We start from the raw sequence: 270,426 nt of genomic DNA on the forward strand, positions 1-270,426 counted from the left end.
GGCACCAATAAAAACAATGCAATCACAAGGCCTAGAAGGATCTCTGTGATAACTTGCCATAGAGATGCAGAAAAATTGCTTGCAATATATGATAACATATCAGTACTCCTGAATAAAAACAAACACCTGCAAGGGTATACACAGTTCAGTGGGTGACCAGAATACCAGTGCCAATAATGCATTAATCCCTCTCTCCCAAAATTAAAACAGGATCTCAAAAAAAGTAGAGGATGGATGAAGTCAAGTGTCGATAGCTGCCGAATCTAACAGTGAATGTGGATGCATTTTGTTGTACTGTTCTCTACTTCTGCCTACGTTTGAAAATGTTCATAAGAGGGACGCCTGGTTGGCTCGGTCGGTTAAGCATCCGACTTCAGCTCAGGTCATGATCTCACGGTCTGTGAGTTCAAGCCCCGCGTCGGGCTCTGTGCTGACAGCTCAGAGCCTGGAGCCTGTTTCAGATTCTGTGTCTCCCTCTCTCTCTGCCCCTCCCCTATTCATGCTCTGTCTCTCTCTGTCTCAAAAATAAATAAATGTTAAAGAAAAAAATTTTTAAAAAAAGAAAATGTTCATAAGAAAAAGCTTTTAGCAAGTTCTCAAAAATTCAGAGGCTCATTATAGCTACTGCTTCTACTTTTTAAACACTGTTGAAGTCTTTGTGGTTTGGACTACTGATTACATCAGGCTTAGAGCTATCCTCTTTGTAGTATATGCAAAATAAAGATTCTTGTGTGGCTGCAGGAAAAAGAGGGAAGGGAGGGAGGGCAGGAAGGAGAGGGGAAGAGGAGAAGGGGGGGCAGGGCAGGGCAAAGTAGGGGAGGGAGCTGAGGACCATGGGCATGAGCTTTCTCAGGAGCGCAACCAAGTCCCTATTCCAGCTCCTCCACACTCTAGCTGTGTGACTGTGGATAAGTGCGTGCTACTCTCTGTGCATCTATATTTGCTTTTGGAAAATTAGGATACTGTCCCCCCACAGGCTTGTTGTGAAGCTATAATTAAATAACAGATGTTGAGTACTTGGCACATAGTAGGCACTCAAGAAATCCCGACTATGACTACTTTATCAAGATCTGTCCTTTACAAAGTAGACACATCCAGGAAATTCTATGCTCTATAAAAGAATTCGCCACAGGGGCCCTTTAAGCCCTCAGCCCTGCTAGTGCATTTTAAACGGGATTGAGTTTACAGAAACCCATTTACACATGACTTTTCAAGAACACAGCAGCCAAAGCACTAATGAAGGCAGGCAGATCTACAGAGAGAGCTCCCTGGGCAGACTCTCTCAGATCCTGTCCAGCAGGATTCTCTGAAAGACTGGAGACTGAAAACATCTTCTCTGAAAACCCACAAAGACCCACTGGCTGCCCTCTGGGAAGCCTTTTTTTCCATGCATATTGGGAAGGGCTGTGCTATCTCCAGCTATGGGTCCAGGCTTATGAAGACAATGGCAATAGGCTAACAACATTCGCTAACATTTACTGAGGGCTTCCTACGTGAGAGGCATTGTGTTATTGCCCATGCATTATCCTGCACAAGTCAATAAAAGCTAACGCCTGTATAACCACAAGTGCTCCCAGGTGAGAGAAGTCCCTATAATTCCTCATAAAGATCTCAGAGGGTATCACGATCTCTACTGGCTGGGTTTTTTTCTCAGGTAGAGACACTGAGGCACAGAGTGGGTATGTCATTTTGCCCAAGGTCACCCAGCTGTAAATGATGGATGAGTAGAACCAGTCTAGCTCCACAGCCCACCCCATCCCAGAGCCCCTGCTCCATGCCCCATGCCCCCTCCCCACCAGCACTCGATCCAGCAGAGACAGGACTGTGGGGCCGAGGGTCCCCTCGGGAGGCACTGCCCCTCCCGCCGCCCCCTCCCCATCTCACTTAGCCCTCCACAAGCTGTTGTCAATTGCAGTGGAGTATTTACAGCAACCAGCGACCGCTGCCACCTCTGGCCACGTGGGCTATAATTTGATGCTCAAGCTGTTAACCAGCCGCTTTTGAGCACTGAGCTCTTCATACATGAGTGTCTCTCCCAAGAGCCGGGCTGGCTGCCTCTCGGCTGCTCCTGACGCTTGCACACCTCTCCTGCTGGCCCCGGGCGTGCACACACACGCACACAGGCTGAATACACCATCACACAGACAACCCCTCATGCTCAATTTTCGCCATGAAACGGTCCGCGTTCACTGCTCAGAACGCACCCCCAATACGCATGATGCGCCACAGAGGCCCCCAGCCCACCCCATGCACACACCTCCTGTCATCCACACCCAAGACTACAAAGTAAAAGCTGAGGACGTTCCGGGTAAAGCAGAATGCACAGGGGAGCAGCTGCTGGTCACACCTATCCCAGGTATATTCCCACGAGATACGTTCTCCCCACATAATTATTTATGCAAAAACTATCCACATACTCAACTCTGCATTAGTGTAACCAGAAAAATACCGAAGATAGATCTTCACCTGCTTGTGCTAAATGCCACCATCACCAGGACGTGCTTTCATCTGATCACTTTTTACCTAAGTGGTAGGTAGATAGGGAAATTCGTTGTCCTCTCTACTTGTGCATGTGTCTGAAAATGTTCATCCTGATGCGTGTACCTGACTCTCCATCTGTGCGCCGGCGTCTGCGTGTGCCGTGGAGTAGGGTAGGGGTTGAGGGTGGTGCATGTGCTCACACACTAGCACGCCTGCCTCTGTGTGTCTGTTTGCACAAAGCAGACCCAGCACTTTGGCTCTGTTGCCGGCCCTCTCCCCAGGGAGTCTTTGCAGCGTGGGGCTACCCTCCACTTAACTAGCCAAGAGCAAACACATCACCGAAACCAGATCCTCACGCCACCCTCCATTAGTGTAACAATGAAAGGGGGTGGTGGTGAAAGAGGTAAGAGAGCAGGGCATACGGCAGGGAAATGAGAGGGGGTGACGACCATGAGGGCAGAGGAAGAAACTGGGGCCCATCAGCCCTAGGGGGAATAGATTCGGGAATATGTGCTCATCCACAATCACCAAGAAGATGGCCCAGGGCAGTGGAAGCAGACCGATGGAGGATCTGAGGAGGACACAGGTTCCCAGCCCCTCTGAGGCCTTCTGGGTCACCGTGTCTCTGAGGACAGGGATCAGCCTTAGCCCACTCCCTGGAGGTTCCTGAGGTTGGAGCACCATGGGTGTAGACAACAGGGTGAGCCTGAGCTAGGGGCCTCAGGAGAGCTGGCTTCTTACAGATTTCACACTGGGCACAGACAAAGGCCAAAAGGCTCAATGGGGAAGGAAAGACAGGGAAGAATGAGAGAAGGAAAAAAGCATGTCTGAGTCCAAGGGATGAGAAAACTGAGCCCACAGGAGACCCAGCCTGCACTGACAGCATTAACGACAGACACTCTTGAGGCAGGAGTCAGGTAAGGACCCGGAACCAGGGTGGCTCCTGCAGCCTTTGTAAGCCACTGATGAAAAGCGAGTCCTGCCCGGTGTACCTCTAAGCTGCTGCCAGTTCTCAAGGACACCTCCCTGGGGCCAGGGCCGTGCAGGGCCGAGTGCAAGTGAGCATACCTTCCTCAACGGATCCTGCAGCAGGACCCAACTGCGGGTCCAGGGAGCAGCAGGAAGCCAGTGGGAGAAAAGGAAAAGAAAACCTGAGAGTGGGGGTGAGGGAGCAGATGGCCCCATGGAGTGAGAAGATCGGAATTCAGGTCCTACCGCTACCTATGGTACAACCCTGCAAACAGAGGCTGCAAATACCCATCTCAAGGCCCTGTGAGGACTAAATAAGACTGAGGGCGTGGAAAGGCTTTCTAGGGAGGTCTGTGAGCCTCCTCGCTTTACAAGATTGCCAGCAGGAGGGAGGTCACGGACAGGGTGGAGATGAGAGTGAGCAGTTATCTGCCAACATGGAGATTTCATCATTAATACTTACATATATATACCTCTATGCCTTGCCTCATCCCACAGAGGATTTGAGCTGACAGAGGAGGAAAAAATCCTTGACAGACCGACCACAGGACAGATAGGTGAACAGAGGAATGAAGACAGAGGCAGCAAGAGGGCAAGACACATTCAGGGAATGAAAAGTCCTCCATTCAGATGCTCAATTCAACATTTATTTACTAAGCATCCGCTATGTTTGATTTCAGGTGACTTTAACTGGGGATAGAAGCATGGCAAATGTGGATTTATCCCTTTCCCTCTTCCTTTCCTCCTGCACACACAGCTGGAGACTATTTCCCTTGAAGGGTCCCTTGCAGTCCAGTGGAGCCATATGCCTGGATTCTGGCCAAGGAAAGTGGTCAAAAGTGAGTGATATCTGCTACCTGCAGACCTGGCCGTTTAAAAAATAATCTCTCCCATCAGGCACCTGGGTGGCTCAGTTGGTTAAGCATCTGAGTTCGGCTCAGGTCATGATCTCACAGTTTGGGGGTTCAAGCCCAGCTTCCGGCTCTGTGCTGACAGCTCAGGGCCTAGAGACTGCTTTGGATTTTGTGTCTCCCTCTCTCTGCCCCTCCCCTGCTTGGGCTCTGTCTCTAAAAAATAAATAAACATTAAAAAAAAATTTTTAACCTCCTCCAGAATTCTCTGATCTCTCTCCTCCTCTGAGTTTAGAAGATCCCATGGAGAATGCCAAGGACCTAGACCTGGGGTCCACAACCCCCAGGGGGTCAAGTGGTAGAATCCGTGATGAGGGAGTTCCATAAACTTGGATGGGAAAACGTTTCTCTTTATTTTGACATACCTCTGAACTGAAATTCAGCACCTTATTCAATTATGAAGGGAAAAACCATAGTAGTGTTCCCCATGCCTGTAATTCTGCCACCCACAGAAATTGCAGGTATTTTTCTGCATCATGTTAAGTTGTTGCAGAAGAATCAAAAGGTCATTTATACTGAGAACACTTAGAAATTGTACCATTAATCCCATTGCTTTTTTTATTTAACGTGTTATATTATTATTATATCAAACATTTATTCTACTGTTTTACCACATATACTATTACATTACAAAATTTAAAAAATATTTTATACTTGAACTTGAATATGATTAGTTTCTTTTATAGTCCTGTGAACTGGATTTTATCCATCGACACATCCTTACTCTTAGGGGTCCACAGGCCTCACTGATCTTCCCAAGGGGATCCATGGTACAAAAAAAGATAGGAACTCCTGGGGGTGCCTGGGTGGCTCAGTTGGCTGGGCGTCCGACTTCCGTTCAGGTCATGATCTCACAGTCTGTGAGTTCGAGCCCCACGTTGGGCTCTGTGCTCAGAGCCTGGAGCCTGCTTCAGATTCTGTGTCTCCCTCTCTCTGCCCCTCCCCTGCTCATGCTCTGTCTCTCTGTCTCAAAAATAAATAAAAACATTTAAAAAAAATTAAAAAAAAAAAAAGATAGGAACTCCTCCCCTAGAAAATGGTGGAGCCCCCAGATAGAAGGTCCTCGGTCTCTGAATGACTATATGGAACAAAGTATCCCCCACCTACTACCACCACCAACCTTTGGATGAAGAGATGGATAAAAAAAAAAAAATCTTTATTTGTTAAACTACTAAGATGACTAAGACCTTGAGAACCACCTATAATTATAATACAGAGGAGAGTCTTGTGACCAGGATAGGAGTACAGGGTACACCTCTCAGCTTAAGCTCACTGTGGACTCACTCTTAGCTCTCCTAAATGCCCTTATTCACAAAGGATGGAGTTTCCAGGATGTCCTTCCCTCACAGCCAATCTTCTACTATCACAATTCTCCCAAACCTTCAAGGCCCAGCTCAAATGCCACTTCCTCCAGGAAGCCTTCTGTGCCTCCTCTCCTCTCACAGAACTTATCAGCCCTGACCCGAAGCACCAAGAGCCAGCAACATCAGACTGTGAGCTTCCCCGGGGGTAGACAGTTGGATAAATTCCCTCCCTGCTCCCCAACCTATACCCCACCCCTACAATGAGCCCAGTCCAAGGAGGCCCAGCCACAGCAGGGCCAGTAAATATTTGCTTCATGGGAGGCAGGTGGGTGGTCAGGGAACTGTCTGTCTGATTCATCTCTATTCTCTCAGCCTGGTTCAGGTCCACAGAGAGAGTATGTGCGTTCAAGGCAAATGTGTGATGGTGGGGCAGGGGGCAGATAGCTAGTGCTTTCCCAATTGGGGCCACAGGTTCCCTCCTCAGAGACTAGTTCTGCCCAACCTGGATTTTACACCTCCAGGCCTCTGTCATTTGGGTAGCCCGATAAGACTTAGAAGTCAGGAAGGAGTTAAAAACAAGCCGAGTCCTCTCCAACCCCACAGAAAGATACCTCTGGTGGGTCCCAGCTGAGTCAGCTCTTTGTCCACACCCTTGAAAGCCACTCCCTCTGCCCACCCCTCTTCCTCTCCCAGCCTGCCCCGCCCCCAACAAGCATTTGGAGCCTCTGCCCTTGGGCAGGGAGCACTCAGCTCTGTGTAGCTCTGGAAAACCAGTCCTCTCCCTGCACAGCTGCTGCAGAGGAGGTTGGGGGCGGGGCGGGGGGGGGGGGGGGACAGGAGAGGGTACCCAATAGCCCAAGAGTTTTCTGGAATGGAATGAGAAAGGAGATGAACTGACCTGGAGTAATGGCCCCTCTTTCCCTTCAGGTTATCTGGCTACAGTGGGGCTCTGGGCCCCCCAGGTCCTGTGCCCACCCCATCTCCCTGCCGCACCGGGCACCAGACACCAATATTGCCCTATTAAGGATCAAACCTCTGAATAATATCAACTGTGCTCATCTCTAGGAATGCGACACACTTTGGAAGCACTGCCAGACCCATGGTTGATGCATTTACTCACGTGCCAGGCCTTGTGCTGTGTGCTGGGACCAGTGTGATGCATCGGATTCAACTCCTGCCCTCAAGGGGCTCCCGGTCTGGTGAGGAAGATGGAGCAGTAAGCAGAAAATCATACACCACAATCAGTTCTTTAGAAGCACCAGGGGTGATAGGAGCCCAGGGGACAGGATCTAAGCCCAGGCTTGGGTACAAGGGGCAGAGAGGGAAGGTTTCCTGAAGGACGAGACACCTGAATTGGGAGGGAACCAAGTAGAAAGGGAAAGAAGGGACAATCAATGCATGAAACAGAAAACCGCTGGCTCGTGGGCTTATCAAAGGGTAGACACCTAGACTCCTACAATCATTCTTTTAGTGAACAACTATTTGTTGTACCAGATGCCACGCTGGGGAGAAAGATCTCACTCAGAATTGAAGGGATCTCATATCCCAAAGCCAGCCTGGCTTCCACACCCTACTTTTGAGAGGCAGACTACCTCTTCCAAATCCAAGCACCTGGGGAGAGGAAAAGAAGCCTGAAGATGCCCAGGGTGTCAGAATGCAGGGTGAATCCCGCCTGGCGGTGGATGGACAATGGTATTGTCCTGGTTCCCTGGCCAGGACTCCCTGCAGCTGCAGTGACTGGCAATCCCAATGGTCAGAGCGCTATTGACTGGAATCAGAGTTGAGCAGGAGGGAGTTTGGGGCGATGGCTGTCCCAGTAGTTTCCAGCCTAGCAGAGTCGAGGAGCGATTCACCTCCACGATACATTCTTCAGCTCTTCTCAATCAAAGACTTAGCTATTCTTCCCTCAGAGCCCAGAGTACAGTTTTAATTAGATATGCATTTGTGTGTTTCTTCCTCTCCTCCCCTAGATCACCACCACCCTGAGGCCAGGAACAACATCTGTTTTGTTCACCACTGTATCCTCAGTGCAGGGCAGAGACAGGCACAAAGCTGTCTTAAAAGACTTGTTGAAATGAATGAAGACTGATGGGTGGATGTGGAAGGACATTCCAGCAGATGAGGGCAGCCTGGTGATGAGCTCATTTCATTTCACCAACAGGGACACTGGGTCGGAAAGAGGGTGGAGTTGCCCCAAGGCAAAGCTGCCAATGTACCTGGAGGTGGTGGGGTGCAGCCAGGCCTGTTACTGGGGTGTGAACACAGACACAGAAAGGCATAGCCCTGGCCCCCAGGATGCCTCAGTCTCCTCAGAATCAGTTAGGTCCCTTAAGGATCCCTCCTTCCCCACCCTCAGCCATCTTCTTAGCCTTGTAAACTCCTTGTTCCCGGGGCTGCAAAACAGGCACAGCATTCTCCTCAAACGGAAGTCCCAGAACGGCCCTAAAGGGCCAGGGAGGTAGGAGGAATGGAGCAGGACCAGTGGGGGTTGGGGAAGGAGAGCCTTGCTTTGGTGCCAGAGCTAAGGGATCTACAAGGACCCGACAGCTGTGACACCTAACCGGAGCAGAGAGCCCAAGCACAACCGCTAGCACGAGATCGACCAGTTTAGGGTCATGCCTGGAGCTCAGAAGCTGGCGGGCTCAGAGCTGAGCCGACCCGCTGAGCGCGGGGTCACCCCTTTTAGCCTTAGGTCTGCCAGCTTCGGAGCAAAAGCGTCGGGGTTTGCAGAACCAGCCTCTAAGGGAGGGTCAGACCCGGGCGGGGCGGGGCGGGGTCACTCTGCTAGCGCCCGGTACTCTCAGGGTACTTTGGGGCCAGCGGCGCCCCCAGGTGGCAGGGCCCCGCCGGCGCTCCGGATTCGGGTCGGGGAAGGATTCGGGAACTTCGCTTCTCTCACCCTCTTTCAGGGAGCCTCGCGGACTCGACCCGGGCTTCGCCTTTCAGGAGTTTCTTCTTCTTCTGAATATTCTTTGCAAGCATCTTTGGGGCTCTTTCTGCTCACAGAATGCAAGTGGCTGCGTCCGCGCATCTGAGAACAAGAATCCTAGATGCAAGTGCAGAGGAGGTAAGTCACCGGAAAGTCACCCCAGCTACAGGGGAAGCAAACACGAGGCCTGGCCCTTCCGCTTTGGCCGTGCCCATTCGCCTAGGTCTCTACGGACACCCACTCTTCGGACTTGCCTCTGAGAGCAGCCGTCCTGCCCCCAGGTATGCCCCCCCCAGGCTTTGGGGGGCTTTGGCCACAACCCCACAAAGTCTGAAGTTCTCCAGTTTTGGCCTTGGACAGGGACACTGGGAGGCGACAGAACCACGGCCCCTTCCCCACTCTGGTTTTAGGACTGTTCTCCCTACACCACCACCACCACCTGCACAGGGGTCCAGTTCTCCAGCTCCCATGAAGTGCCCTGCCTCTCTTGCTCTCTTGCCTCCCCCCTAAACACTCACACACTCCTCTGGCGTCAGGGTGAATAGAGACAGAAGTAAAAGGAGCTGGGGTAGAGGCTCCCTTTCACCTTTGGGGCCAGCCTTCTACTCCATGCCACCCTATCTCAATGCCAAGTGCAGACACGCAAGGGACAGGGCTGAAAGCTCAATGAGCTTCCCAGTGGTGACTCCCCATCACGTTCACTCCCTATCTTCCCAAAGGAGACAAGTGCATTCAGAACAGAGGAATGGAAGCATCCCTGGACACTTGGCTACCTCTCTCTGGCCCTGCCATAGGAGGGAAAATCTCCAGATCTAAAGTAGAAGCCCCTCAGGTCCAGAAAGGAGGAAGCCAAGTCCTTTCTCTGCCCCTTGTGTAATGGAAGCCCCTAAGCAGCCAACCATTCTATGTCCCTGGAGCCCCAGCACAACCTGTGGCAAGCCAGCACCATCCAATTCTACACCCTTGCTGCAGAGGGAGAGCTGAAGAAGGAGTGAGAATTCTTCTGCAGACTAGAAGAAGGAGCTGGGAGAAGCTACTGACCACAGACTTGAAAGGCAAGTCCAGGCTAACGTGTTCCAGCTCCATTTCGCAGACGGAGAAACTGAGGCTCAGTAAGGGTGAGAACTATGGGCCCAAGGTCACAGACAGGCAGCACCCTGGTTGGAATCATGAATCCTCTCTCCTCTTCCGCTTCTCAGCCGCCAGTATGAGACAATTAACCATCTTCAAGGTAGGTATTAAAATGAAGACTGAGAACGAGGGGGAAAGAGGCATCAGATCTCTGGTACGAAGATCGGAATCTTTATTGCTGCCTGCCTGGCACATGCACACACCCTCAGACGCGCTGTCCCTACCCACCCCCAGTGCGCGCGCGCGCGCGCACACACACACACACACACACACACACACACACACACACACACACACACAAGGCTAACACTCCCCCAGACCTCTACCTCTCAAAGCCCTGAAGCTCAGCCAACACCTCCCATCTGGGAAGGAATGGCTCCAACCAGAGTAGCCTGGGACCTAGGTGGCCTGGATTTTCTTCCCGTGTTTACAACAGTCTAAAAGGTCTGAAGTCAGTTGGGGCACAGGAAGCAAGGCTTGGAATCGCCAGGTTCACCAACAACAGACTCATAGAAGTAGGGAGAGAGGGGTGCTACTGCCTGGGAAAACTGAAGGAAGAGCAGTGATTGACTGGAAAACTCTGATCAGCACCCCCAACCCCTTCTCTCAGCCAAGCTGGTACCCAGCCTTCTGCACAGCCTGGGGCTGGGGGAAGGACTCAGCTGCCTTCCCCAGCCCAGGAACCCAGAATATGGCAGAGCCCAAGATGCTGTTGCTCCCCTGCACTCCTCCTGACTGCTGCCAGCACCTTGTTCACCTCAGGTGAACTGATTTCATGCCCTGATTTATCTGGATAATTGACTGCTCTCCCACACCTTGATCTCGACTTTCTCACACCCTGCCTCTGGGAAGGAAGGAGATTCAGAAGCATCCATAGCCAGACAACACTTTGAGATTTCTCTAGAGTACAAAGGGAGATGCTGGATTTTTAGTTTCCTCAATATCCAGCCAAACGATTTCATTACCAATGCTGATGCATGAGAGGCTGCAGGCTACACAATGCTGAGCAACTTTGGGCAAATTCCCACCCTTACCCTTCCTTACCCTGACCTATTTGCCCATCAGCTCAATATTAGCCTTGGAAGCCTTGCAAACTCCAGTGTTACTGGCTCCACAAATTGCACCTACCCCCTTCCTGCTGGAGGATAGTTTCCTGGGAATGGAAGGATAGGCTCCAAAATTCCCCAGGATCCCGGGCCTAGTCCCTCCGTGCAGGCTGGAGGGAGGGAGGTTCACTGCACCTGGCATGAGAGTAGGTCAGAGGCCAGACAATGCAGCCCCTTGGCTACTCTGGAACAACCTGGAGCCATGGTGAATCAAAGGCAGGCTAAGAGGGTTAGACACCCCCAGGAAAGGGAGGGAGCAGGAGCTTTCAGCAGGAATCCAGCCTGCTCCACTGTTGGTCAAGTCACTGTGCCCCTCAGCCCCCTCACTGGGTGCTCTGCATTCTGAGCCTTCTCTGAAGTGGGGAAGGAAGTAGGGGGAAGGCAGGCCTCAGTCTTTGCTAGAAGAATGGGGGAAGAGGCTCAAAACTTAGGCCTCCTCCTCTACACCCCTACAGACACCCATTCCTAAACCTTTCACCCCAGCCCTCCACACCTACATCCCTCCAGCCTCTGCTTCAGCTACCCAAGGAGGGGGATCCACACTCTTGGACTCATACTGATACAGTCACAAATATAGCACATAGAATCACTCACAACTATTTCTCCCCAAGCACAGTCACCCAGATACGCCGATATATACAGGTCCTCTCTCATCCACAACATATACACAGTCACAGACCCCAAACATCCAAAAAGCTGTGATACCTGGAACCATCATCATAAATTGGAAGTCTACCATCCTTAACTCTTAAAACACCAATTTTTTTTTACCTCAAATATGGTGATAATGTCTTGTTTTGCCTTCTCCTTTGGTTCTCAACTACTGAAGTTAGATAGCACATAATGACACTAGGTAGACGTTTGCTGCTGTATATCTGACACAATGCCCAGCACATAGTAGGTGCTCAATGAATATTTGGGGGAAGAAGGATGAAGCCAGACAGGAAAGAGATCTCCAGGACTGGAGGCAAATTAAATTGCCTGTGTTTGATTCTCATCAGGTAACTCCTTAGACAGGAAAACTGCTCTTGGACACCAGACTAAGTCCTGATGTTGACCTCACTTCCAATCTTCAGATGATCAACAGAGGAACCCAGATCAGAGGCCAGAGCAGCTGCCTGGAGTGCATCAGAACCCGGGAGCGGCCTAGCAGTCCATCTGCCCTCGAATTACTATATCAAAGATGCATGGGTTTGCAAAAGGACACTCAGGACGATCCTCTATCCTCCCTCTTGCCTGGGGCTCCACAAAGCGTGACTGGCCAGAGTGGCCAGGACGTTGGGAACTGGGAGAGAAGCCAGCCCTCCAAGCCCCGGATCCGACTCCTTGTACTGGGAGTCCGGGTCTTTGGATCCACTCCCGGGCTCCGAAACTGATCTGCGGTGCGATCACGGCCTGGTACCTTCCGCCCTGGTGCAGAAAGTGGCTCCTGCCATCTGGGTCTGAGGCTAATTTAAGCGATAACCTCACCAGCGGCCCTCTTCGACTGGGGTGACGCTTGAGGAAGTGAAAACTGGCCCAAAAAGATTGAAACATTTGCATGGAACTCTGCACTTGAGACGTGAACCCACTGGGCCCAGGACAAGAGGCGACTCCGAGGGTAGGGAAGGACCAAGTGGACGGCAGGGGTGGAGATCTCCCCACACTCGGCGGGGTCCCCACACATCTGCATCTAAATGGGATGGGGTATCTAAGTTAGGGAGTCCCAGTAGCACCAACACCTGCCGGGGTAGAGGGGCGCAAAACGAGGGCACCCTGTAAACGGCAGGAATTAACTTGGACAGTAAGCCCCGATCCTGTCCCCTCAGCGCCCCCCACTCCTCCACACAGACTCTGTTCTGCAGTGTCTACACAGATCATTCGACATATGCTTCTCAAATCGAAGGGACAGAATCGAAGGAACAGATTTAGATATATTGTTACCCCAATATTTTGTCTTTTTCAGTCCTAAAATCCATGCAACCGCAATTCCAACGGTACTTCTGCCTGCAGAGACAGAAATGTCCCGGAGGTGAGACCAGTCTAAGGCGATTTTCCAACATCGGGGTAACGGAGCACAGACCTACAAGGCACCGGCTTCCTAAGGCGAAACGCGCGGGACCCTTGTAGCCGTAACTGTGCGCATCTCCCCAGCCGCTCCTGCGGGGCCGCTGCGCATCCCTCGGGAGCCACGCATCTCCGAGTAACTGAGGTGTTACTGAGGGCGGGGTGAAGACCGGGACCCTGTCGACCCCCTCCAGGAGTATGAAATTGCGGCGAGGAGGCTGTCAGTGGCCGGGAGGAGGGCACCCGGCGTAGACCCCCGCCGCAAGGAGAAAAGCGAAGACGCAGACCGCGAGCGACTTCCGCTCAGAGTCCGTGTGGAACGAAAAGAGAGTGCTCCGCGGAGACCCGGGACTCAAAGCTGGGAGCCGAGCGCGGTTGGGAAACGACCCCAAGGATGGGGGCGCTCAGTGCACCCCCGGGGCGCAGGCACGGGAGGAAATCGCCTTGCTTCGCAGCAGTCCGAGGTCTCGGCCTCCCGCGCGGCCGCAGCGTCCGGCCGCACCGCTCTCTCGGCTACGAAAGGAGGCGGTGCCCGCTCCGCCCCGCGCTGCGCCGCGCCCACTTGCTCGCGGACAAATTCGTTGCCGAAACTGCAGCTAGGAATCTCTAGCCTCCCTACAGCTTTCTAGGCTGGTACGCGTCTACGCCGACCTTAAAGAACAAAACAATCACGCTCCAAAACGCCAATGAACATTTGTTTTGCGCTCAAATACCCTGACAGACGAAACGCTTAGGAGGCTGAATTATCCTGTACGACCTTTGCCCACCTCAAGTTCTCTTTCACCGTTTCCCCATAAATCCCAGAGCGCCAGCTCAAAGGACAAATGTGAGCTGGGTCTCATCATCCCGGTTGGTCCTCCAGGACGCATCTCCAGTCCTTAGCCTAGACAACCTTTGTAACCACGCATCGTAATAACTTAGGCACAAACCCAAACTCGCCTCTCTTCTCTTTGGCTGGATGCGCAGGGTATGAATTAAATTCCGAATCCGGTCCGTAAAGACCCTATGTGAGCTGCCTGCTCCAACCGCTCGAAATCCTACGAGGCACGCTCCACACTCAAAATCTTTTCTCCTTTTCTCTTGCAGGGTCCCTCGTTTAAACAGCATCGGCGCCTTTATTCGCCTGACCCTATGCGAAGGAAAACCCGCCTGATCGGTCATTGTCTGGTCCGCGACCGCCCCCACCCCCGCCCCAATCAGTGTCACAAAAACGCCCCTTTCAACGGATTCCAAACCCTCTTCACCCGGGCTCACCGAGCCTTCAACTTCATTAAGTGCGCGCTACGGCGGCTCTGGAGGAGGCGAAGTTTAAATAAACCCGAGCGGAGAGGGAGGAGGGGTGGGCCTGGGGAGGGTTGCTAGTTGAAGGGGAGAGAGAGAAGTGTTTTTGAAAAGGGGAAAAAAGTCATCAGGGGAAAAGCGCTTTGTAACCACGAAGACGCGCCCGCTGTGGCGAGAACAAATTGGATATGGAGGGGAAGTGTCCGCCCCCACCTCAACTCCCGCTCCTGGGTGGTCCGGGGAGCCCCAGGAGAAAAGAAAGATGGGGAGGAATCGGCGGTGAAAAGAATTAACCACTTTAATTGGGCTGCAAGAGGAGAGGTTCACCGATGTGCCTCGATCACCCAAACCTAATGCCCTTCAATAAATTAAAATAAAATGCGTGCCCCTGGTCGTGGCTGAAAGACGTATGTCAAAGTTTGAGAATCAAGGCTGTTCTCAGCCATAGAAAGTAAATCTGCAAGATGGGGTAAATTCTGTCCGGAAAGACCCCTCCCCCTCCTTGTGGCCTCGGGCCTCCCGGCGCCGGATGAAAAGGAATGAAATTGAACGAAATTGAACGAAATGAAGTGAAATTGACCAGTGAAATTCGCCAATTTTCTTCCCCTTTAAACTGCCCGCTCTCAACAGCACTCTCTGAACCCCAGGCCGATTTCTTAGCATTTTTTTTTTCTCACCTCGAGAGATGAAGGTGTGCCCTGGATATTTTCTTATTGTCACCGATTGTTGGGGCCTGCGGGGGTAGAAGCTCAGTCGTCTCTACCAGGACTGGGAGGGAACCCACAGAAGCTGCTCCAGATGGGATGGCCTATTTTCTCCTCCCAGGAAGCTGATCCCTAAGTAAGCCACCTTACACTGAACACGCACCCTTTGCACCCACGGGGTAGGAAGGAGCCATTTACTGAATCCCTCTGGTCTGTGGATTGGGAGGAACAAGACAGAGGGCTCTACCTTACAAATCTACAATTCCCTCATCCTTCTTCCTGCTCTTCCCTGCAGTCCAGGTCCCAGGTGGGTCCTTGCCAGTTCCTCATTTACAGGTTCTGGGCCCACACAACCCAAAGGACTCTCAAATTCTAAACACCCTCCCATCTCCCCTGCCTTCAGTAGTGCAGGTCTCTCAGCAATTCTTTTTTTGGTCTTTCTCAAGGCTAGTTGGGCATCTGTGGCTTCTTTCTGCCCACCCCACCCCCCAGCCATAATCTGAGCCAGATCTGGCCTTGGCCCATGGTGAAACTAGGATCTGAACCATGGGTCTGTGGCCTCAAGTTTCTTAGAAGCCCCTGGAAGGGTGCATCTCACTCTTCCCAATGCTCTTATTTCTATCTTTTCCTGCTACGGACCCTCTGACACACATATAGATAGATACAAGCAACATGCTTAGATGAATTCACACACACACACACACACACACTTTCACAGTCACACACTGAGGAGTCCAGAAGGATCTGCTGCTTCTCCTGGAAGTAACAGCTGAAGCAGTTATCTATCTATCCACCTTCTGGCTGACTTAATTTTTTCTCTTCTAAAGAAGAAAAAAACCAACTGATAAATCTTTTACTTGCAGCTCCAACCTAATACCTGGGAGTGACATACTCATGGTAAATGAGACCATGTACGCTACAAAATGTTTTATTGAGGGCAAACACACACATGGTCATGTCCAACCGTTCTCAAAAGAAATGAAATCAAACTCCGCAACCGAAGCCAACCAAGCAGCCAGCCAGAGCCATTATCCCCGTATCAGCAGGCATTTCGCTCTTTTGACCGCTGACTCTAACCTTACTTCTTGCGGGCTGTTTGATAAAACCCTGGGAAGGTGGCCCACCGCATTCTACCTCCCTACCCTCCCGCAGTGTCTCCACGAGATGGAGGAGAAGGCACCTCACCTCTGGCAAAGGGGCTGCATTTACTCCACGCACCTCCAACCTTGTCTCTCCTCCACTGGGGAATGGGCTGAGAGACTTCGGAGCCTCTCCTCAGACAGGAGACCACTGCTCCTCAGCCCTGGTGTGTTCTTCCTACCCTGATCCTGGTTCTGACTCTCCTTCTACAGAGCACTCTGTCCTCTACCTCCTCCTCCTTTCCTACTGTTGCCGATGCCTGAGAATCTGGCTCAAGAGGTCTGTGGGGATTCTCCCTGCTTGACCCTCTCAAGTTCTCTACAACTGGTTCCCTGACCCTGTCTTCCTCCTTCAGTGTGTCACCCACCGTCACCCAACACTCGCCCTCAGCGTGCATCTATTTTCTGTGAAGGCAGCACTGCCTCTTTCTGCACCTCCGTATTTCTCCTTCTCTATTTCCCCGGTTGAATGTACAGAGAAAGAGCTAACTAACCATCTTTGTTTCCCCCAAAGCATCACCTCTCGCCTAACATGCTTGCGAGTCCAGCCACCTGGAGTCCCAGGCACAGGCAGCAAGCTGGGAAGCTCAATGGGCTTATGGAAGACTCAGCCAGCCCGATGGCTTTGCAGTAGGTTCTGGCTCTGAGCAAGACTCAGGGGTTCAGGAGGTTTGCTTTAACAGAGTAGGAGGACCGCACTAACTCTCCCCTTTGGCTCATAGTGTGCACTTCTAACTCTTGCAGGCTGGAGGAGAGAGGGGTTCCACAGTCCCCAGTGCAAGCTTTTCACTCTGACCAGTCCCCCAGTGGTGAGGGGGAGGGGTATCCAAGGAACGATCTACAGCGGCTAAAGAGAAATCTCTCTCCTCTTAGGGACTCAGAAAAAGACTGTGACAGAGAATCACAAACAGACACACATTCATGAACTTGCAGAGGAATAAAAAACACAGCTATCCTAAAATACAACTCACCTCCCCCTCCCAAAGAAGGGCAAAAAGCAGGGATATGTTATGACCCTCAGAAACACAAACAGGAATCACAAGCTCCACGAAAGCCTCCACACACAGAGGCGTACAGAATATGCATCAAGACACATTCACTGAAACTGTACTTCATGGGTATAATGGCCATGAGCACTGGGCACCCAAATAAGCCCAGGCCACACTAAAGTCTAAACGAGAAGATGAGAGTTCCCAGGTGCATTTGAAACAAAACCTCTCTGCAGAACCCCAGGCGGATATTTAGGACCAGAGTGAAAATGAAAGTGCTAGAGGGGTCACAGGCTTCCCAGAATCCTGGCCCCATTGACAGCCAAAGGCCAAGGCCACGATATCCCCTGTACCCGATAAGCCCCAGCCCTCATTTACCTGTCTGGGCTGCCCAGGGCCCTTCCTCACTCCCTCTCTGCCCCAGAGCTAGGGGTCTGGGAGAGCCCCAACTGGCAAAGGGGAGTGCAGGCAAGCAGACAGAGCTGGTGACTGCTGAGTTCACATACCTTTATTCAACTGACACCAATGGGGAATGGGAGGGGGGGAAGACAGATTTTTCTTTTCTTCCACACAAACCATCAGACGATTTCAGAGTCTCCCCGCAGTGGAGAAGTCTAAATCAATGCACACCCAGTGGACAGAGAACGCAGATAGCAGCCCGCTGTACAGATATTTACACATAATTACAGGACCCCCTGCCACAGGATGTGCCCTTGCCCACCCCACCCCCACCTCTCCAGTCCTTGACCCAGACCCTCCTCTCCCACCCCAACCTCATTGCCTTAGCTACAATAAATATCCCAGGGCCTGGGACAGAGCAGAATGCTGTGAGGGTTGCCGGCCCTGGATGGCTGGACCCAGCCGGCCATGGGAAAGGGGAAAAGTTCCTTCAAAAGCACCCCCCAACACAAAAGAGGGAGGATGTTCCTCAGCGCAGTGGGATCCAGAGCTTCTGCAGGGATTGTGGAGACCCCTCACTTAACCTCTCCGTTGAACTTTGCCTGTGTAGACACTGCTTTAGGCTTCAGAGAAAATGAACTTCCTTGGAAAACAGCAAGAAAAAAAAAGTTGAAATTTTCTTTTAAGCACAAAGCGGATAATAAGTGTCTTTAAATTATAATATTGGACAAGCAGGGCCTCAAAGTTGGGGAAGAAGTAAGGGAGAGGCAGAAAGGGAGACCTCTCTGTGCGCAGTTGGTGTTTCTGGCGGAATCCGCAGGGCCTGGGCAGACATCCCTCCGGGAAAGCATTCCTCCGGGGCCTCTGAGAGGCGCAGAGGCTGGGAAAAAGTGAAGGCTCCCTCCCCACCCCCCGCCGCCCCTTTAACTGCTCAAATTGGAATGGGATCGATCATGAATTGCGACTTCATCGCGTAGACCTGGGCCTCTCCCTGAGCGATGGAGCCCGCTTCGTCCCAACTATCGGCAAGATTCTGAGCATGGAGCCTGTTCCTGAAGTGCCAAGTCACGCGCGCCGACTCAAGGTCTGGAGACTCTTCATAAATAGACTCCCTGAGTTCCGCTGGGACCGCAGGAGCTCCTGGGAGAGGCTGAGGAGTGCGGGCCTAACTGGCCCTGAGCTCGACGTGGTCAGAAGTGGCAGCCACTGAGGCCGGCGACTTTGCTGGCAAACGGGGGCCCTGAGGACAGGAGCGCGTCCCCGGGATGCGAGAGGCGGATGTGGCCGGCCACGGGAGCTAGGGCTGGGGCAGTCAGCATGGCCAAGACCTGGGCTTGACCCCCAGGACCCGCCGCCGCCGCGAATGGCGATCCCGGGGAGCCCTCGCCTCCGCCCGGGGGTGCTGCCCCGCCGCCACCGTGGCCCATGATGTGGTCTATAGAGAAGGAAGGCCTCTGGCCGGCCGCGGCGCCCCCGCCGCCCGCACCACCACCCGCGTCCGTCTTGAGACCCTGGCGCAGGAGGGCGGTGGACAGACCGGCCGCGGTGCCGGCTGCGGGAGGGCTCAGCGACGCAGGGTAGAAGGCTTTGGCACAGCCCAGCTCCGCGCCAAGGAAGGCGGGCAGGCCTGCGGGGCCAGGGCCCGACCCTGTGCCCGGGGCAGGCGCAGGGGCCGGAGCCGAGGCTGCGCCCGCGAACACCGAGGCCGTCGGAGGTCCGGGTGGAGGAGCAGCTGCGCGGCCCGGGGGTACCGACAGCTGACAGGGCGCGGCGGCGGCGGCGGCGGCGGCGAAAGCGAAGGCGTGCGGGTGTGGGTGCGGGTGCGGGGCCGGGCCCGGCGGGGGTGCGCCGTAGGCCGGGAGCGCCAAGCCGTAGCCGTAGCCGTAGGCGCCGTAAGCGGCAAAGCCCGGCAGGAAGGCGCCGGGGTCCCCCGCCGCCGCAGCCCCGCCACGCAACAGCAGCTCCGGATGAGGGTGCGTGTGTGGATGCGGCGGCGGTAGCGGCTGCCGCTTGAAGCGTTTGCGGCGCCGCAGGAAGCTGCCGTTGTCGAACATGTCGGCCGACTCTGGGTCCAGCGTCCAGTAGTTGCCTTTGCCCGGGTTGCCCGGCTCGCGGGGAATCTTGACGAAGCAGTCGTTGAGCGAGAGGTTGTGGCGGATGCTGTTCTGCCAAGCGGGGAACTTCTCCCGATAGTAGGGGAAGCGGCCGCTGATGAACTCGCAGATCTCGCTCAGAGTCAGGCGCTTCTTGGGGCTCTGCAGGATGGCCATGGTGATGAGCGCGATGTACGAATAGGGCGGCTTCACCAGCGGGCTCCGCGTCGCCGCGCCCCCCGACGGCGGTCCCGGCCCGGGCCCCGCCGCGCCCCGGGCTGCCGCCGCGCCTGGCCCGGGGCTTCCCGCTGCGGCGGCCGCCGCCCCCCGGGACGCTAAGGCTCGTGGCTCGCCGTCCGAGCAGCCGCCGGACTCCTCTTCGTCCTCTGCTGCGTCCGCCTCGGCTTCCTCCGGGGGAGGCTCGGGGCCGTGGGGGAGCACGTCCCGGGGGGCGCGGGGCCCGGAGCGGGCAGGGAGCTCCCCCCCACCGCTGCCGCCGCCGCCGCCCACCACGTCTATGTCTGCGTCGGCCTCGGACAGAGCGGCCGGGGAGCTCTCGGAGGACATGATCTCGCAGCAGCAGCTGCCCAGGGTCATGGTGCCGCCGCCGCCACCGCCGTTCTCCCGGCTCCGCTCCGGCCGCGGCTCGGGCTCCGCCGCGCTGCCTCTGGGGCGAGTGTGTTTTGCGCGCGGGCGGGGAGGGGGCGGGGGACTGAGGCGGGTAGGGAGGGGTGTCCCCAGCTCCGCAGCGCCCCCTCGTGGCCCAACTAGCCGCTCTCACCTCTCGGTGAGCACCCGACTGGCTGCCCCCTCCTCTAACCCCGGGAGCCCCAGCAGGGCGCCTGCACCCGGGGCGCGGGCGGAAGAAGCTGAGGCTTCCCCTGACCCTGGCCGGTCTCGGCCCCCGGTCCCTCCCGGGATGGGGGGTAGGGGGATTAGTCCCTCCCGCCTCGCGGCTGCCTAAGGCGGAAGAGCGCGAACCCGGGGCGGAGCTCCCCGAGCGGGGTGGGGCGGGACGGGAGGGGGCGGGCGGAGTGCCTCGGCGGAGGGGCCCGGCGGGAACCAACAGCCGCCGCGGCGGGAGCTGGCTCCGGTGGCCGGAGGCGGGTCTTTCCTTTCCCGCAGATCCCGCAAACGCTCCGCTCCCTGGAGCCGCTGCCTTCAGTGCGCTCAGACCCTGGATGTTAAGGTTCACGAGGGCGCCAGCTGGCGCCGGGAGAAGTAGCGACGCCCCCACCTATCATCTTCCCAAGGCAGCGCCTGGGGGCCACCAAGACCGAGGCGCAGTTGGAGCGCGAGCGCGAGCCTGAGAAGCACGGACGCAAGCTGCCAGCGCGGGGCCCGCCGGAGCCCGAGCGGCTTCCGGCCCAAAGGGAGACGCACTTGAGTGATCGCGAGGAGCAAACTTGGCGCTCTCGGCCCCGGGCCTCGGAGAGGTGAGAGATTCCGGCTGCGCTCCTCTCCTCCCTTCCAAGGCCGAGACCCCGCCACACATCCTCTTGCGGCGCCACGGGACTCCAGACGCGGGAGTGTGTGCGGGAAGACCCAGGAGCGCGTCGCCCGCCTGTCGGGCTCTCCCCGAAGCTTCTCTGCGGCGCTCTGGCCGCATTCCGGGAGCCCGGACCGAGCCATCTCTCTGAGTTTGCCCGTACTCCGCCCTTTTTCGTCTTTGTATCCGTTTGTCTTGGGCTCAGTGACTCTGTTGTCTCTCGCCTTCATTGAATCTCTGCCTCCGTTTCCAGTGGAAACCCTGCGTTTGTCTGGGTGTCTCTGGGGGTCGAGAATCCCTCGTTCAATTTCCCCCACCCCCAGTCGCACTGCAGGGCTGCCCCCCCCCCTTTCTGGCCGGCCCCGGACCCTTAGGCTCTACGGACCAGCAGCAGGACCCCCACAGAGACCTTCCTCAATGAACCCTGACCTCAGCCCTGGGCCAGCGTTGCCTCATCTCTCAGGATCCTGTGCACACAAGGTTGGTCCTGTGCTCTTCTTCTCACCAGCCGGGTTTCTGCCCATCCCATTAAGTCTCTTTCTCCCCTGACCAGGAACCCAGCAACCAGTATCTCCAGCTCAGACTGGGCCCGTCTCAACCCGGGAGGGGGGGTGAGACAGAGGTGAGGGCCCTGGTTGTGGGCAAGAACTGAGCTGATGGACGGGCTGCTGCCCCGCCAGCGCCGCGCAGTGGTCAAAGCTCCGGCATGCGAGGCCTGAGACCCAGCACCCTCAGCCTTCACAAGGCTGTATAACAATCAGCAAGCTGCTTCCCCTACCCAGCCTCAGTTTTCTCCTTTGCCTAGTAGTTCAGAGCAGGGACTCTGAAATTAGGCTGCTGGGATTCTGGTCCTGGCTTTATTATTTCCCAGCTCTGTCACCTTGGGTAAATTTCTTAAACTCTTTGTGTTCTATTTCTTCCTCTATAAAAGTGAGATTTAAAAGCACCTACCTCATGCTAATACCTAAAAGTAGCTATATCACTCTAGGCTACTTAGGAAGAGGGTATTGCAAGCACTTTGCAGACTCTTGGGGAGAGAGAAAGAAGGTGGGGGTGGGGTAGCCTCCCATCCTGATCCCAAGCTCTGGTCTAGCCTTCCACTGGGTTACCCCTGCTGGGATAACTGAGTTATCTAACCCTCTCGGGTCACTGCTGAAGTAGGTCCCCTGAAGATAAGCGGTGGGAGAAGGGTGGGGGCTGCAGCCTCTGCAGGCTGTATCTCAGCAGGGTTGATGTGAGAGTGGATACATTCTCTCTTTTATCTAAGTCTCCAGTCTATGGAATAATCTGGTGTAAATGTAACTCTCCCATTCCACGGATGTGGCAACAGAGGCCCAGAAGGAGGAAGGGAATCACCTAGGCTCCTACAAGATAGAGCAGGGCTGGGTGCTTGTCACTTAATCTTCATGATAGAGGTCTCCATCCTCCCGTGCCATCTGGCTAAGAGCAGAGGAGAGTGCAAGCAGGTCTGGCTGCTCTTATCCTGGGAAAGAAAGTCCTCGGATCCCCTCACAACCACACACCTCAGACCAAGGGGATCCACCTAGCGTGATGGGTGTACATAAACAGACTGTCTTTGGAAAGAAGAGAAGAGGGCCAGTCCTCAAACCATGGACAAGAAATTGGGCAAGGACTAGAGGCCTTCAGGGATTGGAATTTTCTAGGAGATAAGGCCCTCTGGGGGGGGGGGAAGGGGAAAAAGAGATGAAGGGGCTTTGGAAAGAAATTTTTTGCATCAGCCCAAATAAGCTCACATACCTAGGTTGCTAGAGTTAGCAGATTTATTTTATCTGGCAACCTACACATACCCTAAGCTTGCTTATTACTTCATGGAGACTCTCCCACACTCACAGACACCCCACACTGTGTACCACATATCAGCTCCAGCCCAGCTCTCTCTGCTAGTATCTAAGAAAATAGAAAAACGACATTGGCATCGTCTTACTACATCTCACCTTCAGAATGTCTTCATTTCTAAAGTGGCAGGCATGAACCAGTAACTCCCTTCTTTGTCAGCACTCTCAGATTCCCCAGGCTCCAGCCTCCTGCCCAGCTTCAGGGTAAGACCGGCTGAGGCATTTGCTACCCAGATATCCTGGGTTCTGATGGTCCAGGCAAAATTCTACCCAGCAGCTGCGGCTGCCACCCCAGCCTCTGCCTGGCCCTGCTGCTGAGACCCAGGTTGGGAAAAAGGGATACTGGACGCCTAGCCCCTATTCTGCAATGTGGGGGTGGAACATGATCTTAAGGAATCATCCGGACCTTTCAAGCCCACATACATTTTTACAGAAGTGGAAACAGGCTCAGGAGATCATGTGACTTGGCCAGGCTTTTAAAGCCCCTCACCCTACTCCCAGGGTTGGCTTGGACCCAAGTGTCAAGACTCTCAGGCCAGAGCTCCTTTACTTATCCAAATAAGTCTGCTTAGCCCCTGACCAAGCTCCACTCTTCCCTGGGGAGAGGTGTTTCTGGGAGTCGCTCATCCCTTCCAAGGTTCTAGTGTAAATCTAGAAGGGCCCATTTGTCTTGAGCAATGCCAGGAGTAGGTGAAAACTGGGGGCTGGGAGAAGGGTTACGGGACACATGGAATGCATTTAGTTTCCTGCACTTGTACCCTGGCACCAGCTTTCCCACCGTGGGCTCAGCTTCTTCTATGTCTTCCGGTGCCGTTCGCTATCTCTGGTGAGTCTGTCACTTCCTCTGGCGAAACCTGTGCTTCAGCCCCCATGCCTGAAGCCTTCAAGAAGCAGGAGGCCACAGGCTCTGTGGGTCTTGGTTACAGTATCACTAGTGGGGTCCTGCAGCCTCCTTTCTCTGCCTTACTATTTGGCCACCTCCCTCCAGCAGCCAAGAAACAACTGGAAGGAGGCGTTTGGGGGCGCCCATTGCGGGGGGGGGGGGTGGCGGGGTGTCGGGGGAACGGGGAGGGGGGGGCAGGGTCCTCTCCAGAATGTTCAGACCGGGGAGTTGTTGCCTGTTTATTGTGATGCGTTGCTAGCTCTCGGTGGTGTCCCTCCGTTTATGGCCCCTCCCTTTCCTTCTCATGGTCGCTGTAACCGTGCTGTTCTCTGCGAGGGGAAAGCAAGAGCTATCAGATGGTTATGAGAATATGATGAAGTAATCGCGAAAGTGGCGAAGAGCGGCGCGGAGCTAGCAAGAGGCGGGGACGCTGCAAGGCCCGACCGCACGCGGCCTTGCCTCCTTGTGAGTTCTGCGAGCCGAGCACGGCCTGAGCCGGGCAGGGGGACACCCCGCCCGCACACTTCTCTAATTTTATTCACAAACCTTGCCAGCCCAGGGGAAAGCGGCGAAACCTGCGCAGCCGCCCCCACTTCCCCTTCCCCCATCCGGCTACAGCTCTGGGGCGAGACAGTTGTTGGGCCGAAGCCGGGACGTCTCTCGATCCCTTCCTCCACCCGGATCTCCGCCTGCTCCAGAGCGATTGGCTTCCCCGGCCCGGGCGGGAGGCGGGAGACTCCAGATCCGGAGACCTGCAAGGACGAACGTCAGGCGGCGGGGCTCCCCCCACACAGGAGCCGGGCTCCGGGTCAGAGTTCAGAGAGAGGTCGGACCCACTGCTTGCACAGAAATGACCGAGCTCCCAGCGGGTGCGCCTTCACCGCCGCCGACCACCTGCCCTGCCCGCCCGCTGTTGCCCACACCTCGCGTACCCTCCACTTCTCGGAGGAAACGTCTTTCTCTCCTTTCACCCTGCCTGGCCACGGTCACCTCCCAGCACCCCTATCCTGGGACTTTGTAGTGGGGGGGCTCGCTTGAGCCCCCCTACGGCCTCAGCACCGCGCGGCGGCTGAGACCTGAGCGAGCTGCGGAGCCTGCGGACTCTGGTTCGTGGGAAGAGGGTTGCGGGCCCAGGCGAGGGTGAAAACAGCACGGCCCCGCAGCCGCCGGACCTGGGGCTCTGGCTTCCCGGCGACCGCATTGCCACAGGCTTCCCCCTCGCCTGAGAGACACGCAGCTGGGGGCAGGGGTCAAGGGGACGCTTCCAGGTGTGTCAGAGCGTCAGCCTCAGGGGTAAGTGCCCCTACTGTCTAAGTGCGTCCTGGGTTTCTGGGTCCGGGGGTCTGTTTTTCTGTCCGCGTGTGTGTGCCCCTCCGGACGGTGGTGGCTCTGTGTCCGACCGGCGCCTGTCCCGAGTGCTATCCTGCCATCCGCACGATTGAGGGGACTGCCCTGGAAGCCTTGCGATCCAGGCCCACAGCTCTACCCCAGAGCCCGAAGCGGCGCAACCTCGTGGGAATTGCGAACCCACCCCAGGCCCACCGCGTGACCCTGGCGGGGAAGGAGGATGTGTGGGTGCAAACCTGGGTACGGGTTTGGGACTACAGCCGGGAGAGAGAGGAGAGCGTAGGGTCACGGCGCTGCGGAGAGCCAGGAGACTAGCGGCGGCCTCCTGCCCACCCCATTGCACGTCGGCCGCTGGAGCAGCAAGACCTCGGACCCGGACGCAATTAGGCAGCCCTGAAGTGGGGCAAGACTGGAGGGAAGGGAGGAGGGGGCCCAGCCGCCCGAACCCGGTGACCGACGCAACGCACACGCACACACGCCGTCGCCTTTAGCCTTTCGGAGGCCCAGGTAGGGTAGCTGGTGAGACCGTAAGTGCCTGGGTGGTTGGAGACATAATGCTGGTTGCCTGACCGCTCTGGAGCCCGTGTGGAGCCGCGTAAGCCCCACAGAAACAGAGCGAGGAGACCAGAGGGAGTCTCGGCCTTGCCCAGTAGATGCAGGTGACGGATTCCTGGGGAACAGCGACCTCTGGAGGAGCGGCGCGTCCACACAGAGAGTCAGGAACTGGACGACCAGGTCTACGACCAGGTCTAGGACCAAAGCGCCCTTTCTCCACCCCACCCCTTTGGCAAAGTCATCCAGAGACTCATAACCTCCGGACTCCTCTTTGCGCATGCTTGTGTCCCTTCCCAACCTGTACTCATACTTCAAAGCCTTGCTCAAATCCCGCTTCCTCCAGAAAGAAGCCCTCTGGAGAGCCCAAAGCATCTTGCTCTCTTTCTGCTCTGAGCTCCTCAGAACTGAAAGCCTGAACCCTTGACTCCAGCGCTCGCACACCGCGCTGCACAGCCGACCTGCTTCCTGCCTCGCCCTTCCCCAAAAGACCGTTAATCCATATACTCCACCCACCCTTTGCATTGCACGCTGGGTGTGCTGTTTTTCTTTCCCTCCAGTAAATAAAGACTGAAGTCATTTATCCCAAAATTGGACTGTAGGTTTTCAAAGTTCATTTCCCAGAGGGGGAAATTGAGACCCAGAGGGAGGGCTGGCTTGCGCAAGGTCACACAGCAAATTGGTAGCAGAGGCGGAACTAGATCCCTAACCTCTCACTTCCCAAGCCAAGAGCCCTCTCCACTTCACCTGGATGTGGGGAAGGGCTTATGTTGAGGGGTGAGGACTGGTTGGGGGGGGGGGTTGACATAGGAGAGGGGAAATACAGGCCAAATGGGGTGTGGGAGTGGTCACTACTCCAGGGTGGGGCAGGAAGGAAGAAGGAGCAGAGCTGCCCTGGAAAGTCAGACTCCCTTTCCTCAACCCTAGCCCAGATCAAGCTACTTTGAAGGGCCCTAACAAATTTCAGGGGTTGGCTAAGTGTCCCACATCAGGAGGTGAATGGGCTGGAGGCTGGGCACAGCCTCGAATCAAGCAACTACCACACTCCCCTCTGTCCTGGGAAGGGAGGGGGAGCCAAGAAACCCCTGCTGCTAATGCACACCCAGGGGGTGCTGCTGAGACCTCAGAGCCCCAGGAGGAGGCCATCTAGTGCTTGCAATTAATAAGTTAAAGGAGAAGCTAGGAGGGTGAATTTCATGCAATTTCCATGAGGCCCCAGTAATTACTGCCCCAAACCTGCTCATCTGTCTGCACAGGTTACCAGGCTGCCTGGCCCCAGCCTGCTTGTCCAGCCTCCCCTGCAACCCCTGCACTCCACTCACAACTGCTCTCCCTTTCTCACGTCTGTACCTTTGCATGAGGCTCACTCCTGCCTGACTCAGTCCTCCTAACCCTCTAGCCATTTCAAATGTCAGGCTTCATGTGATGCTTCCCCGGACAACATCTCACACTGGCCAGGCTCTGAGGGGCTCCTGCCCGTGTGCCCCCAAAGCACTTAGCTCCCTCCATTGTCATGACTGGTTTTCGGGTCTGTCGCCCCCTGTAGACTGTGAGCTCCTTGAGAATGCTCCTTATGTTGCCTTCATCCTCGCTCTTGCTCCTCTACAAAGTGGGGATGATAATTACCTACCTCATAGAGTTGTTGTGAGCATCAAATGAAATAATGCATGTAAAGCACTCAGCCCAGTGCCTGAAACTTTGAAAGAGCTCATTAAATGTTCCTCATCATTCTCAATCACTCTACCTCCTGCCAGGGACAAAACCGAACACCTAGTAGGTATTCAGTGGATGTTAGACATGTGGATATAGGACTGAACGAGTGAATGAACGAATGGCATGACATATTTCTCCCTCTTATCTGGGACTCCCCAGAAAGATAGATGACATCACCAATGGAAATATGTGTTCTCTGAAGACAGACATGTTTCTCCTCCATCAGTCGCCACTGAAGGGATAACATGTCCCCCCTGTGAGAGATAGTTTTTCCATGGTCCCTGACCCCAGCACTCATTGGATTTCTCTCTCGTGTTCTCTGCCTCAGTTTCCTTCTTTTAAAAATGTTGTGACCACTAGAGCCAGCCAAATCCTGCCAAAATCTTCCAGGGGCTCCCCATTGCTTGTAAGACAAAATTCAGTCTCCTTACCATGATGAACTGAACACATTCACAGTTTTTGGATGTCCCAGCTCTCTGCTGGGTAAGACTTCCCCTCCCATAGTCCCCTGATGGGACTGTCCAATGTCTGTGTCCCTCACACTTACTTCCAAGAGCAGACAGACAACCCAGCATGATCAACCATAGCATTGCAGATTCAAGGCCCAGTGGCTGGTCTATGCAGGAGTAAGTGACCTAAGCCGAGCTGGTCATTCCTTCAACAAGATTTGACAAATGGACTCTGGGATTGCAGGATATGGAGATTCTGGGGATCTGGGATTTTTGGGCTCTGGGACTGCAGGATATGGAGAGTCTGGGGCTCTGGTATATATGGGCTCTGGGACTGCAGGAGGGGTGCTTCTCCTTTCGTACCAGAAGGTCACATGGAGAATGCTGTTTGACATTGAAGCCTGTACACAGAGGGAAACAGCCTAAAGAGAGAGACAGCTTCACACCAGTGCCGAGTCCCCTGGCTCTGCCTGAACCTAGAACTCTTCGACTTTCCAGACATTCTTTTTTTTTTTTTTTTTTTTTTAATTTACATCCAAATTACTTAGCATATAGTGCAACAATGATTTCAGGAGTAGATTCCTTAGTGCTCCTTACCCATTTAGCCCATCCCACCTGCCACAACCCCTCCAGTAACCCTTGTTTGTTCTCCATATTTAACAGTCTCTTATGTTTTGTGCCCCCCCCCCCGCCGTTTTTATATTATTTTTGTTTCCCTTCCCTTATGTTCATCTGTTTTGTCTCTTAAAGTCCTCCTATGAGTGAAGTCATATGATATTTGTCTTTCTCTGACTAATTTCACTTAGCATAATACCCTCCAGTTCTATCCACGTAGTTGCAAATGGCAAGATTTCATTCTTTTTGATTGCCAAGTAATACTCCATTGTATAAACATACCACCTCTTCATCCATTCATCCATCGATGGACATTTGGGCTCTTTCCGTACTTTGGCTATTGATGATAGTGCTGCTATAAACATGGGGGTGCATGTGTCCCTTCAAAACAGCACACCTGTATCCCGTGTAAATGCCTAGTAGTGCAATTGCTGGGTCATAGGGTAGTTCTGAGTGTTTTGAGGAACCTCCATACTGTTTTCCAGAGTGGCTGCACCAGCTTGCATTCCCACCAACAATGCAAAAGAGATCCTCTTTCTCCACATCCTCGCCCACATCCGTTGTTGCCTGAGTTGTTCATGTTAGCCATTCTGACAGGTGTGAGGTGGTATCTCATGGTGGTTTTGGTTTGTATTTCCCTGATGATGAGTGATGTTGAGCGTTTTTTCATGTTCGACTTTCCAGACATTCTAATGATATTCTCCCTTTTCTTAAGCTAAGTTTAACGAGGTTCTGCTAGTTTGAGTTGAATTTCACAAACGGCAGAACCACAAGAGAAAAGAATCCTGGGTCCCTGAAACCTTTGAGGTACCACACCACCCTGAACCACCCGCACAGACTTATGTGAAAAGAAAACACATTTCAATATTGGTTAAGCCACTGTTGTGGAAGTTTCTTTGCAGGGGGCAGGGTGGAGTCTGTTACTCACAGCTGAACTTAACCCTAATTAATACAGGAGGGGATGGGAAGATGCCCAAAGACACAAAGGACCAGTCTAGGGTCATTAGCCTGGAGAATAAAGGGCCCAGGGTTGACACAGTCCCCATCTTCAAATCTCTACAACGTTGACCTGGAGCACAGAAACCCAGGCAAAAGGGAGCCTGAAGGTTGTCAGGAGACTCAATATCCATGACTCCAATGGAAGGAAAGCATTCCAATAGGGCTGTGTCTCAGAGGTGTGATAGGCTACATTGATGGTGGCGAGCTCCCCATCGCTGGAAATGTGTGAGCAGAGGCTGGGTAATCACTAGATAGGAATGTTGGGGTAGTTTGTTTTTGTTTTTTTTTTTAGTTTATTCACTTATTTTTAAAGAAAGAAAGCATTAGCATGAGCCGGGGAGGAGCAGAGAGAGAGGAGAGAATCTAGAGCCGGCTCCAAGCTGTTAGTGTAGAGCCCTACACGGGTCATAGAAACCATGAGATCATGACCTGAGCTGACATCAAGAGTCAGACACTTAACAGACTGAGCCACCCAGGTGCCCTTCACTGGATAGGAATCTTAGAGGCATCTAGGTACAGCAGATGGATTACAAGTCAGAGAGGGGTTCAAATTATGTCCCCACCTCGTAGTTGTCTCAAACAAATAACCTTCCAAAGTCAGTTTCCTCATTTGTGAAGGATCCAGATAGCTGGGTTGGAGACAGAAACCAAGAAAATTCTCTAGGCTGCCACCTCACAGGGACTCCTGATACCTAGTACTATAGCTGGAGCCAACTATGGGTCAGATTGCCTCCGTGAGGATCCTGGCTGGCCTCTCCAACCTTCACATTGTTGAGGATGCTTGCTCCAACCTTCTAGCAGAATGCATCTCCCCCTGATATGTCCTTGTGACTGGAGAGGAGCAGTGGAGCCTGAGTCGAGGGGCCTGAGATCTACTCTCATCCCTGTGCCTGCCTTCCTGTATAATCTCAAACATGCCTCTGCCCCTCCCAGGTCCTCTGTTTCCTTATCCTTATCCACATGTAAGAAGTGCATCACCTGTTTTGAACAGTCTGGTTCAAGAATCAGGGCTCTTAACTACCATGCCCTACGTACAATTCCAAACATGAGTGATTGCCATCCACAGCAGTAATAATAACCCCGTTTCTGCATGGTCTTGACCTGCCCAGGCTCCTGCTCATCCTGATCTAGGTCAGCCAGAATGGTGCTATCTGCTACAGGAGCTGACATCACAGGTTTGGGCCAACCCAGACATTCCCAGGCTGCTGAGGGCCTTGTTTTACGAAGTGGAGTTTGGCTCCCCCTTAGTCACATGCATGCCTCTCACAGGGAGTCTGCTGCTGGATCTTCCCTCATCCACTTCTCCCACAAAGCTGGGGCTGCTCCGGATGAAATGGGAAATCCAAGGCCGGAGAGGAACGTTGCCCTGTGATGAGAAGAAGGGAATCACAATTGGAGACAGGGGATGGCAGAGAAGGGGAGATGGCAGCATTTGGCAGGAGGCCTGAGGCCTGAACAGTAGAGGTCCGAAGAGTGAGCTTCCTACACCTGCCACTGATGCCCAGGGTCTGGGGACTGGAAAGGAGAAGGAGCCTATTACTCTGGACAGATTGATGGCCAGAGCACAGACCCCGCCCAGAGTGGAGATGGCAAGTGCCCAGTCTTCCCAGATCCAGAGCAAAACATCTAGTGAGGGGCCCTAGTGAGAGATTCTGATGGGAAGATCACTGGGGAGAGGACAGTCCTAAGAAAGTGGAATTCTGACGACAGTCACCAAGGGGCCCTTTGAGAAATAAAAGTGGACAGTTACCAAAAGAGCCAGTGTGGTCACAGGGAGCTTGGTGTCCTGACAAGGACTGCGTGGAAATGCACTTCCAGAAATTTCTCCTCCAAATACACCCGCACACCTGATATATGTATAAGGCCTCATTGCAACTGGTTTGGGAATGCCAAAAGCTTGGAAACAATGTAAATGTCCATTGATAGGAGGACAAATAGTGGCACATCTATATGAGGAAATAGTATACTGTGTAAAATAGAATAAAGAAGCCCTTTATCTGTTGATCTGGAAAGACCAGATCAAATATATCAAAGGTATATTATTGAGTGAAAAAAATTCAAGATACTCAACAGGGTAAACATTATGCTTCCCATTTTGTTTTTTTTTTTAAAGGAGAAAATAATGTATATTTGTTTTGGTTTGTATATACAACAAAAATAGCTAAGAGGATGAATAAAAAACTAATAACTGATTATCTGTTGGGGCAAATAAATGACAAAAATGGAAGGGAGACTTTTCACTGAATACTTTATTTTTATAATTTTAAAGCCAAGTAAATTTATAGCCTATTTGACAAATGAATAAATACTTTCAAGCAAACAATGGAATCATCCTAATGAATAAGGCTAAGTATGTAGAACATGTGAGTAGAAAAAGTGTAACTATGTGCTAAACACTTCCTGTGGGCCCCAACCTGAAAATATGGTTGGTGGCTAATGTTGAAGGCAGGGACATAGAAGCCCAATCTAGTGGATGCCTTCGGGCTCTGGCCTGTGGCCCATCAGGCAGGGAAGTAGGTGAGTCGGCTCGCTAGGACCCCAAACTTTCTACCTTACCCTTTTGCTCTTCTCTTCCCCATCCCTCTGTCTCTTCCTCCTGTCTTGGACCCACCTAAATTGCTTTGGAAGTAGTCAGACTTTTTCAGTCTGCCCGGCTGGACAGGGATTAGGATGGAGGAAAGGCGGTTTTATAGAAACCGGAATAGCAGACCTTCTCCTTTCCTTCAAGACCCCAAACCAGAGCTCACCTCCTCCAGGAAGACTTCTTTGTGAAGCCCGCCAAGCCCTAGCCCCTACACAATTCAGGGAGCTAGTCTGAGGCTTAAGGTCTGATGCTCAAGCAGGATGGAGCCCTCTTGTCTCTACTTCTCCTCCACTGCCCAAACCTCAAGCCCAGCCTCCAGACAAGGGGTATTTCAGGACAAGGCCCTGCATACCTAGCCTGGTGAGGCTGCCCGATGAGCGAGACAGGGTAGAATATCCTCATCCACCATCACAGTGACGTTAGCAGTTACAAAAGCCATCTCACCCAGAGTGCCTGGGTGGCTTAGTTGGTTAAGCGTCTGACTTCAGCTCAGGTAATGATCTCACAGTTTGTGAGTTCGAGCTCTGCGTCGCGCTGTGTGCTGACAGCTAGGAGCCCGGAGTCTGATTCTGTGTCTCAGATTCTGTGACTCCCTCTCTCTGCCCCTTCCCTGCTCATTCTCTGTCTCTCAAAAATGAGTAAACATTTAAAAAGTTTTTTAAAAAAACAAAAGCCATCTCACCCTGGCAGAGAGGGCAGGGCACATTCTCCCTTTTTCAGAGGAGATTGAGGCTGAGCAGAGGTTCTAACTGGTGAGTGACCAAGGTGACCTACAAGCCCCCTCATCTTGTCAGCACACTACACACTATATTGTCTCCCACCTATATTTGACACCTCTGAGGCAGGGGCAGTATCTGGTTCACGTGAGTCCTCAGCTGGGGAGGAGCACACAGTCATGGGGCTTGGAGAGCATTGAGAATCGCTGTGAAAGACAGAAAAAGGAAAGGGGTTGCCTGAGTGCTTGACCAGACCTCAGATTTCTTGACCTCAGCTCAGCACACTTTCCTCTGTTTCTCTCTCACAGAGTAGATCAATTCTTGGCAGCTGGGACTGCCTACCATAACCCCATTCCAAGCCCCCCTACAACGGGGCAGCTACCAAGAGCTGCCAAGAAGAATGGAGGAGGACGGGAGACCTGGGAGCGCTTCCAAGGAGAGGTGGTAACTGCAGCTAGTTTTCCTCTTCCACACTAAGCAACTGGGTTCCCCACTGGAGCAAGTGACTTCCAGCCACCAGAAGCAACTCCCAGCCCAAAACAGCATCCAAATGCATCCTGGCTTCCTTCCCTGAATTTCCTGCTCCAATCAGGTACATAAAAGGTGGCCAATAGGTGGCGCTCTCGTCTCCACCAAATTGATGAGGGGAGAGGGAGGGAGGACAGGAGTACAGGGAAAGGGGTCAGAGAGAATGGAGCTCAGAAGGGAAGGAAGTAGAAAACTGAAAGACAAAGGAGACTAAAACTTGTCACTTGGGTTGGAAGATACCTTTCCAGATCAGGACCGTGGAGGGGCGTGGCGGAAAATAGGGTGAATAGAGGAATTGGGGCGGGGGGGGGGGCGGGGGTTGAGCCCAGTTTCCACTTCCACTTGCCTCTTCCTCAGAGGCAGAGAATGATTTTGGAGTCAGGTGTGCCAGAGTCAAGTTCTAAGCTTCGCCCAGGTGAGTCACTTAACCTTTATGAGCCCCAATTTCATATCCTGTAAATTGGAGCTGATAATTCTAATAATGCCACCCTGCATTCCAGGAATAAACTGTGTTTGATCATGCATTTTTTTGTAATACACCACTAGATTTGACTTGCTGCTATTTCATTGAGGAACTTTGCATCTGCTTTCAGATGCGAGGATGGCTATATTTTGCATTTTCACCCCTTCTTTATCAGGCTTCGACAACGTATTAAATAGAATTGGAATGTCTTCCATTTCTTCAGTGTTCTAGAACAATTTATATAAACTGGAAAAATGGGTTTCTTGATAGTTTGACAGAATTCATGGGTAAAATCAGCTAGTCTAGGTGCTCTCTGGTGGGAGCAATGGAGGGACAGTTTCTGACAGTGTTTTCCATTTCTTCTGTACTAATCGGTGTGTTGAGATTAGTCACTCCTCAAATCAGTCAAGCCAGACCAGGTTGTGTGCCAGTCAACTGACCACCCCAAGCTTTCAGGGTCGGCATGAGGCTATGATTAAATGGGAAAGTTTGTAACCTCCATGGAATAGAAAGATTTTAGCCACATGGTTGATCATTTCCAAACCTTTGTATACCTGTTTCCCTCCATTGCTACTGCTACTTCCACCAAGCTACCATCCTTCTCTGCCTGGATACTGCAGTAACCTTTTCATTGGTCTCCCCACCCCAACCCACCCCAGATCCTCTCTAATAGATATTTAGGGCTATGAAATTTCCTCTGAGCACAGGTTTGACTACATCCTATGGATTAATATGTACTCTTCTCACCTTTATTAATTTATATATAATTTTCCTCTAACCTGAGGGTTATTTAGATAAGCATTTTTTAATGTTTATTTATTTTTGAGAGAGCAACAGAGCATGAGTGGGGGAGGGGCAGAGAGAGAGGGAAACACAGAATCCAAAGCAGGCTCTAGGCTCTGAGCTATCAGCACAGGGCCTGATTTGGGGCTTGAACTCATGAACCATGAGATCATGACCTGAGCTGAAGTTGGACGCTCAACTAAGCCACCCAGGCTCCCCTAGATAAGCATTTTTTAATTTTCAAGGACTTAATTCAAAATGTGGCCAAGAACATATTCTTATACATGTAGGAATTTATGAACATTTTTTGAATGTTGTGTTTTCATTTCACATTCACATAAACACATTCATATAAGCATATAATTGACCACTTCCATGACCTCCCGATATAAATATCAGAGACCTGATATTTAGAGTCTTCATTTACATTTGTTGTTTGTTGTACCTTTATTTTTTTATGTTTATTTATTTATCTTGAGAGAGAGAGAAAGAGAGAGCATGCATGAGCGGCGGAGGGGCAGAGAGAGAGGGAAAGAGAATCCCAAGCAGGCTCTGCACTGTCAGCACAGAGTGCAACGCAGGGCTTGATCTCGGGAACTACCGAGATCATGACCTGAGCTGAAATCAAAAGTTGGACACTTACCTGGCTGAACCACCCAGGCACCCCAAGTAATACTACTTTAATCTTGAGATAAGGCAAAAAATAATGTAGACTTTATAAGTAAATGCTGTGTTTGGGCCAGCTGGTGGCATGGCCTGCTATATGAAGGAATGCTTGTACTTCATTCAAAAGAAAACAATGGTGGATAAATTTAGGCATCGTGGCTCAAGCCATACCAAACCCAAAAGACTGTGATGGAGCGCTCAAGGCCACAATTATGGTGCAAGTGATTTATTTAGCTTCAGCAAAACAATATCTTTTTTACATTTGATTAATGTTGTGAATATGAATTTTTATTTTGTAGCTCTGTTTGAACTTGATTTGTGAATTAAATTTTTGTTTTATAGTTGCATACAAGGTACAAGTCTAAGAATTTTATATCTGCACATACTAAATGATATTATAATAAAAAGTTAAGATTGGGGTGCCTGGGTGGTCCAGTTGATTGAACATCCTGTTCTTGATTTCAGCTCAGATCATGATCTCATAGTTCATGGGATCAAGCCCCAAGATGGGCTCTGCACTGAGAGCAGGAAAGACTGCTTGGGATTCTCTCTTTCTCCCTCTCTCTCTGCCCCTCCCCCATTCACTCGTGTGTGTGTGTGTGTGTGTGTGTGTGTGTGTGTGTGTGTGTGTGTGTGTATGCACACGTGCGCGCACTCTCTCCCTCAAAATAAATAAATAAACTTAAAAAAAAGTTAAGGTCTAGGTCAATACTGGGGGTCCACAGAATTTTTTTTGTTTAAAAAAGACTACTTTAGCCTCCTGTATCTTTCAAAATCCTCCCCAACCTCATACTTCCAGGATCTCCCAAACAGGTACTTCACATGGGCTTAAAACCAACCAAGTCACTAATAGTAGAGGGTTTTCCATGTTGTACATTTTTCCCTCTGCCTTCCCAAGTGAAGCCCACGGTCCTGAAAATTGCACGAAGGAGCCTCTCTGTTGATCTGCTTACCTATGTCCCTTCCAAGGATGTCACTTTTCTATGTACCCAATGTTCCCCCTGTCAGGGTGAGGTTGGCCACTTCTTGAACTGGGTCCAACAGACTGTCTAACCAGCTCAGCACCATCCTGGGCCCAAAGCCATCCATCCAGTGTTCCAAGTCTCCCTAGGTTAGGAAGCAACCCCCTCAGCTCACCTATATATTCCTATAAGGAACTCAGAACTGTCCCCTGCCTTATCTTCCTGCCAAAACAGGCACCCCTCATTTCCATAACTTTGAGCCACCATCCCAGCTTCCCCATACATAATGCATGCTGAACCCATAAAACAATTTCCCGTTCCCCTCCTCCTCAACCTCCCCAAATAAGACTCTAGAAAGGTAGAGCTTTGGGCCAACCATTTCATTGTCAAAGTGCACACTTAGCTTCCCGTACTAAAATAATTATCTTAATTTCAGATGTGCAAAATTTCTCCCACAATTTACCTCAACTGAAACAAAGAAATAAACCAAGAAAAAAGACGAGGTGGAATCCAGGAAGCAGAGAATCCAGCACTGGACAGAAGTGGAGGGAATTCCAAGGAATCCCAAGGATAACACTGATGAGAAATTTCAGGTCCACATCTGTGCAGCAGACATGGAGAGCAGTCAGCTCATACTGGATCTGGAAGACAGAGAACTCTAAGGTAAATACTCCCAGGAAAGGAAGAATACAACCACCAACAGCAATGACAGACTTCCTGATAAGTTTGACCTCATGAAAAAGTATACCCCAATGCTTTCGGAAAATACAGGAAGATTTAGCCATAGGGACAAAGAAAGCTAGGCAAATGAAAAAATAAGGCATTGACTCCAGGAAAAGTTAAAAGTTGCACCAAAAAAAAAAAAAAATTGTAGTCATGATGCACTAGCAGCTTATCTGAGAACAATATTCATATGGTAACAGAATGTAAATGCTAAAAGCTGATGGTTTGGGCAGGGATGGAAAGAAATAAAGATTTTAGAGGTAAATGATTATTATGATAGGAAATTAATCATACTGTTTCAAGAGAACAGAAATGTGGAAGTATATTCCAAAAGAGACAAATAGGAATTGAAAGTAAATGCTTCTAGGGAACAAAACAGGGATCCTGACAGTAGGCAAGGCACTCTCATAGGCCTTTGCTATTTGACTTGTTAGATTATATGCTTGTTTCAATTTAATAAAAACAAAAATTAAGTGTCAAAAATGTGTCTTCAGATTAAAGATAGGTTCTAGTTTTCTACAAGGATGAAGGGGGGAGTATTTGCTTAAGGTTCTTAAAGGCTCTATTCAGATTATTTTCCCCTAAAAGGGGGAAGAGAGAATCATATTGAAATCTTACTTCTAGATAAGTGGTTGGCACTTGTAAAGACAAGAGTTGAATTAGGGCTTTTGCTTTTGTTTCTTCAACATCTACCAAGGTGTCAAAATTCTTAGGGCATTCTATGACATGTAGCATATTCTGTGAGGGCATAAACAGATTCTGCATTGGCCTCAGAGCCCAGCACAGGGCCCGGCACATAGCAAGCCCGACACTGTTGAATAAAGGAAAATTAAAGAGGCATTTAAAAAATCTCTCTGATTTTCCAGTTTAGTAGTGACCTTTCTAGTATTTCTGGACAGACATTTCCCACCTTGTCCTCAGAGTCCCAAGATCCCAGAGTTCCAAGACAGAGAACTGTAGGACAGTGACGAGAATGGAAATCAGAGCTCACAAGGTACTTCCTGTTTCAATAGACTGAGAAAGGTTCTCCTCTCCTCTGGAAAGTTTTTGGATTTGGAAGGATTTTATCAAGAGGTGCTCTGAGGCAGGAGGAAGAGCTGTAACATCATTTGAAACAGAAGAAAGTTTATATTTTGATGTTTATGGAACTCTACTCCTTAGAGAAGAGACTGGCTGGATCTTTGCTACCTGCTGGACTGCAGGGAGGGGCGATTTTCTCATGTGACAAATGGGGAAATAGCCCCCACCTCCACCTCTTTTGCCTCTTTTGCAAGTCACTGCAAGGACTGCAAGTAGGAATGGATAAGAAGTTGCCAAAGTACTGTCAGCCCAGTCATTATTCAGTAAGCTAGGCACAACATCGTGTCAGTCAGTCAGTCAGTCAGTCAACAAGCATTAAGTGAAGGGCTCCTATGCTTCAGGCAGCTTAGGTCTGACTCTTCCTCAAAGGGGTTAATAGCTAAAGGAGGGTGCCTATTCGGGGCATTTCATACCAGACAGTCATTACCCAGTGTCCTACCACCAAAGAGGGCCTTCCCTGCCTTCTCAGATTTCCTGCCCTTTCTCCGCTATGAGCTGCTGAGTCTCCACCCTCACCCTCCAGCACCACTCCAGAGCTTTAAATCCTTGTCACTAAGAGGTGCATCAGGCACATCCAACATCCATCATGCAAGTCACATTCACCCTGAACTCGACACATGATCCCCTTCCCCGACCCCCAATCCAGGTCCCACTAGACTGACAGTCCTGGGGCAGGGGAGCTTGGAAAAGCCTGATGCTTACCATTTGGGTCAGCACCAGGGAGCAGGACAGGGTCAAAGGCCAACTCCCTCGAACTGCAGCTTCTGAGTCTCTCCTCTGAGCTGCCCTGTCCGTGGTGCTGGGCACAGTCGGTAACCAGCTCAGGTAGCAGCTGCCCCAGGGTAAATCTAGCAGGGTAGGTACAACAGGGGGCATAGATGATGATGCAGAGTCCAGCTCAAGAAGTTCGGTGGGGAAACGTGTGGTTCATGGTCCCCCTCCTTAAAGTTGGGAGGTTTAGCCCTTTAAATCTAGCCCCCAGTCTCGATTCAGTGCCTTTCCTTCAGAGTACCGTGCATCCTAATCACCTGGAGATTTGGTCAAAATGCAGAATCTGATGATTCAGTGGGTCCGAGGTGGAGCCTGAGATTCTGCACTTCTACCAAGCTCCCAAGTGACGTTGAAGGTCTGTGGACCATAGTTGGAGAGCAAGGCTCTACAGCATTTATCTCATTTCTCTGAGGACTGATGGGTAATGTCTCCCCCACAGATCCATAAGCTCCATTAGGCAGGGATCTCACCCATTTGCTTAATGATGTATTTCCAGTTCTTGAACAGTGCTTGGCACATTCTAGAAGAGCTTGTTAGAGAAGTGGCCAATGCTCCTTTATCCATGGGAGCTGGGAATAATCCCACACAGCAGACAAACTCACTAGCCAAATACAGCCATGCGCACACCCTCTCATCTGGCCCAGCCTCTGGGACGCAGCAAGTGGTGGCATTTTACTAGGCCCACTATGTGCACAGCTATGGCTTAATCACATCCTAGTCCCACTTCGTGAACTTTTGCCTGATAACGGACCAGGTGCTCACCCCGTGGCAACCCAAGACCCTGAATGAAACTCACCCCCTATCTCACCCCCAAACCACTCCCCCAAGTCACCAGCCAGCACACCGAGCCCAGAAGAAGATTTTTTCTTTCTTTTTAATCAAACCAACTTTAATTAAAAAAATAATAACCCAATAAGCCCTATGTTTTCCAAATGGTGGGGCAGCCCACTAACCCCCCTTTCAGTCAGGAGCCCCTGGTAAGGCTTGTTCAGAAATCTCGAAGAACTGTCCTCCCGGACTGAAATAGACAGGTGTGTCTGTGCAGAAGGGGCGCTCTCTCCCAGTTTAAAAAAAAAAAAAATTGCAGACAGGTAAGTGGGGTTGGGGGCAAACTTGTGGGGAAATGGAGGCAAGACAGCAATGGAGTCATGAACCCAGAAGTCTGACCTCGAATGTGTTGTGAAAACTCGAGGGAAGGCGGAAGAAGTTAGCAGCCAGTCGAGGAGGCGGCTTCACAGCGAAAGTCCGGCTTCCGAAGGCTCGGGGCTCCCTCGCTGGTGGCGCTCCAGCTCTGGGACTTGGGACCCGATCCAGCGCCGGGGGAGCGCCCCGAGGGGGCTCACAGGTGGGAATGGGGTGGGGGCGGCCAGGTGTCACAGGCGCGCTCCGTCCCCGAGGCGCGCGCCGAGCCGAGCCGAGCCGAGCCGAGCCGGGCAGGACGGGGCGCGCAGGGCGGGGCTGGCCGCCGCGGAGGCTCACAGGTAGCGCTCGAGCCCGGGCGCGTAGCCCGGCTGCCTCAGGTAGGCCTCCCCGGGGCCGAGCGGGCCGAGCGCGGCGGCGGGCCCGGCCAGGGCCAGCAGGGGCTCGGCGGGGAGCGGGCCGGGGCCGGGGCCGGGGCGCGGCGCGGGCAGCCCCAGGCGCTCGGGGGCGGGCGTGTAAAGCGGCGGGGAGGCGGCGGCCGGGCAGGGCGGGAAGGCGGCGCCGGCGTCGGGCGCGGCGCAGCAGGGCGGCTCGGGAGCGCCCAGCCCCGCCAGCTCGGGCTGCAGGTTCACCAGGCTGTCGACGCTGAAGAGGCGCGCGGGCGGCGCGGGCCCGGGCGCGGCGGGGGGCGGCGGCGCGAGCAGCGCGGGCCCGGGCGCGGGCGCGTAGGGCGCGTAGGGGAAGGGCGGCGGGCCGGCGGCCGGCAGCGCGGGCAGCTCGGCGCGCTTGAAGCGCTTGCGGCGCCGCAGGAAGCTGCCGTTGTCGAACATGTCGGCGGCCGCGGGGTCCAGCGTCCAGTAGTTGCCCTTGCCCGGGTTGCCCGGCTCGCGCGGGACCTTGACGAAGCAGTCGTTGAGCGTCAGGTTGTGGCGGATGCTGTTCTGCCACTTGCGCGGGCTGTCGCGGTAGAAGGCGAAGCGCTCGGTGATGAAGCGGTAGATGGCGGCCAGCGTGAGGCGGCGGCCCGGGGCGTGCGCCAGCGCCATGGCGATGAGCGCGATGTACGAGTAGGGCGGCTTCCCGCGCTGCAGGGGCCGCCGCCGCCGCCGCCCCGGGCCGGGCGCGGGGGCGGGCTCCGGCTCCCCGCGGCCCGCGGCCGCCTCCTCGGGCTCCGGCCCCGGCTCGGCCGCGGCGAGCGGCGACGGCGGCGGCCCCGACGGCGCGACCGCGGGCAGGGCCGGGAAGCCCGAGAACGCGGCCGGCGGCTCCATGTCGCTGCGCCCAGTCATCGGGATGCGGCCGCCCCTGCCCGCGCTGCTCGGAGAGAGCAGGGGCCGCCGACCCGCCTTATATGGATGCGGCCCCCCTCCCTCGTCCTCCCCCTCCCCAGCGTGGGGAGAGAGCTCCGATCTTCCCCGCCGGACAGCGCCTCCTCCCTGATTTGCTTCCCCAATCCCCTTAATAGGCTCACAGCCACCCACCCCCCCTCCCGCCACCTACATGTCGCCCTTCCCTTGGTCTCGTCCCTTTGGGTCAGTCCTTCTGGACCCAGCCTCATCCCTTCCCCATGTCCACTGGGTCAGTGCGGTCCTGGTCCTGGCCCCGTCGCCCTTTCCACCTGTCCCTCGACCCCCTCCTCTTCGGGTCTCCTCAATGCTAGTCACCAATCCACCCATTCAGTGCTCTTTGGAGCCCCTTCCCCATTAGTTCCTCCTGGTCCTGCCTCTTCATCATTCTCTCCTAGCCTCCTCTGGGTCCTTCCTACCCCAGCTGGGGCAGAAATGAGAGCCACCCAGGATCACCTTGCCAGCCTTCTGTGTCCTGACACCATGCTGGTCTTGGACATTAAAAGGGGAGAGTGGAGGGGGAGGGGGTTGGCAGAGAGAGAAGGCCAGCTTTGTCTGGGAGGATGTCTGGTGGTTCCAGGGTCACCATCTCCTCTCTCTGCTACCTCCTGCACACCCCTGCCCTGTCCAAGACATTTGTGAGCATCCTTTGAGAAAACAAAATCCTGAAAAGTGATCCAGCTAGCACATTTGGGGACCAGAGGACTGGCTGCTTTAAATCAAGGGCCCCCAGGGGCACCCGGGTGCTGTAGTTGGTTGATCTCCGACTTTGGCCCAGGTCATGATCTCACGGCTTGTGAGTTAGAGCCCTGCACAGGGCTCTGTGCTGACAGCTCAGAGCCTGGAGCCTGCTTCGGATTCTGTGTCTCCCTCTCTCTCAGCCCTTCCCCCGCTCGTGCTCTGTGTGTGTGTCTCTCTCTCAAAAATAAATAAATATTAAAAAAATTTAAATCAAGGGGTCCCAGAAAGTCCATAACATAAGAGTTGCCTTTCTGGATGCCTCTTCGTGCTCCTTCTGTTCGAGAGAAAGAGTTCCCTTCCCTTCTTCCTCTCTCTTTCTCTCTCCCACATGCGCGCGCACACACACACACACCCCACATGCACACTGGGGAGAGGCACAAAACACAACCAACACAGGCCGACAGAGCCCGAAGTTCCAAGGACCAGTTGCTGAGCCAGAGAGAGACTCCCTAAGTGCTTCCACAGACTGGAGGTCTGAGAAAAGTGCTTACTGACCCAGAAATGCCACACTCACATCTCATTGGAGATGGGGGTGCCTTAGTGGTTTTTAATAAAAACTCACTCTGGGAAACACCACCTACCACCACCATCCAGAGGTGATGTCATCCTGAGCCTATTTTCAAGAAATCTTTCCAAAGTGACAGGACAGCCAGCCCTGGCTTGAAGGGAACCAAAGAATGCAGAAACCTTGCCTTAAAGAGGCTTGTCCTGGGGGGCGGGGCAGGGGGGGGGTAGGCAAGATCACTGGAGCAGCGCTGGAGTAGGTGAGGCAAGTGAAGTGCCTAAGGCCTAAATTTAAGGGGGCACTCGCTCTCAGGGTGCTGGAAGTTCAGGGTCGGCACTTGAGAGCCAGGGCCTTCTTAAATTTGTGGCTTTAGATGCCTCATCTGCATTCTGGCCTTAATGTGGATGGAGTGCCCTGGGGTAGAGATGACCAAAGCTAGCTACTGCAGGCCTGTGGTCTAGGGCTTCCAAATCCAAACTCGAAGCTTGAGGGCCCCACTCTCCCAGCTCCAATCTGGTGTAACAGCCACCATTACCAAGCCTTTGTCTGTGTCACATGCATTATCTCAGTTCAGGGCAAACACCTGGTGAGGTCAGTACTGTTCCATAATCTCTGCTTTGCAGATAAGGAAAGTAGGGCTCTGGGAGGTTAAGGGACCTACCTAACTTCGCACAGCTAGTAAGTGGCAGGGCTGGAATTAAACCCAGAGCCCAGGGCACCAGCATCAGGACTCGTCCAAGAACACCATATGTTAAAGCTGAAACTGTAGAAACGACTTCCTCTGGAGTTCTTCCAGCTCTCACAACTTTGGCTGCAGAGTTGATGCCTAGCCTGTCTCCTGACCTCCAGGTCAGCATTTCCAGTGTCCACTGGACATCAACCTCAACCTGGTGCACCCCAACCCCATCCTGCTCCCCTTTCTGCCCTCCAGATCTCAGCAAATGGGCCCTTGCCCCCTCATCACCTGGAGCAGAAATAATGAACACCACCTTAGGCTCCTCCTTCCCCCGCCACTCCCCACATCTCAGCAATCTGCAAGTGCCAGGCAGTTCCTCGTGGACCCCGAACCCACCCCTCCTTCAGGCCTCCTGGCCTCAGTTTAGCCCACAACACTCACTGAGCACTTCTGTGCCAGGCCCTCTGCCCATGCTCAGGGAAGACAGAGACAAAGAGGCTCTCGATCTGGTGGGGAGATGGACACACAGACAGTTACAGCTATGAGAGAGGTGGGCAGAGGGGGGCTGTAGAAGCAGAGGGGAAGGAGAAGGTGACACTCAGAGATCTGGAGATGACCCTCCCCCAACCCTACAACCATGGGGAGCCAGGCTGGTTTATGTGCACAGTTTCCCCCTCAGTACCCTCTCTACACTGCACTCTACTGCCTGAGCCCAGGCCTTACGGAACACAAGACGGTACAGGCACAAAGAACAGCTCACATAAGACAAGACAAGCAACTGCAGGAGCAGGGAATCTCGCTGGGCGAGAGGAGCCACCTGGGGCCAGTGATCACTTGAGCCTCAGTTTCCTCGCTTGCCAAATGGGGGCAGTAATGAACCCTCTCAGCATTGTCATGAGATTCAGATGAGATCATGTAGGAAAAGGTGCTTAGCCCACAATGGCACTTGGTAACAGGAGATTCTTCTTTCTGCTCCCCAGTTGGCATTTCCAGTATTAAACCAGGAAGGGAAGGAGGGAGGCAGAGCCAGAGAAGTGATCTCAGAGCCTGCATATTTTCACCCAGGTGCAGCATAATCCTGCAGCTGAACTCAGGCACAGAATCAGAGCCACCATCTCTCCCGCCTTCCCTTAGGGCCTAAGGCCGCTCTGAAGACCCCTACCACAGCCTCTGTCTCACACCTACAGATCTGGTTTGTGTGTGTGTGTATGCGCGTGTGGGGAGGTGGGAGGTGGTTATGGCGAGTGGCTTTTATTACTTCCCATGGCAGACAGCAATTTTCTTGTACTTTCAATTTTCCAATCCATGTAGAGCCTGGAACATAGTAAATGTTCAGTAAATGATACTGAATGTGCACTTGGCTATGCTAATCATGGGGAGGGTGGGGGCAGGGAACTGGGCCAAAGGGGTGAGAACCCAGACTTTTCCAGTTCTCTGTGCCTGCCTGGCCCCCTCCATTGGGCCTGCTTCCCGGAGCCGAGCAGGCCGGTGTCAGGGGGTGGCCCAAGGGCTAATCCGTGTTTTCAGCGTGGCTGGGCCCTCTTTTCACAGGCCCTGGGCCGGACGGGATGCGGCTGAGCATCCGGGCATAAGATGGCCAGTGAAGGCGGCCCCTTTCTCATGGGCCTGGATTCCAGGCGGCCCAGCGTCTGAGTGGAGCCCCTGGGGCGGGAGGAACACAGTGGCTGGGCTGGGCAGTCCTTTGTCTGACCACGCTGGGTGGATATTCAGGCTGGCAGGAGGGATTAATGGCCAGGGATTGGCCCTGGGGCCGGCCTTCCCACTGCCCTTTGGAGGCCAAAGGCCCAGGTCAGGGCACACAGCGTTGATGGCTCCCTAGATAGGAATGGAAATTCCCACCCTGTCCAAAGCTGTTAGCATCAGCCCCCAAGGCTCCCTGCCCCCAGCCCCACCCCTACAGAGGCACCAGGAGCCAAGATGGGCTTCGAGGCAAGGAGCAGAGGGTGGGGGCCGGAGCTTCTCAACCACTCTGCCTGGGAGAGTCCTTTCAGGTCCTTGCCCCAAGATTCACAGTGCCTCTGGGAGAGCCCATGATTGCTACTCCAGAGCTCTGGGGAGAAAGGGCTGTGTTACCCCAATGAGAGTCCAAGGGGCCAGACTGAGCTGTCACCAGACCTGGAATATTCCTCAGATACCCCCAAAGACCACTCCAGAGTCATATATTCCTGAAGCCCTCATCACAGCATCCACAGATCCCATAGTCCAGAGGCTGCAGAAAGGGCTCGGGAACCAAAGGAACTCTAGGAGACACCCACCTCCACCCCCACCACTAAGGGATCCTGAGGGCTGCTGAAGGGCCTCCTCCCTCTTACCCCCAAGACTAGAACTGCCCAGGATACTGCTCCTTCCTCAGAGCCTGGGCCAGATACCTCTAATCTGGCTGAGGGTATATTGGGCCCCCATTCCGGTGTGACCTTTTCTAGCCAGGCTGCTTCTGAACTAGTTAATGAAAGCAGCAGCCCCACCCTTACCGACAGGGCCTGATCCCTGTGGGGTGCCCTCTGGGCTGAGGGGCCTGAACCAGGCTCAGGAAAGGAAATAAGGTCAGGCCTGACTGTGGGGAGAGCACCAGAGAACAACCCAAGCAGAGGCCCCTCTTTGTGGCTCTTCATGCTTCAAGCACTTCTATCCAGCAAATCCTAAGGACCTGTGTCCAGGCTGCCTCAGGTGCTGTGTCAGTGATAAGTCAGACTGTTCTCTGCCTTCATGGTGCTCAGGAGGGGGCAGCCACACAGACACTTCCCGTACACGGTGGGCAGTGTGTGATGAAGGCAGAGAAGGGACCGAAGGGGCACAGAAGAGGGACCTCACCCAGCTTGGCAAAGTTGGGAAGGCTTCCTGGAGGGTGTAAAGCAGCAGTGGGCCAGATTGGCAGGCCCCAGGCTGGATTAAGGCTCATTCTCTGCCTTCATTCTCTCTGTCACTTTGCACTTAACCTTGACTCTTTATGTTTCCGTCTCCCACACTAGACTGTACCTATTGAGGACAGGTACACATCTTACTTATATTGGGATCCCAGACAGTCAGTTCAGGGCCTGGCATAAGCCGATGGTCTATAAATACGTATCACATGGCTGGAAGGATGGCTGGATGCCAGAACAAGAAAACTGAAGGTGAGGAGCTGAAGGCAAGAGGATATGGTCCATTCTGGGAAGTCCAAGACTTGCCGTGTTTTTCTACTAAGAATTACATAAGCGAATATATGTAAAGTTCTTGGGACATTGCCTAGCACACATCAATGCTGTGTGTCAGCTGTTGTTTGCTGTCGCTCTTATTGTTGTTGTTACTATGATTGTTCACTGTGGCTGGTAGAGAGTGCCAAGGGACTGAGACAGAGAAGGTAGACGGGGTCAGATTGTAGATGAATTTATTTGCCAGGCTAGGAGCTCAGATCTTTTCAGACAACAGGTGGCCCTTGGAAGTTTTTCAGCGGGGGAGTGGCATGGTCACAACACTTGTGGAGATCAGTGTGGCCACAGAGAGACTAGAGAGGCAAGAGGCTGGAGGCTGAGACCAGATGGGAGGCTGAGCAGACAATAAGGTGTGAACCAAGGCTCTGGCTCTGGAGGAGCATCAGACCCCTTGTTGCCATTCACTCCAGACCAGGTCAGAGAGGGACCCTCCACCGTCCATGTCAGAGAGTGGCTTAAACATCCACGCCACACAGTCCAGGAATTGGCCATCATCTCGTCCATCACCATGTGCCCCTTTCTCTCCTTCTCTGACCACCTCCGGTCACCCAGACCTGTCAGCTCTCAGAAATTGCCCTCAAATCTGTCCTCTGCTCTTGTCTCTCTGTCCCGATCGTTGTTGAGGTCAATACCAGCTCTCACAGTGCCCAAGGCAGTAGCCTCCTGACTGCTCTCCCGACCTCCCCCTCCGATTCTGCCTCTAGTTAGTAGCTAGAGCGACACGTCCTCTGCAGGCAGCCCTGCTTGAGCACCTTCAGGGGCTCCCGTCACTGACTCCCGTAGAGACTCAGAGCACAATGTTAACCGTGGCCTGACCTGCGGCCCCACCGCCTGGCCAGGTCCCTGTGCCCGCTTGCCCTCGGTGCACACACATTCTGTACAGAGCCACTGTCACCGAGCGCTAGGTCCTCTCCTACTCTGAGGCTTTGGGAAGTGCAATGAGCACAGCCCACTTTGCCACTTTTAGGTAAAAATACAGTCTCATTTATTTTTCCAACCAGTCCCTCCATCTCCTAAGACCTTTATTAACATCTTTCCCTCTGAGAGACTCACCACCCACCTCCGCACCTGCCTGGCGTATTCTTCCTTGTCCTTTGAGTACCACTCGCATTAGGCACTTTCCGCTAGAACACATTTCCCAACTCCCCCCTCCACTCCCTTCCCCAGGGAGAGGGCCGGCTGGCGCCTCTGGCTGACCCTACCCAGAGAGACTTGAGTACACGCTGTGTGTCTACCTCCCTCGGTGCCCAGTTCCTCCTCGGACCCTATGCCAGGCTGCAGGCGGCACAGCTCAGTGAGCCTTGTTGAGTGACTACTACCTAGGTGAATGAATGAGTGAATGAATGAATGAATGAATCATGAATGAACAAATCAACAAATGAGTGCACGTGTCTGGAAAGGCAAAAGTTCCCTGAGCCTGGTTGCCAGCTGGGAATCCGCCTCCTGCCTTCACTGTCTCTCTGCTCAGCTCCGCAGCCCTGGGCCGAGACCCCCCACGCTGTCCCTGCCTCTGCAGGGTCCAGACCCGGTTCAGGCTCAGACTCAGACAATGTTGGCTCAGCCCTGAGGGTGTAATTCCAGCCGCTCCTAAACCACACCCCCGGCATCTGAAGTATGTTTCCTGTCATTTCGGGCTGTCAGCGTTGTGTGTTCTGCCATCTACCTCGTCCCCCCACCCTAGGCAATCTCAGGGCTCACCGGCCTCCCTGCTTCTCGTTTCCAGGGAAGCTGAGGGGGACTGGTGCTATCAGCCAGACTGACTGAGCCAAAGGAACCCAGGCCGGAGAAGAGTGAGTTTGAATCCACCACTAATTGCTGTGTGACCCTGAGCAAGAGCTGTAACTCCTGTGGCCCCTGCCAGACGCATAAGCCCCTAGTGCCTGAAGAACTCTGTGATGGTCCAGGCCAGTGTTCCCAGCCTGTGGGCCCCTTAGCTCAAGTAAGGCATCTGGAAACCACATGGCACCCGGTGCTGTCTGTAAGGAGGATAGACGGTGTGTCTTACACACAAGTATGAAGGCTTTTCGAATGGACATGGATGCTGCTGTGACAGACAAGTACCCGCATTGTAAAGCTTTATGGAGTGCCTGGGTGACTCAGTTGGTTGAGCGTCTGACTTGGGCTAAGGTCATGATGTCACAACTCAGCTCATGAGTTCGAGCCCTGCATCTGGCTCTGTGCTGATAGCCCAGCCTGCTCCGGATTCTGTGTCTCCGTCTCTCTCTCTGCCCCTCCCCTGCTTGCACTCTGTCTCTGTCTGTAAAAAAATAAACATTAAGAAAAATTTTTAAAATAAAACTTTGCATCAGTGGACACTAAAAGCACAACTGCTATTATATGGAGTCACTGAGGGGTAGTTTTAAAGCCCACTCTTTTTTTTAAAAAATTTTTTAATGTTTATTTATTTTTGAGAGAGAGAGAGACAGGGAGTATGAGTGGGGAAGGGGCAGAGAGAGAGGGAGACACAGAATCCAAAGCATGCTCCAGGCTCTGAGCTGTCAGCACAGAGCCCGACGTGGGGCTTGAACTCACAAACCGTGAGATCATGACCTGGGCCGAGGACAGACATTTAACTGACTGAGCCACCCAGGCTCCCCTAAACCCCACTCTTAAGCTACTGCTTTAGTCTGATACACCTTCTTTACAGTTTTGGATATTGAGGTCCAGACAGGAGAGAGATGCACCCAAAGTCCCAAAATAAGTCAGCGCAAAGCCAAAAAATGAAGCCTAGAACTCTGACCACCCCCCAGCCCTAGCTCCTCTCCTCTGCACTTATTCAACAGTATTTATTAAGTACCTACCTTGCAACAGACTCTACACCAGGCACTAGGGAGCCAGTGATGAAGACCAAGTGTGCCACCCTCAGGGGCTGACATTTTCTGGGAGGTAGGTGGGCGTTATGCAGGGAAAGGAGACACTGAACAAAGATTTTATCCTAACTTCCTTTTTTTCACGTTTATTTATTTATTTCGAGAGAGACAGAGCACAAGCAGGGGAGGGTCAGAGAGAGAGAGAGAGAGAGAGAGTCCCAAGCAGGCTCCACACTGTCAGTGCAGAGCCCAATGCAGAGCTCAGTCTTGGTGAACCGTGAGATCATGACCTGAGCTGAAATCAAGAGTTGGACGCTTAACCAACTGAGCCACCCAGGCTCCCTTATCCTAACTTTCTACAGAAGCCATTGAAAAACTAGAGTCAGGAAGTGGTATGATAAGATCCCTGTTGTATAATAACCAGTACCTTTGTAATGCAGATGATGGACTGGAAGTGTTTTATCATTTAGGATGTTTTTGGCTTCAAGTAACAGAAAACATCAACTCAAAATGATTTAGGCTGGAAGGAAATATATATATATATTTTTTTTTTCCCTAACAAGAAGGTCAGAGGCAGGCTGCAGTTAGGGCTCTGGCTCCCCTTTCCTATAATTCTCCTGGCTCTGCTGTCCCTCATGGGTTGGCTTCATCTTCAGCCTGGTGACAAGGCAATTACAACACCCAAACTACAACACTGAGTTCCAAGTATCCAGAAGAAGAGAGGTTGCCGCACCACCCAGGCTGTGTCTCCTCAGCTCTCATTGGCCAGAATTGGATCACCTCCCATTCCTAAACAATCTCTGGCAAGGAAAAATAAATTACAGGTTTGATCAAGACTAATCAGAACCTTACCCACTCCCAGAACTGAGGATGGGTCACTTGCCCACAAAACGGGCTGCTGCATGAGAGTAGATACAGAAAAACTGGGTTCCCTCAGGAAGGAGGAATTGGAGCCCTCAACAATGTCTGTTACAAGGGGAGAAAAGAGAAGAAGGGAAGCCCAGACTGGAGTCAATTGAACAGGGGAGCTCCTGTAAGGCACTCACCCCCTGCCTTGCATAAACCTCCCATGTGTCTCTGCCTCCCCACTTGGCTCTCAGCTCCTGAAGGGCAAAGCTTGGGACTCATACTCTTGTGGATCCAGTGCCAGAGTCACCAAAGAGGAAGAGGAGTGTTAGAAAAGGCAGTATATTTCTGCAGTGGGAAGCATGGGCTCCCATCTGAGAAGTGTCCCAAGCACGGAGCAGGGACTGACACCCTGTGAAACATCATCTGGCTGGGTGCCCTGGGACAATCATCTGGACCTCCTGAAGTCTCCTTCTTCAGGATGTTCTCATTCTTTAGCAACACCCACCTCCCCCCAAAAAATATTCAATCCCTATCACTCTGGATGATCCTCAGGTTGGGGGATGAATGGGGAGGAGGAAGAAGAGGGGCAAGAGGGCAACTTGGACAGATGGAAGGACAAGTCAGCTCCAGACAGCCTATGAGATTAGGTGCATCTCATCCCAACACTGCTTTCGATGACATGTTGGCAGTTTGACAATGGTCACAGTGGGAGGTTTTACACCATGGAAATGGGCCAGTGCTACCAATCAGAACCTACTGCCACCTCCCTCCCCCAGAAAGCCAGCTGTTAAACATTCACTTGACAAGTCTCCAGTGATTAGAATGATAAAGCTCAGATTAGACAGAGCCCCTTTTTTGTGGCTGTCAGAAGACTCCATCTCTCTCTGCCCCTCCCCCCCAAAATAAATAAAATTAAAAATTTTGTAAAAAAAAAAAAAAAAGTGGGGATGGCGCCTGGGTGGCTCAGTCGGTTAAGCGTCCAACTCTGGCTCAGGTCACAATCTCTCGGTTTGTGAGTTCGAGCCCCACGTCGGGCTCTGTGCTGACAGCTCGGAGCCTGGAGACTGCGTCAGATTCTGTGTCTCCCTCTCTCTGTCCCTGCCCCGCTCACGCTTTCTCTCCCACTCTCTTTCTCAAAAATAAATAAACATTAAAAAAAATTTTAAAAAGAAGAAGACGACGACCCCAGGGAGGGAGGGCCTAGAGCATAGAGCTCTAGGGAGAGGAGGAGAACATTTACCTGTTCTTTCTATGCAGCCACTTGGTTCACCATGGAGCCCCGTGTCTGTGCCCAGCACAAGGCCAGAGCCTTACAGAACACCTCTAGCACAGCAGTTCTGTGCATCGGGCCAACCCTGCACACTTTCTCCTGAGCTATAGTGCTATAGTTCATACTGTTTGACTCAGTGATTCCCCTGCTAGGAGTTCATCCAGAGGAATGTGCTGCACCATGCATGCTCAAGGGTGCTCGTGACTGTCATTTGTAATACGGGAAATTGAACCTGATGTTCTACAGTAAAAAGTAGGGTCCATTCCTTGAAACATTAGACAAACATTGAAAGACCAATTTTGAGGAATTTTTAGTGACCTGAAGAAGTGTTCATGACATGTGTTAAATACATGAAACAGGGTATGGGGTGCCTGGGTGGCTCAGTCGGTTGAGCATCCGAGAGCCCTGCATCAGGCTCTGTGCTGAGCATGGAGCCTGCTTAAGATTGCCTCTCTCTCCCTCTGACCTTCCCCACCCACCCCCCGCTCATGCTTTCTCTCTCTCTCTAAAAAAACAAAAACAAAACAACAACAACGACAAACCAGGGTACAGAAGTTACATGGCATGGTTCCAATGTGTATGTATATACACACATAGAAAAGGAACAGGAAGAAAATACACCAAAATATCAACAATTTTATCTTTAGGTGATGAGTCTCAGGTGATTTTTCCTTTTTTCTTTTTGAGAATTAGAACTATGATCATTATTCACTGAATTGTGTTTTTGAGACGGTCACTTGGCTGCGTGTGTGTGTGTGTGTGTGTGTGTGTGTGAATACTGCAATAAAAATCCTTTTAATTTATCCATATTTAATACACCAGAAACCAATAGCAGTGGCTGCCTCAGTGGAAGAAAACGGTGTAGTTATGGAGCAGGAGTGAGAGGGAGACTAACTCTGTGCCATTTGCATCTTTTGAACTTGGAATCACGTGAGTGTGTCATCTGCTCAAATGGGTTGATTAAATTTTAAAAAAATAGACAATAAGCATGCATGAGTTATTTAACCAGAAGCCATCCCCAGTTCACAGATGACGGAAGGGAGGCTCACAGAGGGGGAGGGAACTCCCCGGGGTCACTCAGCCGGAAGACAGGTCCAAGCTTCGGTGCTGTCCGGTGGTAGCCATCCCTGAGTGTGCTTGGAGATTTGAGTCTTCTAATTACTGCTTCCCTACGGATTATTACCATTTGATAGATGCAGAAACTGAACACACTCAAGTTCAGAACCCCTCGCCTCACCCCAAATCGCCTAGAGCCCTGGCTCCGGGCTTCCCACCTGGCACCCTCCCCCACCGCCCCATCAGGCAGGTAGGCATAGTTTCCACAACAGTCGGTTAAGGCAAAGATCCTGTAGATTGCCCCTAGGAGTCCCAGAGAGGGCGATCACTTACCCCAAGACCCTCAGCCAACTGTGTGTCTCCCAGAGGACTAGAACCCAAGGAAGAGTCCAGAACCTCAGGCTGGGAGAAAGAAGCAGTCTCCCAGAGGCAAGAAGCAGCATCTGGAATAGTTTAAGCCTTTGGAGCAGGCGTGCAGTCATTAGTCGAGCTTTGGCATGTTTGGGGGCAATAACTGCATATTTTCCCCAGGATGCATTGTGAACCGCCTTTGCTCAGAATGTAATGAGTATGTTTCCTAGGAGGGGGGGATGTTTGCGCTCCTCCCTGGCCCGCCTGGGCTGCTCTCCTGCCGTCTGCTTGGCGTGAGGCTCCCTGCCTTCCTATTTTTAGGTGGATCCAACAACAGCCTAGCATGGGCCGCTGGATGCAGCTGCAAGCAGGGCTGTCCTGGGGGGACCAAGGTCCAGTGCGGCAGCCTGCTGGAGAAAGGATCATTTGCTCCAGTGCTTTACTGTGGTCAAGAGTCACTTCTTCTCATCCCTGTTCAAAGACTCCACCCTGGGGACTTTCCAAGCTTCAAAAATGGAGGCTTAGTTATTGTTTTTTCCCCCAGAAGTTGCATGGGTGGAAAATACAAATCCATTCATCGCTTGTGTCCCTTCCCTCCAGCCCCAGGCTGCTGCTTTCCCTCATTCCCCTTTGGGCCCTTACAGAGTTAGCTTCTTCTGCCTGGAATGCCCTTCCTCCTCTCTCTGCTCCCACCCCCATCTGGAAAACTCAGCTCATGCCACCTCCTCCAGGAAGCATTCCAAATGGACCTGTGACTCCTTCTCTGACTTCCCCACAATGCCCATGCTTCCTCCATCACAGCCGTTACCATACTCAGTACTGAATGCTTGCTCAGCTCCCCCTAACTCTGTGAGTCTGGGGAACTGGCGGTGTGAATTATTCCTCTAGAGTGACTCCTAGCATCCAACATGGGGCCACGGACAGAACAGTTGCAGCACGGATGCCGACTGACTGACATTACAGATGCTGACTGACTGACATTACATTACATTACAGATAAGTAATGGATGAAATGAAGGAATTGATGAATGCAGTGGTAGAACATCACAGATGAAGAGGCAGGCTGTGGCCCCAGCATCTTATAGGTAAGGCTTCTGAGGCTTGGACAGGGAGGGAGATGTATTATCAGGGGTCATTGCTTGCAAGTAACAGAATACCAACTGAAACCAACTTTAGATAAATGAGGAGCATGTACCCTCTCATAAATTATGGTAAGGGTGAAACAGGATTTTGAGATGTTCGGAACCGAGAACTCAAACATCCTCTTCATACTGGCTTCCGTTTCGCAGACCACTTTCTCCATGAGTTTGGGGGCCTGGCTGTTGGCAGCTTTATAGTCCCGTCCTTAGAATTTTGCAAATGGGGACAGAAGAGCTGCAGTTGGAAAAGAGACCCCCAGAGAAGCATTCCAAGGGATCTGATTTGGGACGTGCTGTCCCCTTGTCAAATCACTGCTGGAGGGTGGCAGCTCCCAGCTAGAGAAGAAACAATTCTCCCAAACACATGGGGTGTCATGGCCAGGACCACCAGGGGAAATCACTGTGAGCTTGGAGGCCACCCCAATTTATATCTACTAGAGGCACTAGCATTTCTGGAGCATCTCAGTACCAGCCTATGTTAGATAATCTTATGCGTACTGTCTTCCAGTTACTCTGTGAGATGGATATTGTTGCTGCTGTTTTGCTCCCAGATGAAAAAGCAGAGGTTCGGAGAAAGTAAGTAATTGGCCCAAAGTCCCAGAGACTTTAGGAGCCCAACAGAACACTTAGCCCCACCCTTCCCCATGCACAGTGAAAACTACAGCCCAAGAGGGGAAGGACTTGCCTCAAGTCACAAAGGAGGTCAATAGAATAGTCTGGAATAGGAACTCATGAGCATTTAGTCACATTACATTACAGATAAGTAATAGACATCTTTGGGGTATTTTCCCTGCTCATGACAATTTTCCTTCTCTCAGAACAGCCCAGGGCCTGATGACTATGGGGAATGACTCCCAAAGGAGTAGCCTGGCAGCTACTGTGTGACCCCATTCCCCTTCCCAAAGCCAACTGGGCCAGTGTGAGACACCTGCTTCATTTGGGCCAATCACCTTCTCTTGGGAATTTGGAGATTCTTTTCACATGGCTGGACCTGTCAGGTGCTGTGAGCAGTCACGTTGCCGCCCCCGCCCATCCGATAGAAGGCAGAGAAGGCCAGTCTGGGAAGAGAACAGAACAGAGGCAGAGACAGAAGCAGGGAGATGCCACCCCCTGGATTGCTGAGCCAGGTCAAGTCCTTTCCTGCATCAGGTTGCTTGAGATTCCAAGTTCCCTGCAATCAATTCCCCATCCTAGAGTCAAGTGGATTTCTTGTTGTAAAAATAGCATCCTAATATAGCATGTGGCAAAGCGTTTACTGGAAAGGGGGTCATTGCATGAAGCTGCGGGGTTACCTCAGTCATTTTAAGTGGTCTGACGAGGAGGCCACTGTGGGCTGGAGTGGTCAGAGGGTGTCCCTGGAGCAAGCAGGACTCCTCTGTCCTTGAAGGATGAGAGTCGTGTAAGCAGGGAGAGAAGAGGTGGAGTGCTTCCCAGGGGGCACTCGAGGTGATAAAAGGGAGGCTGATTTGAAGGAATTGAGTGTGTGGCCAAGCAGGGAGGTAAAGTAGTAAACAAGAAAGATGGTGGTCTTCTGCTCCCCAGGAACCATCCAAAGCCATCCAAGGTACTACTAGACAGGTGGAGAGAGGGATTGGGAAGCATTAAGCACTTCTAAGGGCTGGTTACAAACCAAATCATTGCAGTGAAAGCAATTCTACCCCCCACCCCGGGCTCTATCTAGCATGACATCAGTCAGTTCACCATTTCCTGCCCTGCCCCTCACTCTCCCACCTCTGTGCCTCCATTTCTGTAGGTAGAGTAGCCGAGAAGCCCTTTATCAAACCTCAGTGCACCTCCAAGTCCTCCTTATCCAAAGAGCTTGTCCTGTCACCATCCCCAAACCCCCAAAGTGAAATCCAGGCTCTCTTTCTATGGGTTCTCACTTGGACCCTCTACTGTGTAGTTTCTATTATACTGATATGTGCAAGTATCTGCTGTCCCTACTAGAACGTGAACCCTGAGGCCAGGAACTCAGATCGGATTCATTGCTTCTCTGTTGCCCAATGCTGGGGCTGGCTCACAATGGGAAGAATTTGCTAAACACCTCTACATATCCACTGTCCATACTAAGCACAGGAAGAAGTGATGTGTTTGCTGCCTCCTTACCAGCCCCCCTCCCCCACTTACTAATCAGGAGGGAGAGCAGAGTTTGAGGGGGTAGAGAGTCTGTCCTCACACAGGGAGCTGAGGAGTTGGGAGCTGTGTATGGATAGCACTGTACTGCACAGGTATGTGCGTGCACGGGTATGTGCCGGGAGCTCTCTAGGTTGTGAGTCGAGGAGGGCTCCCCCAAGAGCAAAGCAGTTGGCAGCTTTACAGGCCCAGCTGTGTCGGCCACCCCTGACCCCTACTCTTCATTCTAGTCACATGGTCCTATGGGCCAACAGGCATCAGGCCTGGAGGCTGATGGGCTATATAGTCAATAGCTCCAAAGCCAACCCAGTTTGGCCTGGAGCCCAGGAGGGCCTGGGGCACAGTAGAGATCAGTCAAATCTTCTGTCAAATGATGCTCCGCAAAGATCTGGCTGATCTCTGTTAATCTGTAGTTTTACATCCAGGCTGATACACCCCAAGGCTCACGAGGGGCCAGGAGCGAGATTGGCACGGCCAGATGAAGAGACTGGCTGTTAAAGGCTTGGCAAAGAGGAAAGGAGCAGGACGTGAGCGAGCACTCTGTACCTGCAGGTTCCAGCTCTGACACATATTTCATCTGTTCCTCGCGACAAGCCCGGGAGCTATTACCCCTTCTCCGTGGCAAGTATCCGGGCACTGAAGCTGCTTGCCCCAGGGTGAAGGACTGGGGCACGGCCCAGGGGGGACATGAACTCAGCTGGCAGATGCCACCCTGTCATCATGGAGTCCCATTGCTGTTAGAGGGTGTAGAAGCAGCACCCTTTCCTCCCAAAGCTTCATGGCCTTAAACCCTCAGCCCCCTTCGCGTTCGACTCTTTCGCTAACGGCTCTCCAGATGTCTGTAGTCTGGCCACGCTGGGCCACAGTCAGATTACCCTCGTCACAGCTGCCCCTTTCTTTCCAGCATCGAGTCCTGTGGGTGACGGTGTTCCTGATGTCTGCCTCTGCGATTGGGCTATAAGTTTCACAAGGGGAGGGGCTTTCTCTTTGTCACCGCTCTATCCCCATTTGTTACTCACTCAACAAGAATCTATTGAGCACCATTCTGTGACAGCCATTGTACTAGGTGTTTGGGATTCAATAGTGAAAAAAAAAAAAAGATAAAGTTCCCTGCCTTTTGGAACTTCCCTCCAAGCATAGACAATCAGCAAATCTTATAGTGTATTACGTCTTAGAAGGTATTAAGCATGATGGACAGAAATAAAATAGCGGGGGTAATAGAAAGAGTAGGGGTGCAATTTTATGTAGGGAGGGGAGGAAGGGCCTGGAAGGAGGTAAGGACAGAGCCCTTTGAATATATGAGGGAAGGGCATTCCAGACAGTGGGAACAGCAAGTTACCAAAGTGCTGAGGTGCGGTCGGGTGGGGTCCCTGGCATTTTCCAGGAACAACAACAGCAAGGCTGGAGCAAAGTGGCCAAGGGCAGGGCATGAGAGCAGTGCAGATACCATAAAGTCTTCCCCTTCCCTTTGAGTTGGGAAGCCACTGGAGAGTGACAGACAAGTCAGTTGATCTGACTTAGGTTTTAAAAGGACAACTGTGGGGGCGCCTGGGTGGCTCATTCGATTAAGCATCCGACTCTTGATTACATCTCAGGTCATGATCTTGTGGTTTGTGAGTTCAGGCCCTACATTGGGCTCTTTGCTGATGGTGGGGAGCCTGCCTGGGATTCTCTCTCTCTCTTGCCCTCCCTCTAAAAATAAATAAATAAACATTAAAAAATATATTTAAAAGGACCACTCTGGCTACCTTGGTAAGAACTGATAGTTTCAAGGCCCCTCAGGGATCAAATAGGTATTTTTGATTGAGCAGAGAGTGAGAAGGAAGAAAGAAAGAATTGCTATCAAAGGAAGAAGCTGGAGAGGCAAACCCAGAGGACACTTCTAACCTTGACGCTCAGTGCTTCTGAGCCGAGTTATAAAAACGTGAAAGGGAACAAATATCCACTTAGCAGAGTGTGAACCTTCCTTCTGGCAGGGTATCTTAGTAAATGTCCCAGGAGGTCATAAGAATGCCTTGTCACGGGAGACATGCAAGTCGGGCCCTGTGGCCTCAGGAGAACTAGAAGCTGTGGCTCTCATGGGTGAGGGACAGCCTATGTGTCCCTCAGCTCCTGTCCTCTAGCTCTAGCTGCAAGTGGGTGCAGCAAGGGTCCTGTCTCCTCCTCCAGGACCTTCATCTGACCCTCGGGGCTGTCGAGTCTTCCGGGTACATGTGGTTCCTGCCTTGGGTGGTGCAAGTGACAGCTGAGGCTGCAGGAGACACTGGCAGCAGAGCGTTTGGAGTGATGTTTGGCTGGGACCAGGAGGCTGTCCAGAGTGGCAGGCTCTCTATGGGCAGAGTCCTGGATTCCCAGCGAGCTGAGGCCAAGGCAGGCCAGGAATTCCTTGCCTTAATTTTTGCCTCTAATTCCTCCCAGAAATGAGGCGTGTCAGTCTTTAAATTCTCGGGTTTTTATGAGGCGATTATGGTGATTACTATAAATCTCCCGTGTGTTGTTTTCAAAGGGGCAATTAAGTGGAGGAACCAGGCACCATTTTCGTTTCTCATTAAGTGATTAGGGTTTGTTTGGCAAATCCCAACATCTGTGGCCAGAGGCAGGCTCTGCTGAGCTTGGCTTGGGCAGCGCGTTAGCCTCCACACACGTGAAGCATCCAACACTTCCCTTCTGGCCTGGCTTCTTCTCCTAGTCGGAAGGAGTTGGAGGGAAACCTTGCATTGTATAGATGAGGAAACTGAGGCACAGAATGGGGAACCAACCCACCAATCCTGCACCACTAGCAAGCAGTAGAGCCAGGTTCTGCCTTCCAGAGTAAAACTCTAGCCATTACACCAGGCTTTCCATCTGAAGAAAGCGTTTTTAGTAAACCTGTTCCCACTGGCAGCTTTGCTTCTAGAAGGAGCAGTGAAGGCTCCTTCTTTAGCATGGGCTCACTTTTTCCACCTGACTCTTCTTTCTCTTTGAACAAACACCATGTCAACAAGTATGGCAGACACTGCTGGTGTCCACCCAACAGTCATTCCCAGCCTCCTTTTCCTTCACCTACCTCCCACTAACGAGGCTTTGCAAACCTCTCTAGTGGTTAGGAGAGACTACATGACCCAGTTCTGGCTGATGGGATAAGTGGGGGATTTTGCTGGGGGACTTCTGGTAGATTTTCTTACGCCTTCAAGTCACTTAAGAATGCCTTTGCTCCATACTTACTCCCTCACTTCTGCTTTTAGCTGTGGGTGTTTGTAGCAATGTTTGGAGCTGAGGCAACCATCTTGTAACTTGAGGCAACAAACTAGAAGAAGAAACCTAACTGCTCCAGTCATCTACTGCTGCATAACAAATCACCCCAAAATTCAGTATCTTAAAGGATCAATCCATTATTATCTTTCACCATTTTATATGTTGACTGGACTCAACTAGATGGCTCTTACTTGAGGTCTCTTATGTGGTTGCAGTCTGATACAGGTGGGGGTTGGATGTCCTGGTGGCTCACTCACATAGCTGGCAGTTGGCGCTGGATGTCCAGTGGGAGCTTAGCTAGGGCTGTTGACCAGGACACCTGCACAGAGATTCTCCATGTGGCTTGGGTGTCCCACACCATGGCTGTTGGTTTCTTTTTTTAAAAATTTTTAATGTTTATTATTTTTGAAAAAGAGAGAGAGAGCACGAGCATGAGTAGGGGAAGGGCAGGGAGAGAGGAAGACACAGAATCTGAAGCAGGCTCCAGGCTCCAAGCTGTCAGCACAGAGCCCAACATGGGGTTCAAACTCACAGACCACGAGATCATGACTTGAGCTGATGCCAATGCTTAACTGACTGAGCCACCCAGGCGCCCCAGGCTGCTTGCTGGTTTCTGAGGGCAAGTGTTCAAGCACTAATCATTTTAAGAGGCTCAGACAGATGCTGCAAGGCTTATGATGTAACCTTGAAAGTTCAAAATGTTATTTCCACCATGTTCTAATGGTTAAGCAAATTTTTTTAAATAATTTTTTTAATGTTTATTCATTTTTGAGAGATAGAGCATGAGCTGGGGAGGGGCAGAGAGAGAGGGAGACACAGAATCCGAAGTGGGCTTCAGGCTCTGAGCTGTCAGCACAGAGCCCGATGCAGGGCTCGAACCCATGAACCGTGAGATCATGACCTGAGCCAAATTCGGATGCTCAACCAACTGAGCCACCCAGGTGCCCCAGGTTAAGCGCATTATTAAGGCCAGCTTAGATTCAAGGGAGAAGAGAACTAGACTCTATCTCTAGGTGAGCGAATGACAAGGTGACATTGCAGAAAAGCAGGCAGTATGGGAGATACTGCCCTGTCCATCTTTGGAAAATGCAGTCTACCATCCCCACACCCTGAAGACCATGATGTGGTTAGCTGGAAAGAGTTATGGTACTTGTTACCTATAAGCCACTGTGCCAGCCCAGTACCGTTTCTGTACTTCTCAAGTAAACAAATAATGTCCTAAAAGTTTAAGCCATCGTGAGCTGGATTTTCTGTCCAAATGTGGAGCAGGAGGCAAACATGACCAGGGAAGACTTCCTAAGAGAAGATGGACTTAAACTGGATATTTTAAGACCATCTCAAGTTCTTACTCTTTGGTATCAGATACTCTGAGGTTTGAGTTCTATTTCTGCAATTACTACTAGCTGTGTGAGTCTGAGCAAGTTAACCTCTCCGAGCTTCAACTTCCTCATCTGTAAAATAGGAATAATAGCATTTGCCTCTAAGGCCATTCTGAGAACTCAATGATATGATACATAGTAAGAGCTTAGCATGAGACCACAGAATAAGTGGTCTTTAATCATGACTATTTTATCAAATTATTCATTGAGAGGCAGAAAAGTAACCCGCTTGGTTTTGTGTGGTTCCGAATGTTGTTGCTGAGACCACTGAGGGGGAAGTATCAGGAAAGCATTTTCTGGCGGCCATGGCTGCCTCTGGCTGTGACCCTTCCATGTCTGGGGGCAAAAGCAGAGCTGTGGGGCCCTGTGAGGCAGATCGAGGAGGGGCTCCTGGCCTGGGAGAAGCTGGACTGTCCTGTGCAGCTCAGTGATGGGGAAGAGGTGGGAGTGGTCTGTAATTAGGGAGCTGGTGAGAAGACACTAGCTGGGATCCCCAAACAATTGCTTACAGCGGTCTGTAGGCCCCAAACCTTTCTCTATGGAAGTCTGAGGTTGGGACAGGAAACAGTCCTCTGCAGGTAGGGTGACCAATTTTAACTAGTTTGTCCAGGACTTTCTGGTTTTAGCACTGGACCTTTGACATCCTGAGAGGCCCTTCAGTACAGGGCAAACCAGGATGGCTGGTGGGATCCTGTTTGCAGGGGATCATCTAGGTGGAAGCTTCTGGGACTCAGGGAGTCCTGTGTCCCAGTATAAGGGATAACAGCCTGGCCAAATAGTCTGTCCCATGGAGACCCAGGTTGCACCTCCAGGCAACCAGCCTTATAGGTCAGGGACAGCAATGGCCCTCCATGACCACAAAGTGCACTTCCAGGTCTGGAGACAGAGGGTGTAGTGTGGAGTAGCAGCAACCTCTCTGCAGCCACAGTCAGCCTGTCTCAGCCCTTTGGGACATTCACACTTATGCTGTCATCACCAGGGAGAAATATGAGATCATTTTAGGGGCTCAAGACCTATAAAAACTGTGCTTATGCCTGAGATACAGCTTTCCCAAAGCAAGTTCTAGAAATGAAATACCACCATTCACTCTTCATTTGTTAGGTGAGAACCAATAAGAACTATGTTCCCAGAAGCTCTCACCTGACATGCACACTCAGAGTAAAGATGTCTACAGTCCTTTCCGGTGGAGGAAAGAGCCTGGAAAGGTGAAGAAGAGGTGTCTGAAGCTTGGAGATGAGGGAGTGAGCACAGGAGTCCTCAAACACACCTCGAGGACCTCACAATTGGGCCAGTGTGGTAATAAGATAATCCCATAAAATAACGTTGTACCCATAAAATAAGACCTTGGGCTGACATGTCACTGGAGATGTTAAATTGATGACTTGTTTTATTCCCCTTTCTCTTGAGAGCCTTCTAAAATGATTGTTAAGAAATAAAAAGGATATAAACCCACAACAATAAAAATAATGGGTGAGGCATCATCAGTAGGGGAGATATTCAACAAATGTCAGGACAACAGAAAGCAGATGGAAGGGTGGTAACTAATGCAGTAGGGCAGAGAAAGCCTTGGCACAGAGCATGCAGAGAAGAAGATACAGCCATGGAAAGAGGCAGCACCAGCCTCTTGGCAGCCCCGGCAAAACACAGAGCTTAAATCAGCAGATTAAATGAAAATCTGTACACTGGACAGTGCCTCCCCACACCTGGGCACAGACCACCAAGAGGTCAGGGTCTACTCTCCAAGTGGGAGCAGGCAGTTTCTGGAGAAATCTAATGTCCCCAGATGAAGGACCCTCAAATTCTGGGATTGGGGTGGGAATGGGGGGAGGAAGTGCTCTGCTGTAGTGACTGACTGACTTGGCTGCCTAGTCAACTAAGACACGCCAGCTAATCAGCAAGCTTTTCAGTTCTTCATTCTTAAATATGAATGGACAGCCAAAGATTACCACACATTTGAGGAAAACCTCCAAACTGAGCACAAGACAACACATAAAATGACCTCAGAGGAAATGGAAATAATGCAAGGAAAAGAGAAGAACTAAAAAAAAAGTTTACACTCTATTAAGATCCTCACATAGATTCAAGGACATGTTGTACCCATAAAATAAAAACTGGATGGTATGAAGGAAAAAGAACCAAAGAGAACTTTTGAAAAAAAATATTATATTTATGTATATGTTAATTATATAAATAACTTATATAATATCATGTAAATTAAGTTATATATGTAATTTGTATATAATATAAATATATATAATGCGAATAGACAAAGGACATTTTTCAGAGAGTGAAACAAAAAGATGAGGAGGTAGAAAATATGAGAGAATGGGGAGCCTGGCTGGATCAGTCAGAGGAGCATGGGACTCTCGATCTTGGGGTTGTGAGTTCAAGCCCCACACTGGATATAGAGATTACTAAGAAAAATAAATGAACCTTAAAAAAAAGAAGAAAATATGAGAGAAAATATAAGCAACATAAAGGATCAATCCAAGAAGTTAAAAATCCAACAAATGGGGAATTCTAGCACAGATACAAATGGAGAAGAGGAATCATTTAAAAGTTACATAAGATGGAAAAAGATATTTGCAAATGACATATCAGACAAAGGGCTGGTATCCAAAATCTATAAAGAATTCACCAAACTCCATACCCGAAAAATTAATAATCCAGTGAAGAAACAGGCAGAAGTCACGAATGGATACTTTTCCAAAGAAGATACTCAGATGGCCAACAGGCACATGAAAAGATGCTCAACGTCACTCCCCATCAGGGAAATACAAATCAAAACCACACTCAGATACCACCTCACGCTAGTCAGAGTGGCCAAAATGAAAAATCAGGAGACTATAGGTGCTGGAGAGGATGTGGAGAAATGGGAACCCTCTTGCACTGTTGGTGGGAATGCAAACTGGTGCAGCCACTCTGGAAAACAGTGTGGAGGTTCCTCAAAAAATTAAAAATAGATCTACCCTATGACCCAGCAATAGCACTGCTGGGAATTTACCCAAGGGATGCAGGAGTGCTGATGCATAGGGGCACTTGTACCCCAATGTTTATAGCAGCACTTTCAACAATCGCCAAATTATGGAAAGAGCCTAAATGTCCATCAACTGATGAATGGATAAAGAAATTGTGATATGGGTATTGAGGAGGGCACCTTTTGGGATGAGCACTGGGTGTTGTATGGAAACCAATTTGACAATAAATTTCATATATTGAAAAACAATTGTGGTTTATATACACAATGGAATACTACTTGGCAATGAGAAAGAATGAAATATGGCCTTTTGTAGCAACATGGATGGAACTGGAGAGTGTTATGCTAAGTGAAATAAGTCATACAGAGAAAGACAGATACCATATGTTTTCACTCTTATGTGGATCCTAAGAAACTTAACAGAAGACCATGGAGGAGGGGAAGGGAAAAAGAGAGAGGGAGGGAGGCAAACCATAAGAGACTCTTAAAAACTGAGAATAAACTGAGGGTTGATGGGGTTGGGGAGAGGGAAAAGTGGGTGATGGGCATTGAGGAGGGCACCTGTTGGGATGAGCACTGGGTGTTGTATGGAAACCAATTTGACAATAAATTTCATATTAAAAAACAAAAATAAATAAAAGTTACATAAGAAAATGTCCCATAAACAAAAGTCATAAAGTCTCTACATTAAAAGAGCTCAATATGTGCCCCCAAAATGAAGGACAAAGTGACCCACACTCAAGTCCGATATCCTGACATTTTTTAACAGGGATGAGAGAGATCTAAGAGCTTTCAGAGGGGAGCAAAATGAAAATAAAGAAAAAAAAGGTCACAAAGGAACGATAATCAGAATGACCTCAGAATTCTCAGCGGCAACATGGGATGCTAGCAGTCAATGGAGAAATGCTTCCAAATGCTGGGAGAACAGAGTTTTCAATCTAGAGCTCTAGCTAGGCTGAACCGTCCATTATTGGGCTGTAATAAAGACATATAGAGACATATATGGAGTCAGAACATTTATGTCCTATGTACCCTTAGGTGATTACTTGGAGGGTTTTCTCCAAACATGGAAATAAGCCATGAAAGAAGACTGAGCTCCAGAAAAGACTGGCCTCGTGCAGAAAGCTAGGAAAGGAAGTGAGACTGATGGATGTCCAACAGGTTTGGACACTCGCAGACCAGACTGGAGTGCGAGAATAGGGGGCCCTGAAAGGTCTCCGGGGAGAAAGAGAGACTGGGGAAACATGAGGGAAAGATAAAGGCCATTAGGAAAAGAGGAAAAGAAAAAGTGGTGTAAGAAATAAAATGCAACCTGGTAACCACCGGGTCTGCAGTGAATGTGATATTAACACAGCTACATGAAAGACAGTGTCTTAACTTCGCAGTTTGGGATGCATCTATAAACAAAGCGTGAAAGCCTTGATTGCCCAGCTGGCGACAGAAGAGGAAATCAGAGATGTGAAGCATGACAAAGATTCCATCTGCCTTTGTTGTCTGGAAAATGGAAGGGGCGAGTGGAAGAGACCTGAGGCTTGCCTCTAGTGCCAGGAGCGCCCCATGACCAACAGTCAGCAAGGAAACAGGCACCTCAGTCTTACAACCGCAAGGAACTGGATTCTGCCAACAGTGAGTATAAGCTTGGACACAGATTCTTTCCTGAGCCTCCAGATGAGAGGCCTGCCCAGCTGGTTTCTTGATCTCAGCTTTGTGATACTGTGAGCAGAGAACCCAGACTTCTGAGCAACTGTGAGGGAACAGGGGAGCGTTGCTTCAAATTGCCAAGTTTGTGATGATTTGTTACGGAGTCATAGAGAACTAATCTACCTGGGATGTCTGCCCCCAAACACTTATTTTGTTACAAGAGATGTTTTGGGTTGAGTGGTTAAACTCTCAGACTGCAGACAGGCTGACCTGGCTTAGAATTTTTCCTGAGGACTAGCAGTCACAAACACAGTAAACATTCAACAAACAGAACCGTAACCATTGTTCTTATTCACTCTGTCTCTGTTGGGCTCTCACCCCCTCTGTAAATGTTCCCTGACTCCCCACCTCGCTCCTCTGGAAAGTTCACCCCACCCTCCCCTGCACTTTGTACTTGCTGCACTACTGCAGGTCTCATGCTGTGCTGGTCAAATGCCCTTCCCAGACTATTAGTTTCTGGAAGGGCAGAAATCCTGTCTGTTCAGAACCTGCCACAGCCCGTCATGAAGGCGGAGCTCTGGGAATGTTTGTGGAGAAAGAACGTAGAGACACTTTCGAGAAGTGTGAACTACCCAGTGAGGACAACTGTTCAGGTTGGGGTGAGTAATCTGTTACTAGGGTAGCCACCTGTCAGGGATGCTGAAAGAGATAAACTTCAGGACATATTGGGTCTTTCTACCCTAGCTTATGTTTTGAAGCCAGTATTTGTTTCATAGAACCACAAGGGGTGGAGGGGTGGGGGTTGCGAGAGGCAGGTGCTGAGAGTGGAAGACCTCTTCAGCCAGGGCAGATGGGGAAGTTGAGTTGGGCATTAACTCATTCAATTATTTTACCATGCACTGTTAACTTTTGGCAGTCCTGCACTGGGAGATGCTATCTCACACCTTGAAAAAGAGATGAGATTTTGACAATTGCTTCTGGGGGAGAAGCTTTTGGTAGAGGCCACATTATGATTAAGACCTGACAGATCCAGGGGCGCCTGGGTGGCTCAGTTGGTTGAGCGTCTGACTTCAGCTCAGGTCATGATCTCACAGCTTTTGGTTTCAAGCCCCGCATCGGGCTCTGTGCTGACAGCTCAGAGCCTGGAGCCTGCTTCGGATTCCGTGTCTTCCTCTCTCTCTGCCCCTAACCCACTCGCATTCTGTCTCTGTCTCTCTCAAAAATAAATAAACATTAAAAAAAAAAAGACCTGACAGATCCAGCCCCCAAGGAGCAATCTCAGGACTGAGCAGGGGGCTCTGAAGTATGGTGTGTGTTCAGCTAGGAGGAAGCAGAGGAGGGGTTGTGGCTGTTTCAGTGGTTTGGAAGAGGGAAAAGGTGAGAATGAGTACAGTGGATCCTAGAAGGTTGGGGCTGGAGGCAAGGAGCCTCCCAGCTGTGTGCAGGGAGCCGGAACAGGAAGGTGCAGGTTTGTGGGTACAGAAACAATTGACGGGTTGGCAGGAGCGGAAGGTGGATGCACGATGGCTGACGGGTGCCCCTCGGTGGCCACACTGAATAACTACACCTGATACCACCCAGACACAGCCAGTGCCCAACTGACTGACTTACCTCAGGGCTAGAAGGGCCCACTGACCTACAAAAGAGGACCACACGCTGCAATAAAAACGGTTTGCGTGAATGCATCTGTACCCGGAGCAGTGCGTCTGTGTGCCTGTGTTGGGTAGGAGCGTGCCTGATATGAATTTAGGCATGCTTATTCGTGTATGTGTCTGAGTACGTGTATCAGTGCAAGTGATCGGGCGTATGTGCAGGTTGTGTGTGCACGTGTGTACGTGTTAGTGTGCAAGCCCTGTGAGCACTGGAGCCAGGATGTGCATCTGTATGTTTGTATGTATGTGTATCTGTTGGTAAGACTGCTTGTGTCTGAGTGGATGTGTGTTAATGTAACTTTTGGGGCCTTGGCTTTCTTTTCTGTTACACATTGAAATAGTTAAGCTCCATAATCTTATTGTTTGTTTAAAGTTTGCTCTTGGATGCAGGCCTGTTCCAGAATAACTAGCAGATGCGAAAAGCATCCATTATGTATTTTTGCAATTAGCCGAAAACCCAGAAACTTTTCTTAAATAACAGACACAATTCTGTGGGTTGCTTATTGCTAGGAGCCGCCTCCTCTCCCCGGCTCAGGCAGGCCGGCCCTGGGCCCAGCCCTAACCCAGGCCAAGCCAGGGAGGGTTTGCAAACTGTCCCTAGTGAGATGGGAAAACCATTAAGGGTTCAGAATAGAACTCAAGGGACAGCTTACAGCAAGGAGGAGAAAGAGTAGAAAAAGAGGAGGGGTTGAGGAGTGGAGCAGCCTCCAAAATCTGAGAGGACTTTGTCAAACTTCCCCGTCCAGCCTAGCAGTTACCCGGCATTCTCGTCTGGACTCAGCTAAACAGACACAGGGTAAGCCCACATTCTTCTACCCACCTTTATGGTTTGTCCATTACATTTCCCTGCCTTGTCTTTGCATGCCCCTATCTCCTATTGTTTGGCACATGGACCCCCACCCTGTCCAGCCACCCATCCTGGCTGTCATGCTTTTGCTAGCGCGGTTCCTCTCCCCTGAGGCAAAGCAGGCACCTCCTGACCACCAGCAGCATTACCATCAGCAAACTTTGCTGAATACCTATCCCAGGCATGGCGGAGGGCACCCAGGAAGTAGAAACAGAAGCTTAAGGAAGTTTCTCAATATTTGGGTTCCTATGGGAAGGCACAGACTCCCATGATGTTCCTTAGCCTTTCCTCCCTGCCCGTATGGACAGGGAGCTGTTCTGCATCCCAAGTTTCAGGAGGGCCCAAAAAATGTGGCTGGGGTTCCAGATGGACCTCAGACTTAGATAGCTACAACTTGAACAGGATGTGACCATGGAACCTAAGAGCTGGAAGATTCTAAAACATCCTGCTGGTTACACACTTCCAGTGATGGGGAATTCATGTCCTAAATTATCCCAATTCAGTGCTGGGTGGCTCTAACTTTACAAGGTCTTCTTTAGGGGCGCCCGGGTGGCTCAGGCGGTTAAGCTTCAGACTCTTGATTTTGGTTCAGGTCTTGATCTCAATCCTAAGATCGAGCCCCTAGTTGGGCTCAGCACTGGGCATGGAGCCTGCTTAAGACTGCCCCTCTGCCCCTTGTGTGGCAACTTCAGTTGCTTCCAGGGCCCTAGCTCTGCCCTCAAACCCATCTCCCCTCAGAAGTCTGGACAGTGACAGCGGCCCCAGGGCTCTCCTCACCTTTTATGACAATGGCAGTTGTGAAGTGAGCTGAAAGCCACCCTACTATGTCAAGTTAGTACCCATCTGACAACTTCTTTAGAGAGAGAACATTTGTGATCTTCTCCTAGTCCTTCTACCCCTCCCCTCCTCAACCCAGGAACTTCAGGGTTGGTAGACTAGGGAACTGTTTGATTTGTGAGCTCTCAACCAGGGTTATCAATTTGTCATTTATCCAGCACTAAGTACCTCCTCTATGTTAGGCACTGTGGACATAAAGACCAAGAAGCTGGTCCCTTGTCCACAAAGATGCAAGGCTAGGAGTTTCCAATATCAGCTCTGGTTCCTATTTAGTACACTGGTTCTCAAAATATCACTTATCACCTGGAATTTTATAAGAAATGCAAATTTGTGGACCCCACCCCATATCTACTGAGGTGGGCCCCCTAGACTGGGTTTAACAAGCCCTTCAAATGATTCTGATACACTTGAAAGTTTCAGAATCATTGGTTTAGATTCACCTGGGGCGTCTTTAAAATGAAATTAGAGGGGCGCCTGGGTGGCGCAGTCGGTTAAGCGTCCGACTTCAGCCAGGTCACGATCTCGCGGTCCGTGAGTTCGAGCCCTGCGTCGGGCTCTGGGCTGATGGCTCGGAGCCTGGAGCCTGTTTCCGATTCTGTGTCTCCCTCTCTCTCTGCCCCTCCCCCGTTCATGCTCTGTCTCTCTCTGTCCCAAAAATAAATAAAAAACGTTGAAAAAAAATTTAAAAAATAAAATAAAATAAAAAATAAAATGAAATTAGAATTTCTGGGAGTGATGCCTGAGACATTGGTTTAAAAACATGGTTTGTTTTTTTAATTTTAGAGATAGAGAACGAGCGAGCATGAGTGGGGGAGGGGCAGAGAGAGAGGGAGACACAGAATCCAAAGCAGGCTCCAGGCTTCATGGTGTCAGCAGAGTCCCACGCGGGGCTCGAACCCACAGAACCACGAGATCATGACCTAAGCTGAAGTCGGACGCTTAACCAACTGAGGCACCCAGGTGCCCCTAAAGAAAAAAAAAAAAAAATGGTTTAAAGGACATTCAACAAATGTTTGGCACACTGAATGAAATCCTATTAAATAGAAGTGACTCTTGAGCATCACAAGTTATAACTTTGCCTTTCCAGGTTTTTGTTAGGAATGACGGTGGATTAAAGCATGTTGGTGTTAAGGAATGAGGGCTGGGAAAAAGGGGACCTGGGTTCTAGGCTTAGTTCTGCTACTATCTGGAGGGCTTTGAGGAAGACACATCTTTCAATATTCAAGAGAATGTATTAAGAATATCTTAAGAATAATGTGTAGGGGGTGCCTGGGTGGCCCAGTTGGTTAAGTGTCTGACTCTTCATTTTGGTTCAGGTCATGATTTCAGGGTTCATGAGATGAAGCCCCATGTCGGGTTCCATGCTGGTTGGGGTTCTCTTGCTCTCTGCCCTTCCCCCACTCATGCCTGCACTCTCAAAATAAATAAACGTTAAAAAAAAATAAAATGTATTGGGGTGCCTGGGTGGCTCAGTCGGTTAAGCGTCCAACTTCGGCTCAGGTCACGATCTCGCGGTCTGTGGGTTCGAGCCCCGCGTCGGGCTCTGTGCTGACTGCTCAGAGCCTGGAGCCTGTTTCACATTCTGTGTCTCCCTCTCTCTCTGACCCTCCCCCGTTCATGCTCTGTCTCTCTCTGTCTCAAAAAAAAATAAACGTTAAAAAAAAAAATTAAAAAAAAAAATAAAATGTATTAAGAATTGACTCTGTGCCAGGTCACGAAGAGAATACAGAAATACAGCTAAAGACCTCTAAAATCTCCTTCCCAAAGACACCATGCATCAAGAACTACAATGCATTACCCACTGAGGAGAAAGTAGGTGGAAACCTCATTCTGTTCTTTCCCAATCCAGTAAATATGGTCAGTGAAAGCGCTGAGGAGACACTGTAGTCTTACAAGGCTTCAAGCAGAAATTTATACTAAAGAGTTTCAGATCAGGAACAGGAACTGGAAACTATCAAGTCTTCATAAAGCAAAAAAATTTCTAAGTCATAACACAGTAACATGACAATGGAGGTATAATAAGTCAAAAGTCTATCAACTAGATTGAATTATGAGTGGGTGGGTGAGATTTTCGCCAAAACTATTATTTTCTGGCCCTAGTCTCTCCTGGTTTTCCTTCCAAGACAGCCAATCACATGGTCTTCTCTGAGCTGTAAGCTACAAGTAGAGGGAGGCTGATGAGGTGAAAGATTCATTTCCCCTCCTATCCCCTGTACTCCATGGTTATCCGATTCCAGGCTCTGGGAGAGTTGAAAATAGAATCCTAAGGAAACTGCAGGTGGACCCAGTTAGGATCCAAAGTTCAGTGATGCAACTGGCAGCTATAGCGAGTCAAAAATAACTTTCTCATTTTGCTTTTTCAAGAAGTATTTACTGGGTGCCTACTATGTGCAGACACTAGGAAACAGATGAAAACATATTTTTGCTCTCCTGACACAATCTAGCAGGGGAGTCGCCAATAAGTAAACAAAGTAACTTCACAAATTGCAGATACGTGCAATAGTGAAAACAAATGAGGGGCGCCTGGGTGGCTCAGTCAGTTAAGCATCTGACTCTTGATTTCAGCTCAGGTCAAGATCTCATGGTTTGTGACTTTGAGCCCCGCATCTGGCTTTGGGCTGACAGTGCAGAGGCTGCTTGGGATTCTCTCTCTCCCCCTTTCTACCCCTCCCCTGCTCTCAAAATAAACAAACTTAAAAAAATATATAAAATAAACGAGGGTGGGGTGCCTGGGTGGCTCAGTTGGTTAAGCATCTGACTTCAGCTAAGATCATCTCACATTCATGAGTTCAAGCCCTGCATCAGGGTCTGTGCTAACAGCTCAGAGCCTGGAGCCTGCTTTGGATTCTGTGTTTCCCTCTCTCTCTGCCCCTCCCCTGCTCCTGCTCTCTCAAAAATAAATAAACATTAAAATAAACAACAGTAACAGGATAGTGATGAGGAAGCACGATGGCATATTAGTGGTTACACTTCAAAATCAGGCTTTATTACAAGTAGGCAACATGGGCTACTGGAAGACAGGAGGCAGATCTGGTAAGACCCAAAGGTCTGGGGTCCAATTCCAGACTCACAACTATCTAGCTGTAAATATTGTTGGGCAATTGACTTGGGCTCCTTCAGCTTCAGTTTAATCATTCACAAAACAGGAAAACCGTCATCCCAACCTGAATGGTTGGGAAAACAGATGAGAACAGAGGTAAAAGTGTGCTTGCATTAAAGCACTATACAAAAACAATAGTTAAGAAACTGCTAGACTTGAGCTTAACTTGTGAGCCTGTTGAAGGCAGGGACTACGTATTACTGCTTGTGGTATCCTTAATAAATGTGTCTCAAACATATTTTGAATGAATGGTCAGCCAACGTTTTTAAAAATATTTACTTATTTTTGAGAGACAGACAGTGTGTGAACAGCAGAGGGACAAAGAGAGAGGGAGACACAGAACCCAGAGTAGGCTCCAGGCTATGTGCTGTCAGTGCAGAGTCTGATGCAGGGCTTGAACCCATGAACCATGAGATCACGACCTGAGCCAAAGTTGGACACTTACTGACAGAGCCACCCAGGCGTCCTGCCACCAAACTCCTTGTAATGTCACCATTTTAGTGCTCATCATCTCCTGGTCTGATGACAGACACATTGCCTAATTAAGGAAGATGTAGATTACCTGTAACAAATTCTCTGATCTCAATCCTAAAAGCTAGTATCTCTGCCAGGCAGCTTGCTAACACAACCAGTTAGCTCAATTAAGATGGCAGATCCATGAATGTGATTACAGACTGTAATGATGCCTCCTGTATCAATCTAGTTATTATTTCAGCAACTGGCCAGTCTGAGTATTGTCATATGAAACAACGATTTAGCTGACTATAAATACTTAAAGTCATATACACAAGCTAAACTTACAAATATCCATAAAACTACTGAAACCATAAGTTAAGGATAAATGAAGATAGATAGTATCAAGGGAGTCTCATTCTTGAAGCCCATTTTCATCAACAAAATAATCCTGGAGAGTAGTGGGAATGTGGTCTATGATCATGAAGACTGGACAGATTAAGAAATGGTGTTTGGTAGGAGTGATTATGGGTAGAGTAAGTCTCCTACAAGGACCATCATGCCAAAGAACTGGAATGAACCAACTCCTGCTTCTCTACACAAATGGTTTTACTCTCCCTGCCCTCATCCCATCCCATCCATCCTCTCCATTTCTGACTCTTCCATTAGCACAACAGCAGCAGCCTCAAGTCCAGTAGTGCACCTACCTTCTCTAAAGAGCACTTAGCCAGACCTAAGCAGGAAAGGCCCTAGGCAGAGGAATGGTCTCTGCTCAATCATGTTTGATATTGGATGTGACAAGGACATTCTGACACAGTCCTTGACATCAGGGGGATTTTGATGTAGCTGTTTTAAACTGGTCATTTTGATGTGACTATTTTGACCCAACATGAAAGTTGACCATTAAACTTTAGCATTTCTCCCCCAAATCATGTAAATGACGTGTCTATGGTGGTCTAAACCACCACCCCAATCCAGGACAGGATAATGGTAGTGCCTATTGTGCTCTACCTGGTAATTAAAAGGAAAAAAAGGTTTCCATTTTGACAAGGCTATTTTGATGCAGCCTTGTCACAATCATACTCTGGCCAAATTCTGGCAGCTTGTTTGGAACCACTTGTGAGAATGCTTCTCTGTAAAACTAAGGACCAACCAACCTGGGGTGAGCCATGCACAACAGCTTTGTGCTCTTAAGTACTAACTGCTGAGCCAACTCAATGTCTTCTCCCTCTGGTTCTGGAAGCCTTTGGAACCAGGTGGTCGTAAGAGGGCCAGTTCTACCCCGAGTCCTCAGAGGGCCGCAAGCATTTACAAACCGGCAATGAATCTCAGCCAATTCAGGGGGTTTCTTGGAAGTCCATCTTGAGTCCACTGTATCAGTTTTCCCCCTTAATTTCAGAGAAGCAGTTACCAAGAATATACTTCTTCCAGGAAGCCTTCTAAAGGGTAGAATACAAATATTCCCAAAGCTCACATACATATTTTTTGAATTTTATTTTCTCTTTTTAGATGTGGTTACTCAACCAAATGAGAATGCATCTGCTATTTATGCAAAATGCTGCTTAACTGCTCAACTGCTCGATTCTACAGTGTAGAAGACAATTTTCAAAGTTTGTCTGGATTATCTACATCAGGGCTGGGATGAGGTAACCTACCTCTACAGATGCTTTTCCTTTGGTTGGTTAGGGCATTGAAGGCCAGTGTCAAGAAGGTAACACTTTGTGCGTTACTTCAAAATGTATCATAAATAAAAAACCACTTTCTGTGGCTGAAAGAACCTCACTTAGAGAAATGTTGATTTATTACCCTCATCTCTCCCTGAATAGGCCAAAATAATTAAGCCCTCTTCTCTTATGGCTAGGTCTTAGGAAGACAAAATCATGAAAGAGCCTTTTTGAAGAAGACGGACTCCAGAAAACCAGGTTCTGCTCTGATGAGCAGGGACAGCAGGGATCTCACAAAAATCTGAGCCCTGGTGATGGCCTGGAGGTGGCAGGGCTGACAAAGGGTATAAAGCCTGATAGCCAGAAATTCAACTTCGTCCTTTAGCTGTCCCAAGGACAGGAAAGCTGGTGACCTGCGGAGCACAAATGAGGCCCAGAATTAACACCACAGCCACAATAACCACACCCATTCAAGGGAAAGCAAACCTGGATCCAAGAGAATACTTAAACTGGGGTCAGGGGTGAGGAAATAAAGGGATAGGTGATTAGGACCATTTTTACCTTTTTCCTTGGTACATAACAAATGAGCTTACTTTCTTCATTAAAAGAAAAATGCTTAGGATTAAGGAGTACTTAATTTAGTTGAAACATGCGGGCAGGCTAGGGAGAAGTGAAATAAGCTATATAATAATGATCATTACCCATCAAAAGACATGTGAAGGTCTACCCACATCAGGGTGTTAGTTTCAGATAGAAAACGCTTGGAAGGCAGAGTATGTGTTTGTAGCACCTACAGCTTGTGCAATTATTATGAGTTTGAAGAAGGACCAAACCTCCAGGGGAAAAAAAAAGCTGACCTACTCTGGCCAATACTTTCAGTCACTATTATCTCCAGAGTGTCAGGCAACTACTTAATTACATGACAAAGACACAAGCCCCCCAAGGCATCTTGAGACATTGCCTTGAGGCATCTTGAGACATAGCCTGATGCCAATTTCCCCCTCAAAGAGACAAGCAATTGCTGCTGTAGGTAGGTAATGAAATAGGCTATACTTGTGCCTTGATCCAGATTACTTCTTGAAGGAATGGGATAAAGTCATGCTTTCTACTTAATTCAAGATGTGCAAACATAATACAGAGCAGAAAATTCTCCTGGATCCTGAACTCTGCTTTTGCTGTAAACCCACATGTTAAATACAGGATACTTCTCAGTCTTCAATATACTTGAGAGAATGGAAATCTGAAACAGCAAACGCCATAGCACAAAATTTATTAGGATTATTTACCAAGTAATTTCATATACATCCAACATCAGGAAATGTCAGTTAATTTTTAAAAAAAAGAAAGAAAGAAAAGCAAAAAAAAGCAAAGCTTCCACTAAGGTCTTTCAAAACTGAAAACCTCCTTGGTGACTTTAACAAACGGAATGACTAAACTAATGAAGTCCGATGTATCTCAGTCAAATCCTAAACACAATATTGCCAACATGTTTTTCTACTCAAAAGCAAACTAGCAAAGGCTCATAATTTCGTAATTACGATGTTTCTTGATTTGTGTTCTCAAATGCCACAAAAGGCTGTGTGATGAAAGGAAGCGAAGTGCCTCGTCTCAGCAGTCTTCTTAAAAACCTCACGTTTGCTTCCCAAAATCAGTATAAACATTTAGATTCCCCCATCTGATGAATTTCTTCACTTATTTGAGCAGGAATGCTCTCAAAACCTTATAGTCTTTACTCTTGCTTCATACTGCAGCTTTTTGATTAAACCACCAGCAAAATCCCTCTGTATCTGCTGAACTAAATCACCACACAAGAATTTGTTATAGTCTCTTCCAGGAAACCAAGATAATCTCAATACAAATTTTGGTGGCTAATATGATCCATCCCTTATATTTTGTTTCCTAATGGCAAGTATGTTGAAAAATATATCATTAATAAGTGAATTTCATAACACACATAGAAATAAATGAACCTATTATAATGTAAGAACATCCACAAGTTGTCCTCACTATTCCCAATGACTTTATACTTCAAATTCTTCTTCTTCTTTTTTAAGTAAACTCTACGCCCAATGTGGGGCTTGAACTCAAACCATGAGATCAAAAATCACATACTTTACACCACTGAGTCAGCCAGGCGCTCCTATTCCCAATGACTTTAAATATAAAATCTAATTAAACAAAAACAAAATTCCTTACCCTATTTAACCCTGTATACCAAACAATATAAGTGCTAAAAATGAGAAACATTTTAATAAATCTCACATGAAGAACCTTGGAAATAACTCTTCATTAGTAATGGCAGAAAAAGATAAGAAAGGGGAACACAAATTTCTCAGAGATTTTTTAAAGGAAGAATGGATTTAAGGGAAAATTCCTTTGGACTCGATAGCCTTTTTAAAATAGCCTTTTTAAAATTCTGTACCTTTCAATGCTTCAACATGATGCCAAAAAAGAATTTACTAAATAAAAGTAGCCAGGAAGGAAATCAAACATTTATAAGATATATTTATTATTTTTCTGACCAAAGTGCAATGATTTTTAAATGTCCTTAAATAACTGAAAAAAAAAAGTATTCAAGAAAATAAACACAAATGGGAAATTTAGCCATTAGATTTTTTTTTACTTCATACCAACCCTACATTTAATCTAGAAAACAAATAAAAACAAAAAACAAAAAACTCTGAATGAAATGTTATTAAAATGCTAACCAAATCATTTTACCATAAACCCAGTACATGCATTTCAAGGTTCCCCTGCTAGGAATTTTGTTAAGATCAGTTTAATCATTAATAATAACACTATATAATAGAGCACAGGAACACATGTCATTTGATGTGATCCTGCCCCTTACCCTCAGATTTATGTCAGAATAAAGCTGACAATTCTCCCAGGCTCTGAACCCCCAGCGACCCCATCCCAATCCCTGGAAGCAAAGAAGATGCCTTGTCATACAACTTTGTATAAGTTGTAATAAAACAAAGCCTTAAGTTTTCTTATCTTTCTGTAGGAAATGGTCAGTTATTTGATAAATACTAAAACACTTCTAGGAATTCATTTTATGAGTTTGTTTACCAAACACATTTTGCAAGAACTGACTACACAAAAAGTTCCTTTGGAATTTGGTCCACAAATTCGCTTAACAGGTTGGAAATGTAAAACCTACAAGAAAACAAGGAAGTGGGGAATCCCTAATCTTAACATGTTGTAATTACTAAAGGGATATACACACAGACTACAGAGTTTTGCTCACAGAAGGCACACACTATAAAAGGGATATGCTTTTTGAGGAAAAACAAAGAACTAGCTGATATCCTTCTTTGTTTTGTGAGCACCATAGCTAAGATGAAGTTAGACCCGAATTCACTGTCTACTCCTGTAACCAGAAAAATTGAAGATAAAAAATTTAATTTGTCTTACTACATACTTTCCAGCCATTCATTGAGATGTAATTATGAAAGATTAAAATTGCCTTAAAAAGGGGTTGTAATAGCAGCTATCAAAGCAATATTCAAGCATGATTTCAAGGATGCTTTCAGGTTTAGAGTTAGCCTTCTTTGTCAAAAATCTTCACAACTTCATCAAAAACCTGTAAAGGACAAAGAGTAGTAATTTAAAAAGGAAGTATTATTAAAATACTATATGGCTAAGTTCCTGTTTAGAAGTCCATTTTTTTATTAATTTTCAAGATGTATCATTTAAAAAAATACATTAATTCCTTGGTTTCATCTATTTTCCTTTGGACCTCTCCCCAGCTCGTGCTTTGTCTGTCTGTCTGTCTCTCTCTCTCTCTCTCTCAAAAATAAAAAAACATTTAAAAAATAAGAAAATAAAAAAATAGAGAGAGAGAGAGACACTAGAAAAGAGCTGCTGGGCACTGAGGGCTTGCACAGCAGTTTAGAGATCAGGATTTTTACAGAGTGGGAGGGAAGGGCTGGGCGCAGAAGCCCTGCGCCCCTGGGGCTCTGTGCTCTGTGACGAAGAGATGGAAGCTGCCTGGGGCCCTTGCTCTAGAGGACTCGCCATTCACATTATAGATTTTAAAAGATGAATGTGGTCCAAATCACAGTTCTCAAAATGCCAATTTTCCAGTGCTTGAGAAAAGAGGTTTGGAATTAATAAACCACCCACTTCTTAGGAAGAACAAGTCTGAAGTTGTAAAATCTATTTTAGACTCTATTCAAAAAAGGAGAAAAAAAATCTCATTTTTCACCTAGTCTCCCAGGTCTTGAAAAGCAAACAAACTAATCTGTCATACTTCTTTTTCTCCTGCCTACCTATCCCTTGTCCCCCAAATCACATTTTTACTGGACTTTTCTTTTAAGGCAAGCTAGGGATACTCACTTCATCAACAGACTTAGAGGCATCTATTTTCTTGACTTTCCCCATTTCTTCATATAAGTCAATAATTGGCTTTGTTGACTGAAGATAGGTCTGAATTCTGCAAAAGCAGCACATATTGCAAGGTTCTAAGCATCCACCCGCTCTCCCCCACGTTACGGAACAGCTCAGAGCACAACCCAGACCCAACCCAACCGACTCCCTTACCATCTCCTTAGACCACACAATTTACATATTTAAGCATGCCAGTTTCTTTTTCTGGACCAAAATGAGGCAGGTATTTAATCTGTGACTCAAGTTCCAAAATGAGCCCAAGGTGGTGATGTGTAAAGTCTGCAAAGTACCTCTTTTCCAAGCTCTCTCTGTTGTCATCACTTCTACCACTACTCTTTCCCCTCTCAAGACACCGTTCAATACAGATCTAGAAAGAGAAATAAATAGTACAAAAAAAAAAAAGATGTGAATTTCACATTTGCCATTCTTTTAACCTGAATGAGAACAAAGTTTGAAGAGATCACAAAAAAACCCTACATTAAAACTAATTTGTCTAATTCATTAATCAACATGCAAAGTCCTTTTAAATTTAAACATGTGGTTCAATTTATATAAACTAGGTTAAATAAGCACAGAGCATAATAAGAATTCATTCATGACTCAGTTTTTCCTGTGTACTTTTTTTTAAACCGCAATAAAAAGAAGATCTGTATGTGTATGCTTCCATCCAGGATATATTATTAACTTATTAGGTATCAATTACATGCCTCAAACTTTGTTCCATTTTGCTTACTTTTTGATAATTCCATAAATATCCAAATATTTAAGAGTCAACATATTTGCATTTGAATAAAGTATCCCTTGTTAATCGTGAATAAACATTCCTTAGTTATAAAGCTGTGGTAACATTCTAAAGTCAACTTTGAAGAATAAGTGAAAACATATTTTTGGGGGTTGGAAAAAGAGAGTTACATTTTAAAACAACTCAAAGGCTGCAGCAAGCCTCTCCACCAGAGGCACATTTGCAATTCAGCCCAAGAATAGCCAACTTCCTTCAAGGCAGTTCTTTAGATTCTTATTCTTCCAGGCTGTTGGCATTAATTTAATGAAGTTCTACTGCAGCTGTTAAACAGTCAGGCCTTTTAATTAAATGACTCTGAGAAATTTGGTTATTCAAAGGTATGTCTGGGTATGTTATTAGAAGTGCCAGAAAGAAAAAGAACGCTTTCCTGCTTTTTGCAAGATCATTTCACTCTTAGAAGACAAATCAAGCTATCTTGTATGTTTCTTTAAAAATAGAAAGTTTTCCCAACTTCCCAAAAATGTTGTCCTAACGTCCTAAGGCAAGATACTCTCTGATAAGAGTGCATACCTATGAGGTAACACTGCAGTTTCATTACCTAACATTATTGTACAAGTCAATTCTTAAAACAAACACAGTACTGCTATTTTGAAAATAAAGCAAATTTTAGGTCCACAAGGTTGCTGATGCCAAATAGTTTCTAATAGTCCAACAGCAATACAGTGCTGTTCCATCCAACCAATTTACCAGTTCAAAGCAATACTGCTGCTGATATAAAATATAAGTAAAAAATCACTTTGTTTTTCTTTAATAGTTGACCATCAGTTGGTTAAACCCCATGTGGGCAGATGAAGGTCTTCATTACCTCATTATTACAGTCAAAAAACAGAACAAAAGACACATCTGCCTTCCCATCCATGGTCTTATTCCAACCTTGAAGGTTGTCTTGATTTCTTGGAAACCCATCAATCAAGAATTTATTCTTCTGAGCATTGGCAGCCATTGTCTGATCCATTTCCTAAAAGAAAAGGAAGATTTAGGTTCAATATAACATTAACAAAATACAACTTCTTAAGGAAGGGGGGGGATATATGAGTGTTTGCTTTGTTATTATTATTCTTCAAATCATGAGTAGAGTGGAGGGCGCATGGGGGAAAAAAACAACAACAAGACTTAAAGGAGATGATCACGCAGGGCTCCTGGGTGGCTCAGTTGGTGAAGCGTCCGACTTTGGCTCCAGTCATAATCTGGCAGTTCATGAGTTTGAGCCCTGCATTGGGCTCTGTGCTGACAGCTCGGATTCTGTCTCCCTCACTCTCTGCCTCTTCCCCACTTTCATTCTTTCTCTCAAAAATAAATAAACATTAAAAAAATTTTGGAAGCGGGGGTGGCGCCTGGGTGGCTCCGTCAGTTAAGCATCCGATTTCAGCTCAGGTCATGATCTCACAGCTTGTGGGTTCGAGCCCCGCATCGGGGGTTTGAGCCCCGCGTCGGGCTCTGTGCTGACAGCTCAGAGCCTGGAGTGTGCTTTGCATTCTGTGTCTCCCTCTCTCTCTGACCTTCCCCCGCTCACGCTGTCTCTCTCTCTCTCAAAAATAAATGAAGTGTTAAAAAAATTTTTCTTTAATTTTTTTAGGTTATAAATTAAAATTAAAAAAAAAAAAAAAAAAAAGATGATCCAGTGTAGTAACACGGTCACCTCAAGTTGGTGGAGTTATGGTATATACCCCTTCCCCATTTATACGTATTAATAGACATACACACAGTTTCTTTTTCGTGCAGTTTCTGAATTTTCTACAGTAAGCATATATTACTTTCACATATAGATTCACAAAGTTATAAAGAGCAAAAAGAAAATAGGCATTAACCAGTATCTTTGCTCTAGCCACCAGAGACCCTATTCCTTCCTCTTCTCTCTCCCAAGTCATTTTTGCTGTGCTAAGAAGAATGCTACTTCTTCAGGAATTAAGATTCTCTGCAATAATTCAAGTCCAATTGCAAAAAATCCTTGGACAAATATAAAGAGATTGCCAGCATTAATTATTAGTATAAAGTTAATAGTTTTTTCAACTAAAGCTAATTAAGCTACCCAAAACACAGGTAGCAGAGGAAAGAACAGACTCAAGAAAGATAGCAAGAGCAGCACGTTTCACCATCCTGTGCCAGTGTGAATTTGGGCACAATGTGACAATATGTGACAGGAGATGCAGATCTCTAGTCTCCAAATCCTCACCACTGCCAGCCCCCATTGGGTACACGCTGACACATGACTTTGACCAACTCCAGAGCAGCCTCTATTCCAGACACCAACATCTAGTCCCCTCAGTGCTCAAACTGTTTCCTAGTTCTTAAAAAAGAGCGAGGGCTGTCAGGCCCCCTAATTCCTTTCTTTGTCTGAGGGTTGGCTTTGTCCCATCATCTAGCTTTTCCAATATTCTCCAATAATACAAAACTATCACAGAATGTTTTTGGGCCCCTGCTATAGCATTTCTACCCCAATTATGGTAGTGGAAGATACCTGAAGAGGTGCATCAATATTCCACCATCACATACATTTACTCAAGGCCTATAACCAGGGAACATGAAGAGCAAACTCATGGCTCCTGGGGGCTCATAGTTCAGCAGGTGTGTGTAAGTAAATGTGCTAAGTCCTATGATGAGGTATGAAAGGATGCTATGATAAAACAAAGAAATTAAGCACAAACTACCTGGGAAACTGCTAGAGAGAGCTTTACCAGGTAGGTGGCCATGGAGTCCTAAATAATGAAGTGGTAAGCAGACAGGGATCAAGGTACTCCAAAGAGTGTAAACTGGATAGATAAAGGCTCAGAAATGAGAAAGCATAACAGCTTTGATGAATCTGAAGTAAGCTGAGACAGTTGAATATTAGGACACATGTAGAGAGTAGTGGGAGATAGGACTAGAAAGTAGGTAGGGGCAAGATTAATGAAGAACTTATTATGTCACACTAAGGAACTGGTTTTTATCCTGGAAGCAACAGAGGACCACTAAGGACTTTTAAGCAAAAGAATATGCTTACATCACCTTCTGGAAAAAAATCACCTTGACTGTACCATGAAGGACGAGCTAGAAGGGGACAAGCATGGATTAAAGGCAAAGACTCATGAGGAGGCTCCAATAATGGTCCAGGTAAGAAAAAGAGGATCTGAACTAAGGTGACAGTAGTAATAGAGAAAACAGACTAAGTCAAAGAGGGTTAAGAGGAAGATAATCGGGGTGCCTGGATGGCTCAGTCAGTTAAGCATCTGACTCTTGGTTTCGGCTCAAGTCATGATTACGGTTCATGAGTTCAAGTCCCGCATCAGGCCCTGCACTGACGGTGCAGCATGGAGCCTGTTTGGGATTCTGTATCTCCCTATCTCAGCTCCTTCACCACTTGCACTCTCTCTTGCTCTCTCAAAATAAATAAATAAACTTAAAAAAAGGAAAGTCACTGGAAGATGTGCTCACTGAATGGATTTGGGAAAGTGAAGAAGAGGTGGAAAATACAGGATGGCCCCAGGTTTCTGGCTTGGGCAGCTGCACAGATGGCAGAACCATTGACCAGGACAAGAAATAAAAGGTGATCACATTCTAGAGGTTATGCTGATAACGCTGAGATACTTGTCAAATATTCAGATGGATGTCTAGTAGTCAGAAATATAGGTCTGGAGTTCAGAAAAAAAGATGTGTGCCAGTGCTGTAGGTTTTAGCATTTATTAGCACAGTGACAGCCTTGGGCATGGCTAAAACCATCCATCACGAAATGTATAAAAGGATAGGAGAACCAAGGATAAAACCCTGAGAAGCATCATGGTTTAGAAACTTGCAGAAGATGAGCTATCAAAGGAAACATAAGAAACAACAGCCACTGGGGGCGCCTGGGTGGCGCAGTTGGTTAAGCGTCCGACTTCAGCCAGGTCACGATCTCGCGGTCCGTGAGTTCGAGCCCCGCGTCAGGCTCTGGGCTGATGGCTCGGAGCCTGGAGCCTGTTTCCAATTCTGTGTCTCCCTCTCTCTCTGCCCCTCCCCCGTTCATGCTCTGTCTCTCTCTGTCCCAAAAATAAATAAAAAACGTTGAAAAAAAAAAAAAAAATTTAAAAAAAAAAAAAAAGAAGAAACAACAGCCACTGAAGTAGGAAAGAATAAAAAAAAATGGTATCACAGAGAACAAAGAAGGTTTGAGAAGATATGAATAGAGTTAACTGCTATGAGAAAAACGACTACAAATATCCCCTAGATTTGATAAGGAAGAACATTGGTAACAACAGCAAGAATCATTTCAATGAAGATGGAAACAGTACCTGACTCCAAAGGGTTGAAGAGTAGGAAGTAAAAAAGTGAAAAATGCAGACCACTTTTTCACAGTGCTTAGTGATAAAGTGGAGAAAAAGGCATTAAATCCAGAGAATAGGGGAGGATACACTCTGGAGTGGAAGCAGGTTACTCCCATCTCTGAAACAAAAGGTAAGAATGTATGTAAATGAGCCACTACTCCTCATCCTCAAGGTTCTGTGGTTCTTGTCCTGGTGCTCAGATATCTCTTTTCCATTGGGCTTCAACTATTTCTTACTGTTCTCACTCTTGCATTTCTCCTTCACTATTTCTTATATATGAAAAAAACCTGTTAATAAATAGTCTTAGAAATCTATAGTGGAACATGAAAAGATGTTCAACGTCGCTCCTTATCAGGGAAATACAAATCAAAACCACACTCAGATATCATCTCACGCCAGTCAGAGTGGCCAAAATGAACAAATCAGGAGACTATAGATGCTGGAGAGGATGTGGAGAAACGGGAACCCTCTTGCACTGTTGGTGGGAATGCAAATTGGTGCAGCTGCTCTGGAAAGCAGTGTGGAGGTTCCTCAGAAAATTAAAAATAGACCTACCCTATGACCCAGCAATAGCACTGCTAGGAATTTATCCAAGGGATACAGGAGTACTGATGCATAGGGGCACTTGTACCCCAATGTTTACAGCAGCACTCTCAACAATAGCCAAATTATGGAAAGAGCCTAAATGTCCATCAACTGATGAATGGATAAAGAAATTGTGGTTTATATACACAATGGAATACTACGTGGCAATGAGAAAAAATGAAATATGGCCTTTTGTAGCAACGTGGATGGAACTGGAGAGTGTGATGCTAAGTGAAATAAGCCATACAGAGAAAGACAGATACCATATGGTTTCACTCCTATGTGGATCCTGAGAAACGTAACAGAAACCCATGGGGGAGGGGAAGGAAAAAAAAAAAAAAAGAGGTTAGAGTGGGAGAGAGCCAAAGCATAAGAGACTGTTAAAAACTGAGAACAAACTGAGGGTTGATGGGTGGTGGGAGGGAGGGGAGGGTGGGTGATGGGTATTGAGGAGGGCACCTTTTGGGATGAGCACTGGGTGTTGTATGGAAACCAATTTGACAGTAAATTTCATATATTAAAAAAGAAAGAAAGAAAGAAAGAAAGAAAGAAAGAAAGAAAGAAAGAAAGAAAGAAAGAAAGAAAAAGAAAGAAATCTATAGTGGAGAGTTACCATGTAAATCCAAGATCTCTGTTTTTAAGATGGGACATATTATAATTTCATAGCTATTAATCTTGGCATTTCACACTGAAGATGGTGACACATTCACCAGAAAAGGAAACATCGAAATTGAGAGACCGGCAACAATGAGAGGGTCATGGGAAGCAGGAAAAAAAGGAAGGGGGAGAATGAAGGAAGGAAGAAAGAAGGCTTACAAGAAAACAGAAAAGGGAAAGGACGTGGGGAAGGAAGAAGAGGAGGGGAAGGAAGAAAGGAAGAAGACAGAAATGGAAGTGAGACAATTTCTGCACGTTGGGGAAGGATCAAGTACACACATATGGATGTTAAGTTCAGCTGTAGCTGATCCTAGTTCTAGGCAGAGAATGCTTGCTACTGTCCAATTTCTTCCCAGGTGAAAAGTAGAATTTCTAGTTCTGCCATTCTCAAACACCGTGACCACATACCACAAGCAAGAAATTTAGTACTCTCATTTTTTTTCATTACTCAAAGGAAAGGTAGATTTACTTTCTCATTTCCTTGCTGGTTTGAACTGGTTGGCATTCACTTCTTACCCTCTTTAACAAACTGATGGTTATCTCAACTGGCACAATCTTTCCATCTTTAATGTACTTTTCAATGAGTTCACCATACTGTGAATCTGGGTTCTTCCTTTCATCACGAAGGAGTTCTCCTGCAGAAAGGTGTGTGTAGCCATATTTCTGAAAGGAACAACACATAGGGAAAAAAATTAGAATATATTCAACCCAATGATAGGACTATCAATTTTTTTCCTTCATGTTAATTTCTATATTCTAATTTTTCTACAATAAATAAGCTTTGCTTGTACATTAAACAAATAATTGTTAAACATTTAAAGAGATTTCATACAATCAAATTTGCTTAAAAAATACTCTTAACCTGGTAGGGCATGGTGGCTACAATGTTCACACACCACAAAATCATCCAGGAATTTGTGTAACTATTCAAGGCATTAACATTTCATTATAATCCCTCACAAAACACAAAGTTTAAATGTCATTAATAATGTTCAAAAATGCATAACAAAAACCTATACAATTCAAGGCAAAAAAAATAAAAATAAAAAATCCTACCAGTGTTGGCTGTATCCACCTTCTACAAAATCTCTACTTCCGTTCCTTAAACTCAATACACCTAAACTGAACTCATCAGCATTTACACTAACCCCATTCTTCTGGTCTGTTCCCTTTCTCAGTAAATAGCACAAGTCCTACCTCCTACACAAAATTAGCTTCGAGAGTGGTCACATTAATCAAATAGAGCCTTCTCTACCTATCACTGTATCACTGTCTCTCTACCTAGACCAGTACCTTCCTTACCTTTCTTCAAAGTCCACTGCCTCTTCCTCCTCTAGTTGCAACTAGAGGTCTCATCTGTAAATTGGGAATACACATAGCTATTTTATAAGTTATGGCTAAATAAGATAATGTATATACATTGCCTACCAAAAAGCCTGCACATAGCAGGGGATAAAAGTCACCAATTACTTCATTGCTATTATGAAGATACTTATCTTAAATAAGCTAGAAGCATTTTTTATATTATATATACACCATTTTATATGTGTGTACACAAACACCCACACATGCATATGTACTCATTTTGATGGTTTTTATAGAAAGACCAATCAAGAAGCTTAACTGAGGTAATAGCTATGACTAGCCAACGAAAAGTCAGTAGTATAATTATGACTGTGACGATCATTATTATGTAGGACTTATAAATGATGCACTAGGTGCAGGGTACAGGGTAGTAGTTGAATTAAGTCATATAAAATGCTACAGTATTGTGGGCGCCTGGGCAGTTCAGTCGGTTAAGTGTCCGACTCTTGCTTTCGGCTCAGGTCAGGTCATGACCTCACAGTTCATGAGTTCAAGCCCTGCATCAGGCTTCAGGCTCTGCCCTAACAGCACGGAGACTGCCTGGGATTCTCTCTCTGCCTCTCCTCTGCTCTGTCTCTCAAAATAAATAAACAAAAAAACCAAAAAACAACAACAAAAAAGCTACAGTATTGCTCTGCCATTTCCCTATGACTGGAATGAGAAAACAATGCTGATCTAAGAGACCATTCTGAATAATGAAAAGCTTCTTCCTCTACATGAACATATACATTCCCTTTTATTAAGTCAAAAGAACTATAGAATCTTTTTTTTTTTTTTTAGTTTTTATTTATTTATTTTGAGAGAGAGAGAGACCATGTGAGTGGAAGGAGGGGCAGAGAGAGGAGGAGAGAGAGAATCCCAAGCAGGCTCCACAGTCAGCGCAGAGCCCAACACGGAGCTCCATCCCACAAACCCATGAGATCATAACCTGAGCAGAAATCAAGAGTCGGACGCTTACTGGGCCACCCAGGTACCCCTAAAATCTATTTTTACAACGTTCTTACTCTCAAATATCAGGGCATTCAGAACTATATTCAATTTTTGGTTACAAAAATCATCTCTCCCCAAATTCTTAAGACTCCCTAAATGAGACTTTATCTCATGCATACTTAAGTGTGCAATAAACGTTTAAGATCTTAAATTTATCTTTAATTCCAACATTAAGATTTGAGGAAGCCTACAATCCCACCTCCTACTTTTAAAGTACAATGTTTCGGGGCACCTAGGTGGCTCAGTCGGTTAAGGTCTGACTTCAGCTCAGGTCATGATGTCGCTGGGTTTGTGAGCTCGAGCCCCGTGTCAGGCTCTGTGCTAACACCTCAGAGCCTGGAGCCTCCTTCAGATTCTGTGTCTCCTCCTCTCTCTGCCCCTCCCATGCTCATGCTCTGTCTCTATCTCTCAATAATAAATAAACATTAAAAAAAATAAAAAATAAATAAAGTACAATGTTTCAATTGCACTCATAAAAACTCTCTCAATTACCCAGGTTATGGTGAGTCTTCTTTTTTTGGATTACAGAAGGCTTACATTCTTTACCCCTTTTCTATTTCCAAACATTGTTGGCTAAACTTACTCTTGCCGAACTAGTTCTAAGCTAGCAGTAAGGTAGTCAGCAAAGGAAAACAAACTCTAAATAGTTTATTTGCTGACTAAAATTGGGCATAAAGTTGGAGGAGAATAAACAAAACTGCAGTGTCACTCATGTCTCTTAGTCACACAGTCCCTACCATTAGAATAATCAAAAGTGTATTTAGTTGTTATAATAGGGTTTAAAGAAAAAAAAACCCTCCCATCGTTTACAGAAAATGGAAATACAAAATGTTTATTTAAACTGTTATTTTAAAATTATTTCCACACACCATTTTTAAATGCCTATTTTGATCACCAAGCATAAGCAAACTTCTGAAAATGGGTGTTGTAGAAAAGGCCTTATAAAAAAAATGAGGCGTGACCCACTTTCCCACTCACAATTTTCAAAAAGCAGTTTGCAACTAGTGTCCATAAAATTTTATAGCAGTCCCATTTCCTACAGTTTACTTTGTTTTCTGCTTGGAAGTCTATGCTTGCTGGATGTTCTCATCTGGCCTAGAGATTATAGCATATGGTAATATTGAATAAATGCAGAGACAAACAGTACTAAACAATGGCAAATGCTTAGTGAAACACAAACCACACAGATCGGTCTGTACAGATTGCCTCTGCTGCATGAACAACATACATTTAGAAGCCCAGCTAGCAATTTAGAAATTAGTATATACAGTGTTTATTTCCTGACACTGGAGCACTCAAATTTGTAAGCTCTATATTGCATTAAAGTAGGTTTTGGCATATCACTTTTTTAAAAGAGAAACTAGTTGTAAACTGAAGTATACAAATGATATTTAAAAAAAAAAAAATCACACACAGTTGGTCAAAAAGAGAGAAAACAACCTTATCTGCAAAGTCTAAGGAAACAAGGAATTTAAATTAGAACGATGTCAAATCTATACATGTGTCTTCCTACTGTTCATTCACATTCCATCTTTAAAAATCCTCTATTTACCACTTTTTTATACTATATTTTTCTTAAGGATTTTGCTGAAGCTTTCCTCTTACCACAGAGTTTCTACAACAAAAAGCAACTATCACTTACATACTAGCTATTATGGTATTTTAATAACAGCTAGACTTTAAAGAGCATGTTTTTAAAGCATTCTGTTGTCATTAAGTAGTCACTGATGCCAATTCTGAGGAAAGCAAGAATGGCTTTTTCTCAGGCTTAACCAAAACTCTTTCACATTTTCTGAATTTCCTAGCAATTAAAACCTAGTGGGTCACTAACTGCAGTCTTAAGAACAACATTCAAAACCACAGCAGGTTATAAATACTATAAACTACAATAAATACAATTACAACCTACTATTCAACTAAAAATAGTTTTCTAGTGACAAATATATAAACTCAATTCATTTAGAGTAACGGTCTAAATTTTTTACTTTCATTTTCTCCTTTAAGAAACTGAAAACTCAATAAATTTTTATAAACCATATACTAAGACTTGGAAGGAAGGAAAAAAAAAGCACCATGTTCTCAATAAGGACAGAATGGCACTCTGTGTAATTATAACTAGGTGAAGGTTGACAATTTATGGTATCAAATCTCCAATCATCTTGATGGACTTCTCTCCCTTCTTAGCAATCATCTTTCCTTCTTTCTAAATTTAGGTAATATGGTGTTATGTGAACGAAGACAACGAAAAAAACAATAAAAAACAAAACCACAACAAAAAAAAGAGTTCAAGGTAAAAATGATGCATAAATGGCAAGTCCTTGGAGGCAAGAAGAGATCCAGATGCCAGACACCTCCTCCTGTTAGTGTGGCAATTAGAAAGTACCACAGACTGTGACTGAGCCTCACAAGAGAGGGAACATAGCAGATATATTAGCTACAAATATACATATACGGATATATATATATATGTATATATATACATATATATGGATATATATACATATACATCTTTTTAATTTTTAGTATTTTTAATTTTTTTTAATATTTATTTTTGAGAAACAGAGTGAGACAAAGCGTGAGCAGGGGAGGGGCAGAGAGAAGGAGACACAGAATCTGAAGCAGGCTCCAGGCTCCAAGCAAGCAGTCAGCACTGTGAGATCATGACCTGAGTCGAAGTCGGACGCTCAACCAACTGAGCCACCCAGGTGCCCTGCTACAAATATATTTTTAATGCAACTGTGTGAGTTAAAATTACTGGGTATCCTTTAAATAGTGGATGCATCTTTAAAGCATTTAAGACTAAGTTTACTTTGCATTCCTTACAAGATTAGTGACCCTTAAAATCTAAATTTTGGTTCTGTACTGTCAACAATGTACCTTCAGCAGCACACCCAGAAATGCTTCAAGGACTATCCCAAGCCATCCAGACTCACTAGTCTGGTGCCTGCTGCAAACAATAGCTTTAGAGCCTACAGCCTCCCAGCAACACTTTATGTAAGGCTCTCATTTATTTCAAAGGCATTTCCAATAGAACTTTTTCCAATTACTCTAAATGAGATGTCTGATAAGGACCTTCCAAGAACAGAATCTGCCAGTCTTGGGGAACTTACTTTACTTGGAATGTAAAAACTGCTGCACAGTGCCCAGATGCTTAAAACTGGTCAAACATTTAAGGTTCCTTCCAGTTTTACCTATAGAGGGTTAGAGAAAGGGTCTTTCCTATAATCACCATTAAAGAAAGGTTAGCATTAAAAGAAAGGAAAAAAAACAACTGTTCCGTGCAAGAAATGCTGAGCGTAATAGTTGATTTAAATTGCTAGTAGATTTCCAATCTCATTTTTAGTCTGCCCTTGCTGTATTTCCAAATGCATGAATTGCACTTCACCATGCCTATTTAATTGCAAATCTACATATTAACTATAAACTACAGAAATTATAAACTGAGCTAAATCTTTTCTTAAACAAAAAGCTTTAGCAGACAGATTTTAAATTAACATGAAGCATAGTTCTTTTTCTAATTAAAGAGTGATATTTTAAAAGCTTATACCCTGAAAAGAGGGATATAATCCATTCAACTGCACACAATTACAACACTATTCATTTTCCTCAATGTTTTGCTCTTCCTAGAAGACAACCTTAATTCAGGCAATACTTGGAACTTAATTTAAATCCATAAATATTTATTGAGTGCCTATGAAGTGCCAGGCAATGTGCTGATTTCAGGGGAAGTAAATAGGATGCAATAGTGACTTGTACATTAAAGTGACTTGAGCTGTACGATTAACCAGTAAGACAATTCTTCATCTTGCATAGCTTTTCCTAAGGAATTCAGTCTTTACCAGCACTGTCTGCTGGGGGAAGAAGTTGATTCTGCAGAGGCAGTGCAAGAAGACAGAACAATAAACAAAACTCAGAGCAAAGGTGAGTTAGAAGCCACCCAACACTGTTTCCCCATTTCTGTAAGCCTGCATATTCCTCTAACAGTTTCCAAAAATCCTCAGATAACTGAGGATTTGGGTACCTGATTTATATACCAAATGGTCCCTATAGCAACTGTGAATTGATATACCAAATGGTCCCTATAGCAACTGTGAATTGGAATTTTCACACTCCAATTTCATTCCAGTTGGTCATTTCCAGTATTTTTCTTTTAATTCATCTCATTCATTCTGAATCAATCTGTCTTCCCTATATTAGAAGGGCATGGAAAATGGTCAAAGATGAAGACCAGGCCCAGAAACCTCATGGGATTCCAGGAGCTCAGGGGCAGTAATTTGAAAACTTCCAACATTAATGGATAGGTACAGATGTCTTGTTAATCTTAGAAAACACTCTCTGGGGGCGCCTGGGTGGCTCAGTCGGTTGAGCGTCCGACTTCGGCCCAGGTCATGATCTCACAGTTCGTGAGTTCGAGCCCCGCATCAGGCTCTGGGCTGACAGCTTAGAGCCTGGAGCCCACTTTGGATTCTGTGTCTCCCTCTGTCTGCCCCTCTGCTGCTTGCACTCTGTCTCCCACATTGTCTCAAAAATAAATAAACCTTAAGAAGAAAAATTAAAAAAAAAAAAAAACCACTCTCTGATCTTATTAACTGAATGATCAATTCTTATAGTCACTGTAGAGCCTACAAGCTACACACTCATATCACTAAAACCCAAATATTGTTGCAGGTGGCCTAAGAGCCTAGAGTTCAGTTAATTCATTTCCTGTGAGAACACTTGGAGGACATAAATGAAACCACTTACATGAAGCCCTTGCCTCTCTATTTCACCTTAGGAAAGAGAGTTTTTAAAATATTAAGCAGGCCTAATTGTATTTCTTATTTTTAAAAAATAAATAACATTAAAATCAGAATATCATTTACCTGGGGAATACCAAAAGTAATAAAGCCACCCTAAGAGATACTTGAGAATGCAATTTGTAAAAAGACTCAAAATAACCACAACATTTTGGGGTGCCTGAGTGCTCAGATGGTTAAGCGTCCAACTTCAGCTCAGGTCATGATCTCATGGCTCATGAGTTTGAGCCCCACGTTGGGCTCTGTGCTGACAGCTCAGAGCCTGGAGCCTACTTCAGATTCTGTGTCTCTCTCTCTCTCTCTCTGCCCCTCCCCGGCTGACACTCTGTGTCTCTCTCTCTCAAAAATAAATAAAAAACATTATGGGGCACCTGAGTGACTCAGTCGGTTAAGCATCTGACTTCAGCTCAGGTCATGATCTTGCAATTTGAGAGTTTGAGCCCTGCATCGCCCTGCATCGCCCTGCATCGCCCTGCATCGGGCTCTGTGTTGACAGCTCAGAGCCTAGAGCCAGCTCCAGATTCTGTGCCTCCCTCTCTCTCTGCTCCTCTCCACCTTGCACTCTGTCTCTCACTCTCTCAAAAGTAAATAAACATTAAAAAATTAAAAATAAATAAACAAATAACATTAAAAAAAGTTTTTAAATAACCACATTTTAATAGCTCAGGTTCTCCTTAAGGGCTAGAATTTATCTGGATTTACGAATCAACTTGAGTAAAATGTGCAAAGGATAACAAACTCTGAATTCAATAATATATGCAAACATAGCATTTGAGCATCTGCAAAATTACCATACTAATGGCAAAATGCAGCTACAGAAATACAGAATCCAGCAACAACCACAAGAAAAGAACCTTGCATGAAGTCACATACTCAGAACACCGAACTGAAAGTTAAGGGATCAAGTCTTAAAATTAAACGCTCACAACCCTGTGTGACACTGGAAAATTTATGTAACCTTAGAGCTCAGTTTCTTCATCTGTGAAACAGAATTATTATTTATATTACCAGAAATAATACCTACACTACACTATCAGCTGCAGCATAGTATCATTAGCTATTACAACTAGAGGTGTCTCCTAAAGAACATACTCCTAAAAACATTGCTAGATTCAAGACCTACCATGAGAGCGCAAACTCCCAGATCCCATTCCAGTTATTCCAAAGTCCACAATAATCAGTGGCTACCCTAACAAATTGCATACCAACAAAGGAAAAGTACTACCAAACTGGCTCAACAGCATACGAAATGTACACAGGAAAGGAACAAAAGCAATAATAATAACAACTAAGTATAGAACAAGTATAGTATGATAAATGACAGTCCAATCCACTATGCAAATAGCCTCAAATACAGTCTCCAACAAATGGCAACAGTGATATATTTGAGTACATTTAAAAATTTATGAGAACAAGAATTTATCTTGCTTACTATCTTCTTATAAACAAACAGATCAATTTCAAACCCACTAGCAATGACTAATTAGAAAATACACATTTTAAAAAAGATCCTATTCAAAACAGCAATAGAAACATAAATTTAGGATTAAGCCTACAACTAATGTGTAAAAATTATATAAAGAAATTAGAAACCCTTGAAACTATTATTATCAAAAGATGGTATGGGGCGCTGCCTCGCTGGCTCAGCCAGAAGAAAGAGCATGTGACCTTTGATCTTGGGGTTGTGAGTTTGAGCCTCATGTTGGGCAAAAAACTGACTTAAAAATCTTTTTAATAAATAAATAAACAAGGCATTCTTTGCTTCTGTGTTCCTGAACAAAAAGATGCAATACTGTAAGTATTTTAAAATTCCACAAATTAATCTATGAATTTATTGCAACCTCAATCAAAATTCAACTGGAATTGATTTTTTAATGAAACCTAATGAACGGATTCTCAAGTTTATCAGAGTAAATGTGAGAAGAGAATGGCCAAAACTGAAAATAATTTTAACAACTACAAGTGGGACTTGTCCCACCATGTGGCATAAAATATTATAAAACTACAGTAATTAAAACAGTATACTAGTGTAAAAATAGGCAAACAGAACAATGAAAGTGAACAGTCCAGAAACAGAGCCAAGTAAGTATAAATGGATATTCAATAAATGACAGACTTAGCACCTAAAATTCAAGGAGCGGGGGCGCCTGGCTGGCTCAGTTGGTACAGTGTGCAACTCTTGATCTTGGGGCTGTGAGTTTGAGCCCCATATTGGCATAGAGTAAAACTCAACACAGAAAAGAACTATTTAATAAATGATACTTGTGCAACTAGGTACCCTGGGAAAAAATTAAATTAGATACCCACATCATACCATATGCAAAATTAAAACAACACAAGCAAAAAAACTCTATGACAGTACTGGAGGAAAATAATCCTGAGATAGAAAAAGGCATTCTAAAACAAGAACCAAGCCAGTTAAGGTTTATGTTTGACAACATAAATAATAAACACTTAATGAACAAAGAAAGATATCATAAATATAATCAAATAACAGGCTAGAGCATGGAAGAAAATGTTTTCACCATACAAAGGTGACAGGGTAATATATACTGTACATAAAGAGATCATACTCAGGCACCTGGGTGGCTCAGTCAGTTAAGTATCTGAATCTTGATTTCGGCTCAGGTCATGATCTCATGGATTGTGAGGTTGAGCCCCAAGTCAGGGTGTCCTGACAGCGTGGAGCCTGCTTGGGATTCTCTCTCTCCCTTTCTCTGCCCCTCCCTAACTCGCGCACATGCACACATGTGTCTCTCTCAAAATAAATAAATAAACTTTAAAAAATCACACTAACAAATAAAGAAAAAAATACAGGAATGGGCAAAGGATAAGAATAAACAATTCACAGAAAAGAAGAAAAGAACAGATGTTCAACCTCACTGGTAATCACGAAAATTTAAATTAAAACAATGTGATTCATTTTCCACCCATCAGATTGGTTAAAATAAAAAGGCTGTTATATCTGGCTTTTGCAAGAATGGAGGTGGGGGTGGGGGGGAACCATACTTTGCAGAAGTGTAAACTAGTTCAGGTTTTTTTGAGAGCAATTTAGCAGAATCTATCAAAATTTAAGTCTGCATACCCTCTGGTCCATTTCTAGGAGTTGTGCTACTGAAATAGTTGTACATGTACACAAAGACATTACATAAATGAATGTTCACATAAGCATCATCTGTAAACAGAAAATCAAAATGTTCACCAATATATGAATATACCACTAAATATACCACTGTATATATTATGAATGAAGTAGAGCTATCTATAAGTTCTGATATGGAAAGCTATCCAAGATACACTGTTAGGGAAAAAAATGCAAGTCAAAAACAATAGGCAATGTGTGTGCACGTATGTGCACATGCATTGTATCTGTGTATAGATACATCAAAAAAGGAAAAGAAAGGCACACACAAAAAAATTGATGTGATTACATAATCTGAGGTTAAGGAGAACTTTCACTTTTACTTTACGTACTTTCAAATGTTTGACTCATAATTTTATAATGTACATATATATGTATAAACTTTTTAAAGTTTTAATTTAATATATATATACATATGCTTTTACATAAAGTATATATACTAACCACCCATTTCTAAATGGCAAATACCACAAAGAAAAATTCATAACTTAAATGTTTATTAATATAAATTCCTAACAAAACAGCAAAATGAAATTCAAAGTAGCCTCACATTAAAGATAAAAATCCCTATGTTAAAAAAAAAAAAAACATCTAATTTCAAGAAAAAAGAGAAACAGGACTTGTGCAATCAAAAACTTACTTAAAATTTAAAACTAAATCATTGTAGAGAATAGCAAAAATCAATTCAAATGTTTGAACAAAAATTTCCCTGGAAAGGGACCCATTTCTTAAACAAAGGAGAAACAAAAGTATAATATAGCAACACAAAAACGTACTGCATGGGCATGAAGTCAAGAGTTATAGGAGACAGAAAACAGTCCAGTTTTATAGCCTAGAAACAGATGGAAATTTAGAGACAACACTCAGTTAAGAATCCAAAAAGCACATCAGCAAAGGTTTAAAAGGAAACATTTTAATGAAGCCCTACTTTAGACACTAGGGTTCAAAACTATAAGCAAGTTGTTCTGGGAAGGACACCTTCATGGCAAAGACAACATACTCACACTACTTCTAGTCTCCAGGGCACTTTCAGACTGTTATTGTGCCAAGCAATCTCTCTCAATTCATTCCTTATACATAATTAATCTTGCTTAGACAACAAAGAACCATCTTCATTTTGATATACCAATCTGTGTTAATAGAAGAAAGTGCAAGCAAAACCACTATTAGGCTTGAAAAGGTAGTGCATGTTTTTAAAATTCGGGGGTATAAAGTTCAGTTTATTACATTTTGCTCAATATTAAATTAAAGTCAGCAAAACAAATGAATAAACAAAGCAAAAGAAGAATCTGATCTCCAGATACAGAGAATAAACTGATGACTGCCTGAGGGAAGGAGGATGGGCAAAATGGGTGAAGGGAAGTAGGAGATACAGGCTTCCAGTTATGGAACAAATAAGTTATGAGAATAAAAGATAAAGCATAGGGAACATAGTCAATGATACTGTAATAGCACTGAATAGTGACAGATGGTGGCTATACTTGTGGTGAGCATAGCATAACCTATAGATGCTGAATCACTATGCTGGACACCTGAAACTAATGTAACATCATTGTGCACCAACAATCAATCAATTAATCAATAAAAGTCAGTCTAAGAATATACTTTTTTTAGTTTATTTATTTTAAGACAAAGAGAGGGCGCACGTGCACAGGCGGGAGAGGGGGGGGGAGAGAGAGAGAGAGAGAGAGAGAGAGAGAGAGAGAGAGAGAGAGAGAGAGAAAATCCCAAGCAGGCTCCGCACTATCAGTGCTCAAACTCAAGAACCCTGAGATCATGACATGAGCCAAAATCAAGAGTCAGACACTTAACTGACTGAGCCACCCAGGCACCCCTAAGAATACACATTTTTTATGGCATAGCCATCAAATCTTAGCCCAGCCTGGAATTTAATGCTGGCCACAGATACCTGTATCCATTTTATAATATAGAGCAGAATATAAAAGACCCTCCGTCCTTGATCAGAGACTAACTTCTTCATAGAAGGGGAACAGTAGTAGTAAGCCTATGGGAAATTTTATGGCAAATTTTCTTTCCTGCCATCACTACACAACAGGAAAAAAGCTGGAAACCATTCTACAGAATGAGCAACTTCTCTCACCCACCCCACTAGTCTGACTTAACTTGGACACAATCATGCCTAGAATCAGTCAAAGAAGTAATAACAATCTGTTATTCCCACTCTTCTTTTCCATCCACCACTATCCCTTCTTCTCCTTCATTCCCAACTCTCAGTCCCAGGTACAAGACATACACTTACCAGTTATCTTCTTTTTTAGTTTTTAACTTACTTATCAGTCTTTTGATCTCTGCATCATAGGCAATAGAAAGCAGACTGTATGTTCTAATGTGCAGGGTGTAAGGCCTCATCAAAATTAAGAACTACTGTGCTTCCAAGGATACTATCAAGAAAATTAAAAGACAACCCATAGGATGGGAGAAATATCTGCAAATCATTTATCTGGGTAAGGGATTTCTATCTAAAATGCATAAGCAACTTTATAACTCAATAATAAAAAGATGGGGCACCTGGGTGGCTCAGCTGGCTGAGTACCCGACTCTTGATTTGGGCACAGGTTGTGATACCAGGGCCGTGGTATCAAGCCCCATGATGAGCATGGAGCCAGCTTAAGATTCTCTCTCCCTCTCTCTGCCCCTACCTGCACCTTAAATGCACACTCTCTTTCTCTCTCTCAAAATAATAAAATAAACTTTTTGGGTGCCTGGATGGCTCAGTCAGTTTAGTTTCCAACTGGTGATTTCGGCTCAGGTCATGATCCCGGGGTCGTGGGATTGAGCCCCAAGTCAGTCTCCGCTCCGGGTGTGGAGCCTGCTTGGGATTCATTCTCTCTCTCTCTCTCTCTCTCTCTCTCCCCCCCTCTCTGCCCCTCTCCCCTGCTCATGCTCTCTCTTTCTAAAAAAAAAAAAAAAAAAAAAAAAAAAAAAAAAAATTTCAATAAATAAATAAACTTAAAAAAAATAAAATTAACTAAAAATGGGTCAAGGACTTGAATAGACATTTCTCCAAAAATATACAAATAACCAAAAAGTCCATGAAAGATGCCCACATTAGTCATTAGGGAAATGCAAATCAAAACCACAATGAGATACCACTTCACACCAGTATGATAGTTATAATTAAACAAACAAAAAATGATTAAGTGTCGGTAAGGGTATAAAGAAACTAGAACCCTTATACATTGCTAATGGGAATATAAAATGGTACAGCCACTGGGGAAAACAGTTTGGCAGTTCCTCAACAAGTTAAACAGAATTATCATATGACCCAGCAATTACACTCCTAACTATATGCCCAAAAAAACTAAAAACAGAGACTCAAACAGATGTTTGTATGCCAATGTTCACTGCAGCATTATTCACAAGGACCAAAAGTCGGAAGCAGCCCTTGTCCCACAATAGCTAAATGGATAAATAAAATGTGACATATACATACTATGAAACATTAGCCATAAAAAGGAATAAAATTCTGACACATGCTAATATGGACGAGCCTTGAAAACATTATGGTAAGTGAAAAAGCCAGACACAAAATGACAAATAATATGATTCCTCTTGTATGAAGAACCTAAAATAGGGAAATTCATAAAGGGAGGAGAAAGCGGATTAGAGGTAAAGGGAGGAATGGGGAATTACGACTAAGTGGTACAGTATCTGTTCGGTGTATCAAAAAAGTTTTAGAAAAGTGGTGACGGCTCCACGACATTGCAAATGCAATTAATGCCACTCAATTATACATTTTAAATGGCTAAAATGAGAAATTTTAGTTTATATTTTACCACAATTAAAAAAAATTAACAATGTAATTACCAAAACCATTGAATTATACACTTTAAATGGGTGAATTGTTTGGCATGTAAATTATATCTCAATGAAGTTATTTTTTAAAAAACACAGAATTTCTGAAAAATCACAAAATTTCCAAAACAGGGAATTAATTAATTATGTAATGTATCTAATCTATACAGTATGATATAATTATATAGGTTATATGGTAAAAGTACATTCATTAAGATGGAAATATGTTTGTGATATGACAAGTGAAATGCCGGTTTCCAGATAGCATGAGCCTACTTAAAAAAAAAAAAAGTCTGGAAGAATACGCCCCAAAATATTGATTGATGGTAGCTTTCTCTGGATGGTAAGATTACTGGTAATTTTTATACTCTTCTTTTTATATACCTGTATTTTCTAAATTTTGTGTAATGTGTCTATACTACTTGTATAATAAAAAAGTATCCAGAAAAAAAAAAGGTAATCAAAATAAAAAGTGTGCTCATCCTTAATAAGACAGTTAAAGTATATATATACAGTATTAGCTTACAATACTTAACCCATCATTAGGACATTTGCTCCATTTGGCAACTAATATCCTATTTTGAATATAAACAGCATTTATGCTGTAAACTTCCTTAAATCTATGTGCCCTTTCTAGGATTTTTCAATGTAAGCTAACTCTAAATATTTTCTCTAAGTACAAAAATAGTTCATATTCAATAGACTCTAAACTACCATATCAGATTTCCTAAAATCTATAAACTGATTAGTATAATCATTCCCTATGTTAGAGTAAACAATGAGAATATAATGCTTCCCCAAACTACTTTTATCCTAATTACTCTTTGATCTCTTTCCTAAACATCTTTTTAAAAATAATGTTACCATTTACACATTGTCATGTACTGTGCTAAATACTGTAGAAGCATCATTTCATCTTTGTAACAACCCAGTTAAGTTGGCATTATCATGGCTTTACAAATGAAGATACAGAATCAGAAAAGTTAGCGAATGTAGCTGTAGGTGGTAGGCTGGGATTCAAACTAACACCTGACCTCAAAGTCTACATTCTTTCTAATAGTATGCTAGAGTGTAAGAAAGTTAGTCCTAATATCCCATTTCTTACATATTTTTAATTTTAAAAATGCATACAAAATTCTATTTCAGAAAGCTATTCTTTTTCCCAACTTCACACATTCTTCGTTACCAGTCTGAAGCTCTATGTAAACATGAAATCCAGCAGGAATTTATTAAATACAATTCCTTGGTGCTCACATTCATAAAGCACAGAATAGCAAAGAAGGTATACATATTTAGTGACTGGATAATTTGCCTCTGATTGTACTATACTGGATTACATGCTAACACTGAAGTCTCAGGATACAGATTTGTTTTAGGGTTGGCAAAACTGCCTACTTCTACACTCCTCCTTTCACAGGAGGGAAAACTGAGATAAACAGACTTGCCAGTTAGTGGAGAGGAAACTGGCACTTGAACCCAAGTCTCCTATCAATCCACAGTGGGCATCTGAGGCAATTCCTAGGTGACAGACACAGAGACAGTCTTTTGCCTTGAAGGTACTTACAGCCTTTAAATAACAGAATCTGCTGGCAGAAATTAAAAAGGAAACTCAAAGTTGATGTACTTTATAATTTTGTTGTATCCTAGCACGGAGATGAGATCAGAACTTCATCCATATCAAACAGCCAGGCATGTCTGACCTACCATCCAGCCAGATTCCAACCATCTTTCCTTCATTTGCTTCATTCTTGTCTTTATGATCCCACTACCACTCTGACACCATTACCGTTTCCACTTTCCACTTGCCTCACCCAATAATCACTAAGTGCCAGATACAATTTTCAACTATTTAAAAACCTAAATTAGCTAATAAGTCAGTTCCCAATCACATAATCCAAACATCTGGGCTGTCTCTTTACTCCCTGTAGATACCAAGAAGATATTAATTCATGTTATTATCTACCTAAATCATACATAATTATAAAGGTAAATCTTGTAGGGTAAACTAATGGCATACACCCATGACAAACACACTAGGGAAGTTCCAAACAGAAAGTGGGCAGGGAAGCAGTATTTTGTATAGTCCCAAGTTAAGCATATTTGTTTGTTGATATAACATATGTTCTAATGATGAATAAAACCAACTCATGGGTCTTCTGGAGAAGACTGATGGAAACCAGGCATGGAACATGATTCATAGGACCCAGTCCCTCAAAATGAAAGTTTCTGACAATGGTAGGTAACAACTGGTGCTTTTTCCTTTACCAAAGTAATGTTTTGTTAGATTTACCAGGCAGCATAAAAAATGTCAGCAAACAGTATGTACAATCACACCTGTTCTCTATTAAATTCTAAGTGCTCTTATCACATGTTTAGTCTGTAAAAATGTTCTTGATTTGCCAGGTTAAAGCAATAGAAATGTCAGAGTAAATACATTTTCATAGGCAACTGGGCTAAAAGTATTAGCTTTAAGGTTAACAAGAGTCAGCGTGATCAGGCCAACATGACACAAAGAATGAGACAGTTATCCCCCATCTCCACCCTTTCTCTCTTACCTGATCTAAAACTCCCACGACTAGGGGCACCTGGGTGGCTCAGTCAGTTAAGTGTCTGACTTCGGCTCAGGTCTTGATCTCATGGTTCCTGAGTTCGAACCGCATGGGGCTCTGTGCTGACAGCTCAGAGCCTGGAGCCTGCTTCACATTCTGTGTCTCCCTCTCTCTCTGCCCCTCCCCCACTGACACTCTGTCTCTCTCTCTCTCTCATACACACAAATAAACGTTAAAAAATTAAAAATAAATAAATAAAACTCCCACTACTGGAGCAACTTCTCTGAAACTCTCTGAATTTAAATTCAGAAGGATAACTGTTGAAATTGTGACCGAGAGGTCTTCGGGGACTACAGTCCTCTCCCCATTGGTGTCTTAACTGAAACGTGGTGTTTAGATTAACCCATTATTGTCACTGACACTTTAACCCAAAGGGTACATACACATCAAGCAGACTTTAAAAGAGTAAGGATAAGGGAAAGAACTGATACTGAAGAGACGCTTTGAGTTAAGACTTAGGTAGAGGAATCTAATTTTTGTGGGGGTGGACTATATACATACATTCAGAGAAATCCCCTCCTGCATAGAAAACCCATGTGTACACACACACACACACACACACACACACACATATATATCCAACTAGTTGGGCATACATATAATACATTTATATATATACACACCCATATATGTATATATATCCAACTACATGGGTATATAAACATATATATATTCTTTTATTTTTAAGATTTTATTTTTAAGTAATCTCTATACCCAACATGCGCCTCAAATTCATAACCCTGAGATCAAGAGCCCATGCTCCACCAATTAAGCCAGCCAAACATCCCAAATGGAGTATTTTTTAATAACATTTTTCCTTTATTTTCTTAAATAATCTCTACACCCAACATGGGGCTCGAACTCACGACCTCAAGGTCAAGAGTTGCATCCTCTACCAACTAAGCCAGCCAAGCATCATTCATATATTCTTTTTTTAATGTTTATTTATTTTTGAGAGAGAGAGAGAGAGAAAGAGCATGACCAGAAGAGGGGCAGAGAGAGAAGGAGACACAGAATCCAAAGCAGGCTCCAGGCTCTGAGCTGTCAGCCCAAAGTCCCACGCAGAGCTCGAACTCATGAACCTCAAGATCATGACGTGAGCCAAAGTCAGACACTTAACCAAGACTAAGCCACCCAGATGCCCCACAAATTCTTTTTTAATGCATAACTGAGCTGGCAGAAAATTAAAGGAGTAACTCAGATTTAGAAAAATCAAGAAAGCACAAATCCAGTGCTGGAGTTGTGTCTGCCAGACACAATGGGATTTAAAGGCCCACAGACTGGTGAACAGAGACAGAGACTGAGGCCTAAATAGGACTGGAGATCAGATCAAAGAGCTCCATGTAAAGAATGTCCTAAAGGATGACACCCTCAGTGGCTGAACTAGAAAAGAGAACCCACTATGCAGAGAAAACAGCAAAAATTCCTAACCATAAGCTCATATAAAGAAACTTTTAAAGGATATACTTTAAAAAGGAAAATTATCTCTGAAGGAAGTTCTGAGGTACAAAAATAATTGGTGAATAGAGAAGCTGGTATACATGTGAGTTATTCTACACAAACATTACATCATTGCTATAAAATGTTAACAAGTCATTTGTAGGGATTAAAAAAATCAATATACAATTTGAATCCTGGAAAACAGAAGAGGATGGAAAATAGAGTTATGTATTCTAAGGTATTTCTATTGTTTAGAGGGAGGAGAGTAAAAATATTAATATTAGACTTAAGTTAAATAACATGTATGCTTAAAGTTTCTAGGGCAAACACTAAAAACAGACTGTATAGCTACAAAAGTAGGAGGGAATAAATGGGGCAGGAGGCAGGATCTCAATCAAGTTCAAGAAAGTAGATGGGGGGAGGCAGACAGGTAAAAATTAACACATAAAAAGATGATAGTACAAACAGCTAACATTCATATATGATTTACCATGTGCCAGGCACTGCTCTAAGAACTTTACATATATTAGCTCATTACCTCCACAACACCCCTATGAGGTAGACACTATGTATCATTATTCCCATTTTACAGATGAGGAAATTTAAGCATAGAGAGATTAAATGACTTGGCTGAGGTCACACACACAGTAGGTGTTAGCTGAAAATCAAACCCGGGCAGTCTGACTCTAGAATCTAAGCTCTACATACTTCATAGGTATGACACTTTGATATATATATTTTTAATGTTTATTTTTGAGAAAGACAGAAACAGAGACACAGACACACACACACACGGAGACAGTGCCAGCACTAGCAGGGGAGAGGCAGAAAGAGAGGCAGACACAGAATCCAAACCAGGCTTCAGGCTCTGAGCTGTCAGCACAGAGCCCAATGCAGGGCTCGATCTCAGGAACCTTGAGATCATCACTTTGATACTTATTCATATCCTTTCAATTAAATTTTTCTTCAGTCTAAATGACTAAGAATGCCTCCCAAAATGTTGCTACTTACACTGCTCAAGACATTTGCTTCATTGACTATTTATGGATACAGAATAGGGAAGGAGGGAGGGGTGCTAACATATATGAAGTAATAATACGTATTAGGCAGTCTGCCAGACATTACACAGGTTCTTTTGGTTAATCTCCACAATCACCCTGAAAAGTAGATTAACATCCCATTTTTCAGTGGAAGAAACTTTATAAAAAGCCAAAAATTTAAGTAACTCACCAAGGGGCAGGAACCCAGGTCTGAATGGCTTCAAGATTTACTTACATGTTCAATTTGTGCCAGATGTTGTGCTGGGCACTAAAGATATGAGAATAAATCAGAAAGTCAGGGCTCTCACCCTTATGGAGTTTAATGGTCTAATGGGGGAGTCTGTGGGGTTCCTGGACCCAATTCTAACTTAAGGAGTAGGTTCCCTTACACAACAAACAACACCAGCAGAGTGTTCTCAATTCTCAATTATGGCACTATCTACCCAGAGATATTGTCATCTTCCACAGGTTAAAGGGTCAGTCCGAGGGGGTTGCCCCCCCAACCACCACTTCAGACACCAGCTGCAGTCAAAGGTATTGCCTGTACTCCTGACCAACTGACTATAAATTAGAGGGCCCACGGTCCCCTCTTTGGGCTTGATTAATTTGCTAGAATAACTCACAAAACTCAGAGAAACACTTTACTTACTAGATCATCAGTTCACTGTAGAGGGAGCAACTCAGGAACAGCCAGAGAGATGCAGCACAAGGGCATAGAGCTTCCCTGCCCTCTCCAGGTGAATGTCTCCCCCTGGATCTCCACGTGTTCACCAACCCAGAAGCTCTCTAAAACCAGACCTTGGGGTTTTTTTGGAAGCCTCTTGCATAGCCATGTTTGATTAAATCACTGGTGACTGGCAAGTGATTAAACATCCAGGCTCACTCCTCTCCCTGGAGGGGAGAGGGAGGGGCGAGACTGAACGTTCCAACCCTCTGATGACTTGGTTGGTTTTCCTGGCAACCAGCTCCAGCCCTTAGGTGGGGTCCAAAAGTCACTTCATTAACACAACAAGAAACATTTCTGTAATGCTCAACACTTAGGAAATTCCAAGGGTTTGTGGGAGCCGTAAGTCAGGAACTACGGACCACAAATTGTTAGAAAATACCTGAGTATTGTTCAGATCTAATTACTTAACAAATACAACTATTAGATATTTCTTTTGGACCAGGTTAGGTTTGAAAAAATTACTGAGACACTAAGGGCACCATGAACTGAGGACATCTGGGAATCTCTGTATAAGCTAAGATCTGAAGGATAAGCAGGCATTTCAAACGCCTTGCAGGAGGAGTAAAAGACCAGGTCCCCACTGTTTAAAACATTACAATACAGTTAAGGTAAAACTAAAAGATAGACAATTTTAAAACAATTTAATGTTAAACTTTAATATCTGCAAAAGTTTTTCATACCTTTTCTCATAAAATTCTGTTAGTGTGTGTCTATCTCCACTAAATTGAAAGCCCCTAGAAGCCTATATCCCCATAGACAGAACACACAGTCTACATTCAGGAAATGTATTCTGGGTCAGTCTCATATAGGTTTACTCTCCTTAGGCTTTTCTCAAAAATGAAACCTCAAATTACCTTATTCAAGGGCTTTAAGTACTCTCTACTCCCCCACATCTCCTAGCTGCTTCTTTCCTATGGCCCTTCAGAATTGAGTTCAGAATGGAAACCAATTTGACAATAAATTTCAAAAAAAAAAAAAAAATTGAGTTCAGAGCTATCACCTCTCCTGGGAAGACTTCCCTGACCCACTGGGAAGTCACTGGACTGAAATTGAAATGTCCCTTATTTAATGGTATATTTAGTTTATTTCTATCATAGGACTTACCACTCTATTCTGTAGTAGTCACCAATTAACTTCCTTGACTCCACTCTAAACTGTAAACTTCCCTCAACAGCAGGATCTAAGCCTTATTCATTTCAGCAACAATCAGAGTACCTACCTCTCAAAAAAAACAAACAAAAAAAAAACCCAAAAAACTGTTTTTGGAATGAATGACAGGGGAAATTTTTCAAATTATGCCTTTTCTTCTTTATGGACATCTTGAAAAAAATAAGGAATTTACTCAGAAAAACTTTAGAAAGGAGATTTACAAATTTGCAAAAATTAAATTGATAACTACCCAGTGCTAATAAAGAATCATACACTGCTAATGGAATTGTAATAACTATGTTTTTGAAAAGAATTCTGATAATGAATTATCGATTAAAATTAAAAATGCATATATCCTCTGACTCAGCAATCCTTTTAGGGACCTAACTTACAAAAATAATAGTATCCATATGCAATGTTATATTTACAAGGAAGTTTGTTTTTGCTGTTGTTTTTACAAGGAAGTTTTCTGAAGTACTGTTTGCAATAGTAAAACAATTCCTTCAGACTATCCTGAATGTCCATCAATAGGGGAATGGTACAATTATGCTATAAAACATGTATTTTATGGAATATTCTACAGCTACTAATAAGAATGGGTTAAATCTATATGTAAAGACCTGAAAGGTATGTAAAGACCTGAAATGTATCCATGATACATTCAGCAGAAAATAGAAAAATCCCATCTAGAGGTAATAAACGTATATTGGTATTTTTATTTCTAAGAATACTGAGAGAGATGGGGAAGCAGTTAATACTAGACAGCTAATGAGTGACATCAGAATTAGAGGAGATTTAACTCTTCCCATCCAAGTAAGTATTGCTTTTATAACTGAAAACCAAAGCAGGAGGAAAAAAGGAAGTTTCGAAAAGTAATGACAGTAATATCTCAATATATTCTCCCCTCCTCCAAGTTCTTATTAAAAAAAAAAAAATTCTAAGTTACAACCACCTTTAATAAAAAGGTGGTATTTCAGAAGAGTCAAGAATACTGTGGACTATGTCTTTTATAGATAATTTAAACTTTCTTTAAAAAAAAACCAGAAAAACAAAAAACCTATCTCTTACTCTACCCTATCCCACCAAAAGGAGAGAAAGGCCTATTCTTAAACAAGCTTAATGTCCAGTGGATCATCCTATCATCATTCTTCTATGAGAGGTAATCTTTGGGGATTTGGAATTAGGAGCTTGGATATTTTAGAATACTCAGCAGATTTTCACAACCATACCATTCATTCACTGAGAGTAAGCATAAGTGTTACATAAGAAATATTTATATGACAGGGTTAGGTCTCACTCAAGCACTTTTGACCTGAAATTGGGAGAGCTAACTGCTACTTGGGCGCCCCCTAAAGACCAAATTCTTAAAACTTTTTACATCTTAGGACAAATTAGTGTCCTCTAAACTGATTCAAAAAACATTCCCCTCGCCCCCCACCAAATACTTATTAAGCCCTTACTAAGTGCCAAGCACAATGTTCCACACTGGAAACACAAAGATAAATAAAATCGACTTTCTGATTTCTACATGTTTAAATTTAATACCATCCCCAAATTTCTAAGTATAGTAGGTAGGAGGACCATACAAAGTATAAGTTCCCCCATACAGGTCAGGAGAAAGTTATAAAACAGAAAATGATAAGAATCCTTTTAGGGTACTAGAGAAAGCAATTTGGCATGGAGATAAGCTTTAGCATAATGTAAGCAATGTACATGCTAAAGTAATGTAATGCTTTAGCATTATGTAAGCAAAATGTCCACCACCTTTAAAAGAGAGGTTAAAATATCCCTTCCGGCTAACACATGCAAAATTGGGGTTATTTTGAAAGACAAATTTAGGTTATGGCATCATAATTTTTCTTGGGTCAAAGCAATATAAGTAAAGCTTAATTTTAAAAATTAAAAAAGGAGAAGTATCCCTGAAAGGATTGCATGATTTAGGAAACAGCCAATTTTCAAGGGGCGCCTGGGTGGCGCAGTCGGTTAAGCATCCGACTTCAGCCAGGTCACGATCTCGCGGTCCGTGAGTTCGAGCCCCGCGTCAGGCTCTGGGCTGATGGCTCGGAGCCTGGAGCCTGTTTCCGATTCTGTGTCTCCCTCTCTCTCTGCCCCTCCCCCGTTCATGCTCTGTCTCTCTCTGTCCCAAAAATAAATAAAAAACATTGAAAAAAAAATTTTTAAAAACAAATAGAGTACAAGAGGACACAGAGTTAGAAACAATTAGAAAATCAAACAGGGGTGCCTGGATGGCTCAGTCAGTTAAGTGTCAGCACAACACAAAACCTGCTTGGGATTCTCTCTCTCTCCCTGCCCCTCCCCTAGTCACACATGCTCGCTCTCGCGCGCTCTCTCTCTCTCTCTCTCTCTCAAAAATAAATAAATAAACTTAAATAAAAAACAAACAAACAAATAAATAAATAAAACTGACAAAGACCAGTACAAGTAAATGGGCAAAGTCAACCCCTAAATCTCCCTCAGATCATTCCTTCTCAGTTGAGAACACTTTCAGATGATACTATATCAGATTTGCCTTTTCTTCCCTCAAGGTCTGGGAGGATAAGTAGTAGAGATAGAATTCACCTCAAGGCAAGAAGGAAGGAAGTTTGGAAAAAAGGAAGGAGAGAAGAAAGGAAGAGGGGGAGGAAAGGAGGTAGAAAAGAAAGAGACAGATAGGTAATAGATAAATTATACGTACATACCTACATATATACCAGCTTCCCTCCAGTTACAGCCCTGATCACTAACTGCGATGCCCCAGGACACTGGAGGGCCAGATATTCTGATTCTGCAGCCAGACCTAAAAAGGTACTTCTGGCAGCCTGAGTTGGAAATCAACATAATTACTCACCCCCTCAAATTGTATTTCAGCCACATTTCAGGTACCCTGTGAGCTAAATTAGCACTGGCATCACAGATAGAGAATTTAACCTTGACTTGTATAATCTTTCCTTACAGAAAAAACTTAGTCCCCAAAATTACAATTGTTTAGGATTCAGCTTATGTTTGCCTATGAAATAAAATATTGGGTCAAAATACAAAAGACAAAGAAGAAAAGAAAAGCCCTCTGCCTTAATTGCTCATTAGACATTCCATTGTTTAATTTAGTCAGCTAGGAGACAGCAATTGCTAAATTATAAACTATTTGGAATTTGCAGAAATCAGCTTGTTTACAGCAATTGGAATCAATGGCAATTTTCATGAAAGAAGATGACAGTTTAAAACAATTTAAGCTCATATAATTACCAAAATATTAAAAAATAATATATTATGAAACATATTTAATTACGGAAATTTATAGTTGATAATTAATAGGTTTAAAATATTATTAGCCATAACTGAACAGAGTAAAGAATAAATACCAGTTACAGAATGTGTAGATTATTTTTAAAGCAGTGGAGTAATTTGACTATTATTAGCTTGGATGTGGATGTTTAAAGCCACGTTACGATTCAGAAACAAAATATTTAAACGCATTCAAATATAGCAGCCATAAGCCAATTTTTAAAGTAATACTATTTCAAAGTAAAAATAACCAATCTCATAAATTACAAACGGGAAGTCAAAATGTAGAAAAAAATTATTTGCATCTATGTGTGCCAGATATTTTACCTCATTTAATATCTGGAAATACCATACCAGATATGTATTATTCCTCTCTCTTCACAGAGGAGGGCCAGCCAAAAGTAACAACTTCCGGGGGGAGGGGGGAGGGGGGACACCTGGCTGCTGGCTCAGTTGGTAAAGCAGACAGAGCAGGCAACTCCTGATCTCTGGGTTGTGAGAGTTCGAGTTCCGCGTGGGGTGTAGACATTACTTAAAAATCTTGAAAGAGAAGAAATACTAAATGACAAAGGGTTTGAAACCATATGTGTCTGGTTCTGAAGTCTTTTCTCCTTCCCCTATCGTGCTATATACATGTAAGAGTCATTTCATATATTTAAAAAACAAAAAACCCAAACCTGAAATCATCCAATGGCCACTAGTCTTAAAAAGTTGAAAGAACCAACAAAAATAGGGAGGGAGCACTTAGGTGGCTCAGTCCATTAAGCATGGAACAGGATTTCAGCTCAGGTCATGATTTCATGATTTGTGGGATCAGGCACTGCCTGAGGCTCTGTGCTCACAGCACCAAAACTGCTTGGAAGTCTCTCTCTGCCCCTCCCCCACTCACGTGTTTTCTCTCCCTCTCAAAAAAAAATCTTTAAAAAAAAGGAGAAAATATGTTTTTGGTTGAAATAGTTCCACCTTTATTTCTAAAAATGATCAATAATTATAAAGACAGCTGTAAAACATAATGAAGTAGATGTTACCATTCGATCTTCTTTAGAGATGTTCTTTAGAGAATAAAATATAGGACAGGAGTGGATTGTATGAACACAGAGGAGAGAAGTGAACACCCAAAGCTAATATAAGCCATATTCTGGAAAAGAGGAGGGAAATATTTTAGAAGTTCTGGGTCAAAACTTCTGTGGTCACCGAGTTTCACAGGGATTGTTTGGGTTTACAGCTCTGCCGGTCGTCTCTTGTTTCTAGATACCCTGTTTTTCTTCACTCCCAACATCATTCCCCAGATTCTTCAATAAGCCTTACTCCTCACAGTGTCACTAACCACGTTATCTATTCGAAAATTAACAGAACTGAACCGGTAACCTTAACACGCCGTGAAGCAACAACAAAAAAGTAACAGAATTTTAGAGTTGGGAGGTATTTTACATTGAGTTTAAATCTGGGTGCACAGCCTCCTATGGTCTAGAGCGCAACTGAGACCCGGAGAGAGGAAGTGACTTGGCCAAGGACAAAGCCTGAGTTGGCAGCGAGACCAGAGGTTGAAGCTTGAACTCAGACTCGGCTCCTCGGCTTTTCCGACCACACGAATCTGGGCTGAGCCTCAGAGCCGGTACTGCCATTGACAGAGCGGGAAAGTGCTCCGGGCAGATCACAGATTATTACCTCAAGCAACACCCTGTCCCCCGAGGTTCCTTTCCAGGGTTAAGACCACGGTAAGGTTAGTTGAGATGTTGGCGTTTCTAGAGGGCTTGCGGGAAGGAGCCAAGCAGACAAACCGGTCTCCCTTCCACACAGCTGCGAGCGCACACCGCCTCTAACCTAAATCCACGCTCCCGCCGCCTTCACCCACCCCATAACCGGTGACACACTGAACTCGGCGCGCCGGAGGTCCCCGAAGGCTGATCCTCCCGGATCCCCTCCCAGCCCACTCTCCGGATGAAATTGGTCCCCAAAACGTTAAGGAGAGAGGGGTGCAGGAACAAAGCGACCCCAAGCGGTCCCCCTCCCTTCTGGGCACCCCCCCCCCCCCCGCGGCGAGGGGACGTGGACTACGAGTCCCGACAGGCAGCGCACCGCAGAACCCTCGATCACCGCCACGCGGACGACGCGATGGTCGCCGGGACTAGTAGTCCGCTGAGTCCGCGGCTGACGGGGGGGGGGGGGGGGGGGGAAAGGCGCGCGGACCGCCCGACGCTGCGGGACAAGCCGACCCGGCGTCCGGTCAAGCCCAGGGAGCGCGCCAGCTACCCGGGCCTCACCTCGACGATGCGGGCGCACTGGGTCCCCTTGCCGGCCCCGGGACCGCCGAGGACGAACACGACCAGCGGTTTCATGAGGCGGTGAGGCCAGAGGAAAAGCGGCCGGCAGGTCAGTAGCGGGAAGCTAAGGCCCAGGACGTGCAGCAGCCTCCGGCCGCAGCGACTCAGCATACACCGCGTCTCAGCCGCGTCTTGGCCGTCTTGGTCGCTGAGGGAGCTGACAGCGGCCGGGCCGGCGGCGGCGGCGCGGGGCGGGGCGGGGCGGGGGGAAGGGGGCGGGCCGAGTCGGCGCCCGCCGCGGCCCCGCCGCCGTGGCTGCCGAGGCGTCCGCGCCGCGGCCGGAAGGGGCGGTGCCTCTGCTGCGTTCTAGGCGGCTGCGCTCCGGCGCCGCCCGTGTGGGCCCGCGCCCCTACTAGTCCCCGCCCCTCAGCCGGCCCATTCATCCCCCCGCAGGCAGTTCGTGCAGTGCGCAGGTCCCCGTCGCGCGCCTTGTCTGACAGGCCTGTGCTGGAGTGTGCGACGCGACACACGACAGAGAAAACCTATTGTCTGTTTGCGAGGAGTTTAAGTTGCAGTGGGGAGGCAGCCGACCTGAACAAGCCAAGGGAAGAATAGATAGATGACAGAAAAGAAGGGAGAAAGAAACAGCGATACAGGCTTTGAAGGAAAAAAGCGGAAGAATAACAAAGGATGGATACAATTTGGAGGCGGTAGTCGGGTAACATTTAAGCCAAGACATAGGGCATAGGAAAGAGCGAAAGCAGGTAAAGACTGGGATAGGTCCCACAAGAAGAAGAACATGTGCAAAAAACCCTAAAATGGCTTGTGTTGGAAAAAGCCAGAGAGACCTGAGTTGTAGGAATGAGGCACAGGATGGAAAGTGGGGGGGTCAGGCCCAGGCAGGTCGTTCAGGCCCTTTGGTTATGGAAAGGAGTTGGGTTTATATTCCAACTGCAGTGGGAAGCCCTTTAATTGTAACTCCAGTTCTCACCTGCCTGCGTGAGAGAAAAACCTTAAGGGAGAAGAAAAGGCGTCCAAGGAATGAACCACATGTGGCGATTTAAATTAATTATATTAAAAACAAAATTAAGTTTTTCGTTCACACTAAATTTCAAGTGCTCAAAGGTCACATGGGGTAGTGGCAATTGAATTGGACAGTGAACATACAGAATGTAGCCACTACAAAAGGTTCTAGGGGTGCCTGGGTGGCTCAGTCTGTCAAATGCCTGACTCTTGATTTCAGTTCAGGTCACGATCTCACAGTTGGTGAGTTGGAGCGCTTCATCTGGCTCTGCGCCAACAATGTGGAGCCTGCTTGGGATTCTCTCCCTCGATGTCTCTGCCCTCCTTTGTTCTCTCTCTCTCTCTCCTCTGTCTCTCCAAAGTAAATAAGGGCCACGTGGGTGCCTCTGTTAGTTGAGTGTCCGACTTCGGACTTAGGCCCAGTTTATGATCTCACATTTTGTGAGTTCGAGCCCCACACCGGACTCACTGCTGTCACCTCTCTCTCTTTGCCACCCCGTCAAAAAATTAAATAAAACATTTAAATATATAATAGGGACGCCTGGGGGCTCAGTTGGTTAAGCATCCGACTTTGGCTCAGGTCATGATCTCATGGTTCATGAGTTCAAGCCCCATATCGGGCTCTGTGTTGACAGCTCAGAATCTGGAACCTGCTTCAGATTCTTTGTCTCCCTCTTCCTCTGCCCCTCCCCTGCACGTGCTCTGGCTCTCTCAAAAATAAATAAACATTTAAAAAAATTAAAATAAATAAACTTCAAAAGAAAAAAAGGTTCTATTGGGCAGTGCTATACTAGACCTTGTATTTAAGTTCCTGGGGATGATTTGATAGAAAGGGAGAGAGGTAACCCCTTGAGAAGAAAAATCGTATGGGTTCCAAGGGGCACATGGAGGGCCTTAGATGACTTAGAAGATCTTAAGAAACAAACACATAAATTGGCAATAGGAATTGCAAGAAGGGCACAGTTTCAGGAAAGTTGGAAGGTAGGAAGAGTTCCTGTCTGAAAATTTTATTTTCTCAGTAAAGAAAAGGCAACATTAGATGAAGGTAAAGATTTTGAAGTAGGATGTTTGAGGAGAGAAGATATGAAATAGACACTTTTTTGAGAATGGAAAAGTTGGTTTTCTTTAGAAAACCAATCAGTATGACTTCTGAGCGATATTAAAAGCTCACTTGGTATTTGAGATCATGGATTTTATTATTTTTTTAAGTTTATTTATTTTTGAGAGAGAGACACACACACAGAGCATGAGTGGGTAGGGGCAGCATGAGAGGGAGACACAGAATCTGAAGCAGGCTCCAGGCTCTGAGCTGTCAGCACAGAGCCTGATGTAGGGCTCAAACCCACGAGCTATGAGATTATGACCTGAGCTGAAGTCAGATGCTTAACAGACTGAGCCACCCAGAGGCCCTGGTTTATTTATTTATTTTGAAAAAGAGACAGAGAGAAAGAGAGAGCATCCCAAGCAGGCTCTGCACTGTTAGTGCGGAGCCTGACACGGGGCTCGAAACCCACAAACCATGAGATCACAACCTGAGCAGAAACTGAGAGTCAGGCACTCAACTGACTGAGCCACCCAGGCGCCCCGAGATCATGGATTTTAAATCATTGAAGGTGTTTGTTCAGGTGCAGGCAGAGAGAAGACAGATTCTTGAGGTCATCCAGGGTTGGATTTTTGCCAAGCAAGTACAACAGAGGGAGAGAGGACCAAGATGGTATTTTCAAGAGAATGTTTGTGATGATGTATATGGAAACAAAAACATATAGAAAGCCAATTATGGCATATTAGGGCTGCTAGTGGGGACGTGGAGGGGAGTGAGGAGGGGGCCAAGGCATTAGAAGCACTGATGTTGAAGAATGGCTGCAGTGGGGTACTTGAGCAAGTGAACTGTCAGTACAGATGCTGGTGGTCTGAGTGGGATATTTGGAATTGGCCAAGTTGATATTTGGATTGGAAATTGTAAGTTTTTGATGATTTTGAAATCCAGGATGAGCCCAAACAAGGTGAGACCATGAGAATGGAAGGCTGGAGCAGAAAGCATGCCCTGTGGTTAGAACTGGGTGGCCAAAGTGTTAGATTTGTCATCCAAGCAGTCTGCATGAATTAGCATTAGAGTAAACAGAGAAACTATGAAAGAGGAACTAAGTTGTTGAAGACAGAATGACCAGAGGGTTGGAAAATGATAGCAAACAGGAGGGAAAGAAGGTGGTATAGCCTCTGTTTGGCTGCCCCCCAGCCTCTTTCCTCTCTACTGCTCCTTTCCCCTTCCCTCACCCAGTATTTCCAGCCTCTTCCCCATCTCATTCTACCTTCACTCCCTCCTCTCTCACCTTTTTTTTTTAACTTATTCCTATCTTTCTTCCCCTTCTTTCCCCATTTCTAATTTCCTACCATTCTCCCCAATTATTTCTGTTTTTCTGTCCTTCTCCCCACCCTATTCTTTTTCTTTTGCTCTCTGATCCCATCTCCTTTTGGTTCCTACTTCCTTCTTTGCCATGATTTCTTTTTTTTTTAATTTTTAATTTTATTATTATTATTTTTTACATTTACATCCAAATTATTTAGCATATAGTGCAACACTGATTTCAGGAGTAGATTCCTTAGTGCCCCTTACCCATTTAGCCCATCCTCCTCCCACACCCCCTCCCGTAAGCCTCAGTTTGTTCTCCATATTTAAGAGTCTCTTATGTTTTGTCCCCCTCCTTGTTTTTATATTATTTTTGTTTCCCTTCCCTTACGTTCATCTGTTTGGTCTCTTAAAGTCCTCATATGAGTGAAGTCATATGATTTTTGGCTTTCTCTGACTGACTAATTTCACTTAGCATAATACCCTCCAGTTCCATCCACATAGTTGCAAATGGCAAGATTTCATTCTTTTTGATTGCCGAGTAGTACTCCATTATATATATATATATACCACATCTTCTTTATCCATTCATCCATCGATGAACGTTTGGGCTCTTTCCATACTTTGGTGATTGTTGGTAGTGCTGCTATAAACATTGGGGTCCATGTGTCCCTTCGAAACAGTATACCTGTATCCCTTGGATAAATACCTGGTAGTGCAATTGCTGGGTCGTAGGGTAGTTCTATTTTTAGTTTTTTGAGGAACCTCCATACTGTTTTCCAGAGTGGCTGCACCAGCTTGCATTCCCACCTTGCCATCATTTCTACCTTTTACTTCCCACCATGGAAGAGGGAATGGGATATCTCAGATTATCACAGCTAAAGAAACGTTATGATTAATAGCTTACTCCTATCCCTTCACAATATTCCTTTTTTTGTTTGTCTGAGCCCCTCCACCCCCTGGGGAAGAGGAGCTAAGAGATAAGTCTGCTGAAAATAAGAACACTTGGTCATAACACTGAGAGTAGGAGTACAAAAAGGGCCATACTGTAAGCAAATGTGCCTTCTTTTCCTTGGTGCGTGTTCTCTTAAGTGTCTTTTCTGTATCTCTCCTGGCAATTAAAGTTGAAAGATGTTCAAGATATGGGGTCTGTGGGAAAGGGGATTAGGAAGCTATTCACAAGCCTTTAGTGAAGGCATTAGGCCATAGACAAAAAAGTAGCCTTTCTTGATTCCAAGAGAGAGTCCACCAGAATAAGGAATCCACACAGGAGTTTGGGTCCAAAATGTCATTGAATACCTATATGTAGCAAGATGTGGTGACTTTTCTTTCTAAGTCGCCCTGGAGAACTATAACCACCATAGATTGAGTACTTATTGTCTTGTACCTTGCCCAGTTCTTTATGCCAACCATGCAAGGCAAGTAAGGAAAATACTGGTGTGGAAATAAATAAAAAAGTGAAACCCATATACCTATCTCTGCCAAGGGTTTTCCAGGGAATTATTTTCAGGAAGAACAAGCCTAGGCCGAAGAACAATTTCTTATTTGTTGGCACTTTAGGCCTGTTCTGGTTATCTATTGCTACATAACAAACCTACCCCAAAACTTAATGGCTCACAACGTAAAATGCTTAGTGTGGGAACCCAGCCCTGTCTTCTCCCTTTCCCCCTTTCCCCCACATCGTTGACCTGGAGTGTTCAGTGTGAGTAGTGCTATGAGTAGAAAGAAGACAAACATGGAGGAGTTTTTCCAAACATGGATGTTACCACACCAGGCAGTCCCATGGAGCCAAGCCAAGGATTCATAAAAGACACCATGCTACTCTAACAATTTAACATTTAACCCTTCTACTTGTTCACTGTGAAAGGTCTAACTCTTAGCACCTTGGTCCTAATTTGTCCCCAAAGAAATCTTTTTTTTTTTTTTTTAGCCTTAGATCAGTGTTCCCACTCCTTGGAGGTGGCAGAGAAAAGAATGAATTCCACCTACATGCAAACAACCAGATAGTCAATGAAAATATGCCTTAGTAATTATATACTGAATAAAAGGATGTCACCCAGTAGAGGGTCATTTCCTAGCTAAACACATAGATTGAACTCATAGATTAAATAAATTTGATGAATATCTATTGAATATCCACTAAGTACCAGGCATTTGACTTACATTGCCTATTTTTTGGATGATATTCAAACTTTTTTTTTTAATTTTTTTTTAACGTTTATTTATTTTTTGAGACAGAGAGAGACAGAGCATGAACGGGGGAGGGTCAGAGAGAGAAGGAGACACAGAATCCGAAACAGGCCCCAGGCTCTGAGCTGTCAGCACAGAGCCCGATGCGGGGCTCGAACTCAGGGACCGTGAGATCATGACCCTAGCGGAAGTCGGACGCTTAACCGACCAAGCCACCCAGGTGCCCCGATATTCAAACTTTTAATGATCAGTACAATCAGGATATCTGTAGGTATTTTTGTGCCAAGATTGCTCTGCTAGGCATCAGCCCTCTAATTGCTGGATCATGGGGAGGTCCTTGGTGTTCCAGGAGAGGGATGGAGGGCTCTCAAAGTGCTCAGGGGAGTAGTTATATACCAACTCATATGAAAATAATGCACTATTTTAACCACCAATACGGTCTTACCAGTTGTGTGTTGGTTACATATCAGCCTTGCCTTGTAGAATCATCATAATGCTGTGACATTAGCACTGTCATTTTGCAGCTGGAGAAACAGCCAGGAAGTGGAAATAGTTTGTTCAAGACCACGTAAGAAGTAGATAGCAAAGTTAAATACAAACTCCGTGTGGATGGCTTTAAATCTGCATTCTTTCTATACAGTAGAAACCCCTTTATAAGATAAAAAGTTCCATACTCATAAAATCCCTTCCAACTTAGTTCTCATTACAGATGAGAAGACTGATCTCAGAAAAATGTGTAATAAGAGGTGTCCTCAAAACTAACTCCAACCCATATGTGTTTATTTATCAAGTACATTAGGTCTTTTGGGCATATATTCAGTGCATGCCCACTATTTCCAGGGTATGGCTATGTTCTAGGGAATTCTATAGGATCTTAAGAAATAGAGTCTCGTCACCATATATCTGTCCTATTTATCATAATTGCCCTTTAGAGAGAAATCATCTATTCCCACACTTTTGTTTTCCCATTCTTGACCATGCCTCTTTGCTGGTACGTACCATTCATTTTTCAGGATTCACCTCAGATTTTATTTCCTCCAGGAAGCTCTCCAAATTCCCAAGACTGGGTTGGGTGCCCCCCTTTTGTGCTTCTACACACACCACCACCAGCAGCACCCATACACACCTATTCCTTCCCTCCTTTACTTCTGTTGTAGTATATTGTGTATCTCCATACTAGATTTAAAACTCCTGGAAGGAGGGGCACCTGGGTGGCTCAGTCAGTTAAGCGTCTGACCTTGGCTCGGGTCATGATCTCACAGTCTGTGAGTTCGAGCCCTACATCAGGCTCTGTGCTGGCAGCTTGGAGCCTGCTTCAGATTCTGTGTTCCCTCTCTCTGTCCCTCCCCCACTCATGCTCTCTCTCTCTCTCTCTCTCTCTCTCTCTCTCAAAAAAAAAATAAACATTAAAAAAAAACAAAACTCCTGGAAGGAAGAGACCATGTCTGATTACTCTTTGTACAGCATGACAACCTGCTCTTTTTACAATATGATTCACTCTCTTAAGGGTACTACTCCGAGGTCCTTGGAAGATTTTGACTAATTTGGTTGCTGCCACTCAAGTTCTACTTGTGATGACCTTTGGCAGCTACTTCCCTGTAATTCCAAAAACACCTTTCTTGCCTATATGTAGGAACTGGTTTGTAGGATCAGGCTGGGTGATGAAACAAAGACCTGGTGTGTGGAGGCATAGAAGGGTGAATGACAGGCCATATGTTTTGCATTCAGGCCTTCATTGCCACCTATTATATTGTAATCTATTTCCTGGCAGACACTTAGTGTGTTACATAACCCGATGCTTCATGGAATTTCTAAAATGAAGATTCCTGTTACTTAGATTTGCATTTTTTGCAGATATGGTTCTTGCTATAATGCTTTCTCAAAGGACCTTTTTATCAAAGATTCTGAGAACATTAGTTAAAGGAAATATGGCCTTTAAAAAGCTGATGTGTCAAACCTAACAACAGACAATATGCCTAACCTCTCAGGAGTGTGTCAGCTGAGCTCAGTCAGGTCTATACTGTAAAATGGCAGGCTGAGCAGTGAAGGGAGATTGTCTTGGCAGGTCCTACAGTGTCTTTGCTAATTAACTCTGAAACTATAGGTAGGGTGATTACACCTATAGTTTCCTTGCCTGTGAAATCAGGATGATTTTACATTGACTCAGTTAAGCAAATAATTTTAGAGAAGTTAACTGTGTGTGTTGTTTGATCATTTCTGTCTTCATTCCAACCAATCCAAGTTAAAAAAAAAAAAAAAAAGTAAAATAAGGTGCACTTGGCTGGCTCAGTCAGCAGAACATGTGACTGCTGATCTCGGGGTCACTAGTTCGAGCCCCAAGTTGAGTGTAGAGATTATTATTTTTTTATAAATTTTTAAATGTTTTATTTATATTTGAGTGAGAAAGACAGTGCATGAATTGGGTAGGGGCAGAGAAAGAGGGACACACAGAATCCAAAGCAGACTCCAGGCTCCCAGCTGTCAGCACAGAGCATGACGCGGGACTCGAACTCATGAGCTGTGTGATCATAACCTGAGCCAAAGGTGGACACTCAATCAACTGAGCCACCCAGATGCCCCACACAAAGATTATTTTTTATTTTTATTTATTTTTTAAATTAAAAAAAATTAACGTTTATTCATTTTGAGAGACAGAACAGAGCATGAGCGGGGGAGGGGCAGCGAGAGGGGGAGACAGAATCCAGAGCAGGCTCCAGGCTCTGAGCTGTCAGCACAGAGCCCTGACGAGGGGCTTGAACTCACAGACCACGTGATCATGACCTGAGCTGAAGTCGGACACTCAACCGACTGAGCCACCCAGGTGCCCCTATTTTTTAAAAAATAAGTAAAATAAGTCAACTTGGGTCTTGATCTCAAGATCATGAGACAAGCCTGGCATTGGGCTCCACGCTGCACATTAAAAAAAAAAAAAAAAAAAAAAAGCAAAGCTATAGTTATTTTTAAAGAGCAGTAGTCTAGCTTGGCTCAGAAGTGTAAATAGCGAAAGGGAAAATTGGTGTTTGGAGAAATTGAGTAACAGAACTGATAACTGATTCCAACTTCCCTGTTCCTGGTGATAACAATTGCTCTTTAATTCTCTCAGACTTCTAGCAGGCACACCAGGGTTTATGACACTGAATATGTACCCAATGTAATCATAAAGACTATGTCATGTGGACAGTGACTGAAAGGGAATAAGGTAAAGTAAAAACAACTGATGTGTTAGGATGTAGAATTTTGGATGAACTTTGCCCTTTACAATTTTTTTTCCTGTTTTAGCATTGTCAACAAACTCATATTTTTTTAAAAAGTATGACATACTAGAAATGATTCTCTGTGAAGCAAATTAAAGCACTTGCAAATTTGAAAATTATGGCCTGTAGCTTTTCTCTGTGGGGACCTATAACCAGAGCAATTCCATACAGTCTTGAAATGGCATAAATATATAAAAATGGGGATTAAAGAATAGCATAGTATATATTCAGTCTATTCAAACTGGCCTGAAATCTAATAATAATTTATATTTGCTTTGGATAATTACCTCTTATTACCCCACCTTTAAAATTGTGCCTTCCTTGGGGGGCCTTTGTGGCTCAGTTGGTTAAGCGTCCAACTTTGGCTCGGGTCATCATCTCATGATTCATGAGTTCAAGCCCCATGTCAGGCTCTCCATTGTCAGGATAGAGCCAGCTTTGGATCCTCTGTCTCCCTCTCTCTCTGCCCATCCCCTGCTTGCTCTCTCTCTCTCTCACTGTCTCTCAAAAATAAATAAACATTAACAAAAATAGAATCGTGCCTTCCTTGTTCTATGTTTGTCATATCCTTCCAATTCCCTATGTCATTGCATAGTAGATCCTTGGAATGGCATTTGTAGATTTTATTTCCCTCAGCTTATTCTCTAATTTACAATTACAAATTTGTAATTCTTTAATTTACAAATACAAATCAATTCCCTTAATCTCTATGAATGTGTTGCTCATTTATTAACACTGTCCGTGGTGAATATAACTGGACAAATAATAATATATAGGTATTCTTTTAATTAACTTTAATTAACTTTCACACTCATTAACTCTTTTTTATGATGATGTACAATGTGCAAATGAGGAAAGTCAATCTTAGAGAGATTAAATGGCAGAATTGAGGCCAGATCCCCAAAGCCAGTGCTTGTTACATTATAACAAAACTCAAAAAATTTTTTTTAATATCTGGGGCAGTAGGTCCTTTAGGCAGGCACCTCTAAGCTGTCCTAAATATAAGGCTGAGTCATTCCAATCTTAAAATAAATAATTACTTTTCTCATCATTTAATTTGAAAAATATCTATTTTATGTATATCATTAAATGTATATCCTGCTTAAAAATCCAGTGGTAATAAAATGTTTAATTAAAGTTTTATTAGTATTTGAGTTATTAAGCAAAAAATACTTTTTATTTTATTGTTGTTGCTCAAAAAATTAGCATATGCTTCAACTCTCCTATTGCCCCTTCCTTTTATATTTTTCTTTTAATTTTTTTTAAAGTTTATTTCTTTATTTTGAGAGAGAGAGAGAGCAGGGGAGGGGCAGAGAGAGGGGGAGAGAGAGAATCCCAAGCAGGCCCTGCACTGTCAGCGCAGAGCCCGATGTGGGGCTCAAACTCACAAACTGCAAGATCATGACCTGAGCCAAGATCAAGAGTCAGATGCTTAACTGACTGAGCCACCCACGTGTCCCTTCCTTTTTTCTTTTTAGTAGACTTTATTTCCTAGAACAGTTTTAGATTCACAGAAAAATTAAGAATATAGTACAGAGTTCTCATATACGCCACACACAGTTTCCCCTTATCATTAACATCTTATATTTAGTATGGTACATTTGTTACAATTAATGAATCAATATTGGTACATTATTATGAATTAAAGTCCACATTTCATCCAGATTTTCATAGTTTTTAACTTAGTGTCATTTTTCTGTTCCACGATTCCATCCATGAGACTACATTACATTTAGTTGTCATATCTCTTTAGGCTCCTCTTGGCTGGTTTCTCAGACTTTCCCTATTTTTGACAACCTTGATGGTTTTGAAAAGTACAGGTCAGGTATTTTATAAGATTCCCCACAATTAGAATTTGTCCAGTGTTTTTCTCAGAATACAACTGGGTCTATAGGTTACTGAAAGGAGGACCACAAAGGTAAAGAGCTGTTTTCAACACAGCGTATCCAGTGGACATACTATCAACATGACGTATGACGATTAATGTTGGCGTTAGTCACCTGGCTGAAGTAGCTTTGGTTGTTTACCCACTGTAAAGTTACTCTTTCCTTCCATCCTTTCTATACTGTACACTTTGGAAGGATTTCACTATGCCAAGCACACACCTAAGGAGTAGGGAATTATGTGTTACACTCATCCTTTCCTTTTTGTCTGATTCGTATCAGCTCATCTTACATTTCTCTTTCAGATATCTTAAAGTAGTTCTAAAGAAAACCATAGATCATGAGGGCCCCACACAAAGTCCCTTTCTTTTACATCCTAAATGCCATCTGTAATCAAATCCTGTTGATTTTACCTTCAAACCATATCCAGAATCCAACAACCTCTCACCACCACCAATGCTACCATTTTGGTTCAAGCCACCATCATTGTCTCCCCTTGGTCATTCCAACAGCTTTCTAACTGGTCTCCTTGCTTCCCCTTGCTCCCTACAGTTTATTCTCAAAGTAGCAACGACAGTAGTCCTTCCAAAACCTAAAATCAGATCATGTCAGCCCCCTTTCTAAAATATTCCAGTAGGGGTACCTGGGTGGTTCAGTCAGTTAAGTGCCCAACTCTTGATCTAGGCTCAGGTCATGATCTCATGGTTCATGGGATCGAGCCCTGCGTCAGGTTCTGCGCTGACACTGCTGAGCCTGCTTGGGATTCTCTCTTGCCCTCTCTCTGCCCCTCCCCCTTTTCTTTCTCAAAATAAATAAACTTTAAAAAATAAAACAAAATACTCCAGAGGCTTCCTATCTAACTCAAAAGTGCAGCCAAATCCTTATCATGGCCTCTAAGGCCCTGTGTGGTTTACCAACACCGTCTCCCCCTTCAACCCTTAATATTCTTCTCCTCAGTCACTTTGCTAAGGACATACTAGCCTACTTGGCCTTCCTTGAAAGATGCCAGGAAGATCCCACCCCAGGGACTTTGCACTTAACATAACTCATGACAGCCATCAAGGCATGTCACTTGGATTTCTCTCCAGAAAGAGCATGCCAATCACATGCAGAGTATATACTTAGCTGTCAGCCTCTTGCTGTGCCCTTCTGAATCTGCCTTAGTGCTTGCTTTCTCTGGGAAGGCCCAGGCAATGACTGAACGCAGCAAGGATTCTAGCCATTTATGCCTAATGTGGGGCTCCTCTAATGGACAATCTTTGCTCCAAAGTTCCCTATTGGGTTTGCCAACACTTTGTCAGACATGCATCACTGGCTCTTCCTACTCTCACACTGAGGAACTCACCATCGTTTCTCTTAAAATGTATGCCTTAGATTCTAGGAATTTTTCCAGGAAAGCAGAGAATGACATTCTATATAGCATATATTTCTTGGCTAGTTTGATACATTTTTCAGGAGAGTGTCTTCACTCCCTCAAAAGGGTGAGCTCCTTCAGAACAATACAGCTTACAAACACATCTCGACTTTGACGCTCCCATATTGCTCAGGAAACTAACAGAAATGGAATGTAGAAGAAAGTTAAGTGGCATTTGGAATCCTGACTCTGCACTAATTAGCTGTGTCATCTTTTACATTTCTTCGTTTGTTGAATAGGGATACTAATACCTACTTTGGTTGTTGCAGGACAACCATATAAAAAATGACAGAAAAGGCCCAATTACCAACATTAGTTGTAGACACTAAATATAAATGGTTTATAAATTTAAGCCACGTTATTTTTTTCCTCAATAGTAAGGAATTTATTTATTTATTGGCGGGGGGGGGGGGGGAGAGGGGGAGACGATGCACACAGGCACAGGCACATGTTTGAGGGAGAAGCAGAGGGAGAGGGAGGGACAGAACCTTAAGCAGGCTCCACACTCAGGACAGAGCCCGACAAGGGGTTCCACCTCAATATCTGAGATCATGACCTGAGCCGAAATCAAGAATTGGACACTCAATCAATCAACTGAGCCATCCAGGAGCCCCTCAACGGTAAGACATTTAAAAGAAAATTTTTGTTGTTATTCAGAGAGGATTCTTCTTAGGAAAGAAACTAGAGGGGCGCCTAGGTGGCTCAGTCATTTGAGCATCTGACTCCTGACTTCGGCTCAGGTCACGATCTCACGATTCAGGAGATGGAGCCCGGGCTCCGTGCTAACAGTGCAGAGCCTGCTCGGGACTCTCTCTCCCTGTCTCTTTACCCTCCTCCCCCACTCGCAAGCACGCTCTCTCAAAATAAAATAAACATTTAAAAAAAAAAAAGAGGAAAGAAACTAAAAGAAATCTAACTCCTCTCTTTTGTTCCTTCAAGCAAACGGTTTGATTCGCTTCTAACCTCCCACCAACAATCAGCACAACAAGCACTTCCGGCTTCTTCTGCCACCCTCACTACATCGGCTTAAGTTCTTCATTGCGCCTGCGCAATGTCCTCCCCTGCCCGGAACTTAACCGTTGACCAAAATGAAGTGTTTAAATCCTCCGGATCCCGATCGTGGAGAGCCGATGGCGCCCCTATTTCTCCAGTGAGGCTTGGGATTGGTCAAGCACCGGAACGGCGCAGAGAGCTGATTGGTTAGCGTACTAGCACGCCTCGGCGACCGTGCGCGTTGCCTCTAGCCCCGCCCCTGTCCCTGAAGGGTTGGGTTTCTGACCAGTCAGTAGGCGCGGCGCGCACTTCGGTTTACCAAGCTTGTGTTTGCCGCCTTGGTTCCCGCGACCCCAACGTCCTAGAGGCGGGGCGGAGGCGGCAGCGGCGCTCCTTGGAGCCGACCTCTGTTCCGGCCCAACAAACAGACCCCGCTGGGCGGCGGTGGCGGTGAGTAGGGCGTTGTGTCGCGGATTCTCCCAAAGGGCGGCAGCGGAGCACGGAGAAGGACGGTGGGCTACATTCAGGGCCTTGTGGTGGCTTCTCAGTGCTCCTGGAGCCTGGGGCTGATGACGTGAAGGGGAACTAGTGGAAGAAATAAACTAAGCGGACCGTGAATTTCCTATGAATCGTTTGTCCTTAGGTATGTGAAAGAGGTTTGCGTCGATAACGTGCCATTTAAAGGTGTTTTTACTATGAAAATTTGTGGACTGAAGCCCTGCATGTTCGCTCCTGTGTTTCTCACATCTAATTCAGATGGCTTCTTGGTAAGGGATCAGTTAGTGTTTGCAGTTCGCGGTCTACTGGGAGTAATGTGTGAACAATAAAGTGTGAAAATGTTATGTGTGTGAACACAGGCGGTGTTTAGGAGATGGTTTTCCAGAGGAAGTGACATTCGATTTGGATTGTGAAGGATGAGGGGGATTTACCAAGACGTTTCAAGTTAAAGGGACAGCCTGTGCAAAAGACACCCAAACTCGGGGGATTGTAAGTAGTTCAATTTGATTGGAATGTAGGATGAGTGGATGAGGGATAAGGTTGGAATAGTAGAGTGGGGCCAGATCGTGGAGGTGTTTTGTTCTGTATTTAAACAAGAGCCATCAGCTTTTAAAGCAGGGGCAGTAATTTGGTCAGATATGCATAAATACCCTTCTAGGAGCACTGTGGGGACTTTTCAGTAAATCTGGTGAGAGTTGATGTAGTCAGGAACTACCGTGGTAGAGATGGAAAGACAGAATTTATGTGGGAAAGAGGGAGGAAGAAGAGGTAAGGATGCCTTCAGGGTTTCCATTTTGATAAACCATGATGCATGCCATTATCCGAGGGGAATATATTTTGCTAGGTATAGGTGTTGTGTGGGTTCAGTTTCACTAGCTTTCACTGCTTACGTGATACTGTAAAAATAAACTCATGTATTGTTTAAATATGAGAAATAGGTCAACATTTTTTTATCCTAATACATAAAGGAAGAAGAGACAAGTTTAAGATTCTTGTTTATTGAAGAAAGATGGCACTTTATATATTACCTACAGTTAGTTATCAATCTGAATACTGTTATCCGTAACAACCAAGTGGTGTAGAAGGGCTTTCAAGTTTAAAGCCTTCATTCTATAGAAGATGCATGAAGTCCAGATGTCTCCAAGAGGGACTTTTTATCAACCTTACAAGAGCACTTTCAATAAGATTTTATTATAGTAAATAATTTCAGCCTCTGGCTTTGTCTGAAAAATCTCTTCTGCACCTGCATTCGTAACTCTCCTCTCTTATGTTGCTTCAGACGATTCCTTCTTGCTAAAATTGAAGTGAAATGTACAGAGCCTAAAGAACTCTAAGACCTAATAAAAGAGTATAGGAAATACTGAACTGTAAAGAAAGGACTAGCCCTGTATTTTGCTTTGATAATATTTAAATGAAGATACCCAGCGGGCAATTAGAAATACGGTTTTGAAACTTAGAAGAGAGATGGAAGCTGAAAGTTTGCTATGTACAGGTGGGTGTGGAAGCAATGGCAGTGGAAAAGAAGTACCCAGAGAGGGCATGTGCAGCCAAACAAAGACCACTGATTTTTCACGGGAACAAGTCAGTTTGTGGGGATGTAATATTTGTCTTCCATCTCCATGAGATTTAACATTTGTTAACCTCATTACAGATCCAGTAAATATCTAGTTCAAGTTGTCCCTATGTCCTGTTTTGTGGTTTTCTGAATATTATGACACTTTTGGTCAAAATTTCATGTATTAAGTATTGCCTGCCCTACTATACCTAGCTTACTAAATGGTTATGAGGATCTTGTGAACAGAATCTGTGCTTTTCTTTCATTCTTTTTTCTTCTTTTTTTTAAGAATCTGTGCTTTTCTTTATTTTTTTATAATGTTTATGTATCATTGAGAGAATGTGAGTGGGAAAGGGGCGGGGGGGGTACCGAGGGGACAGAGGATCTGAAGCAGGCTCTGCACTGACAGCAGAGAGCCTGATGCAGGGCTTGAACTCACAGACCTTGAGATCATGACCTGAGCTGAAGTTGAGCACTTAACTGACTGAGCCACCCAGGTAACCCAGAATCTGTGCTTTCCTTAATGAATAGATACATTGGTAGGTATTGCTGCCTAGAATAAATGTTAATATTAATTTATAGGCAAAATGACTAGAAAGTATGAAAATGTTCAGAATCCATGAGCATTTTATCTTACTATTCTATAAATGAAAGTACTTAATATAAGTTACCTAATTTTGCCTACACTTCTGTTAATATGTGGTTAAATCGTATTTCTTTTTTCTTTTTTTTTTTTTTTTTGTCACTCATTAGTAACATTCTCTTTACTTCTTTAGGATACTGAGTATTTGATATTGAATACATCATTCACCAACTATCATGGAGCCTAGATATCCTCTTACAGGGCCCCAGATGAATACCAGGTATAGAAATCGTTTCACAAAATGTTTTTTTAACTACTTCTCATAAGTTGGAAAGATAGGTTGGAATAGGAAAAAAACCAAACTTTCCAATTGGGAAAATCTGGTTCCATATCCTAGCTCTACCACTTGGTAGGTGGGTGACCTTGATCAAGTTAATTAATTCTCTAAGCCTCAATTTCCTCATCTGTAAATGGGGGATAGTAATCTCTATGTAACAAAAGATTATTGTGAAGTATTAAATAAGAACACTAAAATAAAGGGTCTGGTACATAGTAGGCACTTAGTAAATATCAGTTTCATTCCTACTTCCTTTTTTTTTGGTTTCACAGAGCATCTTTATTGATGGGAAACAGAACCTGATTTCTTGGGGCTAAAAATCACGTACATACTTATTTACATCCTAGACAAATGAGAAAGTGGTTAGGTTCCTTCCCTTGTTTAAACCCTAATCCTTGATGGGAAAAATTGCACATTGGATGTACCAAGTTTCTTTAAATGTCCCTAAGCCTTTCCCCACTCATGTGGAATAGGAAGGAGGAGCTTGCCACCTGTCCCCTAATTTTCGCAGTCTGTCAATACTATGGGGACAAGGCAAATTGGCTTGTGTTATGCGGCTGTTTGATCATTCATTATTCTTTTTTTCCCCCAGGGAGGAACAATTAACGGTGACATGTGAATTTTTTTCTTCTAAACTATAACTACATCCATGAGTTACCTTCATTCTCAGTATTTTTCTTTTGTGCCAGGTGTTTTTGAAGACAATGGGAAACATAACCCAAAGAGGCTATCATAATCCTTTTGCTTAATTTTGACCCTTCTGTTTTATCCTACTGCCACCTGTTATTTGAAAATCTGTCAACTTCTGTTCTTTGGAAGAACTTGTTGTGCTTGCAACAAGTCAATACGTTCTCTTTTTTATTTATTATTGAGTCAAATTCATTTCTTATATTCCAGGTAAGATAATATTATTGAGTCAGATTCATGCCTTACATTCTAGGTAACTACATATTTTGCCTGGGGCCCCTGGCTGGCTCAATCTGTAGGTTATGCAACTCTTGATTTTGGGGTCATGAGTTTGAGCCCCACACATAGTGTAGGGATTACTTAAAAAAAAATTAAAAATAAACTGATTATTCCTAAAATACTCAACTCTTGTTTTTTTTAACTTAATGACCTCTGATTTTCAGTAATCTCTGGGCTTTAGAGCAGCAGTTCTGAGTTAATTTGGGGTTACAGACTCCTTTGAATATCTGATAACATGAATCCCCTTCCCTAAGAAAAAACTCTTATATGCATACATGTAAAATGTTGTACCACAAAATTTTGTTATCAAAAATTTTGTTTGTGCCTCTAAAGTCTACCTGCATACCTTAGATTAAGAAAAGGACTAATAGCAGCATTTCTTGAAATTTTGCTATGTGCCAGGTACTGTGCTAAGCACATTACCTGCACTATTCTTATTTAATCCTCACAACAAATCTATGAGGTGTAGGTACTGTTATTATCCAGTCCCCCCCCCCCCGCCTTTTTTTTTAAATGAGGAAACTATAGTGTAGAGAGATTAACCAACCCAAAGTTATACAGTTGGTAAGTGTTATAGCCAGGATTTAAACCTTATGTGACTTCTACTCTAAACCTTTACATATATTGACTCATTTAATATTCAGTGTAACTACCAGGAGATACCAGTATTATTCTGTTCAGCAGATGAGGAAACTGAGGCACAGAGACATAAGTAATGTGATCAAGGTCACACAGCTAACAGATTTTGGAACAAGTTTTCAGACCTAAACAATTGACTTCCACCACATTTTGCTTTCGCCCACCACATCATACTGCCTCTCAACTGATAAGTGATAAATATATTAGATATAGAAACATAGATAAACTGTTTGTTACTTACTAGCTTTGTGACCTTGAACAGATTTCTCAATTTCAGACTATGGCCTCATTTCAAAAAAAGGAGATTAAAAATCCTTCTCATAGATATTATGAATTCAAATTAGACGTGGATTTGAAAACATACAGCTAGCAATGTGGTAGAGCGAGAATTTGAACCCAAGTTCTAATGCACTATACCATTCAGCTTTTAGAAGTATAAACTCCAAATTAGCCACACTTAGATTAAGATCCCAGCTTTGCTACTTAATTGTTGTATGAAGTTAGGAAAGTTACAGTTTTTTATCTATAAAATGGATAATAAAGTGTTTCTAGAATAGTTTTAGTGAGACATACTGTGTACGTAAAGTGCTCAGTAGGATGCCTGTGTACGTAAAGTGCTCAGTAGTAGGTAATCAGTAAAATGAGGCTAGTATTTTAGTTGAGAAGCTTCATCAGTTGATAATGTAAAAGTAAGGTCTAGAGTCTAGAATAAGGTATCCTTAATACATGATACACTGTCTGAACTTTCCTGATTTTTTTTTACTTCTTTTTAAAGATTTTATTAATTTTTTAAATAAAACAAAAAAATTTTTTTGAGAGAGTGCACTTGGGTGGGAAAGGGGCAGGGTGGGGGGGAGAGAGGGAGGAGACAGAGAGAGAGAGAGAGAGAGGGAGGGAGGGAGGGAGGGAGGGAGAAAACTAACCTTAAGCAGGCTCCATGCTGGGCATGGATACCAACGTGGGGCTCAGTCTCAGAACTGAAACCATGACCTGAGTCGAAGTCGAGTCAGATGCCTCACTGACTGAGCCGCCCCGGTGCCCCTTAAAGATTTTATTTTTAAGTAATCTCTACACCTATGTGGGGCTTGAACTTATGACTCCAAGATCAAGAATCACATGCTCTTCTGACTGAGCCTGGCAAGCGTCCCTTTCTTGCTTTAATTATGTGTGACCAGCTATTTTTTCCCCAGTCCTTTCTTTCCATTGTTTTTTCTTATTGTGGTGTTCTCATGTCACTCACTTATGTAAAATAAACTTTGTGATGGCACTCTGTATGATTTAACATTGAAGCCTTGCTTTACACTGCCTCTAGAGTCTTTGCTAAGGAATTATAATGATGTCCTTTTGATGCTTCAGTAATTAAACTTAAGTGATAGGACCCAAGATACCAAGTTTGGAACCACTGAAAAATAAAGACTGTATTAAGTTTTTGTGCTTTTCATAATTTTATTAGATACTATCTAGAAATTAATTCAGAAGGATAGCATTTTAATTTTAAATTTAATTTTTTTTAATGTTTATTTATTTTTGAGAGAGAGAGAGAGAGACAGGGCACAAGCAGGGGAGGGACAGAGAGAGTGAGGGAGACACAGAATCCGAAGTAGGCTCCAGGCTCTAAGCTGTCAGCACAGAGCCTGACTCAGGGCACTAACCCACGAGCTGTGAGATCATCACCTGAGCCAAAGTTGGACGCCCAACTGACTGAGCCACCCAGGTGCCTCTAATTTTAAATTTAAATGTAAATTCATGGTTTATACTTATTTCTCTGTTATTTAAAAAGGATATATAGAATGGATGCTACCAATTGCTTTTTTTTTTTTTTTTTTTAAGTAGGCACCATGCCCAATGTGGGGCTTGAACTCTGACACTGAGATCAAGAGTTGCATGCTCTACTGACAACCAGCCAGGCACCCCTCCTGGTTTGTTTTTTTTTTTAAACATGTGTACATAAATTTCTGTATGCATAGGAAAAAAAGGATAGGGAAAAGCTATACCTAAATTTTGAATACTTATTCTCTTGAAATAAAGTTACTTTTTTTTTTTTTTTTAACTTTTAAAAAATATTTTTAAGCTCTTTTAAAATTATGAAAATGGTCACCTGGGTGGCTCAGTCGGTTAAGCATCCGACTTTGGCTCGGGTCATGGTCTCACGGTCTGCGAGTTCAAGCCCCTCTGTGCTGTGCTCTGTGCTGACAGCTTGGAGCTCGGAGCCTGGAGCTTGCTTCGGATTCTGTGTCTGCCTCTCTCTCTCTGCCCTCCCCCCATTCATACTCTGTCTCTGTCTGTCTCAAAAATAAATACACATTAAACAAAATTTAAATTACAAAAGTAGTTTGATAAGCCTCATCATTTAACTCTGTTTTTTTTTTTTTTTTTTAGTGTTTATTTATTTTGAGAGAGTGAGTGCATATGAGCACACTGGGTGAGCAGGGGAGAGTCAGAGAGAGAGAATCCCAAGCAGGCCCCATGCTCAGCACAGAGTGCAATATGAGGCTTGATCTCACGACCATGAGATCATGACCTACCCAGAATCAGGAGTCAGACACTTAACCCAGGTGCCCCCTCATCATTTAACTTTAAACTCTTTCTTATAAAATTTCTGACAAGTTTGCTTTTCATTGTGCTTTGATTTAAATTTCTTTTTAAAGGTTTCCTACAAGCAGAATGGTACCTTTCTACTTTCCTCCATCAAAATGTGCACTTTGGAACCCAATGCCAATAGGAGATTTCATCTGTTTACACCTCAATTACTACAGGTATAAGATGTGTCTCTTTTCAGATCAAACCAGTATAAACAGGAGTCGAAAGGATGTGTAAGGTGAAGTTGATTACTATGACTAATTCATTTTTTTTAACTTTTCCATTCAGAAGCTCCTCTCAAACAAATTATCCCTTCTGCTACTTCTTAAATCCGTTTCTTTTCTTTAAAAAAAAAATTTTTTTTTTAATGTTGGTTCATTCTTTGAGAGAGAGAGATTGAAAGAGATTGAGATAGCATGAGCAGGGGAGGGGCAGAGAGTGAGGGAGACACAGAATCTGAAGTAGGCTCCAGGCTCTGAGTTGTCAGCACAGAGCCCAACGCGGGGCTCGGACTCATGAATCACAAGATCATGACCTGAGCCAAAGTCTGTTTCTTAACCCACTGAGCCACCCAGGGTCCCTAAATCTATTTCTTATGCTTTTGAGGAGTAATATTAATTTCACAGTTAAAATACTCGCAGATCTAAAGTTCTAAGTCTTATAGGAATTCAAAAGACAAAATATGATACCTTTGTAGAGCATTGAGAAGATTGAACTGATTTTGAGTGGATAGATCATGTTAGAAGGACTGTAAAATACGGTTATAACCAGGATCTTGAAAGAAAGACATAACAGCTTAGACTTAAACTAATAGAAGATAGAGATTCACTGCGATTTTGTATGTAAGGGAGTTATTTGTTAATAGCAGAATTCTAAGAAGGATGGGTCATAGTGGGGAGAGCCTAGAGTTAGCCTGGCTGTGAGATGATTTTTTGTAATCTAAGCAACATAGATTTATGCCACAGTGGCTTGTTTAAGGTGCCATAACTGGAGTCAGACTGCCTAGAGGGTCAAATCCTGATTCTACCACTTATGTATGCAACCTCAGTAAAGTAGGCAAGGATCAGTTTCCTTATTTATAAAATGGGAATAATGATACCTGTTTCATAGCACTCTTGTAAGGATTAAATGAGACAGACTCTGTAAAGCAGCAGTTGGCATGGTGCCTGGAACATAGGAAGTATTCAATAAACGGGAGCTATTATAAGGGTTTAGAGCAGTGTAGCAGTACTGAGATCAAAAGGAAAGAATGAAACCGGTATTTTGAGAAAATAGCTTGTAGCATTTGATGATGGATTCAGTCGAATAAAGGAGAGATACAAGTCACAAAGTATTTAAGTTCTAGACCAGATGGCACAGAAGGATAGTATCATTGATAAAAAACAATCTTGTGAAAGTTCAATTAAATATTTCTTAGACTTGTTCATTCTTAATGTCTCTTGACCTATCTTTTATATTTTTTGTTGTTATTTGTCTTTGCTACAATGTTTTTTTCTTCAGCTGCTAATTTTCTCTTTAAGTGTACTTTGTTACCATTTAACCTGTTCATTTAGGTTTTTTAAATGTGGAAGTATACTATATACATGATTGTTTATAATACTTATGCAGAGTTTATAAAATAATAATAAAAATTCATGTACCTATCCCCAGTTCATTATATTGAGTCTTTAATTGATTATGTTTTTATTTCTGCAGGTCCTTTGTGGTTCTTTTTATAAGTTTGCCTAGTTTTGTTTGTTTGTTTTTGAGTAGGCTTTATGACCATAGATCCCAATATGGGGCTTGAACTCAAGACCCTGAGATCAAGACTTGAGCTAAAATTTGAAAGCTTAACCAATTGAGCCATCCAGGTGCCCCTGCCTAGTCTTTTTTGATAGTATCTTCTTCCTTGACCATATTTTAGAGTCCCTTTTATATGCTTTTACACATTTGAATTGTATTTTTGTATATTTTGGATTCAATAATGCTAGTATCTGAAGTCCATAGACAATATGTAAACAAATGGATGTGATATTTTAATCAAACCTTATTTCTAAAAACAGGAGCCTGGCCTCATAGTTTCTTGATCCTTGCTCTGGTTCATAAAATTAAGCAAAGACTCAGAGAACAACGATATCTTCAGTGTCTGTTTGTTACAATCCTGGTTTCCAGGCAGCTCTCTCTACCCATTCCCCACCTCCTGCCCATTTTTGATCCTAGGATTTCTCAACAATGATTTTTCTTTTTTTTTTTTTTAAGTTTATGTATTTTGAGAGAGAGAGGGAAAGAGAGAATGCCAAACAAGCTCTGTGCTGAAGCATAGAGCCCCATATAGGACCCAATCTCACAGTGAGATCGTGACCTGAGCAGAAATCAAGAATTGGATGCTTAACTGACTGATCCACCCAGGCACCCCAACAATGATTTTTCTGTACATATTAAAAGATGTGTGTTATATTTTAGGCATTATCATGGCAGGAGGGTTTTCTAGGATATCAGATCTATCACATTCATAAAAGACTTCTGTTATTTTTCAGAAATCCAAAGCTTGTGGTAACTGAAAAGACCATCCGACTTGCTTATCGTCATGCTAAGCAGAATAAAAAAAACCTGCCATGCTTTTTACTTGGTTCTCTCATAGTAGATGAAGGTAATATATTTAAAAAAATATTTTTATAACTATAATAGAATTTGTCTTTTGGATTCATCCAATTATTGTAATATTCTTCGTGCTTATTTTCTTTGCTGTATACCAAGGTTACAAAGGTAAGTAAAACTCGACACTACCCATCACAGACTTCATAGTCTGCTAACATGGAAGAATGTATATGCAAGTCATTTTTTAAAATAAGAGTTTAGTGTACTATTGCTATGAACAAAATGCTTTGCTGTAGTTGTAGGCTGGCTTGGTTGATTTCAAATTTTTATTGTCATGCTATAATAATAACTGCTATTTTTGTTCTTCAGATGAAGAAAGTGTGACATTGACAGTAGATCGTTTTGATCCTGGTCGAGAAGTACCTGAATGCTTAGAAAGAACCCCTACTGCTGCTCTTCCTGGGGACTTTGTGATTCCTTGCAAAATTTATACCCATGGACTTTGTTCAAAAGAAGTAATAGTTCATGATGCAGATGACTTCAGTTCAGCTTTTAAGGTGGGATTTGTTGATAACTTGATTATTCTTAGTTCAACACAAGTATCAAATTATGTGTCCTGTGTTGTATTTCAATAAACCCATATTTAACAAGTATTCATAATAATTTCTGATTGAATGTTGTTAAAATACAGTTAAATGTGGTTTCTGAGGGTAGAAATTCTGGGGAGGTAATATGGGTAGCATTCCAGAAGGGGAAGCAATATGGCCAAGATAACAAAGTGCAGGATGTGCTCAGGGTCATATTAAGGATGTAGATTTTTGCTGTGTTTGTGGGCAATCAGATTGGACTATGAGCTTGGCCAGATTATAGAGAGCCTTATCTGCCAGGCTGAGGAATTTGATGTTTGTTATATGGGCCATGAAGAGTCATTGAAAGTTTCTGAAAAGAGGAGATAATATGAAATCAAGGATAGTTTATTTGATATGGCAGCCTGACTGAAGTCAGAGAGAGTAGGTAAGCCATTGCAACAGTCAGATGTGTATTAGGGTGTAATTAGCTTCTAGAGTGGTGGCCGAGTCTAGGAAGGACACAGTGGGCATGAGCAACTATGCAGGAAGAACTGACCTGACACTTTAGGGCAATAAGAAAATAATCAAAGAATGGACTTTAGGTTTTCTGAATTGAGTCAGAGTTAGTTTAACATTCATTTTTTTCATGTGATGAATGTTTATTGGAAGTGACATTCTCTGATAAGAATTTGAAATGCTGCTGGCACATCTGGCAATAGATGATGGAGCTTGGTACAGTAATTCTTACTTGCTTTGACATAATTATGCATGTAACTTTTTGGTCACATGGAAGAAATGAGAGAATTGAAATATCACAAATCAGAAATTGTTTAATTTTGTTAATCCAAGGTATATATGTATATATATGCACCAGTATGAAACAAAGCCTTTAGAGATATGGACAAATTTCAAAGTTTCATTTTTTTATTTTTTTATATCAAAAAAAGTTTTTTTAATGTTTATTTTTGAGAGAGTGTGAGTTGGGGAGGGGCAGAGAGAGGGAGATAGAGGATCTGAAGTGGGCTCTGTGCTCTCCTCAGCGAGCCAGACATGGGGCTCGAACTCACGAACCACGAGATCATGACTTGAGCTGAAGTGAGATGCTTAGCCAACTGAGCTCCCCAGGTGCTCCTCAAAGTTTTATTTTTTAATGGAGCACTTGGGTGGCTTAGTTGGTTAAGTGTCCAACTCTTGATCTCAGCTCAGGTCTTGATGTCAAGGTGGTGAGTTCAAGCCCTGTGTTGGGCTCCATACTGGGTGTGGAGCCTAACTTAAAAAAAAAAAGTTTTATTTTTTATTTCCCTCCCCTCACAGTTTTAAAATAATTGTATAATATTGATTCTTCAGGCTCTGCAGCACCATGTATGTAGCAAAGATTCCTTGGATTGTGGTAAACTGCTTTCCCTAAGAGCTCATATCAGTTCCAGGGAAAGTTTGGACAATGTGGATTTGGACTTGCATTGGGCAGCAGTAACTCTAGCGCATACTTTTAAATGCACACCTGTGAAGCCCATCCCCATTATTCCAACAGCCCTGGCAAGAAACTTGAGCAGTAATCTGAATATTTCTCAAGTTCAAGGTACCTATAAATATGGGTAAGTAAGAGAGAAATTAATTTTAAATATTGGTCACATTAGTATATTTTCATGTGAAATATTTGTGCATTCAGTTTACATGTCAGAGATCTGTCGTGGCTAGATAAATAACCAAAGAAGGTTAAAATGTGATGTTAAGTTTTGTTGAATGTAGTTCAGAGTTGTGCCTATCACCCCAAGAAAAATTACCGGTAAAATTTATATTAAAAATTGGTTGTATTTTGTAATTTGAAAATAGGAGAGATTATCCTCCATGTCATTTTACCCTTTGTATTTTGCCGAGTTTTGGGTTATCATCTTTTTGTCTTTGTCTTTTTCTTTTTTAAGCTATAATCTGACTATGAGCCTAATAGAGGCTGAATTTTTTTTTTTTAATAACTTGCAGTATTGTGAATAATAGTGAGCACTGCAGAGAGAGAAAGGAGATTGCTAAATCAAACTTCGTAGTACTCTTGCTTGCCAAATTGTCAGCCACTGGAGGGTGAAGTTTCCCCACAGAGCTAGAGCAGCATTCTCTCCAGCTTCCTATTTGAGGGACGGAAAGCCAAATTGCATGCTTTCTGACCCTCAGCAGGGATACTTCCCTGGATCCTCATCCACTTTCTTTATCCGTTGTTTCCTGAGTTAGGTTAGACAATGTAAGCACCCTCTGCTTTAAAGTCTAAGCAGTTCGCTTCTGGCTTCCTTTGCCAGTGACTCCACCCTAGTTCCTGTTAGGTCTCTAGAGCCAAAAGTGTTTGCCAAGATACACTCCACTCTAAGTCCAATCTAAAAATGCCTCTTCAAAAGAGGAAAAGAAAAAGAGAGGGTTTTCTTTTCAGAGGGTCCCTGGAATAGCAAGAAAAGTCCTATTTTTGAGTCCCAAAGGCTGACCAGAGTGCCTTTCTGGCTGGAGCGGTACAAAGGAAAAAGTGTGTGTTCCAAAGTCATGGTATGGTCAGAGGTGATAGTGATAAAAGGTGTATGAATTTAGTGAAACATTTGATTCTCTTGGGATAATAAAGTGCTTCTCAGTTGGGATATGGGAATTTGTGCTAAAATTAGCCAGAAAAATGAACTTGTTTTTCATAGTCCCCATGACCATCTACTAGTGAAGCATGAATTTCTGTTTCTTTGAATTTTCTTTCTGTGACCCCTTGGCATGCTAGTAGTAACCCAGGATATTCACTATTCTGTCTAATCACCTAGTTCCCTTAGCCCCTTCCTACTTAGATTTATTTAATTTGTGACGTTTGTCCTTTCCCTTGACCACATTCATTTATTTACCCTGATATTTATTAGGATCCATTATGGAATAAGTATTGTGTTAGACACTAGAATTAAATAGGTAAAAACCATATTTATTGTCTGTTAAGTATATTCTTGCGTAAACACGATGCAGGTAAACATAATAGGGGCTTATATATAGTGCAGGGAAAGCAGGAATGTGTGTCCAAACTAAAGAATAGAAATTTATCAGATGGTGAAGGCAGAAGAGCTTTCAAAGCAGGTTTAAGTGTCATTTTTTTAGTTAAGATTTTATTTTTAAATAATCTCTTGGCCCAGCATGGGGCTTGCACCTACAACCCCAAGATCGAGAGTCACATGCTCCACTGACTGTGCCAGCCAGGCACCCCTAAGTGTCATTATTGATCCATAAATCTCCCTGCCAACTCAGGCTTAATCATCTTGTCACATGGCCCGATAAAACTCATTATCTTTGTGTTTTAAGGTTATTGTAGCAATAAAATATGTCCTCAGTGGTATTACCAAGACTAATGGTATTTTTATTTTTGTGTTTTAAAGCCATAATGATAGGGGTACCTGGGTGGCTCGGTTGGTTGAGCGTCCAACTCGTGATTTCGGCTCATGATCCCAGGGTCCTGGGATTGAGCCCCGCGTTGGGCTCTGCACTGAGCTTGGAGCCTGCTTAAGATTCTTTTCTCTCTGCCTCTGCCCCTTTCCCCGGCTTGAACGTACACACATTCGTGCTCGCTCTGTCTCTCAAATTTAAAAAAAAAACCATAACGATAAAATTAATTCTTGACAATTCTATCGTTATTCATGCCCTTAAAACTTACTGTCAGTAATAGGAGCACCTGGCTGGCTTGGTTGTTGGAGCATGTGACTTTAGATCTCGGGGTCTTGAGTTCAAGCCCCACATTGGGTGTAGAGATTACTGTAAAAAAAAAAAAACCACCTTACTGTAAATAATAAAACAATAACAGAGTATAAATGTGGTATAATGTCCTTTTAGGAAAAAGTGAATTTTGAGGTTCTGTCATGTTGGTTCTAATGTTCTCTGATAATGGTTGGAGGAATGTAGTGCATGGAAGGTTGAGCATAACTCATCTAATTCAGCTACCTTCAGTGAGAAGTCACATCTGCTGCATTCTTGTGAAGTCACCTGGATGCTTGAACACTTCTAGTAGTAGGAAATCCACTTCTCTTTGGGAAACCTCTTTGAATCTGAAATTGTCAGCCTTGATTTTACTATTCCCAATTAAAATAAGCGGACGCTTTTAGAGCACAATTTTTTAAAAAGAGCAGACACTTTTAGAGCATAATTTTTTAAAAGATGTGTGATCTTAATGATCATTTGAATAGAAATTTAAGATGTTAAATCTCTTTAATCTCTATTAGTGAATTCTTTTTTCCACATTTTGAACTATTTTCTCTGGGGGGGGGGGACATTCATTTGAATCATCTTCTCTGCCTAAAATATGCTTCTTCAAGTACTTGGGTTATCTCTTTTAGGTAGAAAGTACAAACTCTTAATTGTTTTTACATGAATTTCTTCTGTTTAGATATCTTACCATGGATGAAACACGCAAATTATTACTTTTGCTGGAATCAGATCCCAAGATTTGTTCTCTACCATTAGTGGGAATGTAAGTGTTGTATTATTATGACAGCCTTTTTAGCCACATATGTATTCAAATGTATATGATAAGCATGTTCATCTGTTGTACTATGAATATAAACTTAATACTTAAGTCACCTTGTAAAGCCACAGAGGCCAATGATTCTTAAGTTTTCTTATTTTCATAGCAGAATCAGTTAAAACCATATTTTGCCCAATCTTAGGAAGAACTCCAATAAATAAAACACATAAAGTCAAATTCTATTGGTTGAAGTTGAAGCCTTCGAACTCCGCTTCTTTAATCTTCATTACTACCCCCTTTCCTTCAAGGCACCTTGAAGAACCCAGGGCTCAGAATAACACTTTAAAATCCACTGCCAGGCAGTTTTTGCAGAAATTCCCTTTAGTATGAATGGCGTTTTCTTTAGAGTTTGTGGTTAATAACATTTAGACAGATGATTCAGTCAGAAATGTATGTTCTTTGAGTATTTATTGAGTGCTTACCCTATGCATAGTACTATTAGTACTATGTTGGGATTTAAAGCTCTCCAAGGAATTTCATAATAAAGGTGAGGCAATAAAATATACAAATAGAAATAGAAAAATAATAAGGAAGTATATGATTTATTATGAGATGAGCAATCTAGACAGTGCGTGTTATTAGTATTTATTAGAGAGATGACAGGGACATTTTCTTAAAGAAGGCAAATTTGAGCTGGACCTTGAAGAGTTTGGATAATAGAAGGGAGGACTGTTGGTATGAGCAGAGTTAAAAAATGAGAAGGCACAAATGTTCTGTAGACTACGAAATGTACAGTGTTTGTTATGGATTATTATTTTTTTCTTTTTTTCAACGTTTTTTTTTTTTTTTTTTTTTTTTTTTTATTTGTGGGACAGAGAGAGACAGAGCATGAACGGGGGAGGGACAGAGAGAGAGGGAGACACAGAATCGGAAACAGGCTCCAGGCTCTGAGCCATCAGCCCAGAGCCTGACGCGGGGCTCGAACTCACGGACCGTGAGATCGTGACCTGGCTGAAGTCGGACGCTTAACCGACTGCGCCACCCAGGCGCCCCTGTTATGGATTATTGATACCAAGTGAATGCCTATAAGAGCCTTGTATTGGGCAGCTTATATATGTTACAGCATTTAATCCTCTCAATACCTATAGTTTGCTAACTATATTCTCCTGCTCACTTCATTCTTCCCTAATTCACCCCATTCTTTCTAGTCCAGGCTAATTGATTCTAATTGATTCCTAGTTTCTATTGTTAACCATTTTGTCTCCCACCATTTTCTTGTCCTCTCAGAGAGAATAGGGCAGAGAGGAAACTCTCTTTGTCTGTGTCTATATCTATGTCTACGTCTATATCTATACCTATACCTATATCTATATCTCTGTATTCCTTTTAATTATTAGTGAGATCTGGTGTTTATAGATTTCATATTTATGAGCCATTAAATGTATTGCTGCTGAATACCAAGAATTTCTGCCATATTATTACCTTGAGAAGAAGGTAATCTAAAGCACACTAAGTGTTAATTTGGAAGTTACTAAGCTTTTAATTTCTATTTTTTCTTTTAGTTGGCTGTCTGGAATTATACATATTTATAGTCCTCAGGTGTGGGCTTGCTGCTTACGATACATGTTCAGTTCTTCTATTCAAGAAAGGCAAGTGATATTTTATTTTGTAGTTATTTTATTTTGACCTTCTCCCCTGTTCATATTTTACTGGTCTCATTTAAAATTCATGCAGTGCCTTAATACTTTTATAACATTTACATACCAGAAGATTTTTATAATACTTAAAAACTGTAAGACTAAGAAAGCACACTAAAAAAAACAAATCTTACATGAAATGGGAATAAAACCAGACCAAAAAAGGTGAGGTTGCAGGATACTTAGAAATGTGAAGGAATTCACTTGTCTAACCACAGGACTGTAACATAGACGATACATTTTTTAGGTGTGGGGAAAAAACCCTAGAAATCATCTCTTCTAGCATCTTATTTTAAAAATAGAGAGATCAATTTTCAATTAAATGATTGAAAATGAGTTTGAGTTTGTTGCCTTATTGTGTTTTATTAAATTACACAGTGCTACTACTGGTACCCTAAGAAATATTTGAGATGAAATGTTTAGTTTTCTTCTGGAGCTGAAGCACAAGCATTGGAGCTAACAAAGAAATTTTCTAACCTCAACTCCTCATTTAATTTTTTAATGTTTTTTTTATTTATTTTTGAGAGAGTGCAAGTTGGGGAGGGGCAGAAAGAGAGAGGGGGACAGAGGATCCAAAGCAGACTCCTCGCTGAGAGCACCAAGCCCAATGTAGGGCTCGAACTCACAAACCATGAGATCATGGTCAGACACTCAACCAAATGAGCCACCCAGGCGCCCCTCAATTCCTCATTTAATTTTTTATTTTGTATGTGATACCACATTTGCCTCTTAGCTTTCTCGTCTATTAAAAATTTCCAGGTCGGTTTGTGTCTACCTTGGGTAGCTATAATATACTTTTAAAAATATTTTATTTCTTTTTTTTGAGAGAGAAAGAGAGAGAGCATGAGTGGGGTAGGGGTAGAGAGAGAGGGAGAGAGAATTCCAAGCAGGCTCCAAGCTGACACGGCGCAAAGCCCAACACGGGGCTTGAACTCCCAAATCATGAGATCATGACCTGAGCTGAAATCAAGGGTCCAAGAGTCAGGTGCTTAACCATCTGAGCCACCCAGGCACCCCAGGAAGTTTCTTTGATACCTGAACTCCTTAATTTCTGCCAGCCCTTTGAACCAGAGAAGAGTTAGCACTGCTTAGCATAGCTTAGGTTGGTACTTTACAACATTCTGAACAGTGGTCTTGTCTGACCCAAGAGAGAGGAATTGAGCAGAATACACATTCTGCCTCTACAGCACTCACTTCTTGTTTTTAAGGGTGTAATGTATCCCCACTTATTTTTCATTCAGTGTTTTACCAAGGAGAGACAACTACTTAAAAGTGTTTTTATTCGTTTATTATTTTCTAAAAGTATTTTTTTTTTTTATTAATTTTTTAACGTTTATTTATTATTGAGAGACAGAGAGACACAGAGCATGAGCAGTGGAGGGGCAGAGAGAGAGAGAGAGAGACACAGAATCTGAGGCAGGCTCCAGGCTCCGAGCTGTCAGCACAGAGCCCGACGCGGGGCTCGAACTCACGCACCGTGAGATCATGACCCAAGCCGAAGTCGGTCGCTTAATCGACTGAGCCACCCAGGTGCCCCTTCTAAAAGTATTTTTAACTGCAGGCTGTCATCCCATTCCCACCCTCCCACCCCCCACCATTTGAAAGAGCAGAGTGTTCTATGAAACCTTGCTTAAGTTGAAATGATGTAAAGCAAAGATTACCATTAATATATATGGGAAAATTTTTTAGCGTTCCCAGACCTAGAAAATAAATAACCTCTCTGGCTTTTCTGACACCTTAGGTCATGTCTTGCTAATGGATGCACAAAATAAATTGAGATAAAACACAACACTCACAGATAGAGTTCAAAGCTATGACTGCTCGATACTGAGCTACTGAGTGTGGTTCCTGGGGAAGGAGCCTGGTGGGGCCCCTCTCATGCAGTGTGTGCTGTCTCTGTAATGGCTCATGCAAAACAGATGCTGCACGTTATTTTCGGTTTTGCCTTTGTATTGTAAAAGCAAAAATCTTCAGATTTCTTTTGGTTAGTAAAAACAGGTTCTCCTAATGTAGTCTCCTATAAAAGTGAAGTGGCCTAATGTGAACTTTTGAAAAGAGGGGATATCTGCACTGGTTTTAAGGATTCGTGATGACTTCATAAATATTTTTGTTGAGTCATATAGTGAATAATAAAATGAATGTTTTTTATCAAGTGTTTATAATCATGAAATGTTTAAATAATTAAAACACCCACTTAGAAGTTAAAAATGATACAACTATAAATTGTAATACTGGCTAGTCACTAAAAAAGAATAAAGAGGTCTGAGGTATAATATAGAATAGTGACATGGGAAGAAATCCAAGATAGTCAAATAAAAAAATAGCAATTGCAGGGGTGCCTGGATGGCTCAGTCTGTTAAGTGACCGACTTCGGCTCAGGTCACGATCTCGTGGTTCACAGGTTCGAGCACTGTGTCAGGTTCTGTGCGGACAGCTCAGAGCCTGGAGCCTGCTTCAGGTTCTGTGCCTCTTCTCTCTGTCCCTCCCCCACTTGTGCTCTGTCTCTCAAAAATAAATAAACACTAAAAAAAAAGTTTTAAAAATAGCAATTGCAAATACAATTGACCTTTGAACAATGCAGGTTCAAAGATCTGCATATAGGGGCGCCTGGCTGGCTCAGTCAGTAGAGCATGTGACTCTGGATTTCTGGGTCATAAGTTCAAGCCCCACATTAGGTGTAGAGTTTATTTAAAAAAAGAAAACAAAAAACAAAAAAACAAAACTGGGGGCACCTAGGTGGCTTAGTCGGTTAAACCTCTGACTTTTGATTTCAGCTTAGGTCTTGATCTCAGGGTCGTGAGTTCAAGCCCTGCATTGGGCTCTGCGCTGGGTGTGAAGCCTACTTAAAAAAAACAACAACAACAAAAAACTGCACAAAACTTGATTCCCCAGAAACTTATACTAATAGCTAGCTCACCGTTGACCAGAAGCTTTATAGATAACCTAGTTAGTTATCACATATTTTTTTGTGTTCTATGTATTATATACTTTACGTGTTCTGACAATATTACAAGTATTTTTCAATACAGCAATCTGGAGGAAAGTTCTTAAGAAAATCATAAGAGTAAATACATTTATAGTACTGTGCTATATTGGCAAAAATTCATATTTAAGTGGGTCTGTGCAGTTCAAACTTATGTTCAAGGGTCAACTGTAGTATGTATGGTATGTTCTATTTTTGTTAGATTGTATAAGATGTTTTCGCATGCCTGGGAGAAAATGATATATATTAAACCATAAAGTGAGTTGGTTTTCTATTTTATATATCCCTATTTTGCTTAAAGTTTTTACAAGGAATATGTACTTTATAATAAAGTGTATTTTAAAAATTAAAAATCAGTAACACTAAAAAAGTAAGCATAAATTTGCTCCCCAGTTTTCTTCCCAACATTGGACTGTTTAAGTAGTTTATTAATTAGGTTCAGAGACTCTTGTAGGAGTTCTTAAAAGTGTACTTTCATTATCCTCAGTAAATTTTAATTTAATGGCATTTTTTTGTCCAGGGTTTTTTCAGAATCTGGAAATTTCATTATAGTTCTCTATTCTGTGACACATAAGGATCCTGAGTTTTATGAATGCCTCCCCTGTGATGGCAGGTCATCTGACCTTCAGTTCCAGCTACTAACCAGCAAGGAAACATTACATCTTTTCAAAGTAAGTGATTTGATTACCTAGCACTTTTTTTTTTTTTTTTTTTTTTTTTTTTTGAGAGAGTGAGAAACAGCAAGCGGGGGAAGGGCAGAGAGAGAGAGAATCCCAAGCAGGCTCTGTGCTGTAAATGCGGAGCCTGACGCGGGGCTCAATCGCACAAACTGTGAGATCATGACCTGAACTGAAACCAAGAGTTGGACACTTAACCAACTGAGCCACCCAGGTGCCCCTGATTCCTAACATGTAATCACTAGTTAGGGTTTCCTGTTGGCAGTTTAAACCCAATGATTTTTACCCTTTAAAATAAATAGTAACTCAGACTATGAGGCTTTGTTTATAATTATTCTTATTAAATATTAACTTCATTTATGGTTAATATCGTTTTATAAATTTTAGACCATGTCTCCAGAACCAAACCGTAATACAGGATCAGAGCTTTTCCGCAGAATAACTTACCCAATTTTTTCTGAAACCTTTGAAGAGTATCAAGAAATTTATATATCATTTTATGATATTGAGAGTTAGTTTGTGATCTTTGCATTTTGTGTGCCCTGTTATTTTTTAAATGTGTAGATATAACAAATGGTTTCTCACATTTGAAAGTCAGTGTTTAGGGCCACCTGAGTAGCTCAGTCATTTGAGCATCCAACTCTTGGTTTCAGCTCAGGTCATGATCCCAGGGTCATGGGATTGACCCCCACACTGGGCTCTGCACAGAGTATGGAGCCTGCTTAAGATTCTCTCTCCCCCTCCCTCTGCCCCTCTCCCCGACTTGTGTGCTGTCGCTTTCTGTCTTCCTCTCTCTGTCTCTAAAATTAAAGAAAGTCAGTGTTTATATATAATCCTAGGAATCAGAATAGATTGTTGCTATAGCTCATAAAACACATAAAAATACATCTAGGTGATTGTCACAGAAAAAGTAGATCTTTGAAACCATAAGTGTCATGATATAAAAACATTCAAAGACCACTTTTCAGTAAAATGATTGATCGTCCTAGGTCTCAAACCAATAATAAAAAAAATTCTGGGAGCGCCTGTCTGGCTTAGTCAGAAGAGCATGCAACTCTTGATCTTGGGGTTGTGAGCTCAAGCCCCATGTTGGGTGTAGAGATTACTTAAATAAAACTTTTTTTTTAATTCTGTATTTTATTACAAAAATATTGAATATATTTAAATAATCGTGTTTTCGCTCTGATCTTATTTTGTGCCTTATTTATTTTTTTAAATGTTTATTTATTTATTTTTGAGAGAGGGAGGGTTAGAGAGGAGGAGACAGAGAATCCAAGCAGGCTCTCTGCTGTCAGTGCAGAACCCACAAACCATGAGATCATGACCTGAGCCAAAATCAAGAGTCAGATGCTTAACTGACTGAGTCACCCAGGCACCCTTTGTGCCTTCTTTAATTTATTTATAGGCTATCAGTTCATGAATCAAGTTTTTGTATTTTAATTATAAATATAATTATTTTAAGTGAGGTCTAATAATTTACTTCCATTTTAGAGACAAATATCATTTACTCATTCTTTATGTTATATCCTCAGTTCAGTTATTGGTAACTGATTATTATTGATTATTGAGTAAGTTACATAATACAGGTAATTAAGTTCTCGCTTTCATTTATGTAGCAGGGAAATGGACAGTTTAAAAAGGTTACATAAAAATAGAACTAACATGTTTAAGGAATTACACTTCTGGATATTTATCCAAAGGAAATGAAAACACAAACTTGAAAAGGTATTTGCACCCCCATATTCAGTGCAATACTATTTTACAGTAGCCAAGACATGGAAGCAACCTAAGTATCCGTATCCATTGATGGATGAATGGATAAAGAAAATGTGTGTACACACACACACACACATACACACACACACACGGTGGAATGTTATTCAGCCATAAAAAAGAAATACTGTCATTTGTGACAACATGGTATTATGCTAAGTGAAAAAAAAATGATCAAACTGTACTCATAGATACAGAAAACATATTGTTGCAGTATGGTTTGGGGTGGGCAGAATGGGTGAAGAGAGTCAAAAGGTACAAACTTTCAGGGCGCCTGGGTGGCTTGGTCGGTTAAGCGTCCCAACTTCGGCTCAGGTCATGATCTCACAGTCCGTGAGTTCGAGCCCTGCGTCGGGCTCTGTGCTAACCGCTCAGAGCCTGGAGCCTGTTTCAGATTCTGTGTCTCCCTCTCTCTCTGCCCCTCCCCTGTTCATGTTCTGTCTCTCTCTGTCTCAAAAATAAATTTAAAAAGTTAAAAAAAAAAAATTAAAAAAAAAAGGTACAAACTTTCAGTTCTAAAATAAGACATGAGGATCTAACATACAGCATGTTGACTATATTTAATAGTATATATTTGAGAGTTGCTAAGACAGTAGATCTTAAAAGTTCTCAACAAAAGGCGGGGCACCTGGGTGGCTCAGTTGGTTAAGCGTCCGACTTTGGCTCAGGTCATGATCTCACAGTTTGTGAGTTTGAACCCTGCACTAGACTCTGTGCTGTCAGCACAGAGCCTGCTTCAGATCCTTTGTCTCCCTCTCTGCCCCTTGCACACACTCTTTGTTTCTCTCTCTCTCAAAAATAAACACTTAAAAAAAAGAAAGTTCTCAGCACAAGGAAAAAGAATTATAACTTTGTACGGTAATGGATGTTAACTAGACTTATTGTGAGCATTTTGCAATATATACAAATATCAAATCATTATGTTGTATGCCTGAAACTAATGTGATGTGTCTGTTATATCTCAATTTTAAAAACAATTTTTTTTAAAAGGTTACAGTAATAGAAATAAGTCTCCTACCTCCCATTGTTTCAGAGCTACTTTTCATTCATTCATTCATTCATTCATTCATTTTGAGAGAGCAAGTGAGCATAAGAGTAGGAGTGGGGGAGGGGCAGAGAGAAAGAGAGAGAGAGAGAATCCCAAGCAGGCTCTGCGCCATCAGCACAGAGCCTGACTCAGGGCTTGAACCCACGAACCGTGACCTGAGCTGAAATCAAGTCAGAGGCGACAGCCACCCAGGTGCCCCTCAGAGCTACTTTTCATCTAAATAGAATTCTCTGTTGTTTCTATTTAAGTCAGCTCTCAAAGTATGCCCTTCTTTATTTCAGAATGTTGAACCTTCTGATAAAAAGTCAATCCATTTTGAACTGACTGCTGAAAGCCAAAATGCAGAAACAGAGTTTTTCAACAAAGTTTCCAAGAATCTTTCAATTAAAAGGTAAAAGATACTATTTTCATGTGTACTTTTTTTTATTATATTCATTAGCTTTAATGAGTAATGAAAGTAACTCCCTAATCTGATGAAACTGATTGTATTATCTTATATCATAAGATGTCCATGCATTACTTCATACTCGGATGAAGTGACAACTTTAATGTAGTCGTCATTTGAGTTGCTTTATTACATAGGGGCAGGAAGTGTCAAATTATCTTGCTTAGGAAGAAGCTCCTGTTTTTGTTTAGTTTGCCTTCTGTGTGTTCTTCTCTGACTTGTAGTTTTAAACTTGGGCCTATCCGAGAAACTGTGGTAAAAAAACTTCTCTACCTAAAAAAGAAAATGCTCTTGGGGAGTATTAAGTGAATACTGGCTGTGATTTTTTGGGTCAGTATATACTTTTCCTGGTAAAAAAAAAGATACTCCATTGTATTAGGGTTCTCCAGAAAAACAAAACCAACAGGATGGAGAGAGAGAGAAGGAGAGAGAGGGAGAGAGAGAGAGAAAGCTTTGTTTTATGGAATTGGTTCCTGCAGTTATGGAGGCTGAGAAGAGTTGCATTTAGAGTCCAAATGTCTGCTAGCAGAATTCCCTCTTCTTGTAGGGGGTCGTTCTTTGTTCTATTAAAGCCATCAGCTGACTGGATGAGGCCTGTCTACATTTTGGAGGATCATTTGCTTTACTTGGAGTCTAGTGACTTTAATGTTAATCTCGTCTAAAAATACCTTCATACAAACATCCATAATAACGATTGACCAAATATCTGGTTATTGTGGCCTAGCCAAGTTGACACATAAAATTAACCCTTCATATCCCTATCCCACCTTTCTCATGTATTCTCCTGTATGCCAGGTAATGTGCTAAAGACTGGAGATATGGTGGTATTAAAAACATACAGATTTCTTCCCTCGTGAAATTTATAGTCCAGTGATGAAGTGTTGAATGTTCTCCATATTACTGGAGTCACATGCTCTACTGACTGAGCCAGCCAGATACCCCTACAAATGTTATTTTAACTTGCCCTAGTGGTTAATTTGTCCTTTTCTCAACGTTTTGAATATAACCTTAACCTGTCTTTGGGCCCCTTTATAATACTGTTTAGTATCTTGCATGCAAAACAGGAGGTGTAAGGTTCATTATAGGTTATTGCGGTGATTGAGAAAATGGCTTGACTTTTTTTATACGATTCATTCATCACTTGATTCTGTAGGTGGAAAATAACTATGATACAATTTTAAAATAATTGCCAACTATACCAATTATTTATAGAGGTCACAACATAATAGTTGTGAGCTCAGTTTATGGTGTAAGATATCTGCATTCAAATCCTGGTTCTATACATCATTATTCCATCTGTAAAATGGCAATTATGACTGAATCTGTATTAGTTTCTGGTTGCTGCTCTAAGAAATTACCACAAACTTGCCAACTTAAAAACAATACAGATTTATTATTTTCCAGTTTGGAAGGTCAGAAGTCTGAGATGGTCTTTGAGGCTAAAGTCAAAGTGGTGAGAGGGCTGCATTCCTTCTGGAAGCTTTAGTAGAGAATCCATCTTATTCCCTTTTCCACCTTCTAGAGGCCATGCGCATCACTTGTCTGGTGGCCCCTTACTCTGTCTTCAAAGTTAGCAGTATAACATCTTCAGATATCTCTCTGACTTCTTCTATCCTCACATCTTCTTCTCTGACTCTGACCCATTTGCCTCCATTGTATAAGGGCCCTTGTGATTACATTGAGCCTACCTGGGTAATCTAGGATAATCTTCATATCTCAAGATCCTTAACTTAATCACATCTGCAAACTTCCTTTTCCCAAGTGCGGTAAACATAGTTACAGGTTTTGAAGATTAGACATACCTGAGGTGTGCTCTCTCCATCTTTGGGCATTTTAACTTATCCTGGGAATAGGTTAGATCACCAGAAACCTATGTTCTTACAGGTTTTCAGGAATACTGTCACTGTCTTTTTAAGTCTTTATTCAAGATTTTATGGATTATTTATGGAAGAAAAAGCCAAATTTAGGAGACACTTATAATTTCTTTTTTTTTCTTCATTTTTTTCTTAAAGTTATTTACTTACTTTTGAAAGAGAGATTGAGAGCATAAGTTGGGGAGGGACACACAGAAAAGGGGAGACAGAATCTGAAGCAGGCTTCAGGGTCTGAGCTGTCGGAGCAGAGCCCCATGCAGGGCTCAAATACACAAACCATGAGATCGTGACTGGAGCTGAAGTCGGACACTTAACAGACTGAGCCACCCCAGTGCCCCAATTTCTTTAACATTGTTTTTGAAAACTTTGCCAGTTTTCAACTCTGATCAGAGCTTTAGGAATGATCATTTTTAGATTTTAGGAAAATGTTCATCTCACCTAAAGAACTGATGATATAGTTATACAACATAAAGTTTTTTCTTTTTGCCTTGGGTCCTACAAAAGCTCAGAAATGGATTTTATTGCTCAATGTCAGAAATTTTATGTGTGTTTACATGTTTGTGTTACCACAAGTAAATATGTAGCAAATATTAATTCCTTGCCACAAACTCAGGTTTTCAAAAATGTTAACTTTTTTCTTTTTAAAAGTAATTGAACTTAATTTCTAATTTGACCACCCAATTGGTTATAGAAACCAAATTTCAGTAATTCAAATTCTGTTTGTATTCTTTCCTCTGAGGTTATATGCAATTTGGAGGAATTAATGCTGTGCCAGTAGTAGTGTCGTGGGGTGACATGATTATCATCCATCCAAGCTGCCATCTGCTGAGATGTTTTCATTTGCGTCTGGTCTTTGGCAGTAGGTTTGTGCAGGCTTCTGCTGTGACCTCCTTACTCTAGTCAGGTCGTTGGTTCTCTGTCATGTCTGTGCTACCCTGAGGCACAGGGGATACAATAATATTCTCCACGTCATTCTTGGGTTTAGGGGGAGAACTTTATGGGACTGAGTGCAGACCCTGCTGCTTAAACACACCATGCAGACATTCGGATTGTTTCATTGCAGCACCTTGGTGCAGAAAGAACTCTGTGTTTGCTTCTCCAGACCACCAGGGTTTAAGCAAAGGTCTCTTCTGCTGTCAGACCTCCTACCTGGGGGCTTCTTTGTGCTCCCTGACCAGAGAGACAGGATGTAGGACACTTTCTAGGGATTCCATCAATGTCTGTGCTCTTTTAGCTTCCTTCTGGCTTTTCTCTTCCCTGAACTCATCCTATTGAGACTTTATCTAGGATGCAAAAAAATCTGATGCATATAGTCTTCCAGATTTTATTTTAAACTCTAATTTTGGCTTTTGAAACTCAGTACTCAAAATCGTGTCTGTGTTCTATTGGGGCAGGCGGCTGTGACCCAATGACTACAACTGACTCAGTAGGAGGAGGCACCTCCTCCAAGCTCTCCCATCACAGCTATCAGTACGCAGGAAAGTGTAGTAGTTCTCTCTTAAGTTCCCTTTTTAACACAGTGTTTAATGCAGTGAGTGTACAGCTCTGTCACCAGATTATAATTCTTTTTTTTAATTTGAGAGAGAGACTGTGCACACGTGCGCAAGGGAAGGACAAAGAATTTCAAGCAGGTGCCACACTCAGCACCGAGCCTGACAAGGGGCTCAGTCCCACGACCCTGAGATCATGACCTGAATCAAAACCAAGAATCAGATGCTCAACCAATGGAGCCACCCAGGCGCCCCTAAAGTTTTGCTATGGCAAGCCCTATGCCTTATTTATAACTACATTCCTCAAAGTGTTAATCGGAAGATGCTCAGTAACTGTTGATACATATATATTTTTAAAATTTTTTTAATGTTTATTTATTTTTGAGAGAGACAGAGCGCCAGCAGGGGAGGGGCAGAGAGAGAGGGAGACACAGAATCCAAAGCAGGCTCCAGGCTCTGAGCTGTCCGCACAGAGCCTGACGCAGGGCTCAAACCCACGAACTGTAAGATTATGACCTGAGCTGAAGACAGATGCGTAACTGACTGAGCCACCCAGGTGCCCCTGATATTTTGTAAACTTCCCGCGATCAGGCAAAGAGAAGTAGTTTATTAAGCATGAATCTGACTGCACCAGCTTTCCTAGGCAGCTAACACTGGCCCGAAAAAAAATAATTTGTGGTTGTCAAATACTAAATTAAATGATCCAGATACTACTATGGTTTATTAAAGGACTTTATTCACTTTCAAAAAGAAAGAACAAATGAACAAATAAGATTACTGAAGACTTTTCTTTATTCCCTTCTATTTTTTAGGTCTTCCCAAAAGTTATCTCCAGGGAAGATGCCAATAAATGATCATGACTCTGGTGTTGAAGATGAAGATTTTTCTCCAAGACCAATTCCTAGTCCTCATCCTGTGAGTCAGAAGGTATCACTGATCTTATAAAGAGCCCACCTATTGTTTAGAAACCGAAAATCTCTTCATGTTAAAGCATTCAATAATATTACCTGAAACTTATTTAATTTTTATTCTAAGATGTATCTAGCTATATATCAATGTGGCTATATCTATATATATAGATACAGATATTTCTCACAAGTATGTGTAATTATTGTATGCGATATATATACATATGTGTGTACATATTGTAATAAGTACCTTTTATTACTACTTCCAGAGAATACTGAGGCACAGATTGATTAAGTACCTGCCCAGTATTAAACAACTAGTAAGTAGTAAAATTGGAATTCAGTAAAGCTAGTAGTTCAGGAGGTTTGGTTTCAGAACCTGGTGCTTTTAAAAAACCCATGTAGGCTCAACATTCTGTACTACCACCAGAACTTGACAGTGATTCTTATTAACCAAATCTGAGAAAACATGATACTTGATTTTGGAGATTGCTAATCTGTCATAATTTTTTGATTGTAGAATTGTTGTGCCTTAATTGGACTAATTACTTATTAGAGGAAAGTAGGTGAGGGACAGAAAGAAAGGGAGAGAGAGAATCCCAAGCAGGCCCTGCACTATCAGTGCAGAGCCCGGCATAGGGCTGGATTGCATGAACTCTGTGATCTTGACCTGAGGCGAAAAAAAGTCGGGGGCGCCAGGGTGGGCTCAGTCAGTTAAGACACTGACTTCGGCTCAGGTTATGATCTCATGGTTCGTTAGTTCAAGCCCCATGTGGGACTCTGTGTGGACAGCTCAGAACCTGGAGCCTGCTTTGGATTCTGTGTCTCCCTCTCTCCCTGCCCTCCCCTGCCCATGCGTGCGCTTTCTCTCTCTCTCTCTCTCTCTCTCTCTCTCTCTCTCTCTCTCTCTCTCCCTCTCTCTCTCTCTTTATAAAAAATAAATAAACGTTAGGGGCGCCTGGGTGGCTCAGTCAGTTAAACATCTGACTTTGGCTCGGATCATGATCTCATGGTTTGTGGGCTCGAGCCCCGCATCAGGCTCTGCACTGACAGGTTGGAGCCTGGAGCCTGCTTCACATTCTGTGTCTCCCTCTCTCTCTGACCCCCCCCCCCCCACTTTGTGCACTCTGTCTCTTTCTCTCAAGAACAAATAAATGAACATGATTTTAAGAATAATAAATAGGGGCGCCTGGGTGGCTCAGTTGGTTAAGCGGCCGACTTCGGCTTAAGTCATGATCTCATGGTCCGTGAGTTCAAGCCCCGTGTTGGGCTCTGTCCTGACAGCTCAGAGCCTGGAGCCTGTTTCAGATTCTGTGTCTCCCTCTCTCTGACCCTCCCCCGTTCATGCTCTGTCTCTGTCTCAAAAATAAATAAACGTTAAAAAAAAATCATTAAAAAAAAATAATAATAAATAAATAAATAAACATTAAAACATTAAAAAAAGAGAGAAAGAGTTGTACACTTAACCAACAGCCATCCAGGTGCCCCAGGAATGGGAAAGATTTTTAAAAATTACTATCAAATTATAACCAAATTTACCACAGCGAGTATTGTTTACTTTTTTCTGCTCTTCCAATTACTAGTTGGTATTGATAAAAAGAACAGTGAATAATTTTACTTAGTAGAAAAATATTCTGAAATATTTATTGAAAGATCTTTTATCACCTAAGATACAGAAACATTATTTGCTACTAGATCTATTAAAGCATTCTGCCAGCGATAATTTTTTTTATGGGGAGAGGGTAAAAAAAAAGTCTATTATAAAACAGTTTCCCATATTGTGTTATGTGATTTAAGCAACAATAATCAGTGTTCCAATAAAAGGAATTCCATTGTTAAGTAAGTTTGTTAGGGCAGGGACCTTGTTTATTTTCCTCACAGTTACATTCCTAGTGCTGGCACGTAGAAGATGCCCAGAAAATATGTGTCAACTGTCTAAATAAAGAATAAACACTTTTTAATAAGTAACTGGATATAATTTGGAAAATATTAGTGTGAAGAAAGTGAGGCATCCTAAAAAATACTTTCCCTCTTTCATTTATTTCCCATTTATAGGTTTCTAAGATCCAACCATCAGTTCCTGAACTTTCGCTTGTGTTGGATGGCAATTTCTTAGAATCAAATCCTCTTCCTAAGCCATTGGAAATGGTGAATAATGAAAACCCTTCTTTGTTGATTAACCTCTCTGAACACTTGGATCCATTGCAACCCCAGCTTTATGATGACGAACACAACCTAGAAGCTAAAGCTGGAGAGCCTTCCTTGAGAGGGTTACCAAATCAGTTAACCCAGAGCACTGTTCCTTTAAGACATGGCGAAGTAAGACAATCATCTACCTGTAAAAAAGGGAACCCCCATAACAGGAACAGTGGTAAACCATCTTCTCTTAATGGGCCATCTCCTGATACAAATTTACACAAAGAAGAATATCTTATAGGATCCTCCACATTTAATTCCAAGCAGTCTTCTCTTGCCTCACAGACCCACCCACACAATTTTGTTTTTTCATCCTGTAATTCAGGAAGACCAATGGAACTTCAGATACCTACTCCACCACCACCATCTTACTATTCTACAAATGTCTGCAGTTGTTGTCAGCATCATGGCCATATTCAGTATAGTCCAGTAAATTCTTGGCAAGGAATGAATACAGTGGGGTCCATTCAAGACCTCCAGTCTGAAGCCCTTCACAAACATTCGTTATTTCACCCAGGTGGATGTCCAGCTCTGTACTCTAATGCATTCTGTGCTTCAAGTAGTCCTATAGCCTTGAGACCCCAGGGAAGCACGGGTGGTTGCCCTCCCCACAGCACTGTGGAACCATCTCCTGTGGCAAGACTGCCTTCACACGTGGACGCATGTAACCCACGGCCCTGTGCAGTGTGCACACACACACCCAAGACCGGGCCAGATAATGGAATGATGGGACTGTCTCCGGATGCATATAGGTTCCTCACAGAACAGGACAGACAGCTGAGACTGCTTCAGGCACAGGTTTGCAAGCTTTCTTACTTCTTCTAAGTTCTTGGTATTAATATGATTACTTAAAAATAACTGGCAATTCTTCAGTAATTACATTTTATGGAGTAAAACTGTAGAATATCAGGGGTGCCCAGGTGGCTCCACTGGTTGAGTGTCTGACTCTTGATTTCTGCTCAGGTCAGTCTCCTGATTCGTAAGTAACTTAGAGCCCCCCCATTGGGGTCTGTGCTGATGGCTCAGAGCCTGCTTGAAATTCTCTTTCTTCTCTCTCTTTGCCCCTCCCCTGCTTGCTCTCTCTGTCTTTCAAAATAAATAAACATTAAAAAAAATTGTAGAATATCAGAACTAGAAAGAAACTTGGAAAGTGGATTCTAGTTCCTGTTGTTTTACAGATAAATGCAAAAGGGATTAGAGAGAGTATACTTTAGACAATGACACATTGCTAGTTAGGAGTAGAACCAGGAGTAGAAAGCAGGCCTTTTCTTCTCTGCCTGGTGTGTATCCTAACCTACAATATAACTGCATTTTTCTTTTCATTTGTTGCCTCTAACAGAAAGTCTATGTAATTTACTAGACCTTGGTATACCACTAGATATAAAGCCTGCACAATGGATTCTGATGCGTCTCTAACTTGTCAACCCTGTAGTATGTTTAATAAGTTTCAGCCAGTGTACCTTTCAAGAGTAGTTCTGGAACATCTTCTGTGTATCTATACTAGATGGATTTCATTCATTATATTATGAAATGCTTCCTTTCTTCAGGCATTTATGGCAGTTTTTAGTCTTTTAATTATATTACACCATTCAGTTTTGTGCCGTTGTTTTTTTTTTTTTTCCCTTTCCTTACTGGCACCTTTCTTCCACGTATGTACCCCAAATCCCCTACCATCTTCCTTCCCGTTCCCATGAGTATGAATGAAAACAACCTGAAATATATTCTTCTATACTTCTTCCATCATCCTATAACTATGCAAATATATGTATAATCGGCATTATATGCATGTATGATTTTTTAACATCTTTGTTTTGTAAAGTTGTTTTGCATTTTGCAAAAACAAAAAAAGGTAATGATATATAAAAAATTCTGCTTAAGGATACCTGGCTAGCTCAGTCAGAAGAGCATGGGACTCTTGATTTCAGGGTCATGAGTTCATGCCCCACATTGGGTGTAGAGATTACTTAGATAAGTAAACTTAAAAATAAATATATAAATAGGGGTGTCTGGGTGGCTGAGCTGGTTAAAAGACTCTTGATTTTGGCTCAGTTCATGATCTTTCATTTCTGAGGCCAAACCCTGTGTTGGGTTCCATTCTGGCAGTGTGGGGCCTGCTTGGGGTTTTCTCTCTCTCTCTCTCTCTCTCTCTCTCTCTCTCTCTCTCTCTCTGTCCTTTCCCCCCCTTGCATGCTTGTGCATGTGCTCTCTCTCTCTCAAAGTAAACTTTTTAAAATAAATAAAATACAAATAAATAAAAATGCTGCTTAAAAATGGTATAGATGAGACACTTGAGAAAAATGTAGTTTTGCTGTTTTTTAAACCTAGGTAAATTCTCTGAAATTGTAAAATATAAGCTTGATTTTTATAAATCCTTACAGATATTTGGCAGAAATTTTAATGTAGCTAAATGTTTCAGCTTGAGATTCTCCCTTTCTCTCTTTCTTTCTCTCTTTTCACCCCTTTCCCCTGCTCGCACGCTCTCTCTTAAATAAAAAATGAGTATCAGTCATAAGTAGAAATTGTTTTAATTTGCACTATATTATTATAATCAAGATTGATCATTTTATTATTTATTGGCTATTTTTTCTTTGTATAAAGTCTGTCATTTACCCATTTTAGGTTTTTTTCTAATTAAATTTTTAAGAGCTCATTGTATATTGAGGAAATTGATTTTTTATCATATGTATGTGGTAAGCATTTCTTACAGTTTGTGTTAAATGTTTTGTGTTTTAACCATTTGTTTGTACAGAATATTCCAGTTTAGATATAATTAGATTTATCATTTTCTTTTTGGGTGTTAATTATGTTTAGAAAGCCCTTTTCTCTTCCAGATTGTAAAAAATACATTCTTCATCTTCTCTCCCCCTTCAGAATTATATTTTTTGCTTTATTTTGATATGTGAGATAAGAGATTTTTCCCTTTTTAATAATCAGATAACTGGCCTCATATATTTATTGAATAATGGATCTTTTGTTAATGATTGGAGATGTATTTTTTTATAATAGAAGTACCATGTATTTGTATCTATTTCTGTACCATATTCTCCATTGATTTGCCTGTCTATTCCAGCACGAGTACTATTTAGTTAATTACTATAGCTTTATTATCAAGCTTGTGTGATTCTTGTGATTCTTGTGTGATTTCTCTAAACCTCACTCTTCTCATCTGTGAATTGGGAGCAGTGATTGCTATTACATGTAGATTTGATGGTTAAATGAGTTTATGTGTGTGTGTGTATGTACGTGTATCAAGTGGTTAGTGTAGGACCTGACTGCAGTCAGCAGTCAAAAAGTTAAAACTATTTTATTTGTCTCTTAATCCTTACGACTACTTTAGCTTTAGGTGATATTGAAGCTCATAGTGGTTAAAAAGCTTATCCAAAAGGTAGCAGAGTAGGATTTAAACTTACATCATGACACCAAAGTCTATGCTACAAACCACTATAAGTACATAGGCTATTTTGTATTATTAATGCAGGCTGTATTTCTACCTATCTTGATAATTTGTGGATAAGTTATATTTTCTTATATTAGTAAAGTTAATTTGCTGAAATAAGTGAGACGAATTAAACACATTAGTGTAATTTACAGGGAAGTAGAAAATCACAGTGTTTAAAAAGTGAGGCTCTTCCACTCCTAAGTATATACCCAAGAGAAATGAAAAAATATGAGCACATAAAATCTTACAGACAAATGTTCATAGTAACATTATAATAGCTAAAAGTGAAAGCAGCTCAATGCCCATCAACTGATGAATGGATAAACACACTGTGACATATCCACACACAGAATATTATTCAGCCACAAGGTATTGGTAGATACAACAACATGGATGAACTTTGAAAATGTTATACTAAGTAAAAGAAGCAAAATACAAGGCCACATATTATGTGGTTTCATTTATATCAGATGTTTAGAATAGGCAAATATGTGGAGACAGAAAGTAAATTAGTGGTTGCCAGAGGCTAGGGATGGGCAATAGAGAGTGACTGCTAATGGTTACAGAGTTTTTTCAGGGGATTGATGAAAATGTTCTAGAATTAGATGGTGGTGATGGTTGCAAACTTGTGGTGGCTTTACTAAAAAATACTGAATTGTATACTTTAAAGGGATGAGTTTTAAATGGTATGTGAATTCTATTTCAGTTTTAAAAGGAGTAAAGAAAACTTGGTGTTTGAACCTTAGCATTGCTACTTATTAGTTACATGTTCTGAGCAAGTGACTTTATTTTTAATTTCTCAAGTTTTTTATCTGTAAAGTGTGTTTAATAGTAGCACATTCTTGAGATGCATGGGTGGCTCAGTTAAGCATCCGACTCTTGGTTTCGGCCCAGGTTGTGATCTCACAGTTTTGTGGGTTTGAGCCCTGTGTCAGGCTTGTCTCTCTGCCTCTCCCCCACTTGTGCTGCTTTGTCTCTCTCAAAATAAGTAAACTTAAAATAGTAGTACGTTCTTGGGGCACCTGGGTGGCTCAGTCAGTTAAGTGTCCAACTCTTGGTTTCAGCTCAAGTCATGATCTCATGGTTCATGAATTCGAGCCCTGTGTTGGGTTCTGTGCTGACAGTGTGGAGCCTGCTTGGGATTCTCTTTCTCCTTTTCTCTCTGCCCTTCCCCTTCTCATGTGAGCACTCTCTCTCTCAAAATAAATAAACTTAAAAAAAAAATGTCATTTAAAAAATAGTAGTACATTCTTCATGGGATGGTTGTATTAATCTTACATAAACACTCTTAATACAGTATCTTGTAAACAGGAAACAGTAAGTATTCACTACTGTTATTAATAATTTCAGTTGTGAGGTGCCTGAGTGGCTGTCTGTTAAGCATCCAACTTTGGCTCAGGTCGTGGTCTCGCAGTTCGTGGCTTCGAGCCCCGCGTTGGGCTTGCTGTTGGCAGTGCACAGCCTGCTTTGGATCCTCTGTCCCCTCTCTTTCTGCCTCTTCCCCCTTGCACTCTCTCAAAAATAAATAAACATTAAAAAAAACTAATAATTCCAGTTTAGCACAGCCAAACATGGGCTATTCTGGTTAACCTTTATAAGAAGAACCTTGTGTAAAAATGTTGAATATTTGGTTAAGTGTAGCTCTTATCTTACTTTTGATTTGTAGGTGGAATAGGAATGAAATTTTTATTATTTATTTATTTAAATGTTTATTTTTGAGACAGTGAAAGAGTGGGAAGGGGCAGAGAGAGAGAGGGAGACCCAGAATCCGAAGCAGGCTCCAGGCTCCAAGCTGTCAGCACAGAGCCTGATGCAGGACTTGAACTCATGAACCATGAGATCACGACCTGAGCCGAAGCTGGACCCTCAATTGACTAAGCGAACCAGGCACTCTTGAAATATTTATTTGAAGTCCTAACATTTAGGCTTTTTTACACAAGTTTAAAGTTATGAATGTCAATCTAAATACCTTCATGTTTTTACTTTTTTTGGTTTATTAATTTTTTTTTTTTTTTTTTTTTTTTTTTAAGTAATCTCTGCACCCAGCATGGGGCTTGAACTCACAACCCCGAGATCAAGAGACACATGCTCTTCCGACTGAGCCAGCCAGGTGCCCCTGTGTTTCACTTTTAAATTTATGCTTAGCCATGGGACACCTGGCTGGCTCAGTCAGTAGAGCATGCAACTCTTGATCTTGGGGTTATAAGTTTAAGCCCCACGTTGGGCCTGGAGTTTACTTTAAAAGAAATAATAAAAGTGTGCCTGAGTGGCTCAGTGGGTTGAGTGTCCAACCCTTGATTTTGGGTCAAGGCATGATCCTCACGGTCATGAGATCGAGCCCCATGTTGGGCTCCTCGCTAGGAGTGGAGCCTGCTTAAGATTCTCTCCTGTTCCTTCTGCCCCTGCCCTGCTTGCTCACGCTCACTCTCAAAAACTAAAATAAATAAATAAATAGTAAAATAAAATAAAATTTACATTTAGCCCACTTAAGTGGGTCTTAATAATGAAGGATAGTGATTTCTGCATTGAATAAGTTTTATGGTATGATCTAACTGAAATGTGAAAAAAATCTAGTTAAAAGCCACTTATTTGTAATTGGGACACTTTGTAATTCATTTTTAAACTCCACTGCAATTTGGTGATTACTTCCATGGCCAGTTTAAAATGTGTTGTTAATTGATACAGATTCAGCGTTTATTGGAGGCACAGTCTCTGCAGCCCTGTTCCCCTAAGACAACCTCTGTTGAAAACACGGCACAAGCAGCAAGACAGATGGAGCTGGTTTCCATGGAAGCACAGTCTTCTCCTGGCTTGCACATGAGAAAAAGTGTGAGCATTGCTGTGAGCACAGGTAATTGTTTTTTTTATTTGGAAGGAATTTTAAAAAATGCTTTTCATATCTACTTTTAAAATTTTGATGTTGAAATTGGTGCATGGTACAAATAGAACCAAAACCAGGGTGATGAGAGTTATCACTTATTTAAGTCTTTGTGTAATTTTACTCTTCATGAAAGAGAACTGTATTTGAAAACAAATGTGAAACCACATGACATCATACATAGTATTTGATACATTCCTAGGCTGGACCCAATTCTTGTAAGAAAAATCATCTGTGGTTTGAGGGATCAGGGAAAGTTTTTTTCATCTATGCGGTGTTACTAACTCTGGGCCTTGAAGGGTATGTAGGATTTTAGTAGGTGGAATTGAGAGATGGCGGAATAGGGTGGGTAGAGAAAATAGTATGGGCACAGTGAGAAAACACAGGCTCTGAATTGTCTAGTACTGTAATATTTTATGGAGAGCCTTTATTACATCTTTTAAAAAGGAAAGTCTCCTTTATTTGGTATGCATCATTGAAGGTCTTTTTAAAAAATCAATTAATAATGTAAATGATGTATATTTCTTTGCTTGCATGTTTGCTCATCACCAGACCCTTTGAGATCTTTAAGAATGTCTTCAAGAGTGTCCCCAAGATCTAGCAAGATGCCTATTAGTACATAGAGTGATGGTGACAATAATGAAGAGAAAGAGTTGTGCAGGGTGTTAATAAGATTTGGTAACTAATTGGATGTGGCAGTGGAGGAGGTGTAGGATTCAAAAGTACTCCTGCTAATTGCAGTGTAATACCCTGGTTTGGATCCTGGAACAGAAAAAGGACATTAGTGGAAAAATTGGTGAAATTCAAATAAAATCTGGAGATTTTTGTCATGCACCAACGTTGGTTTCTTGATTTTGAAAAATGTGCCATAAGATGGCACAGGGGAAACTGGGTGAGGAGAGTGTACAGGAACTCTGTATTATCATCTCTATCAATCTAGACCTATTCTAATATTGAAAGTTTATTAAAGATGAAAATAAAAGTTATCCTAGGATTTTCAGCCTAGATGACCTAGGGAAGCAGGGAAGAGAGGATGAGTTCAGTGTAAATATCTGTTGCATTTGAGCTGCTTTTGGAAATGAAGATGGTGATACTCAAACATCAGAAGAGTGGAGGTGGGCTGATGACCTAAGACTTGGAAAAGTAGCAGATGGAGATTTGAGCTGGAAAGTAAAGATTTGAGAGGGAGAAAAAAGAAAGAAGGCAGATTTCTGTATTCTATTTCTGAACTCATTTGTTAACTATCCACGTGGAGGGGAGCACGGAGGGAGGGGAGCAAGAACCTCATTTACAGTAAGTCAGTTATTACTGAATATTAGTCAAGATTCTTTGGCTGCAAGTAATATAAACCACTTTGAAATAATTTAAGCAAGGAAGGGGAATTTACTGGAAGGATATGAGGATGTTTCATGAAAACCAAGGCCAAGAATGGGGCTGGACTTCAGGAAAAAACTAGAACTGGAAACTGGAATACCATTAGGACTGTTCAACTATTGTGTGTGGCTGATTTACTCATTCTTTCTTCACTGCTTTGCATCTTAAAATACAGCTCACCCAAAGCTCCAAAGGGTATGTGTTACACAAACCAGGTTACTGTCTTCAGTCTTGTTTCAAATTGCAGAGAACCTGAATGGCCTAGTTTGGATTAGGGTTTAATCCCTGGTTCAGCGGTAAGGGGGGTGAGAAGCACATAATAGGAACATGTCTTTTGGAGTCCTACCTTTGTTAATTGCAGGGGTGGTAGTCCCCAGAGAAAGTGTGTGTGTGTGTGTAATGTAGAGGGGTGGTGGACAAGGAGCTGCGGGTATCGTGAGCTAACCAAACGTACATAGATAGCAAACATCTATGTTTGCTCCTATAAAACTCTCTACTTACTATATTACAGTTGCTTCTCATCCATAAGCTTTGGGGATCTGAAACACTACCTTATTCACTATTGTATCTCATTAGTTAACATGATGCCTGAATCATGTGTGCTGAATAAGAGATCATTGAATGAAGTAATTTACATGTTTAAACTTACATTCTGAAATTATTTTCAAACTGCATAGATTCATATTCAGTAATTCAGCTTGGATGATCTAGGGTGGTTATTACTTATATGCAGAAAAATGCGTTATTAATAATCATTAGAATAAGTGACTTTTAGAAATATGTTTCTTCTACAATGATACTTAGTTTCCTGAAGGTATATATTGATAAATATTCCAGAAGAGTAGCAGCACTCATGTAACTTTTTTATAATTGTCCTTTCTTAAGACAGGTTTTAATGTTTTATGAATACAAAATTAAATCATTCATTTATTAATTTTTTTTTTTTAATCGCCCAGGTTGACCCTCAAAGTAGAAACCATTTTGACTTGGATGTACTTTTTGATTTTAACTATTTCTTTAAGTCATTATGCATAGCAGTATTTCCCAAGTTGTGGAATGCATACCACTCAGATTCAAAAGATAATTTGGGATGGTTTAAAGATGAATGTTTTATATTTTGTAGATACATTTATTCTTAAGAGTATTGGAAAAATACAGCACATCAAATCTGTGGTTTCACAGAAATGGTGAAGCTAGGTAAAAATAAAGTGAGTTGATTTAAAGAAAAACAGTAAGCCAATAAGAGTAAATGTAAATAGTTCTGCAAATAATTGTGCAAATGCTCCATAAAGTTTGGGAAACATTTGATTCTTAATACTTGCCTGATATGCCCCTGAGTAGTCTCATAAATAACCGTGTTTAAGGATAAAAATCACAGAGCCTAGGAATTTGTATTTATGTTATTTTCCCTTGTTTTTCATAACAGCAGTTTTCAGTATACATACGTACACCCCAAATCATATTCAGAACCTTAATATGTAAAACACATCATTTGAGAGCCACACATCTTGAAGAGAGGGCCCAGAATGTCCCCTTTACCTTTGTGCACCAGTTTTCTGTCTTTTCACCTAACCTCTTTATGGCATTTCTGAAAAAAATATAATCTGAAGACATTTCTAGGTAATAGTGTTAAAATAATAGAGTTAGTCTTAGAGGTTTGTCAGAGGTTTATTTTTATAGTAGAATATTTGTTTCAGTATCTGGCTCATCATTTAACCTCTAGGTGCCAGCTTGTTTTGGAATGCAGCAGGCGATGGTCAAGAGCCTGAATCTCAGCTGAGGCAAGATGATACAAAGATTTCCAGTGAGGACATGAATTTTTCTGTTGATATTAATAATGGAGTCACAAGTCCTCCAGGTAGTGCATCTTCATTAAAAGCAGTTGATATTCCCAGCTTTGAAGAGAGCAACATTGCTGCGGAAGAAGAATTTAATCAGCCACTTTCTGTATCCAAGTAAGGTGTCTTCGATTCAGTATTCATCCTCCTGTTTTTCTTTTTAAATTCTAATATTCTTTTGGTGTTCTAACTCAGAAACTTTGTTTTGTAAATGGTATTTTCAGCTGTAGTGGCTCTCCTTAGATGGTTCTTATGTAATCGACAATTCTGACTCTTCTAGAACCATTCCCAGATGTCAATCTTTGGTTGTGTTACAATCTAGCTGAATCAGAACATCTGAAGAAAATTTCAGGAATACATATGCCTAGGCCTCACTGTAGATTCTGATAGCTAGATCCCAGATGGAGATGGGCCCTGAATTTTGTGAATTTTTAAAGATTCTGCATATTGCAAAAATTTATATATCTATGAATTTATTTTTGTAAGATACAGACTGGGTGTTTATATATGAAATGTTATCTGAGATTTACTTCAAAATAATCTGGTGGGAGATGAAATGGCTAAGGGGATAATTGGAATAAGATTGGTTGCAAGTAGCAAATATACAAAAGTTGCAAGTTGCAAGATACAAAACTGTGTATAATAGTTTGTTATACTATTCTCTTGTGTTTGAAATTTTTCATTATGAATTTTTTTTTTTTTTATTAAACAAGGATTTCAAAGTAACTTAAGATCCTCAGGAAATTAGGAAACAAATTCAAATATCTTTGAGCTTCTGATATGTGCTGCCATAGAATGAAGCCCTAGAGATGAGCAGTAGGTCAGGAAAAGCTGCTAACTTAATGGAATTTTCATGACTTAAAAGAGACAAACAATAACCATATAAGTAACACATAATTTAATGTCATATAATGATTACTGCTCTGAAGAGAATAAACCAGGGAGGCGCCTGGGTGGCTCAGTTGGTTGAGCGTCTGACTCCTGTTTTCTGCTCAACTCATGATCTCACAGTTCATGAGATCAAGCCCTGCATCAGCCTTTGTGCTGACAGAGCAGAGCTTACTTAGGATTCTCTCTCCCCTCTCTCTCTGCCCCTCCCCCTGCTCATGCACATGCTCTCTCTCTCTCTCTCAAAATAAATAAATAAACATTAAAAAGAAAAAAAGAACCAGGGTTATTAAGTGGAGTGTGACTGGGATGGTGGCATGGGAGCGAGGGATATATTAAGTAGGGCATGGTGAAGGAAGCCTTTGCTGAGGGATAACATCTGAACAGTGCCTAATATGATGAGAAGGAGCCAGCCATGAGAACATCTGAAGAGTGTTCCAGGTGGAGGAAATAGCAAGTGTAGACCTTGAGGTATGCATGAGCTTGACTGTTCAAGAAACAATTAGGAAAGCCGTTGTGGCTATGATGGGGTTCTTGAGCAAACGGCTAAGAAAGAATTCTTGAGGCCTCTTTGGTGCAAAGGGGTGATTTAATTACAGCAGCAGGACAGAACCTGTGGGCAGAAAGAGCTGCACTGGGGTTGTGAGGAGTGACTGATTATATACTTTTAAGTTAGTGGGGTTAGGGATAGCGTAGTTTCTAAGGAATTTGAAACCAAGGCTTTCAGGACCTTGAGGGGCTAGCTACTGTTAAGACAAGGCTACTCTTATTTTTAGTCTTTAATAACACAAAAACATTAAGGAAGTAAGGCAGCCATGAGTTGCTTGAGGAAGGTCACACTCTGCAGGTTTCAGGTGTCTATCAGGGGGCTGCAAGCTGTAAAGAGATTTAACTTATGTTACATTTCTCTTGCCTTTGTTTCTCTCATCAGCAGATATGGTGACCGAGGGAGAGAGAGCTTAGGAACTGTGGTCAGAGATACAGGCAGGAACCAAATTATGTGGGGGCTTTGCATTATGTAGAAAGGAGCTTTGAATTTACTCCATGCTTATTAAAGCCTGGGTGTATTTTAGACAGTAGAGTAGTGTGATCTGATTTTTTTTTTTTTTTTTTTTTTTACTGTTTATTTATTTTTGAGAAACAGAGGAACAGAACTTGAGCAGGAGAGGGGCAGAGAGAGAGAGGGACACAGAATCTGAAGCAGGCTCCAGGCTCTGAGCTGTCAGCACAGAGCCCCATGCAGGACTTGAACCCACAAACTGCAAGATCATGACCTGAGCCGAAGTCAGACGCTTAACCGACTGAGCCACCCAGGCACCCCTGATTTTTCATTTTTTAAATAGCTGTTTTGTGTCAAATGAACTAAAGGGGTTTAGAATGGAAGTAGGGAAACCAGTTAGTATAGTCAAGGCCAGAGGAGGTGAAGGCACTTGGACTTGTGGAAGTGCTGGAAGGGATCAGGTGTAGAATACATAGAGTGCATCTTGACAGTAGAGGAATGATGTAGGTGTAACACACCACATGCAACAGCAGTTAAAAGAGGTGAATTTGGTGGTGGGATGGCGTGGGGCAGACAGTTGGTTATTTTTTTAAATTATAAGCCTTGTGATAATATTTGACATTTTTAATTATTCTGATTACCATATTCTGTGTCTTTAGAACTCGACCTAGTGTATGGTTCCCCATGTTACCTACTTCATATGAGTTCTGTGATAGAAAGAGCAATTTAAGGTGAGCCCCGAGATAAATCCACATTTTATTTGGACTAATTATAGAAACAGAACAAAGGAATGAACTATGGTTATCCTTATTTCTCCTTCTGGACTTCTGTAAACTGCAGACTTCTTTCTAGCATTATGGGTGTCTTCCCCCTGAAATAGTTTCTAAGTCAAAACTTTAAACATCTCCAATCCAATGTGGTTTTTAACTTTTGAAACATATCTCAGTTAATTAGTAGAATGTTAGTTAATTGCTTTTTCAGAGCAGTTAATCAGCTCTATTGATTCCAACACATAGCTAGATATAAATCTGATCTTTGTTCAGCATAATGTATTGATTTGGATTAAATACTGTCTCCATTGTTGTCCATAGTGGCTTTGGTGCTTCTGTAGGATTCTTCCCAAACATGTGGTCTGATTCATGATGTGCTTCCCACTGCTAAGTGTTCATACATGGCACCTAGCCATCCGGGTTCCCTGTCCCCCTTGGATGTCTTCCTGGATCTCTCTTTCTGATGTTAAAGCAGTCTATGAGGGATAAATTTATTTGCCTTGAAGGAAAGTTGGTAATTAAAAGCTTTTTGCCGCTGAAGAGTAGTGGTATTTATAGACTTTCATGTGAAACAATCCTTATTTTTCTTTTAGAAGTTATACTTTGGGGGCACCTGAGTGACTCAGTCAGTGGCGCGTCCATCTTCAGCTCAGGTTGTAATCTCGCGGTTTGTGAGTTTGACCCTCACATCAGGCTCTGTGCTGTCAGTGCAGAGCCCACCTCGGATGTTCTGTCCCTCTCTCTCTGCCCCTGCCCCACTCGTACCCTCTCAAAAATAAATAGAACATTTTTAAAAATTCTTTGGGTATACCACTTGCTGTATTATTAGACTCATCTTTTATTTTTATTTTTATTTTTGTGTTTTGGAGAGAGGACAAAGTGAGCAAGGGGCAGAGAGAGAGAGAGAGAGGGAGAGAAACGGGGCTCACCTGGAGCTTGTGTTGTTTTTTGTTTTTTGTTTTTTAACGTTTATTTATTAGAGGCAGAGAGAGACAGAGCATAAGCATGGGAGGGGCAGAGAGAGGAGGAGACACAGAATCTGAAGCAGGCTCCAGGCTCTGAGCTGTCAGCACAGAGCCTGACGTGGGGCTCAAACCCATGAACCACAAGATTGTGACCCGAGCTGAAGCCAGACACTTAACCGACTGAGCCACTCAGGAGCCCCCCCTTTTTCAAAATTTGTTTTAATATTAATTTATTTTTGAGAGGGAAAGAGAGAGAGAGTGTGTGTGTGCAAGTGGGGGAGAGACAGAGGGAGACACAGAATCCAAAGCAGGTTCCAGGCTCTGAGCTGTCAGCACAGAGCCTGATGCAGGTTTCAAACCCATAAACCATGAGGTCATGACCTAAGCTGAAGTCAGATGCTTAACCGACTGAGCCACCCAGGTGCTCCTTTTTTTTTCCCTAAACCTGGGGCTTGTGTTTTTACCAGAAGTGGGGCTTGTGCTCACCTGAAGCAGGGCTTGAGGTCACCCGATGTGGGGCTCAAGCTCATGAACTGTGAGATCGTGACCTGAGCTGAAGTCAGATGCTTAATGCCTGAGCCACTCAGGTGCCCTAGAGTCATCTTGTAAAATTTTGATTTGAGGTGCCTCGCTATCTCAGTCGGTAGAGCATGTGATCTTGATCTCGGGGTTGTAAGTTGAAGCCCCACTTTGGGTATAGAGATTACTTAAAAATAAAATCTTTTAGGGGTGCCTGGAGGGCTCAGTCAGTTGAGCCTCCAACTCTTGATTTCAGCTCAGGTCATGATCCCAGGGTTGAGGGAGGGTTGAGGGATTGAGCCCAGGGTTATGGGATCAAGCCTGGAGTTGGGCACCATACTGAGCATGGAGCCTGCTTAAGACTCTCTCACCCTCTCTCTTTGCTCCTCTCTCCTGCTTTCTCTCTCCCTCTGCCTTTGCCCCTCTTCCCAACTTGTGCATGAGTGCTCTCTCTCTCTTAAAATTAAAAAAAATTTTTTTTAATCTTTATTTTTAATTTTTTAGTTTCTTTACTTTGAGAGAGAGAAAGGCAAGTGGAGGAAAAACAGAGAGAGAGGGAGAGAGAATCCCAAGCAGGCTCTACACTGTCAGCACAGAACCCAAGGTGGGGCTTGAACTCATGAACCATGTGATCATGACTTGAGTTGAAATCAAGTCGGCTGCTTAACTGACTGAGCCACCCAGGTGCCCCAAAAATAAAACCTTAAAAAAAAAAAAAAAGATAAATAAAATAAAATTTTGTTTTAATCTTAAATCTTTTGAGGTTAAAATCTTTAATGTTTTGGTTCTTTTCTTTTTCTTTTGTTTTTGCTTGCTATGTTAAACACTAAGACAGATACGCATATGTAGGTCTTTTTTTTTTTTTTTTTTTTAATTTTAGGGAGAGGATGAATGAAGGAGAAGGGCAGAGGTGGGGGGGGGGGAGAGAGAGAGAGAGAGAGAGAGAAAGAAAGAATATGAATCTCAAGCAGGCTCAGTGTGGAGCCCAACACAGGGCTTGATCCCATGACCCTGGGATCATGACCTGAGCTGAAATCAAGAGTCCGATGTTCAACCGACTGAGCCACCCAGGTGCCCCTAAACAGATATTTTAAGATTCTTGAAAATGCAGTTTAGAAGAGTGATTATGATTAAGATCATGGGGTCAGGTATCAGACTGCCTGGATTTGAATCACAGCAGTGTGACTGTAGGCAGGTTTCATAATTTATGGATGACTCAGTTTTCTCATCTGTAAATGGAGAGAATAAAAGCACCTATCTCATAGGGTTGTTGTAAGGATTAAATAAGTTAATATATGTAAAGCACTTAGAACAGTGCCTTAATGCCTAATTACTTTTATCATCTAGCTAAAGATGGAGTAAGGCAAACTCAGTAACTGACATGGACTCTCCATAAAAATAAAGTGCTTTGCAACTGTTTGGATGATAAAAATCCTGCTCAGAACAAGTAATTTCCCAAAAAGCCATAAAATCTCTATAAAGACTAGATTTCTGCTTCTACATTTAAGAGGTTTGGTGTTTTCACTAAAGTGAAATTAGTTAACATGGTTGAAGAAAAAGGTTCAATCTGATGTTTGGGGAATAAGGGGAAAGCAACAAGAGATAAAGAGAACTAATACTTATGATTCGCCCACTATGATTGTCTGGTACTGTGCTAGGCACTTTGTATCTCCTTTAATCCTGTGTCATTTTTTTCAACCCAGGGAAGTGGATATCATTTTTCCCTTTTCATGGATGAGGAAACCGAGGCCCGGATTAAAAAATTTGCCCAAAGTATGATGAACACACAGATGACTGTATCATAAATGAGAATATATGTGACATAAAAGATAAAAGGAAGTGCTAATGGTGGCTAAAAGAAGCAAGAGAACATATCCAGTTAGGGTTTTAGAGGAAGCAGACTTTTAAGATGACCCTTCAAGAGCAGATAAGGGTTTGACAAGAGTGTGCCAACATAGATGCATTCAAGCAATAATTCTTGAGGCCGTGGCATTTGAAAGTGCAGATAGATATCTGGGCCCTTCACCAGTTCAGCGTCTCTGAAGGGTGCGGGCCAAACAGTTGTGTTTTTTAAAAACTTACTTATTTATTACTTAATACAAGTAATATTGTTGTGTTGCCAAGATTGAGAACTACTGCGCTGGGGACTTAAAATATATGGGCTGAATTTAGAGTATTATTAGTTATCCATTTTGTTTAGAAGTAAAACAGGGGACATTGTGAGAAATTGGCTGAAAAGCCAAATTGGCTACCAAATTTTGGAGAGCTTTGATTGGCAGAATAAGAAATTGTATTTGTTTTAAGAAATCATTTAAGGTATTTGTTGTTTTGCTAAAAAATACGTTTACATAAAATTTACCATCTTAATGTTTAAAGGTACACTTGGGTAGTATTACGTATGTTTACATTGTTGTAAGACAGATCTCCAGACCTTTTTCGTCTTGTAAAGCCAAAACTCTATATCCGTTAAAGAACAACTCCCCTTTCTCCTCCCGCCTCAGCCCCTGGTAGTCATCATCATTCTACTTTCTATTTCTCTGAATTTGACTACTTTAGATTCCTTGTATAGGTGGAATCATACAGCATCTGTCTTTTTATGAGTGCCTTATTTGACTTCGCATAATGTCCTCAAGTTTCACTTATGTTGTAGCATGTGACAGGATTTCCTTCTTTCTAAAACTGAGTGATATTCTATTGTATGTATATACCACATTGTGTTTATCCATTCACACATCGATGAACATTTGGGTTACTTCTACCTTTTGGCTATTGTGAATAATGCTGTTGTGAACATAGGTATACAAATATCTCTTTGAGACCCTGTTTTCGATCCACCTGGATATATTCCCAAAAGTGAGATTGTAGGATCACAAGGTAGTTGTACTTTTAATTTTTTGAGGAACCTCCATACTGTTTTTCATTGTGGATGCAACCATTTTACAGAACTGTCAACAGTGCGAAGGGTTTTGTTGGCCAACACTTGCACTTGTTATTTTCTGGAGTTTTTTTTGATAGTGGTAGTCTTAATGGGTGTGAGGTAATATCTTATTGTTTTTGACTTGCACTTTTCTCTCATGATTACTGATGTTGAGCATCTCTTCATATACCTGTGGGCCATTTTATATCATCTTTGAGGAGAAATGCCCTTTGCCCATTTTAATTCGGTTGATTTTTTGTTGTTGAGTTAGAGTTCTTTATGTATTTTAGATATGAACCCCTCATCAGATGCATAATTTGCAAATAGTTCTCCCACTTAAGGTTTTTAAACATGTGCTTTTTTTCTGTGTATAAGATTTACCTGAAACTAATATACTGAAACTAATAATACATGAGACTAATATAACATTGTGTGTCAACTATACTAAAAAAAAATTTTTTTTTTAAGATTGAATTCTCGGTATTTAATTAATTAATTACACCAGATTTGAATACTAAAGGAAATTATACAACATAATTACACCGAAGTTCTTTTAAGTTTAGGATAAATTCACTGGTGTCTTTACTGGTTTAAATGTACTTTTATCTTGAGGAAGGGATGGAGTGGGTGACTTGGAGAGCTCCTTTCTGGTTTTAAGAACAGTGTGTCTTTGTGTCTGAGAAGCCAAATGGTGATTATAATAATCTCTATTTGTAAATTTTATTATTTGTTAAAATATTTGTGCCTTGTGGGGCGCCTGGGTGGCTCAGTCGGTTAAGCGGCTGACTTCGGCTCAGGTCATGATCTCGCGGTCTGTGAGTTCGAGCCCCGCGTCGGGCTCTGTACTGACAGCTCAGAGCCTGGAGCCTGTTTCAGATTCTGTGTCTCCCTCTCTCTGACCCTCCCCTGTTCATGCTCTGTCTCTCTGTCTCAAAAGTAAATAAACGTTAAAAAAAAAAAAAAAAACCTATAAAAAAATAATCTCTAATATTAAAAAAAAAAAAAATTTGTGCCTTGTATTTTTATTGTATTATTCCTTCTTTAGGATCTCAGACTTCTTAATCAAATTATATTTGAGAAAAACAAACCAAATGTAGAATTGTATCTTTTTTTTTTTAATTTTTTTTAACATTTATTTATTTTTGAGACAGAGACAGAGGTGTAATTAATACACCAATATTAATTACTGATGATTTTGTATTTTCCTCATTCCATCTACATTTTTTTTAAATGTTTTTTAACGTTGGGGCGCCTGGGTGGCGCAGTCGGTTAAGCGTCCGACTTCAGCCAGGTCACGATCTCGCGGTCCGTGAGTTCGAGCCCCGCGTCAGGCTCTGGGCTGATGGCTCGGAGCCTGGAGCCTGTTTCCGATTCTGTGTCTCCCTCTCTCTCTGCCCCTCCCCCGTTCATGCTCTGTCTCTCTCTGTCCCAAAAATAAAAAAATAAAAAACGTTGAAAAAAAAAATTAAAAAAAAAAAAGTTTTTTAACGTTTATTCATTTTTGACACAGAGGCAGAGTGCGAGTGGGGGAGGAGCAGAGAGAGAGAGGGAGACACAGAATCCAAAGCGGGCTCCGGGCTCCGGGCTCCGGGCTGTCAGCACAGAGCCCGAGGCGGGGCTTGAACTCAAGGACCTTGAGATCATGACCTGAGCCAAAGTTGGAAGCCCAACCAAACGAGCCACCCAGGCGCCCCATTCCTTCTACATTTGTAAATTGGATTTCTTCTGTAAGGAAAAGCTGTTTTCCTTTTCTTCTTATGTGTTTATTCATTTGTTTGTGTCAGTGTGTACTCCTGGGCATTACTTTTATTCTAAGAGTTATAATTCAAAGTATTATTATTTATTTTTATTTGCTCAAATTGTTCCAGTTTAGGTTTTTGGAAACTCTTTTAGATGTTTTTTTAAAGTGTTTATTTTATTAATTTTGAGAGGGAGAGTGAGCATGCATGGCACAAGCGGGGAAGGGGCAGAGAGAGAGGGAGAGGGAATCCCAAGCAGGCTCTGTTCTATAGCACAGAGCCTGATATGGGGCTTGATCTCAACAAACCGTGGGAAATCATGACCTGAACTGAAATCAAGAGTCAGATGCTCAACCGACTGAGACACCCAGGCGCCCTGGTCTTTGGAAATTCTTTTAGATTGGCTTCTGTTACCTCTGGAAAAGCCCCCATCCTCTTTCACGTGTGTTCTTATTTTTTGGCACCACAGGATGTTCCAGGCCCACCTTGTATTTTCCCTGCCCCAACCCTGGATTCAAACACAGAAACCAGGAGCAGTAGTACCAGAGAACATATTTAGAAGTCAAGATCTGGGCACTAGGTGTAGTCATTGCTACTTTGTATCTGTGCTTCTAGGCCCTCCTATCTAGGATACCCCCCCCCCATATTTATTTCTATATGTATCTATCTATATTTGAAAATCCTTGACTTCATACCAATCCTCTGATTCCAGTCCAACACATCCCTTTTTCTTATTTATACCTTCTTTTCCTAACAGTGAGAAACCTGGCTTTCATGTACACTATACTTATTTGTTTAGTTCTAGTGTACACATAAAGTAGTTTTGGAATTGCTTAAGAATTCTGAAATGGATTTACTAGAGTATATTTCTTTATAATTCTTTTTACCTTTAACCGTACAGTATCCAATGAAATACCTCTTTCCATAGCTATTTAGGTAGGTTATTTTCTTCCACACTTCCTTATGTGGTTATTTGTTTGTAATATCATTAGGTTGATTCGTTACTGTTTGTTCCACTTGGGGGTCCCTCCGTATTCTGGTTGATTTTATTTGTGGATTTTAAACGTTTATTTATTTTTGAGAGACATAAAGAGACAGAGAGCAAGCAGGGGAGGGGCAGAGAGAGAGTGGGGGAGACACAGAATCTGAAGCAGGCTCTAGGCTCTGAGCTGTCAGCACAGAGCCCGACGTGGGCCTCGAACTCACAAATTGTGAGGTCATGACCTGAGCCTAAGTCAGACACTCAACCAACCGTCTGAGCCACCCAGGTTTCCTGTATTTCTTTTGCACAAACGAGCATATATATCTATGTTTTCTTTTTCTCTTTTTACTTTTTTCAAAGAGAGAGAGCGTGTGTGTGAGCAGGGGAGGGACAGAGGGAGAGGGAGAGAGAGAATCTTATGCAGGCAGGCTCCATGCTCAGTGCAGAGCCCAATATGGGACTTGATCTCATGACCTGAGCCAAAACCAAGAGTCAGATGCTTAACCAGCTAAGCCACCCAAGGCTTCCCTGTGTCTTTATTTTCTTATTATACTTCTTTTTTATGTGAAGTGTAGAAAAGTAGCATACCATAGGTATTTTTTGAGCTTTTTTTCCTCTTAACAGTATATACTGGAAATTACTACAAATCAGTCCTAGTGATCTTCTTTTTTTATATAACTATATAGTACTCCACTATGTGGATGTACCATAGTTTAATAAACATCTACTTATGAACATTTTGACTGTTTCCAGTAATTTTTAGTTATAAGTATTGCTATAGTGATTACCTCGTGGTATGTGCATTTTTGAATTGTTTTAGAAGTGGGATTTCTGCATCCACAGTTAAGTGCATATGTAATTTTGTTAAATATTACCATGTTTCCCTGCAGAAAATTGTACCAGTTTGTGGTCTCAACAGCAGTGTATGAGACTACCTATTTTCCCAGAGCTGTGCCAACAAAATGTTGGCATATTTAAAACAAACTTTTTGCCAGTCTGATAGGTGATAAATGGTATATTGGTGGAGTTTTAATTTTCATTTTAAAAATTATGAATGAGTTGGATCACTTCTTCATGTCAAGATTTATTTTGATAACTTTGTGAATTGTAAGTTTACGTCTCTCACATATTTCTGCTAGAATCTCAGGTCCTTCACCCTTTACTTTTTAAGTGTTCTTCTACATTAGTGATGTTAGCTCTTTGTAGTATATGTTGTGCTCTTTGTAGTATATGTTGTGCATGTTTTCTTCCAGTTTGTCAGTTGTCTTTTGATTTTGTTTGATGTTTTTTGCCATGTAAAAATTTTTATTTCATGTAGTCAAATTTATGGATTTTTTTCCTTAGAATTATGACTTAACTGGTATTTTACAAATATTCATTTCAGCTAATATTTACTGAGCTTATCAAGTACCAAACGAGTACTAGGCACTTCATATCAAGTTAAAATTAAGTAATATGGGGAAAATTGGAAATAAGCTGAGTTTTAAAGAAGACTTATGGTTAGAAGAATTATACTATACCTCTAAAATAAAATACTGTGTAACAAAGCTTGTTTTCAAGAATATTTAGTGAAATGAAAAGATACTTGTGATATTTTGTTAAGTTTTAATTTTTTTTTTAATGTTTATTTTTGTGAGAGAGAGAGATTGGGAGCGTGTGAGCAATATCTGGGGAGGGGCAGAGAGAGAGGGAAACACAGAATCCAAAGTGGGATCCAGGCTCTGAGCTGTCAGCACAGAGCCCGATGAGGGGCTCCACCTCATAGACTGCGAGATCATGACCCAAGCCAAAGTTGGACACTTAGCTGACTGAGCCACCCAGGCGCCCCTAATGTTAGGTTTTAACAAGCTGCCTCCAAACTACCTTTGGTATGGTACAGTTTTTCAGAGAAAATGCTACTTGTAAATATATATATATATATAAATGGAAGTACTCTAAAATGTGGTTATCTCTAGGCATTAAACTATGTATGAGTTTTATTTTCTTCATATTTGGTATAACTTTGGGCAGTATCTAACCTCTCTGCCTTAATTTCCTCATCTTTCAAATGGGCATAATATGTAGTAACTATCTTATATGTGTTTTTGGTATATGGTAAGTATTTTACAAGATAATGCACTTGAAACAGTGCCTGGCCTACAGTAAGCTTTCTGCTAGCTGATATTTTATTATTTCTCTACTTTAGCCACAGATTATTGTTCTTACAAGAAATGTTTTTTTAATATTGTGTTCCATAATAAATGTAAAGATATGTGTTTATATGCTAAGTTTGAAAGTAATAAATGCTTATTGTAGAAAATTTGAAAAATATAGAACAGCATAAAGAAGAAAAGAAGTACTACCAAATATATAATGTGATTATAAATGGCAGCTTATGAACTCTCCATTTGCCAGGAACTTAACTATATTTTAATTCTTTTTTTAACGTTTGTTTTATTTTTGAGAGACAGCACGAACAGGGGATGGGCAGAGAGAGGGAGACACAGGATCTGAAGCAGGCTCCAGGCTTCTAGCTGTCAGCACAGAGCCTGACGCAGGGCTCAGACTCACAAACCATGAGATCATGACCTGAGCCAAAGTCAGACTCTTGACCTATTGAGTCACCCAGGCACCCCTTAACTATATTTTAAAACTTGAAGTGAAGAAATGATACATTTATAATTTTTAGATACTCTGAAAATTTCCTTTGTATCAAGTTCAGGAGAAATCAGCAGGTTGTTTGCCTTTTAAAAAAAAAATTGTCTAAATATAAATAACATGACTTAAAAAGGTGTCATGATCTGGCTTATATACAGCCTTATCAAGATGAGATCTGAAAATACAAGCCAGAATGCTGCTTGAGTCTTATCCCTTTCTTTCAAAGTTACTGCACTTCAAATATATGTTAAAGGTGTCTTGATAACTAACACTTACATTATTTATATATCCTTCCAAGCAGCTCTTCTCCAGGTGTGAGAAAAGAACCTGATGTGCCCGTGTTCCTTGCAAATTCTGTGCGAGCAGAGAGTATAAGCATGTGCTTACAGAGTGGACCAACAGAGGGTGCTAGTAACAACCCTGTAACATCAGGCGAACCCAAAACTGAGCAAGCGATACAACCCTTGCCTCCTCAACCATCAGATAGGCAGAAAATATACCAGGATTTATTGGTAAGAAATGTAATGCATTTCATTTTTTCTGAGATGATTATTTAGTTTAAAGTAGACTAGTTAAGCCTCTCCTGTCTTTAAACTGATTGGGACTTTGATATAAAAGATTTCCCCAAATTAATGATACATAATTTATTTCCTTTAGCTTTTCATGATTATGATAACCTAAATTCAGTAATTTAGTATAAGCATGCCAGTCATCAGATACTTAGATAGGTGGGGGGGGGGGGGGGGGGGGTGGAACCTGATTTTAAAACAGAAGTGTTGATATTATGCCAAATTCAAACTAAGCTAGTACCAGAAAAAACAAGCAACAATTTGCAGGAAGTTTGAAAGTTGAAAAGTAGGAGAATATTTATGATAATATTTACTGAGTTCAGGTAAGCAGATTTTTATAGACTATTTAGCTTAGTCTAAGAAATAAACTAAGTAAAGGGAATAATATAAAGATGAATATGGTAGTCTCTGCTCGTGAGAATCTAGGGGAAATAGCACATGGATACTAGTAGCAAGCAATTATAGGACAGGCCGAGAAGTGCTATAAACAAAGGCAGCATGGACTAAAAAGGGATAATTCTGGTTGGAGGAAATAGTCACCTAGTCGTCTTGGAAAAGTTGGAATATAAACTGAGACTTGAAGGTTGAATGACCCTGGCTGTCACTTCCATCCAAACTGTAGACTTTGGAACACTGGATGTCTCCATGCTTCATAGGGCCCTAAGTACCCATCAATGAACACATAATTGTTACTTGCTTGTGGGGTCCTATACTGGTGCTAGCAGCTGTGGCTCAGTGAATGAAATGTACTCTAATGCCAGGAAGGCAGAGATAGTATCACAGGTCATTCTCATTCAAAGGGAGAAAGGAGAAGAGTCAGATTCTGAACATAAAGATCTAATTTATAACTCTGAAACATTACCATTTTCCTTTCTTGAGAGAGAGAGACTGTGTGTGCACAAGTGAGCGAGGGGCATAGAGAGTGGGGGGGGAGAGAGAAGCAGGGCTCACCCGAAGTGGGGCTCGTGTTCACCCGAAGTGGGGCTTGAGCTCACCCAATGCAGGACTTGAACTCACAAACCGTGAGATCATGACCTGAGCCAAAATCAGATGTTTAACCAGCTGAACCATCCAGGTGCCCGAAACATTACCATTTTTCAAACGAAAGCATGATTTAGAACTTTAATTTATAGCTACTATAAACCCTTGAAAACACTTGAAATATTACTGAAATGATTTTAAATTTGGTTTTAAAATGAACAAGTTCTGAACAGACGTTCTAAATTTCCTCAGAGCCTGATGAAATCATTTGTTAAGATGGGCTGCCTTTATAAAAACCCTATAGTATAAAAAATTTCCAAATATATTTGCTTCTTTATAGAATTTGGCAAGATATTATTTCGCTTTTCCCTGGCCTTGCTTATGCTGCTATTTACACTTTTGTTTCCTAAGATTGTTAATAGTGATTTTTCAAATACATTTTTTTTCATCAGAGTCAAGTGAACCACCTACTGAATAGCTCCTCCAAAGAAGCTGAGCAGCCGTCCACCAAAGCAGTAATTATCAGCCATGAATGTACCAGAACACAAAATGTTTACCATACAAAGAAAAAAAAACGTGATTCAGGGCCAGCAGACAAAGATTGTGTTCTTAATGCAACCCTTAAACAACTAAGAAACCTTGGAGTAAAAATTGATTCTCCCACTAAAGTGAATAAAAATGCACATAAAGTGGATCATGCCAGGTAACTTTAAAATTTGTTTTAAAAGATCAAAAAAAATTGTAGATGTATTGCAGCGGTCTCATGAGAAAAAGTATAAGCTCGCCACTCCATTCAATTGATGCATCATGAATTCAGGGCCTACTATGTGTGTGATGACTAAGAGATCATCTCTACCCTTTAGGGTCTTCATTTTAGTAGGAGAGTAGGTTTTATATACATAAATCCCTCCTGGGGGAAGATGCCAACAAAATGCTCTGGAAGGCTTGGAGAAAGAAATGGACTTTACTCATTGTTGGTGTCTAGAAGGCCTTCCTGGAGGTGCTACGGTCTGCACCACCTATTGGACGTTCGGTTATGCAGTTGTGTCGACTAAAAGGCAAAAACATTCCTTTCCCTAGAAATGGGTTTTCAACAGTCTAGTCATACAAACTTTACTTATTGCTTACCTATTACAATTGGCCATGTTTTTCTGTTCAGATTCTTCTTCATCAAAGATGATCTTTATCACATACTTATTTTTAAAAGGATAAAATCTGAAAATTATATTATTAAGGTTAGCCTGTTTTCTGTTAATTATTTTTGTTTCATAGTTGCAAAAGTAGCATGGTCTCATGTTTTAAGAAAATATTAAATAAAAAAGAGAAAAGATTAAATAATACAAAGAATATCAGATAAAATGCAAAAGCTCCCACTCCCCAAATTCCTCAGTTTGACTCCTCTTAACTGTTTCTTTTGTGTTCTGTAAAAATGTTGTGCATATTCAGGTGTATATGTGTGTGAAGAGTGTTGCAATCTGTTTTTGTTTTGTTTGCTTAACATTATGTCTTAGATACTTTTCTTTATAGGTATATGTAGTTCTTTCTCATGCATTTAAACAGCTGCATAATACTCTGTTGTACACAGAATATAGTGAACCTGACCTCTGTTAATGGACTTAGACTGAATCTCTTATTTCTTATCTCAAACAATGCTAAGTAAACATCTTTCTACAGGAGCTGATACAAATATCTTTGTAGGATCAACTCTTAGAAGTAGGCAGGATCAGAGGATATATGCATTTAAAGTTTTGGTAGTTGTTGCCATTGCCCACCAAATGAGTGTACCAGTTTATGTTCCTACCAACAGTATAAGAGAGTAAGGCTAGCATTTTTGAAGGTTTTATCTCAGTACTGTAAGACAGAGGCTGTATAACGTCTGTTGGAATATACAAATTATCCTGCCATCTGTGGAACACTGTGTTTTGGTGTGGTGCCTTTGGGGAGTAGTTTTTAGGTAATTATTTCTTCGTAGTAGTTACCCAGTTTTAATGTCTTTACAGTAAAACAGTGGAATTAATAAATTTTCAGCATATAATGAAACTTGATTTGTTTTTTAGATGCTTAGAATGAAATGGAAAGTAGAGCCTTTTGATTTACCATTGTGGGGTAGTCATTGTTTTATCAAGATTGTTCTGTTCTTTATTTACATAACAATTTACATTGTAAATCTCTACTATGAAAATTATATGTGCTCAGGGTTGGCATTTTAGGAAATGAAGAGAATGTCATTTGAACTAATAACATCCAAAGAAAATCAGTTTTTTAAGAAACAGTTGCAGGGGCACCTGGGTGGCCCAGCTGGTTGAGTGTCTGACTCTTGATTTCAGCTCAGGTCATGATCCCAGGGTTCGGAAGGTCAAGCCCCGTATTGGGCTCCATGCTGAGCATGGAGCCTGCTTTAGATTCTCTCCCTCCCTCTCCTTCTGTTCCTCCCCTACTTGCACTCACTCACTCTCTTTCTCAAAAAATAAAAATTAGGGGGCTGGGAGGGAGGGGAAGGTGGGTGATGGGTATTGAGGAGGGCACCTTTCGGGATGAGCACTGGGTGTTGTATGGAAACCAATTTGACAATAAATTTCATGTATTGAAAAATAAATAAATAAATAAATAAATAAAGCATTTTCAGTATGATTCCAACGTTAACAAAAATAAATAAAAATTAAATTAAAAAAAGGAACAGTTGCAATTTTACTATATATACAATTTTAACATTTTTCTTTATGAATTTTAATATTGTGGGCTATGCCCATTTAAAAAATTTGATTAGCAGTTGAAAAACTCATAGATATACGTTCATAGATAGGATTTTAATTTCATATAAGATAATTTTCCAAGGAAGTGAAAGCCAATATGAAAAAAATTGTTTTTCGGTTCAAAGCAATATGTTAAATTAGGTATTTCCATAGAGGGGTAAGTAACATAGTTATATCTTTATATGAAAAAAATCTTTTAGATTTTATTATATGGTATAAGTTGTATAAAATATTGTAGAACTTTGGAAATAGAACTTGATATTTGTTTTCATTGTCAAAGTAATATAAACTTATCTTGTAAAATGTAGAAAAACCATATTCATCCCAATCAAACTCATTTATTATTAAAACTTTGCTTTTGTATTTCCTTTTCTTTTTCTAAAATAATTTTTTAATTCTGGAGAATTTCTTTTTTTTTTAATTTTTTAAAAATGTTACTTATTTTTGAGAGAGAGAGAGAGAGTGTAAGCTGGGGAGGGGCAGAGAGAGAGGGAGATAGAATCTGAAGTGGGCTCCATGCTGTCAGGACAGAGCCCGATGCAGGGCTTGAACTCATGAACTGTGACATCATGACCTGAGCCGAAGTTGGACGCTCAACTGACTGAGGTACCACTCTAATTTTTCCCCCCTCTAAAATAATTTTCAACAGCAACCATTTATTGAGCGTTCATAGTGTGTGAGGAATTGTGCTGAATTTTTATGCAGTATTTTTCATTTAACCCTTAGTAATCTATATAGTAGACACTATTATTATTCCTGTTTTATAGATAAGGAAATTAAGTACCAATTTGATCAAGGCCCCCTTACCTGTGATTTTAGACCTACTCTCTCTAATTCCAAAGTCCATAGTTTGTTTTTTGTTTTGTTTTATTACTGTTTTGCTCTCTTGCTTATTTAATTTTTTGGTGAGGTCTGATGGTGGTGTATAGTTTGCTACTTTGTGTTTTGACCGTGTTGTGTCTACCAAAAAAAAAAACCAAATTCTTTTTGGCTTTACACTGGGAAATAAGCATGTTTTCCAAATTGTTGTAACTCTTACCAACCATCATCTGTAATGGGGATATATCCTAATCTATTAAGTGGGATATATAGCATTTGTTTACCTAACCCTTCCCTTTTGTCAGAACAGAAAAGAACTTGTCAAGTTGGCTTCAATTTATTTATTTTTTTTAATTTTAATTAAAAAAAAAAGATTTTTATTTGGGGGGTGCCTGGGTGGCTGAGTCGGTTGAGTGTCCAACTTTGGCTCAGGTCATGATCTCGTGGTTCATGGGTTTGAGCCCCACATCGGGCTCTTCGCTGTCAGCGCAGAGCCCACTTCGGATCTTCTATCTTCCCCTGTCTATACCTCTCCCCTGCTTGCGCTGTCTCTCTGAAAAATAATCAGACATTAGGCGAAAAAAAGATTTTTAAGTAACCTTGACACCTGACGTGAGGCTTGAATTTACAACCCTGAGATGAAAAGTCACAAGCTCTTCCAGCTAGCCAGTCAGGCGCCCCAATTTCTTACTACTTAATTTTTTAATGTTTATTTATTTTTTGAGAGAGAGAGGGAGAGAGAGCTCAGGGAGGGGCAGAGAAAGGAAGACAGAGGATCCTAAGTGAGCTCCTGCTCAGCAGAGAGCCTGAGAGCCCAGTGCAGGGCTCAAACTCACAAACGGTGAGATCATGACCTGAGTCAAAGTCAGGCGCTTAACCGACTGAGCCACCCAGGTGCCCCTTTTGAAATGTTGCTGTAATGAACATCTTGTTGCAAAGATTGCATTTTTTTTTTTTTTAGTTTAGGATTATTGCCTTACAGTCTCAGAAATGGAAAGACTAAGTCAAAAGGGTAGGAAAATTTTAAAGCTGTTGTGACATTGCTTTCTGAAAGAGAAGGTTTTATAGTCTTACCAGCTATATGTATTATTTCGCCAATACTTTCATTCATTTTACTTCAATAAATACGTATTGAGCTTCTATTTTGAGCCAGCTCTGAGAGACATCATGGTATACAAGATAACCTGTTGAAGACATCTTTGCCCTCACAGAGCCCATTGTGCAGTGGAAAAGACACATAGTCAACTATGATATATTCTGTTACCGCCTATGAAAAGGAAGGATATATATAGTATGTTGTAGAAACACATAGGAGAGGTACCTAACATTAGCAGTATTTTCATACTGTATTATAATTACACTATATTAAAATTGTCCTTTTGAACATGTGTGCTAATTTAGACCAAAAATATATTAAACTATTCTTTTTTTTTTTTTTAACGTTTATTTATTTTTGAGACAGAGAGAGACAGACCATGAACGGGGGAGGGGCAGAGAGAGAGGGAGACACAGAATTGGAAGCAGGCTCCAGGCTCCGAGCCATCAGCCCAGAGCCCAACGCGGGGCTCGAACTCACGAACCGTGAGATCGTGACCTGAGTCGAAGTCGGACGCTTAACCAACTGAGCCACCCAGGCGCCCCTAAACTATTTAATTTATATTTTATTGATTATTAATGGCTTCTGCATATTATTATGATTAAACATGAAACCACACTGAAACTGTTTCTCCAACACAAAGAAGTGAGATTTTGTTTGTCATTAATCTTAGGCTGAAAGAATCTAAAGCCTAATTAATTAATTCATATTGTTTTTTGTCTTAAGCTGTTCTGTTTTTTAACAACTTTGTTGTTGTTTAATGTTTATTTTTGAGAGACAGAGAGCACAAGTAGGGGAGGGGCAGAGAGAGAGGGAGACACAGAATCTGAAGCAGGCTCCAGGTTCCCAGCTGTCAGTATAGAGCCTGACTTGGGGCTCGAACTCCTGAACCATGAGATCATGACCTAAACCGAAGGACGCTTAACCGACTGAGCCACCCAGGTGCCCCAAACTTATTTTTTTTAGTATAATCTCCTACCACTGTCTGCCAGCCTTCCAGCTTACCCACCATTGGGATTTGCAAGGTTCCTCACTGTTACTTTCACCTGGGATATTCTTTTTCACCTTTCTGCCTGCCAGAATCCTCTTATCCTTCAAGGCTGAACTCAGATGGCAGCTCCTTTGTCAAGCTTTCCTGGGCCCCTCACCAGAATATTGATGTTTTTACTCAGACTACTTGTTCCTAATATAGCCTATTCTATAGCCTATTCTTGTGATAGGTTTTCCAGCAAGATCATGAGTAGTATATATCTCTGAATCTTCATTGCTTCTATCACACTTGGTGGGCCTTCCATGAGTCATTTGCTGAATTTGTGAAATCCCATCTGTTTGGGTCATCATTGAAGCATACAGTGAATGCTTTATTTTTAGCACCTCTGTGGTACTTAATGTCCGTATTTGTGGCCTTGTTACCTTTTAACATCTATGAGTATAATATCACTGGTATGCTTAAAAGTTCATAAGGCAGGCGTTTAGAATTTAAGGTACATTTTCCTATGGAAATAGTGTTACAAATTGTAGTTTAGTAATCCAGGAAAGTACTCTTTATAATTCTTACAATCTACACTGTTCCCCTAGTTTATAAACCACCTATTCTTTGTCATTGTACCTATGTGAGAACTCATTTCATGTACAGACTTCGGAAGCAGATCCTCCCACCAGATGAGTAACTGAGACAAGGGAAGGAAGATTTCCTTTCTGCTTTCCAGGTTCAGAACTGCAGAGATTAGGAGGGTCCAAAGGCAGGAGAGCAATGAAAGAAGGTGCTAAACAACCCCTAGAAATTGTAGGGAAGATGGAGATTGTGGTTTGAGGTCTGGCAGCAGCCTCTACAGGCATATTTCCAATTCCTTTCAAATTCAAAACAGATCTTAAGCAGTCTCTTTAGTCGCTTCCTTCCTTTCTACTTATTAGTTGAAAACCCAGTGTAGGATAAGTAGGAGTTTACTAATTGGTATTCAAACAGAACAATAAAGTCAAAGTTAGTTTTCATCTTTAAGTTGGAGTAATTTTTGTAATTTTGGAATAGTTGTTGGCCTGGGACTCTCCTATAGGAGCATAAATGGACTCTCATCATCCTTTTGAGACTGTCCATCTAATGAGATGCTAACATAGTATATTTGTGCTCAAGGCTGTTAGGATTTGATTAGTGAGTGGCCTCCTGTTGTTTCTCATCTTTAATTACCCTAGTGTTTATATGCATTCGTTTTGAGCGTTATTGATCTGTTTTGTTTTCAAAGTAGTGTTGTTTCCCCTAACCCCTAATTGAAATTAGCTAGCTGTGTTACACAACGAAACTTGAAGAACCTTCTAAACTGATAGTGACTGGTTTATGGATGTATATAGATTCTTTAGCTATTCTATAATAAAAGAAGATGTAATTCAAATTAGACCTACTTTTTCTAAATATTTAGCATTTTGAATTAGAAGTTTTAATTTATTTACATTAATATTATCTCTAGAGATATATATTTTTTAACATGTACAGGTCTTCTGATTTAATATGCAAATTGCTTATAATTTTGAAGAAATAGGCAAAGAAAGTAGAAAAGATTTTATATTTAGAAAATATTATCACTGTGAACATTTCATAAAAGAATAATGTCTAGATATATTGGTGTCTCTTCCATCATATTAAGTACCTAAGTACCAAGAAGATTAAGGGAAAATTATAAGGTGGTTTTAAAGACCAACATTATTGAGCACACTGTTTCATTGTTTGATGATGATATCATTGGTTTCAGTAATATTAATGGTTGAAAATAGCTTCTTCAAAATTTCAGATACTTCTCAGAATGAAAATACCTGCTCATTATTTGGGTTTTATGGGGGTAGGGATGAAGACAGTGGCTGGCACATATAAAACAACTGAATTTCTTCATCGGGTGATATGCAAAATTACAGTGTATTTGAGTAGAATATAATGTTTACCACAACAAACAGTACACAAAAGACTCTAATTTTTAGGGAACAGAAAAACTGATACCAAAATAATAGTGAAACACAGGGGTGGTAGAGCCCTAGAGAATAAGGCGACCTGGGCTCAGCTTTTCAATTCTTAGCTGTTCAGCTTAGGCAAATTAGTAAAAAAAAAAAAAAAATCCCTATTCCTTAGTGTTTTCAGCTATAAAATAAAGATAATAGTACTTATTTCTTTAATTCATACAGTAAATATTCAGTAAGTGCCTACTATGTGCCAGACACTGTTTAGGCACCAAGGATATTGACATGAGGTGGTGGATTTAAACATACCTGCCCTCATGGGCTTTCATGAAGGAGCTAGATGATAAATAAGAAATGTGAATTAGGGGCGCCTGGGTGGCTCAGTCCATTGAACGTCCAGGTCAGCTCAGGACATGATCTCACAGTTCGTGAGTTCAAGCCCCTCATTGGGCTCTCTGCTGTCAGTGCAGAGCCCACTTCAGATCCTCTGTGCCCCACCCACCTCTGCACCTCTCCCTCTCGTGTTATCTCTTTCTCTCCCAAAAATAAACATTTAAAAAAAAAAAAAAAAGAGGGGCACCTGGGTGGCTCAGTTGGTCGAGTGACCAACTTCAGCTCAGGTCATGATCTCAGTTCATGAGTTCAAGCCCCGCGTCAGGCTTTGCACTGATAGCACAGACTGCTTCCGATTCTCTGCCTCTCTCTGCCTCTCACCCGCTCATGCTTGTGCGCTCTCAAATAAACATTAAAAAGTTAAGAGAAAAAAAAGAAATGTGAGTTAAATATATGGACTGCCAATAAATGATGTAAATGTGAACTGTTGTATAGAGTGTAGAATGAGGTTGGAATATTTGAAAGGCAAGATACCTCTGAGAAAGGTTTCTGTGAGGATTAAATGAGATACTGAGTGTGCCTGGCACATAATCAGGCATCAGTAAAAATTAGCAGCTATTATTATTGTATTTATGATATAAAGGAAAAAGGCAAGTCAGTTAGTTAATATTAATGAGATGACACCAACCAAAAGTAAGTTGAGGATTATATCTAATGAAAGAAAATTAGTGTATACAGAGATACATACAGTAGCCCATATCCAGAGACTGGTTGATGTTTTTCACTCATTACAAATGGAGTCTCTTCAACTACAGACAATTTCATATTCTGAGCTACTCACCAAAGCTTGTAAATGTTACATTATCAGATATTTGCTCTGTTTGATTTTATTTATTTATTATTTATTTATTTATTTATTTTTACCAAAATTGAATGGCTTTTACATTTGGGGGCATTGTATTTGTTCTTAAAATCATGACTGATGTATAAATTTAGGAGAACTAGTTTGTGTTCCACTTTTAGTCTTTGAATCATGGATTACCTTCTAGTGTACCATATTTATCTCTTGAATGTACCTGGATCATTAAGACTTAGATGTTTGCACACTCAGATCAAAAAGCACCGTGAATCTTGAAGCTGGAAACCTTTTGTTGCTTTCTTAGAATGGAACACATTTAGAATAACAGCATTTAGTACTCAAAATGAGATAAATGATGGCCTGCTCCATTGTGTCTTTCAGTGTGTTGGCATGCATCAGCCCCGAAGCAGTGATTTCTGGATTAAACTACATGTCATTTGCTAATGTTGGTATGAGTGGCTTAAGCCCCAACGGCGTGGATTTGAGCATGGAGGCGAATGCTATAGCTCTGAAATATTTAAATGAAAATCAGCTGTCACAACTATCCCTCAGTCGATCAAACCAAAATAACTGTGACTCATCTTTTAGTCTTCTACATATTAATACAGACAGAAGCACAGTGGGGCTTAGTTTAATTTCACCAAACAACATGTCATTTGCAACCAAAAAATATATGAAGAGATACGGACTCATTCAAAGCAGTGACAACAGTGAAGATGAAGAGGAGCCTCCAAACAATACAGAGGGCAAGAGTGAACATTTACTGAATCAAAACCTTACATCCACACCTGAGCAACTAGACTGTCAGAAAGAGCCCTCTAGGAACACCTGTGAAATAATTAATTGTCACAACTGTGAACCCGTGAGCACCCACACAGATATGCCAGTACTGAGAAATATTACAAATGAAGTTGTGCGGCCAAAAGCAATGCAGCAATTGAATGAAAACCCAGCTTTCTTATTAAAAAACTTTAAACCAAGTCCTGCAGTGAACCTCCGAACTGGAAAAGCAGAGTTTACTCAACATCCTGAGAAAGAAAATGAAAGGGACTCTCCAATTCTTCCCGAAAGTTTAAAACCTGAAACTTTAAAGCAGATGAACAGTATGAATTCAGTAGGCACCTTCTTAGATGTAAAGCGGCTCAGACAGTTGCCAAAACTATTTTGAACCTTAAACTCACCACCCTCCTGATGTGAGGATGGGGTGTCTCCCAAAGAGACTTAGGGAAGCCAGAGCCACTTGGTGGTTTGGGGATCCCTAAGCATTCTTAGGGCCGCTCTGTTTCTTGGCAGCAGCTGATGGCCAAAAGCCGAACAAGCAACCTGATGGTCTGGGAGATGGCTGACTGGTGGGAGGTGAGGTTCTCTGTTCAAATAGAGCCGTTCAGCATCACTGCGACTTTTTAAAAAAAATCCCGAGACCAGTCATTTAAACAAATTTACGTACACAGTATCCAGCTCTAAATCTGAACTGTTCTTTGTGAAAAGTAAGTCTATTTTCCTAGCATGTTGCATCTCTGCATCTACCCACTATCACCTAAAAGAACATGAGATAGACTTATCATGACCCTCACTAAATTAACTAAACCCACCCTTATTGAATTTAAGGGGAAAGTTTTATTTTTAAAAATAACCTGAAGATCTTTTACACAACAAGTATATATGTTCTCTTAATTAGGATGCATATTTGTCGAATTCTGTGGAAGTAAAACTCTTGCAGTCTGGTAGGTTGATGTTATGTAACATTTTCAACATTATAGCACTAGCTATCACAAAATAAGAAAATTACTGAGTATGAGTGTGTTTTACAGACTTTGAGTATTTCACGTGTTTTAATATTTTTTAGTAGAACTTAATAAAAATGTTCAGATTTACTGTTTTCCTTTGTACTCTGCTATAACGTATCCTTCTTTCTACACTTGTTAAAAAAAAAAAAAACTTTTTAGACTCCCCCAAAATTATAAAAATAATAGCAGAGAGTTCTGGTGTACCCTTTAGCCAGTGACCACCCCCCCCCCCCCATGATAGTATCTTACATAACCATAGCAAATGATCAAAACCAAGAAATTGACATTGGGTACAATATTAGTAACTAAACCACAGACCTTTTGGGTTGCACAGGTTTCTACACGCACTCATTTATTTACTTTTTGGTGTATAACTCTATGAAATTGTGTCACTTGTTATAGATTTGATTCAGCACCACCACAATCAGCATACAAAACTGATTCATCACAGCAAAGAAACTCCATAGTGCTATGCTTTTAAAATATACCCGCCTCCAGCCCAAATCCTTGACAACCAGTGGTCTATTCTCCATCACTCCAGTGTTGTCATTTTGAGGATGTTAATATAAATGTGGCATCACGGTGTGTAACTTGATGAAATAAGTCTTCACTCAGCTTAATGTCCTTGAGATCCATCCAAGTTGTTAGGGTTGCTTCTTTTTTTCTCCCACCTTCTTAAAAATTAAGTTTAAAATTCGTATTTCTAAATCTAAAAGGAAAAAGCCCTCATTCACTTGAGAGATCAAGCTCTTCTGCTGAGGTTAACTTAGATGTCACTTTCTTCTATCAAAGTTTGATATGGAAGCTGGAAAGAAGGGGACTTTGTATCTCTAAATACTTTCCAGCTCGTTTGGGGCCTTCTGAGGTAATAATCTGATAAAAACAGTTTTTAGTTAGTTAGCAGCCTGGTTGCTCTGTGCTCTTCCCCACTGGAGCCAGGACCGGTTGGTGTCTGTTTCCCTGCAGTGCTGCTATTTGGGGTTAAAATCAAGATGTAGAAATGGCCATAATGATTCTGTGTTTCCCTTTGTTTCCATAGGCTACATTTGGGACTTTAGTTATTTTAATAAATAGCCTAAAAACCCACTTAAAGTCTTCACTAGAGTCAACTTTTAAGGAACGGAATTGTCAGTGCTACTTCAAGTGTGCTCCGTTTAACATTAGCCTGCAATGTCTCACCCAAGAAGCGAGTGTGGGTATAATTTAGATTGCACATTATTGAAAAAACTGAGAATGCTAGTGAATTAACTGACAGCCTCATTAACTATACCATTATCACTGGGAACCCTGTAATTTTCACACCAAACAAGAAGCTCTCTGTCTGAACAATAAAAACTGAACCTGAGGCTTTTTAGGCAAAATCTGATTCCGTCCCCTCTGTTACCACATCTAATTTAAGGCCTCTGATAAGACACTTAAGCAGTTTTGGAAACTGAATTTAGACTGCAGACTAATTCAACCAAACATGTCTCTTTCTACTAAACGCATGTCTAGAGAAGAGGGGCCATCACTGAAGCCTCCTCTGGGAAGTTGTCTAAGAACGTTTTACTGTGGGAAGTTATTTGGTAAATTAGTTGCTAAGGTAGCTTTCAGGCATCTTTGGGGAAAGCATGAGTACTGGGAAAATTGGGTTAAAAGACTCTGGATATGATTGCCTCTCAAGTGACATTTGCCTGAAGTTTTCCCTTTCATCCAGTCCCACGGCATACCATTTATAGATACACGGGTGCTTCTTCAAATGGAATAAGGAAACGATGGAGCTTCCATTACCCAGCTTCTGGGAAACAAACCCATTCGTCTAGGTCCTGGCCAGTTGGCACCCCTGCCTTCACCAAATGTCCCCTCTTTCAGCCTCTGAACCCCTTGCTGGCTAGTCTGTGCTCACTTGTCCTCTGCCTTACCTTACTGTGCTAAGGGGCACGGAAGTGGATGTGGGCAAGTTAGACCTAAACCTTGCCTTTGCCAGCTGCAGAGACTCTAAGGAAAACAGATACACCCTGGAAACCACAGTATGAGACAGTTGAAAAGTCAAAAGGAGTGATCCAGACTGCAAGGAGCCACAGAAGCATAATCCTGATTGCTTCCATCATTTTAGCACGTGCCGTGCCGGTGCTCACTTCACATGCAGCGGTTCATTTAAGCCTCCTTGCTGACCCGAGCTGGTTGGTGATTGTCATTCTCTTAGATGAGGGGACAGCCTGAGGGGAATAATGTACCCAAGCAAATTGCTAGCAGAGGTGCAAGCTCAAGTAGAATTCCAGAGCCCAAGCTCTTATTAAGCCCACCGAGAAATACAACTCCTCTTGAGGCCTGAGGAATCCTGGAAGAGCTTCCTACAACAAACATCTTGAGCTGAATGAATGATTCCGAATACTGTAGTCAGTGCGGTTTCGAGTAGGTGCTGTCCTCCAAGGGGCCGTGCCTTATTTGTGCCAAAGAAGGAGTCCGCTCGCCCTTTAGCCAACACCAGAAGTTACCCTTTTCACTCGTGTCCTAAAGTAGGCAGCCCCAGCTCTGTTAATGTTAAAGAGCTCACTTCAATGATTTTACATCCTGGGAATCTTCAACTGAGTCTACTGGAAGAGCTCCAGGCAATTAGAAGAACAAAAGTTTCTGTGCCTTTGTTTTCTAGATGTTACTAAGGGGGGGGTGGGGGGGTGGGCAGAACCTTTCCTAGCCTCCTAGATTAACCGAGAGGGCTTTAAGCTTGCAAAATAAACTTATTGGCAGTGTTTTAGGTTAGCAGACTGCTTCACACTTGTCCAAGTGCTTTCCAACTACTTCCTCATGTAATCCTCCCATCCCGGACCAGACTGAAGTATGTGTGGCAGGCATCAGTAACCCCCTCTTAACACATAATGAGAAAGACAGATAAGGTACAACTGGGCCAAGGCCACACATCTATAGTTAACAACCAGGACATCAACCTTGTGTTTTTCCATAGCATCTAGCCCCAGCAGAGGCCTCTTCCCCTTTCTTCCTCTCCTCGCCAGCACCTGTTTTCCTCCTGATCATTCAACAGGTATCCCTTGTTGATTCTGCTGGGCATTCTAGATGCTGAGCATAAGGTGATTCATGGGACAAATGCCCTGTCGGATCTCAATCTAACGGGGGAGAGACATGCAAACATTAGCAGGACAGTGAGGCCAGCCCTCGTAGTAGAACTATATAGAATAGGGAAGGGGAAGAAGTGCCATTTCCAGCAGTGGGAACGGCTTGTTGGAAAGCAAGGAGAAATGAAGAGGCGCAGCATTGGAGGATGGAGTTGGAGGCAGGAAACCAAAGATAGGGAGAAAATATGCTAGAAAGAACCCTGAGGGAGCAACTGTTGGGTTCCTCTTGTTGCTCTGCCCCGAATTCTCTCCCTTTGGGCAAGTCACCTCTTGTCACTAGGCTTTAGTTTCCCCATTTTTGAAGTGAAGGGCTAGCCTGTTGATCTCCGGCATGCTGTGATTATGAAGCAGTGATGCAGAAATACGGGGTGTGAGGAGTGGTTTGTAAATCCGGAGGAAGGAGAGGCTTCTGCAAGAGAGAACACTGGAGTTGGGCCGTGAAGGGTTTTGAAGGATTGCCACAGTCACAGGTGAGAAAAAAGAAATTTCCCCACTTTTTATAATGCTTAATGTATTTCACAACTTAAAAAAAAGGGGGGCACCTGGATGGCTCACTTGGTTAAGCATCAGACTTCAGCTCAGGTCATGATCTCACAGTTTGTGGGTTCAAGCTCCACGTCCGGCTCTGTGCTGACAGCTCAGAGCAAGCCTGGAGCCTGCTTCGGATTCTGTGTGTCTCTCTCTGCCCCTCCCCCGCTCACATTCCGTCTCTGTCTCTTTCTAAAAATAAATAAACATTAAAAAGAATTAAAAAGGGGCGCCTGGGTGGCTCAGTCGGTTGAACGTCCGACTTCAGCTCAGGTCACGATCTCGCGGTCTGTGGGTTCGAGCCCCACGTCGGGCTCTGTGCTGATAGCTCAGAGCCTGGAGCCTGCTTCCGGTTCTGTGTCTCCTTCTCTCTCTGCCCCTCCCCTGCTCATGCTCTCTCTCTCTCTCTCTCTCTCTCTATCTCTTTCTCTCTCTGTCAAAAATAAACATTAAAAAAAATAAAAAATAAAAGTAAAAAGAATTAAAAAGAAAAAGAGAATTCAGTTTTCCCCCACCAAAATGTTGAGGAATATCTGTTCGAACCCAAAGCAACATGTCTTTCTCCAGCTCTGAGTTATACATTCCCTGTTTTGAAGGAGCTCAAAGTCCAGTGTGGAAAGAAACCTCAAACCCACGAAAAGGGGTTTTTAGAGTTTGGAAGCATAGGTGATGTTCCCTATCTCCTCTCCATTCCCCAAACCGGAACTGTCGGTCACAGAGAACATCCTCAGAGGAAATCCTGTTTTCCACTTCCTGGTCAGAGGCTGAACTCCAGGAAAAGGATGGATTTAGGGAGAGCCCTGTGTCCTGCCTCTTTGTGGGTGGTCTGGGACCAGAAGGATGAGAGGGACTAATTAGAAACACAATGGAAAAGATGACATAAGGTATTCGAGGGTGTCAGAGCTTCAGGGTCCTCAGAAATCACTGGGTCCTCAATGTACAAATGAGGACATTGGGACCCCAAGAAGAGAAGGGGATTGTTCAAGTCCACACAGCTCAGTAAGCACAGAGCTGGGACTGGAATTCAGGACTCTAGACTGTTCTATCATAGGCCATGGTATCTGAGTAAGTTAGGTATCAAGCAATAACCTAGGCCCTTCCTTTTCTCCTTATACTATGAAGAAGAAAAAAAAAAGGCAGTGTCTGTGCGTACACACATACTTCCCAGCTCATTTGCCTCTAAACCCGCCATGAGTTCAAACCCTGTGTGTATCCTTCAAAACCCAGCTTAAAGTCTACTCTGTCCCACATCCCCTCCCCATCCTGCAGAAAACCTTCCCAGAATCCTGTTGTGGAAGCGACATTTTTCTCCTTTGACTTTACATAATCCTCCCTCCGGTTCTCTTTTTGTCCTCTTCCAGATTTATTACAGCCAACTTGTGTGTTGGTTATGTGTACCCATGGCTGGGAACTCCTTGAAGTCAGGGACCATGTACGATCCCCTCGTCCAGTGAAGAGTCACAAGCACAAGGTTTGCCGAACGTCCCTGCTATATCTTGTGCTAGACCCTGGGGAGCATAACAGAGGAAGAAAAGGCACCGTTAGGCCCTGCTGTTGTAGAAATGCACTTGCGTGTGCACAGACACACATGTGCAAAATCATATTCGCCCATATTTATCCAAGTCCTACTCGGACCTCCTTTAGACTTCACAATAGCCCTGTGAAGTGACAGAAGCAAACATGCGGGTTCACCTGCAAACACTCATAGAAGTTCTCAGTGAAGTAATAACAATAGTTCAGTGAGCACACCTGCTCTGTTCTAAGCCTATTCTAACATTTGTTAACTTATTCTTCACAACAAATGTTAAGAGGTGGATACTTTTATTACCCCCATTATGGGCTAGAAAGTAGGAACAGAGAGGTTAAGTAACTTTCCCTGAGGTCACACAGCCACTAGGAAGAACAAGGATTCAAATCTGGACAGTCTGGCTCCAGAGCCATTGCTCTTAACCTGAGCATTATGTCAGGATTCCCCCTGAGAGGAAATGGAGACTCCATGGTAAAGTGATGTGCCCAAGGTCACACAGGTGAAGTCAGGATTTGAACTCAGGCCTGTCTGGCTTCGGAGCCCATGTTATCCTTTCCTTCTTCTTTTTCTCCTCCTCCTTTCCCCTCGGCAGCAGCAGGGGCTTGAAGTAAGCATGTGTGTCAGTTTCATAAAGCTCAGTTCCTACCTTGATAAGATGCTGGTTGGAAGGGGGCAGATACAGGGACCATAGCGGAGTCACTCCTGGTAAGTGACTTGCTCCAAACCCCCAGAATCACCCGGAGGGCCCTGCACTGTGACTCTTGAAGCCCCCGCCTGTGCTCTCCTCTCCACCCAGCACGGAGAGTATCTGTGGAGACCAGGTGTCCAGCAGCCCTACCCCCGCGAGAGCCTGCACTTCCTGGGCTGCCCCGGGAAGGGGCTGCGACTCACAGCTTGTATGTTTGTGGAACCATTCCTCTCTCCTGGTGAGGGCCACACAGGGTGCCCTTGCACCTTCTTGGTGGCTGGTTTCTAGGACCAGGAGGGCTGGCAGTTTGGGCTTCCTCCAAGTTCACGGCCCAGGTTCCTGCTGGGTGGTGTCTCTCTCGCTCGATTTCTTTCTCCAGTTCCGTCACTCTTATTCCTTCAACATACCATTGCGGTGCTGCTACTCTGTCTCTATGATATGCTGGGGCATAGATAAACCAGACCTGTCTCCGAGGAGCTCTTTGGGGTACACAATCCCCCTGATATAGTGGTTGGCACCATATTGGAGGGATGTTTAAGGGACACAGGAGAAAAAGCTGGAGGCAGGAACTTCTGCTCTCCTGGAAGTCCCAGGGCAGCCAAAGCCCTTGGCTCCCTCTGCTTAGAGGAGATTTACTTGGTGTGCACCCCGCCCTCTCCTCCCCCTGCCACCCAGTGCAACAGGGCCCCAGTGTATGGTCCTGGGAAACAAGACCGGGGTGGGACTGACCTGGGAGGAGCACAGTACCCAGCCCATGTATATTTTAATCCACTCGGCAACTCTGCATTCTCCCAAGCCTCGCAGGCACAAGCCTCGGCGCCTTGGCAGGCAGCCCAGATGGGCTCTGAGTCCTGTCACATCCCCAGCAGCCAGCACGGGGCCCAGAATTACTGTTCAAAAGTGTTTGTTTAAAATGAATGCATAAGCAGGGGCCATGCCCACTGTACAGATGAGGAAACTGAGTTCCAGAGAGGGTGGATGACTGCTCTCCCACCACAGCTTTTAGGAATAGAACGAGAAGGAAGCCAGATTTCTTAACCTAGCGCAGACCATGCTGTCCAAGCAAGGGGAGCATGTCACCCCCGCACCCAGGATATTGTCTGGCACAAGCTAGACACTTAGCAAGTGTGGAATAAAGGAATAAGTGAAGCTGGGTGGGCATGCATTTTGGATAGCCCTGGCCCACCATGCTCGCCTCATCTACCGCTTTGTGTAGCCACTTTGTATAACAGTGACAGTCACACTGAACTTCTCACCATCCCCACATGTACCCTTCCCTTCCCACCACTGGGCCTTTGCACCTGCTATCGCACTTCCCCATCATCTGACCCTGCTACTCCCAGTCCAAGACAGACAACACCAGTTTTGCAAAGTCTAGTCTGATCCTTCCCAGCAAGAATACCAACACACACACACACACACACACACACACACACACACACACACAGTCTCTCCTGGGTCTCCAAAGCATTTTGCATACCCCTGTCTGGCAGAACATGTAATCCTTGCTACTGTATCTCTCTCTTCCATCTCAGTATCTGTAGGCCTGAATACGGGGTGAGGTAGAGGCTCATAAGAAAATTACAGTTTCTATTTATGAGACGGCGCTCAGCTCTGTGCTCAGCTTTTTATATATGTGTCATAGGTTCCCAATAACCCTGTGAATCATGTGTTCTTTTTACCTCCATTTTAGAGATGAGGACACTGAGGCAGGGAAAAGTGCAGTAACTTGCTTAGGGCCACCAGCCACAAAGTAGTTGAGGAGGAACTCAAGCCTGGTGGGGCAGACAGTTAATCGCGTATTCTCTTCCACTCCATTAGGGCCCTGTCCTGTGGAATGGGTTCCAGGCTGGACACGCAGAACCCAGGCCACGCAGGGCCATGCAGACGAGAGGTTTTCCTGGCGACTCATGGTTGTGTGACAGAGCCCGGTAGGCCCATGTGTCTCCTTAATGGTGCCTTTAAAACAACTCTCCTCCCCTTCCCTTCCCACCCTCCTTTTCATCGCCCTCTCACTGTCACCCCATAGGAGCTGGCAGACCGGCTATGACTCTGTCGGGCCTGACTTGTTAGGATGTGACAGGGAAGTGGGCTCCTTGTTTTTCCGGGTACCTGTGGGGTGTGGGAGCTCTCACTAAGAACCTGAGCGGAGACCCAGAAAGAGGAAGGAGGCACAGATGAGAGCCAGATTAAAGACCGAAAGAAGAGCAGACCCAAAGAGTGAGAGCTGGAGATAGAGACGGCACACTGAAAGAGATGATAAGAGATAAAAGGGAGAGAGATCCTGTGGTCCCCTCGTCCCATCCCTATTAGAGATGGGGAAACTGAGGGTCAGAGGAAGTGACCCTACTTCCTGGCAGATGTGTCTGTCACTTTTGCAAACACCATCAATCCACTTCCTCTCATGTCCCCAGATAGCTACTGCTGTTCGTGTGCCTGGCCCTAAGCAGCGTGCGTCAGACTGCCGCCGGGGGCTCTGGGGCCTGCTCTGGAGGACAGCGAGAGTGAGGGGTATCAGTGCAGGATTGATCAGCGATGGCATCCTGGACAGGATAAGACCGAAGCCAGGCCACAAAAAAAAAAAAAATGTTTGCAATCAACCTTACTGAGGCATGATTTATACACAATGAAATGCACCCATTTGAAGGATACAGGTTATTGACTTTTGACACACATACGCTCGTGTAAGCAGCACCATGAATCGAGACCGAGAATATTTTCATCCCCAGCGACGTCCCTTGTGCCTCTTTGCTGTCATCTCTCCTCTACCACCAACCCTGACTTGAACTCTGCCATTATAGATTAGCTTTGCCTTTTCTAGAGTTTTCTATAGATGGAATCATACACAAGTATACTCTTTTGTGCCTGTCCTCTTTCACCGAGCATAATGTTTTTGAGATGATTTCGTATTCTTGCATGTATCAGTAGGTTGGTTCTTTCTTTACTGTTGAGTAGTATTCTGTTGCGTGAATGTACCACAATTTATCTGTTCACCTGTTGATGGGCATTTGGATTGTTTCTGGGTTTTAGCTGTTATGAATAAAGCGGCTATATGAATATTGCGTCCCAGAGTTCTTGGGGATATATGTTTTTCAATTCTCCCAAATAAGTATATGTCTATCAACTATTTTTCTTTTTTTTTTGAGAGAGAGAGAGAGAGAGAGGGAGAGAGAGAGAGAGCCCTAGCAGGGTAGGGGCAGAGGGAGAGGGACAGAATCTTAAGCAGGATCCATGCTCAGCGAAGAGCTGAGACCCGGGGCTCGATCTCACAAACTGTGAGATCATGACCTGAACCAAAATCGAGAGTCTGACGCTTAACTGACTGAGCCACCCAGGCGTCCCTATGAACTGTATATTTATAAGGAACTGTAAAAGAGTTCTTCAAAGTGCTTGAGTCATTTTTGCGTTTCCCTTCAACTATGAGAATTCCAGTTTCTCCACATCCTCACCGTTAGTTGCTAGTGTCAGTCTTTTAAATTTTAGCCATTTTAGTCAGTGCGTCACAGGTATCTCATTGCAGTTTGAATTCACATTTCCCTAATGTAAACTTGAGCACCTCTTCATGAGTTTTTGGCTATTTGTTTTTATTTTTTAGGGTCACAAGGGATTTACTTCAGGACATATCACAGTGCCATCCAAAGTGTCCACGATTTTGAAGTTCTCTCAATGTAGCAAATGCATCATCACAGCCAGCAGGCACGAAGAGGACATTGGGCCCAAGGCGACGTGGCTGCAGACCAGCCGAGTGACCTCGGGAGAGCTGAGCCTGTTTCCTCATCTTGAAAGCTGGGGTCACACTAGCAGCCTGGCAGGGTTATTGTAGAGGGTGTCATGGCAGAGAAGAGGCAGACACAGGGAGCTGTGCAGGCGTACGCAGAAGGTGCTCAGGACATAGAGCCCCCTTCAGCGGTCTAGCGGTCCTGCCCACAAGTATTTATGTGTACCCAAGGCCCAGGGCCCGTCTGAGTGACCACCAGCAACTGTTCGTTCGCTGCCTAGAGGGCTGGGCGCAGCACCCGTGCCTCTCCTTTTCTGACAGCTCTGGGAGCGCGACCACTGAGGGCAGAGCTGGCAGGGCGGCTCCCTCGTGAGGACAGAAGAGTTTAGGCACTAACCATTCCAGGTCTGGGGAGCAGCCTTGGTCTTCCGCATGCTCCTGTCAGAAGCATGGGGCAGGGACAGGGACATGGCTTCAAAGCACTAGGAAGCGCGGTGCTTTCTTAACAGATTCAACTATTTTATGGTGGGTGGGCCTTGCTGCAGAGGACAGCAGTAAAACTAGAGCAGAGTTTCTCAGGGTTTGGTGAACATCAGAATCCCCTGGACGTCCTGTGGACATGCAGGCTTCTGGGCCTCACTCCCGGAGTTTCTGATACATCAGGCCCAGGGCCTGGGACTTGGCGTTTCTAATGAGTTCCCAGGTGGTGCTGACGGCCCACTCCGAGAAGCGGAATTCTGGGGTGAAGCCCTTTCCGTCCGTGGGAGCTGTGGTGTCCACGCTGGGCTTGGGCAGCATACAGGTGGCGCTCCCCACCCTTCAGCTTGGAATTCTCTCTCAGCCCCACCTATGGGCAGGGGGCGGTTCTTTCAGGGCAGGGAATGGAGGCCAAAATGGAGACAGCGGTCCCATGGAAGTGGAGGTTGGGAAACGATGTCACCTCCTCAAGTCGGAGTTTGGTTTTATTTTTAAATTTGTTTAGTGTTTATTTATTTATTTATTTTTGAGAGAGAGAGAGAGAGAGAGAGAGAGAGCGCGCGCGCGCGCGCGCATGAGTGGGGGAGGGGCAGAGAGACAGAGGGAGACACAGAATCAGAAGCAGGTTCCAGGCTCTGAGCTGTCAGCACAGAGCCCGATTCCACGGGGGCTCGAACTCATGAACCGTGAGATCACGACCTGAGCCCAAGTCAGGCCCTTAACCGACTGAGCCACCCTGGCGCCCCCGGAGTTTTTACCATTACAAATAACCCTGTGATGAGAACACTATGATGTATGGACAACAATCACCCCCTCTTCTACAGATGAGGAAAGTGGAGCACAGAGACTGAGACACTTTCCTACAAAGCTACTACTGACAAGTGAGAGAGCAGGGATGGGAACTCAGGACTGCCCTTGGAAGCCGCACAGCCTGGAGCCTGACTGCCCTGGGCCCGGATTCTGGCTCTACCACTTACCAGCGGGGTGTTCTCCACAAAGTTGCTCAACCTTTCTGTGCCTCAGTTGCTTACCTGCAAAATGCAGATGAGGGCAGCCCCGACTTCACTGGGTTGTTGGAAGGATTAACTGAATTAATACTTATGAAGTGCTTAGGGCAGTACCTGGCACATTGTGCCTCCACATAAATGCACTGAAAGTAAACCTGGCTGTCCACCAGAGCGCACACACCCTGCACTCCTCCAGAGGACAAGCTCAGGGGAGAAAGCTCAGAGATCAGCTAGTACCCAGAGACAGAGTGGGCTGAAACGCTTGAAAAAATTAAGACCTCAAATTTGGGGGTTAGGAAGAGCCCAGCCTTTGGTAGGGGTAGGGGTGGAGGCAGGGGACAGGTCGGAGAATGGCCACCGCGGCCTCAGGCCCCAAACCTGGCGAGGCTGTTCTCTCCAGGACGCTCCCTTCCAGGACCAGACTCCAGACTGACCTGTCTGGGTCCCAACCTCCCCTCCACCCTACCCCGCTCCCCACCCCAACCCCGGGCGCTGTGGGTTTCCTGCCCGCCCGAGGCCCCTGCTCCAGGCACGCGGAGGAGGGGTGGCATTTCCTGGCGGGGCCGCGGGCCGCGTCACTCGCTCCTGGACACTCGGACAGCGCTGACCGACAGGCACCAGATGCTATTTCAGGCGGCGCCCTGCTCAGTGCGCAGTTTCCGTTTTTCCACCGACCGTCGGAAACAGGGCAGGGGAGGAGGGTGTAGACGTCACGAGCCCCCCCACCCCCTCGCTTCAGGCGGGGGTGTTGGGGGCGGGGGTTGGGGCAGGTCCGCGATGGCTGCCAGACTGTCAGAATCTCGAGCTTTGCGAGCTTTGCGAACAGAGGCGGTGGTGAGCGTCACCTCCGCGCCCTGCCACGGATACCTGGGCACACTCTTCTGCCGCAGGGTTGACGAAAGCCTTGCCGCCTGTGTTCCTTCCCTACAGCCTAGCGGGGTCATTTAATGCCCGGTAGGAGAATCCGACAGCTTGTAGCTGCCCCGGACACCTAAACTCAAGAAATTCGAAACCAAATGCAGAATCTCTCCCCATGCTCCCTGGCCTCCAGGCCCGCATCTCCAGGAATAACACCACCGTCTAAGCCAAGGAGAGCCAGAAACCCAGAGGGGTCCTGGATTTCTGTTTCCCTCTCATCCCCCAAACCCGATGGGTACAAACCCAGTTTTGTATCCTAAATACAGGTCGTCTTCATCTGCCTCTTGTCATCTCTTCCTCGGCACCCTAGTCCACCCTCCCACTGGACCACTGCCTTGGTGTCAGAACTGGTCTTCCCACTTCTTACCTCCCCCCCCCCCCCCCCCCACACACACCCCTTCGTCACCTTGCAGCCAAAGAGCTTTCTAGAAATGCAGATCTGATCCTTTTTAGGACACTATGCACCCCCTCCCCCAGAACCAAATAAACAAAATGTTTCTCCTCCTAAATCCTTTAAATTGGCCACAGGCTTGTTCCAGCCACACTGGACTCTTTTCTGTTCCTTGCATGAAACTAAAGCCCTTCTTCCGCTTCAGCCCTTGGCCCACGCAGAAGGCTCTCAATGTTCACTCTTCTACCCACCCTCAGATCTCACTGTCAGTTCTCCGTCCAGGCATCATTTTCTCGGGGAAGCATTCCCTGGCGGGGCTTTCTGATAGGGGAATGGCCAGCACCTATTTGCAGGGGCTCAGAGAAGCGAACTGACTTCTGGAACTCAGAATTACAGGAGTCCCCCGCTTTCAGTTAAGTGATGCAGTCAAGCAAAGGCAATGGGGACCAGAGGAGGAGAGATGAAATCCAGCCCCGTTGCAGGGAGGCTTCAGGGAGGAAGTGGCCAAAAGGCTGAATCGTGAGAAAGGCGAGGAGACAAGAGAAGGCCAATAAGGCAGAAGGAGCAGCAGTAGCTGAGGCACAAGGGGGGATTCGGTGTGATAATAGTGGGTGAGGCAGGGCTGGAGCCATGGGGAGAGAGCAAGAGATCGGGCCTAATAGACCCCAGAAGCCTCTCCTCAGGGTCCCTGTGGAAGGCTGGAATGGCTGGGCCAGGGGAAGCCTTGTGACATGTCCAAGAATTAAATTATTTTTCGCAGAACTTGGATGGTCCTTCTCTCAGGAGATTCTGTAAAAGTTACCTGTATGCACAGGGTGCCCTGACTTCCACCAGAGAGCACAGGAGGGATAGAGGCCACAGCCTACACTGAATTGACCCTATCTTCACAGAGAGTCATCTTGATGGCAAGGAGGGGCCAGTACTCAGACTGTGACCAGACTCTGGGCACTGTCCTTGACTGGGACTCAGTCCGGGACCAGATGAAGGGATTTCCCCAGTTTTCAGGTTGCAAAAGAAGCTCCAAAGCAGAGCTACTGGGAGGACCAAGCATCCTGGCATGGTGGGTAAACCTGTGGACTGGGAACTAGGTACTTGAGTTTGGGTCTCAGCTTCTCCTGGGTTCACTGTGAGCTTTGGCCAAGTCACATCTCTCCGTGCCTTAATTTCCTTGTCTGTAACAATAACCAGAACTGCCATGCAAGTGCATATGATGTCATCCTGGGCTCTGGGCTGTGAGGGTTCCATAGATTACTGTTCTCACAACTACCTTTTAAAGGTCATTTAATTCTCACAACAAATCTGGGAGGTAGGTATTATCTCCCCATTTTACAGAAGAGGAAACAGAGGTTCGGAGCCAAGCGACTTGCAAGATTTAAACCCGGGCTTTCCCCTCCACCATAAAAGAATGAAACCAGATGCCCTCCATGAGCTGAGCCCCAGTCACCACTCTTCGCTGAACTCAGACTTCTACCCCACACTAAGATCTTGGTCCCTGCAATGAGTTGAACCCAGATCTGTCATCCCAGCCTAGGCTCTGGCTGCTTTTCGTCATCTGCTGGGCTCCAGGTGGACACTGGTGCCAAATGAACTTCAAACCCAGGCTCCACCACTCACCAGATGTGTAACATTGGTCAAATTTCTTTTACTTTCTGTGCCACAGTTTCTTCATCTCTAAATGGAGGATGGTAATAGCACCAGCATTGTTTATGAGAACGAAAGGAATTTGTATGTGTAGAGTGCTTAGAACGGCGCTTCATAGCAGGATTAAACTGTTTAAAATATTATGAGGGATGGGATGTTCCCGGGCTCTGGGCTCAGCCTGGAACTCAAGCAGAATGGACGTTTAAATCGCTCCGTTGACAGCAATTCTGCCTCCACAGAGCCCCCGGCTGTGAGCTCAGTCTATGCCACGGGAGGCAAGCAAGCTCCATTTTAGAGCAGAAAGGAGCCAGGGCTGAAGGGGGTGGGAGGCCGGGGGGGGGGGGGGGTGCTGGGAGCTTCCTGGGATGAGGAACTGCCCATTGAAATCCGGGTGTCTAGGACACTGGAGAAAGAATGGATGCCGGGGAAGGGTTGGGAGTGATGGTTTTGGTGTCGGAGGTAGGGACGCGGTGCTGGGATGAGAGTCGCTGAAGAAAGGTGTCTCGAAGGCCGTGGGACTGAGGTTGCGGGGAGTCCGGTTCCCCAGAGGCTTCGGGATCAGAAATGGGGCTGGACTCGCCGAGTCCTAGACCGCGCGCCCAACTCTCTCCGTGGCGCATTCCGGAGCCGGTCCCAGCGCCGCGCAACCAGTCCCCGCTCCCTCCGGTGAAATTGCCAAATTAAAATGAATCATTTGGCCCATAATGGCCGAGGCGCTTATCGGGGGCGAGCGGACCCGCGGCAGTGCCTTATCTCGGCGGCGCACACGGCCCCGGCGCGCCTCGGCCCATGCTAACGAGGCCCAGAACGTGAGCGGGGATTAGCGCGCGTCGCTGGAGGAGCCTGGGCGCGCGGGCGGGGGACCGCGACGGGGGGCGGGGGCGGGCCTCCGCACTGAGGACCAGGCCTCAAAATGGCCACACGCGTCCCCCCGTAGCGGCAAAACGTGAGCATTCTGGCCTTTTTCTAGTGGGAGGCAACCTACGGCCTCCCGCGGAATTCCCCGTCAGTTCCTCTCTCCCTTTCCCCCCGCTCGCAGAAGAGGTCTTCGCTCCTTTTCCCTGGGTTTCTTTCGATGGGGGGCATTTTCCACGGACGCCCTCCGCTCGCCGCCGCCGCCCCTCCCGCCACGGAGACTCTCTTCCTTCCTTCCCCTTTTTCCTTACGCAATATACAGAAATGCGCGAGGCGGTGGTTGGTTTTCATTTCTTCTTGGTGGTTGTGTGCATGCGGTGGGATTGTGAGTGCGTGTGTGAGCCGTCGGCAATGCTGACTTCTTCCGAGTGTGGTCTTCCCAGGCGATGGGCTGTGTGTCCGAGGGTGATGGTGTCCGCGCCCTTTGGGTTGTTGATTTGGATTCTTCAAGCCCTTCTGCGTTTTCATCGTTGTATACAGTTATGCTCGTTGGCTTTCTCGACACGGGTCTGCCTCTGGGTGTTGGGTTGTGTGGCCTTGGCGATTGTGTTTGGGTGGTTTCGTTGTGTCGGGCGTGTGTGATCCTGACTACCTTAGTTGTCTGTCCGTGAGCGATTGCGTTGGACTGATTTCGTTGTGGCGCGTTGGACAATGTGCGGGCCCGACCATGTCGACTTGCGGGGCAGTGTTGGGTTGTGTTTACTTTGCTTCCCTTCTGTGGGGCTGGACCGTGTGTGGTCCTGTCCATACTGGGTTGTGTGCTTGTGTCCTTTAGAAGTGCATTTGCAAATCGCTGGGGGGTGGAGGGGAGGGCGAGCAGGAGATGGGGCCGCAAGTTGAGGAGGCGGCAAGGGGGCGGGGAGAGGGATTTCACATTTTATTCCAAATTATGATGTATTCGGAAGCCAGTGTCGGCTTGGATGGGCAGACGGAGCCCGGTCGGCGGCTGCTCTGTCCAGAGGCCAGCCTGTGCCCCGGTGTTCGAGGGGTTTGTTAGAGTGGGAGGTTCTTCAGGCTCGGAGCTGAGCAGCGCTCGCCAAGGCCCGCGCCTTCAAGCCGGTAGCCGCCGGCTTCGGTTTCCGCCGCACCCAGGCTTCATCCATTTCTGGTCAGTTTCGCGGGTACCTCCGCCGGGGTCTGCGGGAGAGGCCTGGAAAAGACAATGGGCGCATTCTCCAGGTTTCGCGCCTTGGGTGGGGACCCTCGGGATAATCTCCAAAGAACACTTTCCCATCCCCTCCCCGGGTGAACGACATTGCCGCGTGGGTCAGGTACACGTCGCGTCGGTGACCCCGGCCAGGCTTTGTGGAGGGATGGGGTTAGTGCTGCCCTCGCTGCGAAAAAATGGATTTTGTTTTGCCAGTTATTATGGTTACTGATGTCGTCGCCATCATCCTCATCCTCATCGTCATCATCATCCTTTTTAATTAAAGTAATCGTTCAGAAGCGAAGCGGCTTGTCCCTTTTAGCTTCTTTGGAGCGATAACAAAGCAGCGCCGTTTCCCTCCCCCCCCCCCCCCCCCCCCCCGCTCTATTTTTTAAGTTGCTGAGCTTGGGGTTGGGAGAGAAAATGGAGAGAGGGACGGACACACAGACTCTGTCATAAAGCAAAAATTAACCCAACCTAAGATACGGGAATGAGTGAATTCTCCCTTCTTCCCACCCCTCCCCCCATTTCGATTAGAAGAGGAGAAAGAAAATCTCCCGCATTGGACTGAAACTGCAGGGCAGAATTATTCCTGTATTTCTACCAAAGCTGGGGTAAAAAAAGAGTCCTTTGGAATTAATCCAAGGCTTCGATGTGTAATCATAAACTCGACAATTTAGGCAAAACAAATTAAAACCCTTCGGAGGAAAAAAAAAAAAGCAGCCTAAATCTCACTACACTACACCCTGGGAAGCAGTATTGGATTTGTGTTTATCCTTCCTCCCTTTGCCTTGTTTATTGCTGCAAGGAATTACTAGAATTCTCCTTTACTCTGCTAGTCTGAACACTGAAAAATTGAAAATCATTGTGTGGGGATGGTTGAAAGGAAGACGGGGGCTGCCTGTGTCTCTCTCTCTTTCTTTCTTTCTTTCTTTCTTTCTCAATAGGAAGAAAAAAGGGGACCTAGATAGATCAAGATATCTCTCCCTCCCCTCCCCCATTCTCTTGGATCAGTGCTGTTCTGACTCCATTTCTCTGAGAAAGTAGCTTTTGGAATTGGGTTCTGGTTTCACTTTGGGCTAGAGGTGGACATGGAGAGAATGGGGGCCTTGGAGATTCTGCCCCACAGATCAGGGTCTGAAGACTGGAATCCCCTTTTCCAACACACATTTCCCACCCACCCGTGCTAGGCGTTGTGGCTGCTGCTTGGGCCTGACCCGGGTTCCCAAGCCAGCCAACCGCATAGACACGTCAGTGCTTAGAAAACAAACTCAGCTGGCAGCACTGAACCAGACATCCCGGTTGGAGGGCCCGAAAATGTTCTGGCAGTCTGTGGAGAGTTCGTTTTTTTTTGTTGTTGGAGTAAATAGTTATTCCTGATTGGTCAGGTGTAGGGTTCTTTTTAAAGGGGGGTTGGGGGGAGGCTTCAAGCACCTGCAAGTTGGGGGCAGAAAGCTGTTTGCAATTCCCTGGGCTGGTCGGCCGAGGACATGAGGTAATTCCCAGCCATTGACCCCCATTTCTCTCTCTCCCTCCCTCTCGCCCTCCCTCTTTCTCTCCACCCCCATCTTTCCTGGAAACTCGCTTTGGGCGCGGCAGACTGCCCAGGACCACACCGTGGCCTAACTGCTGGTCTCTCAGCGAGAGAGGGGGAAAGCAAAGACCCCAGTCCACAACTTGGACCTTGGCTCCCGCCCCTCTCCGGCGGAGTGGAGATCCTATTCAGAGGGGCCTGTCTCTCTAAATATGCCCCAGGTGAGTTTTGGGGGAACAGTTATCGGTGGCAACAGTGTCCAGGAAGACCTTGGGTTCCGGCCTGGGGTGGGGGAGGCTCAGGACAGAGGCCAGTCCGGTCTCCGATTGGGTGAGGGGAGGACGAGCCCAGAGCTGGGAATCCGGGATCCGTGCCTCTGTGGTTTCTAGCGGGACCCTTTCTTTTTTCAATCCTGGGTAAAAACACCTAACTGGACTTAGCCCCCCAGGCCGCTCCCATCAGTCCTGGTCCTGTGCTTGCTTCACAAGGCTCCTAACTCTGGGGCAGCTATTTCTGGGTGGCGCAGGCTGTGTGTGCCTGGGCCGCTGGCAGGAAGAAGGCCCAGCCATCCTGGCTAGTGCAGTCCCAACTCCGGTGGGCCTTGACCGGGGCCTGAGGCCTAGAGCGGAGCGGCGCTGGAACACTCCTCCACTCTGGTAGTAGCAGGGAATGTGGTTCTGTTCTCGCGAATGCAGCGCAGGCTTGGGGCTCCCCCGGGGGTTCGTTCGGGTGTGGGTGCAATATGAAGGGCAGGAAGCTAGCTCTTACCCCAGGTACCAGCGGAGGCTGTTTTCACATGAGAAATTTTCCCTGCCCGGAATTGGGAGCTGCCGAGACCCCGTTGCTGCCCCCCAGGAGCTCCTGGGATCCGTGCCTTGTTCAGACTCGAACGGAAACGTTGCGGCCATCTGGCAACAGGAGATGAGGATCCGGTGTTGGGGGCTGCGAGCTGGTTCTGGGCCGCACAAAGACAGAGGAGTTGTAATGGTCAAAATAGTCTAGTGCGATTCTGTTCAAAAGCTTCTCCCCATTCCTTTGTCTTCCCCAAATAAAAACAAATGAACAAAGTAAAAATCACTCGGGCTTTCCTTTCAGTAATCTTAACCAAAGCCAAGTGATTGGGGTTAGTCTCCTACAACCAGAGGTGCTTATGAGTCCGCTGTTGGCTTCTGGAGCATGGACCCTTGGCATGGGTGATCCTGGTTGCAGAACAGCCTGCCGGGTTTTCCTAAGGTCCAGGGATGGGCGGGGAGAGGTCGGCCACAGACCCTGGGGGCCAATCAAAGGTTTCTCACGGGGAGCCTCCGAGATACAGATATTTATAGGCCTCTGGGGAGGGCATTTGGGGCCAGAGTCAACTCATCTGGAATATGTGCTCCTCTTGCCCCTTGGGGACCCGCGCCTACATGAAGCCTCAGAATTAATCAGAGGGTATAAATGTGTCATAAGGAGAGCTTGAACTCAGTCTGGTGATTGCAGTGTGCACCGTTGGTCACTCTGGTTAGAAGCTGGGGCTGAAGCACGTGTCACTGGGCACACAACGGTGTGTGGGGACAGTAAGGTAGGGAACCAGCACCTTGGGGGTTGTGTATTTTGCCACAGGATGGTATATTACTGGTGCATTTCACTGCTGCAGGGGAACCAGGAACACCAGACTGGTATACCTCTGGTGCATTTCTAGTGGCTGCAGTGTCTTGGCAGTCCCATTCTGTGGATACAGATCTATTGTTTCCGCCATAATTGTAAACTCATTTCCAATGAAGCCTTGTGAACCCACTGCCTTTGCAGCTCATGTACACCAGGTCTTGGGGAATTCTGTTGTCTCCGGGGTGAGCCCCTGGAGCTGGCAGACCCAGTGCAGAAGTGCAATCTGAATGACAATTCTCCATCAGCTTGTGTGTCTGGTGGCAATTTTGCTGAGCCCCGAAGAGGTTTCAGAAGGTCGGGTCTCTCTTCTGGAGCTGGAGGATATTTCCCAGGCCAACTCTTGTCCGGAGCGGTGCAGTGGCAGAATGGCTGCCGCGAGTGATTAGATGCCCTCTGGTTGGGGCTGAATTGGATTTTTGTGTATTTTCTGCTATAAAATATCCCAACCGTCTAATTCAGAGAGCAGAAATCTTCTTTTGGACATCTTATGAAGCCTGTTGGGTTGATTATATATGTATTTTATTAAAAGAACTCACAAGCATCCCCAAACTACAGACCCAGGGTCTCATGGTTTTTTGGTTTTCATTCTTTCGGGAGCCTGGCTCTATTGACATCGAAGCAGGGCGGTGGAAGGCCCCCAGTCAGTGTTAGTGGGGAGTGGAGCCTCTGTGGTCACCCTGGTGTATGGTTGTGGAGAAGAGAAGGAGTGTCCTCAGCCCCAGGGATATACATGGGAGGGGGTACACAGGAGGATAGCTCAGACAGAGTGAGATAGAAGTTCTGGTCCCGCTCTGTGGCTCTGTGGCCAATAGGTTCATGTGACCTTGGGCAAGGCATTCCCCTGGATGGTCTGGATAATGTTTACTTGAGCATTTGCAGGTGCTTTTAAATGCATAAATGAGGTATTGCCCCCATTTCCCAGAGGACAACACCACGGCAGGAGAGGGGGATGGAAGAGTTCAAGGGCCTTCGTGATACCTCTTCCCGCTCACAGATGGGAGCCTAGACCCCGGTGGCCTCAGGAGCATTCTGAATGCTGAGGCTCCATAGCCCTTCAGCCAAGCCTCCCTTCCAGACCTCACCTCACTTGAGTCCAGCTAGGCAGAAGGAGGCGGAGTGTGCGGGAGGTAGGGCTAGGATCATTTTCTTCCTTCTCAGTGTCTCATCTCTGGTCTCGGTGGGAGTAAAGGGCCACCGGGGTTTCCAGCAGCTGCCCAGAATACACGGTGTATTTGCTTACTACAGACAGACAACCCCTGCAGGGGCGTGCATATGTGTTGAAAGGAGAGCAAGAAGCGCTGCCAGCTGTGGCACAGTGGACCCCAGGCCCTGTAGCCTCCATTCCCTGAGTTCCCTACTTGCACCCCTCCCAGGTTTCTGGACGTTCGTGTGCGGGCGGCAGGCTGGGGGCAGGTATTGCTGAGGGTGGTTGGAAAAGCACCCCACCTCCGCGCCACAGTTTCCCCGCCAAAACCAAAAGGGGGGCGGGAAGAACATGGTCAGGGGATTTGTTCCCTCCTCTTCCCTTGCGGCCTGAGCAGGGGGACAAGATGGTATTTCTTTCTCGCCTCTTTCTACATTTCCTTCCTTTTCCCCCTTCTGTTTTCTTTCGCTGGCTGTATTCCTTTTCCTCCAATGCCTGTCGTGTTTTTCCATCTCTTCAGTCTCTGTGTCTCCCAGGCCCCTCTCCCTTCTCCCAAACCAGAGCACCCCCCCACCTTTCTCCCTCCTGCCCCAGCCCCCCCGCTGGGCCTTCAGGCCCCGGGGGAGGGCGTGTGTCCACGTGGCGCTAAGTTGGTCCGCCTCTTCCCACGTCTCGGTGCGAGAATTTCTCTGAGCCCTGCACCCCCTTCACCCACCCCTCGGTGGGCTGGGGGCGGTTGTCAGAGCGGGCGTCCGCTTGTCTGTCTGTCTGCCCGCAGGATGACGGAGCGGCCGCCGAGCGAGGCGGCCCGCAGTGACCCCCCGCTAGAGGGACGGGACGCGGCCGAGGCCCGCATGGCCCCTCCGCACCTGGTCCTGCTGAACGGCGTCGCCAAGGAGACGAGCCGCGCGGCCCCCGCGGAGCCCCCGGTCATCGAGCTGGGCGCGCGCGGCGGTCCGGGGGGCGGCCCCGCCGGTGGGGGCGGCGCCGCGCGGGACTTAAAGGGCCGCGACGCGGCGGCGGCGGCCGAAGCGCGCCATCGGGTGCCCACCACCGAGCTGTGCAGACCTCCGGGGCCCGCGCCCGCCTCGGCCCCCGCGGAGCTGCCCGGCGACGGCCGCATGGTGCAGCTGAGCCCACCCGCGCTGGCGGCCCCCGCCGCTCCCGGCCGCGCGCTGCTCTACAGCCTCAGCCAGCCGCTGGCCTCGCTCGGCAGGTCAGGGCCGCGGCGGGAGGGGACGGGGTGGGCGGGCGGCACCCCGGGAAGCATCCTGCCGGGGCGCCCCTTATGCCCCTCGGAGCGACCGCGCTTAGCGGCGGGAGCGCAGGAAGGGAAGGGAGTAGTAGACCCGAGGGCGGAAAAGTCTGCTCGCTGGAGCCCGTGCGCGAGCAGACGGGAGCCCTTTGTGGGAGTGTGCGTGTGCGCGGGGCCGGGGGTGGCGTGCCCCGTGCGTGTGCGGCCTGCGTGGGTGTGCGTGAGCCCGCGAGGGGTCCACGCCTTCGGGCGTGCAGGCATGTGGCACGCAGTGAGTGGAAGCGCGCTGGCCGTGCTGGGTGTTGGTAGTGTGTGCGTGCGTGGTGGCGAGTGGCCCAAAGGGAGCTGCTGGAGTGTGAGTACCGGGCAAGAATGTGTCTGAATGCGCTCCGCTGTGAGATTCTTCTGGAAACTGCAGCCCTCAGTGGACAGGTAAGAGATACGGAGCTGATGGTCGTTGCAAGAGGGTTCCCTCTTCGGAAACTGCTCCAGGGCGCATCTGGGGAGTGGATCCCTCCCTCTCCTCCTGAGCCCCTCCTGAGCCCCTCTGCCCCTCGGCCGGGCTGGGCAGGGCGGCGGTGGGGGGGGGGGGCGCGGTGTATACCCCTCTCGGTGTGAGGGTGTCCATTTTCCTGCTGGGGCCACTGAGATGGCGGGGAGATAGGGGTAGAGGTGGCGCTCAGACAGGAAGATGAGGCAGGGGTTGATAATGTGGGCCAGTTATTGAGTCTGTGGGAGACCCCGAGAAAGAAGCCATGGAAAGCACAGAGTGGGTGATGGGGGGGGGCATGTAAACAGTGGTGAGTCAAGGTTTCCTTTCTGTTGAATGTCGGCGGCCCCCATGGGACCCCCGATGAAGGTGGGGCGACCTGGGGGGAAAGGGATGGTGTGCCTTGTGAGGGGCTAGAGTTGCACAGCACACAAGGTATGAAGGCCACATCTGCCTGTATGAGTACCTGTTTGGGAGGGGAGGTGTCTGGGGATCCTGTGCTTGTATCGGGAAGGGGAGTATGCCTGCCTGTGAGTTGCGTGTGTGTTCATTATTGCATTTGTTCCATGTGTTCACTTATCATTTGTGTGGGGGGAGGGGTGTGTGGGAGTGTGGTCCCTCCTCCCCTTGCTTGTCTCACCGGGGAGAGAGGGTGGGAGCATTCTGTGAGTGTGTTTGGGTGTGTGTGTGATGCTCCTTCTATTCCAAACTCAGGTGTGAAGGGAGCAGGAGCCCCCTTGTTTTCCCAAGGGTGGTGGGAGGCTCAAGAACACGTGGGGAGGATCGCTGAGGAGGCTTTCTCCCCTCCACCTACGTGTGATCTTGTGATCTGCCTGCTCCCTCCCACAGTGGGTTCTTTGGGGAGCCAGATGCCTTCCCTATGTTCGCCACCAACAACCGAGTGAAGAGGAGGCCCTCCCCTTATGAGATGGAGATTACTGATGGTGAGTCTACCTGCTTCCACCTTTGTGTCATCCCTCATGCTCCTTAGAGCCCCTTGAAGGTGGGATCCTTGGGCACTACTCCATGAGTGTCTCACATAGCTGGGTTGGCTGCCTTGGAACCCGAGTCTGCCCACTCTGCAACTAGACCTGGGACTAGGGGAAGTCATGGGCGGGGCTGGGGGCCACCCTCATGGTCCTGGGAAGAGGGAAGTGGTGCTGAGGACACACTGAGGCATTTAGCCCAAACCCCTGGAGTCAGTTGTAGTTCCCACTGTAGCTCCGTTCCAACCCCTGGCAAGAATCGCAGGCGGAGGGCAGAACACGTGGTGCTCCCTGCCTCTAAGCGCTGCCCCTCAGGGATTTCGTGCAGCTCCCAAGTCCTTTTTGGAGTCTGGAGTCTGCTCCCTGCCTGGAATTGCACATTTAAGGGCCTTGTCCCAGGACCCTATATTGTGGGGCCATCTCGTCTCCGTTCCACACCCAGAACTGAGACCTGGAGTTCCCTTCCTGACATCCTAGATTCCCCGAGAAGGTCCTTGGCACTACTACAGTGAACTACCCAGTAATCTTTGGCACTTAACTTGGGGGAAGGGGTTGGATGAATGGGAAATTTGGAGTATCCCCTCCCTCTCCCCAGTGTTGATCTGATGCAGTAGATGGGACCCAACACCAGGGGGCAGGAGAGCAGGCTCTTCCAGAGCCCAGGACTTGGAGCCAATCCCTGGAGCCTCCAGGGCTTCAGCCTGGCTGGGGCCTGGGGCTCCAGTAGGAAGGGCACCTGAGGCCTTGAAGCCACACTGGGTTTATTCAAGGAGCCAGTAAGAGGGATATGTATTGAGCTGGAGCCTCTGGAGAGGAGTCTTCTGTGGTGTTCTGGAGGGGAGGGGGCCTAGAGTCTGGACAAGGAACAGGCCTCATAAGACCTGATCAGCCTGGGATATGGGGTATAGGTCCAAGAGGGAAGGGTGATGACGTGTCAATGCTGTTAGGTTAGAGAGGGGAGGTGGGTATACCAAACAGGAAATAGGCAGAACCAGTCCCGAAGTTCCCCAGGGAAGAGGCATTTTCGGCAGAGGGCAGAAGCAGTGAGAATCAGGCTTAAAAGAGAGGAAGGAGGAGAGGGGCAAGAGGGTGAGGATTTGGGGGGAGCACAGACGTATAGGGAAACCATTACTCATAAATGTCACTAACGTTTACTGAGCACCTACTCAGTACCTGGCCACGGAGAGTCAGAGGGTGCAGAGGGATGGACAGACTGGGGGAAGAGGAGGGTGTGGAGAGGTGGGAGGTTCTCTGGGAAGGTGCCAGAGAGGAATAGGCAGAAATGGAGGTGAGAAGAGGGTATGTGTGTGGGGTGCAGAATCTGTCCATGAGACTTGGAAGTCAAAGGTATAACCAGAAAGAGTCCAAAGAAGTGGAACTAATTCGAGGTGTAAAGTCAGGACTTGATGTGGATTCCTACTGCTGAACTTTTCTGGCTCTCAGTTTCCTCATTTGTGAAGTGGGGAGAGTAATTGCTTCCTTACAGATTGCTGAAAGAGTACAATGGGGTAAAGTGTTTTTAGGGCCTGGCTCAGGGTAGGTGCTCCTTCTGGAGTTCTGTCTAGCTGTAGCTGTGACAGCACTTATAATGCCCCTCCTCACGTAGGAGCTCCCTAAAGATCAGTCAGTATTACCATGGAGCAGAGACGGTCTTCTCTATGTCACAGCTGAGGGACACCCCTCTGTCTGGCCTGGAGGCCAAAGAACATGGAGTTATTCCCTCCGCAGCAGCCCAGGGTAGGACTGCCAGCACAGTGCTGTTTTTCCCAGCTTGGGTCTGGCCTTTGGCAAAGAGTGCATTGGGCTGGGGCTTGTTGGGGTTTAGAAAGATCCGCTCTGAGAGAATATCGTGTGTGTGTATGTGTGCATGTGTGTATACGTGTGTGTGTGTGTGTGTGTGTGCACGTGCATGTAAGAGAGACAGATGATGAAGCTGGAAGTGCTGGCATGGATGAGCTGTCCCAGCCTCAGTCTCAGTGGAATGAGCAGTGGGTCTTAGGTGATGCCTTGACCCTTCCTCTCCTCGTCTCCCCTACTCAAGTTTCCCCATTCTGAGGTCTGGTTCTAGGGGTCATCAAAGAGAGCAAACAAATATCCCAGGTCTGGGAGTTCCTTCAGTGCACAGAGCTTCCTGATGACTGCTGGGAGCTTGGCTGTGTGCCTCAGTGTTGGGGAGGGAAGCGGTCACCTCAGCCCAGGAGCTCAGGAACACTTGCAGGGCCCTGTTCTATTTTCTCTGGCTTTGGGCATCCCAGGTCAGGCTTGGATATTTTGTGCAGTGCTTTGAACACCATAGGTGCTCAATACATGCACGCTGGTGTCTGCTACTGCTCCACAAGTCTTAGTACGTGAATACAGTCTGAAATTGGTCTAGTCTGTAATCAGTGCATTGTAGACATGGAGAGACTGAGGCAGCCCCCAGACACCTGCTCAGAGCCTCAGGCCATGCCTGTGCGTGGCTGTCTCTCCACTCCTCTCCTGGGGGAGAGAGCCCACAGGGTAGGTGGGCCCTTTTCCCTCTTGTCTGTGCTCTCTACGCCATTCCCCCTTCTGCCAGCATGATCAGTTAGCAAACATTTACCAAACCCCTGCTCTGGGTTTTCCATCACCCTTAGTATAAAGTCCCCACCCTGACTGCAGAGACTTATGGGGTCTGGATTCAGCCTACTCTGATCACAAACACACTGATTAGCCAGGCTGGCTTCAGCCATTTTCCAGCTCAGGGCCTTTGCCATAGCATTCCCTCTTCCCTTCCTGTGGCTGCTGGCTCTTGTTTAGCCTTAAGTTCTTACCTTCTAGATGTCACTTTTCTCCAGTATGCCATCCCCAACCACCTCAGCTAAATGTAGTGGCTCCTTTCCATATTTTATTACATTCTGCTTCCTGTTCATTTGTTATTTGTTTGTACTTGTTCATCATCTGTCATCACCATTAAAATGGAAGTTCCATGAGGGCAGGGACCCTGTCTGTTTTGTTCATCATGTTCCTTGGTGCCTGGTTATTAGTAAATAACTGATGGTTAGATGATAATAGCTGACATTTATTGAATGTTTTACCTGAGGCAGGTATTGTCTTAAGGACTTTATCCTGTGTTCGTTGTTAGATCCATATGACAATCTTGTGACTTCAGTTGCTAGTATTATCTCCATTTTACAGATGATGAAGCTAAAGCACGGGGAGTTTAAGTAACTTGCCCAGTCACTCTCTAGTGAGTAATAGTCAGGAATCATCCCGGAAAGTCTGGCTCCAGAGTTTGTCTTTCTGACTAATGTGGTATGGCCTCTTGGCACAACGAATGAATGAATGAATGAATTAATTAATTAATGACAAATGGTCCCTGTCCTCAAATGTTTCACAACCCAGACAGGGCAACAAGCATAGACACATACAGCAATGATCAAAAGTAATGGAGATCAGGGGGTTGGAGGGCCGTGATGGTTGGTGAGGTCTGTCCCAAGGGGTGGAGGGAAATCCTCAGAGAGGAGGAAACAGATGAACTGGGCTTTACAAGCTGAATAGGAGTTTTCTAAGTAAAAGGGAAGGGAAGGCGTTCTGGGTTTCCCCAGTTTCCCAATGACTGGTTTCTCTTCTTCCCCACAGGAGAAGGTGCCTTGGGGCACCTCCATTTCACCGTTTTAACTCTTGTCCCCCTACCTCCAGGTCCTCACACCAAAGTCGTGCGACGCATCTTCACCAACAGCCGAGAAAGATGGCGGCAGCAGAATGTGAACGGGGCCTTTGCTGAGCTCCGCAAGCTGATCCCCACACATCCCCCAGACAAGAAGCTCAGCAAGAATGAGATCCTCCGCTTGGCCATGAAGTACATCAACTTCCTGGCCAAGCTGCTCAATGACCAGGAGGAGGAGGGTACCCAACGGGCCAAGCCTGGCAAGGACCCCGTGGTGGGGGCTGGTGGAGGAGGCGGTGGGGGAGGGGGCGGTGCACCTGCAGACGACCTGCTGCAGGACGTGCTCTCCCCCAACTCCAGCTGTGGCAGCTCTCTGGATGGGGCCGCCAGCCCGGACAGCTACACAGAAGAGCCGGCACCCAAGCACACGGCCCGCAGCCTCCATCCTGCCATGCTGCCAGCCGCTGATGGAGCAGGTCCTCGGTGATGGGGCCGGGGCCACTCAGGACCGGCCAGGAGGGCAGCCTCAGGCTTCTGGGACCGTGGGCTTTGGGGCAGGTGGGGTGAGGATTGGGCAGCTCTGAAGCAGGGCAGTGGACTTGACGAGCCTTCCTTGATGTCTGAACTTTGGGAAGTCCTAACTGCCCTGGCTGGCTTTCCTGTTTCCTGACTCAGTGGTAGAACAGAAAAATGGAACAAAGTGGTAGGTACTTTTTATGAAGACGGCACGGTCTTCCCCTCCCCCAAATCCCTAAGACTTTAAAGTAAAGAGCTCAACTGGCACTGCTTTTGGCCTGGAGCTTGGGACCCCCCGTCTTTGCTGAGACTTGGGGTTGTCGGCTCTCCCCTGGGGCATCCAGCAGCCTCTGCCTTGCCTTTAGCCCCCTCCCAAGCTGGCTGGGGTGGCTTGTGTGGCCACCCCGCCCAAATATGTAGGTACCTGGTAGCTGCCCATTTCTGGGTGAGCCCCATCTTCACCCAGGCCCATGTTGGTCCACCCAGCTTGCCAGCTGCCGCAGAGAGTCACACGCCTCGAGGTGCCTTCTTCAGGGCCTGGTTGAAGAAGATGGCCAGTGGACAGCCTGCTCTTGACTAGCTGGGCCGGAGGGTCAGAAAACCCAGTAGCCCTTACTCTTGCCCCAGGATCAAAGTCTGCTTTCTCCCCACTGAGACTTGCCTTCCTAATCCTTGTGGCTGTGGGGACCGAGTCTGTAGCTGGGAGCATGCCCTGTTGGGCCTCATGTGAAGGCAGAGAGAGGGAAAGTGATTAGAATGAGTTGAGCAAGAGCTGTTTAGGGCTGTGGGTTCACATCCCGATGGTGTCTCAGAGCTTCCTGCCTGTGTTCTGAGCTCCTCATCACTGTTTGTACGGTGAACGAATGCCAGTGTGCCGATGGGCATGTGCTTGTGCTGACAATGGATGCACAGCCCCATCTGTGTGTCCTCGCAGATACTCAGAGGGACCTTCTCACCCCCAGGAAGTCTGCTTGCTGATGGTCTGGTCTGTGTTCTGAACTCAATTGAGCACAAACCCTGTCCTATGAATTTCTGGCATTTGGGATTTTTGCTTGACTTCAGTTACTGGTGGGATCTTTAGGTCTTGATAGGACCCAGGCGCCAGCCCCCTTCTGGGGCATGGGAAATCCAGAGACCAGAGACCAGGCCCTGGCTGAGACCCAGACATATGCACAATCACTTAGCAGAATCTTCAACACCCCTCGGTTATACAGCTTTCAGTCACCTAGGGTGTGTATGGGAGGCTGGCTTACTGCAATAAGAGTGTCCCCCTCCAAAAGTTGTACATGAAAGTTTTGTAAATCAAACCCTTATCCTTCATCTTTTAAAGAATTACTACTGCAAGTCCTTTTGTAAAGTGAAGAATTTTTTTGTAGAGTGGACCCACTGTCCTGTTGATCTCTTGTGTCAATCCAGATGGTGGGACATGGTTTTCTTAAGGCCAGGCCTGCCTGTGACATGCATTCCAAGCCCATGGAACAAACTCCACCCAAGTCCTATATACCTGTCATTGTACCCTCAAGTCACCGCAGCCATCTCCCACCAGGCTCTGCCTTTGGGGTTAGAGGGAAAACAATCCCTTGTGGTGAAGGACCTTGAGCACAGCCGAATGCAGATGGCATGATCCCTGCTCCCTCCCCTCCCCTCCCCTCTTAAGTTGTGGGGTCCAGTTTGTGAGTAAGGGGGGAACATGGTAACCTTTATAGTACCATTCTCCATCCATTTAAGACCCCCAACATCCTATTTTGGTGAACTTAGGATTGGTTTCTTTCCAGTACTTGGAAGCTTCTGTGAGGAATCCCATCTGTCTAAAGATGGAGCCCCTGTCCTAGGTCCTAAGACTCTATTTACCTCCTGGCAGAGTAATTTGACTTGGGAGTGAAAAGTGGCCACAGTATGGATGAGTGGAGACGATTTAGGAGATGATCACACATTCTATCAGGAACTCAAGCTTCTGGCTTCCTCCTCTCTCAGACAATATGGATAAGTTACCTCTCTCAATGTCAGTTTCTCATAAACACCCTGGTTTGGCCTGTCTCCTAGGGCTGTGGTGTAGACTGAGTGGAATCATGAAAGTAGCATTTTGAAACCAGAAAGAACCCTTCTGCCCTCAGTATCATTGCTGCAGTGGGGTTTCTCACCCTGAGTGCAGGGCCTGGGCAGTGGGCCAGCCTGCCTGACTGCATAGCATTTGAGCAATCTAGGTTCCAAACCACTTTTGCCTGAATTATCCTGATTGTCCACATTTCTCCAGATTGACCTCATTTTCGTTTCCTTCCAAGGGGAGGCACAGGAGTAAGAATGGAAAAAGACACGGGCGGAATATGTAAAACGTAATACAGCTTCCCCAAACTGGCCTGGGTAGGGAATGGTAAGGCTTCATGTCTTTGCAAGACCTACAGAAGATCCAAAATTTTCATTTTCATGTCCAACTGCGCACCCCCGCCCCACCCAGCATACCCTTCTTCTTCCTCTGCCTCACCTGTAAAGAGATGGCAACATTCCAAGAATTGTATCTCTGCAAAGGGAAGGAATGTAAAGGAAAAAAAAAAGTGTGGAGAAGAGAGATGATTGTAATGACCAGAGGGATTCACATCTTTTCAGGAAAATTCACATGCTTTTATTGGTGGTGGCAACGGCAAGATGGTACAACCTTTATCCTATTCTGAAAACAGAACAGAGGGCACAGCATCTGTAGTCAGCTGACAACTATCTTGGCCTTTGGGGCTGGTTTGGTCTCGTACTTGTGATTTCGATGGTACGTGGCCCCCACCAAAGGCTTGCCCTTGCCCCTGTACATAGCGCGTTGTCCCTGTGGGCGGGCCCAGCACTTTCCGTCAATGTTGTACTGTACGTGATGAGTTGTGTTGGTCTCTGCATTTTTCTGCAGAAGGGGAGTAACCGCTCCGGGTACCTTGACCTTTGTACAGCCGGGAGGCCAACACTGTGGGCGTGACTCTTTAGCGACAAAACCCTTGTGGTGATGATGTGTGTATATATATAAGGATATATTGGGAAGATTTCTAAATAAAAGTTTTACAAAGGGGCCTGGACTCTGTACTTGGATCTTGCACCCCCAGGCCTGAGAGTTGGGACATTAAAAGGAAGGGTCTGACAAGAGTCTGTCTCCCTGGATATAGAGGGGCCTCCAGGACTCAGCTGTTCCCTCGGGGTGGAATGATCCCACCCTGAGGCTCCCCCCCCTTAGAGGTTCCATTCTTTTCCCTCTCCCAGGCCTCACAGAGGGGGCCTCTTCTGAACATTGTGTACCTGTACTTGTGGCGCAGGGCCACCCGCAGGTGGCCTCCTCTGTGTGCTGGGTTCAGCCTGTATGGCTGGGGCAGTGGCTTTCCTCATAAGTTCAGGACAGATTAAGGTCTCACCAGAGGATGGTCCCAGGTGCTCTGATGACTCCATGGAGGCTGCAGCTCTAATACCTGACTCTCGAGGATTGGGGGGTGCAAGTCTCACGTGGGGATCAGGGACAGGCTGAGGCTTTGGGAGAAGTGATCAGTGAGGGGATGCTTAGGAATGGAAATGCTGTGACGGACGGGGACTCTGGGTTCGGGGGGCAGAGAGGGCTCTGCATATGGACTGTTGGAACTTCAGGGACCTCAGTGGGTTAGCATTTCCAGTGGAGTACCAATCCTTCCATGTAGTCGTGTTTTTTGAGCCCTACAACGGGCCAGGTATCATTCTAGGTACTGGAGATCCAGCAGTGAAGAAAACCAAAATCCCTGTTCTTGAGTTGCTTGAATTCTAGCAAGGAGACAGTAAGCGCGCACACGCGCACACACACACACACACACACACACACACATTAAATATGCTGATTATGGTGTTGATACAGTGAAGTTACAGCACATTAGAAGGTGATTAGTAGAAGGGAAAAAAGATGTGCCCAGAAGGGAACTCAAGGGGCCCCTGGATGACTCTGGCTCCTTTGGGATTAGCCTTGCTCATCTTGCCAGGCTTTGATCTTGGCTGCACCTGTCCTAGGAAGCTTCCAACCATAATCTAGGAGGGCCAGGGCCATGCAGAGTTTGAGGGTCAAACTCTGGCCTGTAGGGAAGCTCCTGAGCTTTTAGAAGACTCCCAAGTATGCATCTCCCTGGCCCAGGGCAAGGAAGCCTTTGGGAAGATAGGAAGAGGAGACTTAGTCCTGGGGCAGGAGAAGGGAGTTTGGGTGGTGAGAGAGGGGGTGGAGGAGAGAGAGAGATGCATGTTCATGCAAGCAAGAGAGTGACATTTTAGAAGCTACAGTGAAAGGGGGTTTGGGGTCGAGGAAGTGGTTAGCCAAGACCAATGCAGTGATAGCTGAGGCTCTGGTGAGGATGGCATCTGGGGAGGAGGAGAATGGGAAGGGAGGAGTACCTATTTCCAGGAGGATCTTTCCCAGGAGAGGGAAGGGACTCCATTTACAGAGAGGTGAAGAGGACCTGACTCTGTGGCCACCAGGCAGAGTCTGTGGGGCTATTGACTGCCCAAGTGGGCCAGGCCCTTGGGGATCGTTTGGACTAGTGTCTCCATCTTCAGATAGGAAGACTGAGGCCCAGAGAGGAAGAGTCTTCCCAGGGCCACACATCCCATGGACAATGACAATAGTGGCAGGCAGGGCAAGACTAGACTTCCTGCCTCCCAGGACACCTTCTGCCCACCTCAGGGAAGAGACCATGTTCTCACCATTCTGCCCATTCCACTATTTGCTTTCTCTGCCCCTATTGTACTCACCTTTCTGTCCTGGCTGCCATTGTGTTTTTAACTATTCGGTTTTGCACTTTTTGTTTCTATCTATCATCTGCTTCCATCTTCCTTTCGTCTGGCTAAATTGTCCCCAGCACCCAGAAGTCTGTCCTGACTCTGTGGGGCTTCCCTTCCCTCTGTGCTCACTTGTCTGCTTCCCCAATCAAACATGAGCCCCCTGAGGGCAAGACCATGCCTGGTTGGTCTATTGGCCTCCAGTGCCCCATGGCAGACCTGGCATGGGATCCTTTCAACATTGACTGAATGAAGAGGTTCCCACGTATGGAAACTCCTAGCTCAGTGTTGAGGCCAGCATGGAACGAGAGGGTGAGTGGGATAGGTGTGAGGCTGGGTCATCCCTACAAAGATGCCTCCTGCAATGTTCTCCCCCACCCCACCCCCACCCCGGCCGAAAACCACAGCTCTGGGCTGGTTGGGGCAGATGGACAGCTCTGCTCTTGGGGCTGCTTCTGTTGGTGGGGAGGCGGGGTGTGAGCTTTCTGGGGCTGGGCCCCAGTGGCCTGGTTATCATACTGGACCTGGGTGGGGCGAGGTGTGGCTGATGAAGATCAGGAGGCTGTTTATCCCTGTGCTCATAGCAGCCCTGCCCCCTTGTGCTGCCCACTCCCCCTTCTCTACATGCAAAATAACTAACGGTGCTCTCTCTGGCCCTATGGCTGATGTGAGCCAGGCCAGCACATCTGACCAATGTGCTGAGGACAGGCCATGGTGCTGGGCCATCATGAGTCAGAGTGAAAGGAGTAAGTCAGGACACCCAGAGCATCCTCTCTGTTGTCCAGAGAAGGAAATGAGGCTTAGAGAGGGGATGGGGTTTTACCAGTTACTCAGGATTTGAATTCAGGTCTGAGTCCAAAGCCAGTGTTCACTGCCCTTCAAGAGAGGAAGAAGAAATAGTCCCTAAGTAGTTGGTGTTTTTAGAGCAGACAGGCCCGTGCTGTGCTGTGGAATCTGCCCAGAACCATGAGCAATTGGTGGGGGCACTGGAGAGCTTGCCTATAGCAACAGGCTCAGCTTGAGGACAGGCAGTAAGGACAGTCGATGTGGTGTCAGTTCAGGAAGGGAGAGGCCAGGACATGGGTGGGATTGAGCAAGAAAGGCAGAAAGAGAGGCGCTTTGTGGGCCACAGAAGGAGCCTAGGCTTGGGGTCAGACTTATCTGGGTTTAAGTTTCAGGATTACCACTGATTGTACTGCTGTGTGACTTTGGGTAAATCACTTACCCTTTCTGAGCTTCAGTTTCCTCATCTGTTAAGTAAAGATATTAGTTCCCATCTTACAGGGCTGGCATGGGATTTCAAAATAATCTATATAAAGTGCTTGTGTTTTATAGAAAGAGCCATTGTTATGGCTAGCAATGGGTTTGGGACAGGGCTATACCTGGGAACGGCAGAAGAGAGAAAGAGGACAGAGAGGGAAGTGGGAACACTAATCATTCACAGCAGCAGGAACTTCTCTGGACCCGCTGCATGCTGGGCGATGCTGGGCGATGCTGGGGGGCCAGCAAGGGACTTTCCCTGTCCCGTTGTCCGAAGGGGGCACGAAGGCTGGCTGGAAGCTAGGTGGAGGGGAACAGATCCAGAACATTACAACCCCAGAGGAAAGTGTTGTGAGAGAGAGAGAGGCCCGAGGGCTGAGGGAAGTCTGGCTCTGGCCCTGCAGGCCCAGGGTAAATGTTTGCTGAATTGAAAAGAGCCTGGGGAGGAGGCTGGAGAAGGCTTCCTGAAGAAGGTACCATTTCCCGCCCGCCAGGTGCCTTTGCAGGGAGGCACAGCCTGTCCTGAGCTCCAGCATCTTCTCTTAATGGCAGATGCAAGTTGCTCCGGGGATGTTGGTCCTCCCTCCTGGGTGCCCTACTCCTGCCAGGCCACCTGGGGTCAGGCAGGGCTGGGCTGCTAGAGCTACCTGATGCCCACTGTGACATTCCCTCTGGCTCCTCCTTTCTCTTGCCACTCACTTGGTCTGAGCCCTGCCTCCCTCCCCAGCTCCTGGCCTTCTCTGTCCACACAATAACAGGATGTGATCCGTTCAAGAGAGGAAGTGGGGAGGACGGGCAGTGCTGATAGCGCATTTCTGACTCTCTGACTCTCCACTCCACACCTCCCCTCCCCTCCTCCCCTCCGGGCTGCCTTCCATGAGGCTGCCTCCTCCCCAAGGCCCTGCCTGCTTTGAGAGGGATGAGTTTGGGGTCTTCCGGCTTCTCAGGCCTGTGTAAGCCTATGGAAAGGTACACGCTGGCCCACTGTAAGGCCTGCTCTTCAGGCTCCGGCTTTGCTGACCTGCAGACAATTGTCTGAGACACCGAGACTCAGGGAGGCTTGCCTGACAAGTTTTGGACTCCAGGGTATTTTCTGGAGCAGCTGGAGCTTGAGGGTGGGCAGGTGAGTCCCTCTGCCTCCAGGTCAGTGGGGCTCCACCCACACACCTGTTTCCTTGTGGGCCTGATCCAAGGCAGTGGGGTGATAGAATCAATCAAAAGGGCCTCGTCAAGCACTGACTGTGCTCTGCCTTGCACAGTGTGGGATAGGCTGCACAGATGGGGAAACTGAGGCTCTGAGGGGCAAAGGGACTTGTTTAAACAGCATGAGCTAGGAGATAAGTTGGAACCAGAGTCCAGATCTCTTAACTCCCAACCTGGAGCTGTCTCATGCCTTTAGGCCGGCACTGTCTGATACACCTTTGTGTGATGATGGCCATGTTCTGTGTCTGCCCGGCGCAATATGATAGCCGCTGAGCACATGCCGCTATCACTCGAAATGCCGCACTCGAAATGTGGCTAGTGTGACTGAGTAACTGAATTTTTAAGTTTGTTTAATTTGAATTAACATAAGTTTAGACCTGTTAATATGCCAGTCCCCCAGGAAAGAGCAGATTTTCACCGAGAGAGGCAGAGGGACCCCAGCCCCAGACCTGGGAAGCTCAGGAAGAGGAAGTGGGTCACTGAAGGTTAGCCTCACCCACCTGTGCTCAGTGTCTACAGTTTATAGCAAAGGGTGAGGCTTTTGACTCTGCTATCGCACTCTGACTCCTCCCAACAACCCAATGCAAGAGGACAGTCACTCCTCATTTTACAGATGAGGAAACACAGAGGTCAGAGAGGTTAAATGATTTGTCCAAGGTCAAGTGGCTAAGAGACAAGCCCAGCTGGGATTCTGACCCTGGCTGTTTGGGGAGCCAGTTCGCTCACCCCACTACAGGTGAACCCCTGAATACAGCTGGGATCACTGCAGAGAGGCACCACCCAGTCCCAGGCCATTAGAATGGGACTACTTGGAGTGGAAATCGGAGCGCTCCCCCCTACATTGTGGGAAGGGAGGTTTGGTTATGTTATTCTGTGAGCTCCCTAATTTGGGGAGACGTGATCTCTCCTGACTCAGCTTCATTGATGCAGATGGTGGTTTGAAGATAATGTCCCCTCTCCCTAGGCAACCCCCAACCCCTTGCCATCCCATAACTAGGCCCCACAAAAGACCCCTGCCTTTCTGAGACCCAGTGGACCTATGGGACCAGGGTGAAAAACTCTTTCCCACCCCATGCCTGGTGACAGCTCAGCCAGCTGCGACCTGGGAGCCCAGGGTCCTTCGCCCTTCCCAGCTTACCCTCTGCAGCCTGGGACCTGTGGTGCTCCTGGGTCCCAGGCTCTGCAGGATCTCGGGAGGCTGGGCCTTCTGCCCTCTGGCCGTTCCCACACACGCTGGCCTTGGTTCCTTCCCTTGTGCTCCGCCCCTCTCTCCAGCAGTCCCCAGGGCACTGCGCTTTCAATGGGCTATCGGGCTTCCCCATCACTCTCACGCCCCTCTCCATTACCCCTGAATAGGTGGGATCCAGACAGACACAGGCACTCCCAGCCCCAAGCCCCCAGGCAATCTCGTCCAGGACCGCCTGAGACCTCAGATCTCTGCTGCAGGCTACCTGCCCGACCAGGCTGGAGACTTATTAAAGTCCTGGGAAGCTGAGTGTCTGTCGTGTCTGTTTTCTGGCAATGGCATGTTCTAAAGCATCTCTCTGAAGTGGCTGCCCCGGTCTAGGATGCTAGGATTTGACCCTGAGCCTAATGACAGGTCTCTAAGACCCCAGGAGTCATCATTCAGGACTCGTCTGCTTCTCTGCTTCCATTTGGCTCTTTGGCAGTCCCAGCAGATTCTGTGGGGCGATGCAAGGAAAGGCTGATGGGGCTGGCAGGACAGGGCCGTGGTTGCCTGGCGTGGTTAGTTTCTGAGGGGGGGGGGGCAGGGTTGCCCACAGGCCCCTTCAGGGTCCACATCTGCTTGGTTGGGGCCTAGCCAAAGCTGGGCTGGCCTGCCCAGTTGCCAGGCAGGCAGGCTTTCTGTATGATGCTAATGAGGGCTGTGGCAGGCCAGGAGGGGGAGGCACAGCTTTTGTCCTGCACTTGTCCTTGCTGGAGGGTCCTCAGAGAGAGACAAGGGGCCTCCTCACACCCAAGTGGCTGTGATTAGCCTGCCGTCACTCACTTTGATGGCTCTGAGTGCTCTGGGGATGTGGACAGTTTCAGGGAGGGAAGGGGGGAACAAGCATGGTCCAGGAAGTGTCCTAAAAAAATCAGGCCAGTTCAAGACTGGAGTGGAAAGTGCTGTGCCCTCCTCTGCCCTCCATCCTCCCTTAAGGGCCTATTGAGCTCCCCACGTGTTTCATGTGCACTGTCTCTTAGTTCCCACCTCTGAGCCTTTCCCTGGCTCAGGTGCCTGCCCTGAATGCCCCACGACAGGTGCACTCCTGTGTGTTCAACTACCTCAGATGCTCCGATGCTGCATCTGCTGGATCCGTGCCCCCCCTCCCTGTCCCTGCCCCCGCATCCCCCTGCTGAGGGCTGGGGCCTTCCTTACTTCTGAACTCAGAGCCCCTTGTTCCATACCTGGTGCCGCTTGCCACCTGCCCTGGATTGAGTCCCGGCCTCATCTCCCTATCCATGAGTTGGCCAGTGCTGGGACAGGGTGTCCCTGGTCACTGGCGGCTCCGTCATGCCCAGAGTGTGTGGGTGCACATAGGTGCTCGGTAAATATTTACTGAATTATCTCATCAGGTCCTCGTGGTGTGTGGGCACAAATGGGTCATTACGTTCATTTCGTTAAGAGCATTTCCAAATCTATGTGAAAATAGGATAATATAATAAATGGCATGCATCCAATCACCAGCCTCAACAATCAGCCACGTGGGTAATCTTGTTTCATCTATACCTCCATCCTTCCCCATACTCCCTGTCTTCACAATGGATTATCATGAAGCACATCCCAAACATCATGTTATTTCATCTGTATATTCAGTTAAAATCTTTGTTAGTTCTTACAATTAAAAATATTCACTGAACACCCACTCTGACTGTGTGCTATGCTCTGGTAAATTCCTACTCATCCTTCAAAGCTCAATTCAATGGACACCTCTTCCTAGAAGTCTTCCCTGATCTTTCCTTCCCCTTTGGGGACTTTAATAGTGCCTTCTCCGAGGTTCCAATTGTATGCCTCCTTCACGGCACTCATGGCTTTTTAGTAATTGATTTGTTTTTAACATGAGGAGGAAGTATAATGTAATACTTGAGAGCTTTAGAATCAAATAAATGTGGATTCAAATTCTGGATCCACTTACTTTCTGAGTTTAATTTCTCTGAAATTGTCTATGGTATTGTCTATGGTAAAATGGGGATATAGCACTCACGATATTGTGAGGATTAAATGGGCTGTGAGTCCGCAGCACCTAGCACAGTGCTTTGGCGCATAGTAAGCATGCCTTCAAAAAGTGCTAGCACTTCTGGTGTTACAGGTGTCTCTGGACTGAGCTGCAGGGCAGGCCCCAGATGCTTCCTATGTGTGTCCTGGCACCTGGAGGGCCTCTCTGGAAGAGCATGATGGGGGCAGGCTCCCATTAGCCAGAAAATAGACAGACTGGGCTCGGCCATAACGTCCTAATGCCCCTGCCTGGCCAGGGACAGATACTTTGGCAAAGAGAGGCTCTGGGTTAACTCTGCGCTATGTAAGGGCACTAGTAAAAATTTGGAAAAGTGACTTAATTTTGCCTTTTAATGCAGGTTTATTTTGTTTATTAAAAATTTTTAAATGTTTATTTATTATTTTGGAGAGCGAGAGAGATGGAGCATGAGTGGGGGAGGGGCAGAGAGAGAGGGAGACACAGAATCTGAAGCAGGCTCCAGGCTCTGAGCTGTCAGCACAGAGCCTGTTGTGGGGCTCGAACTCACAGACCGTGAGATCATGACTCGAGCTGAAGTCAGCAGCCCAACTGACTGAGCCACCCAGGCACGCCTATTTTATTTATTTTTAAACTACGAGCTTTTTTTTTCCCCCCCTCTCTCCCAACAAACATTTCTTGTTATAGAAACTCTGGAAAGAACAGAAAGAGAGGTAAACAAAACAAAACAAAAACCATAAACTCGGCCTAGTTCACCAATGAATGTTTTGTTGTATTTCCTCTCTTTAAAAAAAAATCTGTATTTGGGGGCACCTGGCTGGCTCAGTCAGAGGAGTGTGAGACTCTTGATCTCAGGGTTGTGAGTTTGAGCCTCACGTTGGTTGTAGAGATTACTTAAAAATAAAATCTTTAAAAAATATATATATATTTTTCCCCAACCATGAAATTATGATTGCATTATGTTTAACTTCTGTGTGAAGCTGCAGGCTTTTAAAGTAATTTTCATTTCGAAGGCCAGAGTCTGACTTTCAGACCAAAGCTCCAGATGTGAAATGTGCAGATGGTTTGAGTGTGGCTTCTTCTACATTGACTTAGAGGTGGTGAACATGTGGCCAACAGAATGTGCCCATAATGCCTTTTACTGCCCTGCTGGGGTTTCTGTTCAGAAAAAGGACTGGTTTGGGACAGGGCAGTATAGCTCAAACACTGGACGTTGTGTTTAGATCTGGGTGCTCCTAATATTATCAAGTATCTCCTTTTACCAGGTGTTCAGATGCCTTACTCTCTGACCAATCCAGTGCAGCAACAGAGGCTGAGAAACAGAGGCTCAGAGAAGTGGGGAGTGGTGCCCGGGTCACACAACTTGTGCTGGGTGAGGGTCTCGATGCTTAGCTCATTCCTCCTGGGCCCCAGAGACGTCAGCATTGAGTCCACTCACTCCTCCCTGCCCCTTCCTGTACGCTACCTCTCTCTGCAAGCTCACAGCTCCAACTTGCACACCTCTAGTGACGGGGAGCTCATCACTTTATAGGGGCTTCTTCGCTATCACTAGATACTCAAGACAGGCTTTGTCTTGGTGAACCAAAAACAGTCTCTCTGTGACTCTTCTCATCCCCAGCTCCATGCTCAGAGGGCACAGAGGATGATTTTTCTCTGGTCAAGGACAGCCCTGCAGATAACTGGAGACGGAGACTCCTGAGAGTGCTCCTTTTCAGGCTGAAAATCTCAGCTTCTCCAAATATTTCATAGACTAATGGCAAAATTGATAACCAGGGAAGAAAACAGTTTTTGTTAGGGTGAAATAAAATCAGTTACATGACTCCAAAGGTCCTGAAATGTGGAGTGCACCTGATGCCTGTAATTTGATCCTAAGTGGTGTAAAGGTGATATGTGTTCCTTCTTCATTTTCCTTTTGATTCAGATGGAGATCCACTCCCCATCCATTCACACAGGCATTTCTTAGGGCTGGGTCCTAGTCCTACTTCTCATCCCTCCCTATTCCAGCCACATCAGCCCTGCCAAGGCCTCAGTTACCATCCGTAAGCTGCTGAATTCTAAGCTACCACTTCTGGCTCAGATGTCTCTCACACACCGAGCTGCATCCTGAGATGTGCCCTGGGTGCCGTGAACTCAGATCACCTGCCCTGGGACCCAGCATTTGGCTCATTGCTTTTTGCTTGTCTCATTCATTAGCCCTTGAGTGCCAGACACTCTGGAGAGTTTTGTTGAATGAATACAGGCTCTCTCCTCACCAGCCTCCCCACCCCCGCCCCAACCTGCTGCTCTTCTAGTATTCTTAGAACCAACATCCAAGTGTTGTCTAAGATGGGGGACTAGGTGCAACTTGACTCTACTTTTCTGAGTCCTTCACTCCTCACATCCAGGGAGTCACCTTAGCCTGCCGGCTCTCCCCATTGAGTTGCTCTCCCACCCTCCCGCTTCGCTCCACGTGCTGTCCTAACTCCAGCTGTGCCTCTTGTCTCCTGGGTCCCTCCCCCACCCCCAGCCCACTCACTGGCTCACTGTTCACTGCATTGTCTATCGAACCCATTCTTCCAGCTGTGGTTGGAAAGACCTCGCTGAAATGCAAGACTGCCCGTGCCACGTCCTTGCCTAAAATACTATAATGGTGTGGCTTTACCTGTAAGGGAAAGATCGAATCTCTTCACAGGTCCTGCAAGGCCATCAGAACCCCTTTCCGGATCACCTTCTGCTCTCTCAACAGGCTGATGCCCCGATGGCTCCCCCTGCCTGCAAGCTTTCCTGTCTGCTCTTCCCCAGCCTGGAAGTAGCTCTTGCCTATGACCTCCCAAGCCCGGCACTTTAGATCTTCTCTCCCTGTGTCCGGGGGAGCCCTCCATCGCTGCCTGACAGCTCCCAAATATACATCTCCAGCCTGGACCACGCCTCCTAACTCCAGACCCACATACCCATCTCCAGACAAAACATGTGAATCCTGCCCCTGTTGAACCTTCCCCATCTCAGTCTGTGGTAGTTGAACAGGCTCGAAACCTTGAAACCATCCTTGGCTTCTCCTTTCCCCCACATTCCGAATCATGTTGGCTTTACCCTCAAAATGTATCTAGATTCAAATCACGTATCCCTGGTGCCATGGCTGCTGCCTTGACCCAAGCTGCTGTTATCCCTTGCCTGTAGTATTGTGGTGGCCTCCTAACTAGTCTCACTGCTGTGCTTCTGCTTTTCTTGCCTTCTGGGATCTTTCCTCAACAAAGCAGCAGCATCATGTCTTCTGTGCTCAGACCCTCCAATAGCCTCTTCACTCCATCTGATTCAAAGCTGAAGCCTTTACAGTCACTCACAAAAGGCTCCATGCGAGTGGGTCTCACGCAGCCTTTCCAACCTCCTCTCCTGCATTCATTTCTTTATTAGTCACACAGATGCTTTCCTCATGCCCCTTCCTCAGGACCTTTGCACTTGCTGTTTATTCTCCTTGCCTGCCACCCTCTACCCTCTGACAGCTGAACATCTTGCTTCCTCAACTCAGCTCTGTTCAAATGTTCCCTCTTAGAGGAGCCTTCCCTGATGAATCTATGTAAAATAGCACATAGCATCCTATTCTCCTGATCCTGTCTTGTCTTTCCCATATAGCCATATGACCTATTGTATCTATTTATTTGTTTCCTGGATAACCCCTCTAGAATGTAAGCTCTCTAAGAAGAGGGACTTCTTTTTGATCATTGCTGTATCCTTGGCATCTCGAAGAGTGCCTGGTCCACAGGAGGCATTCAGTAAATATTTGTTGAATGAATGAATAAATGAATGAATGAATTTTAGACTTAATATTACCCTTTCTTGATTTCCTACCGTAGAGGGCATCCCCATTTATATACTCTTGGCACTCTTCGTCTCCTTTAAAATATTTGGTGCAATTAGGTTACAGTTGACCCTTGAGCAGATGGGGGTTAGACACTGACCCCCCCCAAAAGTCACAAATCCACACATAACTTTTGACTCCCCCCAAAACTTAACTACTAATAGCCTACTGTTGACCAGTAGCCTTACTGATAACATGAACAGTTGACACACATATTTTGTATATGTATTATATCCTGTACTCTTATAATAAAGTAAGCTAGATAAAAGAAAATGTTATTAAGAAAATAATAAACCATAAAGAAAATGCATTTACAGTGCTGTACAACATTTATTGAAAAAAAAAATCCACATGTAAGTGGACCCAAGCAGCTCAAACCCACGTTATTCAAGGGTCAACAGTAATCAGATAGTTAATTAGATAATTGTATAAGCCCTATCTTGCTCACTACTGTATTTCCAGCCCCATGGTAGACATTAAATATGTTGAGCAAATGAATGAAAGCAAGCCATTTGGGAATGCCACTTGGGAAACTGACCAATACATAGGTGCTTGACAGAGGGACTGAGCTCTGGGCTACACATAGGGATGCCTAGGGTTTAGCCCTATCTCTCCTACTAACTTACTGTGTGACCTTCAGTTAGTGACTGTCCCTTTCTGAGTCACAGCTTCCCCAGCTGAAAAATGAGGAACAAGGTCATACCATTCAGGATGAGCATGTAGGCCAGGGCAGATTGTGATTCTAGACACTAGCAACCCCAGCATGGCTCCACTGTTGGCCTGCAGCCCTGGGCAGGGGAGCAGGGCTGTGCTGGAACCACTGGCAAAGGATTTGGCCTTGGGACCTCTGCTGGCAGGCTGGGCTTTTGGCACAGGGCCAGCCCTTTAGTTTCTTGGCTGAGTGAATAGGCAGCAGGAGGGGGTGATTGATCTTCCCCAACTGGGAGGTCCTGGTCATAAATCTCACCAGCCCAGTGGGGTCGCCTAGGACCCAGGAGTCACAGCCAGTACATTCCTTGGCTTGGCTGCCTCCACGCTGGTGCTTTTTGCCCCTTCCAGCTCCCAGGCATGGGGTGCTCTATGAGGGTGAGCACCCATTCACTCTGACCATGGCCTCCAGCCCTGAGCCCCAGAAAGCCCCTGTCCAGAAAGTGCCAATCTTTCTTCAGGTCTGACCTTGAGATCACATGGCACTGCTTTGAACAGACCTGCCCTAGGCTCCTGTGAGTCACGACTCCTTAACCTCTTTGGTGCCGTGAAACCCTTGAGAGGTCTGGTGCAGCCTGTGGACTGAAATGTGTAAAATAAAAGGAAACCAGGGTGCCTGAGTGGCTCAGTCGGTTGAGTGTCCGGCTTCGGCTCAGGTCATGATCTCGAGGTCTATGAGTTTGAGCCCCGCGTCAGGCTCTGCACTGACAGCTCGGAGCCTGGAGCCTGTTTTGGATTCTGTGTCCCCCCTCTCTCTCTGCCCCTCCCCCACTCATGCTCTGTCTCTCTCTGTCTCAGAAAAAAACATTAAAAAAATTTTAAAAAAAGGAAACCAATCATGTCGAAATGTAGTTGTTAGAATATTAAAAATATAAGTTTGCAAAAGAGTAACTTACTTATAGTTTGATAATGTATTAGACAATAAGATCTAGTGGCAGTCAGTCCAATGACTGATATACTTCGAATAGTGATGAGCATAAGGGAAATATCCAGATATCTGCAACAATGGCATGTGGTAATATGGAAATATCACAGACGGACTGTGCTTTGTTACCTTCATTCTTTTGTTCTTTTTAAGAATTTTTTACCTTTAGGGAATCTCATCACCCAACATGGGGCTCAAACTCACAACTCTGAGATTAAGAGTCGCATACTGTACTAAACCAGCCAGGAGCCCCTGTTGCCTTCATTCTTCTTCTTCTTCTTCTTTTTTTTAATGTTTGTTTTGGAGAGAGAGAGAGAGAGAGAGAGAGAGAGAGAGAGAGAATGAGCCAGAGAGGTGCAGATAGAGAGAGTGACAGAGGATCCAAAGCAGGCTCCATGCTGACAGCAGAGAGCCCAATGTGGGGCTCGAACTCACGAACTGTGAGATCATGACCTGAGCCGAAGTCCAACGCTCAGCTGACTGAGCCACCTGGCACCCCCAAAGTTTGCATATTATCTTAAGAGCAGATACCCTTCACCAATGTGTCTCCATGCTTGTCCTCTCTCTGCTCTCAGCTCTCTCCTCTCTTTGGGGCTGCCTTTCTGCTTGGTCCAATGATTCAGCTAACCTTTTTCCTTCCTAGCATCACCTCCTCCAGGATGCCTTCCTTAACAATTTAGTGGTCTGTGCTTCTCTACGGCACAGCCCTGAGCATGCCATGGGCACTGTTCCCAGCTTGGCTGACTGTTTACATGTCAGTGTCCACCCTCCCTTCCTCCAAACCACCCCCGAAAGGGGGCGGAAGCGAGGGGGCCGAAAGGAGGGGAAATTGCAGAATCTTCCCCGGCAAACTGGCCCCCTCCCTGTCCTTACCAACCTGGCGTGGATTGGAGCTGGACTCTGCCACCTGCTGGCAACAACTGCAATGGCAGGCGGGATGGCTGGAAAGTCTAGGCCCACTTCGATGTTTCTAAAGGGTGAATCACACAAGGCGTTGCTGGATGCTAGATGGAGGACTGGTCCAAGGGGCCTGATGATTCATGGTGGCAGAGCTGGGCTGGGACCCCGAGGGAGGAACTGAGTGTTGATGGAGCAGCAGCTCAGAGATGAGGACACAGGGTCCAGTCCTGTGGAGTTGCTGAGGCCTGAGTCTAGATCTTGGGGCCACACCAGACCAGCAGGGGGACCAATTTGTTACCATGGGGACCCAGGGCTGTGTCCATGCAGCTGGGGAGATGATTCTCCCTCAGCTGGATGAGGACGCCCAGACAGCAGAGACCAGCCTCAAAGCCAAATGTCCACCCACGCCCCCCTCTTCCGGAACAACTTGTTTTGCTCTAAAGCTTGGGACTTTGACCTGGGAGGTGTGTTTTCCTCCCGTTGGTCACCTGATGTCCTTCCTGCTCATCCCCTTCCCCCCCCACCCAAAAACAGGGCCCTGGGAGTCCTTGTCCTTTCCTGGATTCTTTAGGGAAGGGGGGATGCTTGGGTGAGGGGAGCAGGACATGAGACCTGGGGACCAATGGGAGAAGCTGGGCTCCTTTTGGGGGAAACTCCTTGAGGCGGGGGGGCCCTACATACAGTGACTTCCCTGCCCGGGTCTTACTGGCTTTCTCCTTCCTGGATTTCTGGGACACCTCACTCTTCTGAGATTTCTTCCTCCTGCTCTAACCTTCCTTTTTACAGACCCTTATCACTGGGGCTGTGTCCTGGTCCCTGGCTTCTCTCCTTTCCCCTGCACACACACACACACACACACACACACACCACATACACATATACACATAACATATATTTGCCACACACCGCACACATACATACACACCCCACAAACACCACACACACACCCATACACCGCACACAAACACACATACATATACACCACACGCATACATGCACTTCACACACCATACAAACACTACACACACACACACCCCTACACACCACACACATACAGACACACCACGCACACTGCACGCACACACACACTGCACACATACATATACACCACACACATACCACACGCACTCGTGCACACGCACCACACACACATACACACCACACACACACACACCACATACGCCACACACTCATACACAACACACATCCACACACACATCCACACACCACACACATTTATATCACACACACCATACACACCACACACACACACACACACACACACACACGCACACACACCCTGGGGTGACCATATGTTCTTGTGCCTCAGTTACCAATGCTGTGCCACACATGGCTCCCAGATCTAGCTCTCTATGCCAAACTCAAGATCCTGCTGCCTTCTGGATGTTTCCTTATGGAGGATCCACAGGCACCACAAGCACAATACATCTGAGCCTGCAGCCCATCATCCCCCCACCTCTTCTGAAACTTGCTAGGGTCTCTGAGACACCAGGCATCACCCTGGGCAAATCCTTGTCCCTCACCGGCCACCCCCAGCTAGTCATGTGTTCAGAAGCCACGCCCTATCCACGCCATCTCCTAGAGGGCTCAGATGCACCGAGGCTGCCCTGGTGCAGCCCGGGCCCTGGGTGTGTGGCCATCCAGCAGCCCTTTCTCCCCTTTCTCCAGCCCTTGCACACCCTTTCAGACTCCACCCCCCCGGGGCCAGAGAAGTTTTCTCAAATGCAGATCTGGCCACATGACTCCTCTGCTTAAAACTCTCCAAGAAAATATCCTGATGTTTATTAAATTCAACCCCATTCCTTGCATACCGATCAGTGATTCCCTAGCTATTCATTAACACGAATGGTGACTACTCCAGCCAAACTTTGTGCCAGAAGATTCTGAGGACTCCAAGTTGGGGTTAGGGAGGGAGAACAGGACATATATGGATGTATCACTCAAGTCCGAGCTGAATTCCCTCAGACCACCTGCATCACCCCATCTTTGGATGATGGTGGTACCTGCTGTGCTTGAATGTGTAGACACAGGAAGTAGGGATGTGGCAGAACACGTGACTGCTGCCCCTGGCAGAACCATCTTGCTATAGAAAGGATTGCCCATGAGGTCCTGTGAGCAGCAGCTTGGTGGCTTCTGGGCAGGGAGACTGTGGAGGGCCTTCTGGGGACACTCCCTCTGAGGCATTGCCCTGGTGTGCTGGGTCCTCCGTTCTTGGTGTCTGTGGAGTGAGACTCTCAGCATCTCTGGCTTCCTGTACTCCTGGGGAGGGGTAAGGCAAGGAGACCCAGCATGACCTTTGGTCCCGGGCCTGGACAGGTACTTGGGTCATTCTTAGTTCCTTAGCTGGAGGGTCAGACGGACTCCACGTGACCCTGCGGTTTGAGTGCCCAGGGCTTCCGGGCCTTCTATTGGATCTTTCCACTTGGGGGTGTCCTTTCTTTGCCTCCATGGCAGGGCTGTGTTCACCCGCTAGTCTCCCTGTGTTGGGTGGGGGGTGGGTCAGAAGGTGTGTATACAGGCCTCTGACCGAGCCTTGACCTTGTCACAGGGAGGTTCCACCCAGCTTCCAGGTACCACATGTGGGGCCAAGAGGAAAGCTGAACTGGGCCAGGGCAGCTGGGTTGGGTAGGGAAGGCTGGGGACTGGGACATTCAGACCCACTGTCATGGTCCCCATGGGGGAGGGTGGATTATAGAGCTACTGAGCTAGGCCAGGGATGGAGGGACAGAAGCCAAGGCTGAGTCCCAAGACTGAAGCCCCTTGGTCTGGTTGGGTTGAGTAGAGACAGGTGAGGGGGAGAACAGGAAATAGACCAGGCTGAGGGGGAGGGTCAGCTTTGACCTTTCCCTAGCCACTGGGGTTTTCCCCAAGCTCCTGCTGAGCAGCCAGACAACAGATTTCTTAATCCCACTGTCAGCCTTCCAAGATGCCCCGCCCGCAGGAGCAGTAATGTGTCACTCCTTTCCCCAGAGCCCAGCCCTGCTGCCAGGAAGGGGGAAAGCAGACACAAAAACTGGGGAGGCCGGGGGCTTGGAGGTGAGGCACCAACTCTCTTCCTGTCTCCCTGGTCCTCAGACCTGCTTTCTTACCCAGCCTCTGAAAGATGACCTCGAATGCCAGCTTGAGTGGGCAGGGCACCGGCCAGGGGAGGCCAGGCCTGGAAGCTCATTACCATGGGAGGGAGGGCGGTTTCTCTCCACCTCCTCTCCTTCCTCCCTCGCCGCCTTCCTTACTTGCGCCTCTTCTCCAGGGCCAGACTAAGCCTGGGCTGATCTCAGGCAGACACGGACAGACTCCACGGCAGCTCCAGGAGCCCAGATACCAGCAGCCAGAGAGAAGGCCCAGAAGCTTCCTGCAGCCATGTCGGCCCTCATCCTGCTCATTCTGGGCCTGTTCACGGCAGTGCCACCCGCCAGCTGTCAGCAAGGTAGCGCGGGACTGGGCCTGCCGTGGTGGTTGTGGCGAGGAGGGCTGGGCTGGGTGGTGGAAACCCAGGGGAGGATGGGGTGGTCCTCTGGCCTCCCTCACCACCCTGGACACATACAGCTGGGAAGGAGAAGCAGGGATTGGGCTCACTGGAGGAACCTCCAAAGGCAGAGATCTCTGAGCAAGGCTGTCTGGGACTTGTTTTCCACGAGTGAGGAATGCAGGGCGGGGAGGGGGTGGAGGGGACTAGAGACCTAGAGGAATTGAGACCCAAGATCTAGAAGCAGGAATTGCCTTAGAGATGGCAGGGTCCTGAGGACAGGGGGTCAGGGGCTACAAGGAAGGAGGGAGGGGCCCAAGCAACCCCCAAACGGCAGGCTTGTTCCAGGGGAGGGGCAGTGTTGTCTGGGGCCTGCTTCCTGGGCTTGGGAAGAAGACAGTGCCCCAGTGTGGCCCCCACCGCGTACCTGAGATTTGTCCAGCTCTGCCTATGTCTTGTAGCCTGGAGAAAATCACTGGCCCTCTTTGAGACTCAGTTTTCTCATCCATAAAACGAGGACTGTAAACTTGCCCTGCCTACTTCCCAGGGCTGCTGCCAGGGCTGGGGTGCAGGAAAGTTTCACACCTGTGAGGAGCCACACCCTGAGATCTGGAAGTGTGGGGGACTCAGCAGGTGGGATTTGGGTCCATAGAGGACCGGCAAAGATGTTTCCAGAGTACCCCTCCCTTGCAGGAGCCCTGAGCTCGCATGCACGTCTACTTCCCTTCTGCCTTGCAGTCTTGGCAGCCCTCTAAGAAACAAGATCAGAGGGGTCGAGTAACTTGTGTGAATCACACAGCAGAGCAAGAAGGGATGTAGCCAGGGTGCAGGAGCTACTGGCTCCAAGGGCCCAGACCAGGTTTGCCACTCACCGCTGACAAAATCCAAAGGCGGAGAGACGAGTGGTGGGAAAACAGGAAAGGGATTTATTTCAGTGAGGCCGACACCAGGAAGACGGTGGACCAGAGTCTCAAAGACTATCCCTAAAGTGGAGAAAAGACTTCCAGGTTTATGTAAGGAAAATGTGGGTACCTGCAGGTGGGCAGTGAAGGTCATGTCTTTGTTTTGGGGTCAATCACAGAGGTCTTGCTGGCTCAGGGCAGTCCTGATTGCTTGAGAGGGTAATTTTGGTTTCCTTTGGAGATGCTTTGCCCTCAGGGTATTTTGCCTGACTTGAGAGATAAGCTGGAAAGAAGAACTTAATCAAAGTGAAAGTTTGAGGTCGAAAGGGAGGATGGTTGAGTCCTCCTGCGGGGACAGAACTCAGATCACCTCTGTCTCCAGGTTCTGACCCTTGTGCTATATGTTCACTTCAGAGCCACCTGGAAGGAGAAGCAGGGACCGGAGTTCCCTGTGTGTCTGGAGGGAGTTGGCTGAAGGGTCTGGAGGAGGCAGGGAGGGGCCTCCCAGGGCTTGAGGCCTAGTCACTGACCTGAGGAACCATTGTTTCTTGGGCAAACAATGAAGCCAAAGCACTGCTTTTTGGCAAGTATGGAAGTCAAGATAACCACACTGACCTGGTGACAGGCCAGAGAGTTCCCAGATCCCTCCCTTGTCCCCAGTACCTACTAGGCTCAGAGAGGAGGCAGGGCCTTCGCTGCAGCAGGAGAGCTTTAAGGTAGACTCAAGGAAGGACTTTTGAGTGAGAGTGAGGCAGAGTGAGGTTTTTGATGCCCAGCCTGGGCCCCTCAAAGTACAGGATGACACTGGGGATGCATGTGTTTTAGCCTGGAGGCAAGACCCTTCAGGAGCCTCCTGCTGGCCTCTGTCCCCTCCTGAGACCTGCCTGCGACTGCATGTCTGTCCTCTGCAGGGTCAAGCTCCCTCAGGCTCATGGAACACAGTCATGCCTGGGGGAGGGGAGAGCCCTTTGGGGCAGCCAGTGACTGAGGGCAGAGATTCTGGGAAACCATGAGGGTTAAAGGTGGTGTCGAAGGTCAAGGGTCAAAAGATAGAGAAGGTGGGGGGCACCTGGGTGACTCAGTCGGTTAAGCATCCGACTTCAGTTCAGGTCATGATCTCACGGTTCAAGACTTCGAGTCCCACATCAGGCTCTCTGCTGCCAACACAGAGCCTGCTTCAGATCCTCTATATCCTTCTCTCTCTTCCCCTCCCTGCTCATGTTCATTCTCTTTCTCTCTCAAAAATAAATATAAAAAAAATTAAAAAGAAGAAAAAAAAGTAGATGGATGGGGCCTCAACCTGGTCTCTGGCCTAGTCCCAGAGGCATCCCGCTGGAGAAGACAGAAGGGGAGCAGCTTTTGAAGCTTTCTACCTGGGCCCCACGACCTGGAGGAGAACTTGCCCTTCTGCCTTGCCTTTCCAAATGTGTTCTGTCCCCGCCATCTCTCAGGCACCCCGGCACCCCCGGCTGAGCAGTCTTGCCTGTCCCACACTCCCACCCCCTACCTAGTATCAGAGCAAAGTCATTACAGAACAGGATCTTCCAGATGCCAGCCCCGCCCTCTCACAGGGAGATGGGGAGATACCCTCAGCTGGCAAGGCCCAGGCCGGCCATCCAGAGGGCTGCTCTTTGGTCCTTGGGGTCCAGACACTTGTAGGGCATCCTGCATGTGACTCACATGGAGGGATAGGTGGAGGCTCTGGGCTGTCCCTCCTTGGCTCCTCATTTCTTCTTTGAATTCTTATTTTCCAACTATCGTCCCGTTTTTTTTTGTTTTAAAGTTTATTTATTTATTTTGAGACAGAGAGAGAGAGAGAGAGAGAGAGAGAGAGAGAGAAAGAAAGAAAATCCCAAGCAGGCTCTGCACTGTCAGCGCAGAGCCTGATGTCCACGCAGAGCTCATTACCTGAGCTGAAGTGGGAAGCTTAACTGATAGCCATTCAGGTGCCCCGCCACCACTGCCCGCCCCCCCCCCCCCCCCCCCCCCGCCATCATCCCTTATTTTAGCTCAGTGGGGTCAGGTTGGTCCTCCTTGCCAGCCCTGCTGCCTCAGAATGTCTCTTCTGGTCCTGGCAGCAGGCTGATGTCCTGTGACACAGGCTCTAGCCTTTGCTCCCCTCCCTCTGCCCCCCCTCCATTCTGCACTTGCAGCCCCCACTGCTGCCGAGCCTGCTGCAGCATCCCTGCTCCCCTCTTTCCAGGCCTGGGGAACCTGCAGCCCTGGATGCAGGGCTTAATCGCTGTGGCTGTGTTCCTGGTCCTGGTCGCAATTGCCTTTGCTGTCAACCACTTCTGGTGCCAGGAAGAGCCGTGAGTGCTGCGGGGGTGCTGGGGTCTGGGCTGGGCAGGCAGGGCAGGCCCCAGGACCACCGCTACTGCTCTAGTAGTGGTGAGGAGGGCCTTGGAGACCCGGAGTCCAGTCCTGTCACTGTGCGGAAGTGACACTGAGGCCCAAGTTCTCTAGGACTGGCGCTCGGGCTCGCCGGCCCCCAGACACGGCTCTGTTGGCCTCCACGGTTCTGCGAGCTTTGGGGACAATGTCTTCTCTTCTCAAGGTCTCAGTGTTTCTATCTGTAGAGTCAGGACACTGGCTTAGCCTGTGATGGGGGTTGTGAAAATCTCTGGGAAGAAAGGCTCCATCTTTCTTCAGGGTCAGGTGCTGTGCCATGTGCAGGGGTACAGGGGGGCAGTGGGACAGACAGACACAACCCCTGAACTCTCAGGCTCCCAGACCGGAAGACAAGGAGTGATCCCAGTGCAAGTACCAATGGTAAAAGGGAGAGCAGACTGCAGTGCTGGGCCTGCCCTGGTCTGGGGGGCCGGGGATGGTAGTCCAAGAAGGCTTCCAATTGCATGTTTATTCTGAAGCCTAAAGAATGCAGAGGAGCGACTCTCAGGATAGAGTAGCACGGGAAGAGCATTGCAGCTGATGGAAGAGGGCATCGAGGCCACCAGGGGTCCAAAGTGCAGGACACTGAGGTCGAGGGGGGTGGGCTGAAATCCAGTCACTCTGTGCTGGCCGATCCTGGAATAAGGCTGCACCTGCCAGTAGCTCCCACGGAGGGGCCTGGTGCCAGGGTGCTAGCCAAGGAAGGCCCTGTGCAGCCCACTGCAGGAACACAAGCAGTCATGCGTAGAGAGAAGGATGGGAGGCCTGAGATAGACTGGCAAGGTAGGCAGGGCCCGGGCCTGGCAGACCCTCGTACACCTATACCCCAGACTGTGGGCTTTATCTTTCGTGCAGTAGGAATCCGGTGAGAGCTTGCACGCTGGTCCTGGGATGAGAGTTGGCCTGAGCACAGCCACTCTGGCTGCCCTGTGGTGCATGCGTGGGGTAGGGGCCAGTCTGCAGGTGAGAAGGGCAGGGCGGGGGGCTGAGCATGAGGTCAGGAGAGAGTCTGGACTCTGGAGGGAGCAGAGGGGATAGAGAGGCGCCATGTCTGACGGTTGTCTAGGGGTCTGGTCCCCAGAAGTTGGTGGATGGGGACGGCAGGGGGCAGGAGGAAGGAAGGACAAGGATGCGTCCAGGCTTCAGATAGTACCACTTATGGAGACGGAGCATAAGAGGCAGATCTGGGGGCAGCTGCTGAGTTTAATTTGAGACATACTAAGTTTGAGGTGCCTGTGGGGTGTCCAAGGAAGGACAAGCAGCAGTAAGAGTCCCCATGACCCATGTAAGAATAGTTTCAGGTAGGCAGGAGCAGAGGCCACAGTCACTGGGTTTAAACTGGAATAAGAGGCCAGGAACTTTTTGTCAGCAATGTTATTTTTTTTTTCAAATGATCCAAGCTCTGCCTTCAGTGGAAGTTGACCATGTCTGTACCTAATTCCCTGGGGAAAGCCCTGTGGAAATCTGGGCAGACACTAAATCCTGTTGGGTCTTGAGCTGAGGCCAGAAGGAAAATTGCACAAAGTGTGAGGCCTTAGATACATCTTTTGCAAATCTTGGACTGGGACCTGAGGCCCCCACCTTGGAGCAGGGAGAAGGGTGGGAAGGCCCATGGAGTGGGGCCAGAATCAGGCCACTGGCAGGGCCCCTACTGGAGACAAGGGCTTCTGCCCAGGGCCAGCCACTGCTCTTGGACTCGTGAGAACCAGAGCCTAGAAAGGCCTGATTAGGCAAGGGGGAGGAGGGAGAACAAAGAGGGTAGGGACCTAGGGAGCCCTACTGATGAGCCCCATCCATAGGGAGCCCATGAACACAGTCATGACTGTTGGAAACAAGGCAGATGGAATCCTGGTAGGAACGGACGGAAGGTACTCCTCGATGGCGGCCAGCTTCAGGTGAGATGATGGTACAGGGTAACCACCCTGCGCTCCAGAAGGACCAGATGCTTCTGAGGGGTGGGAGGGGGCTAGAAGGTGGGAGGGCAGGGAAGGAGGAGGACACATGTGGGGAAGGGCTCAGTGAAGAGAGGAGCTCAGGGAGGTGGCAATGGGGGCTTTGTGAGGGTGCAGGACTCCTTGGGGACCTGAGGCTCAGCTGGGGAGAGGGCCCAGTAAGGGGGTAGGGACGGGTAGGGGGAGAAGCTCACAGGCGGACTGGGATTCATAGGGAGGAGTGCAGTGGGGGAAGTTGACTCTGAAGGGATGAGTCGGGGGCACTCAATGTGGAGAGAGGGGTGAGTAGGGGAGGCAGCTCAGTATGGAGGTGGACTCCATGAGGGGGTTGCTCAGTGGGGGCCCAGTGGGGGAGGGGCTCAGTGTAGGAGAGAGATGGGGCTCAGGGAGGGGTGCTGAGAGGCCTCCAGTCTCAGGTGCACCTGGGACCAGATGTGGGCAGGGGAACCCTTTCTGGCACTCAAGGATTATTTATTCTGGAAGATACTGCTGTCGCCAGTGCAGGATAAGGCAGGTAGAGGGGATGGGATGGAATGGGTGGTGACCCCTGTCATCCTCTTTCAGGTCCAACGAGCACGAGAATGCCTATGAGAATATCCCTGAGGAGGAGGGCAGGGTCCGAAGCACCCCCATGTGACCCCCGCTTGCCTGTGGGCCCCAGCCGTGAGCCCAGGTGCCTGTGATGGATGCCCAGATCACCACTCAAGCCGCTCCTTCTCTGTGTAGGAATCTACAGTAAGGGGCCGACTCTTCCAACCCCACACTGCCCACCTTCTCTGGAGTGGTCACCAGCCAAAGTCGAAGCTCAGGCTGTATCCAGGTTGGGGCTCAGCTATGGCTCTGGGGGATTTCCTAGGAGGTCTCCCACCCAATTCAATTCAGAAGACCCTTCTGAAGAGGACAGTCAACTCATCACCTACTGCCTTGCCTCATACTGTCTTCCTCTAACCTTGGAAATGCCTCTTATTTCTGTGAAATAAAGATGTTTCGTATTTCCAGGCCTGATGCTCCCAGGGCTCAGAAAGAGCCCCTCAGGTTTACAGCCAGGCCCAGTCTTGCTTTCTGAATCATGACAATCACCTTCCAAAGCCACTGTCATGGTGACTTTGGAGGATTATCCAGGAAGCCCTCTCTGAGAGGCCCATGGAGCTAGGAAGCTCAGCCACTCTACCCCTTGTAGAGACCCTCCTGCCAGCACCCCTCCCCTGACCTGCTCTTAACGACTGTGATTCTGGGCCCTTCTTGGTGCAGCAGCATTCCCCTTCCCTATCCTATCTTCCATGTGGCCTGATTGCTGGCGGTTCACTCATCCCTCATCCAGCCAGCTCTAGCAAGCTCCAAGAGTCTTGGGCTAGGACTCAGGAAGCCCAGCTTTGAGTGCCTGTCCCCTGCCGGCTTACTATGTGACTTTGGGAGAGCTATAGTCCTCTCTGAGCTCAGCTTCCCCTCTGGGGACGGTTTGGCCAGTCTTGCCACAGAGCTGGAGTAGAATCATCCTCACAAGTGCCACTGACTCCTAGTTCTGGGTGGGGGTGGAGTCAGGGAACTGGGTCCCCAGGAGAATGAAGCAGGAGGGAGGCAAGGGAGGAGGCGTACTTAGCAGGCTGGCTGACCCTGGAGGCCCCTCATCCCTGTGACTGTCATTCTTATGGGAACAGGCAGAGTTGGGGGCAGGTGGGTGACAACCTGAGACCCATCCAGGAGCACTCCCAGATCTAGAGGAGTGGGGCTAGAGGGTAGGAGGCAGTCCACCTTGTCTCAAAGATCTCCCTCTGCCAGCTGTCTCAACCCATCACAGCCCCCTAGCTTCACCATTTCAGCCATTGCCTTGCTGTTCAAAGGCTTCAGCCAGATACTCAGGGAGAGATCCATCTGAAATCTGAATTAGCCTTTCTCACCACACGGAGGTCTAGTTTGCAGCCTGCAGCAGTGGGAAGAGCCCTGAGCAGAGGGACGGCAGGCCTACCCTTGCCTGCTGTGTGACTCAGGACAAGTTGCCTTCCTTCTCTGAGCTGAAGCTCAGAGAATTGTGGCTGTGCTCATGTAGACAGATGCCTTCTTACCCACCTCTGTCAGGTTAAACTCTGCATATTCCTTTTTCTTGGCCCTGCCAAGGTTCTTTTTTGTCTAGGAAGTCCTCCCTGACTAGATCAGAGGGCAGAACCAGGGGGGGCAGCCAGACCAGCCTATTCCTGAAGGAGAGATGGAGGTTACTTGAGGGCCTCTGCTAAGGCACAAACACCCCCTTCTTCCTTTCTAGCCTCCTTGGTCTGAACCTTTTGGCTGCCTTCATTCTTCTGGCAGGAAGCTCCGTTCCTTCCCCGCCCCCGCCCCTTGTCCCTGAGGGGTGGAGGTGGGTTCAGAACTGGCCCCACAAGCACCCGGCCAATGCTCAGCAAGTGAAGCCCCGCCCCTCTCACCTGTGAGGCTTCCCAGCAGGAGCCCGTGGCAGTTGGGCCGTCGCTGTCCTGCCAGGTTCCTGGGGCAGGCCACCCTCTCCCTGCCTTGGCCTCTTTGGGAGGCTCCCTAGCCCCCTCTCCATGGTGGAAGGACCAGGATGGTAGGAACCCTGGGGTCCTTGCAGGTGTCGCGCTGGCACTGACCTTCCCCCACCCCATGTTCTTGCCCTGGCAGAGGGCAGGGGGCATGGGGCTGCCGGCCCCAGAGCCCCCAGTCCTTATCGCCGGTTCCCACCTGCCAGCCTGGCCAGATGAGGGAGGGAAAGGAGGCTGGGCCCGGGCCAGGGCGGTGCTTAATGACCCTCCGGGGCCTAATCTCAGGCTGGCAGCCGCTGAGTGGCTCAGGCTTGCTCCTGGAGGAGGCTGATAACACACCAGCTGGGCCCCCCACCATCTATCGGGCTGCACAGCCAGTCCCAGGGGGCGGCGATCAGGGGGCCTGGGGAAGGGAGCCTCTGGGCTGGGGCAGGTTGGGAGGCGAGCTCCCCCGGCCAGCCCCGGGGGGAGGGGATTCTGATCGCCTTGAATGACAGATAAGGGGAGGGACTGGAGAGGCGGGCTGGCCCGGCAGGACCACCCCCCCCCCCCCCCCTCCCTGCGCCGAGGCCCTTATGTCTTCACGACTTCCTGCTCCTTCCCCACCCTTTTCTCCCACCCAGTCCTGGTCTCCTTTTTTGCTCCCCCCCCCCCCCCCCCCGCCTTTATCCATCTCTGTCTGTTTCTCTTTATGAGTGCACCTCTTGGCCTCTGCTTTTATCTCCATCTTCCTGTCTCTTCCGTCTCCTTCTTCCACCTGAGCTAGTGCTCACCGGCTCCTCTCTCCCCTTGCATCCTTTCTCTATTTCCAGGAGGTTCCCTGTGTTGCCTCTTCCCCCGCGGGCCCCACCTGCCAGGTTTCCCTGGTGCCTATCCCTTAGCTGGGGCAAGTCCCTTGCCCTCCCTCACTGGAGTTTCACCTCTCAGTGTGGCGCCATCTACCGCTGATCTGTCCACCTGCTCTCTGGCCCGACAGCCCAGGTTGCCCAGGCCCTGGCAGGGAGACCAGGAGATTCTCCTACTGCTATAGGGCCTTCTTGCTCCTCCTGCTTCCTGGAACAGGGCTTGCACCTGTCTTTTTCTTTCTCTACCTAAAACGTGTGAATTTCACAGGGTTACATTATAGGTTACATGAAGCTCAGCCACTTAAGGCTCCGCCCAGGAACTGCAGAGTTGAAGGTAGATGGCAGCACTGCTTACTTCAATTAGACTGGAAGAGGAACTTCCAGTCTGGAGTTGGTGTCAAAAAAAAAAGGCTGTGGAAATTTATCTCGAGTGTCACCTGTTATGGGACAGAGTGCCAGGTGGTTGGAATGATTTTCAAGATTGCTTCCCTTACGCTCAGTGTAACATGAGTAGAAATACAGGAGCCATCAGATCAAGACTACTGCTCACCAGGGATTCCTCCCCCAGCTTAGGGTACCAGTGGGGTTGGGGATGCAGAGTGGCACTCCAGGAGTGACCCTAGTCACACACACACACACACACACACACACACACACACACTGTCTTGTCCCCTTGAACCAAGTTCACAGGTGAACCACACATTTGAAGCTGTCAGAACCTGCTCTGGGACCAATGTGGGAGGCATCTATCCCCCTCCAAGTCTGTCCTAGGGCCTGGAGCCCCCAGCTGGGTGTCCTCCCCATTTCCAGTCCCCAGAAGTACACACAGCAGCCAAGAGCTTGAGCTTGAGAATCATGCAGACTCTGGTTCAAATTCCATCTCTGTTCCTCACTGCTTGTGGAACACCTAGCACCTTTAGTGCCCACTGGCTTGCCAGTAGGATTGGTTCTGTTGTGTCTTCCCTGCAGGGCTGCTGGGAGGAAACAGAGATAATATATGCTATTATTGCAGCTGTCATTTGCCAGAAAGCCCCGTAGGTGCAGCAGAAAGTCCTTCCCCACCCCGGGGCTGGGCATTCCCCTGGGCCTTTCCAGCCATTTCTGCACACACCACCCTGTGACCTGTTTAATTGTGAGGCCTGGTTGCTCCTCGAGCGCAGGAACAGGGTCACTTCCCTCTGCATCACCGGCACCTTGGACAGGGCTGGACTCAGGGGAAGGGAACCCCTAGGTGTGGTGAGGAAACCCAAAGGAAGGGGCTAAGCCTAGTTTTTCATCCAGGTGTATGTCTGTCCATACACTTCAGCCCGTATAGGTGCAGACACACTGCACACACACGCACTCACTCTTTCACGGTTTCTGATTGGAGGTTGTGGGGTCAGTGATGAGCCAGCCCCCCTGAACATCCATGCTCCACCCAGCCAAGTCTGTCTGCCTGTAGCCTCGGCTGCCATCTGGTGGCTGCACATTCAACAGGAAGGGAGATTCAGCAGAGCTTTTGAACTTGAGCGTCAGGCAGGGCTCTTCCTCCTTACTGCTGTACTGGAGGCTTTCCCAGGGCATGGCTTCAGGGACCCCACACCCCCACAGGTTGTGCCAGCAACATCCTCAACTTCCTGTAGGCTTCAAGGGCACCGGCCTCCAGTGCTCCCCTCCTTGTGGTCCCAAAGGCCAAGACTGTGAGTCCCTTAGGTTGTAAGCACTACTGGTGGGGGCCAGGCTCTTGGGGGTTTCGTCCTGATGACACACATCCATTTCTCTCAGAAATGGTATAGGAGCCCAGTGGCTTCTGCCCTGGGGTGCTACTCCAGAGGACAAAGGATGACAAAGGTTCTCAGATATGTTCCTGGGAGACCCCCTGGAAAAGCATAAAAGAGGAAGCTTGATGTGTGTGAGAGAGAGACAGAGAGAGGAGAAAGTGTGAGAGACAGAAGTCAAGGACAAGTTCCAGTATTGTCCTGAGCAAGGTGCAAAGTGGGGGAGGCTGGGACATTGCGCTGGGTTATACAGGCTGTGTCTCCACTAATCCGGCCCTGCAAGCTGGTTTGGGCCTGTGTCTGCCTGCAGGGAAGGGTGCTTTTTTCCAGTTCTCACAAAGGCACCATACAGGCTAGTGAATGGCGCTGGGAATGGCAGGTGCCAGGGAGGAGACAGGCAGGAGTGCATGTGGGGGTAAGGTTGCATTTATTGGCAGTGGAATCTGGGGATGGACTAGAGGGCAAGGTGGGTACACAGTTCAGGTCTGAAGCTCAGGTGAGCAGTTAGTAGTTGAGCCAGAGATTTTGCCTTTTCCAGTTGGATGCCCACTGGGAGGTTAAGACCCCAGGTCTGGATCAGGCAGCCTAGATACGGCACTGCTTGGACACTTAATACCAAGAGACCTTGGATGAGTGAACTCAACTCACTAAGCTCAGTTTACTCATCTGTAAAATTGGAGGCAGTAAATGGTATCTATCTAATAACAGATGTAAAGATTAACAGAAACGGTGCACATAAGACACATAGAGTAGCGCCTAGCCCACATTTAGTGTGCAATAAATGTTAGCTGTTATTTCTACTATCATTACAGGATAAGGAATTGCATGCAAGACCACAGTGTGTCAGAGCTAGCAAAATATTTAGAATGATTTAGCCCAGTTTGCTAATATTGTACTGTGGAATCTGAAGCCTGAGATCATGTACCAAATTGGGGTGAGAGGTAGCTAATGAGTACATGCCTGGCTAGTGAGTACAGAACATGCTGGACCCAGCTGCCCTTCTGGACTTCTGGAGGCACCGGCATAATGGAGCTGGTTATGTGGCTTTGTTCTGCATCGCTGAGGCTGGTACAGTTCTGCACATGGACTTTGCAAATGAATAACCAGACTCTTGACCGGTTCTGGCCATGAGCTTGGGCATGTGGGAAGGGGGTGGTGAGGACAGGTACTGACAAAGTGGGGAAAGGGTCAGGGGGGAGCAGGAGAGGGAGAGATGGGGAGAAGCTGATGGAAGCATCTTCCAGACCCCAAAAGCTAACAAGCTGGAGCAAGAGACCGGGAAGAGCATTCCCTCAAATCCAAATACAGTGATGGTGGTGGCACTGCTGGTTTTTACATGGAAACTGAGGGTTACTATATAGCAGAGAGGACACTTTCTGATTGGAGCCTCATTCTTATCACCTACCAGGTGGATATAACTCGAGGAGAAAATGCAGACTCAGAAAGGGAGGTGGCTTTAGCGACATTGGCCTAGTTATTGGTATTGGGCTCTCGTCTTTTGACTTTATTTTTAAATTCTTTTTGAAGTTTACTTATTTATTTTGAGAGAGAGAGAGGGGAAGCGATGCTGGGGAGGGGCAAAGAGAGGGAGAGAGAGAATCCCAAGCAGGCTCCGTGCTGTCAGTGCAGAGCCCAATGTGGGGCTCGAACCCACGAACCAACTGTGAGATCATGACCTGACCTGAAATCAAGAGTTAGATGCTTAACTGACTGAGCCGCCTAGGTGCCCCTAGTCTTTTGACTTTAAGTCCATTGCTAATTGTCCCCTATCATAGAGTTCTCTGTAGTGTGTGTGTGTGTGTGTCTGTGTGTGTATGTGTGTATGACATTGGAAGCTGAAGAAAACAGTGTTTACCATTGCAGAGCTAACTGTGTTTGGAAAGATGCATCTGGGCAGGTGGAAAGGGATCCCTTCAAGTGTCTAAGAAGAGTGGTCCACATTTGCCGGTTCTGTCTCCATCCTTCCTACCTGCTCCTCAACTTTGTAGCCTCAATTTCAGCCGCAGCACTGCTGAACTGCCCTCACCAAGTGCATCAGAGTCCCATTTTCTTGTTGCAAGGTGATCCTTCTGCTCACAACATAATGGGATCATGGCCATTTTCTCTGCAGCCTCCTGGCTCCTGATCACATGTCCTCAGTTCACCAGGTTCCCACAGGCCTGTTGGTTCATGTTGGGTCATTGGCGTTGCTCTCTGTGAACGTGGAACTGTGAGGCAGAGACCACATCTGTCTTGTTTATTGTAGTGTCTGAGTGTCCAGCACAGGCCCAGAAAACTGGGGGTCTCCAGTACATGTTTGTTGAAAGAATGACATGGGGATCTCATGCATTCAGTTCATTCCCATTACTGCCCATGAAGTATCAACTTCCAGATCAACCCTTCCATCTGGTACCCACTTGCCTCCTGCACCACTCCTTAGGTGCCTCAGGTCCAAGTGGAATCCTGATCTTTCACCAACCTGAGTCCCCTGTTCTTGTTAGTGGCACCACCACTCATCCACCCAAGACAGCGACAGGATTCACACCGGATTTCCCTCTTTCAGCCTCACTCCAGCTCCCCTGTTTCAGGTCTCCAGCTCACCTGGGTGTTTGCAGCCACTTTTCCTATGTTCCTGTTTTCAATCTTGCTGCATGCTCAAACCAGCCTCCATGCTACCACTAGAGAGACTTGTCCCAAACACAGAGCCAACTGGGACCCAGCCCTTTACACCTGTGAGACGAACTCCACAGCTCCAGGCAGGTGCCACTTAATGGTTATGGGCATGAGCTTGAAGCCAGACTTCCCTGAGCAAATCCCTCCCTGTCAACTCTATATTAGTGTGATATTGGGCAAGTTCATAACAAAGGCACCTCAGTGTCTGAAGCTGAAAATCTAGGGTACAATAATGCCCATCATATAGGGTTGTGGTGAAAAGTAAATGAGTTAATATATGTACAGAAAGCATATAGTAAATACTCAAAGCAACAGCCATTATAATTTTCCTTTCTGTTGTGCCCGCAATATCTTGAGCAGCCAGTAGATGGCCACACTGAGGGTCCTCTGTGACTTGGCTTCCTTCTACCTCTCCAGCTTCCGGTCTCCCCCTCTTGCCACATACTTTACACTTCTTGAAGTTCTCCAGTTCCCTCCCCTGTCACGCTGCTCCACATCTTAGTGCCTGTGTTGTTCATGTGCAGGGCTCATAGTTTTCCTTCTGCCAGCCTCATGTCCCCTCAGGATGGCTCTCTGACACCCTTTTCCCTCCCCATGCTCTATGTCTGTGAGCTCCTGGAGGGCAGGACACCCTCAGGACATCTGGCACAGTCCCTGCACAGAGCAAGTGGTTGGTGTTTGTGGAATGGGCCGAATATGTCAGCTAGTCCCAGCTCAATTAAATCTATTGCATGACCTTGAGCAAATCACTTCACCTCTCTAGGACTCCATTTTCTTTTCTTTAAATGGACATTAAAAAGAGGATCTACTTCATATTTGTAGTGAGAGTCCAGTGTAAGGCCCTGGCATAAGACCTGGCATGCTGTAGTCCATGGTCACCATGCACAGCCATCTGCCAATCCCTCACCACCTATTCCCACTGCCTACCAGCTATTGCTCACCCTATGCTCACTCTTTTCACCTGGCCCAATTGAGGGTATTAAAAATGGTTTTACCTCTTCCCAAAGGTCTTTCTTTACCAAATAGGGTCTGGAATTAGTCTGCAAGCCAGCTGGGCTGGGCGGACCTAGGCTTGGTTGACAGATCAACTGAGTCCAGTGGGCTCCCATTTGCCTGAAAAGAACAGCCTAGTCTTCCAGTCTCTGAAACCCAACTGTGCATCCCAGAAGACCACGTTCCCAGGTCTCTTTCTCCGTCCACCTGTTCCTGATGTCCCAGCTCAGTCTGGAGTGGGGCCAAAGGTCTGGTTTCCAGCTATTCCCATGGATCTCTGCACTCTGACTTCTCTCTATCTGGATGACCCTAGTCATTGTGCCTTTTTCATCAAAGCCCTGAAGCAATAACCCTTCCTTAGGATAAACTCCCAGGAGTGGAATGACTCCATCAAAGAACATGAACATTTCTAAGGCTCTTGAAAGGCACATGTTTTCTATTAGTTTCCCTAAGGGTTGAATCCATTTACATTTCTCAGTTCTACCACAGTGTAAACCATAAGAGGATAGAGAAGATTCCAGTTTGCTTTGAGCCCATTTTCCAGAAGTTCATTCACAAAATACAGTGCTTTCTTTTTGCAAATGTCTGTTCCTGTTATCGGCTCCCTATTGCTTGTAATATCTTGAATTGCCACCAGATGGCAAAGCTTACACAGTCCCTGGGAAGATGGGTGCTGGACCAGCAACTCTCCTTTTCCTGAGAAAGAGGAGTCTGCTCAGCCTGGGGGTCTGAGTGGAGTGACCATTGATGGATTCCAGGGGATTCCTGAGGAGACATGGGGGTGGCCCTAATGGATAGAAACCTGGCTGGAGTTCAGGAGTTTGGGATTCTACAACTGGTCCTACTCTGCCTCAAGTTTAGCTACCATTTCTTTAATTTTTTTAAGTGTTTATTTATTTTTGAGAGAGACAGAGACAGAATGTGAGCAGGGGAGGCACAAAAAGAGGGGGGAAACAGAATCCGAAGTAGGTTCCAGGCTCTGAGCTGTCAGCACAGAGCCCCACTCAGGGCTCTAACCCATGAGCCATAAGATCATTACCTTAGTGGAAGTCAGATGCTTAACTGGCTGAGCCACCCAGATGAACTTCTTTTTTTTTTTTAACTCTAATGTTTTATTTTATTTTGGGAAAAGAGAGTGTGTGAGGGGAAGGGGTAGAGAGAGAGGGAGACAGAAGATAGGAAGCCAGCTCTGCCCAAGCCTGATGTGGGGCTTGGACTCATGAATGGTGAGATCATGACCTCAGCTGAAGTCAGATGCTTAACCAACTGAGCCACCCAGGTGCCCCAGATACCATTTATTTCTTGAGAACCACCTGTCTGCTACTTTTTGTCCAACCATCACTGAAGAAGCATCCATCATTGGCATTTATGTATCATCATTATGGCAACTGGTTGTCTTATGCAAGTTTCAGGCAATGCAAAGCCCAAGACAAACCTGTGTGCTCATTGGCCACTAGAGAATATTTATTAAAATGGAGGTTTTTAAAAAATGTTTATTTATTTTTATAGAGAACGAGCAAGCAGGGCAGAGAGAGAGAGAGAGAGAGAGAGAGAGAGAGAGAAGAGTCCAAGCAGGCTCCACGCTGTCAGTACAGAACTCCCTTTGGAACTTGATCTCAGGAACCATGAGATCATGACCTAAGCCCAAATCAGAGTCACATGCTTAACTGACCGAACTATCCAGGCATCCCTAAAATGGAGGTTTTGATGGCTGAATTTATAAACCAGGCATGGTGATGCAGGAAAGTGTGCTTTCCAAGGGGGATGATTTTGCTTTTGTTAAACACTGCTTCCAGGCAGAATTTGGAGATATTAGAAGAGAAAAGATGGGGCAGCATGCTAATGGATGAAATAGGTGATGGCGAATGAGTTTAGCCCCTTTTAGTCACTGGCCTGTTCACCTAGGCACCACCCTGGTGACTGAAGGCACGCTTCATAATGGTGTCCAGGGTCATTAGGAAATGTGTTCAAAGAAGTTTAGATATGGGTCCTGGGTAATGAGCCTCTCACATATATCCTGGAAAGAGAGATGATCACATCATACAAAATGCCTATCGGTGTCTATTGGTCCCTTTTTCTACATGTCCCTAATTCTCAAATTTTATGGTGACTTTACAGCTTCTTTAGACTCTAAAGTAGAGAGAAATGAAGAGAGAGAAAATAAAAGTACAGTATAATTACAAGTATTATAAAGCAAAGCAACCCACAAACACTGAAAGGAAATGTTGTGTCCAAATTGTCTACTTCCCACTAACTGCATCATGAGGTTGCCAATATACTATTTGACTTCCAAAAGACAATTAACTCTTTAGCGAACTAACCAGAGCCTCTACAATTCATTGCACACAATGTTCATTTAATAAACACTCAGTAGAAATGCCAAGAAACAGTTTAATTGATCAAAAAGCAAAGGAGAATAACCTCAGACAACAGAAATAGTCCCATGAATGATCCAGATATTGAGTGGCCAGAGAGAGATATTGAAATAACTATGACTAATGAGTTTTAGAATATAGAAGAAAAAATGGAATCAAATCATTTAATCTATAAAAAAGAGTGAAATGAAAAAAAGAGAGTGAAATGGAAATTCTAGAATTATTTAGCGCACTTTTGTAGTTTGGGTCTATGTTAGAAAAGCAATTCTACTCAGCATTACAGTTTATTGCGGTGAAAGGACATACATTAAAATCAGCAAAGGAAAAGGCAGGTAGAGACTAGAAGTGAGATTCATGCTCTCTTCTTCCAGTGGAATCAATGAACAGAACTTGATTCTCCCAGCAATGACATGTGACAACACGTACAAAGAATGGCCCACCAAAGGAGCTCACCTAAGCCTTGGTGTCCAGGATTTATTTCTTGGGAGTCAGTAATGTAAGAATGGAGAATGTGAATGACCATAGTTAATCTTTCCAGTCTCTCCAGAGGTGGAAATGATACAGCGTGGCCTAAGGTCTCTACCATAAATCTTTCTTTTAAATGTTTATTTATTTTTGAGAGAGAGAGAGAGAGAGAATGTGATGGGGAAGGGGCAGAGATAGAGGGAGACACAGAATCCAAAGCAGGCTCCAGGCTCTGGGCTGTCAGCACAGAGCCCAATGTGGGGCACAAACTCACAACCTGTGAGATCATGACCTGAGCGGAAGTTGGATGCTTAACCAACTGAGCCACCCAGGTGCCCCATCTACCATAAATTACTTTATTAGCAGAAACTCTCTTGTGTGGCCCAAGGCACCAGGTGTACAAGGACATGTGGTGATGTAGGTTCTACTTACATAAATGGGTTAGAAAAAAGTTTAGGGTGGAAAGCTGCCACCATGGGGCAAAAGCACCTGAGGTTAGTTGGTGAGATATTGTAATGGGATCATGAGAAACTTGTTTTATCACCTGCAAGAAATTACTTTCCATCTGACACCAATATACTCTTGTACTTCGATCACAAACTCCACTTGCCCCCCAGATCTTTTGCTTCTGACACACACAAGTTAATGATTACTGTTTGATTATTTCCTCCAGGATCACGTGTGTAAGATCTTGTTTTTTTTTTTTTTTTAATGTTTATTTATTTTTGAGACAGAGCGAGACAGAGCATGAACGGGGGAGGGGCAGAGAGAGAGGGAGATACAGAATCTGAAGCCGGCTCCAGGCTCTGAGCCCTCAGCACAGAGCCCGATGCGGGGCTCGAACTCACAGACTGTGAGATCATGACCTGAGCCGAAGTTGGACGCCCAACCGACGGAGCCACCCAGGCGCCCCAAGATCTTGTTTTCTTCATGTTCACCACGTGGGTAATATTTTGTGAGCTCAATAAATGCAGAGACAAAACCCCCGTTTGGGGCTCTTGTCCCCTCCTGGACATTAGCCTCTCTTGTATTCAATTCTGTACTGCTCTCTTTCTGGACAAGAGAGTACTCCAGACTGATAGTCTTCAACAAAGACACTCATCAGGCAAGAGATTCTAAGAACTTAGAGCTTATTTCCCCAGAGTCTGTCAAAAGCCAGTCTGTTTTCTGGCATGTGTAGGGTTTGAACATCTCAAGCCTGATGAGTTAATTCTTTAGCGTGCAACCTTCTATTTTGCAAACTTCCCAACTTAGTTACTAGTTTAGTAGTTTTTTTTTTATAGTTACCCTAGGATTTTTTAATTGACTTTATTTTTAGAACAGTTTTATAATTATAGAGAAATTGACAAGATAATACAGAATTCCCATATACTACCCCACACCCAGTTTCTCCTATTATTGACATGTTACATAAATGTGATACATTTGTTACAATTAATGAACCAATATTGATAGATTATTATTAACTATTGTCAATAGTTTATATTCATATTTTCTTGGTTTTTGTCTAATGTCCTTTTTCTGTTCCAAGATCCTATTCAGGATACCGTGTTGAATTTAGTTGTCACATCTCCTTTGGCTTCTCTTGGCTGTGGGAGTTTCATGGACTTTCCTTATTTCTGATGCATTTGATATTTTGGGTGAGTATGGGTCAGGTATTTTTTAAGATGCCTCATTATTGGAATTTGATATTTCTCTTGTGATAAGACTAGATCACAGGTTATTGAGAAAAAGACTAAAGACATTTTCACCACATCAGAGGTACTGTTAAGCCACTCCAACTTATAAAGTACTATTCTAGAGTGAATTTTAAAATACTCACAAGACAGGGTGACTGGGTGGCTCAGTCAGTTGGGCATCTGACTCTTGATTTTGTCTTGGGTTATGATCTCACAGTTCATGGGTTCAAGCCCCACATCGGGCTCCATGCTGACAGCATGGAGTCTGCTTGGGATTCTCTCTGTCTCTGCTTTTCCCCCAGTCACATGTGCATGTGCTTTCTCTCTCTCTCAGAATAAATGAATAAACTTAAAAAAATACTCACAAGCTAATATGGTGATCAAGGATGACTTAAGAGCACTTCTTAGCTTAACCAGAACATAGGGGATCCAGGAAATTCTGGTCATGGAGTCATGCCTAACAAACCACCGAACCCAAGTCCCCACTGGACAAGTTTTTCCTTTGTAGATTGGAACAATAACACTATTTTATTTTATTTTATTTTATTATTGATTAATTAATTTACTTATAAAATTTTTATTTATTTTGAGAGAGAGAAATAGAAAGTGAGTGGTGGGGGGCAGAGAGAAGGAGACAGAATCCCAAGCAGTCTCTGTGATGTCAGTGCAGAACCCGATACAGGGCTTGAACTGTGAGATCATGACCTGAGCTGAAATCAAGAGTCGGATGCTTAACCAACTGAGCCACCCAGCGGCCTCTACAATAACACCATTAAAAAGAATTTTTTCTTTTGAATGTTTATTTATTTTTGAAGGAGAGAGAGAGACAGAGCACAAGAAAGGGAGGAGCAGAGGAAAAGGGAGACACAGAATCCAAAGTGGGCTCCAGGCTCCAGGTTCTGGGACAGGGCTAAACTCACAAACCATGAGATCATGACCTGAGCTGAAGTCAGATGCTTAACCAACTGAGCCACCCAGGCGCCCATACAATAACACCATTTTAAAAGTGAAACATGATACTTTGAGCCAACAAACTAAAAAATAAAAATAATTCCCTATGAATTAAAATAATGTTATTCAACTGTGAACACAACTTTGAAGCACAAGTCAAATATTTAAAGAAAATGAAGTGCTTTGAGCCAATTTATTTCATAGAGAAAAATTGTGATACCCTGATTCAGGAGATGGAAGGCTTCTGGTGGGTCTCACCCAGTAAGTTCATTTGCTTCAGAACCAAGTAAGGTTTTGGCTTTGTCATTATCTTTTGGTGAAATAATTAAGAACAGGCAAGATGAGACAAGATGTTTTTAGTGGGAGGAAGGGATTTCATTCCTTTAAAAGAAGCTTACTCAGCACATAGGAAATTACCCAAGGCTTGTAAAGCACACCGGAAAATCTTAGAAGGAACAAAGCTGAAGGCTCATAATCTGGGTATATTTTGTGTTTCCATCAGCAAGAGTGAAAAACCTCAGAATTCATAAGCCATCAAGTAATGAAGGGATTTTTGTCACAGTAGTAGGGCAAAATGAGACCTAGACTTAATGCTGCTTTGGAATGACAGAGCATGAAAGCAAGACTTTAAAGTATCAAACTGTCTCTGAGTAATTTAACTGCACTTTAGACTAAAGCCTTAGTGGCCAACAGTGGAATCAGATTATAGATTTGGAAGTAGATCAAATTAGGCATAACCAACATTAACAGAGGATGTAGGCAGAGTTATGCTATATATTCCCAAAGGCACCTGGTCAAAACCAATCAGATCAATGGAGAATCTTTATCAGTGCTTGTGTTAGTACTTGATGATCATGAAGAAGAAACCGTCTTCCTCATGTTAAGAAGTCATTCTTCATATATCAGCATTCACACAAGAGTGAGCAATAGGAGAGATGTGTGTAGGAACAGAAAAGGCCAACACTAGCAGATGAGAGAATGACCCTGGGATGGGGAGATCTGAAAGGTTGCCAGCTTCAGAGAGATTCCCAGAGGAAGATGCTAGAGCAGGCAAGGGAGACATTGGCCAGCATCTCCTTGATCCAGAATCTTTTGTTTGACCATTTCTTGAGACTTGTATTGAAGGGTAGAAAGCATTAAACAGGTTATGTAAGTATGCTCAGAATTTCCTGATTATGATCACATAAGTGAAGGAGGAGTCATAGCAGAAGGACTTACTTCCTGTTGAAAGACAGATGCCTGAAAATCCTCAGCTTTGTCTTTTCAGGAACTCCTGACCCTGACTACAACTTTAGTCTGACTCTGTAGGGTCTTGGTTACCTTGGCTGTTAAAGCTGAGAGAAAATGGTAGACAGACAATTTGGTTAGTCTTTGGTTAAACTGAACAATTAGACAAATGAAAACTCAGATTTGAAGTTCTAATCCAGTGTATTTTTCAGGGTTCTCCAGAGAAACGGAACCAACACGATATAGATGATATAGATATAGATATAGATATGGATATAGATATCTCACTATATATATAATATTCTATAACATTTTTTGTGTGCTTATATATCCATATCTATGTCTATACATAAAAAATAAGGAATTAGTTCTTGCGATTATGGAGGCTGAGAAGTCTTTTTTTTTTTTTTTCAATATATGAAGTTTATTGTCAAATTGGTTTCCATACAACACTCAGTGCTCATCCCAAAAGGTGCCCTCCTCAATACCCATCACCCACCCTCCCCTCCCTCCCACCTCCCATCAACCCTCAGTTTTTAAGAGTCTCTTATGCTTTGGCTCTCTCCCACTCTAACCTCCTTTTTTTTTTCCTTCCCCTCCCCCATGGGTTTCTGTTAAGTTTCTCAGGATCCACGTAAGAGTGAAAACATATGGTATCTGTCTTTCTCTGGATGCCTTATTTCACTTAGCATAACACTCTCCAGTTCCATCCATGTTGCTACAAAGGGCCATATTTCATTCTTTCTCATTGCCACGTAGTACTCCATTGTGTATATAAACCACAATTTCTTTATCCATTCGTCAGTTGATGGACATTTAGGCTCTTTCCATAATTTGGCTATTGTTGAGAGTGCTGCTATAAACATTGGGGTACAAGTGCCCCTATGCATCAGTACTCCTGTATCCCTTGAGTAAATTCCTAGCAGTGCTATTGCTGGGTCATAGGGTAGGTCTATTTTTAATTTTTTGAGGAACCTCCTCACTGTTTTCCAGAGTGTCTGCACCAGTTTGCATTCCCACCAACAGTGCAAGAGGGTTCCCATTTCTCCACATCCTCTCCAACATCTATAGTCTCCTGATTTGTTCATTTTGGCCACTCTGGCATGAGGTGATATCTGAGTGTGGTTTTGATTTGTATTTCCCTGATGAGGAGCGACGTTGAGCATCTGTTCATGTGCCTGTTGGCCATCTGGATATCTTCTTTAGAGAAGTGTCTATTCATGTTTTCTGCCAATTTCTTCACTGGGTTATTTGTTTTTCGGGTGTGGAATTTGGTGAGCTCTTTATAGATTTTGGATACTAGCCCTTTGTCCGATATGTCATTTGCAAATATCTTTTCCCATTCTGTTGGTTGCCTTTTAGTTTTGTTGGTTGTTTTCTTTGCTGTGCAGAAGCTTTTTATCTTCATAAGGTCCCAGTAGTTCATTTTTGCTTTTAATTCCCTTGCTTTGGGGATGTGTCAAGTAAGAAATTGCTACGGCTGAGGTCAGAGAGGTCTTTTCCTGCTTTCTCCTCTAGGGTTTTGATGGTTTCCTGTCTCACATTCAGGTCCTTTATCCATTTTGAGTTTGTTTTTGTGAATGGCATGAGAAAGTGGTATAATTTCAATCTTCTGCATGTTGCTGCCCAGTTCTCCCAGCACCATTTGTTAAAGAGACTGCCTTTTTTTCCATTGGATGTTCTTTCCTGCTTTGTCAAAGATTAGTTGGCCATAAGTTTGTGGGTCTAGTTCTGGGGTTTCTATTCTATTCCATTGGTCTATGTGTCTGTTTTTGTGCCAGTACCATGCTATCTTGATGATTACAGCTTTGTAGTAGAGGCTAAAGTCTGGGATTGTGATGCCTCCTGCTTTGGTCTTCTTCTTCTTCAAAATTACTTTGGCTATTCGGGGCCTTTTGTGGTTCCATATGAATTTTAGGATTGCTTGTTCTAGTTTCGAGAAAAATGCTGGTGCAATTTTGATTGGGATTACATTGAATGTGTAGATAGCTTTGGATAGTATTGACATTTTGACAATATTTATTCTTCCAACCCATGAGCACGGAATGTTTTTCCATTTCTTTATATCTTCTTCAATTTCCTTCATAAGCTTTCTATCGTTTTCAGCATACAGATCTTGTACATCTTTGGTTAGATTTATTCCTAGGTATTTTATGCTTCTTGGTGCAATTGTGAATGGGATCCGTTTCTTTATTTGTCTTTCTGTTGCTTCATTATTAGTGTATAAGAATGCAACTGATTTCTGTACATTGATTTTGTATCCTGCAACTTTGCTAAATTCATGTATCAGTTCTAGCAGACTTTTGGTGGAGTCTATTGGATTTTCCATGTATAATATCATGTCATCTGCAAAAAATGAAAGCTTAACTTCATCTTTGCCAATTTTGATGCCTTTGATTTCCTTTTGTTGTCTGATTGCTGATGCTAGCACTTCCAACACTATGTGAAACAATAGCGGTGAGAGTGGACATCCCTGTCATGTTCCTGATCTCAGGGGAAAAGCTCTCAGTTTTTCCCCATTGAGGATGATGTTAGCTGTGGGCTTTTCATAAATGGCTTTTATGATCTTTAAGTATGTTCCTTCTATCCCGACTTTCTCGAGGGTTTTTGTTAAGGAAGGATGCTGAATTTTGTCAAATGCCTTTTCTGCATCGATTGACAGGATCATATGGTTCTTTTCTTTTATTAATGTGATGTATCATGTTGATTGATTTGCAAATGTTGAACCAGCCCTGCACCCCAGGAGTGAATCCCACTTGATCATGGTGAATAATTCTTTTTATATGCCGTTGAATTCGATTTGCTAGTATCTTATTGAGAATTTTTGCATCCATATTCATCAGGCATATTGGCCCGTAGTTCTCTTTTTTTACTGGGTCTCTGTCTGGTTTAGGAATCAAAGTAATGCTGACTTCATAGAATGAGTCTGGAAGTTTTCCTTCCCTTTTTATTTTTTGGAATAGCTTGAGAAGGATAGGTATTATCTCTGCCTTAAACGTCTGGTAGAACTCCCCTGGGAAGCCATCTGGTCCTGGACTCTTATTTGTTGGGAGATTTTTGATGACTGATTCAATTTCTTCACTGGTTATGGGTCTGTTCAAGCTTTCTATTTCCTCCTGATTGAGTTTTGGAAGCGTGTGGGTGTTTAGGAATTTGTCCATTTCTTCCAGGTTGTCCAGTTTGTTGGCATATAATTTTTCATAGTATTCCCTGATAATTGCTTGTATCTCTGAGGGATTGGTTGTAATAATTCCATTCTCATTCATGATTTTATCTGTTTGGGTCATCTCCCTTTTCTTTTTGAGAAGCCTGGCTAGAGGTTTATCAATTTTGTTTATTTTTTCAAAAAACCACCTCTTGATTTCCTTGATCTGCTCTACAGGTTTTTTAGATTCTATATTGTTTATTTCTGCTCTGATCTTTATTATTTCTTTTCTTCTGCTGGGTTTGGGGTGTCTTTGCTGTTCTGCTTCTATTTCCTTTAGGTGTGCTGTTAGATTTTGTATTTCGGATTTTTCTTGTTTCTTGAGATAGGCCTGGATTGCAATGTATTTTCCTCTCAGGACTGCCTTCGCTGCATCCCAAAGCATTTGGATTGTTGTATTTTCATTTTCGTTTGTTTCCATATATTTTTAAATTTCTTCTCTAATTGCCTGGTTGACCCATTCATTCTTTTTTTTTTAATTTTTTAACATTTATTTTTGAGACAGAGAGAGACAAAGCATGAATGGGGGAGGGTCAGAGAGAGGGAGACACAGAATCTGAAACAGGATCCAGGCTCTGAGCTGTCTGCACAGAGCCCGATGCGGGGCTCGAACTCACGGACCATGAGATCATGACCTGATCTCGACCGAAGTCGGCCACTTAACCGACTGAGCCACCCAGGCGCCCTGGCCCATTCATCCTTTAGTAGGGTGTTCTTTAACCTCCATGCTTTTGGAGGTTTTCCAGACTTTTTCCTGTGGTTGATTTCAAGCTTCATAGCATTGTGGTCTGAAAGTATGCATGGTATGTTTTCAATTCTTGTACACTTATGAAGGGCTGTTTTGTGACCCAGTATGTGATCTATCTTGGAGAATGTTCCATGTGCACTCGAGAACAAAGTATATTCTGTTGCTTTGGGATGCAGAGTTCTAAATATATCTGTCAAGTCCATCTGATCCAATGTATCATTCAGGACCCTTGTTTCTTTATTGACCGTGTGTCTAGATGATCTCTCCATTTCTGTAAGTGGAGTGTTAAAGTCCCCTGCAATGACCACATTCTTATCAATAAGGTTGCTTATGTTTGTGAGTAATTGTTTTATATATTTGGAGGCTCCTGTATTTGGCGCATAGACTTTTATAATTGTTAGCTCTTCCTGATGGATAGACCCTGTAATTATTATATAATGCCCTTCTTCATCTCTTGTTACAGCCTTTAATTTAAAGTCTAGTTTGTCTGATATAAGTATGGCTACTCCAGCTTTCTTTTGGCTTCCAGTGGCATGATAAATACTTCTCCATCCCCACACTCTCAATCTGAAGGTGTCCTCAGGTCTAAAATGAGTCTCTTGTAGACAGCAAATAGATGGGTCTTGTTTTTTTATCCATTCTGATACCCTATGTCTTTTGGTTGGCACATTTAGTCCATTTACATTCAGTGTTATAGAAAGTTATGGGTTTAGAGTCATTGTGATGTCCGTAGGTTTCATGCTTGTAGCAATGTCTCTGGTACTTTGTCTCACAGGATCCCCCTTAGGATCTCTTGTAGGACTGGTTTAGTGGTGATGAATTCCTTCAGTTTTTGTCTGTTTGGGAAGACCTTTATCTCTCCTTCTATTCTAAATGACAGGCTTGCTGGATAAAGGATTCTCAGCTGCATATTTTTTCTGTTCATCACATTGAAGATCTCCTGCCATTCCTTTCTGGCCTGCCAAGTTTCAGTAGAGAGATCGGTCATGAGTCTTATAGGTCTCCCTTTATATGTTAGAGCACGTTTATCTCTAGCTGTTTTCAGAATTTTCTCTTTATCCTTATATTTTGTCAGTTTCACTATGATATGTCGTGCAGAAGATCGATTCAAGTTACATCTGAAGGGAGTTATCTGTGCCTCTTGGATTTCAATGCCTTTTTCCTTCCCCAGATCAGGGAAGTTCTCAGCTATGATTTCTTCAAGTACACCTTCAGCACCTTTCCCTCTCTCTTCCTCCTCTGGAATACCAATTATGCGTAGATTATTTCTCTTTAGTGCATCACTTAGTTCTCTAATTTTCCCCTCATACTCCTGGATTTTTTTATCTCTCTTTTTCTCAGCTTCCTCTTTTTCCATAATTTTATCTTCTAGTTCATATATTCTCTCCTCTGCCTCTTCAATCTGAGCCGTGGTTGTCTCCATTTTATTTTGAAGCTCATTGATAGCATTTTTTAGCTCCTCCTGACTGTTCCTTAGTCCCTTGATCTCTGTAGCAATAGATTCTCTGCTGTCCTTTATACTGTTTTCAAGCCCAGTGATTAATTTTATGACTATTGTTCTAAATTCACTTTCTGTTATATTGTTTAAATCGTTTTTGATCAGTTCGTTAGCTGTTGTTATTTCCTGGACTTTTTTTGAGGGGAATTCTTCCGTTTCGTCATTTTGGATAGTCCCTGGAGTGGTGAGGACCTGCAGGGCACTTCCCCTGTGCTGTCTTGAATAACTTGTGTTCGTGGGCGGGGCCACAGTCAGACCTGATGTCTGCCCCCAGCGCACCACTGGGGCCAGTCAGACTGGTGTGTGCCTTCTCTTCCCCTCTCCTAGGGGCGGGATTCACTGTGGGGTGGCGTGGCCCCGTCTGGGCTACTTGCACACTGCCAGGCTTGTGGTGCTGGGGATCTGGCGTTTTAGCTGGGGTGGATCAGCAAGGTGCACAGGGGCGGGAGGGGCAGGCTCAGCTCCTTTTCCTTCAGAGATCCGCTTCAGGAGGGGCCCTGCGGCACCAGGAGGGAGTCAGACCCGCCGGAGGGATGGATCCACAGAAGCACAGCATTGGGTGTTTGAGCGGTGCAAGCAAGTTCCCTGGCAGGAACTGGTTCCTTTTGGGATTTTGGCTGGGGGATGGGCGAGGGAGATGGCGCTGGTGAGCGCCTTTGTTCCCCACCAAGCTGAGCTCTATCGTCCAGGGTTCAACAACTCTCCCTCCAGTTGTCCTCCAGTCCTCCCGTTCTCCGAGCAGAGCTGTTAGCTTATAAACTTCCAGATGTCAAGTCCCACTTGCTGTCAGAACACACTCTGTCCAGCCCCTCCGCTTTTGCAAGCCAGACTCGGGGGCTCTGCTTGGCTGGCAGGCCGTCCCTCCCTCCGGCTCCCTCCCTCCAGTCCGTGTAGCGCGCACCGCCTCGCCGCCCTTCCTACCCTCTTCCGTGGGCCTCTCGTCTGCGTTTGGCTCTGGAGGCTCCATTCTGCTAGTCTTCTGGTGGTTTTCTGGGTTATTTAGGCAGGTGTGGGTGGAATCTAAGTGCAGCAGGACGCACAGTGAGCCCTGCGTCCTCCTATGCCGCCATCTTCCCAGGATCTCCAAGGCTGAAAAGTCTTAAGATAGGCTGTCAGCAACTTGGAGACCCAGGAGAGGCAAGGTGTAGTTCCAGCTTGAATCTGAAGGCCTGAGAACAAAGGAGCTGATGGTATACTTCTGGTCCAAAAGCCAGCAGGCTTAGGACTCAAGAAGAACCAATGTTTCAGTCCAAGTGTGAAGGCTGGAAATGACTAATTTCCCAGGCCAGCAGTCAGGCAGGAAGTGCTTGCTCTCATTCAGCTTCTTTGTTCTATTCAGGTTTCCAGCTGATTGAATGAAGCCCACCCACATTGGGGAGGGCAATCTGTTTTAATCATTCTACTGATTCAGGCATTAAGCTCATTCAGAAGCATTGTCACAAACACACTCCGAATAATGCCTGGGCAAATGTCTGGGATGCTGGGGCTTAGTTAAGTTGACATATAAAATTAACCATCACATTCAGCAACCAATATGCAATAAACTTGGGTAAAGAATGTGCCAAGAATATGTGACTATAGTCAAACGTCCGTTGGAGGAAATTATCTTCCTGGTAGTGTGATTTAGTAGAAAAGAATCTTAATTCAGTCTTCAAACAGATAAAACCAACTCTTGAAGGAAAGAGCAATTGAAGAGAGAGGGCACAGGTGGAAGAAGGAAAGGAGAAGGAAGCCAGATGCAAGGAAGGAGATGGCAGGAAATAGAGAAAAGAAAGCAAAAGCTGTAGAACAATAGAGAGAAAGGCTACAGGACCAAAAGATACAGGTTTCATTTAATGAGCTTTTGGGGGGATCAAGTAATAAAATATTAATTGTAAATGTTGGGACTTCTAAAATTGTTGCCCTCATGGAAAGTTTCCAGTCATTTACAGTGTTCCTCTGCACTCTCCAATATATTAGGAGGGAAAACAATTCTAAAGATTTTTAATGATCTTTGGTTGATGTTTGTGAGCTCCCTGAGGTATGCACAAGCACTAGAAGTGTCAGCTGAGAAACTAGACGGCATAATCAGAACCCAATTTATGGTACATAGTGGTGGCTGGATACTACAAGAACTTTACAGACAGTACTCAAACTCCATATTAGAATTTTATATGTCCTTTTCCATTCTATCCCAAGAAGCCTATGGATGAAAAATTTTCTTGGTCTCTTCTTAGATCATTCTTTTGGTAATTTTGCTTCTGTCCATATTGTGTTCATTATACAACAGCTGTCTTCATTGTCATCTCATTAGTATATTTGAGGGGAGTCATTTCCCTGGTGATGCTAAAACTTACCTTTAGAAATGTTACTAGCACTTAACTACTTAGAGTGTCCCTTAAGGGCATTTGATGGAGGATTGTTCTCTGGCCATTTTGGAGTCAGTGTTTAATGGCAATTCTCCCTCTTGCATCCTTTATGTACGAGTTTTTTCGGTAAAGTAATGTTGGATTAATTGAGATGATCACTTAGCAACATGAGGTCTCACAGAAAATTATTTCCTTAATTCTAAGTAATATTGCTGCTTGACATGTTCATGAAAGAGCCCAGCCTGATAGTAAGGGTCTACAAAAATAGGCATCACATCCTTTGAGAAGCATGTACTACTTGACTTACCCTCACCATCACCACGTGGCTGATTAGCAACCACTTCCCAATGCTTCCATTGCACCCTGGGCAAATCTGAGGAACAGGGATTTTCACAGTGTATTATAAGCATTGTTTTATTTACCTTTTTCCTCACTATACTGAAAACTCTTCTCTGTCAAAAACCATGCCTAATTATCTTTGATATCTTCAGTTTTCTAGATTCCTAGCCCACAGTGGAGTCAACAAATGAATCAGTGAATGAATGTGTTGATAATAAAAATGGAGAAAAGTGGTTGAATTTGAGAGAAAATTAGGAAGTAGACTTTGTGACTGAGTGTGATGAATGAGGACAGGAGGAAAGTAGATGGCTCTCTGGCTTTAGTAATTGGGTGGTTGTTAGAATCATTAATACAGTTAAGTTTGTTTTGTTTTGGGGGAGGATAAAGAAGAACATAGAATTATGGTAGTGTTAAAAATAAACTCAAAATGGATGAAAGACCTAAATGTGAGACAGGAAACCACCAAAATCCTAGAGAAGAAAACAGGCAACAACCGTTTTGGCCTCAGCCACAGCAATTTCTTGCTTGACACGTCTCCAAAGGCAAGGGAATTAAAAGCAAAAATGAACTATTGGGACCTCATCAAGATAAAAAACTTCTGCACTGCAAAGGAAATAATCAACAAAACTAAAAGGCAACAGATGGAATGGGAAAAGATATTTGCAAATGACATATTGGATAAAGGGTTAGTATCCAAAATTTATAAAGAACTTACCAAACTCAACACCTGAAAAACAATAATCCAGTGAAGAAATGGGCAGAAGACATGAATAGACACTTTTCCAAAGAAGACGTCCAGATGGCCAACAGACACATGAAAAGATGCTCAACGTCATTTATCATCATGGAAATACAAATTGAAACCACACTGAGATACCACCTCACAGCAGTCAGAGTGGCTAAAATTAACAACTCAGGAAACAACAGATGCTGGCGAGGATGTGGAGTAATGGGAACCCTCTTGCACTGTTGGTGGGAATGCAAACTGGTGCAGCCACTCTGGAAAACAGTGTGGAGGTTCCTCAAAAAATTAAAAATAGAACTACCCTATGACCCAGCAATAGCACTACTAGGAATTTATCCAAAGGATACAGGAGTGCTGATGCATAGGGGCACATATACCCCATTGTTTATAGCAGTGCTTTCAACAATAGCCAAATTATGGAAAGAGCCTAAATGTCCATCAACTGATGAATGGAGAAAGAAGATGTGGTTTATATATATAATGGAATACTACTTGGCAATGAGAAAGAATGAAATCATGCCATTTGCAGCAACATGGATGGAACTGGAGGGTATTATGCTGAGTGAAATAAGTCAGTCAGAGAAAGACAGATATCATACATTTTCACTCATATGTGGAACCTGAGAAACTTAACAGAAGACCATGGGGGAAGGGAAGGGGAAAAAATAGTTACAAACAGAGAGTGAGGGAGGCAAACCATAAGAGACTCTTAAATACAGAGAACAAACCGAGGGTTGATGAGGGGGTGGAGGAGAGGGGAAAATGGGTGATTGGCATTGAGGAGGGCACTTGTTGGGATGAACTCTGGGTGTTGTATGTAAGTGATGAATCACGGGAATCTACCCCCCAAACCAAGAGCACACTGTACACACTTAATGTTAGCCAATTTGACAATAAATTATATTAAAAAAAAAAGAAGTATCATAGTGTTTTATTGTTTTAGTAGTTTGTTAACTTTTGTAAAGTAAGCTTTACACCAACATGGGACTTGAATTCACAATCCTGAGATCAAGAGTCTACTGATTGAGCCAGCCAGGTGCCCCAGAAGTATGGGAGTGTTTTGTGCTGGTCTCAGCCTATCAATAACCGATGTTGTGGCTGGACCAGCCCTTGTGGTTCTTATGATTGCAAAATACTCTTCTGCAACCACTATCATGGGACTTTAAAAAAATAAAGGTTTATTACTTACAAGACCTGTAAATTACACAGCATAGCTCAGGCCACATAGCAAGGTTGCAGGTAAAGAGAAAGAGCACTAGTGGGCCTAGTATTCTGCTTTTATTGGGGTTGAGGGTATGTGCCTAGGGTTTCTCAGGCTCACTCTCTTTTTTGTGTGAATTCCACTTTACATAGGAGTCAAATTTAAAGGGTAGAATTTAAAGTATGGGAGCAGAAAAAAACAAGTGGCCCAAACGGTCAGTTATCAAAATCAACCCAAATCCTTCCAACCCTTGGAAGGGGAGAAGAGATCTAGGGCAAGCAGCTTGGTTTTATAATATGACATGATGTAAGAGTTGCACTCATCAATTTTGCTCATATCCCACTGGCCTAAAGTAAATCACACAACCATACCTAATAGCAAGAACATCCAGGAAATATAGTCTTATTGGGATAGGGTTGAGAGTTAACCGTTTTCCTATCTCTGCTCCACCATTAAGTAAAGAGAACTTATCTTTTAGTTCATAGACCCCAGGAACATAACAAGTCCCATCCAGGCCTAATGAAGAGAAATGAGCATCACTCAGAGATTTTGAATATCCAGCAAGATAGGACTTTTGGTGTCATCCTCACAGAGGGAGTAAATGTACTCGGTATTTGAGAATAAAATAAACCAGATATTTGGTGGCCAAAGGGATAGACTGGCACAGAGAGGGGCAATGTTTGTGTTTCTTCTTCTGTAATGTAGAGTTGTCCAATCAGGGGCCACATTTCCAATTCTCTCATCCTTGTGACGTGTCCTCAGTAATACAACATACTCAGAAGTGATGTGTATCACATCTGAGACAAGGCAAGGAAGAAGCAGGTGTACTTTCTCCACACTCTGTTCCTCTGTCTGCTGGATGGATACAGAGAACTCTAAAACTCAAGGGGATAGCAGATCCATGGATGAAAAGAGACCAGCCCCTCAAATCTCAGTGTGAAAGCCTGCCAGCCCATGAGGAACACCTATATTGATCCATTATGTAAGTGAAAAATAAACTTCCTTTATTGTGTTGTGGTAAGCCACTTCAATTTGGGGGTTTGATGATTTTTACAAACTAGACTAAACCTAACAAATGTATTGATTTATTCATCTATTTTCTAATTCTCTGTGCCCTCTCTAGAATATAAGTGTCAAGAGTTCAGTCTTTGTCTGTTTATTCATTACAATGTCTCTAGTGGCTAGAACAGCGCCTGGCACACAGGTGTTCAATAAGTATTCATGAGCGAAGAGTAAGGGCAGACTGAAGCATGTGCCCTGCAGTGGGAAGGAAGCACACAAAGCCACATAGTATTTCTCCAAACTGCGGCTGAGGCTGATGGCATAATTGAATCAGAGCTGCAACATTTATTTTCCCAGAACATAAATAACTTTCGTTGGCTAGCCAGTCAGTATGATGGCTGGGGAGAGAAATCACCTTGTGGTCATAGTTTATTTGTTCATTCATCTGTCCATGAATTCATTCATTCGTTAAACAAATACGTCTTGGGTGTCTACCATGTAGTAGGGTATCCAGAGTTATGAAGGCTACAGCTGGGGCCAATCCATAGTTAGATTTAGTTAGGCAGCTATAGCTCCAAATTCCATAAACAAATGTCACTAGTCTCAGGTGAGAAAAAGAAAGGGAGTGTGGGTGGTTCAGCACAGCCTGTTTCTAGCCTAGAAGGTGCATCTGAGAGCATTCTTTAGGGATGGAGGCCTTTATGGGTGGCTAGCAAAGTAGTTCATACAGCAATGGGTTGTTGTGGGGAGAAGTAAGGAAGAGATCAGTGTTCTTGTTATATATTTTAGAGATTGCCAGGGAAGCTGTACTGATCCATTCAGGGGAGATACTCACATTTTATTCTAAATGGGTTTACAGTGGTGAGGCCTCAATTTTTGCAGGCTCTCCAGAGAGCTGTGGACCCTTTTCTTCAGCCTTTACAGTTGTTCTCAAGAAGACTCTGGTTTCTGGAGTGTTGACTAAACATGCATTCTGGTTTCACCAAATATCACTGGTGTCCCCACGTTAGGCAGTCTTGGATGCCAGGAGAAAGAAACTTATAACATCTTGGATTATTTTGTTCATGTACAATCATCATGCTTTAAGAAGGATGTTGTCAAACTAGTTTGAGTTAAGAAGAGACAAACCAGGAAAGTGTTGGATATGAGGATGATGTTGCGTGAAGAAAAGTAGACAGAGTTAGAGGTCTGAATCCCCATTCATGGGGGGATAAGATGGGCCTGCTTGAAGCACTAGCCAGCACCTAGCTGGGTCATTGAATGGCTAATGAGACCTGAGGGAAAGTGTAGTTCAAGCCTCCTCTTTGAGAAGAAAAGGAGAGTCAGGAGCTGGAGAGATAATCCAAAATGCAAATGTCAAATCAAAATACCAGAAGTGGAATTGTAAATGAGAGAGAAAACACAGGATGCCAGAGCCTAAATGGGTGCCAGATTAGAGTAGGTACAGAAGAAAGTTCCAGGATGATTGCCATGAATACCATCAGTTCTATGCATCTTGACTTCATAGCGGTGGATGCTAGTGCAAGCCCACATCTGATTTGCTAAAACTATAGAGCTGAAACACATGAGGGCTTGGAAAGTCATGAGAACTATATCTAAATACCTAAAGAATTGCCAAGGCTCCAGAGTTCTAGGTCTGCTATTCAGTGACCAAGAGACATTGGGCATGTTACCTGATCTTGCTGGGCTTCCTTTTCTTCATTGGGAAAATGAATATGATAATAACACATGTGTACATCACAACGGGGGGGGGGATAAAGATCTAATTATGTAATGGTGGTAAAAGGCCTCTGAAAACTACATATTGATAAAGAAATTTTGAGCTGTATCAATGGGTGAAAGTTACAAGAAGGAAGGTTTTCGTTCAAAATCCTGAAACAGTTAGTAATAGCTGCCTAGGGATGAAGTGACTTGCTTCCTGAACTAATGGGTGCCTCCATTACTAGATACAGCCATCTGATAAGGTTCTTAAGGATGTGAAGATAGAGGAAGGGCTATCATCTGGGTCCAGGCCTGGGCTCAAGGAGTCCACCAATGTCTTGAAATCACAAACTCTGTTGGTGCTTGAAGTACATACATATTTCTGGAGAAGATCCACAATTTTCTTTAGATTTGTAAAAAGGCCAAAGAGTCACAAAAGGTAAAGAATAAAAACATGGTACTTGATATTACTTACAACTCTGTTGAGTGTATTATCCTTTGTAGACTTTAATATTAGTGTTGAAGAAACTGAGCATATGTTTTTGTGTGTGTGCTGTCTTTCAGTTGAGGGGACAAGAAGAGAGAATCACAGTATTTTTTCCAAGCCTATGTGACTTCTTCAGGATGCTTGCCCACCCCATCCATTCCTGGCTTGGGACTGAGTGTTTATACATTTACCTGTATGGCCTGCTGAGTGCTGGCTCTTGATAACTAAACCTAAATGCTATGACACCTTCATGGTCAGCACTATCCTTGATATTGTTCCTATTTTCAAGGATTTGCTCCAGTGCGTGCTTAAATGATAGGCTGTTTGTGGCTTGGTGTTCCTTCTGCATTCTTTCTCCAATCTCACAGAAATAGAAGATTTAGCTGAGTATGTGGTTGCCAGCTAAAGACCACATTTTCCAGTTTCCCTTTCAGCTTTGGGAGGGACTGGGTTTTTGGCAGAGCCGTGAACAGAGTGATAAGTACAACTTCCAGCTAATATCTTTTTTTTTAGGTTTATTTATTTATTTTGAGACTGAGAGAGAGAGAGACAGAGAGAGAGAGACCATGATCAGGGGAGGAACAGAGAGAGAGGGAGGGAGAGAGAGAGAATCCCAGACAGGCTCCACACTGTCAGCATGGAGACCAACGCAGGGCTCGAACCCACAAACTGTGAGATCATGACCTGAGCCGAAACCAAGAGCTGGACGCTTAACTGACTGAGCCACCCAGGTGCCCCTCCAGCTAATATCTTAAAGAGGAAAGGTGACTGCCTTCCCATTCCCTTTTACCTCCTCCCACTTGAAGGCAGGTGTGGTGGCAGGAGCTAGCAGCCATCTTAGGTCATTTATTGAAAACCATGTGTTGAAGATGGA

At 45.3% G+C, this 270,426-nt stretch overlaps 6 protein-coding genes and 3 long non-coding RNA genes across 22 annotated transcripts; 5 read left to right on the forward strand and 4 right to left on the reverse strand.

Annotated features, from left to right (window-relative positions):
* Nucleotides 1-18,465: 18,465 nt before the first annotated feature.
* FOXD2 (forkhead box D2) lies at nt 18,466-20,182 on the reverse strand. Its single transcript, XM_019449368.2, has one exon. The coding sequence runs from the start codon at nt 20,077-20,079 to the stop codon at nt 18,580-18,582; it is 1,500 nt and encodes a 499-aa protein (XP_019304913.1). The 5' UTR covers nt 20,080-20,182; the 3' UTR covers nt 18,466-18,579.
* A 334-nt stretch (nt 20,183-20,516) lies between these two features.
* On the forward strand, nt 20,517-37,661 carry LOC109266922 (uncharacterized). Its single transcript, XR_002079923.2, has 3 exons — nt 20,517-21,451; nt 32,994-33,277; nt 36,524-37,661. It is a non-coding gene; the product is annotated as an uncharacterized LOC109266922 (long non-coding RNA).
* A 1,855-nt stretch (nt 37,662-39,516) lies between these two features.
* FOXE3 (forkhead box E3) lies at nt 39,517-41,115 on the reverse strand. Its single transcript, XM_053895656.1, has one exon. The coding sequence runs from the start codon at nt 41,088-41,090 to the stop codon at nt 40,137-40,139; it is 954 nt and encodes a 317-aa protein (XP_053751631.1). The 5' UTR covers nt 41,091-41,115; the 3' UTR covers nt 39,517-40,136.
* Nucleotides 41,116-45,925: 4,810 nt separating this feature from the next.
* On the forward strand, nt 45,926-62,606 carry LOC109266924 (uncharacterized). The gene is made up of 6 exons (XR_008419652.1): nt 45,926-46,203; nt 48,005-48,071; nt 52,033-52,140; nt 53,614-53,702; nt 54,575-54,883; nt 61,604-62,606. It is a non-coding gene; the product is annotated as an uncharacterized LOC109266924 (long non-coding RNA).
* A 10,878-nt stretch (nt 62,607-73,484) lies between these two features.
* On the reverse strand, nt 73,485-111,286 carry CMPK1 (cytidine/uridine monophosphate kinase 1). 2 transcript variants are annotated; one of them, XR_008419657.1, is made up of 7 exons: nt 111,007-111,286; nt 84,903-85,049; nt 79,673-79,825; nt 78,356-78,432; nt 78,015-78,111; nt 77,143-77,259; nt 73,485-74,086 (listed from the first exon to the last, which is right to left on the reverse strand). XR_008419657.1 is itself a non-coding variant. In XM_053895667.1 (6 exons), the coding sequence occupies exons 1-6, from the start codon at nt 111,175-111,177 to the stop codon at nt 77,218-77,220; spliced, it is 687 nt and encodes a 228-aa protein (XP_053751642.1). In that variant the 5' UTR covers nt 111,178-111,286; the 3' UTR covers nt 74,927-77,217. The 2 variants fall into 2 exon arrangements, 1 of the variants encoding a protein (XP_053751642.1); XM_053895667.1 differs by lacking the exon at nt 73,485-74,086 and having other exon boundaries at nt 74,927-77,259.
* A 13,093-nt stretch (nt 111,287-124,379) lies between these two features.
* On the forward strand, nt 124,380-188,142 carry STIL (STIL centriolar assembly protein). 10 transcript variants are annotated; one of them, XM_019449380.2, is made up of 18 exons: nt 124,381-124,560; nt 124,754-124,877; nt 126,940-127,026; nt 131,337-131,444; nt 133,785-133,897; nt 134,215-134,402; nt 135,762-136,009; nt 138,796-138,879; nt 140,436-140,522; nt 144,074-144,224; nt 147,333-147,442; nt 151,673-151,787; nt 153,824-154,762; nt 160,089-160,254; nt 163,379-163,610; nt 176,209-176,422; nt 177,913-178,163; nt 186,645-188,142. In XM_019449380.2, exons 3-18 carry the CDS (start codon nt 126,983-126,985, stop codon nt 187,429-187,431), a joined length of 3,837 nt encoding a protein of 1,278 aa, XP_019304925.2. In that variant the 5' UTR covers nt 124,381-124,560; nt 124,754-124,877; nt 126,940-126,982; the 3' UTR covers nt 187,432-188,142. The 10 variants fall into 10 exon arrangements, with proteins under 10 accessions (XP_053751662.1, XP_019304925.2, XP_019304921.2 ...); XM_019449376.2 differs by lacking the exon at nt 124,754-124,877 and adding an exon at nt 125,577-126,189; XM_019449378.2 differs by lacking the exon at nt 124,754-124,877 and adding an exon at nt 126,101-126,189.
* A 15,117-nt stretch (nt 188,143-203,259) lies between these two features.
* On the forward strand, nt 203,260-218,367 carry TAL1 (TAL bHLH transcription factor 1, erythroid differentiation factor). 4 transcript variants are annotated; one of them, XM_053895701.1, is made up of 6 exons: nt 203,260-204,082; nt 205,721-207,216; nt 209,225-209,662; nt 211,041-211,135; nt 214,838-215,044; nt 215,166-218,367. In XM_053895701.1, the coding sequence occupies exons 3-6, from the start codon at nt 209,226-209,228 to the stop codon at nt 215,387-215,389; spliced, it is 963 nt and encodes a 320-aa protein (XP_053751676.1). In that variant the 5' UTR covers nt 203,260-204,082; nt 205,721-207,216; nt 209,225; the 3' UTR covers nt 215,390-218,367. The 4 variants fall into 4 exon arrangements, with proteins under 4 accessions (XP_053751676.1, XP_019304931.1, XP_053751673.1 ...); XM_019449386.2 differs by having other exon boundaries at nt 205,721-205,876; nt 214,838-218,367; XM_053895698.1 differs by lacking the exons at nt 203,260-204,082; nt 205,721-207,216 and having other exon boundaries at nt 214,838-215,508; nt 217,604-218,367.
* A 15,521-nt stretch (nt 218,368-233,888) lies between these two features.
* Nucleotides 233,889-236,130, reverse strand: LOC128775062 (uncharacterized). The gene is made up of 2 exons (XR_008419669.1): nt 236,022-236,130; nt 233,889-234,387 (listed from the first exon to the last, which is right to left on the reverse strand). It is a non-coding gene; the product is annotated as an uncharacterized LOC128775062 (long non-coding RNA).
* PDZK1IP1 (PDZK1 interacting protein 1) lies at nt 234,678-241,833 on the forward strand. Its single transcript, XM_019449396.2, has 5 exons — nt 234,678-234,698; nt 235,379-235,555; nt 238,700-238,808; nt 240,687-240,782; nt 241,404-241,833. Exons 2-5 carry the CDS (start codon nt 235,489-235,491, stop codon nt 241,474-241,476), a joined length of 345 nt encoding a protein of 114 aa, XP_019304941.1. The 5' UTR covers nt 234,678-234,698; nt 235,379-235,488; the 3' UTR covers nt 241,477-241,833.
* The last annotated feature ends 28,593 nt before the right edge of the window (nt 241,834-270,426 follow it).

This window comes from Panthera pardus, unplaced genomic scaffold (genome assembly GCF_024362965.1).
Source record: "Panthera pardus isolate Hobbes unplaced genomic scaffold, ASM2436296v1 HiC_scaffold_11, whole genome shotgun sequence".
NCBI classification, from domain to species: Eukaryota; Metazoa; Chordata; class Mammalia; order Carnivora; family Felidae; genus Panthera; species Panthera pardus.

What these genes read in the sequence shown, in the direction of transcription:
- STIL (XM_053895691.1), top strand. Translation starts at nt 126,983, where the DNA reads ATGGAGCCTAGATATCCTCTTACAGGGCCCCAGATGAATACCAG. An exon ending in ACTTCAGTTCAGCTTTTAAG is followed by an intron (nt 134,403 to 135,761) that starts GTGGGATTTGTT and finishes TTGATTCTTCAG; the next exon opens with GCTCTGCAGCACCATGTATG. An exon ending in GAGCATTGCTGTGAGCACAG is followed by an intron (nt 160,255 to 163,378) that starts GTAATTGTTTTT and finishes TTTAACCTCTAG; the next exon opens with GTGCCAGCTTGTTTTGGAAT.
- CMPK1 (XM_053895667.1), bottom strand. Translation starts at nt 111,177, where the DNA reads ATGCTGAGTCGCTGCGGCCGGAGGCTGCTGCACGTCCTGGGCCTTAGC. An exon ending in CCATCAGTTTGTTAAAGAGG is followed by an intron (nt 79,826 to 84,902) that starts GTAAGAAGTGAA and finishes CTTTTCTTTTAG; the next exon opens with GAAATGGATCAGACAATGGC. An exon ending in AGAGAGAGCTTGGAAAAGAG is followed by an intron (nt 78,112 to 78,355) that starts GTACTTTGCAGA and finishes CTGCTTTTGCAG; the next exon opens with AATTCAGACCTATCTTCAGT.
- PDZK1IP1 (XM_019449396.2), top strand. Translation starts at nt 235,489, where the DNA reads ATGTCGGCCCTCATCCTGCTCATTCTGGGCCTGTTCACGGCAGTGCCA. An exon ending in ACCCGCCAGCTGTCAGCAAG is followed by an intron (nt 235,556 to 238,699) that starts GTAGCGCGGGAC and finishes CCCTCTTTCCAG; the next exon opens with GCCTGGGGAACCTGCAGCCC. An exon ending in TTCTGGTGCCAGGAAGAGCC is followed by an intron (nt 238,809 to 240,686) that starts GTGAGTGCTGCG and finishes CCCCATCCATAG; the next exon opens with GGAGCCCATGAACACAGTCA.
- FOXD2 (XM_019449368.2), bottom strand. Translation starts at nt 20,079, where the DNA reads ATGACCCTGGGCAGCTGCTGCTGCGAGATCATGTCCTCCGAGAGCTCC.
- FOXE3 (XM_053895656.1), bottom strand. Translation starts at nt 41,090, where the DNA reads ATGACTGGGCGCAGCGACATGGAGCCGCCGGCCGCGTTCTCGGGCTTC.
- TAL1 (XM_019449386.2), top strand. Translation starts at nt 209,226, where the DNA reads ATGACGGAGCGGCCGCCGAGCGAGGCGGCCCGCAGTGACCCCCCGCTA. An exon ending in CCGCTGGCCTCGCTCGGCAG is followed by an intron (nt 209,663 to 211,040) that starts GTCAGGGCCGCG and finishes TCCCTCCCACAG; the next exon opens with TGGGTTCTTTGGGGAGCCAG. An exon ending in TGAGATGGAGATTACTGATG is followed by an intron (nt 211,136 to 214,837) that starts GTGAGTCTACCT and finishes CCCTACCTCCAG; the next exon opens with GTCCTCACACCAAAGTCGTG.